Source organism: Sceloporus occidentalis, unplaced genomic scaffold (assembly GCF_023333645.1).
Source record: "Sceloporus occidentalis isolate IW3139 unplaced genomic scaffold, rSceOcc1.0.p SCAF_9, whole genome shotgun sequence".
NCBI lineage: Eukaryota > Metazoa > Chordata > Lepidosauria > Squamata > Phrynosomatidae > Sceloporus > Sceloporus occidentalis.
The window spans coordinates 8395448-8683182 of NW_028316989.1; the positions used below are offsets into that span (position 1 = coordinate 8395448).

A 287735-nucleotide genomic window follows, 5' to 3' on the forward strand; every position below is an offset into this window, starting at 1 on the left:
CCCTTTGGCTACTTGGTCAATCATCCCCTTGTCTGACCTTTTTTATAATCCAAGAAGGGCAAGGATCTAGTAAAAACATGGAATCCCTCAGCTCTCCAAGGATCCTGTCCACATCCTCTGACTGTATAAAGTGAACAGTATTCATGATCACTGGGCAAGCAAAGGCCAACATCCACTGGATCTGCATCAAATATAGTACCCAAGTCAACATGGACCCAAGCAATTTTATCACAAGGTGCTGTGCAAATTTTTCACTACTTGGGCTGCTGCTCCATTCTCTTCTTGGGGCCAGAGTATAATAGGTCCTTGGTTACTGGGATCAGTTATTTTTAATTTTAGCACTATTATGGAACAGGACTACAAAAAGACCCCAGCTCATTTTCTATCAGACTTTTTCCAAGTTTTCTGCCAACATCACTCTCGTTTTGCTCTCACTTGCATTTCACCGTCATTCCTTCCAGCTCCCTACAAAACTGGATGGCTGAAATGGGGCACTGTGGAGTGATTGTGTCCGCTGCCCTGGCAATTTACCTTAACCCAGAAATCAAGTAGATTTTCAACAGAATTACCTACCCAAGGGACAGAAAAGTCCACAACAGTCATCAAGAAACCATCTGGATCAATCAGCATGCTGGTGTGTACCAGAAGCTATGGGTCCAAGTGGGTCTAAATCCCACCAGCTACTGCTTTTTGCATAAGAGACAGCATTTGCTGCACAGAAAATAATACTTCTGCACAAAGAATACTCTTGTGCCAAAAACAGTGTTTTCTCCACAATATGTGGTACATATGCATTTTGTACAAAATAGGTCCTGCTCAGTAAGGTCATTTGAAGACTGTCTTGAAGCAGGAAGAAATTGCTCCAATTATTTGTTGCTTCCTTCCAGAATAAAATTAGCAAAGAATATCTCTAGTTTTAAAAAGGGTTCCAGTTGATATACTTCAGAGCAGACACCAAGGGGCAGCAGAGTCTCAAGAAATAATCCCACAACTGGGACAGACAACTGCACTTGAGTTTCATCTTCCTTCTCACAGATGGGGTGGGTAATTGTGCTCCACTAGATGTCATTGGACTTTCCTGTAACTACCAGCTCTCCTTATCCTGGGGGAATCTGACTAGGGCTACAAGGAATTGCAGTCAAAAATACCAGGATTGCCAGTTTCATATCACTACCATAGATAATAGACAGAGGTTTAGCTGTCAGACTAGAGCAAGGGTAAGCAATCCATGGCCCAAGAACCATGGGCAGTGGTTTTTTTTACCCCAGGGTAAAAATAATGTTCCAAAAATGCCCTCAAATTATCCCCAGAGGACAAAAATGTTCCAAGATGCTCCCTAGGGTGTAGAGGACATTTCCACCACATTTGGAGTCCTTCTAGAGGTTACAGAAACCTGCATTTACCTTACAATATTTAAGACATTGAACTTCTACAGTGCAAACAAATGTTATTTATTGGCAACATGCAAAAAATTGCAAAAAGGTTGACCTCGCAAAAAGTCCTAGGTGATGTGGGCAGCATTTGCTCCATATTTTGGAGGCTGCCTGGGCCACTTTCAGGACAGGATAGGCCTTTAAAAAGTTTTTACTTGCATTTGTTTCTAGTCACATGTGACTGAGCAACATCAGAGTATGGTCAAGATGGCAAAAGTTATCCATGAGAACAAAACAATGACTGTTGACTCTGGAGGCCAGAGTTCAAATCCCCACTCAGCCATGGAAACCCACTGAGTGTCCTTGGGCCTTAGAGGAAGGCAAAGGCAAACCCTCTGAGCAAATATTGCCAAGAAAACAACCCATGATAGGTTTGCCTTAGGGCTGTTGTAATCGGAAATGACATGAAGACACACAACAACAAGACTCAGTCGAGAAAGCCATGGCCTGAGTTTGCAAGACCTGATCAGGGCTATTGTTGACAAGGTTACCAGGAGGTCTCTCATTCATTGGGTTGCCATAATAAGCCAAAGTCAGCTTGATCGCCATGATCAACAATAACAAAACTGCCCTGAAACAAAATCCAGCAAGGAAAGCTATCTAAAGATTTTGCATATATAAATACGTGATTTCTTAGTGGCGCTCTAATCAGAGACTAAACCAAGCTGCTTGAGGCCTCCATATGGTTCTTATTATGTGCCATAAAGCGCATGCCACTCCCCTCAGCCACACAGAGAGGCTTCAGGAAACTTAAGTAGCTGTTTCCTTGAAAGGCTGGGCAGCTGTCTGTCTGGCCCTCACCAGTATGCAAACAATAGAGGATCATCTGACTCTTGTGAAGGGTACTGTGTTCAGGCTGCATGGTGGGGTAAAATGCTTGCAAGCACCTGCCTTGTGTCTGGGACTGGTTTTTCATCTTAGACAAACTCTGTGGTTGGCATGGTGCCTTCCAGGCCACTGGGGAGCACTTCTAAGAAGCATGCCAGTTCCTTTGTCACGAAAAAAGATCTCTTATCATCTCCCCCAACTTTTCTTTTCTTTTCTTTCATTCTTTTTCCTTTTCTTTGTTATTTTGTTTTTGGTAAGTGTGAAACAAGACCAAAGGTGACACGTATGTATTAAAATACCTGACCAATCCAAAGTATAAGTGCCCCCTACAATTCCCAGGTTAAGGAGGCGGTAGAACCTGGGAGACAGATAGATAGATGATAGATAGATAGATAGATAGATAGATAGATAGATAGATAGATAGATAGACAGACAGACAGACAGAGATAGAGATACACACACACACACACACACACACACATCTCTTGTCGTTTTGTGTTTTCAAGTCATTTCTAACTTATGGTGACCCAAAGGCAAACCTATCACAGGATTTCCTTGGCAGAATTTGTTCAAACGGGGTTTGCCATTGCCTTCCTCTGAGAGTGTAACTTGACCAAAGTCATCCAGTGTGTTTCCATATCTGATCAGGGATTCGAACTCTCGAACCCAGTATTCTAGTCCAACATTCAGGCCACTACACCAACTGGCTTCTCAAATCTCCCATCAGGATGATCATTAGAGAATTCTGCGGATGTAGTGCAAACACAAAGGGGAGGGGGAGAATTCTTTCATAGACTTACATAACTGTACATTACTCCTACTCATGTCTGAAATAAATTATAGGGACATATGCCTGCTGTGGACACACAGGTGGAGCCTGTGGGTGGGAGAGGAAAAGCCCTTACTCCAGGGCTGAGATTCAGGCAGCCCTTATTGAGCTACACATCCTAGCAGCCCGATTGTACTTCTAATGGTTGCACAAAAGAGGAAACGTCTGTAGATGTTACTTGTTTCAGTCTATGTGACTAACAACACTGGCTGAACTTCCCTCTTCTACATAACCATTGAAAAGGTACAGCAGCTCTCTCCAATTTTTACTGGAGCATTCCTAGTGGAGTGGGTTTGGTTGGCTTCTCTGAGGCTCCTGCAGACAGGCACTACTATGTGAACTGGAAAAAAAGATGTAGAAAATACAGCACAAATAGTGCCATCTCCCAGCACATTTGTCCTGTCCGGATAAGCCTGCATTACCTGTAATGGCACCTGATTTTTCAAAGGCAACTAAATGAGAAGTCTCATGCCTCATCAGTGTTTAAGCTGGCATTTCAGTTTTTACAACCATTTCAACAGCTGACTGGGGAAATGGGTAGATCAGATCCAATTTACCAGTTCCCTATTATTCCTTTCCACACTTTCTTTGCCTCTGTAAAATGAAAATTGTTTTCAAGACAGAGTATCTGTTTGTGTGTGTGTGTGTGTGTGTGTTGCCATAAAAAGGGGAGGGATGACAATATTGCCACAAGGGAAAACCAAAGTGCACATTTTTCCAGTATTTGTGATGATAACAATACTCATACACAGAAGGAGAGATAAGAAAGGCCTCCCACACAAGTGTCTGGAAAGAAGAGGGGTGTGTGTGTATATATATATATAAACATAGTGTGTGTTCCTCGGATGTTACAGCATAATCACTTATACATTTTTAGAGAGGTATGGAAAAGTTGGTTGATACTGAAAGCCAGGGTGATAAAGTAGCTAGATGGTTGGATACAGAGTCAGATCCACACTGAGGCACAAACTCAGTGGTGACCTTAAGCCAGGCATCATCATCATCATCATCATCATCATCATCATGGTTCTTTGTAACACTCTTTCCATCAAAGGGCGGAACATCAAACAATATACAATCAAAGCTGGTAAAACACAAGACTATAAAATGCTAAAATAGTATACTAATATACTAAAACTACTCTTCTCAGTAACCTTAGGCACACTCAGCAACTCAGCATTCCAGAGAATTGAAAAGGAAGGTCTTCAGTCCATTTCAAAAGCAGGTAAGATGCTCCTCCAGCCAGAAGTGCAAAGGAAGACTGTTCCACAAATGCAGATCCAGATCATGAAAGGTTTGCAGCCTTGATAGAGTTGTACACATTAGTGGAACTGCCAATAATAATCTCTTAACATAGTTTATTTCACAGATTTGATTGTGAGAGTAACCATATACTTTGCCCAGAATTTCTTTTCTAGGTGCTCTGGTTGGGAATTGTAAATACATCTCCCTAAATAGCAAATCCTATGATTCTATAGGAAAGTAGCCATGAAAGCTAAACTAGAATCATAGTATTTAGAGAGATCCTGTAGTATTTTTGAGACTGACTGAAAGAAAGAAGTTGGCAGCAGGAGCTTTTGCAGACAAAAGTCTACTTCCTCAGATACAAAAGCTCATGTTGCCAACTTCTTTCTTTCAGTTTGTCTCAAAGGTGCTGCAAGATCTCTCTACATACCGATTCTACAGACTAACTTTGAATAGAATCATAGTAGTATAGAAAGGGCCTGGGTTTTAGGATGAATAAATATGCAACCTCAGTTTGTAAAGCAATGTGAGTTGAGTTTGTGGATTGCAGAGAGAGAGAGAGTTCAATAAACTTTGCAAGATCTTCAGATTTGCATCATTTTTCTGTTTCTTAGTATTCTTCCATTCACAGGCTGATACTAACAGCATAATAAATGCTCTGTCCACCTATTTTGTGCCTGGAGGTGCAATTCAGATCAGAAAGACAGAAATGAAATTTAACAACAACAAAAGAATTTTCCAGAGTGGATACACAACTCAAATTAAGTAGTTTTCAAAGAAGTAGCCATGTTAGTCTCTTGCCAGCAATGGCCCTCTATACTCTACTTCGGACAAACAGGATGGTCCCTATACAAGAGGATAAATGAACACAAATCTGACATTAGAAATGGTAATACCCCAAAACTGTTGTAGAACATTTCAACCTTCCTGGGCCTACAATAAATGATTTACAGGTTGCAATCCTTGAACAAGGATATTGCAATGGAAGACTAGAAAGAGAAAGGAGATGGATTGGATTATATTAGCAAATTCTAATCCATTAACAGAGGTATGCACAAAAGTATGCCTTCGTGGTGCACTACATACAAGAGTCCTCACTACTCCACATAGAACAAAAACAATCTTCTCTGAGAGAGTTTTGAACCCAGGGAAACTGACTTTCTGTAAACAGATGTATTGCTTTCACATTATCAGTACTGACTCTTGTAAATATCTGAAAGTCCTGTATCATCTCTTTGAAAATTTGGAGCAAGGGAGACGATTTCGATCCTTCTGGATCCTATTACATTCTATCCTATTCCCTCATTTGTATAAATTTATATCCATGAAAGCTCATGCTAACATGGAAACCAGTTTGTCTTATAGATGCAACCAATAACTGGCACTCAGTGTGGGCAAAAATGTGTGCCGGAGCATGGTATTGAAGTCAGGGGAGGCCTGGTCATAACAGAGAAGGATGGATGGAGCTGATGTTATCTGATATGTGCCCTGTCTTGGGCCGCTCCCTTTGTGTACTGTGCGCCTGATCAGATAAGACGCCATTGTTTGCTAAAGCTGGGATCCAAAAGGTGTGGAGCACAAGGCTAGATTTGTTTGTGTGGATTACTAGGTAGACGAAAGTGCAAGGCCAAAGCAGCAATGTTCCCTGTGGGGGGTTTCAGGTCCAGAAAAGGGACCTGGCACCAAACATTGCTGCATGGAATGCTCCTGTGCAATGTTTCAGCCAGTAAGACATGCCCTTTTCTTTGATACTCCATTCCTTTTTTTAACGCTGTCACGAAGGCCCGGGTGAAGCTATTGCAACAAGGGAGCTTTGTATGTGTCCTTGGTCAGTGTTCTGGCCACAGCATTCTGGACTTGCGGACATGTCCAGTTTCCAAAGGTGTCCAAATGGGATGTACTGTATATACTCATGTGTGAGTCTAAAAGTTTAGGTTAAAAAGTTGACCCAAAAAACTTGAGTCAACTTATCCATGGGTCAATGTAAGTACTGTATTTTAATTCATATATATCCACGGGTCATATCAAAATCCATAATTATGGCCCCAAAACCTGCCCTCAACTTATATAGGAGGTGGACTTATAGTCGAGTATATACAGTAATCAAAGTATGTGTCACTGTAGCCAGATCTGACTTCTCAAGAAACGGGCGCAGCTGGCGCATGAGTTTTAGCCGTGCAAATGCACTCCTGGCCACTTCTAAAATGTGGTTGTCTAGCCTTAGAGAGGAATCCATGGAAATTCCCAAGCTGCGATCCTGGGATTTGTAGTCTGTGGTGGCACCAGAGAGAGAAAGCAAAACCAAAGGCTCCGGTGCCACCATAAACTACAAATCCCAGGATAGAGCCATGGCAGTTAAAGTGGTGTCAAACCAGATTATTCCTGCAGCGTGGATGTCATAAATGTCATAAAGTTATCTATTTACCTTCCTTCCTTATCTGTCCTCTTTCCTTATCTATCTGTCGGTCTATCTATCTATCTTCCTTATCTATCTGTCCTAGATAGATAGATAGATAGATAGATAAGGAAGACAGATGGATAGATAAATAGAGAAGATAGATAAATAATCTATCCATCTGTCTTCCTTATCTATCTATCTATCTATCTATCTATCTATCTATCTATCTACCTATTGTTCTTTATTATCTATCTGTCTGTCTTCCCTATCTATCTTTCTTTTATTATCTATCCATCTATCTATCTATCTACCTTATCTATCTGTCTTCCTTATCTATCAGTCTGTCTATCTTCCTTATCTATCTATCATTCATTATCTATCTTCTTTATCTGGCTTGCTTATCTATCTTTTCTATCCTATCTATCTATCTATCTATCATCTATCTATCATCATCTTCCCTATCTATCTGTCGTTCTTCCCTATCTATCTTCTCTATCTATCTATCAGTTTAACTTCCTTCTCTATCTTCTCTATCTTCCTTGTCTATCTTCCCTCTCTATCTATCTGTCTGTCTGTCTGTCTGTCTATCTATCTTCTCTATCTTCCTTATCTGTCTGCCTATCTATCTATCTATCTATCTACCATATTTCCTTTTCTTTCTTTCTTTCTTTCTTTCTTTCTTTCCTTTTCTTTTCTTTTCTTTTCTTTTCTTTCCTTCTCTTTCCCGTTGGTCCGAACAGTCACAGATTGCAACCAAAAGTTCCAAAGCCAGCCTATCCCAGGGCGGCTCTTATTGATCCCGCCCCCTATGCAAATAAGCCCGATTCGCTGGGGGCGACGATTGGCTGGGGGATGCGGAGGGGGCGGAGCCGGGGTGCCCAGGCTGAGTTGTTCCCGAAGCCTAGTAGAACGTCGAGAGGAGAGACTGAGACTCGCGTCTGAGAGGCGGCCGCTGATTGGCGAAGACACTCGCCTCTGATCTCCAAGAAAGACGCGTGACTGCTGCACGTCGGAATCCGCCTCCTTGGTCCCTGCACGCTTGTTTCGGGCTGGCCTTGGCTCGAGTTGCTCCTCCTGATCCATGGAGGGAATGTTTTGCAAGTTGCTCTAACCTCCTCCCCTCCCATCAAGGGCTTGGGGTGGAAAGTTTGCGTTTTGTTTGGCATTTGGGCATTGTTGGCTCTGTTTTTTCGATCTGGTTTCGGAAGCGACTGCGCTGGGGACTCTGATGCACCCGTTCCAGTGGTGTAACGGTAAGCTTTGCCTTCCTCCCCATCTAGGGCTGAGGATGATGGAGAAAGGGGGTCCCAAACTCCTTTCCAACAACAACAACCACGATCATCCTTATAGTAAGGGATCGGGGCTGCCAGGTTTTGCACGATCTTGGGGCGGAGCTGAAAGGCCAGCCCTCTTTCTTTCCATCTTCCTTTCTTGCAAAACAGAGGAGCCTCTTGGTTGTTTCAAAGCAGATCTTTGCAGCACTTCACTGAAAAAAAAAGTTGGCAGCAGGAGCTTTCCTAGGCTTGAGCCTTCTTCCTCAAATGTATTGGTTTCTTTTCAAGCAATGGAATGAAACACTAAAGGGTTTGGAAGGAGCATCCGAGCCAAGAAGGCTTCCTCGATCCCTTCTTCTTTAGTTTCTTTGTTTCCACTTTTGGGGGAAACAGCACCTCCTGGAGGCCCCCGATTCAAATCCTCAGCATCGCCCACCTCTTTGGCCCCAGAGTGGTTTTAGAGGCAAGCTGGCAAGCTGGCATTTTGCAGAGAGAGAGAGAGCTTCTAACTCCACTGCTCTGAGTCTGCATCCGCGCTGTAGAATTAACCCGGTTTGGTACCGCTTTAACTGCCCTGGATCAAGGCGGTGGGATTCTGGGAGTTGGAGCTTGTTGTGGGTGGCCCCAGAGCAGAGCATCTACATCTATGCAGCTTGACACCACTTTCACTGCCGTGGCTCACAGTGCTATGCAATCCTGGGATCTGTAGTTTGTTGTGGCACCAAAACTCTCCAACAGAGAAGGCTAAGCAGCTCACCAAACTCACCAAACTGCAGCCCCCAGAATTCCATAGCACTGAGCCATGGCAGTGAAAGTGGTATCAGACTGCTTTAATTCTACTGTGTAGATGCAGCATTGATGGCTGCTCCTTGTTACAGAGACTTTTGAAGACTAAACGTGTTGGTTTCCGACTTATAGGGTTCAAAGATATGGCCATGTTAGTCTCTAGAATCAGGCTGCAGAGAGATCTCGGAGCGCCTTTGAAAGAAAGAAGTTGGCAGCAGGAGCTTTCGTAGACTCCAGTCTATTTCCTCAGATGCTTTCTCATTCAGAAGGGATTTGCCCTTGCTTTCCTCTGAGGCTGAGAGAGTGTGACTTGGTCCCCTAGTGGGGTTTCATGGCTGAGCCAGGATTCGAACCCTGGTCTCCAGAGTCATAGTCCAACACTCCAACCATTGCCACACACTGGCTCTCACAAGTTTTTAAACATGGGTTAAAGATGGCATTAGTAATGTGGATTTGCTTTTCACCAAGTTGGGTCTTTGCTGGTGTGTATATTCTGTATAGTGTCAAAATGTGTTTTAAAGCTAGCGCTTTGAGCCATCACTTGCAGTCCTGTCATCGCTTCCCTTCCAGTGAATTCCCAATGCATTCCCCTTCTCCCTCCATATTTTTATTCCCAGATCCTCTTGACTTTGCTGGGGCTAAAGGCTGCATCCTATTTCCTCACCCAGAAGCAAAAGTTACACGAGTTTGCCGACGAAGGGAAATACAAAGTGATAAAAACAGACCACAATGCAAAACTGGAAATTGCAACGATATAACAAAGAGGAAGGGGTGTTGTTAAACGAAAGATGTATCTGAAAATGTCAAGTCCATGGCTAAAAGTTGGCTTGAGTTGCTGAGCGGATCCCATTTCAGTTGGGCCTTTAGACTGAAATGGCAGAAGTTTGGGTTTTAACACAGACTGAAAGTTTCCTACTGCAGAAATTGGCACTGCTTTAGCTGCCATGGCTCAGTGCTATGGAATTCTGGGATCTGTTGTTGATGACGCCAGAGCTCTCTGACAGAGAAGGCTAAATATCTCACCAAACTACAAATCCCAACGTTCTATTGCATTGCGCCATGGCAGTTAAGGTGGTGTCAAACTGCATTAATTCTGCCATGGAGATGCCGCCTCGATGACTGCTCCTTGTTACATAGATTTTGAAAAACTAAAAAGCATTGGTTCTGGTGCCATAATAAATGACGGTTCCCAGAATTTCATAGCATTGAGCCAGGGCAGTGAAAGCTGTGTCAAACCGGATTATTCCTGCAGTGTAGATGTAGCCTGACCTAACCATCCTGGATTTAGTTCTGCTGTAACTATGGAAAACAACAACAACATTGTGTTTCTTTTGGAATTCCCCCTCACATATATAATGGAGAGAAGGAAAAATGTGAAATTCCCCATCTGGAGGCAAGGAAGGAAATTGGCATCTTTGCCCAGTTTTTTTCTGGAGTAGCTTCGCTTCTTCAAATCCAGTTTCTCTGTTCAGTTTTGGGAAGAAAGGAAGGGGGGGGGGGGTGTTTGGTTGAGAAGGCCTAGCAGATGGTGGCTGCTTTTGTAAATGGCTAATGGTTAATTAAAAAGAGCAGAGCCCTGCTTGGGATGAGCCTGGATTAATTATTTCAGGCAGCTTTTTGTTCTCTGGCTTTCTTCATCCTTCTCTCTCTCTCCGCCCCTCCCTTTCCAAATTTCCCTCTGTAGTTTTCATGAAATTTAACTAACCCCAGGCCCCTCTGGGCCATGTGCTTCAAAGACAATGGCAGGGAAGAGGAGGAAGAGACAGCGAAAGGGGGGTTGATGGTTTATTTTGAGTACACACAGACACTGAAGAATCAGAGTCACTGACTCCATTGACCTCCTTGGCTTCAACTCTCTTGCTAGCCATTCCCCTCTGCTGCATATCTGTGTGGAATGGGAACAAACACAGAAAAACAGGAAAAATATTTTTAAAGTCCCTTCTCTCCATCCTTGAGGCCCACAATCATGAAGAGCATGAGAACTCCCTTCTCTTCATCCTTGAAGCCCACTATCATAGAGATGAAAAGTTCCTTCTTTACATCCTTGAGGCCTACTATCATGAAGAGTGTGAGAAGTCGCTTCTCTCCATCGTTGACGTCCACTATCATGAAGATCATGAGTTCATTCTCTACATCCTTGAGAGCCACTATCATGAAGATCATGAGAAGTCCCTTCTCTCCATTTTGGAGGCCCACTATCATGATGAGCATGATAGTGGGCCTCCATCTTTCTCTCCATCTTTCAGGACCACTGTCATAAAGATGTGAAGTCCCTTCTCGCAGTCCTTGAAGCCCACTATCATGAAGAGTGTGATAAGTCCCTTTTCTCTATCCTTGAGGTCCACTATCATGAAGATCATGAGAAGTCCCTTCTCTCTATCCTTGTAGAGAAGTATCCTGGCCTACTACCAAGAAGATGCAATCAAGTGGAGATCCATTTAATCCTTTCCCCATTGAGTTTGGAGATGCACAGTCTAAGGGCCAGAAATGAGTACATTGATCTGGAAAAGGTTTTGTTTTGTTTTTGAAGGATGGCTTCCAGAATCTCCCAACTCATATGGTCACTGGGATTTAGGGAGTTGCAGACCAAAACATTTTGTACACCAAAAATAGAGAGGCAGTATAGTGTAGTGGTATGAGCATTGGACTACGACTCTGGAGACCAGGGTTCAATTCCTGCTTGGCCATGAAACTCACTGCTGACCTTGGACAAGTTACATGCTCTCAGCCTCTTCAGGGGAAGGCAATGGCAAACCTCCTCTGAACAATTATTTATAAGAAAACCCCATAATTCGGCATAAATCAGAAATAATTTGAAGGCACACATCACACAGAGAGAAAAACAATAACTTTTTCAAGCGCTGCTAATTCTTCTTTTTTAAAAGTTGTAGAAGAGTCACAGCTTTGAAAGATGACTGCACCACATCAAGACCTTTTTTCACAATTGCACAGGGCATCTGTCACCTGTGTTTCAAAGTTATTACATCAGTTTCCTTTTATCCATCCATCAAGCAACATCTGTAACCTGTATCACAGTAAAAAAACAACAGAGACTTTAAAGACCAACCAATTTATTATAGCATGTGCTTTTGTGAGCCCACTTCATTTGATGTGTGACACATTATCCAAAACCGCATGCATCTCAAGTAGTGAAAGTTTATGCCAAATAAAACTTGTCAGTCTCCATTGTTTTTGCTGCAGCAAATTAATACAACTCACTTTTTGGAAATGATATCAGCATGATCACTCTAACTGTGTTCATCCAGTGATCATGAATGTACTGAAAACCTATGGGCAGCTTATGGACTGAGTGAGGAGGTGACCCCAGCCCCTGCTCCATCCATGAACAACAGCTGTGAAAGTCTCTGTGATTTCTCTGTTCTTTAACATTGGCACAGTGCTTTCAAATGTTCTAAGGGCTGCATGTGCTTAATGTAGTTGTAAGCTTTCCAACAACCCTGCAAAGAGAGGCAATATTTCTATCCCCTATATTGCAGATGAGGAGACTGAGTGTGTGTGTGTATTTGGCCTAGGGCCAGTTTGTGAGTTTACAGCAGACATAGTGTTTCCATATTTTCAAAATCACAATAAACAACAGTCAAAATCCATGACACGCAGGGTTGGCAGATAGAAAGTCACTTTTAACAAGTTTGTGTGCTACCTAAATACCAAATTCAAGTATTGATTTCAGTTATACTTAGTCATGAGAAATTAACGTAATGTCCACATTCATGCACACATTTCTGTCTTTCTCAAGGGCCCATGCTCCCAGGATTTTGTAGCCTCTCATTCAGTCCATATATAAAGAGAAGCTTTCCAAATTTCAGATAAGGGGCATCCCTTATAATAATCCAGGACTTCTTGATTGATAACCACCACAGAAGGCCAATTCAAATATTAGATGAAGTGAAGAACTGCCTCAGATGGCAGATAATAAGGGACAGTATTAACAGCCCTCCAGCTGCTCCTTCTTTGCCTGGCTATTTTCCTTTCTTGGATGGTAAGAGCTGTGTGTGATGAACAGCTTGTTGTGGATCTTCTAAGAGAGTTGCGGCCTTCAAGTGTGGCAACCTTGTCCCACTCACAATATCAAAGTGGGATTCAGCTGCCAGCCTGGTTGGCTTCTCTGTCTGGAATGGAAGCTAGTGCCATCTTGTCCTTTACATTGGGCAGAAGAATGTCTTGGGGTGGCCCTTCCACCATGACTATGTAGCCTTCTATCCTGTATCCTTACTGTGTTGAAAATGCATGTTCTTTCTTTGTTCTATTGCTCTGATTAGCATGACAGCCAGAACATTTAATGTGATCCCATTCATCCTTGTAACAACCATCAGATATATGCTCATTTTAGGGTAGTGGGTGCTGGAGGTCAGACATTAGCTTTCTTCAGAAGCCTGGAATTAAAGACAAACTCATTATCCTCTATCTTTCACTTCATCTTTGCAGCCTTCCATGTGGTGGCAGTTGAAAGATGATAGATTGCACCTTAGGGTCACCATTAGTCAGAAATGACTTGAAGGCACACAACAACAATAGTGTGGTGCGGTATTGTTCTAAGACTCCCAGAATCCCCAGCCACTTTATCCACTGGTCTGGTAGCTGGAGAACTGTGGGAGCTATGTCAGAAAAAAATATTTCTTTTTGCATGCTTTGCCATGGAGAAGGAGACAGGATCAGATTATGTACAATGAAACGGAGACAAAGGAGTTTATCGCATTGCTTTAAAAAGTGAGTTACCACTGCTGAGTTCAATTCTAATTCAGTTTTGGAAAGAGGCTGGCTGAACTCGGATTATAGCCAGAAGTTAACCGGGCTACATTTGGCCAGGGGCATCAGCAGCAAAATGCATGCGATAACATCCGGATATATCCTGAATTAGAATTGAATCCGGCAGCAGTAAGTCACTTTTTTAAGCAATGCGATAAACTCCCCAGTCTTGTTATGTTTGGGGAGGGGGGCATACCATTCCTTCCTCCATGGCAAAAACAAAAGATGAAATCTTATCCTTATAACACTAAATTTTGGAAACTCATAAAACACAAAGGCTCAGTGCAGTATACAAGATTGCTCCTGTGATTCTGAACTCAGCCTGGCATCACAAAGAGGCTTCATGCTTCTCCAGGCACAGGAGAAAGACAGAGGTGCTCCTTTGTCCTGGGTTCTTACCATGGCAAAACATATATTCACCAGTGGCAAGCTGGGGAGAGCATTTATGAATCCTTGTCTAGGTACCTGAGCAGAAATGTCAAACACAGACAAGCATGCATTATGCATTGAGTGTCTACTGCAGGTGGACTGATGGATGTATGAGTCACCAATGACCTTGTCTTCCAACAGCCATTGCTAATTTAATTTACATCTCAGCCCTGAAACTGTGGAGTTATACAAAGGGATCTTGTAGCACCTTTGTGACTAACTGAAAGAAAGAAATCGGTAGCATGAGCTATCGTAGACTTCAACCTACTTCCTGAGATGCATGTGGAGTAATAGTGAGTCCTGTGCATGTGTACCATCATCTCACTGCCTAGTAAACAAAAGCAGATACATGACATCAGCAGCTTCCCATTGTCTACTAAACTAGTGAACTGATCGGGAAAAAAGGGTATAAGATTGGTTTGGTATGCTTTATTCTTGACAAACCCAGGCTGGCTCCTATGATCGCTGCACTGTCATCACAATATTTGCACAAACCCCTGTTTAATCGGTTCTAACATTTTTTCTGATTTTGAGGTCAGGCTGACTGATCTGCAGTCATTCCTTGTAAATCTTGATTTCCAGACCTTTAATCATCTTGATCATCCATTTCTTGACACACTATAACTTGTCCATAATCTTCTTGAACTGTGGTGCTCAGAACTGGACACAGTATTCTAGGTCAAGTCTGACCAAAGCAGAATAGAGTAGCACTAATACATACCCTGATCTGCATACTATAGTCCTGTTGATTCAGTGCAGAATTGCATACTGGTGACTCATGTTTAGCTTGTTGTCTGCTAAGACTCCTAGATCCTTCTTCTAAGGATTTCACACCATCATGCATGGTTTCTCCACACCTACCATTTTATCATCTCAACAGTCCTGTGAGGTAGCTAAAGTTGGGGGAATGTGATTGGTATAACATTCTTCAATGTGTTTGGCAGCTGGATAGGGATTTCAATTCAGATCTCTCAGTCCTAATACAGAGTTCTAACTACTTCTTCATATTGCCCTTCTCAAAGATCAACATTGTACTTATTGAGGTGAAAAAAAGAAGCTCCAGTTTAAGTCAGAGTAGAAAGGCACGGGAAAGAAATGTTTAATTCCCCCCTCTTGATGCCATTTTCCAGATCTAAACCCCTTTGGTCTGACCATAATCAAAGCTCGCTGTGGCTCCTTTAAAGTTAAAAAGAAAAAATGTGAAGGGATTCCATTATAGATCACTGCTATCACATCAGATTTAGCCATTAGAACTCGAGCCTTGGATGAAGCACTCAAAGCATAGAAGTGGCTATTAATAATTAAGAGCTTGAGTCTGGAGTCTGTAAATCCTAAAGCTCTGGCAAACAGAGAGGATTTTATGGGATAAGTTGTAGCCCAGTAGCAAAGCACAAGTATTTGGTGGAGAAGATACCCAGGGTCTGTCCCCGACATCTCTGTTTAAGAAAGATCACTTGAGAGGATGAGTGGGAAGATCTTTTTCTGCTTGAAACCCTGGAGAGTTACCGCCAAACGAACTTGGTAATATTAGCCACCTCTGGTACATTTGGCTCTCCTCATTTATGGCTTTGACTTTTGCAGATTTGATTATTTGCAGATTTGATTAATAGGTTATGGTATGACCAACGAGGTTTAGATCAGCAAAATGGTATCAAGAGGTGGGAATCAGGAATCTGTAGGTCCTCCAGCACGACTCGGATGGACATTGACCATAGGGACACACTGGCAGACCTAGAGATTTCTAGAGAAAACACTTCAAATAATAAAACTTATTATTATTATTATTATTATTACTCTTTGCCAAGTTCCCTCAGTTTCTGAGGGAGACTGTACAAAATGTGTGCAGTCAATCAGTATCTCATTTCCCCACCTCTTGACTCAATCCATGTTTTGAAAATTCTCCAAGATACAAATGAGCTGCAATATTCCCACTTCAGAGAACATTTTCCCAATCCAAAGAGGAGGCTAGAGACTCGGTGATGCACGAAGGATCATGTGCACCACCCCTAAGCAGAACTGTCTAACCCCTGTAGACAATTCTGCTTAGGGCTGGTGAACATGATCATTCACACCACAGCCCTCCTGCTAGCCTTGACCTGTAGTGCCAGAGCTCATAGCTGGCTGTAGCATCAAATGTTCAGGCTTTATCCATTTGTGCTGAATAAGCTAACTGTGGCTTGGAACTGCAAATGGGAGAGTCAGGGGAAGGTTAAATTCAGTGTACTGGGATGCCCAGATGCCATTCACATTGCAAGAGAAACGTGGGAAACAGCCTGACCCCTCTGTCTGCCTTTTGCGGCAACATAATCTGCAGAAGTGAGCAAGTTTCATTGGCGCATGTCTGTAAATCAAGCCTCTCTAAAAATGCTTAAATATGGCAACCTTAAAGCTCCCTCCAGCATTTCACATACAAAATGACATGTGCGGCCAGGTAATATAGTGGACCCTTTGTATCTACTGGGGTTTGGTTCCAGGACCCCACCTTGGATACCAAAATCGGTGGACGCTTAAGTGCCATTAAATACAGTGGAATAATAAAATGGCATTCCTTCCATAAAATGGCAAAATTGAGGTTTGCTCAATTTTTATACTTTAAAAAAAATATTTTCGGTCCTTGGATGCTTAAATCTGTGGGTATAGAGGGCTAACTGTATCACAATGTGTTCAAAATGGCATTAGGTTATTAATGAGGAAGAACACACAAGCCAAGAAAGGCTACAGCAGTTTGCTTTTGCCTGACCCTACAGGGAAGGGCAAGATTAACCTTCTCCTACCTGCTGAATCATTTGAATGCAAACTATTTTTGCCCTTTGGGCTGAGTTTGCAGCAGTTGAAGCAAGATGTCGACAAAGGATTAAAGGAGGATGAGATGGAGACTGGGACATTTTAAAAGCAGCTGAAAAAGTGGGAGAACAGAGGATTAACTAGGACTCTCCCTGCCTAAATGGGACAATGGAAGGGCATGTGATATGCCTTCTTTTGTGTGGATAGCATCATCTTGGTGATACAGAAGCCAGCTACAGCTGAGATCTGTTTTCGTATATGTGCCTTATCTTGCAAACACAGCAAGCACAAAATCCTCCGTTGTCCCTCTCAACATGGTGCCAGGGTATTGGGGGATATTCCTGGTGCCTTTTGAGAGAGGATGCAGTCCGCAGAGGAAAATAGAGATATTTGGAGGCAGTTCATGGTGCTGGGATGTATGTGAGAGTGGAGTGAGGAGAGTATTTCTCCATGTTTGCTTGTCATTCAGAAGCTTTCTGCATGACCTTGGGGCAAAACCTGCTCTTCTTTAAAAATAAAAATATGTGGGATTGGGGCTTTGAGGGGACAAGGACTTTCAGGGGCTGCAAAAGTGAGGTCCAAGGACCACATGTGGCCTCACTATGTCCACCCCTGTTTTAAGTGCTGAGCATTGTTGCATTTCCAACAGAACCCATGTCAGAGAGGCTGTGCCTTCTTTTAAAGAAAATGAACCTATTTAGTACCTTCCAGGAGTGGCAATTTTTTTAAGGTCAGAAAAACAAACAAATATGGAGCATCTATTCTAGGGGATCAAGAAAGATTGTTCTGAACATTACATTGGGGAAGGCTGTCATACTTTGTTAGAGATTAGTGTTATTCGCCTCCTGTTTTCTGCTTTATGTCCTTTGGGTGACTCTGGTTTCTTCTACCTTATTCCCAGGATGCTTCTGTGGTTTAGGGCTGATTTACACCAACAAATCGTGCACGATGCCTCCCATCACTTTCCAAGACTTACCCCTGAACATCTACATGGTGATTTTTGGCACTGGTATCTTCATCTTTGTGCTGAGCCTCATCTTCTGCTGCTACTTCATGAGGTGAGTCATGGTCCCAAGGGGACCCTGAATGCAGATGGCAAAGGAACAAGGAAACTTAGGAGGTGCATCTGGGGCTCTGGCTACCGTTGTTTCTCCTTAGCTGTTTTCAAGGTAATCTAGGGACATGGAGAAGAAGGGCAAGTGGCACTTGGAATAATTTTAAGATAAACATATTTATCTTTTGATCAGAACAGAACATTTTCAAGCCACCTCCTATGGTCTCCATATGTGTTTTTTTTAATATATATATATTTAAATGTGATTGTTGAGCGAGATGAAATTTGATTTTATTGTTATTGGCTTTTTTAATTAAAAAATGAAATCATTAGGGTTTTTAAAAAGAAATGCTGAGATTTACAGAGAAATCATGGGATTTACAGAGATTCATCACTGTTGCCCCCTAGTGGTCCATTTTGTTATTGGCGCCTTCAAAAAATGCTACTTTTGTAGTTTCCTTCAACAGAGGATGAGATTAGAAATACAATGCATCTGGAAACTGCCAGCTGGTGGAAAGCTATCCAAAATCATGGATTCTAGCAACTTATTGAGTCAAAAATCAATGCTAGAGCACATGGCTTGCATGCAGGGGCCATTTCAGTCCCTGCCATTTCCAGTTTCTAACAACCCCAGTGCTCTCTAAACATCCTCCTCCTCTTTAGATCTCCTTCTCCCTTGCAGTGAACAACAAGGTAAAAAAATTTATATGTTGCACCACATTATTCTTCTTTGACTGGCAATGGCAGTCTAAGGTTCCAGGGGGAGATTGGTCATTTCCTGCTAGATCTTTTTTAAATGAAGGTGCCAGTAAATGAACATGGAATTCTTTCTTTCTTTCTTTCTTTCTTTCTTTGCTTAATGTTCATATTCTGGCTTTCCTCCAGTGAGCACACATCCGAACACTTGGTTCATCTTTTCTGCCCATTATCCTAACAAGAACACTGTGCGATAGGTCAATGTTAGAGAGAACAACTGAATAAGAACTTGAACCTGGATCTTCCCCATCTCAATCCAGTATCAGTTTATCCACTACAACCCAGTGCTGAAAGGACTAAACCTGGGAACATCTGCCTCCCTCTGGTGTTCAAATAAGAGAACCATGGAGGAACGTGACACAAAGGCTGACTCCACACTGCAGAAACAATCCATTTTGACACTACTTCAACTTCCATGGCTCCATGCTGTGGAATTCTTTGAACTGTAGTTTGTGGTGGCACCAGAGCTCACTGACAGAGAAACTAAATGTCTCACAAAACTGCAGTTCCCAGAATTCCAAAGCATTGAGCCATGGCAGTTAAAATGGTGTCAAAGTAGATTTTTTTCTGCAGTGTGGATGCAACCAAAGTAAACCCTGTCCTGGTCTGAACAAATGTGTAGATATTGGTCAGAATTCACTAAGGCGGTTATGAATACGTAACCTAAGAGTTTTGCTTTGGTGACAGGTTTGTATCCATGATCCCTACATATTCCCTAATTTAGAGGGTAAGCAGAAACTGTGAAAGTCCCCAAATCCCCATTTACCAGGGAGCAGCCACTACAATTGATGGAGTTCTCTTCCCCTGTCAATTGAAGAGCAGCTGATGTTCCCTCCAATGCAAGTGATTGCCAGTGCAAAGGGAATTGCAACAAGGACCAAGCCAGAGAAGGCTCAGGGGAGGCTTCCCAATTGACAGTGGAACAGACAGACCCCCATCAATTGTAGTGACTACTGCCAAGGATGTGGGGATGTGGGGTTAGGCCAGGAGACACTTCAGAGCTACAGAGCTACGGTGGTTACATATTCATAATTGCTTTATGATTTCTGGCCATTGCTCTAAATTTGGCCCATTTTCCAAGTTGGTGTTGACATTGTTGCTACTATGCCCGTCACGAATGTGTAATGACTGGTGGGCGTAAGAATGCAATGTGGGTGCAACCTTCATTGGAGGAGACTTTGCCCCATGCCGGGTGTGCTAATGGATTAGAGAAAGAATGAATGTCACTCTGTCCTGTAAAACCCCTGAGCCCATGGCTTCAGCTTTATAGACAATGAAGCTTTTACCTAGTCCCCCAAACAAATTTGGAATTTTGAGTATGATTTGGACCATGGCCATATTAAGCAAAGCCTGGGTCATAACCTCCATGGGCAGTTCAGTCCAAAGGCTGACATGTCATTTCTGTGCAAACAAAGGATGCTGCTCCCATTTCTTAGAATCATAGAGTTGGAAGGGACCACAAGGGCCATCCAATCCAACCCCTGCCATGCAGGAATTCTCAGTCAAAGCATCCACATTGACAGATGGCCATCCAGCCTCTGTTTAAAGGCCTCCAAGGAGGGAGATTACACCACTCTCTTAGAGAGTGTGTTCCACTGTCGAACAGCCCTTACTCTCAGGATGTTCCTCCTAATGTTGAGGTGGAATCTCTTTTCCTGTAGCTTGCATCCATTGCTCCAGGCCCTAGTCTCTGGAGCAGCAGAAAACAAGCTTGTTCCCTCCTCAATATGACATCCCTTCAAATATTTAAACAGGGCTATCATATCACCTCTTAACCTTCTCTTCTCCAGACTAAACATCCCCAGCTCCATAAGCCATAGATCCATTGCTCAGAGACCCAGACTGGTATTAAGTTTCAATGCCCACTACGGGGGATAACGGATACAACAGCTGTGGACTTGGTATTTAAACTCAAATATTTTTGAAACTGCAGATGGGGCAAGGATCCTAAGGTGTCTGGAGAAAATACAGCTTCTTTCAGACCATTAGCCCAGTGTCCAGATCAGATCTGTAACTTTCTAGATGACAGTTCCCAGAAACCTCCAGGAAGTACAACCATGGCCATGCCTAAGAATCTTAGGAAGAATCTTAGGCATGGGATGCAAATGTAATAGCTCACACCCTCCAACTATCCCTGGAGGGATAGCCTGACTATTTGTCAGGAAACACCCTGATTAATCTTTAGTTGTCCAATTTTTTCCAGCCACTTTTTAAATGTCCCATATTCTTTTTCTTCTTTTCACTTTCCTCCTTTGTCTTCATTTTACTTCAGCTGCTGCAAACTGAGGTCCAACTGCAAACATAGGTTGCACTATGTTTGCACTCAGGAGTGGGAAAGCAAAGGAGTGGATAGAATCTTGCTCTTCCACTTTCCTCTATCATGAAGAATAACATAAATATCTATTATGCCTCACAATCTTTGTTATGATCATAACTAGCTCCCACCCCCACTTCAGTCAAACAAATCAAAATATTTTTATCTTTCCCCATAAATGTATGATTTCCTTGCAGATCATCTTTCCAGGACTGTAGATGTTCATGCTTTAAAGCTTTCTGAGTGTATACCTGATCTTGGAAGCTAAGGAAGGTCTCCGAGGCAAGATGTGGGAGGGAAGGGCTCTTGAGTGCAAGCACCAAGGAGCCAATGTTATCAAGCAACCAATCTAGCACTTGGAGGGGATGCTCCTCTAACTTGCTAAGGAAGGTCAGCTCTGGCTAGTACTTGGGTGGGAGACTGCCTATGAATATGCTGTGAATCAGATGCTGTAGGCTATATTTCACAGGAGGAAATGGCAAAACCATCTCGGAGTATTCCTTACCTGAGAAAACCCTGCGAAATTCATGGGGTTGCCATACGTCAACAGGCAACTTGAAGGCACATACACATTTACATGTATGTACTTGTGTTCCAATGTAATGTTGTGCTTTGAGCATTATACTAGGACTCTGGAGACCAGGGTTCGAATCCCCATTGGGCCATGGAAACCCACTGGGTGACCTTAGGTAAGTTGCGCTCTCTCAGCCTCAGAGGATGGCAATGGCAAACTCCCTATGAAGAAACTTGCCAAGAAAACCCTATGACAGGTTTGCCTTAGGGTCACCATAAGTCAAAAACAACTTGGTGGCACACAACAATAACAATAACAACAACAACAAATTTTTGTTCCAGTCCCATGAAAAACAAACAGCCAGTGAGGTGCTGCCTAGCTAAGTGGGTCATGTCTTGCTCATATGCAACAGGAAATAGTAGGAAGCTGGAAGGGAAGGTCTTATTCAGGTGGCCAGAGCAGATCCATTGTTTCTCAGGGGAAGAAGAGTGATGTCCTGGTTTTATTGTCTATTTATGGAAAACCTATTTTTAAACTTTGCAATAATCTGCAGCCAGGATGTCTAGAACGAACCAAGCGGACGACACAGAGGAGCTGCCTGCCAGTTCATTTTGAAGCTCTAATACCATCAAAGCACTGCAAGAAAGACCTGGTGAACTTAGGCTTTTCCAGGCTGGCCAATGTGTACCCACTTCTAGAGGGAGTTTTAAGGGTGGTCTCCAACTCTCTTTGTTACGAAATTTGAACAGTGGGTGAGCTTTTAAAAGTTAACTCTTTCCATATTAAGTTCCCAGAATTCTCAAGTCATCGTGCTCACTTGCCATATTGGCTAATGGATTCTGGTGCTGTAGTCAAAAAAAAGTAACTTTTCCAAGCTCTGGGTACTTTCACTGTAGTTTTCTCAGTGATGATTACTTTAAGCTTTTCAAGAGCTGAGTTTGCTCAATCAAGACCCATAGCAATCTGAAACGTTTGCAAGTCCTCGACTTTGCATTGCTAAACCTGAGTTATTAGACAGCTCAGGTCTAAGACCTTGCAAGCAGAACAGCCTGCACAATGCACACCAGAAGCTGCTACAAGCAAAATATCTAGTATAGTCATCCAATATAAGTTATGTTTCAGCATTCTTACATCCATGTACAGATCTTTTGTGATTCCTATTCCAGAGCCTGCATAGTTCATATTGCTAGTTCTCCATGTTGAAGAGGAGTGCTTGGAAGTAACTCATTAGAAACCAAATGTTACAGCAAGGTCACACAGTGGGTTTACATGGCCGTGCTGGGATTCAAACCCTGTTCTCCAAAGACATAGTCTAACACTCAAACCACTATGCCATGCTGTCTTATCTGGAATATCAGTATACACAGGGATCTTGTCGTATCTTCGAGACAACCTCTTTCACCAAGATAATCTCAAAGGTGCTATGAGATCATTAGTTTAACACAACAATTGAAGGACTTTAGTGGGGGAAATGTCTACTTCTGTATAGTCCAGCACAACATTGGTTTGATGCAGGCGGGAGGACTTGAAGGCGGTAGACTTGAGGGGACTTGTGGAAGTGGATTGAAAGTAGGAGGACTTGAAAGGATAAACTTGAGGGAGGCTGAATGTTCTCAGTCATCAAAATAGAAAGAGGTAATGCATATTTGTTCTTAGTTTGGAACAACACTGATGTAAGGATTAGGGTGACAAACAACTACGGGGCAGCAGAAGTAGTGGTGGATGATGCTGGTGGAGGGTATTTCAGAGACAGCAGCAGTGAGACAACACCTAACACAAGTTAGTACTGCGAGTGAACCCACATGCGAGAACCTCTCATTGGGAAAACCATATGATGAAATGAAGCGTTGTACTCAATATTTATTTATAATTGGGCCACAGGCATTTATTATATTAATGAATAAAATATGCCCAGTCCAACATCATAAAATCAATTTTTACATCCAATGTATAAAACATTGTGCGTTTGCATATTTCTGTTTCATAAAGCATCCAGAATGTTTGCATATTTTTATTGCTGTGATACATTCGGTGATTCTAAATATTTTATGTGGCCGTGGCATTGATTTTGTCAACAAATTGTATATATTTTGACGTTGTGATGTTGGGTCAGGCATATTACATTTGTTAATATAATAGACGCCTGTGGCCATGCTATGAATAAAGATGGTATACATTTTTCATACAACAGTTTGTGCATCTAGCATTTATATTTATATACGTATTACAACAGGATACATCTGCGTAGGGTTTGCAGGTGAACAATTGCAGTTGTTTCCTTAGCTTCTGTGGGACCACAAAGGGAGCGCCTGCACAAAAGCATAGGACTCTTCTCTTCTCAAGGACAGCACTACAACATTTAGCATTGCTGATGTTATCATACCCTCCAACATTTCACAGATGAAAACTGGGACATATTAATTGGGACTGTTCCTACCAAGTCAGGACTGTTGGAAGATCATATGCCATAGGCCCTCAAGTCAACTCATACTCAGGGTGACCTTCTGACAAGGAATACTCAGAGAGAATTTGCCATTGCCTTTCTCAAAAATATAGCCTATGGTGGTGGTTCCCAAACTTTGGTCCTCCAGATATTTTAGACTTTATCTCACAGAAGCCTCAACCAGCTTGGTCATCTGTCAGGAATTCTGGGAGCTGAAGTCCAAAACATCTGGAGGACTAAAGCTTCTGAGATCAGACAAGCTATCAGGGCTTTTAGGAATTTCAAGATACAATAATAAAAATGGAGCAAAATGGGGAGAATCTCCACATCACTTGTTCTCATGCTCCCTAGTTCAACTGGAACAAACAAGCACAGTTGCCACATCCTCTGCTTCTGCTTCTGTCTCCAAGGACTGAGTTCCCTGCCCGCAAAACACATCAGGAGGTGGGAAGTTTGCTATTTCTGTAGTCAAGGGTGGCACCTCCCTCTTGTTCCTGCAGCTGTGTTGTTTAGAATCTGCCCAGTTGTGGGCTGTGTACACAAACAGCAGAGGTCCTGCACTTAATCTGGACCTCTATTACCATTTCATCCATGAAATCAGGACAGACTTTGAACACCCCTCTTCTCCTACCAGGCCTTTCTGTCTGACCCCCCTCCCTGCCAGTTTGCTAAAGGTTTTTGCTCCATCTGTTGTGTTCTTCCATAGTCGTATGTTCTTCAGCTGTTTTGAAAGCCAAGATAGCATTCTTTTGTCCATAGATACACTAGAGAAAAACACTAAAACCATACAGTCTCTGTCAGTAGGGATGGATGGATGGATGGATGAGTCTATTTCTGATCCACACCAGTTTTTTTGTGTATCAGTTCATAACAGTGTACCTATTTCTGTATTAATGTGTGATTTTTAAAAATCTGCACAAAATGTCATGCATGAATACATGCTTAAATTAATATTTCTGAACTTATTTGCTGAACCAAATACCCATGTTCTAAATGTGGGTTATCTATGTGCATGTTGAGAACTTGACTTAATTGATTGTTCAGTTAGCTGAATTAGATTTATTGACAAAAAAGTTCCCATATTAACACAGCACTGAATTTATACAATCTGTTAATACACTCAAGTGCTTACAGTACAACTGCTTATAAAAGTTGCAGGTGGTAAGTCTGATGCATATTAGGAAGGCCTCCGCTCCTAACATGACATACAGAGGCATCCTTGAGATTTCACATTTTGCTCTCCTGTGATGTACATGACCATAACCTCTAAGATTTCACAGGAGAAAACCAGGAGAAATATGGCCAAGCAACATCCGAGTGTGCTCAAGATGAAAAAGATTATTAATAAGGAAGAATAGACAATTTAGGAGAAGTTGCAGCACTTTGCTTTTGCTTGAGCCTACAGGGAAGGATACGATTCTCCCTCTCCACTCCTCTGCCCCTCCTGCTAATGTGAATGCTTTTTGTACTTTAAACTCAGTTTGTACCAAATGAAATAGGCAGAGAACAACGGAGAAATGTGGGAGGATGAGAGAAAAATTGAGACATTTTTAAAGCAGCTGAAAAAGTGGGATGGCAGGGTATTGGCAGGACTGTCCCTGCTAAATCAGAATAATTGGAGGGTATGACAACATGGCGAAGTGGTTCGAGAGCTAGACTATGACTCTGGAGACCACAGTTCAAATCTTCACCCAGTCAGCAAACCCACCAGGTAACCTTGGGCAAGTCACATTCTCTCAGCCTCAGAGAAAAGCATAGGCAAACCCCCTCTGAACAAATCTTGCTAGGAAAAACCTTTAAGTTGGAAATGACCTGTAGGCACACAACAACAACAACAACAACACTTTCTAGTTAGACTACTGAAAAGTGGCATAACAGAGGATTAATTGGGACTGTCCCTAGCAAACCAGGACAGTATGCATAAGTCAACTCTTGCTTGGTCTGGTTGGTTAGTTGAGCTATAGAAAGATTTGCCTTCTGGGCAGAAGTACTCCTTCCAAAGCAAGCCAGCCAAAGTTAGAACGATTGGACACCCCTATTATTTGGGGGGGCCCAAATTCCTCTGCATTATTTCTTAGTGAAACACAATGTTCCTGGTTAGCAATATGCTCATTGCCTTTCAGAGCAGTCATGTCAGTCGATATAGTGGCTGCCTCTTCTCCGGCCTCTGGCCCAGCCCTTCTTGCTACTTGGGCACAAAGGAATCTGTGTCAGTGCAAAACAGAACTATTATTCACAGTCAATTTTCTGCCTCCCACAACTCAAGCCAGCTGGTTTGTCTTGCACAGTACTGAAGGGGCATTTGTCCCCTCTGGCTTTGAATAACTCAGCTTTGACCAAAAGGTCTGAGCTCCAGAATGGGAACAAGGTCCACCAGTAACATCCTTGGAGATTATATCTTCATGTCCAGTAGCAGCTGGTGCTCATATGCCACTGAAATCTGAATTTTACAGCTGAACAGAAATTTTATTTTTGTCTCTGCCTCATTTTTGCAGTGGTACAAAAAAGTTCTGAAGGGAAAAATGCTTAATGGACCAGTTCCCATTGACTTTAAAAGCAGCCAAATGATGTCTCTGTGACCAATCTGTGCTTTTTAGTTTTTTTGTTTTGTACTAAATGGGTGTCCATGGACCATCACTCAAAAGTTTACCCAGTATAGACATTATTTAGGCATTTTTTTGTTTCTTGCTGGTTAATTAAACATAAATCAAATACAAAGAAAAAATAATTAACAAAAAGATTGCTTTGTTTAATAACAGCAAAGTAGGCATGTGTAGTGGTTTGAATGCTGGCCTAGGAGTCCAGAAGACCAAGGTTTCAGTTCCTCTCAGTCAAAGAAATCAACTGGATGAGCAAGTTACACTCTCTCAAGTCTTAGAGGAAGGCAAGGGCAAACCACCACTGAATAAATATTGCTGAGAAAAACCTGTGAGAGGATCGCCAAACTTTGGACTCAACCTGAAGGCATATAACAACACCATGTGTATAAGTGCTGTTGTCTAACAAACCATTTAATTTGCCCCAGTACTTGCCTTGTATTCAGTTTTCAAAAATGTGAAAGCCTTCTCATAGGACAAAGAACTCAGCACATTTCTGTTAGCAATAGTAAGACTAGAGAACCAGCCAACACATCTGCATGGGGCAAAGTTGGAGGAGCGTGGTGTATGATAATGTTGATGTTAATACTTCTTTTACTGACTTTGTTTTTTTCTTCTGCTTCTTCCCTTTGTAGCAAACTTCGACATCAGGCACAAAGCGAAAGATTTGGTTACAAAGAGGTAAAAGTGCAAAGGTTTTTTTCTTCTTCCCCCAAATATAATGAAGGGGGTGGTTTCGTTCATAAAAGGGTGGGAAAGATGTTTGTCTCTGTATCACGGTTGTGGCTGTATTGGCAGGTTGTGATAAAGCATAGTTTACTTTTGCATAGCCTCCAAAATTTCACAGATGAAAACCAGGACACATGTGGCCAAGCAAAATCACAGTGTGGTTAAGATGGCAAAAGTTAATGAGCTGTTTGGGAAGGTTGGAAGAAAACAAGATTTTCATTTATTTGTTTAACTTAATGGGTCTGAGGTCTACAGCCCATCTGCAGTCGTCCATCCCTAGTGTAGTTCGTAATTCCTTGCAAAGACCTCTGCTGATTGGCAGGTACTCAGTGGTCTACTTGAACCACCCAGTAGTCCCTTGATATTCTGCCCATGATCTGCTTTCATGTCCATCATCAATTCATCGCTTACTTACAGAAGTCAGTCTCCAATGTGGCTGGAGCAAAGAACTGCTGAGTTACAGGCAGCTGCTGGAAATGCAGAAATTGGACACAGTGGCAAGCAAACAGTCAATGCTATATGCTACTGGGAAAGGACAGAGAAACTGTAGAAAAGAAAAACTTTGCTAATGGGGAAAATAATCTGAAATGCAAATGGACTGTGCCTGATCTTTCCACTCAGAAACCATGTGTGTGTTATGTAATTTCTGCATAAACCAAAATGTTCCATGTTCAGCAGCTGCCACTATCTGCCTGCACAATGGCCAGCAGGATTAAAATACATGTCCTGGTTATTCAGTACCAATGTCCTGATCCTAATCTGCCTCTTTCGTTCTCCTTTCTTCCCCCAGGTGGTTTTGAAAGGTGACGCCAGAAAGCTAAACTTACATGGGGTGAGTAAATAACTCACTTTGATCAACAGACGTTGCCAGCCTTTCCCCAAAACGTTGAAAGGAGGCTCTCCTTAAGTTTTGTTTCTAGAGGACTGTGAGTGGGGGGAATAGGAAAATCATAACTGGTTTCAACATGTGTGGGTGAATTTATTAAAATATACAGGGATGCAGGAATATCAGCATTACAAAAGCAAACTTTTCAACATCTTTATAAGTGACATGAATGATGGAACAGAGGTCATATTTATCAAATTTGCAGATGATACCAAATTAAGAAGGGTAGCTAATACTCCAGAAGACAGGATCAGATCTCAAAATAACTTCAACAGATTGGAGAGCAAGTCACGAATCAAGATACAAGTCAAGTGAGAGCATCAATTAATGTGGAGTTGAATCCAAGTCGAGTCATTGAATCTGACTTGAGTCTGAGTCAATGACTCAAATCTGCATCACTAAGGGCCTGAACAGACAGGCCAAAATAAAGCTGCTTTGGGTCACATTGGAGGTATGCTGTTTAAATGACACACCCCTCTTAAGAGGTCAGAAGCTGTGCCAAAGCTGCACTCTAGTCCTTAGGACTGGAGCATGGCTTTGGTGTGGCTTCCAGCCTCTTTGCATGCATCATTTAAACAGCATCCCTCCAACGTGACCCAAAGCAGCTTTATTAAGTCTGGAGTAACTTAATCAGACCAGATAAGAAATAGTCTTTGGCTAAGTCATAGACGATGCCAGTGAGATATGTCCTATTCCTCAGTTAGCCTTCAAGATCAGGAAGACCTTCATTCAAGCAAGGATCCCATGGGTATACCTTCCATCCATAGCCATAGAGTCAAATGACAGAAGCCAAACTGGGTCTGCCATCCATTCTAAACATCTTTCTCCAGTCTGTTGACCTGCACAAAAACATGAGCTTCATTTTTGGCCCTGCGATGGGCAAGCATGCTGCTGCTTTTGTAATATATGCCTATTTTCTCTTCCTCCTCCTCCTCCTCTTTCTCCACAGCAGACTTGTGCCGTCTGCCTAGAAGACTTTAAAGTGAAAGATGAGCTGGGAGTGTTACCATGCCAACATGCCTTCCACAGAAAGTGAGTAGCTGCCAAGGACAGCCAAAATAGCTCCTTTGTGCCTCTCGGCTTGGCACACAGCCCAGCGCTCAGTCAATACCCTTCAAGCCGGTGGTTGGGAAGAAGAGATGGGCACCTCTAGAGACAAAAAAACCCAAGCACAACCATGATCTCTTCACCCATGGGAGGGAGCAAGGACATGGGGAAGGAGTCATGCCTAGGCTTGACTCAAACTGGAAGACGAATCAAGGCTTAACTATAGCCTGGATTCTTGCCAAGCAGTCAGATCTATGGAAAGAGGCTAAAGAAAGATGACACACACACCATGAAAAAATTAGGACTGGTCCTGGTTTGTTTGATTGGGGAGCAAGATTGACATGAGAAGGGCATTTGGCTAAACCTACAAAGGAAAGCGGAGAGGGATAAAACAATCAAAGAAGGGAGAAAAATGATTTAGGGTTACAAGACCAGTGTAGAGAGGGGCTTCTTACCTCCCTCTCTTCTTCTTCTCCCTCTCTCTCTCTCTCAAACACACAGACTACTACTACTATCACCATACCATTAGGTTGTTTTGTGACTCCTGAAATGGCCTTAACCTGAAAATGAGGTAGTGAATTGGGGAGTGAAAGATTTTCCTCTCCATAAGCTGAGCTTGGAACTAACTAATGACAAATAACCAGTTCCTTGTAATTAGTTTGTTTCCCCAATAACAAGAGCATCATTGTGTTATATCATAGCTGTAACTTAATAAGGTAACTTGTTACTTTCACCTCTTTTGCAGTAACTGTGGTTTTAGTTCATTTCATAATTATGGAGCTATGGCTTGCCTAAATTGTAGAGGACCATCAAATGGTTCTGGACACGTTGCAACTCTGCCTTATGCTTGGTTATGTCTGTTAAGGGACAACAACATGGATTAGAGGAGAGCGCCTAGCATTCTGATTCTTTAAAAAATCCTATTTTTCATAATTTTGAGAAATGAAAAATAAAGCAGTACTTTGTCAATGTAATGGTTAGAACCTCTAACGACAGCTTTTGTGAGGCTTGGAACTATGACTGCAACTAATTACCTTTAAAAATAGCTTTCCGAGCCCTTGGCATCTGCACACAGAGTCAAGGATTCCCCACGCTGGCCCAAATGGATTATGACTCCATATTACCCAGCTGTGCTCAGAAACCATTTTTCAAAACATTTGTTATTAACCCTTGAGTGAGGTTAATGCAACAGATGCCCATGCTCTGGGAGCTCAGCCAACAGAATCAGTTGCTATGCCTTGGGGCTAAAATGCCAACCTGCCTGAACAAACGCATGTTCCCTGGCATTTCCAGGAGAGAAAATCAGGACACAAAGGGAAAGGATGAGATAAGGAGCAGGTGAGGCAAGTGACTGGGAGAAATCAGCACTTGGATTAATCGGCACCTTCTGTTCCTTGACCTTCTTTTCTCTTCTTTTCCCTGCATGAACCTGGTTAGATGACAGTAGGGCAAGGAGCAACAAGAAAGGCAAGAAAGGGAACTGAACCAGTAACTCCTGGTCCAGAAGAGCTGGAAGCAGTATATATGTACAGTCTGCCCTCCACAGTTAGATTCTTTATCCATGGATTCAAGAATCCACAGTTCAAATATATTCAAATATATATATATAAATTACAAAAGCAAACCTTGATTTTGCCATTTTATATAAGGGACACTGTTTTACTATGCATTCTATTTAATGGGACCTGAACATCCATGGATTTTGGTATCTTTGGGGGGGGGGGGAGTCTGTAACCAAACCCCAATGGATACCAAGGGCCCAGTGTATGCGTTTTCCGACATCATGTATGGAATGAAAGGCCCAAGTCGTATTGATAGTCCTAACTAGTCCCAACTAGAGGAAGACATTAAGGAGATTATTGCATGGGTTTTTATCCCATCGTTTTCCCAACGGGATAAACATGTGTTTAACTTGAAAGACAGGTCTTACCACATTCACCCATCTGAAGCCTGACTGCATCCCAGGCTTATCGCTTAGCTTGAAAAGCCTGGGTTGCAGACAGGCAACACTTTGTTGAGCTTTTCATATTTCATAAGCCTGGGTTGCAGATGGGCTGCAGACAAGTGAATTTGGTAATCCCTGTCTTTGAAGTTAAACACACGTTTATCCCGCTGTGAAAATGATGGGATAAAAACCCATGTGATAATCTCCTAAATCAATAGGATTTACCTTAGTGTCAATTCACCATTCAACAAACGATTCAATGAGTCTACTCTACTCGAGGCTACCAATAGGATTTAGGTCAGGGATAGAGATTATGTGGCCTTCCAAATGTTGTTGGATTACAATTCCCAGCATTCCTCATCATTGGCCATAATGGCTTTTACTGCTGGAAGTTTCAGTCCAAGAAAATGTAGAGGGCCACAAAATCTGTGCCCTGATTTAGTACCCCCCTTCTCTTTCTCTCTCACACACACTCACACACAAGCAACATATTACTGTATTTCTATTGAAATTAATAGTTACTGTTTTTTAAATTTACATCTATGCATATGTTAGCCTAGTCAAATCTGTATCGCACTAAGTTTGCATCTGGTTGCTGTCAGTCAGAGAAATATCTATAAGGGCAGCTTATGGTGTCTGAAAAAAGATTAAGCCAAAACATTAGTTTACAAAAAATAAAAAGAATTAAACAACATTATTCTTTTAAAAAACTGATTTCAAACATTTAAAAACAATTAAAAACACTTAAAATTATATTTAAAACATGTGCTGTAATTGAAACTAACACTAAGATTTAGATCTGGAAGTCTTATATGTGCTTTTCTTTTAATGAAATGGTTAAATAATTTATAAGATGGGGGGATCATACTTTGATTTAATAAAGAAGGGCTGCTTCTTTATTTGCTAGATTTCCCCCCCAAACTGGCGAGGGGGCAATCCAGGGAGGCAAACCAATGGGCAAGAGGGCAGGTGATGCTCAAAGACCTTGTGGTTCCTATTCCTGCTTTGCAGAATGCAACAAAACTGCACCCTGCCCTGAGGAGTTTAACATTCAAGAAATGGAAATTGTGAAAAATGGGAGCAACATGTGACTTATTTGAACGGACACATCTTTAGATCTGGTTACGGGAATAGTCATGGGAATTTGGAAACCAAAGTTGGTTCTGCAAGCCTGAAGCTTGCCTCTTGCTCAGCTACAAGACCTTGCTAGAAAAGTCCTGTTGAGCTTTTCATATTCTGCTCTCCAGTATTTGGCATCAAGTTAGTGACTTACACCAAAGTCTCTTTTTGAATGGGGTATATTTCTCTTGCCATTGAGCTCTGTCCAGAAACCTGACAGGTGCCAAGCACTGAGAGAGTCTGCTGCTGCTGCTTACTGAAAGAAATAGGAAACAGGGATGTGATTCAAACAAGAAAGATCCCACGGCTCTGGGCTCCTGGGGGAAGGAAAGTGTGGCGTATGCCATTTGAGAGTGCACCTTCATTTTGTCTTCCAACCAAGCTAAGACCATCTTCTCTTACTCCACTCCGCATCATCCCCCTGGTTAGCCACAGCAGCAAAGGTTCTTCCTGGGGCTTGGGAGGATGCAGAACTGCACATGCAGAGCAGCATGCCCATGTAGGATCACCACTGGTATTTTCGTCCCACTATCTTCTCACTCCTTCCCACTATCTGCCTTGGATCCCTCCAGCGAGAAATGCAGCATACAAATGAAATTAATAATAATAATAATAATAATAATAATAATAGTAATCTTCTACCACTCACTCTCTTTCTCCTTTTTTTGGCTACCTACAGGTGCCTCGTAAAATGGCTGGAAGTCCGGTGTGTCTGTCCCATGTGCAATAAGCCCATTGCAGGCCCCACAGATCCTCACCAGAGCATCGGGATCCTCCTAGATGAACTGGTGTGATATCAACCCATGCTCAACTGCTTCCCCCCAAAATCAGAGCCTCTGCTGACATGGACTGTTGCCTTGGGGGTTCTGCACTTCAACCTGTCTCCTAGCCAGAGGCACATCTCACCGGTACAGTCTTTGCCTACCTAAACTAGTGGGCTGTTCTCAGTGCCAAGATGGAAGGCAAGCTGGTTTTGCCCTCCAGTCTGGGAGCAATTTTCAGGGGAAGATGGATCGGATCAGCACTGGGACCCACACACTGCAGATCACTGACACGTGAAAGACTTGGGAGTCAGGAAGGTTGAATCTTCCCCGGAAATCCTGTGTTGACAGTGCAAATCTCTAGCACCAGATTTTTGCCACTGGACATCGTAATGCCAACTGTGAGATTAAAGTCTTCCCTTCATCTAGGACCTGCTGGCCAGATGCAACAAAATGGCAAGCATCTCCTATGTCTTATATTATCTACTTTATCCCAATATCTCCTACTTCTGTTTTAGCAGGTCTACTCAACCCTACCCTTTTTGTAGGAAGTCATCCTTTCCCATCTGGACCCTTTTGACCCCTCCTTGTGAGGAGGAGGTCATTTTTACAATAAATAAAGAGCTTTAGCTTGGGAGCTGTCTGAGTTAGACTTATTGCCAGGTTCTGCCTAGATCCTTCTCTACAAAACCTACTGTCATTGTTTACATAAGACTGAAGTGGAAAGCCTTCTGCAAAGTATGGAGCACACTCCCCTGGCTACCAGAGCACCAAAGGGATCAGTGTATCCACACAGCAGCATTTGAACTGTGGTTTGGAGTGGGGAAAAGGGGCCAGACCTTGGTTCTTGACATTCCTTGGGGCTACCAAGGAAAGAGACATGAAAATACGCATGCAATTCATCTTTTTGATTTGGAAGATGGATGGGATGTATTATCTTAAGTGGCCTTTGAATTTTTTTTCTCCTTATTATTCTATCCTTGTACAGAAGAAAAAGTTACTTACTCTGAATCCTGGATGTATTTTATTTACTTTTTATATTTTCCATTTCCTAAATGATAATGTTCTTGTGTGCCTTCCAAGTAATCTCTGGCATATGGGAACCTTAAGGAGAACCTATCATGGGGTTTTCTTATCAAAATGTCTTGAGATGGGGTTTGCCTTTGCCTTCCTCTGAGTCTGAGAGAGTGTGACTTGCCCAAGGTCACCCAGTAGGTTTCCATGACTGAGCAGAGGTTCAAATCCTTGTCTCCAGAGTCATAGTCCAGTGTCCAAGCTGTTATGCCTCACTGCTGTTAAGCAATGCCTCCTACATGCAGCATCAGTTAATGGTAGGTCTGGACAAGAGGATGGCACATAGGATTAAAAATGAAGGAATATTTTCCCAGCCTGCCCTCTTTTTCCTCCATTGTTCTCTCTGTGTGTCTCACATTTGCACAGAGTACATATATCTGCCTCTTTACAGGAATTAGTCTAAGGCTGTTGTTGAGCCCATGGTTTGTATGCAGAAGAGCTCAGATTCAGTCACTGGCATTAAAAGTCAAGGTAGATCAGGTGGAAAGAGACATTCCTTTTAACCAGAGTGACATTTGTCTCACTGCCAAGACAAAACTGAGTTGTCGAGTGGTTGAGACTGGGCTTTCCAGTTAACAGCATTCAAACTGTTAAACTTCTTCCTAAGGGAAGTCAAGCTGTATCTACCCCTGTTGAGCTTCCATTCGGCAGTTATCTGGCTTTTGTTTGGTTTAAAATTGGTTTTTGAACTGGATTTTAATGTTCTTTTAAATCTGTTTTTTTTTAATAAGATTTTTTAATTGCACATTGTTTTGTAGGTACTGGTGGGCAGAAAAGCAGGCTAATAAATACTCTTTAAAAATAAAACTAGGATATCCTAATCACTTGGCAACTATCTGTTTTATTTATATTCAGAATATATGCCGAAAACAGGATTAGACTCAGATAAAGGAGATGTGAATGTTGGAGGAGGAAGCATCAATGATTTAAGATATGCAGGTGATTCCATATCACTAGCAAAAAAACCCCAGCTGAAATGAAATAAAAGGTACTGGAAAAGGTTAAAGAAGAAAATGTAAAATCAGGGTTACAGTTGAATATTTAAAAAGGCAAAAATAATAACCACAGGAGATTGCACAACTTCAAAGCTGATGACAGAAACCAAAGTCATTGAAGATGACTAAGAAGATTAAAACTTGGAAAGGCAGCTGTCAAGTGTGAAAATATCTTCTTGAACGCCAAAATTAGGGTCATCCATACCAAGGCATTTCCCATTTTCTATGGAAGGATGTGAAAGCTGGAATACAAAGGGAAAAAACGAACTCACCTGTAATGTACTTTTGGAGGAGAATTATACAGACTGCCCCAAAAGACATGTACATGAGTCCAAATGAAAGGCCTAAGCTGTCACTAGAAATCCAGATGAATAAACCGAAGCTATCAGTGGATGGCCATCTGTCGGGTGTGCTTTGATTGGGAATTCCTGCATGGCAGGGGGTTGGATTGGATGGCCCTTGTGGTCTCTTCCAACTCTATGATACTGTTGGATATGAGCCTAAATGTTTAAACCTCTAGTATTCCTAGCTGCCATCTACATATGTTTAGCTTTTTAAGCATTGGGGTTATCTACATTATGATGCACCATTTTTTAAATCTTTGATGCATGTTCTCAGTTTAGAAGGGAAGCACCATCTGTACATCTCTTGCTGTTGTACGCCTTCAAGTCATTCCCGACGTACAGTGACCCTAAGGTGAACCGATCATGGGGTTTTCTCGGCAAGGTTTGTTCAGAGGAGGTTTGCCATTGCCTTTCCTTGAGGCTGAGAGAGTGTGTCTTAGTGGCCAAGCAGAGAATTGAACCCTGGTCTCCAGAGTTGCAGTCTTAACACTCAAACCACGCTGGCTCTCAACAACATTCCTAACACCTTACTCCAGTATGTATGTGTATGTGTATACACACACACACACACTCTTGTCCCTCCATATTTGCTAGGTTTAGGGGCACAAGACCCCCGTGGATACGGAAAAACCACAAATAACAACATCACCATGTTTTCCTCTCTAGGAATATCTAGGTCCTCCAGTGCAACTCTGTGGCCAACGTCTGACAGACACTGACCATAGAGTTGCGCCGGAGGAGCCACGAATGCCTTGTATTTTCTGTAGGAATCTCTAGGTCTTTCAGTGAGACTTTTAGTTGTAGTTGACTATAGAGTTGCACTGGAGGACCTAGATATTCCTAGAGAGGACATATCAATCAAATCTATGGGATAACCAAAGCCGCAAATCCAAATATGGAGGGAGGAGTGTATTTATTTTAGCACTTCAGGATAACACAGTGTTGTGGTTTATTGTCTACATCACACATGTTTTGATGTTCAGGCCTTTGACAGGAAAGACATTATAAATAAACATGGCTGGTCAATAGCGCCCTAGAGTTAAGGCTGTTTGGTAATGAAGAGTGAGCTAAGGTTCTGTTCAGAAGGGTACTGTGCCCCGTCGTAACAATTGGGACGGCACATTTCACGCATGCGCGCGTGAACTCCCCATTCATCACGTTACAGAACCTGAAGGATCAGGGAAAACAGCGCCACCCGCCTCAGAAGCCAAGGCTTTCGATGAACTTTTAGGTTAGGGTGAGCTTTTAGATTAGGGTTAGGCTGTGTCAACGGATTCCTCTCATGGCCTAACAACGTCTCTTAAAAAGAATTCACGTCTCTTGCCCTGTAATTGCTTTTATCCCCTCCTTGTTTCCCGATTTTCGCAACCTCATTAGTTATGCAAATTTATTCACCGACGGTCTCTGAGCGCCCGCTTCCGCGTTTTTGCGACACGCCGGAAAGCGCCGCCGGCGTTTTTACGACAGTTTGCGAACCGTTTAATAGGCAATAATAGGATGGTTTGGATACATATGAAAGAGTTGCGGGTTTAAAAAATTATTGAATAAAGAGCGTTTTGAAAGGAGAATAGTGGTGAGCGTGAGGTAAAAAGAAAAGAGGTCGCTGGCCCTTTAAACCCAAGCGGTCCCTTTTAGTATCTCTATGGGCGCTGAGCGAAAAAAGATAGACTTCCGGTTTGGACCGGAAGTGGGGCCGCGGCGCTTTTGAGGGGTCTAAAGGTCATCGTTTCTTCGCCATTTCCGCGAAGCGTCTTCCTCGCGTAGGAGAGAAAGCAGCAGCCGGCCCTTATGTGAAACCCGGCCCCGGAAATATTCCCTTTCGTATCTGTATGGGTCCGAGCGAAAATATAGACTTCCGGTTTGGACCGGAAGTGGAGCCGTGCTTCTCTTTTCCCTTCTGAGGAGGCTTCTAAGGCGAAACTGAAGCCTTGGTTTCGTCGCTTCTCTAGTTGTGGGAAGCCCTGGGAAGCCAATCTAATGAGCCTGGCTCCGTATTAGAGCTCTCTAGGCTCTGGATGGTTGGCTCCTGGAGGCCTTTGGGGGCTCCCCAGAAGAAATGAGAGAGGAATAAGCAGGAAGCTCAGCTGTGGGAGCCCTGTCAGGGGGTCATTTTGAGAGTCCTGCGAGACAGCCATTTGGGGAGCCCTGTGAGGCGGCCATTTTGGGAGTGCCTCCATTGCCAGCCATGGATCCCCATCCCTTGCTGGCCTCCCTGAGACTCCCTCCACTGGAGGACCCACAATGCCTAGAGGGCACCCCAGTAGAGCAGGTCCTCTCCCAGTTCCTCCATCTCTTTGCCACTGGGGCACCTGCCAAGGCCTCCCTGGTCCAGGATCTTGGTGCCATCCTGAAGGCGGCCGACTGCCGGTGGCTGCTAAGAGATGGCCCCGATTACGCCTCCTTCGGCCTCCTGGGCAAAGCACTGTGCCAATATGCAGCACCCTTGCAGCAAGGAGACCCTTCCTGTGGTGACCGAGGAGCAGCTGCCAGCCTGGTCTTCTGCAGCATCCTGAACAAAGCGGACGAGGCAAAAGGCACAGAAGGACTGGGCGTCCCAGTTGCCAACGCAATCCTGCGCCAAATGGCTGGGCCAGTATTCGTATGCGCTGTCACCCACGTTGTGGAGCAGCCCTGGAGCAACCCAAGGACTCGGCCTAAAGCCCAGGAGGTGTTGCAGGGTCTTCTTCGCGTCTCAGGTTGCCAGTCGGTCCCTGAGTTCCTCAGAGGTGCCCATGATGGTCAAGAGGGATGGTTTGTGGAGGTTATGCAGTATCTGAAGCCGGAACTGACCAAGTGAGTGAAAGCCGAGCAATGATGGATACAAGGACTGAAGAGAGAGTCTCCTCCAGTGGTGTTTTTCCAATGATGTGGGTGGTCTTTAGCAAGTCACATTCTCTCAGCCTCAGGGGATACTTCCTCTGAACAAATCTTGCTGAGAAAACCCCATGATATATTAACCTTAAGGTCACCATAAGTCGCAAACAACTTGAAGGCACACAATACTTAACCAGGAAAAAAAATGAAACGCATAGATATAGGATGGTGGACATATGGCTTAAGGAGACTACATGTGAAAAGGTTCTAGGAGTCCAGATAGGCCACAAGTTGAACATGAGTCAACAGTGTGATGCGGCAGCTAAAAAGGCCAATGCAATTTTAGGCTGCATCAATAAAAGTATAGTGTCTAGATCAAGAGAAATAATAGTGCCACTGTATTCTGCTTTGGTCAGGCCCCACCTGGAATATTGTGTTCAGTTCTGGGCACCACAATTTAAATAGGATGTTGAGAAACGAGCCATGTGTCCAAAAGAGGGCAACTAAAATGGTGAAGGGTCTGGAAACAATGAAGCCCTATGAGGAAGGACTTAGGGAGCTGGGAATGTTTAGCCTAGAAAAGAGACAGTTAAGAGGTGATATGATGATAGCCCTGTTTAAATACTTGAAGGGATGTCATATTGAGGAGGGAGCAAGCTTGTTTTCTGCTGCTCCAGAGACTAGGACCCAGAAAAATGGATGCAAGCTCCAGGAAAAGAGATTCCATCCCAACATTAGGAGGAACTTCCTGACAGTAAGGGCTGTTCAGCAGTGGAACAAACTCCTTCCTCAGAGAGTGATGGAGTCTCCTTCCTTGGAAGTCTATAAGCAGAGGCTGGATGACCATCTGTCAATGGGGATGCTTTGACTGAGAGTTCCTGCATGGCAGAGGATTGAACAGGATGGCCCTTGGGGTCTCTTCCAATTCTATGATTCTATGAACAACAACAACAAAATGGGCTGGAGTTCCCATCAGCCTTGGCCATGCTGACTGGAGCATATTGGAGTTGTGGTTGTAGGCACCTAGAAGACATCAGGCTGAAGCATCCTTTGGTGACAATACTATAGGAATTAGAATAATCAGTTGTTGTTTCTAAAGTCAAATGTTAATTTTAAAGCAACCTTTGGTTATCCAGTAATTTTGGACAAGAGCACCCACAATCCCTCATCATTGACCACATTGTTTAAAGCCTAAAACATCTGGAGAGTCATGAGGAGTTACGCTTTTGGCCTATTATGTAGCTATCTGCCCAACCCTCTGGGAGCTTGTATATTGAAATTACTTGCATATGTTTTCTAGGCTTGTTTATATTTCCTGAATACAAACCAATACAGGAATACCCTGAATGGCAACTGAATGGCAACTAGCAGTCAGGTAGCTTCCTATAACATTCTTATAGTTACTTTTATACCAAATTGTTATGACCTTGTTAAGAAATTTACAATGCAACAGTGTAACTATAACCAGTTCTAACATATTGTAACTGGTTATAATTACACTGATGCACTGTATATTTTTAACAAGGTCATGCCAGTTTGCTATAAGAGTAACTTAAAAAGTGTTATAGAAGGCTACCTGATTGTTAATTGCATGCTTATATTTCCTGCCTATCATTACATGGGAAGAGTGTTCCAATATCTGTTGATGGCAGGAACATAGGAAGCTATTTTACACTATTTCCTGCTACCTGATCCTTTTAGCTGGTGATGGCAGGGATTGAACAAGAGACTTTCTGTACTCAAAGGTGCTAAAGTATTCATCGTAATAAGAGATCAAATCATATTGGCTTTCATAATCAACCTTGCTGCAACTGAAGCAAACACAAGTGTGCTTTCTATTGTTGGTTCCCTCTTTCTTGCTATTGCTTGATTCAAACCCACTTTGAATACCTTTAGGGGCATAATTATTCTTTTTCTTCTCCTTCAGAGAAACATGGCAGCGCAACCCAGCAACAAAGTATGTCTTTGCTTCAGTGCTCCAGCAGATCACAAGGCCCTGGCTCAGCCAGCACTTGGAAAACGTTTTGCCCCCTTCATTGCTGCTGTCGGATGACTATCGTGTGGAGAATAAAATCCTGGGAGTACAGTGCCTACACCACATCATTCGGAATGTGGTAAGGAAAACGTAGTTGAAATGCCATGGTGGCATCTCCATATATCCCCCACTTGTGAACACACACACAAATACATGTTACAGGGTCAAAAAAGTGGCATTTCTTAGTCCTCATTTCCAACAGCAACAAATAAAATCAGTGGTTGATATTGGGAGGATGGCTTCTTGACCTCCTGTGACTCCAGAGCAAAGACTTAATGGCATATATGTTTCAGCGAATACCATCCTTAATATAAATTAAGTTGATTTTTCCTGTAGTTCTTATGGGACTGAAATGATCATGAGATTTAACAGGTTTTTAGATTGTTATTGTTGATAGAACCATTGTTTGATCTAAGATAGTTGCTGGGTCAACATCATGTTGAGGTTGCATTACTTTGGGGTTAGTATTAGGACACATGCCATCAGTGAGTGCAGCTGAAGGCAGCAGCTGGTTGAACCAGAGTGAAAAATAAGCAGAAACATCCCTTTGCTTTTTATTCCAAGACCTAATTTTAGTCCCAACTAAAGAAAACCCTATTACAATCAGTGGTACCAATATAAATTGTGGTCTGTCGTTTCATTGCATTTCAGTGATCCACTCTAATAAAGACTAAAGTCAGATTTAACCCTGTCATCTTTTTCCCCATCCAGATGGTTGCTGAACAGATTGATTTTATAGAACTCTGAATTGCTTGCTTCCAGGGGGTTTCTGAAATTGGAGCAAGGGTGACATGAATTAGTTTGAGACTGCCCACTTTTGTTCCAGTGAACTGGAATCTCATTGAAATTATGCTTGCCTAAAATGCTTTATAACTGGCTTGCTGGCTTATGCAAAAGCCCTTATACCCATTGCCTCCAACAGTGGCTACCACAGATGTCTTTAGAAGTTCCTAACCTAAAAGAAAAACTCCACTGGGGTGTAATGAGCATACAGATAGATGATTTGATGATTATTGGGTACATAGGTATATCTCAACTTTATATGTTTGAGAGGTTCTTAAGCAAAACGTGAAGGATTCAATCTAATGCTCTCTAATCAAAATTGTTCTGCTTCTAAATGGCATCCACTGAGTCACTTCATTTGCTAGATCTGGCAGTAAAGGCCCCATCAAAGCTTTTGATTTTTTTTCTTTAGGCATGGATGATGAAAATCTTGATGCCCTTCTGTACCAAGCGGAGGAGTATATCTGTAGCTTTAGCAGGTCAGACTGTCACACTGATTCCCTCTTGTTGCAGCCAGCAGCTGACCTCTGCCAGTTCAACAGGGTACAAGTTGTGAATCATGCCCTCTCCATCCATCTCTACAGCAAGGAAGCTCAAGTCATGCAGGTAATTTGCAGTACAACCCAACTTTTGTCCACTCAGGAGTAAGCTTGACTGACTTTCTTGGAGGGAAGTTGTAGTACTGCAACCTTAAAGGCTGGTGTTTCACAGCTTGTCTTATTTTAATTCTTTGCTGAATAAGGCAAGTTAGCAGAGTAAAGAATAGGCTATGAACCGTCTGGTCTCTACAGCCAGTGATTATCTCCAGGCATCTTAGTATCGATTTTGGAAAACTGTGCAAAGTTATTCCAGACTAACACGGCTATGTTTCTGAATTCTACCCATTTTAGAAAAAAAATTGGTTTTTTAGCTCATCACTGTGCCTTCTGCTTCAAATCTGAATCCCAAGAACTAGCCTGCAGCTGTTCTCGTTGCCTTCCCCAGCCCTAGTGATGAGTGGTTCGTGTTGACATGGGATTTGGCCAAACCATGTTCAGATCTGAAAGAGTCTTGAAAGTCACTGGGTGATCTTTGGTTAATTGCTCAAATAAATACTAATAAATATTCTCATTACTAAAACAGATTGTGCTGCTATGCATTTTGGATTTGCTGCCAATCCTGGAGAAGGCTTCATTGAGACAGTCCAATGATCCTCCACTCGTTACTCCTTCTGATGAGGTGCTTCAGCTTGTACTGACACATATGGAAGCAGAACACCAGCTGTCCTTAAGGAGGGTGTACGCCAGGAACCTACCCACTTTTGTAGAAAGGTAAAAGGGATGTGATTGCCATTCATTTCCTCTTTCTCACTTTTGCACTTGTAAGCAAATAACCTATGCCTCATGCAAAGTTTATAAGCCTTAATCAATTTGTCTTTGGAAGGCTTGGCGTTCAGATTACCCGACATCTGAAAAGGCTACAGCGAGTGATTGTGGAGTATCTGGAGATCTCTGATGGACCTGAGGAAACTGCTAGATTGGCATTATTGGATACTTTAAAATGCACCATACAGCATGCCTGGCCCAGGTACCCACTTACCCAATTACATTGATATCCCACCTTTCTGCCTCGCTTTCTCTTCAAAATGACTTGTGATGCAGGGTCCTACTGACATATCTCCTAGTGAGTTTCATTTCTTACTGGGGAATATAGTCATTATTAGTTCAGTGTGTTTAGAGAAGCAGTATCTGTTGCAGGGAGTGGAAAATGTCCCCCCAGATGATAGCTCTCGCAGTCCCTTGCCATGCTACATGGCGCTGATGAATTGGCCAAACCTTTGACTTTTACTATAACTCAATAGTGGGGTGTCTCTTGATCTTGTTTGTCCAGTGTGATCCCCAACCCTTTTGCTCCAGCAAAAAAGAATAAAAAATGGGTGGGGAAAAATCACCCAAGCCATTTAAAAAACACAACACAGCCACTGGGCTTTATTTGCCCCACGCTGAGGCAGGGAAACACCTGCTGACAGTCACCTAAAATAACAGTAAGACAAAAGTTCTTTCTAATGAGACTAACATTAGTTTACATTGTCCTTCCTGCAGAATGACCTATCATCTCAGTGTGCTCCTCAAGGCTTTGCTGAGAATGATGTGGGATGTGACTACAGACAGGAGTTCAACACCTGAACCAGTAAAAGAAGAGTTGCTCCAGAGAGCCACTGAATGTCTTCTCTTGCTGGATCACTCTACTTCTGGCCAGGTGAAGGTGAGTTAAATTTGAGGGAAGCTTTGGTGACCCTCACCTGAAGTGAGGCTACAGTCCAGGAGAATAAAAGCAGCATAATTTAACCAAAGCAAATGGCTGAACATTTTCTTTCAGCATGACCTGCCTCACAGGTTTCTTGCAAGGCATATACAGTGATTTAAACACACTGGACAAAGTCTTGATATAAATGTAATTAATATATGATTTCTTCCCTCACAACACCAGGTTCTATTGCAAGGAGTCTATCAGCACTGTCAAAATGATCACCTCAAAGAGTACCTCAAGAAAGTACAAGTGGAGCCCGCAGAAATTCTGTCTCCTGGGTAGCTCAGTAAAGATGCTTAGCAAAAACTATTTAAGGTTGGAAGAGCAACTTTCTCATTCTACAAAATTCCAGTCTAATTCCACGTATGAACATCCTGCTGCAATCAGAACTGCTTATGATGGGAAAGAAAGAGTAAATGGGAATGTCAAACTTGTTCAATTATTAATATACCAATTTTATACCAAAAGAAAAGTCTCAAAAGTGATTTAGAAAATAAAGACCATATGTAACAATTTAATACAGACATCTTTAGCTCCTTACTTCTAAACCCAGGTTGGCAAATTGCATCCAGCTTACTGTAGGGAGTACAACATGATCTGACCCCAATGACTATGCTAAGATGTGACATATGGAAGGCTGTGAGTTGCCCTCAGAACCTTTCATGTTTCTCGTTATTCAAAAATATACTTCTAAAATATTCACTGTAGGGCTTTTTAAAATAACCATTTGTCTCTCAGTCCCAAGTGAAGTTTTTCATTCAGCTGAAAGATTCCTAGTCCTGTTTTGCATCATGGCACTTGAAGTAGTCTTTCCTCTGATACATTTCCTGTGACATATTAGCATATTACAGTTCACAAAGGTGGGTAGAGTCACGTTGCTTTTGATTTTGACAGCGGTTCTGTCTCCTGCTCGTACTCTATTTCAACATAAGCTCGTTTCCTTCTCACTGGCCCCTTCAGAGGTGTTTTGCCTTTGGACTTTGGTTGCTGCTCTCTCTCTTCATCCTCACTGGATGTCGCCTCTTCCTCACCTTCATCACTGCTAGTTGCTAGCTTATCCATATCCTTGAAGAGAAAACAAGAGTTACATTACAAAATTGTGACTGCTTTAGCACACTCCTTTACAGCATGCTTAGTCCCTTATGAGGCAACCTGAAGCCTGGTGCTTCAAAGCCTATGCTCCTAGATGTAACTATCCTAATGAATTGGTTATCATATCAATGCTGTCAGGGGTGGTGTATGTTTATCTACCCACACAATCATAGGAGTTGCTTGCGTGTTTGGATTCTCCTTCAAGTGTGATTAAGGAGTAACTGCTCTTCAGAATTTACAACTACACTGTTTAGATAAACCCACCTATGGTCAGGAGTGCTGAGAGCTATAATCCACAACAAAGGCATGGATCTAAAACCCATGCAATTATTCTACTTCATCACAAATATCCCATACTCAACCTCCAAATAGTTGAGAGTTTAGGACATTACACCAGGAACATTTAAGAAAAGTTATGATCCTCAGTTGGAGGGGTATTTACTTACCAGTGAAGACAAATGTATCTGATGGGTCAAAGTTGCCTGAGTATCAGTGCTGGACTTGACCATTCAGATTCCAACATTACTTTCTGCATATAACAACACACCCTGTACCACTATATCTAACTATCAATGCTGTGTACATTGGCAATAGAGCATATAAAAGTGTGTAATCTAACATTTGGAAGAGAAAGAAAAGGGAGGCGAAGTATACAAGCCCTTCAATTACATACACTTTTACTTAGTGTATGTAGAAATCTAAGTCAGATTTTTGTAACCTGGTGCCTTCTAAATGCGTTGGACTAAAATTCCCATTACTTTCATGGGAAAGGCAATTGTAGAGATGGTGGAAGCTGATGTCAAACACACCAAGAGGGGAGCAGGTTGGGGAAAGGCTGTATTAGAGCATGGGGACCTGAGAGCCTCCAACTTTTCATAGATGGCCCACACCTACCTCAAAGTCACTGAGATCACTTTCATCCACTTCTACGAACTCCCTCTCGTTTGACTCCTGCAGTAATACAGCAAAAAATTAACCATCCAGAGAGGAAGAGGGGGAAATCATTTCTTCTCACAAAGCTGTACAATCTATACAATGAGGTTTTGTTTGTATATAACACTGAATAAATCCATATGTGTCATCAAACAAACTTGGTTATCTAATAGGACCAAAATGAAGACTACAAACAGTAGTTTGTTGTCTATTTTGGGTACCTCCTGAATAAACAATGTGTATTTTAATATTTTTGTGTACAGAATTTGTCTAAGCAGGCTATGTAGAGTTCAGTTGATATGCCAAACATTTTCATGCAAATTCAAGACTGATTAGCAAACTTCATTTTGCTTCATTCAAGTAATAACCAAAATCAACTAGACAACAGTAGCTATTCTTCATCCTCTCATCTTAATTCAGTCTTCAGTCCACCAGTTCCCAGCCACTGATCAACATAATCAGAGGTGTTTAGAAATCTTGCAAGTTAAGATATGCAGAAATTGGAGTACTTACTTTGGCACAGCTAAGTGAGAATCTATTATTTCTTTTGGAACAACCAGTCTACTGCTCAGCTTCTTAGCAAGCAAGAAGTCACTGTCTATAACAATAATGTTCCTTATGTGGCTAAAACTTCTCAGGGCTAATGTCTTAATGAACATTTAACATGCAGTAGACATAGTATTGGCCACCTGTAGGCTTCTCATATTACTTGCAGTAGGAAGAAATGAAAGGAAGGGAGAAAACTCCCACCACAGATCTCTAGTACATTTTAAAAAAATTTCATAGCAGGAACACAACATATAAGAGTATCTTGAAAACAAAAGTCCCTCAATATAAAGATGAAAAGGGATCAAGGACTTGCAGGGATTCCCCCAACTCCCACCCAAAGACAGAATATTACCTTCTCCTCTTCCTCCTCTTCCTTCTCCACATCTGAGTCACTTTCACTCTCTGCCTGATGTTGTTCTAGAGCTTTGTCGAAGGCATGGATAGGGAAGTTATAGATATCACCATACTAGAGGAAGCAGGCCAAGAATAAGCAAAACATAATCATATGATAACCAACCCACAGAAAGAAACATCCCTCAAAGTCAGAGCTCTCAAAGCAGACAACAGTTCATCATGCTTAGATTCCATAACCTGGCCAAACAACCATAACCAAATACGCTCTGCTCTTAATTAGCATTAAGAGCATCTCCTTGGTTGATCTGAAGCAAGGGTGAGACTCATTTCACAAGAGATGTTTCTGAAAAGGAAACTCAGTATTGACCATTTTCCAGTTACACTTAGTCTGGGTATTCAATACAGTGTTCCAAAGCAAATGATATAAGCACTACAAATGTGGGTCTCACGGTGCTCAATGAAAAATGAACAGCAGCACAGAGGTGTAACATTTCAGTTCTTTACCCTCACCTATTTTTCTGTCCAGATCATTCACCTATACTCTAATTCCTCCACCACTGGTTTACTGTGAAGTGGAACTAATCTGAGACTCTCATGGTGTATACCAGCAGAATACAAACTCTGGCAGGTCCTATTAAGCTGACAATGCTTTGACTAAAGCCCCAGCAAACTGTCTCTTATACCAGAGGCACTACACCGTCGTCATGATCAGCACCCACTGATGGTCCCGGCAGATGTGAATCCACCTAGTCCCCCTTTAAAGCTGTCCTGGTTGACAACTACGTGGAATGGACTCTGCAATTTGAGTCTTTCCTGCTCTCCCACCATTCAGCTTATTAGAAAGAGAAAAAAACTACTCCCCCAGACATTTCCTTTGCATTATGCATATTTACACATTTTTGTCATGCCTCCCAAGTATGAAGCTCATCCACGGCTTTAGGATATCATACCGTGTCCTGCTTGAGTCTTTCTAACAGTTCTTTTTCAATTGCATTGTCCAGCTGAGCTGCAATCAGGGCTTTTTCCTGGGGGGATGGAGAGACGAGGAGGAGGAGTTAATGCAAAGACAGAAAGATCTCACCAAGCAATGGGTTCATTCCTTCCCATCCCTCCTGGGAGGTACTCTCCAGAGGCTTTTTCCCAAAATAAAGTCAAGGAAACAAAAAGGCGGAAGGAGGAAAATGAAGTGATTTCTAAACCAATGAAACTGCTACCAGCTCCAGGCTTGAAGGGGTCCCAAACCAAAGGCACCACTGAAGTAGGCACTCCAAGCTAGGGAGACTTACTAGAGGTGGCAGGCAGCAGGAGCCATCCATTCAGCTTAGGCCTCCTAGCCAAGTGAACTCAGAAGGTTGCTTTTAATTTTCCTAAGGCAAGCAGAGGCATTCTGGGACATTAAAATGAAGGTGAGCCCTGAGCAGGCATCAGGAGTGCGCCCTATTATGATCTCAGTTGTTGCTTCAGGCAACCATGTATTTACACTGGGCCTGGGTTTAACAGAAATGGTTGAACCGTATTAACAAACAAGGATGTACCTCTCTCCTCTTCTCGCGCCTTTCAATCTTTTTGCTTAATGGAACAAGCTTCCTCCTGCAAAGGAGAAGGTGTGGTTAGTGAAGGGAAAATGTCTTTGGTTCTGTTCTAGGGAAAAGGCAGAATATAAAATAAAAAATAAAGTAGTTTTGCAAATGAAGCACTTTTATACAATTCTGAGGAAGCTTCCAGATCTTGTTGAACTACCACTTCCATCATCTCTCACCCCTGGTTTGGGTAACAGGGAATAGTCCAACACATTTGTAGGGCTTCAAGGTGAACAAACAATCAGAGTCTACTGAGCTCTCCTTTTGCTCTGTTACACATGTAGCAAACACAGGCCTATGTCAAGAGTATACAATAGCATCGTCAGAATAGAAGATACACTGGTGTAAATCTGGAGAGAATCACAAGCCTCATTAAAAGGCTGAAGTGCTTTGACTCATGTGCTGCAACAGGAAACAACTAGAGTATGCCCAAAGACTAAATTCCTACCCATAGTACTCTTAGGGTTACCCAAACCAAAAAGGTAAGAGAAAATAAAACCAACTACAAGTGGCTGGAAGTCTCCTTCTAGTTTTGAAGAATGGACTTTATGGATGTTAAAAAGTGAGCTGTCAGTCTGAAGGCTGCCAGAAGAGGGAGATCACCCTTCATTTGCCAGAAAAAAGCAAATAAGGAGAATCCAAGAGCTGCACTTTGTCTAGTCGTGACTTACTGTCTCTTAAGTGTCAGCTTGCGGATCCGGATCAGATACTGTGTGATCTTTGTGAAGCGCTGCTTGCATTTGTGTCGGATGAAGCGGGGCCAATAGATCAGGTTCTCATCGATCTCCTCCAGTGCTTTTTCATAGTTCCTGCTCAATCGGACCTGTCAGAAATGAGAAGGCGAGAAATTAATGGCCAGTTCTGAGAAAGTATGGTCCATCGTGGCCAAGGCAGATAAAAGTGGAGTGGGAAACATGCAAGACAAATGTGTGTTCCCCCAAGGACTAGAACAGTAGCTTTCAATTCTTCATCCTGGTAAAGAGAACTAGGTATAAGAGAAAGGGATATAATCACCCAGTCTGCATCTCTATCTTGGGACTCAGTCTAGATTTACTGTAATGGCCACAATGCCTGGCTTTGTTTCTGAATTTCTGAAAGTTGCACATCTTGAACTTATGATTCCCACCCCAGCCGCTAACCTATCCAGCCCGAGGCAAAGTTCTGGAAAACTTGAAAACTTGCATATTTTTGTAACATGTATGTTGGTTCTAAGGAATTTGTGACCCAATTTAAGGACTACTTGTTTTTATTCAGTGCCAGCACAACTTGTCTTTTTACCTGTATCTCTTTTCATCTCGGAAGCTGCCTTGAGTCCCAGCTTCAGAAAAAAAGGTGGAGTACAACTACAGTATAATACACTCTTGTTTGCAATAAAAAAAATTATTGATCAGAGCAGCACTCTTTATAGGCTGGTTCCTATTGTGAATTACAAGCAAGGACTTTGAACAGTAGTAGTTATTGGGCATGGGAAAAGGAAAACAGCTCAGTTAGCACCCTAGTTTAAAAATCTACAGTCTCCTAGAATTAACATCCAACTGCAATTGAATTAGATTATGACCTTTTAAAACAGCAAAAATAGAGAACATCTGCCAGGAATAGCTTTTCTTACAATTTCACCATTTTTACTACCTTTCTAAAAAACAAAATGCAGTCAACAGTGTGTGGCTCTCCAGATGTTGCTGAACTGCAATTCCCATTAGATTTATCCAGTATAGACAATGCTGAGAACTGATGGAAATTGTAGTCCAACAACATCTGGAGGATGATAGATTATCTGTCTCTGGTTTGGTCTCTTATTCAACTTTGGCATCATCAGTATAACTTCCAGGTTGAAATCCAAAAGACCCCAAAATCTAAAACTGTCCACATAGATGGCTGAGATAGTGACCCTTTTGCTTTCTGACGATTCACTGTAAACAGACTTGCTTTCAGGCTATGTGTATAAGAAGTCTATGAAACATAAGTGAATTTCATATTTAGACTTGAGTTCCATCTTCAAGGTATCTCATTATGTATATGCAAAATCTAGGGGGGGAAACAGAAATTTGAAACACTTCAGTCTCCCTTGGATAAGGAGACTCAATCTATAGTAAATATCAACCACACAGAGCCATGGCTATTTTGGAGGATGGCTTACCCGTTCCCACAGACGATTAGGGAAAGCAGCCCGTTCAATGGTTTTCATGTACAGATAACACTGTCCTAGGAAGGAAGGGTAGAAACCTCTATTAAGTCACTGCCTAGGCTGCCATACCCTGCTAGTTACCAGAACTGGGAGGCAGCAGGCTGCTCCAAAGGGATGGTATGATTAGCCTCAGATTCATTACACCAGAGGAAGCCCAAGACGTCAACATCATGTTGGGTAACCCCACCAAAGATCCTCACCTTTCTCCTCCTTAATGGTTGCATACTGGCTGTTTGCCAAGGGGCAGGAGGAGCGGTTGCACAGGCCTGTTATATTAAATTCATTCCGGCAAAAGCTCTGGGTTTTTGTCCTGCAAAGAGGAGAATAGAAAGCAAACATTTTTCATGTAAAAAAAAAAAATCAGGGGCAAAAAATATAACTATACGACAGATTCTCAAATGTAAGTCATCCTCAAGTCAAGGGCAGGTTTTGGGACCAAAATTATGGACTTTGATATGACCTGTGGAAAAGTTAAGGGTAAAAGCTAGGGGCATGTAATAAAGGATGCAAAGTATGAAGCAAAGGAAAACAAGGAAATTACAAAATCCCAGCAGGTATAACTGTTTGTGCTCATATTAAAGGCTGAATGGATGAGGAAAGGACTATGGTAAATAGTGGCTGTGAGGTAGGTATATGAGGGGAGTGACCAGCTGTAGGTGGGGCTATGAAAATACGGATGTCAAAAAGGATGAAGAAGCAAAGCAAAAGGCAACTACGTTAGCCATGATTATAGCCTTTAGCTTCAATGTGACAACTTCTCCTGATTTTAACCCATAAAAGTTGTCACATTCATATCTTCTCAGATATTCAAAAAGGTCAGAATGGCTCAGCAGCGGAAAAATAGAGGAGGACCGTGCTTTTTTAAAGGTGATCCTGATACAGATCAAGCTCTTGCCTTTCACCACTTTACTCAGAAAAGGGGATGATTCCTTTTTGGAAAAGCGTTGAAGGGCAGCACTTACAACTGTTTGACTAAAATTTGTAGACTGATACATGAGTATCTTGGAGTATATTCTAAGCATGATAAATGTCTCAAGCACAAGTGATTTCTAAATAACATATAAGACTCTTCTTGTTCAGACAGATGTGTTTTACTGAGTTATAACCAACCGGTTGGTATTCTTGCCTGTCCAGCAAATGGATAAATAAAGAAGGGAGTTGGGAAACTGATTTAAATCATTTCAATCAGTCCTTCCTCCTAAAAGTCAGACTGTTTCCCCCCCTGAATCCAAACTGGACAGTAATAGCAGAGTCAGTGCCTTCTATAGCCCTCGAACTCAACACTGATCGAAGGAAGCAGAGCAGGAATACTCACTTGATCTTAAAGGAGCAGAACTGCCTGTTGCCAAGAGTGTCCCAGACAATCTGAGGAGAGACAAGGCTTATTAATTTGCAAGGAATAACAACTGTTTAAATGGTTTTAAAGCAATTTAGCCAAATATACCAAGCACACTGTGAATGATCCAAGAGAAACAATAGATATCAAGCCAAGCCTGGTCTCTCTCTAGGAGCCAAAACAGCCAGACTGAGGCCATTGTGCTGGGAGCCCTGAGCCGTGGCAGTTCAAGTGGTGCCAATGCAGCCCATGGCTTACTACAGTCACAAAGGAGCCTTTGCACTCTGCACATGCTCAGGGGAAACCTTGACTGGAAGAAGGGGCAACCTGTCAAGGCTGAGCTCTAAGGAGAAGTTTCAGAGGTTCACCAATGAACCCCACCGACGGGAGCAAAGCCCTCGGACCCCGAACCCTCTCCTCCCTGGCCTTCCCTGCCCCGACTCACGTCGTCTGAATGCATCTCTTCCCCACGAGGAAGGTTCCCATCTGAACAGTAGCACAGGCAAGGGGAAGATCTCGCGAGATTTACGGTCGCCCTGACTGAACGCTGCGGGGGATCTCGCGAGACCTACCGACGCAGCTGATTGGCCACGCAAAGCGCGTCGAAGGATCTCGCGAGACCTACCGACGCAAAAGAGAGAGAGAACCGAGGAATATCTCGCGAGACCTACCGACGCAACTGAACAGCCAAGGAGAGAGCCGAGGAATATCTCGCGAGACTTCCAGCCGCAGCTGAACGGCCTGGCTGGGCGTCGCGGAATGTCTCACCACCAGTCACCACACAGCAAGAGGCAGCGGTCGCACTGCGCATGCTCCACCACAATAGACTTTTTGTATAGAGGAACGCGCGGGGAAAGGGCTTCCGGGTTCAGTAGCGGTCTTCCTCTCAGAAAGTAGACATTTTGTTGTTTGTTGTGCGCTTTTTCAAGTCGTTTCTAAGGCGAGCCTTGACGAGTTTCTCCAGAGGAGTCTTGCCTTGGCCGCCCTCTGAGGCTGAGAGAGTGTGACTTGCTGCCCAACTTGCCCAAGGCCACTCAGTGGGATCTTTTCTCATTGTGACACTTGAGAGGTTTATTTTCCCCTGTGTGCATCTGGATGCAATGATTATTTACTCAACAAGGTTGTCCAATCTCATATATATATATATATATATATATGGCCATTTAAACCCACTGGGTGACCTTGGGCAAGAAGTCACACTCTCTCAGCCTCAGGGAAAGGCAATGGCAAACAATGAACAGACTATGACAGCTTCACCTTTGGTTCGCCATAAGTCGGAAACGGCTTGAAGGCACACAATACACACAAACCATAATTACCCACAAAATTCTTATATAACTGCGATCTTGCATTAATACCTTCCTCCATGGGAGGGCAATCAGGATAACAGTAACAGCTGAGACATTGAACATACTGCTATGCTCCATTCATTAGGACTCGAGCATGGATTTGATGCGGCTTCCGGCCTCTTAAGACGCATGCATCATTCAAACAGCATCCCTCCAAAGTGACCCAAAGCAGCTTCCTTTTGCCCTGTCTGTTCCGGCCCATTTAAAGGCACCTTGAGCATGTTTCCTTTTTAATTCTCTGCAAGAGCCTTCCTATTAAACCTATCTGTTCATTGATGAGGAAGCGAGCGGTTGTTGATTCATGGGCCATCTGGGTTTGTGTCTTCTCTCGGGTCGTTCATTTCTGCCTCCCTTTGGAAAGCTGGCAGTGTGAGTCAGGATCTCCTGATGACCTCCCTTCCCAGTCTCACATGTTGACTGTGACAAATGGAAACGGCAGCCATTTCAGTGCCAGAGACAAAGGAGGGCACTCAGTCACTGACATGCGCTGATGGGTTTTCATGCCTGGGGATCCTAGGAGATATAGGGCCTGAACAGACAGGGCAAAATAAAGCTGCTTTGAGTCACTTTGGAGGTATGCTATTTAAATGATGCATGCATCCTAAGAGACCAGAAGCCGCACCAAAGCTATGCTCCAGTCCTAAGGATTTGAGTGCAGCTTTGGCACAGTTTCTGGCTTCTTGAGATGCATGCTGCGTCATTTAAACACCTCCAAAGTGACCCAAAGCAGCTTTATTTTGCCCTGTCTGTTCAGGCCCTATAGCTCCCAGGATCCCCAGGCAGCACAGCTCTTGGGAAGTTGGAATTGAAAGCAAATATTCCAAGGTCTCAAAAAGAGATGCAAGGTTTCCATATAAGCCTTTCTGGATCTGACCAAAGGCTCCTCTAGTCTTAATATCACTAACGGGTAATTCTCCTAAATGTTCATCTTTACCCAAGAATAAAAAAAGGAGACGCTCTAGTTCGAATACTTTAATCACAACACCGGTTAAACAGTCTGATGGAGATCCAATTAACCAAATTGGAGAGATAAGAAATATAGTAACTGAAAGGTCAGGTGACATGGAATTTCAAGCTAATGCTTCTCGGGGATTGTCCACATTAATACTACCATCGACTCTAAATGAGTGACAGCTAATGGACCCTACCTCTCTGACCCTCATTTCCTGGAACATTGCTGGATGGAATTGCAGAAGCAGAGATCCTTCCTTTAAGTCCTTGATCACCAGACATGACATCGTCTTTCTCCAAGAAACTTGGCTAGCTGAGGAATTGTATGTAGGAGGTTATAAATCAATAGTATTAGATGCGGTACCAGGTAAAGGCCATGGGAGGTTATGTGGGGGAGTGGGTGTGTTAATATCTACTTCATTACAGGTGCAGATCTCTAAGCTATCTACATTGCATCAATATGCCTTGGCAATACTATTGCAATTTAAAAAGAGTCCACTATATTTGATCAATGTGTATATCCCGCCTTTGCAAGGCCATTCCAAGATAAAATGTGTTTGGGACAAATTGAACAGCTATATTAAGAACTTAATGGCTACAGCTCCAGCAGCACACTTTATACTAGTCTGACATCTGGGACTTGTTCACTCTATACAATTATAGCAATTTGATACCACTTTAATTGCCATGGCTCCATCCTGTGGAATATTTAGAATATCTTGCCAGAGATCTCTTGCATTAATCTACAAATCCCCGCATTCCACAGGGTGTAACTATGGCAGTTAAAAGTGGCATCAAAGTGCTTGCGTAGTGTGAAGAAGACAGCCTATGAGTCTACTTTATTTCCCATCGCTACATCCTATGGAATATCAGGGTTTATAGTTATGTGAGTGGTTTGAATGTTGGATTATGACTCTGAAGACCAGGGTTTGAATCCTCACTGACCCATGAAACTCGCTGGATAACATTGGGCAAGTCACACTCTCTCATCCTCAGAGGATGGAAATGGCATAGTTTCTACTATGAAGAAACTTGCCTAGAAAACCTCTTAGGGCCACCAAAATGGAGGTTACTGGCACCCTCTCAGGAGAAAGCTTGAGGTTTCTCTGCACAAGGAATCTTTAGCAAGAAAGCATAGTGCAGCATTTTGTTTCAAGTCCCACTTTGTTGCAAATACAGAGAGACCCTCCTGTTCATGTTTCCAGCAACTTGTACTGAGATAAATAAAACACACAATAAATCACACATAACAATGGAAGATGTACTGGCCAAAGGTCTGGTCCAGGGAGATGGCACTCTTGCCACCTGGGACCAGGCCACAGATTGTTCAGTATCTTTAATAGGAGGAAAGGTAGTGATCTGATTCCATGAAATTACAGTGAAAAATGCCATGACGGGAAAGCTTCCTAGGAATACTCAAACTAATGACTTTCAGTCCTGGATTGTAAGTATTTTGCCTATGCCACAGTGTACAAATATGTACTGTAATACTGGCTTAACTTTAAGAGACATAAGAACAGATGACATGTTGGAAGGAAAGTGATTTCCAACACATCCAGTGTTACAGAGTTCGGATGTGGATAAAACAGCAGAAGAAACAGATTAACTAAAGCTAGACGTGAGACAACAGAGACATCAGTACAATAACACAGAGGCTTCAGCTACCTGCAAGGAAGGAAAACATTTGGTCTGAAGGTGGCTGTAATACAGCCCTTGAGGGTTCAAGGGATGCCCCATTCACTGGATGCTGGGAGCTGAAGTCCAAAACACTTGGGACCCCAATTTTTCCCCAGCCCTGTTTTGATGCTTCCCAAAGGAACCCCCTTAGGAACTCTCAGAGTTCTACGGCATTCAAAATTCATCTTTTGATAGCATATCCTTCTGTTGGCCACTCTGCAACTTCCATTCATTGGTCTCAGTTTCTTCATCACTGCTGTCTGTGAGTGGAAACTCCTGGATTGCTTTCTGAGTGATATACCTTTTGGTCTGCATTGGGCAATCCTGGCTTAGAATTGCCTGGGAAGAGCAGGATGGGGTTGGGGGCAGGAGAAAGAATGGGAGAAAGAAAAAGAAAAAGCATGAGTATCATCCTCATCACCATGACCGTGCGCAGCAAGAACAACTCAAAATCCATTTTCAAAAGACCTGCTTTGAGGCGTAAAGTCATATCAAGAGAACTAGTGGGCAAGAGAACTAGATGTCTCTCATGTCCAGCTGGGGTGGAACAACCAAGGCTTACTTCACTGGTGCCATAGTGGCACTGAAGAGCCCAATCTTGTGGGTACCTTAGTAACTTGAAGGGCTAATCAGAAGTTGGCAGCATGGCTAATATAAAAGGCTGATGCAGACCCTCCAACATTGATGAAAATCAAGAACTGTGTGGCTCGCAATACTGATGTATCGCTATAACATCATGGTGTAGCATCCACAAGGATAAACTTACAATCTTCTCTTCTTTGGCTGGGGGACTCCGTAGACACCAACAGAGAGGGGCATATGCCAAGTTGATCCCCCCAATGATGACCATCAACCAGGGAAAGCCGACGGCTCGCACAAGCGCACCCCCCGTAGAAGGACCTACCAGCAAAGAATGATGTCAACATATACCCTAAATAATTGAAACATCCTACATTTAATTCAATTAGGTAGTGTATCACAACTATACAGTTAATTATGTTGCCTATATACTCAATGGTCCTTGAAAAGCTCAGCAGTATTCATCTTTGAGGGGGGGCAGAGGGGTTCATATCAGTCACACATCAGAAGAGCTGCAGTTGCCAACTGCTGAGCCAGAGAAATGTATAGACAAACATATCTATAGCATACTCTCCAACGTTTCATAAATGAAAAGTGAAATGTGTGTGGCCAAGGAACATCAGAGTGGGGTCAAGATGGCAAAAGTCATTAAGGATGAACACACAAGCTAGGCCAGGCTGCAGCAGTTTGTTATTGCCTGAATACTGAGAAGGGCAAAATTCATGCTCTCCTCTCTTCCCACCACTGAGTTAGTTAAGGCAAATACTTTTGCACTTTGAACTCAGCTTGGAGCAAGTGAAGGAAGCTGAGGACAAAGGGGGAAAGTGAAGGGAGAGAAAATCTGAGGCATTTTAAAAGCATATGAAAAAGTGGGCAGACCATTGACGTGTATGTATTTGGGGTATATATGGGATAGATGTTTTAATCTAGATACTACCATACTGAGAGGAAACCCACTGAAATCAATGACTAATTTGTATGTTGTTTTCAGTGTATCTGCTCTAAGCAGTCTGGATCCAATTCATGTGTTTTAGTATTTCACACATTGCATTTTGTTTTTAAAGAAAGATTTTTAAAATTGGGAGGCAATAGCATGCAGACACAACAATAAGCAAAGCAACCTTGCACTGAGTGTCAAACCATACCAATAGCAAAGCCCATGCAGAAGGCTACATCAGCAATGGCATAGACACTGCCGTAGACAGAGGTATGGCGAAGATCCACCAAGTATCCCATGATAGGCATCATAGAGGAATCCACCATACCTGTCCCCAGAATAAAACCAAGAAATATTATAAGAAAGAGAATTTCATTGTCCTTTCCCAAATTTCAAACAAACACACAGAGAGAGAGAGTGGCCCTTGGTATCTGCTGGGGTTTGGTTCCAGGACCCGGATCCTATACCAAACTTCATTGTATATTCAAGTCCCATTATATACAATGGCATAGTAAAATGTGTCCCTTATATAAAATGGTTAAATCAAGGTTTGCATTTTGGAATTTTGAGAGGGATATTTTCAAGCTGTGAATAATTGAATCCATGGATGCTGAATCCGTGGATACAGAGTGGATACACTTGTAAGTGTACCCAGAATTAGAAAATCACATGGATAGCTGACACCTTTGCTTCTAATGGCTCAGTGTACACAGACCTGTACAATTTCTATTGTATACATACCTGCGAACATTACACAAATGAAAACCAAGACATGTATGGCTGAGCAACCTCAGAATGTTGTCAGAAGGGTTTGGCCAGTCAGCAAGAGGGGAAAAGTTATTAAAGAAGAAGAAAACTAATATCATAGGCACTGAATTTAGGAAAGCCTGGGAAAATAAATACCAAATGAATCTATTGAGAAGAGCAGGCCTCTGCCTCTTCCACTCCACTCCTTCTTGCTGAGTTAATTGAACACAAACTACTCTAGCACTTTGAGTTCAGTTTGCAGCAACTGAAGTAAACTATGGAGAAAGGAGAAAAGTGGGAGAAGGAGGAAAAACCAGGACATTTTAAAAGGAGCTGAGAAAGTGGGATGGCTGAGGATTAACTGCCAAACTGGAAGGTATATAAACATCTTCATTACTAATGCATGGTCAAAGGGTTTTTTCTTGGCTGGTGTCAACCTGCTTGAGGACATAATATGTGCTGTGTATATGTTTTTCTTTGAACAATTTAGTGCACAACCCAGAGTCTTTCCAAACCTTACCAAGGGCAAAACCAACTCCACTGTTGGGCACAATGAGTCCATAGATATTCTGAGCCAGGGGAATCTATGAGGCAAAAGAAGGGAGATGGGGTTTAGAATCTGTTGGAGACAAATAGAAACCAAAGCAGTAGATCTGATTAGCCCTTTAAATTAAATACTATTGATAGGCTACTATAAAGTTTGTTGGAGCAGGTAAATTATATTATGCTAGGACCAAGCCTGTGTCTTACTACTATAAAGATGGAATTTTCTTGGTGAGTTAATCTGTTTTTATGCCATAGTGAAGAAAGCACTGACCTATGCTGCAGCTATCAAATTCTCTTTCAGGATTCCTTGTCTTCTTTCTATCATAGCTATCTAGAGTTAGCTGGCAATGGGCTTCTTTGCACTGTCTCCGAACCACAACTGATAACCCTAGATATGTGTTAGAAAAGGCAGAACTGCCATTGTACTCACACAAAGGAGGCTGATTCCTACAACCACCATCCCGATCAATGAACAGAGCCACCTGTAAACAAAGGCATTGAGAAGCCGTAAAGGATCCCAGGACAGAGTATGAAAGTATGTGAAAAGACACATTTTTTGGAAAGTTACTGATATGGCATAACACTGTTATACAAAGTTAGAATGCAAGTATATCTTATGCAGGTGTGTTACCACATCTCAAAAAGGATACTGTTGGGGGAAAGGTAGTCAAATTGTTCCAAGGGATGGAGCAACTCCCCTAAAGCTACAACACTTGTTGTCTTTTCATCCACAAAACAGGTGAGAAAGGGGTCACGTGATAGTGAAGTATAGAAATAAGCTTGATATCAAGAAAGTATATAGAAACATGCTTTCTCTCCCTAACAGCAGAACCTAAATTATCAGATGCAACTGAATTATAGGAGAATTAGGAAGACAAAAGGAATTACTCTTTTATACAGCCCATAGTTAAACTATAGAATTATGACCATCAACCTAGATGGTTTTAAAAGGAGGATTAAATAAATTCATGGGCGGTGGAGCTATTAAGAGCTACTAGACGTCATAGCTATATGCTCTCTTCAGAACCAAAGAACCAGCATACTTCTGAATATAGGGACTACGAGTCTTACCTCCTGCTTCCCAAAGACATCTATTTGGCCACTGTGGGAAACAGGATGCTCAGCTAGATAGACCTTTTATGTGATCCAATAGGACTCTTCTTAAACTCAGGTCTTGGTTTGATCCTCATTTGGAGAATCATATAAACTTAGCTAGTGATCCATTCCCCTTTTTGCCTCAGGTCTTTATCGTAAAGCGGGCATTCTCCAAATCACTCCTCTCCCCGAAACATGCTATCAGCAGCCTTAATAGTGATGCAAGAACCAAAGGTCTTTGGGCTTCTTCACTTACCGCCCCATTTTGTTGGCTAGCATCCCAAATAGGCTGGTGCCAATAAGGTAGGACACACTGGCAGGAAGAAAAGCTACCCCTGCAAAAAAAAGGGGGGAAGCATTACCCTTAAATGAAGACATACGGCATTTTCTAGAAATGATGAGGATCCTATCTTGAATTATAGGACTGTTATTGTCTCAAAGTCCTGATGGTTATCTCATTCACAAGCATGGGGAGGCTGAATTCCTGTTGGGTAATCCCAACTTAAATAAACCCATTGATTGAATTGTTGAATTGTGAGTTAACACATAGGTAAGTCCAACTGATTTCATGGCTCTACTGTAATTGGAACTAACAATAGGATGTAGGCCAGAGTTTCCCAACTACTAGTAGACTTCCAAACTAATCATCTTTATGTCTTGTTTTGTGAACTTCCAAGAAAATCTGGTTTTCCATGGTCAGAAAATAGATGCTGGATCAGATGATCTATTAATGTGATCTAATAGGTGCATTCCTGGCTTCTTAAAAGGGGGAAGAGAGATGTATATGAAATATATTGGGTCCCATATTGCTGGTAGGTGGGTACCAGATCAATAGATGGTAGATTGTTGTCCTAATCCAGGGGGTGGGACATCTGGGGGCCTTCCAGAACCTGGAAATGTTGCTTGTACGACAATAACTCCCAAGTCCTTCCCCCAGCATGGCCTTCCTGAAAATTGTACTATAATAAACAAAACATTTTTTTCCTAAGCCCTGTGATAAATTTATACTTCCATCATCATTTGCCAAGCTGGCAGGGTCTGATGAGAACTGGAGTCCAACCACATCTGGATGGTCACAATTCCCCAGTCCTACCAGTGTCTCAGGGCTATGCGTGTATGAGAGAATTAACCTTAGCCTAAACTTCCAGACACACTTTCAGTGCTTCATATACTCCATAGGAGAATGGCATTCAGAACAGGCTCTAAGGCTGGGTCCCTTCATGTCCTAAACCCTTCCCTTCTGCTTTCACTCCAGCGTCACACTCTGATTATTTGTTCTACAGTTATAATTGAACCAAAAATCAAATATTTGACTTGAGTTGGTCTGCAGTTGCTGATCATTAATTTACTCTCCTTCAGACTATAGCTGTATCACAGGTCTCTCTGTTTGCCTGAAGATAACACAGCATGCTTATTGAAATTCAATTGTTTGTGTTTAATTTCCTCCCTCTGTGCCCCTTTCATTTATCTTGCAGGCTTTCTGGGAAAGTCTGCGCTCGTCTAGTTTTGCTAAGAAACACCAGATTAGACAAACAGAAGCAGTAATCAAAAATGATCTCTGCCAGGAGTTCAAAAATCCTCAGAAATTAATGATGTCAATCTCTAGCCTTATCCCTTATCTGTATTCCATACCATATCTTCCAGATGTACTGGTTCACTAAGGTACCTTGCTGAAGATCTTTACTGTCCAACAGTGGTTCTTTTCACACTGGGGGCAGCAAGAGGTTCAATGTTTACATTGCTGATTATAATCTTAAAGTTGGCCCCTGTTCTAGTATGTGTTCATTGAGTAGTGTATATTATGGTTAGAATCCTGTTGGGAACTTACACCTTTGCAAGTAGTTTCAAGTCTACAGGAATTTGGCAGTTTTGTAACATCTTTATCCAGTAAAGAGCTGCTGTTATGTTGGTACATAAAAGAGCCAGCAAAGTGACCAATGCACATTGCGACTCATGCACAATGAAACCAATGTGCATCAGTCCCATTGTGAATCTGTCCCACTGTGCACCCAGACACCAGCTAGGGAGTGCTGGTGTGTCTTGGTAAAGCTTAATGCTCATGAAACATTCTTGCCAGTGTCTTGTTAATGCATCTTTGCAATTCACTAACAGGTCTTCTTAGTGCTTCTGCTACATAGCTAAGTATATATAAGGCCATATAATGCAAACCAAGATCTTTATTCTTAGATTGGATCCAGCCTTAGTCTTCCTTACAGTCTAATTTAAGTTGGATTTATGTCAGCTCCACACCTTACTAGAGGAAGCTGCCAACTTGAAGTTATCCAAGATCTTGCAGTGCCTTCCTAACCTCACCATTAAGTAAACTATCCATAGGTGCCCTACTGTAATGGAGCCTTGATTATGGGCAGGTTAGTCATCCTGTGATCTTTGGCTCACAACTGAGGTTGCCTCCAGTCTAAGCCCTTAACTACATGGATGATTTAATCAAGTTCCATCCGGGTTCGCTGTGTCCTGTTTACATGACTCAGGGCCAAACCCTGATACTTAATGTCTGTACTGTTTTAATGTCTTAATAAATGTTACATGCATAGTGTTTAAAACCAAATTTGGTGTCTCAATGTCTGTCTCAGCTCTGCTTGGGTAAGTTCACAGAGGAAGAGATTTCCACCATACGCTCTCAGCTTAAACAGGTTGCCCTTACAAACTTGGGCATAACACAGTTCACCCTGCTTTGCTCTCTCCACTGCTCATTCCAGGTAACCTAAAGCTTGCCCCCCCCCCCCCTAAAAAAAAAGACTGACAAATGGCTCTCACAGACCCATATCTGGTGGAAGGTTCCTCCTGGCTGACTGGTTGTTAACTTGATTAGTAGTTCTCTGTAACTCTGCTGAACCTAGGTAGCAATTTGATTTGAGCAGAAAGTGTAGCTGAGAGCATCCCCAAAGGTCATTCCTCCATAAATTAGATTTCCAATGTTGTTTTTTGCAACAAAGATTGGCAATTTGGTCTCATTATCTAGTCTCCAAGGCAGCACATAATTGCCATGTACTGAGTCATCCTCCCTGTGCCTCTGAAGCTGCCTTTTGGTTTAATCAGGAGGTGCCTCTTCAAAAGCCTTGCACAACCACATCTATTGGACCTTTGAATATAACCACTTTGGGAGATGGAGAGAAATGCCACCCGCTCAACAGGGCTGTTCCCTGCAGTTCTGGGAGAAAGGGAGGTTAGACAGCTATAGTTTCCAGAGTTAGCCAGCTCGTCCCTGCTCCATGTATACATGCTCACCTGATGACGTCCAAAATTAATGTCATGTCTGCTTTTGACTGCAATTATGTGGATCAGCAAGACTAAAGAAAGTACACATTTTTTCTAGCTACTATGGATGTCTCTTCCTCATTAAATTCCAAGGCTATTACAAACAAACAGCATTCAGAAAGTTGGAGAAAGAAAGGAAAAATGCTTTCCTTGTGGCAGGTACACAGGGGGATGAAAAAGTGACCATTAGTGTCAGATGGTGTCATGCTCCTGCCCTTGAGAATTTGGCTTTACAAGACAAAACAGATCTACTGCAGCTGTGCCCTCCTTTAGGACAGCCACCTGAGTTCTCCAGAGGAGGAGAAGGTGAGAAAGATAGCTCTAAATCCTTGGGACAGGTGAAGTATTCAGTGCTTGGCATAAACCCAGTTCTTCTCCCACAGGTGAAGTGAGGGGCTACACACACAGACTGAGAAACACCCTCTTGGGGAAAATAGTCAAGATACTTTCCCATTTGATTTGCTGGAAACAAATTTGGTTCCTCTCTCAGCCTGTGTCTACTATGAGATAGGATCCTGTGATTTATGATTCTGGACTGTTTCTTGACTCCGATATCTTGCTGTTCCTTTCTGGACTCTGCTTTGATTTATGGCTTTGATTTATCAGACACAGCTTGGTCCTTTGGCTACCGCACTTTTGGCATTCTGCATTCTGTTGCAGCATGAAAGCAGGATAGATGATCTACTTCAGAGGCAGTAGCCAACTTCTTTGGACAGAGGTTAGGCATCAGTTAGACCCACTGCTTGCCAATAACCAGATTTGCTTCCAAACAGAGGGTTCCAAGAACTATCACCCAAAGATCACTGTGTAACTATTCCATTTCCCATCCCTCAGTAGATTTTGTGTGGAAGGCAAACACAGAAGAAGAGGTAGTAAAATGCAGGAGATTTATATATGGAACACAATGTCCTCTGGATCCTGCTAAAATTCATTGAATGTTGGGGGACAACTGTATGATAAAAGCTATAATCTAGAAGTACACTGGAGAGGGTGGGAGAAGAAACGTACCCAGTTGCCATTCTGGAGAGCACATGGTTTGCATCATCCAAATGGGCAATGTGGCTTCTAGAATGGCCACTCCCATATTAGCAAAACAGATTGAACCTGGAGAGAGAAAGAAGATACACTGACTGCATCATTTGCATTGTTGTTATTCATGGAACAGAAGACAAGACTTTGCCTAATGAGCTTAAAGTCTATGGCCTGTTACAGACTGCCAAAATAAAGCTGCTTCGGGTCTCTTTGGAGGTATGCTATTTAAATGATGCATGCATCCTAAGAATCCGGAAGCTGCACCAAAGCTGCACTCCAGTGCTTAGGAATGGAGTGTGGCTTTGGCACGACCTCCGGACTCGTAGGACCCATGCATCATTTAAATAGCATACCTCCAAAGAGACCCAAAGCAGCTTTATTTTGATCAGTCTGTAACAGGCCAGAATTTAGACAAGAGGACAGAAGATGCAAAGACTCAAATATTTTAAAGGTTTTAAAATCTGTTGTTTTTTAAATGATGAATGTGGTCTTTTGGTCTTGAGAGATCTTGGAAATTTTTGTTCTTAGTGCCACAGAAGCTACATTCTGCTAGAAGATATCCAGAACTTCAAAACAATATGCCATGGTGAAGGCATGATGACTTACCTGCTGCAATCAAAATATAGGGGTCCCATAACAAGGTCAACAGGGGGGTCCCTTTGGTACTCTGGAAAAAAGAGGAAAGTGAGAAGTGCTGCAGAAAAAAGTTGAGATGCAAGCAATGGCCTTGGCCTCCAGAATCTTATGCAGAGATCTTGCTTGTTTGTTTGCCTGAGATTGCTTGTTACTGAGAAACAGGATTTGATGCAAAGTAGAGTCATTCTCACTATAGGGTGTTCCAGACAAAAGGCTTTTGGAGTGGTTTGTCAGCTTCCACTTATGGAATGGAGAGAAGCACTATCTTGTCTTTTGGGTTAGGAAGCAAAGTGGCTTTGGCTTGCCCCGTGTGTGTGTGTGTGTGTGTGTGTGTGTGTGTGTGTGTTGTGTGCCTTCCAGTCGTTTCTGATTTATGGCAACCCTCAGGCAAACATATCATAGGGTTTTCTTTGTTCAGGGGAGATTTTCCAGTGTCTTCTCCTGAGAACATATAACTTGCACAAGGTCATCCAGTGGGCTTCATGGCTGAGCCAGGAATCGAATCCTCGTCTCCAGAGTCATAGTCCAATACTCAAACTCCAACGCCATGCTGGCTCCTAAACTAGATGCATACTATAAAGATTGTCATCTACTATACCATCCTTTCAAGAGAATATGGGCTGCTGGTAGATTTCATATTTCATACATAAATCAATCTATACTGCAAAGCAGATGTGTGGAGACCTTGGCCAAACAGCTGTTTTTGGAGTTCAAATGCCAGAATCTCCAAGCAACATGGCCCATTGTAAGACAATGGGATTTATATTCACAAACATCTGGGTAACCTAATGTCCCCCAACCGTGCCTTAAGATCTTCCCTAGAATTCTTATGTTGGTCATTCCATTATCAAATGGTATGACATATGATAAATGGTGAACAAGAGCAATGGATTTTTAAGAGTGGTACCAAGGCTGCGAAACATCCTTCCAGAGGAGGGTTGCTTTGGCCTCCCCCAATCCTAGTCTTTAGAAGATTGCTTATGATGGCCATCCTACACAGAACTGTTGAGACTCCTTCTCTTTTCCCCCCTAATCTTGCAGGAATTTCTGTTCACTTGATATTTTATTTTGATGCTATGCTGTGTGTGTGTGTGTGTGTGTGTGTGTGTGTGTGTGTGTGTGTGTGTTTCAAAGAACACCCTTGATTTATAGAGTCATTGAACTGGGAGGCAGCATTAAAACACATAATAAATAATGAAAAGCAAAGTTATTGTTGTACCTACCTCTGGTGAAATCTTTGATGGATGCAAGATGCAAAGCTGTAAAGCTGAGTTAGAAATATTATTACTGGAAAATTATAATATGCCATTTCAACTTAGCTAAGAATAATGATCTCTCTCTCCCTCTCTCTTTTTCTCTCTCTCACACACACTTTCTATTCATTGCTTCACTGATTCAGCTCTCACCTAACAGCCAGATCACAGCCATGCTTTTACTAAGAAATAATTCCAATGTGTTCAGTGACATTTACTTCAAAGCCTGAGCCTCCATGTTCAACCCATAGCTATGGTCGTGTCCTGCCCTTGGTACTTGCTGAATACTCACCTCCATCCAGCAGAGCTAGAAATGCCAAGATCAAGAAGGGAGAGGACTTCCCAACAAATTCATACATCACACTTCCAAAAGGGGCACCCACTGCAAGAGAAAACAATTACTTATCCTGTTGCATTAAAAAACACAAAAAATAATACTGTGTATACTTGTGTTTAAGTCTAGAAATTTTTGTCACAAAATGAACCCAAAAAACCTGGGTTAGTTTATCCACAAGTCAATGAAAGTGTCATATCTTAACTCTTATTAAAAAAGGAACCATCACCTTCTTTGAGTAGTGGCAAAAGATGAAAGCCTAGTCCTTCCCAGGAGAACCAAAAACAAGCACTTACTCTCCCTCTACTCTTTCCACTTCATCATCGAGTCTGGCCTTTTTGAATGCCTGGGTGGGAAAATAATAACAGTGGCTCTTTGGCACTTTGCCTCAAGGAGAGTCAAGGGGAGGTTTGTACTTCTTTTAGTTTTTCCTGGGATGGACTAAGCTCTTACCTTTTGCCACTCTACTCAAACCAGAGAGACCCGAGCCCTCACTGAACTACAAAAACCCAGAATTCCACAGCCCTAGCAGTTGTTATAATAGTGGAATAATAGCACTATAACAGTGTAGTGTGATAGATTCTGAAAAGGCATCTTAAATAAACGGAAGGGGGAGGCATATTACTAAGCTAATAAAGCAGCTTTGGAGTGTGTTGGGCTTAGAGAGTGGAGATTTCTAGGGCTAGTTCTTAAAGTTTAAAATGGACAATGTAAGAGAAGGGGAACTTAAGAAAAAAGATGGGATCAGGAGAGGAAAGAGCCACAGGGACAAGGAATACTTACCAAGTACCCCCAAAGCTAGCCCCCCTAAGGCTATTCCCATTGCATTTCCCCTTTCACAGTCATCTGTGTACACGCTCGCCAACATCCCCAGACCTGCAAGCAGAAAAAGCAAAGGCACCCTGGCTTTGAGCATCATTCTGGTGGCCCCATCCAGGATCATAAGAAGATGGTTTATTATACTGTGTCAGACCACTCACATGCAGGGTGACTGGAAGTCCTAACCACAAAGGAGGACAGGGGACAGCAAAATATAGCACATTCAAGGAATGACAGAGGATTAATTGGGACTGTTCTTGCCAAATCAGGACAGTTGGATGGTAAGGAGAGTGCTTTTCCATCCATCCAAGATCTCTCCGTAATGCCCATTAACATGTTTACCTGCAACAGAGGAACAGGCGGACCCAATGCCTTGCATTGCTCGAGCAATGAACAGCAAGGTGTAGGTAGTTGAGAGAGCAAACACTGCCAAAGAGGTAAAAATACACAAAATTATTATATTGGTAAATTCAGAATTTCTGTGTCTGTGAAGCACTTTATACGCTCTACAGTATTGCTGATGCAATGACTGATTGTATCTTTTCTGTAAACCTTTCCATGTTAACCTACCATGGAGTCCAAAATCAAAAGGTGGAATTCTACCACTTCCACAAATAAGTGGAGATTAGGTATGGGTGGCTTTCCAGATATTGTTGAGTTTCACGTTCCATCATCCCTAGCTTGCATTGCCAATAGTAAGAGATGAGAGTTGCAATCCTACATCACATTCCCAAACTCTGGCTTAAATGAATGAGAAACTTGAAGGCCAGTTGTGAGGGACACAATACTTACAGAGTGTGGAGAGAAACATGATGACAAACCCAAGAAACATGGGAATATGGTATCCTATCCTACAGAGAGAGAAGAAGTATATAGCTGCACATTCACAGTCAGATACAGGCTTATTTAATTAACATTTTGTGATGGGTGCATGGAGAGAAGGGCTGGCATCAATGTCCAGCTTTCTTGAGCAGATGCTTGGGCTGGGTGTCCTGGCAGGACATACTTGTGCTGAACTCACTTCCCTAGACATCAGGCAGCTAGAAATTCCCTCTTTACATATCTCATCATATCACTGAATGAACAACATAGCTGCCATTTTAATTCTCCATAATACTACATCAAGTTATTTGGGAAACTACAGGACAAGTAAAGTGTCTTTCACAATTACCTAGCACAGGGCCAAACATTTGGAGATGGCTTATGGTGGCAGAGAGAGAGAGCCAGCCTACCTGTTGGTTAAGGGTCCCACAAAGGGGTTGGCTATGAGTTGCATCAAAGCTTTTGAGGCAAAGAGCAGTCCGACCCAGATGTTCTCCTTCGTAAGAAATTCTGCCCCATCCATACAACTGTTGTTCAAGGATGAAGTGGCCAAAGGGAAATGAGGCAGGACACTTCTGTTGTGGACATCAGTCATATTTGCAGTGATACTGTCGGCAGTGTAGTCTGAAATGGTCACCACCCTCTGTGGTGGCAATGTGGTTTTGCTGTAGTAGGAGAAGATGGAGGAGTAAGGACTAGCTGATGAGAGCATTTGAACTGTTGGAACTGTAGTCTGAAGAGCAGAATGGCTAGCATTTTTGTAGGTGGCAAATAAGAAGGAAGGAATGATCGGCACTGAAAGGAAATTAGGGAAGGAGTTAGTTTATACTGTACTCCTAATCCTCATGACAGATTCAGGAAAATTAGACTGTATTTTAATCTTCTGTTTATCTGTCCCAAGCAAGTCATAACACTTCAAATAAACATGCAATAAATGTAACAAAGAACAATACTATAGGAAGAGTCACAAATGATGGTAATAATACCATCTAGACATAGCAAAAACACCAGTCTATACAACCTTGAATGCTGCAAATAAACTGATCTAATGCAACAGTGTAGAATGAAATAAATGGGTGAATATAACCTAAAACAAACATTACAGTACACCACTTGCAACTCCAAGTAGGTGTGTGCCTTCTTATGGTGGCCATATGGAGAATCTTTCATGGGCTTTTATTGATGGCAAGATTTGTTTAAAGGATGGGTGGGTTGCATTGCCTTCTTGTAAGGATGGGTGAGAGTGATGTGCCCAAGCTCACCCAGTGGGTTTCCATGGCCAAGCTGGGATTTAAACTCTGGTCTGCCACTAAATGCTGGCCTATCATAGCAAGTTTCCAGTTGTAGATGGAGAAGGGATAAAGCCACCAGAGTCCTAATACAACAGTCAAACCACTACACCACTTCATTCCGTACAGTTAATATGGGGTTCAGAACTTGCAATGTTACTTTTAATAAAATGAATGGCGTAACATGCTGAAACCACACCTAGAATACCATCTACTACTACTCAATCATGGATGACTTCAGCATGTCATTATATCTATTCTTCTTAAAAGTAACTTTCTAGCTCTGCCATTAGCATGCACAATATAACTAGAAGCTGCATCTCTCACTCATAACACAAACTGCCCTAAAATGGAAGTCTCTCAACTCCTGTGTAACACCTTGAGCATAAGGCTGAAAACAGACAGACAGACCAACATACTAGTACATACCCACAACTGTCAGCAACATATTGTCTACAAGCAAGGCAACAAAGACGACTAGTAGCACCAACTTTCGTGATTCCCTTCCCTCTTTTAACCAGATCCAAGGCACACAGTCCATTGTCATCCTTGGAAATCTTGTCACCTTCTTGGTTGCCTTTGCCTGCTTCTTAGCACTCTGCGTTCCCTGTCACCTGTAAGAGAAAGAACTCCACACAATTTCTGCCCAAACGTTCCAGCTTTCCAATGTTCAAAAGCATCCTTTGTGAAAAATTGTAACTGTTGGCTTCCATTTGATCTGAAGGGATGTCATGTTTTCTGCTGCTCCAGAAACTAGACACAGAGCAATGGATTCAAACTACAGGAGAAGAGATTCCACCTAAACATAAGGAAGAACCTCCTGATGGTAAGAGGTGTTCGACAGAGGAATATGCTGCCTTAGAGAGTGGTGGAGTCTCCTTTTTTGGAGGTTTTTAAGCAGAGGCTGGATGGCCATCTGTCGGGGATGCTTTGGTTGTGTGTTCCTGCATGGCAGAAGGTTGGACTGGATGGTCTCTTTCAGCTCCAGGGTTCTATGAACTGAGTAGTGTGAAAAGACCCTTTGAATCAGTCATTGTCTCAACATAACTGTCAGGATCAGGGTCCAGACACGATTGTGTCATGCTTAATTGCTGTATTTGAACATATGTGCGTAAATTGCAGGTTAATGGGTTGTTAGCGAGGCTGGAAAAAGTAAAGATTATGTATCATTCACAGCCTGGGATAATGAACAGATGTATGGGAGGAAGTATGAGTTGCCAATTGCCAGGTGGTTCTTGTGGGAATCTGTAGCTTGGTACAGTGGGGAAAGAAGGAGGAGGCAGACCTGTTTTGAACTGCTAACAATGGGGTGAATGCTTTTGAATCAGGTGAATTGGTTGAATTCTAAGTATACTGATATAACTGGGGGAAATTCCTCAGTCTTGACAACTATGGATAAAGCTTTTCTGAATCTACTGAAGGCTTGTGTCCCTGGAGTGGAGTTGTCCTGTACATTAAAATAACCTACTTCACAACTTCTGAGTTCAGAGTGTGTTTATTGGTAAAAGCTATTAGCCATCACAATTCAATATGATTAAGGTAAACTACAAACAAATAAACTACAGTAACAGTAATACATTTAAAAGAATACAGGTAACAAGCAAGTGATAGAAAAATATACAAATCCAAAAATATAAAATCATCACTAATATAGATTAAATTAAAAGCCCCCTGGGTCAGATATGATGTATCTTCATCATCTCCATGTAATTCTTATAAATGATTTCAATGCCTAGATTGTAACTTACTTATGGCCAAGGCAAATTCTGCAACCATAGTGGTAATATATGAATTGTTGCCTGGCAATAAGATACAAATCTGCTCAAGGGGAGGTGGATTGGAAAGAGAGTGGGGAATATGACTAAGAAACCTTTGTCTAAGGGCCATATAGAGAGGGCATTGCAAAAGATAGTGGTGATTGTCCTCTACTTCCCCTGACTCACAAATGCAAAATCTTTGGTGCATGGGAGTATTATTATATCTTCCCTTCAAGTAGGCAGATGGCATACACTGAACGCGTAGGGCTGTAAATGCTTTTCCAAATGCGGACAGGGTCAAGTTTAAAAAATATTGTTCCATCCCAAAAGATGTTTTATATAGTGGGTATCATAAAGAATATGTTGTTTGGGAAAGCATTGTTTGTTTCTGTTGATAGAATAATTTGGAAGGGCTTCTGCATTAATCTCATAATGATGGAGAATCATCCTGACTGAATCTGTCCAAGCGTTTTGGGAGTGAGGTTGTAATTGCTCTAGAAAGCATTTTTAGGAAGCCAGGTGCCACTCATGCTAGCCAGCTTCCTCCAATATGAGGCTAGAGCTGTTTGCATTCTGGATTTAAGAGATATTAGCCCTACCTCACAAGGTTGTAGTGAGGATGAAGTAAAAGTTAGGGTGAACTGTGCATGACACCCTGACTTCAATGAAAGGAGGGGAAGTTATACATGCAATAAACAAATTCAATTTGTAGATACAGGATGCACTTTGTCTTGCTGCTTCAATAAAGTTGTTTTACAATTGTCAGAGCATCGTGGTTGCTTCAGCAACATGGATGTCCTTTCCTTGTCTGTGCCAGTTTAAAGTGTGAAAAGTCACACTTCTATTTTCTATAAGCTTTTTATTCCTTCTCTAAACTAGCAGAATTTATTTTGGCTTCCTCCCTGCTTTCCCCCTTCCCCAATGTTCATTCTTCTTCTTGCCTTTGTCAATAAATATAGCAGAACCTCAATTATTGTGACATCAACTGTGATTTCTTTTTCAATCCTTTATTCAAAATCCCTGGGAGACAACTGGCCATGTATTACTCCAAAGTGACTGCAATCTTATGAAAAGAGCAAAGGAGACCAAACCAATCTATGGCTTGGATGCTGCTATCTAACACATGTTACAGAAAGAGAGAATTTTTAATGCACCAAGCAGCATTTCAGACCCAGTTTATTCCAAATCCTAGGAGGATATAGTTAAGCACTGAAAACATGTATGGTACCAGCTAACATTAGAGAAACATTAAAGCAAAACATTTCACTTTCTGCCTTCTTCACTGGCTCTCATGTATATTATTATTCCTTTTTCTGCTCTATTGTTTAATACATATCAGAGAGACTCATCTCATTAAGTCTTTGCAATTCTTCCAGGATCATACCTGAAGACAATTACAAATGGTATAGTTTTTTTTGTGGGTTTTTTTGGGCTATGTGGCCATGTTCTAGAAGAATTTATTCCTGATGTTACTCCAGCATCTGTGGCTGGCATCTTCTCTGTTTCTCTGAAGATGCCAGCCACAGATGCTGGCAAAACATCAGGAATAAACTCTTCTAGAACATGGTCACATACCCCCAAAAACCCACAAAAAACTATGGATGCCGGCCATGAAAGCCTTTGACTTCACATTACAAATGCTATGTTTTGGAGCTCTTTAAAAGAATTCTGATGAAGTCCTGGAGAATTTCTAGGGAAGACAGAAGTAATTGTAGCCAATGTGCACAAATATGGTAATGGTCCTTGGCACACTAGAGGGAAAAACGCACATCCCTCACATCAAATAACTTGAGAAGTACCATTCTAAGCAATTACTTAATAGTTTGCATCTTTCTGATTATTTGGAGGCACAGAGAGAATAAACCTGCATCACGATCTCACTGAAATCAATGGAGTTTCCAGTGAAAAAAACCAAGCTTCAGATTGTAACCCCACACATTCCTTTCTATTTCTTGTCTTTTCTATTTCCATCTCTCACTCACTCCTTGGCTATAAAAACAAAGACCTCAAACTCAAGTTGTTGCTGCACCAGTTTTCAACTTGTTGCCCAACGCTAAAAAATATTGAGCCTACTTACCATTGCTGAACGCATTTCAGCCTACTTGTTTCCCTGGCACTGTGTTTGCAAAGAGTCCTTCCTGGCACATTTATTATAGCCCTTTTATCTGGAGAGGATATGAGGATCCCTTCCCCAGAAAGATGTAATTGAAAGCTCAAATATGCTCCATTCAGCCCTGCAGCTCTGTTTGCGTCAAAGGGAGGGAAATGGGGTGTGGACAAGGAAGGGATGCAGAGGTTATTTGCAGCTCTGAGGCACCTGAGAGCTACCATAATCTTTTTTAAAAACCAGGATTTAATGTATCTTTCAGGCACTTGGACTGTAGTTCTCAAAATGGCCCAATAGAAGCTGCGAGGTTCACTGGATGACTTTGATGCAGTCCTTATTTCTCAGTCTAACCTACCTTACAGGGATTTTGTGAAATTAAAGTGGGAAAAGTCATATATATGCAAGGCCTGACATTGAAATACAGTGACCCTGTTCACGAAGCCAAAGTCTTCACAACTCCAACAAAAGCCTGGCTGAAGACTGATGGTGTTGTCTGTGGAGCACCCAAACTGAAGAGGCATCTCTCCACATCATGAGAAGTCTTCTCCTCCAAAGGCCTCAGATTCCCCTGAGTAGTGGTGACCTGTGGTGCCAATGACAGTGTAGTAGGGAATCCACTTGGCTTTTACACCAGACTATAAAGAAGCACCATCCAAATAGATGAGTTCACTCTGGTTTCAGAACCTTGGATAGTTACTCTAAACTGAGGTTTGGTGCTAATACCTGGAATGAGTTTGCCACCTTCATTGACATAGAAGCTGTCAGCCATCACTGCTCATGATCTATGATCTATGATCTATGATCTATCTAGCTATGATAGCCTTTAGAGCTGAAGGGCAGGGTATAAATACCATAAATCATCATAATCATCTAAAGGATCCATGGCATGGACTGCTCCCCAAGTGACATTTGCCTTTGGGAACTCCAGGCCCTTCTCCAATGAAAATTCCTCCAGCTGCGACATGATAGAGTCACTCGCATCTGAGGCTACATAGAGATTTGTCCTATTGTTTGGAAAGTAAAAAGGTTAGATCGCACCACATGAGAAACCACTCCAGCGCATGCGTTCAATATGAAAAATAACTGACATCATTCAGCCATGGAAAGCCTCTAGATGGTCTTGGGCAAGTCACACTCTCTCAATGCTTTAGAAGAAAGCAATAGCAAACCTCTTGCTAAGAAAAGCCTGGAATAGATTAACCATAAGAGTTAGTCTGAAGGCACACAGCAACAAGTTTGCTGTTGTTGTTTTAAAAATAGGCTTTGGTAAGAATGTTATCATAACTGGATTTCACATACTGATTTTGTGTATATTCACTGTATTGTTTTTAAGTTGTTGTTCGCCACCTTGAGTCCCTATATTGGGAGAAAGGCTGAATATAAGAAAATAATAATAATAATAATAATAATAATCTATATTATTATTATTATATTCTTTTTAACGCACCTCTTTTCTATGTTTTTAATTGTGGTTTTTTTTAAATATTGTGAAGCCACTCTGAATACCAGTTCTGGGAAAATAATAATAATAATAATAATAATAATATAGATTCATTATTATATTTATTTGTATCCCACTCTTTTCCCATAATAATTAATGTATATTATTATTATTATTATTATTATAGATTTATTATTATTCCCAGAACTGGGAACCCAGAGTTGCTTCACAATATTTAAATAAAACAATTTTAAAAAATCAAATTATTACCATGTCAAAACAGATAGCTATAAAAAAAAAAAGGGGGGGGGAATCAATTTTAAAAAAGATAAAACATGTTTAAAACACTTTAAGCCCCCTTATAATGGGGGGGGGGGGGTGTTTCTTGGCAAGTCTGTTCAGAGGAGGGTTTTCTAGGGCCATCCTGTGAGGCTGAGAGAGAGTGATTTGCCATAGGGTCACCCAATGGCTTCCCATGGGTCCATTTTATTATATTGTATTGTATTTGATGTACAGCGCTGTGTAAAACCTACAGTCCTTTATAAATAAAGTAATAATAATAAATCTATATTATTATTATTGTTATAATTATATTTGTATCCTGATCTTTTCCCAGAACTGGAACTCAGAGTGGCTTCATAGTATTAAAAAAATACCATTAAAAACATAGAAAAGAGGTGCATTAAATAATAATAATAAATCTATATTTAAAAAATAATATTAAAAAAAATACCACAAAAAACATAGAAAAGAGGTGCATATAACAACAACAATAATAATAAATCTATATTATTATAGATTTATTATAATATTATTATACAATTATTATACTATTCTTATTATTATTATTTGTATCCCACTCTTTCCTCAGAACTGGCTCTCAGAGTGGCTTCACAGTAAAAAAATACATTAAATAATAATAATAATAATAATAATAATAACTACAACGCTTGTTTATAATAATAAACATCCTGCTGTCCCTCTCCTCCCCCCCGCGTTTGCTCTTGGTCTCGCCCATCAGCACTCTGGCCAGCTCCTTCTTCCTTGGCCCCTTTTGGCACTTCCGGGTCCGTCCATTTCGCGTAATGGGGGGGAGCAGAGAGAAAGAGCCAGAGTGAGAGAGAAGGCTAGAGAGAAGGGGCGTGGCCACGGCGGCTTATATGTGCGCCTGCGCAGTAGCTCCGGAGCCCAGACGGTGACAAGATGGCGGCGCTGCGGGCCATTCGAGGGATGGTGAACGGGGCTGTGACCGAGCTGAGCGGCGGAGGAGGCGGCGGAGGGGCGCCCAGGGAGCAGGCGGCCGCCGTCACCCGGGACTATCTCTCCCAGCCTCGCCTCAGTGAGTATCCAGGGCTGGGGGCCAGCTCTGGGTGGGTGCCATAAAAATAGGGTAATGTGGATAGTTCTGCTGTTTTGCTTTGGCTGCCTCCTGGGGCATTCTGGGATTTGTAGTTTAATGCAAAAGCCATTGAGAATACGCAGCCAGAGAGAGCACTTAGGCCCTTCACTGAACTACAAGCCTCAGAATGCGATGGGAGGCAGCCAGGGCAGTCAAGGTGGAATTACTACACTCTTATAGTGCTGCTATTGCACTTTGGCTGCCCTGGCTGCCTCCTATTGCATTCTGGGATTTGTAGTTTCAGTGAGGTTCTCTGGCTGAGCATTCTCAGTCTCCCTCCCTGAACTGCAAATCCCAGAATGCCACAGGAGGCAGCCAGGGCAATCAAAGTGGAATAATAGCAGCATTAATCCACATTACCCTACTACACTCTTATAATAGTGCTGCTATATTCCACTTTGGTTGCCCTGCCTGCCTCCTATTGCATTCTGGGGTTTGTAGTTTCAGTGAGGGGCCTAAGAGCTCTCTCTGGCTGAGGATCCTCAATGCTCCTCTTTAAAGTGCAAATCCCAGAATGCCACAGGAGGCAGACAGGGCAGTCAAAGTGGAATAGCAGCACTTTTATAAGAGGGCAGTGCAGTGATCTAATTGGAGGCACACAGGTTTCTTCGGAGGGGTTTTGCCATTGCCATCCTCTGAGGCTGAGAGAGTGTGACTTACCCAGGGTCACCCAGTGGGTTTTTAGAGTGGCATTGTGGTTTTGAGTGTCAGACTATGACTCTGGAGACCAGGGTTCAATTCCCGCTCAGCCATGTAAACCCATTGGGTGACGTTGGGCAAGTCGCACTCTCTCAGCCTCAGGGCAAAAAAAAAACCCATGATAGAGTTGCCAAGAGATGGAATTGATTTGAAGGGGTACTTCAGAGTAAACATGTGTTGTATTGACCTGTCATGAATAGGGCAGACTGTACTGTCTGCTGCATTTGCTCTGCTTTGGGGCACAGTAGAGCAAGGGTTCCATTAGTTGAAAGGTTGGAGGGTGGCTTAGAATGAGAAGGATTGCATTGAAGTACCACCATCTGCAGTTAGTTCTAGGTATGTTTTGAGGTGACTATGAAGGGAGATGGCTGTCGATGGGCTTGTAATGATTCAGTAAACTTCACTGTGTGATCCTAATACGTTCATGTTTAGGTAGGCCTGGTGAACTAAGTGGCACCTGTGCCACGAGTGTCTTTAAATGCAGGCTGGATGACCATACCGTCATCAATGCACCAGATCTCATTTGATGTTAGGAACTACAGTACTTGGTTTGAGAGACCATTCGGGAATACCAGGGATCTCCAGGCAGGGCTAGGAAAGAATCCTGTTTGAAACCTTGGTTAAAATTGATAATATTGGACCAAATGGCCCAGTGGTCTGACTCTGTTTAAAGCAACTTTCTATGTGCTTATCTGACAAAATGAGCTGTAGCCCACAAAATCTTATGCCACCATAAATGTAAAAGATAGTACCTTGTTCTTGCTGCAGCAGACTAACGTGGTTACAGTACATCTTTGGAGCCTGGATTTGGTCATTCTCATTTTAAAGAGATTAGGTCCCTTCCCTTCCTACTGCTTCCAGTTACTATTAGACCTTGTTTTTAAGGGACAGGATGAAATGTCACAGTGCTGGCTCTTTTGCTTAGCCAGCTTTTTTGACGGTGGTAATCGGTGCCATTGGTGCATGAGAGAGACCACTGGCAATCTTTCATTTCCATCCTGCCAAGAGACAGATGGTGGATGCTGCTCTTATATTCTTTCTCTGTGGTCTAAAAATAATAGGAGCGCTTCTTATTTTTTTTAGAGGCTCGAACAATGCCGATGGAGGCTGTCTATAAAAAGGAAAATGAGAGCACTTGGTTTTGAAACACTCCGTGGATTGACTAATCTGCTTGAGCTAAATCTCAAGGTCATGTGGTGCACTGCAGAGCAATGTGTAGAAGGAGATGGAAGCAAGATGGCTCTTGTGTTTTGTCATGTGAAGTTCCAGCACCCATGTGTGAAATTCTTTTGGGACGGGTGATGTTAAATTTTGACATGCGAGAATAGCTGCTGGGTCTCATTCCAGTTCTTTTGGTTGGTAGCTTAATCTGCTGCTACAAAAAATGTGGAGATTTTAATAATGTCACTTTAAACTTGTTTTCTAGGTGGCATAAGACCATTCTTATTGGTGTATGGTAATGAATGTTGTCCCCAGTATCTCTATGTGTTAATGAAAAATGAAAGAAGTGTCAAGCAAAGGCTTGAAGATGTAAATTATCTCCAGAGAGGGAGCAGAGAGCACACACATCGCAATAGGTGGTTTTTGTTTAAATTCAGTAGGTCAGATTTGTTTAAAATCAGTAGATCATAACTGATCAAAATGCTATTATGCTAGATTACACCGCATGACTCTTGAAAATCCCAGACAATTTGAACCACTAAACCTGGAGTTTAGTGTCTTGGTAGTAAGCTCCATTGGTTTCAGTGGAACATTCTTCCAAGCTAATATACATAAAATTGGGCTCTATTTTATAGTTATAGTTAATTTTGATGTAGGCTGTTAAATACAGTTATCTTAGAAAGCATGAGATTGGCAATAGCAAACTAGATTTTAAAATAAATACAACCAATTTCTGCAAATGTCTTGAGCTCATCGTCATGGAAATGATATAACCTCAACTATTTTAATGTTACAATCTCCCCTTCCCTCTCTTTCTACTTCCCTTTCTTTCTTCCATGGTAAAAGCTTGGGTGTTTAGAACTGGGGGCATTTTCATCTGTGTTCATGCTGTTTTGCTGTTAATGTTATTATAGGATATATATTCAGTGACAGTGGCCCAAGAGAGATTGAGACTAAGTGGTACTGAATGTGGGCCCCGTTTTGGATAAATGCTGCCATCAAATGGGGGTTTAATTTTGGATTACCACAGCCTTGATTTTAGATGTAGCAAATAATTTTCAGATCCCTTTCTCGCCTCAACTATGGAGCTTCCTTAGAGATGTTTAGTATGCTGATCCTGTTACTGTAAATTAAGTGGAAGAAGGGTGTGACAGCATGGTAACACATTAGACTTCTACTGTTGTGAAATTCTCAAAGAGGGGAAACCCTGTCTTGCAGTGATAAAGATTGGTTGTATGGGCCCAGCAGTCATGCAGACCTGTGCTAGTGATACATGAGGTCAAGCAGTAACGCTCATAGCTAAGATCTTACATGTTTGAACAACTTTTACTGGAATGATTTCCCTCCATGAAGACATATTCATATTCAAGTATGAGGGTAAAAGCTGATTAGGTTCAAGCACTTCAGTCCTTTAGATCTAGTTCTTAGGTAGTCTCATTTCCTCGTATCTTGCCCACTTAACTCTTTTCTTTTTTTGGATGTCTGCCCCTTTCCTTCTCTTGAAAAGAATGTTGTTATTTAGTGCAAGAAATGCAGTAGCCACAGTGTCTAGGAAGTCAGTCAAGTGAAGCCTGCTGGATGTCCAGATCACTCTGAGTTCTGCTTCTTTATGGATGCTTCAGGAGCCATACTGCTTATATTAGGCACTGTGTTGGGTGCTGTGCAAGGAGAAGGGTGGGGTATAAATTAAATAAATAAATTTAAATAAATAAACAGATCTTCTCAGCAGTTGCATGACTCACGCCGATATTTGCACATATTTGAGCCAGAATTTATGCTAGTGCCACCTACATCAATGCATTAGCATCCAGCTGCTACCCAGGAAAGGTTTTCTCTCCATAGTGGAGGAGAGGTAGATGAGCAGGGAATAGCCCCTCTGGAGGAGGATTTGGACAGGACAATGGATGGGAGACAGCCAGGGGGACATTCTGCCTCCATCAGAACTGAGGTTCGACCTGAGCATTAGGAAGAAAGTCCTGGTGGTGAGAGCTGTTCGAGAGTGGAATATGCTGCCTTGGAGTTTGGTAGAGTCTCATCCTTAGGAGGTTTTTTAATGGAAGCTGGATGGCCATCTGCTGAGAGTGCTTTGATTGTATGTTCCTAACTTCTGTATAGCAGGGGGTTGGATTGGATGACCCTTGTGGTCTCTTCCAACTTTGTGATTCTGTCCCAGTTGATAGGCCTAGAAAAGTTGGGAGAGCCACAACAAGTAGCCTGGCATAGGGTAGTGGAGGCTCTCTGCCCAAGCTGATGGGCCACAGAGCATATATCCCTCCAAGTGTTGGACTGCTGCTTCTATCAGCCTGATTTTGCATTGCCTATGGTGAGAAAGTATTGACATTATGTAGGTGTTGTATACAAGTTATATAGGAAGCCCTATAGATGTTGTTGGACTGCATGTTCCCCATCCCTGTTCTAACCTCCAGCAGCATTCTACCAGAATATACAATGGGTCCTTGGTATCTGTTGGGGTTTGGTTCCAGGACCATCTGCAGTCCAACACCTGGAGGATACCAAAACCCACACATGCTTAAGTATTTTTAAATACAGTGCCATAGTAAAATGGTGTTCCTTACATAAAATGGCAAAATCAAGTTTTGCTTTTGGAATTGATTGATTATTTTCAAGCCATGGATGGTTGAATCTTTGGATCAGAAATCCTTGGATATGGGAGGCCGACTGTATGTGGTTTTGGGAGGAGAATGAGGAGGAATGGGAGAGACACTTGAATATCTATCTCCTATAAGTCATGTGAGTCTGGGCCCTCTGAGTCCACCTCCTTTTTGTCTTTCACTAGCAGGAAGTCCTAGTTAAATAGTATTTGAGGCAGGCATGGAGCCAGCTGACTGTTCGTGAGATAGCTAGCTTGCTGATAATATTGAAACAAGGGAATTGGATTGTCTGGAGAACAACAGGAAGCAGCCCTTTTGCCTGAGGAACTGGGGGATGCTGACAAAACTGTCACGAGTTAAGAGTTTCACACACTCATGCCTATGGATTTAACCAGACTGAGAAAAAAAAAAGCACTAGCCGTACAATATTTTAATCCAAGTTGGAGGTTTTAACTTCATGTACTGAATAGAGTGTGCTTGGAGGCAGGGCAGAGAACTCACAGCTGTAACTCTTGGTTTAATTTTGCTTTTCTACAGGTAGATTGTGAGGACAGTGGTTTTGTAAATCACCGTCTTTTAAGATAACATTATTTATATCACAACCTATTTGAACTTAAATTTGTTGTTAACTTTAAAAAAACATGCAAATCAGGTAAATTAAAACGAGGCAGATTTCCCCAAATTGGCCTTGAGACATTTTACAACAAGGCTGTGTTGGACTTTGGTAAGAGTCCAGCAGGAACGTTTTGCAATTGTGTACTTTTGCTAGCAGGAGGATGCCTTGACATACCATCCTCTGAACAAAGCAAGGAGATCCAATTTTGTGGTTGATTATTTTGTTTGATCTTCAGCTGTGAAAAACTGGATCTCAATTAATTTATACATATAAAATGCTATAATGAAGATATGTGTGTCTGTCTGACAATACTGGAGGCCCATGGCACTGAAACCTACACACCTGAAACTTGGTGTGCATACCAGAGGGAACTAGGGTTTTTTATGTGGGTTTTCAGATGCATTGATTAGGTTTTGTTTTTAATATGCTGGGGTATTTGAAGGCTGCAGTCGTGTCTTGAGTTGTAACTTGCCTAATCAATGCATAGCTTTGCAGCTGATAACAGCTTGAAGTTGTCTGAGAGGCAGATTTGTAAGAATGCCCCTCTCTCCTGCTATGAATCAACCACTTAACCCATAGGCAACATGGGCAAGGCATACCTTTCTCTCAAGAAGCTCTAGGAGTACATCACGAAAGCAGGCATACTAGAGCTTTCTGTGCCATTGGTTTCACTCAGGTGGTGCAGGTACAATGTTTCTGTATCCAACAGTTGTGTAAGTTAGCTTGAGGATATGCTACTCAGAGCTGTTAAAACCTGTTCAAATTTATGGGTTTTTTAGTTAGCGTTACATAAAACAGTAAAAATGATTGAAAACTAACATACAGTTAAAAACAGATCTAAGAGGTCTGTATTGGCAAAATAGTCTTTCTGTTTACCTGCAGGAAAGCTTGAATTATGCAGCAACAAACTTGGTTACTACATATTTATAGTGTAAATATCTAAGTCTTGCCGGTAACACAGATATCATGTACTTAAGCACAGATATCATATACTTACTCACTTGGGGTAAAGAAAAGGTGGCTATTTTTACACACACACGCCCCAAGCTGAAGACTGTAGTTTGTGTTGCACAAGCACAGTGTTTAAAACTTTATAAAGTATTCATTTTAGTCCATGTATTAAAAGTGTGTTGAGGGAGAGGGAATATGAATTTTGGTTTGGATTCCACATCACTTACGAGAGCTAAGCAAAAAAAGAAAAAAGAAAGCTAGCCTAGGTTGTGTGAGGCAGTATTTTATTATTTATTAATTTATTTGGAGTATTTTATTTAACAACTCGCCAATCACACCAGGTTACCAGGGATCACACAAGCAGGCAAGTGGATATGCTGGCTTCCTCTGTAGGATACTGCAGATATCAGGCCAAATGGGAAAGTCATGTTGTTCTGCTTCTCATCTTTTAGGTGTTAAAACTTGTCAAAGGCTAGTAATTTCCATTTCTACCAACCTCTTAGCAGGCTGGTCAGTAAACCTGCAGACTCGCCACTTAGGGTTCATGTGCAAAGGATAACATTGCATGCATTCTGTGGAAATGGCTTGTTGTTTAGAAAGGTCCATGTCACAGGAAATCACACATTTTAAGGGACCAAGAAGAATCTTCTAAATGTTTGCTGTAGTATACTGGTACCCTAACATAGCAGTGTTTTTAGATGCTAAAAAATTAACTGTCAGGCAGATTGAGAGTCTGTCAGTTGCATATTTAGTTGGAAGTAAGTCTCATCAGGTGTGTCAATCACTTTACAATGTAATTTTGGGCATATTCACTTGGATGTAACTCGCATTGAGTTTAATGGCACTTACCCTTGGGCAAGTGCGTGCAGAAGATTGCAGTCCTAGTGTTACTAGTCAGTTATCCTATTCTTGGAGTAATCTGGTCTGCTCATCCTTTCCCTGTGTTCCAGGGACAGCTGATTAATGATTACTGCACTGCCTTGTGAGCCTGAGAAAGCCGTCTGGTTCACGAAAGTGCTTCTCTTTTCACAGGCCATGTGAGTTTGAATTGAAACATTTGACACTCTTGGAGCATTCAATATTTCCTTTTGGTGGAGGACAATGATAAAATGACACTTACCGCTTGCTGCTGCATCCTTGTTCCACCCCACATCTTGCTTGTTACACTACAATTGAAAAAGACTAAAAGCAGCCGTTGAAATCTGATTCAAAGATCAACACCTTTTAAAAATAAGATAAGTTGCCTCCAGAATAGTGAGCAGCAAAGAGGTCCCTTGAATTTCCTCAGGCAAGGTGTTGAGATGCCAAGACTCAGAAGGAAAAATGAAGCTGCGTTCATTTAAAAAAACACAGACTTTTTAAAAAAGCAATTTCAATTTCTAATTTTCTAAAGAAAAGGGGTTTAAATATATTAAACATGACAAGTCAAGTTATATATAATACATTTTATGTTCTTAAGGTAACAAACTGACATTCACTCTCTCTCTCTTTATGTATGTATGTACCTTCAACATATGGCAACCCCATGAATTTAATAGGGGTTTCTTAGGCCAAAAATGTAAAACAACAGGGATAAGAAAGGCCCCCATGAGCAAGTTGGGGATAAATCATACTAGCTCATACATTCAAATGGTCTAATCTGACAGCTCCATATACACACACACATATACACATACTGGATGATCTGGGTTTCTCAACCCCTCTACTACCAAGGGTTTGTGAGAAACAAAGAAGAGAGCTAGCATTCATCTGTTGAGTATAAGCAACAGTAGCAGTGGATGGGAAGCACACTTTGCCAGGATCACAGAGCCAGGCAAAGAATGGTGAGTTTGCTCAGTAGCCTTCTCAGTAGTCTTTTATCTCTTTCAAGCAAGAACCTAATTAACGTTTGGTTTATTTAGACATGCAGATTATTGCCACTGGGCAAATTAGAATGCCAACACTTCTCCCAAATGTGTACTGTGTGTTTGATACAGCAATTAACCCAGTAGTCTTGCACAGTTCTATTCATGTTTTTGTTAACTGCATAGAAGCACCAACCATGTTGGTCACTTTCCAGCCTCCAGGCACTTGAGATGGTGCAGATAACTTGAGCCAGTGTAGTCAGGATTGTATTTCCTGGTTATTAGTGAAGGAAATTCAAGCCTGCACAGTTAAATGAGTCATTGCACTCCTTTGGGGTGACTGGCAGTTGCAATCTTGAGTTCTTTGTGCCACAGTTTGTGACCCATAGCTGTCAAGTCAGTGTGATTTCTTCTGCCTTCACAAAAATGTGTAATATCAACAAGCCTGCTGTAAGTTTCCCTTCTGGGGCTTCATTGTTCATTGGGAGGATTTTCTGAAATGAAGTAAAAAATCAGTATGGTGACATATCATCCATTGCCTTGTACATTAAATTGTCAAGATGCCCACTTATTCAGTATTTTGTGGATTGTAGCCCACTTCATCAGATGTGAACCCTTATTATTACTGTAACTAGATAAATTTTGTGATGTAACTCAGGGATTAATGAATCTGCTTTCTCCCCCCTCTAGTCTTTTTTCAAACTGTTATTGAAAGTATAATGTAACTTTACAAAATTCAAAAGAAGAAAATATATTTTGCAACCTGACAGCAATCCTTAGCAAAACATGTAATGCACACATACAGTGGGTCTGCTGTATAGGTGGGCTAGCCATCCATGGATTCGAGCATCTGGGGATCACTCGGCCCTATTGTCATCAATGGCAATGCTTGCATGTGGCTGCACTAATGTGGCAATTCACGTCATTGTCCATTGACTACAGTGGATCCTGAGTATGGATGTTTCTTCTCAACTGCAAGGGGGCCTCTAGAAGCAAATCCCTGTGGATGGGAAGGGCACACTGTATATATAAACACAGTTGTTTTTCCAGCCTTTTTCTCCAGACTTGACAGTAACTGTCATCAACTTGTACAGCAGTTTGATAGGAAATGATTTGCACTATATTGGTGCAATTGTGAAATGAGGAAACTCTCTAGATTCCTTTAGCTGTGTTGCAACTGTTGGCATTGCTAGACAAGTGGCATTCCTTTTACAGAACACATATTCCAACTTGCATCTTTCCCTCAAAGCTTCACCCTCAAGCATAGCATGATAGATCTCACTGGGGAGCGTACTGAAGAGACTTTGATTTGGCTGCACATACAGAGTTTCAAAACCATGTCTGATCACTTCTTTCAGTATGTATGTTGAGTCAAAAATGTACTGAGTTGTCTAAATATATCCTTTTGTTGTTTTTTTTCAGCATATAAAACGGTATCTGGAGTCAATGGTCCACTAGTAATCTTGGATCAAGTGAAGGTAAATCTAAACCTTAATGAATCTTTGAACAGAACCTTGTATCTTGTTTTATCACTCTGCATCTGACAGATGTGGACTTATTTACATCCATTGACATAGAAGTGTACCTTCCTTTATAATGTCTGCATAAAGTTATGGATGGCATCTTTTTAAACACTAGCTTCATATTTATTTAACCTATCCTTGTCTTTTATCCTTAGTTTCCTAGGTATGCAGAGATTGTGCATTTGACGCTACCAGATGGAACAAAGAGAAGCGGGCAGGTGCTAGAAGTTAGTGGATCCAAAGCTGTAGTTCAGGTAAATGGTGATGCATTGTGTTTGAGATGCAGGCATTTCCTGTGAGTTTTAGTTCCATAAAAGCAGAAATTGGTATTAGAAGTTTTTCCCTGAGTTTCCTGAATTATACAGAGCTACCACCATATTTTGGCAGCATTTGCAGCAGCATTGGGAAACATGGCTATGACTCCTGGATTTTGGTGGTAATAGCACCAATGTGGACTTGGAGGAAGTGAAAGTGGTAGTCAAATGCATATGAGAAGTTGTATAACCCTGCTTTATTGTTTTGTTTTACCTCATTATTGGTATTTTCCTTGACAGTTTCTGACTTGTTTGGTTTTTGCATTCAAATCTGGTTAAACTCAGAATTTTCTTAAATCCCAGAAGTAATCTCTTTAGACTGCTCATACATACTTTAGCATGCAGGTGTTCTGTGTTAAACTTTCTTTGGTTTATTTTTCTGTCCATGACCTAATCAACCTGTATAGCTGTTACATTAAAAATAATAATCAGACACTAGATTGAATAAAAGTTTGAACTATTAAAATATGTACTTTTCTTTTTATTTGAGGTTTTTGAGGGAACTTCAGGAATAGATGCTAAGAGAACGTCTTGTGAATTTACTGGGGATATCCTCCGAACCCCAGTATCTGAAGATATGCTTGGTGGGTATAAGACTTTGAGGGTTTGTATGGAAAAATAATTTTTGCATAAAAGTTGCCAGTTTCTCACACACAACAATAATTGCTGCTTTGTTGACTTAGCTTCTCTCTTTTGCCTGCAGGGCGTGTGTTTAATGGATCAGGAAAACCTATCGACAGAGGCCCTATGGTCTTGGCTGAAGACTACCTTGATATCATGGGTATGTGTACAACCTTGTTAATAAAGGATTTGCATGTTAGTGTTCAAAAGATGAGCTCTGTAGTTCATTGTGTGAAAGCTACTGGTCATCATAATAAAATGGAAGTCCAGTGAATATATACTGTACAGATAGATGTAGAGGTTAACTAAGTGGTTGCTTTTACAATCTCCTTTTAGAAACTGAGGAAATAGGGTGATCATGAAAATACCTTCCTTATCCCAAAAAACTGTGACCGCGATATTTTCTGCTGACCAGTCTTGAATTTCTTTGGCTGTGGAGAATTATAAACCCAATTCATTTTCAGGGTATCTCTGGTTACTAGTCTAGTATCTCAGCGATTGCTTTAGCTGAGATTTGCCAATCTGTCAAAATCAGGTCATCAAAACTCTCAACAGTTTCAGGAGCTGACACTGTTGAAGACCTCCCAGACCTTGCTACATCTTTAGTCTCAAAATCTCAACACTTAAAGTTGGCACACCACTTCTCCACAGTTGAGACCTAGTGCTGTCTGAAGACTGATTTTTTTCCAAAGCATATCCATCTTAATTTGACAGTAGGTTGTCTTTTACCCCAAAGATTATGTCAGATAAAAATGGACATCAAAACTGTTAAGTTTGTTTAGTATTGGGAGAATTTGCTACTTGCATGTAAAGTGTCTGAATTTCAGAATAAATCACTAAAATGATGGGTTTAAGATTATTTACTGAAAAACTAATCCAGTTTCTAAAAAACAGTGCAGATTAAAAATGATGGATTTCTCCCCCCCCCCCCTTTTAAAATTAAATAGGTCAACCAATCAATCCCCAGTGTCGAATCTACCCAGAAGAGATGATCCAAACTGGCATTTCTGCTATAGATGGTATGAACAGTATTGCCAGAGGACAGAAAATTCCTATTTTCTCTGCTGCCGGGTTGCCCCATAATGAGGTAGGTGCTTTAAACACATTTCATGCTAAAAGCACTGGGTAAGCAAACACTGGTGGATTAGTTTTTGCCAGGTGTACTGAAAACAGTGTTCGGTGTAGTCATGTTGGCCACATGACCACCAGAACATCCTTGGACAATGCTGGCTCTTCAGCTTAGTAACAAGAGAGGAGCACTGCCCCCTACAGTCGGTTACAACTAGACTTCCATGTCAAGGGACTACCTTTACCTTTACCTTTTTACTTAAAACCTGCAGAGTGCATGCATAGAGTTCTCATAACTTGTAGAAAATTTCATTGAGTCTCTGGGCCAGTCTTTTGCCCCTTAGATCCTGTGGGCGGCCTCAGATGTCCAAAATCAAGAAAAAGTGGCCAGAAAAATAGGATTTTTTTTGGGGGGGTGGAGGAAGGGGATTGTCCAGGAAAGCTATAAAGTAGCATTCTGGGTGTACATGTTAGAATCATAGCATATGATTCTATGCTATGCTATGGGGCAAAAAAAAAAATGATGTTGAGGGGAACAAGAGCATTGAGGGGTAACCCCCTCCTCAAGATGTTATGGGGGTCAAGGCAGCCTCCTAGCCTTCCACAATTGTCATCCCTACTTTAAAAGGAAATTACACCTTCCAGTGCCTTTTGTGGATACACTCAAGTACTGTGCCACAACATTGTTCCTTCTAACATGTTTTCATGCTCCTGCAGAACATCTAGAGGATCAAAGTTTGGAAACTACTGATTTAGAGACTGACTATAGCTGTTTGAGTGGCTTAAAGAACAAAGATTAGATGAAATTTGTAAGAATATAATAAAAATGCTAAATAGTTTAATAAAATACAGTATTAAAACAATTGGGGGAAAATGAGAGTAAATGTCATGTACAGGATTACTTTAGTTCAGGAATTCAAGCTTCTGTAGTGAACCAGAAAACTTTATCCAGAAGTCAAAGATGCTTCCAGCAGACATATGTTGTCAGAACTGAGAAACCAACATTAACAAGTATAATTAAATCATACAGTAATTCAAATTTTGAATGGGCCTATTCATCCATAAAATCAAACATTTCCCATTCAGTAAGTGTGTAATTGACCTGCCTGCATTTCAGTTTAAACTCCCCACCCCATCTATATCAGTAGATCATAACCAAAGCAAAAGTACCATTTATCTTTAAACTCATATGAAAGAAAACAAATCTCTGAAATCATCTCTTTCCTCCCTTATTCCTAAAAAGTATTGTACACTGAATATTTTTCAACATTTTTTTCTTTCAGATAGCAGCTCAGATTTGTCGCCAGGCAGGATTGGTGAAGAAATCTAAAGATGTGATGGACTACAGTGAAGAGAACTTTGCTATTGTGTTTGCTGCTATGGGGGTAAGTAGTTAAGTGCGTATAAAATGGTTATGCCAGGTCATTGTGTATAACAATATGTACTAGACAAATGATAGGTGCATTTACAACACGGATGGGCAACTTTGTGGGAACCAGGAGCACATTTTCTCCAAATCATCCCCCTTGGGCTTCAATCTGTCCAGCAAGCCCAAATACCTGTGTTTTCCCCTGCATACCTTCTTAAAACAATGAGAGGAAGTGATGTGTCTCTTGTCATTTTGAGAGTGACTACAGAAGAAAATATGAGTTGCTTGTGGGGAAAGTGTAGGGATATTTTGGCATGTTTTTGTTCATTTTGATGGCTTTCTGAGAGATATGAAGGCAAAAATTGCCTTTGTATCACAATGTTTTTCTAATGAAGGGTGGGGGGTTTTGGTCAGCTGGTGGGGACTTCGGTCTGAGTTATACAGATAGTTTTGTATTCAGCAGAACAGCTGAAAACAGGGTACATGGTGTGTTTGTCCCTCTAGTGTTCCTCCCTAGATTAAGACAGGCTTAATTAGACTTGCTCAACTGTGTGTAAGAGATTGACTAATATACACTTTAAAACCTGGCACAAAAACTCCATAATAGGTAGAGTTTAGCAGCAGACAAAATTGATGGTGCCTTGTGGTTTTTACATTGGCTGCTTCTTTAGAAATAATTTTCTGCTTCTTGGGGCTGAAATAATTAGTGACTTCGTAGTTGACTTCATCTCTGCAATGCTGTAGGTGAACATGGAAACAGCTCGGTTCTTCAAATCCGACTTTGAGGAAAATGGGTCCATGGACAATGTATGTCTGTTCCTGAATTTGGCCAATGATCCAACGTAAGTACATAATATCTGGTATTCTTCACAGCTGGAAAAAATGTAGGGAAGTGAGAAGCTTTACTCTGCTTCTTCCAACAGTTGTTGGTGTTACTTCTTGAGGAAAGAAGAAATAGGAAGTATCTATCTGGTGATTTCTTGCTTTAAAAAAAAACTTGCTGTGTCAGAGATGTCTGAGTCATTTAAAGAGACAAAATGGAAGGAGGCTGTCACTTAAGCTGAGGCCCAAAACACATGAGTTATAGACTTTTGCCATGCAAAATAATGCTTGGAAAGAAAATCTGTAGAAAAAAGGAGTCTGCCTATTAGCATACAGACAGTGCTATTCCTCATTGGACAGGTTGCGTGCCTCTTCATCAGCAGTTAATAGATAGAAATATGAATGGCTAAGGAAGTTATTTTCACGTCTTAGCAATACTCATCCCTGCTTTACACTTTTGAGAGCCTCTATTAATTTAGCTGTAGTTCAAAATTGCTTGTGCTGCTGAATTATACATGTTTTAGCTTTCTAATTGATGATAACCTCAGAGGACCTCACTTGGGATGGACCAAACTGTACGTTATCTGATCATTCTCCTCCGAGTGGTGGGGAGCCAAAGAGTTTCTTCCATCCCTCTACACATGGCAGCATTTTCCTACTTCCAGCATCAACATAACATTGAATTTGAGTTTATGCATTAAAATCCAACACGTGTAAGCCAAGATTGCATTGGTTTGTTCCTAGTGTTTTTTGACCATGCTATCCAGAAGCATACATGTTTTGACACATTGAATGCATTTCTTAGTTGCCTTTCAAGTCTTCTCAAACAGTCCTTTTTTGTGTGTGTTCAGTGTTGATCTCTGTTTTGTGACATTAATTGGACCACATTGTTCTTTTTCAGCATTGAGCGCATAATCACACCTCGTCTTGCTCTGACCACAGCAGAATTCTTGGCTTATCAATGTGAGAAGCACGTATTGGTCATTTTGACAGATATGAGCTCCTATGCAGAAGCTCTGAGAGAGGTATTGTTCAACAGATCAGTTTCTGCCTTGCATGCAAATAGATTACAAAATCATGGAGAACTGAGAATTTTGAAAGAGTGATCTAAACTTGGATGATTCAGTGCCATACCCCTCTATAAACTAATTCAAATAAACTAAATTAAATCTGGTTATAAAAGATACTGAGTTATTAGATATCTGAAGGAAGATTTGGGAATAATCTCTGCCTTGAATGAACTCATCCTTCAGGGCTAAGACAAATTGTAGGTTGCATGCATATACTGCCCCCTCTACCAGGGTAAAATGTTTATGCAAATATGGATGCTAATGACATTGTAATTTTATTACTACTTGTGCAATACATGTTCATAACTATGAAAGGTGTACACTTCTCATCTGTGGTAAATTATAGCAGAAGAGAATGTTCCGGGATCTTTCTGACAAAGAGGCAGTTTCTTGTCAATGTGATTCTCACTTCTAGAGTGTTGGTTCTGTATAATATACAATATTTTAAAGATTCAGATGCTGTTTTGCTTGTACAGTCATATTCTGGTTTATGGATTTCGTGCTTTACAGTGATCTGAAAAATAGTCATAGAAGAACTGAAATAAAATGAAACTGGTATCCTGAATTCTTGCAAGATGTTTGCTTAGATAACTGTAGGAATCTGCTGCTTATGTTTCTTAGGGACTAACACTTAGTTCAGAATGTTCCAACATATGCATTACATTGTCTCCTTTTATTGCTGTTTTAAGACATTCATACACATATCCTCTTTCACCTTGACATACATATTACCAATGCAAACTGAGCAGGAGATTGCACTGGTCATACAGGCTGCAGACCTGGATTTCTGAATTTAAGATGGGAGAAATGGTTCCTCTTTCAAGGTCTTTTCCTCCTCCTCCCTGTTTTCCATACTTCTAGTTACGTGCAGCATGTTCAGGAAGGTTTTGTCTACACATCCTTACACTCAGCATTACAAATTTTGCTTGTTCAACTACAGCTATGTTGTAAACTACTATAGTACCAGCAACATACATTGTGCTTTCATTACATAAACAAAACATTGGTACCTGCCCCTAGAAGCTAACAATATCAGTCTTGATCAACTTGTGCAAGACATATTTATAACTATGAAAGTTGCACACTTCATATCTGTAGTAAATTAGAGAGAATAGGGTTAACATTTTGCAGGTCTTTGCTCAGCAGAAACCTGCTTCAAAAAGGGTGTCCTGTGTTACAGAGAACTTAAGGAATGAATATTCATGCTACCTGTGGGGTAATCCCAACATTTGCTAAGATCTTTCTTTGTCTTAATTCCCCAAAGGTCTCTGCAGCTAGGGAAGAAGTGCCGGGCCGACGTGGCTTTCCTGGTTACATGTACACAGATTTGGCCACTATCTATGAACGTGCTGGGCGAGTAGAAGGTCGAAATGGGTCCATTACCCAGATTCCTATTCTTACTATGCCCAATGATGGTAAGGCCTCTGTAACATAGTTTACATCTAAGCACATTTCCAGATTCAGAATTTCTCCCATTATTTGTATGTGGCTGACATGTCCATCACTGGCAGGCTGCACATAGTTCTGTTATGTCTGTCAGTAGACCAGTTTCCAGTTAAGAATTGTCTGTGTATCATATTTCCCATCACTATGTATGAGTGAGAGATGAGCGATAAAGAAAGCTGACGCATTTGAAGAGTACTGTGCTTACTGTGGACAGATAAAAAGACACAGAGATGGGTCCTAGAACAAATAAAGCCTAAATTGCTCTAGAAGCCAAGATAAGTGAAGCTGCCGTGCTTTGGTCACATCTTGAGAAGACATGACTCAGTAGAAACAGTGATAATACTTGGAAGGTGGGAGGAAGTAGGAAAACAGGAAGATTGCATACCCATGGACAAACTTAATCAAGGAGTCTGAGTGCTTGATGTGTGTCAGATATGTCTCATTCACAGGGTTGCCATGAGTCAAAATTGACTTGAAGGCAGTTAACAACAATAAACCTGGATTATATGGATGAAGGTAGCCTTCAAAAGGAGTCATCCTAAACTGTTTAGAGATTTACGGGTTAGAACAGCATTTTTAATTGGACTCAGAAAACAAGTAGGCAGTGGCTCCCCCGCTAGCATCCAGGTGACCTTATTTTACATTAGATGGCATTTCAGATGCCTTGCACATGCAGCAAGCCAGGATAGGAAAATCTCCACCATCTTAAGGTTGCTTCTCCTCTCATGTTTCTCTTCCCACAAGAGAGAACCTTCCAAATATGTCTCCTTCGTCTCCACTGTCTGTGCTTTTGTAGTCAGAATTTACCTATACACAATTCTCCAGAGCAGCCGCAAGGATTCCTGCTTTCAAAGATACCCACCTCCAGTTTCCTACAAGTACAGTGGCTATTCTCTGTGCTGCCTTGATAAAAGCCCTTTCCCCTTTTCTTTCCCTCCAGTTTTTTCAGACTCTCTGTCCCTCACAATAGAATGAGTCATTACCTTGTGTAGTAATCTGAAAGCATCAATATAATTTCTTTTTGCAGACATTACTCACCCTATCCCTGACTTGACGGGGTACATTACTGAAGGCCAGATCTATGTAGACAGACAGCTGCACAATAGGCAGGTAAGTATGCTAGATTCTGATCAGATTCTTTGGAGATTTGGGAGTGAAACAGACAGTCAAAAAGAGCTGGCTTCCCAGCAGACTGAGGGCATGAAATTCAGACAGGAAGCTGTGCAGCCGATCTCATGTGCAGTAGATCCACAGCGTTTCCGTGGTGCAGCATTTATACATGTTGCACCAAAGAAATGCCGATAAAACATAGGGCACCCTTTCCCTGGTGCAAAAAGGAGCGACTTTCTGCCACTCCTTTTTGCACCAGAAAAGCCAAGGTTGAGTGTGTGTCATGCGGTTGCCACGGCCCCAACCCGGCAAGCAAAAGGACAGTGATAAGCCGCTCCTTACCTACCGTTTATTTCACCCCCAAATTTCCTTTTCTTACAATCATGCTTTGCAGGAATTATGGGCATATGCTGTACTTTACAGGAAGACTTGACTGTTCTACTAGAGATTGTGCAGATGTCAAGTAATGCTGGATATCTCAGCTATTAAGGGTGGTTCGCAGAACTTGATCACAAGGCACAGAATGGTTAAGATGTGTCTAAGATGAATGCGTGTACATTGCACATGGTTAGGAATTGTGTGAGTTGTAGCGCAACAACATTGCAAGACTACATTCCCCAGCTGTGTCATAAATTGTTTTAGTTTGCTCGGCATGGGATAATTGCTTTCTTAACACTATCAGAAAAATCTATGGAGGTGCAACACTGGGGAAAGACTTATGGTGCTACCAGTAAACATTCAAAGGACAAATTTGTTTAGAAGGAAATAATTAACTTCAGAGTTGTAGTACTTCAAGAAGAATGAGAATATTACTGTAATAACCAGGAAAGCACAAGGGAGAAATCAATCAAACAAATGCCCTGGGACAGTGGCTTGGCTACAGATATATAATGCTTAGACCTGCAGAAATCAGTGAGATTTAAGTGATTTGTGACTAAATTGCCATTTTGATTTCAATTGATCTATTCAAAACCTACTTTAGTCCAGATGCAGCTTTCTGTTGCTTTCATCTTGTTTCTTAAATGCCGGTTCAATTGGATTGCAAGTTCACTGCTTGTAACAGCAAACTATTTCACTTCCAGCTCTTGATTTTCAAGGGTGTCATTGTGAAAACATGTTTCTTCTTCCAGATTTACCCGCCTATCAATGTCCTTCCCTCTTTGTCTCGATTGATGAAATCTGCTATTGGAGAGGGGATGACAAGAAAGGATCATGCTGAGGTTTCAAACCAGCTGGTAGGTGTGGTTAGCTTTCATATGCGTATCTCATGTTAAAGAATGAGAGGAGAAAATTAGGGAGAATATTATGGGCAACGTACAGTGAAATACCAATTGGTTTGCCTTAGGAGTCCTAATTTTAAATCAGGTCTTAGCCTGTATGGCTTGAACCATTTTATCTTGGCTTCATGTCCCAAGTTCCAGACTGTGAAACTTTATGTCATAATACATTTGCTCATTTTTCAGGTTCCATAAGGCCGTTTATTGCTTTTAATTTTTTTCTAGTATGCCTGCTATGCCATTGGGAAGGATGTTCAAGCTATGAAAGCTGTTGTAGGAGAGGAGGCACTTACTTCAGATGATCTTCTCTATCTTGAATTCCTGCAGAAGTTTGAAAGGAACTTTATTGCTCAGGGTAGGTGTTTGATATTTCTGATGTCTGGAGAAAGTCATGGTTAAAGAAAGAAGAAATTATTATTGTTATTATGATTATTATTAAGAATAAGAATAATTATATATTAACAGTTAAAACATAGTTAAACATATGCAAGGGGATCCTGTAGCACCTTTGAAGGTGCTACAGTATCTTCATGCATACTGGTATTCCATGTCTCTGAATAGTTAAAATAGTTAAAATTCACAGACTACAAAAGTTAAAGAGCAATTGAACCGCCATAAAATTAAAATTAATTAACAACATCATTAAAAAAAATACAACAAATACAACTCCAGCACATGATACATGGTCTGTTTTGCCGTGACAAATCAATTCTCAAAGGCCTGCCAGAATGGGGGGAAATGCTTTTACTTGCTTGTGGAAAGATATTAAGGAGGCTGCCAGTATTGACTTTCAGAGAAAGAGAGTTCCAGAGGTTGGGAGCAGCCACTGAGAAGGCCCTCTGCCATCTTCCCACCAAATGTATCTGTGCTTGCCTCCCTAGAAGATCTGAGGTTTGGATAGGAGAATATAGTCTTTCAAATAACCTGGATCTGAACAATTAAAAGTGTCATTCTTACCCAAGCATTTGGTCTGTATTTATATGTGACTATGCCACTGGTTCTTCTTTTCAGGGCCCTATGAAAACCGCACTGTTTACGAGACCTTGGACATTGGCTGGCAGCTGCTGCGTATCTTCCCCAAGGAGATGCTGAAGAGAATCCCTCAGAGCACGCTGGCAGAGTTCTACCCTCGAGACTCCACTGCAAAGCACTAGTCGCACCTTGAGCTCCACAAAATGCTGGGTTTTCTTCCCTTGTGTTGGTGTTTACTTGTCATCCCTGTAATTAAACCAAGAATAAGTGACATATTTGTGCCAGTGTTCCTGATGTTTTAAGCTGATAACAGAGTTTAAAATATGCTCTTTCTCAAACACCTGGATCTTGAGTGGTTTACAGTTTTATACATGGGGGACATGGTCTGTCTTCACAATCCTAAATTTGATTACTGGATAAAATAATTCTTTAATTAGTCTGGGAAGAAGAAAATACTTGAGACTGCATTTGTCTGTTCATTGGTCTATGAAACAAATAATAACCACAGGAGGGGTGATGTGAAGGAAGACCTCTGTTTATCTTGACCATCCTAGTCCATTCAAATTTGTCACTCCTGAGCTGTTGCTTAGGACAGAATATATTTAATGCAGGCTTGTTGACAGAAGTATGCACAGCAGAGCAGAATAATTGTAGTGGCAGGTCAGACTGCCAGATCCCCCACTCCCCCAGCTTCAATAATGGCTGAGAAATTTTACAACAAAGACCTTGCAATGTTTGCACACCTTGGTGCTTGCTGAATGACAGGTACATGATTCCTACCTCTTTTGTGAATTTGGTCTGAGGGCCACTGCTGACTGGCTGGTCTAACTGGCCAATTTCACACTCGGCATCCACACACCAGTGCAGGTGTGGACATAAATGTGAAACAGTAGCAGAATAGGGACCTCACTCCCACCGTTTCCACTTTGGAAAGCAGAATCGTTGGGACTGAAAAACTATGTTGGTAGGAGGGCAGTGCTGGTAGCTACTGAATTATTTGAACAGTGTTAGTCTGCATAATAACCAGTCTGAGGGCAGACCAATGCTGAATGGGTCAATGTTTGAACAAAGTTGGGTAGCACCTAATTGTAATATAATCTGTTTCCTTAAGAGCTACACTAGTGGGGCCCTGCAATTTGTTCATCTTGGTGGGCTTGGACTGAATGAGACAGGAAAAAAAAAGTGAAGGCAAACTGAATATGTGAAGGGATATTTTAAATTCTGTTATTAAGCAGCCCTTTGGGTAACACTGGGTTTTGAACCACGTCTGTTCTTGGGTTTGTTTTCAAACAACCTTCCAAATGAGAAGTTGGCTAGCCATATTAAACTGGATGAGAAGAGGGGGGAAAATAGTGTGGTATTTTGACGTGTGTCATTGGCAGCCGAATGCTTATATGGAATGAACTTCAGTGGAATTCAAAGCCCAGGGGCCAACAGGATCTGTGTGTCTTTGCCTTGATTTTGCTTTCCAGGCTATTCCTTGGGGTCAATCCCAGCATTCCAGCTTCAGCGACCCAGCTTGCAAACTGTTGGCAGCATCCAGAATCACAACTGGGAGCTGCTCAGAGAAGTTTTTGAGGACTCAGGCTGCATTGGTTCCAGCACCTCCCCTCTCGTAGCCCTCCAACGCTCTCTCCTATGCAGATCTTCTTTGTATTGTTTTGCTCGATGTGCTCTGTATCTTGGGTTCAGTAGCCTTTTGTTTACTCTAGCGCATTCCATCAAAGTTGTGTCAATTCTATATTTTTCTCTGGACAGAGGAGGGGGGAATCATGGGGATGGGGAGATAGCATGAAAATATTTTAATGTAGGAAACTGTGATACCTGAATTAAGTTAAACATGACAAATAAATGTTAAACAAAGCGGGACTCTGCTCTTTTCTGGGAATTGGTTGTTTCTTTTCTCTGGGGATTCCACCACAAAGTGTGTGCTGCTAGACTCTTGTGTGCTGCTTCTGCAGAGGACCTTTGTTGCTCTTGTTCAGCAGATATATCCTGTTCACCAAATCAGTTATAAAAAGGGTATGGGTAAATTTATGTCCTCCTTTCCATCTGAGCCTATTTGGATCAGCTGATGTTTTGGATAATAAGGATGATTCTGCTTCCATGTTGCGACAAAAATGTGGTTGGTGGGGCAGAGGATGTCTTGATGCTAAGTCTGCTTTGAGGGATCAAACAAGCAGATAAGCTGAGGCTTGGATTTAAGGTGTACTCTTGTCTACAGATTTCTTATCTTCAAACCCTTGAAACTGTAGTCAGTGATAATAAGGGAGTTGGCCTTGTTTGATTGCATGTGTTTCAGTGAAATTTTAACACTTCTTAATGTAATTTGCTGGGAAGATGCATGCGTTTTTGCTTTGGTTGGGAGGGGTATGAATTTTTGCTTTTGTTCTCTAGCTTGAGCCCTAGGGTAAGTTGAGTTATTAAACTAGAACACTGGGTGGGGGACATTTAGCCCTGCAGATGTTTTAGGTTGCATCACTCTTGATTGCTTGCCACAAATCATGATGGCTGGGGCTTCTGGGATTTAAAGTCAAAAACATTTGGACTGTCAAAGATTCCCCACCCTTTGTTGGAAGTGACACCAAGCACCCCAGCTTGTTCTGCAGATACATGTGTTTGCATGGGAAGGAGTATAGATACATATAGACTGGAGGAGTCTAGATTATCCTTTTTCTGCTTAGTGTACATTGACCTTCCTTGTTAGACTGGTACTCTTACATTGCTAGTGTCATTTTTCTTTTCTGTCTTTCACCATCCTCTTCATAAGAGCAGAAGGCATCTTGTTTTTGTTCCATGAGCAGGAAATATGTCTTCCTAGCTTGCTAGACCTAGGATTTCTCTTATCTTTTCTCCTTAAACTGCTGTTGTGTGCCTTCAACTTGATTCCAACTTATGGAGATCCTAAGGTGAACCTATCACAGGGTTTTCTCAACATGATATGTTTGTTGCCTTCCTCTGAGGATGAGGATCCTCAGGATTTCCATTGCTTTCTTTCAGGGTGAGAGAATGTAACTTGTCCAAAGGCAACCAGTGAGTTTCCATGGCTGAGCAAGGATTCAAACCCTGGTCTCCCAGAGTCCTAGTCCTACACTCAAACCACTATACCACACTGCCTTTCACTTAATAAACAATAGTTTAACAAAGACAAAATAGGTTTGATGTTATTCTATTTTAGCGGGGGGGGGGGGAAGACCCACAACCAATTTGATACTCAAGTAGGTTGCATTGACAATACGTTGATGCAGAAAAGCCATCTTTGCTAACAGTTATGACAGCTGGCCATTTTAATCAGATGAATGTCTGGTTCATAATCTAGGATTCTCAACTGGTGTTTCTCCTGTGGGAAATCATGGTCTCTTAATAGCTGGGAATCTGTCCGAATAAGATATCTTTTAACGGATGAAAAAATGCACTCCATCATGCAGCACTTAGACCTCAAATTGCCAACTTTTAGACCTTGCAATCAACAGAAATTGGCATTTTAGCCACCACATCACCTTTCATTTACAGTACATGCATGCAAAATGAACACTGGACATTGGATATAAATTTGAATTATCAAACTAACTAGTTGCTACACCAGCACAGTGGAGGGGAGATGTCCATGCATAGATGCTGCACATTATAAGGGAGTATCCCTCCAAACTGAGGATTAGGTGACAGACATGCGATTTTCTCTGTTGGTTTTAGAAGAATTGTCTACATTTTAAGACTAGGCAATGTGGAAACATTTGCCATTGATGCTGCCTTGATCCTTGACTTGCTTAGCTAATTAATATAAGTATACTATGTGCCTAAATATCCTGAAGGCAACAGATTCTGTCTGATCTTGGAAACTAAGGAGAGTCAGCTTTAGTTACTACTTGGATAGGAGAACACTAATGTGTTATATTTCAGAGCAAGGAACAGGCAAAACTAGCTCTGATGGGTCTTCCTTGCCTAAGGAAATCCTATGAAATTCATGGGGTCACCATAAGTCAACAGGTGACTTCAAGGCACATATATACACATAATGGGACATTTTAAAATAAATGAATCAATGATGCATGGCGACTTTTGTGGGTCTTTAGAACTACCTCAAGTCATAAATACAGTTGGTCAGTCAATCTTTATTGTGCAGCCACAGACCATTAAAACACAGAAAATCCATCATACAAAACATGATAAAAAGCTAGGTGGTGTAGAACTGACAGGGGTAATGTCATATAAATACAAGGGTAGGTATTTCAATCATAACCCAAATTCCAAAATCTATATTGTAGGAATACCTCTATTACTTACTGTTCTGTATCTTTAAATCAATTGTGACTTATGGTGATGCTATCCTATGGTTTTCTTGCCAAGGCTTATTCAAGGGAGGGTTACCACTGTTGTCCCCTAAAGATGAAAGAATGTAATTTGCTCAGTATGACCAAGGTCTAATCCACTCTGCAGAAATAATGCAGTTTGACACCATTAACTGCCATGGCTCAATGCTACAATTCTAGGATTTGTAGTTTGTTGTGGCACCCAAGCTCTCTGAAGGAGAAGGCTACACAAAACTACAAATCCCAGAATTCCATAGCATTGAGGCATGGCAGTTAAAGTGGTGTCAAAGTGCATTATTTTTGCACTACAGATTAGACCCTAGTGGTTTTTCCATCGCTGAATGATGATTGCAATCCCTGTCTCCTGAATTACTAGTCCACCACTCAAACCAATACTCCATACCATCTCACTAAGTCTTTGAAGGGGTGTCGCACTGGGGATGGAGAAAGCTTGTTTTCTGCTGCTCCAGAGGCCTAGAACACAGAACAATGGATGCAAACTCCAGGAAAAGAGACTCCACCTCAACATTAGGAGGAACTTCTTGACAGAGGAACACACTTCTTCCTCAGAGAGGCCCTCCATGTGTTTCAGACTTGAATTCCCAAATGCCTCAACCAATATGGTCAACAGTAAGGGGTTACCGCAGTTGTCCATACCACTGGGAATGTGCAATGCTCTCCAAAATCAACAACTTAATCTGGATCTGCTAATTACTGCTAATCAGACTTGCTAAAGGCACAGCTACAGGGGCCAGTTGAAACACTGACTACCTAAAGCTAAAATAGGTGCACATCTGAAATCCCAGCTTAATTAGTGAGCAGCATGTGTTCCCTGATTGCTGTGCCAGATAAGATATAAAGGAGATGCAGTAGACTCTAAGGAAGGAAGGTGTTCCATAGTTTTGTCATGGCTGGTCAGAAAGCTGGGTGTCCTGGTATATGGAAAGTGTTTTGTTGCTTGGCTCCTAAAGGTGGGTGCTCTAGGACTTTGTTTAGGATGGATATATATTTGCAGTTATTGCAATTCATTGTGAAGAATGTAAACAAGAATGACCTATTGGTGGTTGAACTCTGTTTCAGGGAGGGAAAGTAAAAGGACACAACCACTACAAGAGAAGGTTATGTCAGTACTTAGCACCATCCAGTTATTCTTCTAATGTCTCTCAGTTAATTGTCATGGTTATCTTCAGTGCTATGTAACCAACACTGGTCCATCAAATACAAAGCTGTGTTGGTCTGGAAAATAAGTATGCAAAGGGTTCTTGTAGCACCTTTGAGCTGACTGAAAAAGCATTTGTGCTTCCTAAGTAGGCTCAAGTCTACGAAAGCTCATGCTGCCAACATCTCTCTTTCAGTTAGTCTCAAAGGTGCTCCAAAATCCCTTTGCATACAGGGTGCGCAGTGAGAATCTCACAGGCTACTTGAACTCTGAAGATGGTTTGCCTGACATACGCACACCCCAGATCTTGGGAAAGGGTTGTAAAGGTTGCTTCGAATGACAACTCTGGGAATTATCGTTGAACGAAATTAGTATTGGAAGCTCTCTCCAAACTGGAAACTGGCACTGAATTCCCTAATGTCCCTTGACAATCCTCAAGCTTACTGCTTCTTAAGAATTAAAATGCTTTTCAAAAATTTTAATTTCCAGCTTTTGCTGTATCAAGTCTATGCTTTGAGCAACCAGTAGAGGAAGGTCTCTTTCTTGCTGTCACTTCTACTATGCAGTTTCTGCTTCCTCCATGTTCTCCAGATATGACTATAGCTGTGCTCTTTTCCTCAGTGTAGATCCCACACAGCAGCAGCCGCAGCAACAATCTGGTGACATCTCTGACAGCCACATCAACCCAGAAAATGAGAGTGTCCAGGAAAATGTGAGTACAGGGATGGAGCCACCAGTTCCCATGATGGGTGCGGGAGGATTCTCATAGTCCAAAAACTAAGTTTCCCAGGCCTTGTTCAGGATGATCTCTATGTGGAATGCAGTAGAACAATACCAAACAAAGTTCAGTTGTCCCCGTCCCTGTTATCTTTCCACCATCAAGCAGAGAGTTTCTTGCCCCAACACACTGAATGCAACTACTTTTGCACTTTCAATCCAGTTTACAGCAATGAAAGCAAGCCCGGGGCAAAGGGGGAAAGTGGAAGGAGGAGAGAGACACTGGGACATTTTAAAAGCAGCTGAAAAAGTGGAATGGCAGAAGATATTGTCCCTGCCAAACCAGGAAAGTTGGAGGGTCTGTACTAGCAGTAGGAAGTCTTATCACAAAGTATTATTTCCTTCTAGCAGGCTCAAGCCTCTCTCCCTCAAGAGATGCATCAAACCATAGACACACCAAGTCATGATATTGAAGAAACGTACCTGAGGCGCATCTATGGTAAAACATCTTATTTGAAGGGTGTTCTTCAAAAAATATTTTTAAATTTAAATGAAGATAAATATTTTAAATGAGGATACATATAAAAAGATCCAACTTTGGATCAAACATGAACGCTGCAGCTTTGTTAACTACATGCAACATGCCTTTTGCACCATAGCTACAGCATTCAATGGCACCTAGAAGATATAACCTTGTGCCATGTAAACCCACTGGATGTCCTTAAGCAAGTCACACTCTCTCAGCTTCAGAGGAAAGAAAGGGCAAACACCCCCTGAACAAATCTTGCCAAGAAAACCTCATAATAAGTTCACCTTAGGGTTGCCATAAGTCAGAAACAACTTGAAGGTACACAACAAAAACAACAAGAGGGAGGGGGAAGCTTAAACTAAAACCTGGAAGTATCTGACATTATGGTGTTTTTTCATGCAGACCTTGAACAAGAGCTGCATACTACGATGGAGAACAACAAGCAATTGTCCCGCCAGCTAAATGAAATGGGCCGTCTTGTGTTTCCAGAGGTAGAACTGGTCATTTGGGTGGTGGAAGGCTTTATATACTTGATTATATTGCTTGATCTAAACACTCTGAAGGAAGCAGATCCCATTTGATCTTGGAAACTAAGCAAGGTCAGCTTAATACTTGCAACAGAGCCTGGCAGGGAGTACCAGATTCAGTAGATACATATTTCGGAGGAAAGGAATAGCAAACCACCTTTAAGATATTTCTTGCCTGACAAATTCCTAAAAAAATTCACAGGGTTCTTCATAAATTGACAGGCAACTTGAAGGTACACATATGCACACTCACACAAACACTGGCATCCTGTTAATGGCATTTGCAAGCATAGGTCATCCTTATGCTGGTGTATGTCCCTTTTTGATTCATGTGGATGTTAATATTCTCTTCCTCCCTCTGCACTGATCCATGGATCTACCCTTGAGTTGCTGCAATTCTACCTGATGGAGAGCTGGGGAAGGGAGTATCTGGCTATGTTACCATAACCATGCATAAAATGATGATGTAATTGAGAATTTGGGGACCCCATGGACCACATTTCACATTTGGCTCTAGTGACACAACCAGATGCTTCTCTGATCCATCACAGCTACCAGCAGGCTTGGAATGGATATGTGGGATGTGTATGCTGCAACAAACCCACAACAGGTTCCCAGAGTCAGTGAATGCCCAGCTGTAGAACTATTAGCCCCATTGGACCATACAGGATTGTAGCCAAGGTGTGGCTAAGAATAGAGGGACCTGCTTGCTTCCTCCAAATTCTTTTGCAAGTTCTTTCCATCACAATTAAATATCCAAAAGCAAATATGTATACATTCTTCCCTACTCCAAACCATCATTTGGGCCAGACCGTTTGTACTGATGGACTAACTTTGGTTCAAGATGATGTCTGTATGTGTAGCAAAGCCTGAGTTTGACATGTGATGGTATTTTCTCTTATTCCTATACATGGAGCTGGCTGACTGTACACAGTTCAGTCTCATAGAGAGGCTGAAGATCTACCTGGAGTGCCAGCTGATGGAGAAGCAAGATCTAGAGCGGAGAGTAATTGAAGCAGAGGCAGCTATGTTGGAAATGGAGAATGCAGGTAGGAGAAATCAAATTCAGTGGGTAATCTCTTTCTAGATCCATCTTCCCTAGAAAATAAGGGTATATGTAGTTATAATGTAAGTATATAGCCTTCAGAATCAGGGAGACACATGTTTTGGTGGTGAACAGCTGGGGAATGCTAGTTTCCATGGACCCTGGATGTTGGTTTCTCGTCTGCTTGGCCACTATTGGAAACAGAATGCTGGGCTAAACAGATCTTTGGTTTGATCCAGGAGGTCTCTTATGTACTTGATTTAGTCATGTGCGTTGATATTCGCATACATCAGTAATTTTCATGGGCCCTAAAGGGCATAAGAGATGTTCCTCTATGTTGTTGGAAACCTTTTCTTTCATAAAGCCTTAAGCTAATTGACCTGGATGTGCCAGCTCTATGGGACTAAGAAAGCATCTCAATAGTTAGTGCCAGCCCTGCAATGAGGTAGAGTCGGGTTGTTGCTTCCGGCAGTTATTGATAAGAAGCAGAGAGTGCATAGAGCTGCCGTATGACAGCTCTGTGTTTGCCTGAGCTATTTTGCTGCTATGAGTTGCAACAGAAGATGCTGTCCTGTCACCAGTGTTGGAATAAAAAATGTGGCTGGCAGTCTGGTCAGCTTGTGTATATCATGGAACTAAGGTGGTGTCATCTTTTCCCTGCGGCAACAAAATGTTTTGAGTGAGCCCTGTCAACAGTGTCTATTTTTCATCAAAGTCTCTAACTTTTGCCCACAGTTCAAAATCCAGTTCGTGTAAAACCAACTGAACAATACAAATTAACATTATATCCGACATTCCTCTATGATGTTCTCATTCAAAATGCCTTGAACGGATGATTCTGAAGTGTTTGTGGCTACATCCTTTGAGAGAACTTTCTGTGGAACAAACACACTAGGTAAATTAACCTGATAAACCAATCTTGACTGGTTTTTCCTCCCTGCAGTGGCTGTTCTGCAGAGGAGATTGCAGAATGCAGACTATTCCTCCACAAAGCAGATGGATGCTCCAGAAAATGATGTACTCGGGCTCTCAAGTTCTACTCTCTTACCCATGGAAGCTCCTAGCAAGTAAGCTGCCACAGCATCACACTTCTTTGTCAAGCAGTAGGTTTTCACACTCGGGCCTTGCCCCTAGAACTCCAATATAAAGCCACAACTGCAGAATTCTGTCCTAGATAAGGATGGATCATCCTTTTCCTGGATGCTTTAGACTGCAGCTCCCAGAAGCCAGCATGGTCAGTGGTAAGGGACTGTGGGAGTTGTACTCCAAAATATTTAGAGGGCCAAAGGTTCCCCAGTATAAGATAGCTTTCTATTATTGATTTGGAGTTTATCACATGCAATTTTAATGCTGACCTGGGCACGCAATGGGATCAGACTGGAACAAGTCAAAACAAATTTTACAGCAGACAAAATTGCTGCTGCACTGCTGTCCAACCATCACCTGTCCTCCAGCCGTGCTCTGGAGGCTGATTTTGGTACTATGAAAAACTTAAACTCCCTAGTTTGCAGGGGTGAGCAAAGGGTTACCGATGGAGTCTTCAGCCTCCACCACCAAAAGAATAATCTCTCTCCTTATCCTTCTCTCTCTCTCTCTATCCTCTCTGTGTGTCCATCAGGGTACAAGATTTTGACAGTGTGAGTACAACCAGTACTCTTCCAGTGACCACCCCACTGAGCAAAGCAAGTGATGACCATTATGAAACACTCTATCATTCTTCAGACAATCCAGATGTTTGTTCCAGGAGTTCAACCCTAGAAGAATCGGTAGTGGAGGATCTCAGTGTATTATTGCATGTTCATGCTTTACCAACTGGAGAAGAAAGACATGAAACACAAGAGGGAATGATGGTAAGAGGCCAGGAGAATGAAAACAGTGCTTTAGATATTGCCACTAAGAAACCAATGGACTGGGCTGATCCTATTACTTTTAAGAGCCAAGCAGGCCTCCTAGATTCTGGTCCTTGTGAAGCCAAGCCTATGGCAAAGGGGAAAGTACAAGTGACTCACCCAGCTGGGAAGGATGCTTCTGATGATGACTTGCTGGATGGTGGCAAAAGTCTGACCATCTGTTTTGACCATGCAAGTGAAACAAAGATGGGGGATCTGACACCAGAAATCAGTCAAGCCATGTCTATACCAAAAAACCCAGAAGAGACTTTGGCTCTGATCAATAGCCCCATGTCACCAAGTCTTATCTAAAGAGAGGTGAAGGCTCTAAGTGAAAAGGAAGCATTCATTCATCTATTTCTATCAAATCACTGGAAACAACAAAGACAATTATTATGGGGAAAATGGGTTTGAAAGGCTCTCCCAGAGCAGCTGAAGCAAAAAAATGAATTATGCATTTCCTCAAATTACAACATGGCTGTAGCTGATACTTGGGGTGTAGGAACTGGAGTTATGTGTCCATCACCATCTTGTCCTGCTACATCAAAAAAGTAGTTATGTGGAATCTCACTAGCCAACATTTCTCGCTATGACAAACCCTGAAGGCTTAATGGAGAAAGCTGATCTTGACTGAAGACACTTTTGTGAAATTAGGACACCCAAGTTGCAGCATGTAGATGGTGAATGGCTTCTAAGTTTGTCATAAACTGATCTGGAGGCAACATCTCCCAATGACTGTGTGCTCAGATGTTGAAAAGCAGATAAAAGTGTGTGCCTTTGGATGGAGGGTGTATGTAATAGAAAAGCATGAGAGGGAGAAGGAAAGTAGTTGCATACCTGTAATAAGAGATGGCAGTAAATGCTGTTGAGGAGCTTAGTTTGGAATTTGGACACTTTGCAGTATCAAAGAAACAGCGCTGCAGTTGTGGTCTGAATATTGTTCTGGATTAAGTTCCTTTTTTGAATGGCTAAGAGGAATAAAGGCAAATGACTACTCCTATTTTAAACCAAAACACAAGCAGAAGTCTCCACTCTCAGGTGTTGCTTAGATTATCTCTCACTAAAGCACATCCACCTAGCTAGGAGAATAAAGATTTGTTTTAACTATATACCTTAAATGGAGTTCTGTTAAGGTGCTATTTCATAATTGACCACAGTATGGTGCTCTTAGATCTTAATATGTGATCTATCTTTATCTTGGTTGTGGAACACTCTTTGGATTCTGGGTGGGAGTTTTGGAGACTCAAAGTGCAAAGCTATTTTGGTGGTTGAAAGGAACACTGCAAAAATATATTTATGGATCTTCTTTATGCACATATGGAATTGTACACGCACAGATTATGAGTAGCAATACCTGCCTTGCTTTCTTACAGAAGGTGTTCTTGATTGTCAGTGTTAAGGTGGTGTGGCTATGCTGGCTAAAGATAGAATATAAAATTAGGTAATAATACTACTGACAGCTTTTTGTGTTGTTGTTAGCTGCCCTCAAGTCAACTCCAACTCATGGCAACCCTATGGATGAGACATCTCCAAAACCTCCTGTCCATCACTGCTTTGCTCATGTCCTGCAAATCCGTGCCCATGACCTGCCTGAGTCTATCCATCTAGTTCCGGCCTTCCTCTTTCTTCTAACCTTTACCTTTCCTATCGTTATTGCCCTTTCTAATGAATCATGCCTTCTCATGATGTGGCCAAAGTATGACAGCTTCACTTTGGTCATCTTGGCTTCCAGGGAGAGTTCAGGCTTGATCTGTTCAAGGACCCATTTGTTTGTCTTTTGAGCTCTCCACGGTATCTACATCTCAAATGCATTGATTTTCTTCTTATTGTTGATAGCATAGTATATCACAATAGATGCAATGTGCAAACTGGCCATCTGTAAGCCATGTGGCGTGTTGGTATTCACTTATGTACACCTAGATTAGATATTGTTCAGATTTACAACTTCTATCAGCCCAAGCAAACATACCTAATGATAAGAAATGCTGGGTATTGCATGCCAATATCGCCTCTGTGAAGGTGTTGTTGTTGTTGGGTTTTTGGCCTGTAACAGATTTAGATGCATCTATACATAAGAGCCATCTACATTCCTTGTAGTCAAATAGGATGCAAGAAAATGAAGTGTCCACACTAACAATTCCAATATGTTATTTCCCCAAAGGCAAAAATACCATGTGCTCTGAGCTGGATGGATCTTGGCAGTGATCCAAAGCTGCCAACTGTCTTTCCCAGTTATTACATGGATAATGTTTTTCCTTTACCTCCCATAGTTTTCTCATGCTTTGCATACTAGCATTCATTAATGGCCTCCTGTCCACCTATCAACCCAGAGCTGACCTGTCACTTGCATATTAACAAGAGAGGGGCTATTGAGGTTCTTTTATCTTTATTTGTTTCTGCATCTCTTCTCAAAATCCCTCCCATCCAGCTGTACAAGGATCCAATTACAGTTTGGCATTTACGAACAGACTGCAGTTTTGTTGCATACGTGTGTAGTTCTCATCTCAAAGATGATGCCTGTGAAGGTTTGCAAAACATCAAGCTGCCCATATGGGGAATTTGATGGAGATGCAATTTTTATATATCCATGATCCATTGGGTTGTGCATATAGTCCAGAAATTAATTTTAGAATGTGATGAATTGTGTGGAGCAAATTATTCACATGAGCTGAAAATCTGTCTGGTGAGCTAACAGAGCAATATGTGGTTTGCCATCTGGCCTGTTTCAAGACCAGCCCTTGGATAAATTTGGGCCAGCTATACATTTAGGAGGGTGTAATGTTTTCCCTTGAGTTTTGCCTTTTACTTCCTCTAGTGGGAAAACTCTCAATACCTATTCTTAACCTTTTTTGCTCACCGATGATCTTCCCATTTTTATGGATTCCCTAGTGTGGTTTGTTTTCCTGATCTAAACAGCAGCATGTTGTTTCTCTTTATTGATAATAATAATAATAATAATAATAAGTTTTATTTATAGACCGCTATTCCGCAATGATCATAGCGGTGTACAGTAAAAATTGCAATACAATACAAAAAATTGCAAGGCCTCTCTCCCCCTCAAGATGGTGGTCGGGAGGAGGGCTCTTAGTCTTTCCAGGCCAGGCCTCGTCTCTCCCCCTCAAGATGGTGGTCGGGGGGAGATGAAACGAAACAGAAAAATTATTTCCATGGCAGCTTGGAAAATTAAAAAGAGATACACGTTAAAGTTACCCATAGAACATCTCCTTTGTACACAAAAAAGTACCAAAAGCTATCCCTGGCACGGCCTGTTAACAAATAGCAAATGATGTACATATGCCTGCTGTCTTACTACAGGCAGTCAGAATACATAATACCGTGCTTGATACAGTGATGGCAGGAAGGTTCTGGCAAGAACACAAGAATATAAATTAATTTTGGACTTATCCAAGAATGCTTACAACAGATAATATGTGGTTTGGGGAACCAAAATGAAAAATACTGACCAAATAAAATATGTGTCCACCTGGGATTGTTAATGATCAATGACTGGAGCTAGGCACATAATTGAGGGGGGTACTTTTGGACTATAGCTCCCAAAATCATGGCCCTTGATTACTTGAGCACCCTAAGATGATGAAGGCACTGTGCCCCTTCTAAAATGATCTAGCAAAACTTTAATAAAAAGCCATGTTTTAACTAGGCACTGAAATGAAACCAACATGGGTGCCAACTGGCCCTCTAAAGAGAGAGAATTGCATAAGTGGAATGCCACTGGTGAGACACAAAGGAGGGCCAGCAAACATCAGGGTCTTGGAGAGGACTATTGAGAGAGATGCATTCCCTTCGGGTATCGAAGTCCCAAAGGTAAAGGTGAAGATTTTCCCTTGACAAGATTGTCTAGTTGTGACTGACTGTATGGGGCAATGCTCATTACTAAGCCGAAGAGCCAGCATTGTCAAAGACAAATCTGATCATGTAGCCAGCATAACTACACAGAACACTGTTACCTTCCCACCAATGCCAATTTCTGGATTAAAGAACCATTAAAGAACCATCAATCAGAAGAAAAAAACTTCTTTATTGGGATTCAGCTTCAGTTTACTGGCCGTCATCCAGCCCATTACAGCATCTAGGCACTGGCCCAGCACCTGCATAGCCTTACCAACCTTGGCAACAAGAAGCAGAGCTGAGTATCATCAGCATACTAATGGCATCTCACTTCCTAATGTCTAATGACCTCAACCAGTGACTTCATATAGATATTGAATAGTTCGCTCATTTGCAGTTGGAATCACTCTGTGACCTCTTTTTGTACTTCTGCAAACTTTGGAACTTCCCTCAAGCTTAATGTCACTTCCGTTTTGTGTGCAGATGGTGCTGTTCTAGCTGCATAAGGGTTAGACACTCATCCTTGTCCTTTGAAAATGAGAGGATGCTATTGATGGCATCACTGTTCAGGCCCAGCTCTAACATTAGGCAGAGTTAAGTATCTCCTTCAAGCAGGAGGTTTTGGGTGCCATGAAATGGCAGTACATGGTGGTTGTTATGATGCCTTCTCAATCTGGGGACTCAAGGTGGGTTACAAAAGTTAACATAGACACAGCTAGAAGTTCTTGTACAAAACTTAAAATATATCTAAACTATCAATACAATGAAAAGCAAAGAAAAACAACACAATGCAGCACATTATTAAAGGCCTTTTCCTCATGACCTCAAAGACCTGTCAGAAAAACAAATCTTCATCAGTTTATCTGGAAGGGAAGCAAGGAGGGCACCGTCTAACCTCTCTAGGAAATAAGTCCTGGGGGCAGCCATTGCCAATGTTTATATAAAGTTGGCTCTATGAGTCTTTCTATTTCAAAATGAACAGTACAGCTAAAAGCATACAAGTGAACATTAAAATGGAAGTCAGCTAAGGGCCACTAAGAAGGCTCTCTTCCACGTTCCCACCAGAAATATTGGTGAGGCTGGTGGGATGGAAAGAAGAGCCTTTCCTAAAGATCTCATAACGTAGGCAGGCTCATACAGGAAAATATAACCCGGGCCTGAGATATATAGCATACGTTACCTCTTTAATTTGATATTACTAGATTTTGTGCATTTTGTGATGTGGAATGCCAGAGTTAGGAGGGGAAGGTAGTGAGATCTTCTGCCTCGTGTACTTAAACTATTTGGCTGGCTAAGCCCCTTGAGTTGGTGACAGGCCATGGCTCTGCCTGGCTCTGCCAGTGTGAGCAGATGAAGAAATGCCTTTGGACCAGGCATGGGACCAGAAGGGCAGTCAGTCACAAGAAAGCTGAACACTGTTGCTTTTCCTTCCAATTCCTCCTCTAAAGAAAGCACTGGTGGTGGGATTTTTTCCTCAGATGACCCACAAAACAACCATCCTGAACAGGAGCTGGCAGCAGCCCCGCTCTAACTGCGATTAAACTGTCTCTCATTCCCCAAAGATGAATTATTTAGACAAGTGGTGTGGCAACTGGGTTGAATTATTCAGAGGGACTCAGGGCTGCTGGCCAATGAAGCAGAAGCGTGTGGCGCTGCTGAGCAGCATCTTGAATAATCCCAAGAGGAGGGCAGCCCATGGTCGGCAATGGGAAAGCAAAGGGATACAATATTCATAACAAGAGGGAGACAAGGCTCCTTCCTGAGCGGAGCTGTGCTTTACCGCACAAGTCATTTGCGTGGGTGTGCTTTTGAGAGCATATGCGGCATCAAAGGCCAGAAGCATTGCAAGAAAGAGAGAGAGAAAGAATACAAAATTTAAAGGAAGGATGAAAAAGCTCAGCTGTTATAAAAGGAAATATCTGACCAGAATGTGACCTTGCCACTTCGTGACTGTATGTCTGAGGTGGTCCAGGATGTTTTACTATCTGAACCAAAGGACATGTGTGTTCTGTCATTCTCCATTCCATGTATGGAGGATGATGGGGTTGGCAGCCAAATCTTACTTTGCATTGGCAATATGAGATATCATTTGTTCTGCCATACACGAGGACAGAAAGAGTTTGAGGGCTGCAGGACAGACAATATGTAATACATAGCTCTGTCCTCCAAAAGAAGGGAGTGGAAGGGGGAGACCTCAGGACAAATGTTTGAGAGGCTGCCTTCACTGCATCCCAGCATCTGCCACCTGATGCTTAACTACCTCATGGTAGTGACCGGCATGCCAGGGATGGGAGAGAGCTACTTGTGTGATTTTGCTGCCTTTGTTGCCAAAATAACTTGGGTTACTTTCACTTACATAAAAATATGGGTAATCCCACCCTGCCTAGCTTCTGAAACCAGACAAGTATGAGTGGCAGAGTAGTACATAACCAACTTAAGTGTTTGGAAGAGGCCAGTTTGCTCCATAAGCTACCATTTTGTCCTCAGGTGCAGTTAGGGTTGCACTTCTGTACCTTCAATTGTTGTGTAGAAGAGAACTATTTTCACTCAACTAGGTGCTGAAATTCCCTCTTCTACACAACGAAGATACAGGAACCATTCCCAGTTTGACTCTGGCAACTCTAGGTGAAACAGGGAATGTTGTTTCCCTTGGGCAGCAACAATGGTTTGGTCTAATGCCTTCTTTTTCTTGCCAGTTTGAACCTCACTTTTATATGTATGCTTTTAACAGAATGGTTTGTTTGCTACATGTTTCATTTCCTGAGAACTCTTAAGTGGTCTAAAGGGGCATACATATCCACTTGGGCCATGGGTGTCATGACCTGAACTTGAGAGCCTCGCTTAGAGGAGCCATGCAAAGGCTGGAGTTGGGCTGACAACCTGACAAGAGCCAGCTTCCCTATTTAGCTGCCTCTTGCAGGCGCACTGTGCTGTGTGTGGGCGACAGCAATTAGGAACTCTGATGAGCTCTTTGAATGGAGACAAAATAATCTCTGGGTTTTGCAGAAATGGAATGACAACTTTTCTCCTCGGGAGGTGTAGCTGCTAGCTGCTAGCTAGCCACCTGTTTGAGCGGAAGTTGAAGGAGGGAGGCAGTTACTGAGGTTCAGTTTGAGAACCACGGACTAACTATCACTGCAAGCAGTCTTCAGCATCGTCAGAGTGGATTGCTGTGGGAGAAATAAAATAGTATCTCCAAAGCTATATGGTACTCATTTCGGCATTGTCGCTGCACATCCTCCAATTGTCTCAGTTTGGCAGGGCATTCCTGATTAATCGTCTCTCTTCCCACTTTTTTCAGCTGCTTTTAAAATGTCCCAATTTCTCTCTCCTCCTCCCACTTTCCCCGCTTTTGTCCTCAGGTTCCTTCAATTGCTGCAAACTGAGCTCCAAGTGCAACAGTTGTTTGCCCTCAGTTGCCGCAGCCTCTCTTAGCTTGTGTGTTTTCCCTTCATTAATAACATTTTGACAACTTGACCAGGCTCTGATGTTCCTCAGCCACACATTTCCCAGCTTTCATCTGTGGTGTGATCCACACTATGAAATAACCCAGGTTATTTTGTTGGTGTTCATATTGGCCCCGACTGCACATGGCACAGTTTGCAGGAGGGGGACACAAAAATACCCATTTAACCCGGTGCATTCGGCACCAGGTCCCTTACTGCTTCCTTCCTTTCTTTTTTTCTTTCTTTCTTTTTTTGTCCTGCAGTGATCCGGATCTTGAGAATTATAATCCAAAAGACTTGGGTGGCACTACGTTGCCTACTGCCTTCTTGACAATCTCAGGGGCAGTTGTGGAATACACTATATATATTAACACTGTTTTGTATACATTATATGTAATTCTTAATTTGAAAATATTCTAATCTATCTATTGTTTATCTGGTTTGTAGACTGTAAAAAAACAGTTACTTGACTTGTAGCCTGTTCCACAGAGTGGGACTTGTTCTCTGGCCACAAATCTATCATGATGCTGACCCTGGACATTGATGGCTTGGGTGATTCTGAGGAAGAAGCCAACTCAATAGATTCCTCATGCATTTTTTGTCAGGACATCTTTGTGTTGTCACTCCCTTCCCCCCAAAAATCTTCCCAGTGATTTTTAGCACTCAGTGATATTCAAAAGAGTCAGGCTGGCGGAAGAGGCGAGAATCAAAGCAAGTTCTAACTTGTGCTTCACTGATTTGGAGAAAGGAATTTCTTTCAAGGAGAAAGAATTTACTTCAAGGAAAATAGGAGGCAAAGGCCGAGATGGAGAAACAGCAAATATTAATCTGGCTGTTTGTCGTGGAAAGATATCAAAAGCAAAGGACACAAAAAGTAACACATTGTTTGTCCACAAAAAATAACACATAAGCACACAAACAAGATCAGTGCAAAAGTAATATGAAAGAGCCACCCATAGGATTCACTCAGTTTAAGATAAGAGGAGAAACAGTAAGGATTCTATGCAAGGCGAAGCCATCTCTCAGCAACATAACCATAAAAGAAGGAAAAGCCATCAAGGACCTCAATTCGGGCGAAGAAATCATCATACTCCCAGCAGAGAAAGGCAATGCAACAGTAATCATGGAAACAGAACAATACAAATCAAGGAACTCCTGGATCCTGCAGTATACAGAAAACTGAAACAAGACCCAACCAACAAAATCACCAGGAAAACAAACACCTAAGCAATGCAAACAAAATCCATCAGTGATACCTTTATTGGCCAACTGAAGTGCACAATATACTTGTTGCAAACTTTTAAAGCTCCATGGGCTTCTTCATCAGGCAAGATGTTCAAAACCAAATGGGAGGGAGGAAAAACAATTGGAGATATTAGATGCCTGTTGTATGTTGTTTCAGTCCTTAGTAAAGATGTTATGCTGGGGAGGATATATTTTGTGCAAGCAGGCTCCTCCTCTTCCTGGCCATGGCAATAGGGAGATTTTCAAAGTTCGGGAAATTTAAAGTCCATTTGCCTCTCAACAGAGACCTCTGTTTTGCAGTCCAGTATTGTCTCCATTTCGGCGAGGTCATAATTCATCTCCCCTAGCAGCAGATCTTTTGTAAAGTTAATGACTCCTAATTTCCTATATAAGATCAAGCCATTACAGTAAGTATAGTTCTCAATAATATAATGTCAGTGAGAAAATTCCTTGCCCAATGATGCTACACTTGGTGGACCACTAGGATTGCCAGGTTAAATCAGGGACAGGGCTTTAATAGTTGTGTAGCAGAAGAGGGAATGTCAGCAAGTGTTGTTTTTCATTTAAGCAGCACTACTGAAATCCCCTCTTCTACACAACAGTTAAAATTCCCTGTCATTTATTTCACTGAGCACTCCTAAAGGCTTGCCCTTCCAGCATTTGGCATATCTAACATCTTGGGATGATTTCTGGGATTCCCATGGTAAAGTCTGCATACAGACTCTCCCTTTCTTTGGCAACACATCTTGTATTTCTCGCATTTCCAAGCCTACCTGTTGTGTTGCAACACACACCAGTTTTTCCCATGCTATGGCACATCAAGATACTTACAGTATGTGGACTAGAAGACAAAAGTGCATCTCCTTGTATTTCTGAGCAAACCCTCAAGGTTTGCAGCCTGTCATGGGGCTTTGAACCTAACACATAACACTTTGCTCACTTCTCCCTTTGGCCTTTTAAGGAGGTGAAAGCATCACTATAAGACACTTTTTAAAAAGAAAAATCAAAAGCAAACATAGACATCTGAGACTATTTTTAAAAAAATAGCCCCTAGGGCTGTGTTTGGGCTTGTTCTCCAGTGACAGATGGATTGCTCCAGGTGAAAAAAAGACATTACAAACTACACACCTGGACACAAGGCGTACAACATGACACCAAAGACCATAGAATATCGCAAGCCCCTCCAGTCTGCACATTCTAAAGAAGTTGATTCAATAATATTCATTGAAATAGACTTCTTTTGATGGGGAGGGAAAGTGAAGAATGTTGCAAAATCAGCAGAGAAGCCTTTTTGCAAGCATGCTATGGATAAAGTAGCAATCACTGAAAGCACTCCTTTTTAAAAACACAATTTTACACCTTCCTGCAGAGTACAGAGTATAACAGGATTCTGTATCAGTGGCAGCTGAGACATTGCCTCAAATATTTGTGTGCGCCAGGTCTGCTTGCAAGATACTGAATTGTCAGATTTCCAGTGGTTACTTCAGGTTGCACCAGTTGGATCAGCTTTGACGTTTGCTTCGCCTTGGGAAGCTTGTGCAGACAACTCCTGGGATTAGCAATGCAACGCTGTCTAGTGGAGAGCATTGTTTTGGTTGCGCTTCATGTTTTGTAGCTGGTAGGGGGTGTGACTGTAGGAGTGTGTGAGACTGACTGAGCCCTCAAGCAGAAAGCATCCAATTTTCAATGTGGAAGGTGGGATGAAATTAGTGAAGTTCTATTTCGAGTGTGCCTTGGGCTAAAAGCAAACCAACATGGCAGTGCATGTTGGGAATACTTGGATATTTTCCAGAATGGATGGATAAGATAGCCTGTGATTCTAGCATGCCAAAGCTAAGGAAGAAATACACCACTTGATCCTCCGTGCATTTGTTCAGTGTAACTCTGAATCATTGAATCACAGAGTTGGAAGGGTCATCTAGTTCAACCTCTTGCATTTCAGGTGTCCCCTGAAGACCTTAGTGTTCTGGCAGATTCATATGGGGAAATACAGTTCTTCAAATAATCTGGACCTAAGCCGTATATGGCTTTATAGATCATAACCAGACTTTGTATTGGTGCCTGGAAACAAACCAGTAGCCAGTGAAGCTGTTTCAACAAGAGAGTGTTATATGCTCCTTATGGCTGGCCCCATTCAGCATTCAAGCCACAGCATTCTGTATCCACTGAAGCTTCCTAACAGTTTCCAAAGGCAGCCCCATGTAGAGTGTGTTACAGTAGTCCAAAAGGGATGTAATCACGGCATGCATCACTGTAGCCAGATCTGACGCCTCAAGAAACAGGCGCAGCTGGCACACTACTTTTAGCTATGTAAATGCACTCTTGGCCACTGCTGAAACCTTGGAATCCAGGTTCAATGTTCAGTCCAGGAGCAAACCTAAACTGCAAGCCTGAGATTTCAGGGGGAGTGTGACCCCATCCAGCACAAGCAAAGTCCCTATTCCCTGATCTGCCTTAGGACTGACCTGAGCACCTCTGTCTTGTCTGCATATAAGTTTCCCATTGCTTTGAGCCACTGTCGTTGAAAGCAGCACAGATGGAGCCTAAGGTCCAAAACACACTGCAGAATGAATGCAGTTTGAAGCTGCTTTCACTGCCCTGGCTCAGTACTGCTAGGGAATCCTGGGACTGTAGTTCTGAGAGCCATTTCGCCTTCTCTGTCAGAGAGAGCTCTGGTGCCCCAGTGCACTACAATTCCCAGGATTCCCTAGCACTGAACCAGAAAGCAGCTTCAAACTGCATTATGTCTGCAGGGTGTTTTGGCTTTAAGTCAGGCTCCAAATGGAGGGCAGTTTGGGATTCCTCCTGGAGAGGAGGCTGAGATGGAGGGCATGTCCTGGAAAAGGAGGACACCCGGTTGCCCTGTGCATCTTGTCACTGATGATGAGGATACATCTCCCAAAGAAATGCCTCTTTTCCAGTCTTTCCTCTCTGGTTGGTAACAGCTGCCTCCCGGCTTTTGCTTGCGATTTTGGGAGACCTGGCAACAACCAGCCTCCATCGGAACCAACCAGAACCTCCCAAAAGCTCTTTAGCTACACCAATCGACACCTTCCCTCCTTCCTTTCATTCTTTCTCTTTTTACCCAGTAACAGCGATCGACAAATGTGGAAGAAAAAGAGAGGAGAGGAGGAGAGGGAAAGCAGAGGGGAGGAAGAGTTTTGCAATGGATGAGCAAAAGGCAGGGAAGAGATGGCGAGGCCCAAGGGACTCTGGGGATGGATCTGCATTGCAGGATTAACCTGGTTTGACCCCGCTTTAACGCGATGCACACAATATTTGCCCATAGAGAATAACAGGAAAATAGTTGACCGTAAAGAATAATAGAATACTTCCCCATAGGGAATCATTGGAGAATACTTGCCCATAGAGAATATAGAAGCTGGGTTTCTAAAACATTCAACACCAAATAAAGGAACCCATAAATGATTCTCTATGGGCAAGTAGGGTTTCCCTTTGGGCAAGGACTGTCATTTGTTTTAGTAGGTCCCCGCTTTTCACTGTCCTGGCTCCATGCTCTGGAATTCTGGGAATTCCCAGAATTCCAGAGCATGGAGCCAAGGCAGTGAAAAGTGGGTTCTTCCTGCAGTTGGGATGCAGCCCTGGTCTTTCTGCCCGGGCGGTTGTGTTCTTCTCCGCCGCGTGCCCCGACTCTGCGACGCCACCAATCAGCGCCTGGTATGCAAATCTTGGCTCCGCCCCTTCTGCCGCGTTCGGGCTCCCCCTCCCTCCCTTTCCCCCAATTCCATGCGAGAAGCAGCAAAGGCTGGAGCCAAAGAGAAAGAGGAGGAGGAGGGCGGCTGGTGGCTCGGTGCGCTTCGGAGGAGGAGGAGGAGGAAGGCGGCTGCAGGTAAAGAGAAGGAGGAGGAAGGAGAAGAAGGGAAGAAAGAGAGAAGAGAGGAGGAGGAGAGAAGGGGAAGAAGGGAAGAGAGGAGGAAGGAAAGAGGAGGAGGAGGAGAAGGGGAAAAGAGGAAGAAGAAGGGAGAGGGAGAGTGAAAAGAGGAGAGGAGGAAGAGAGGTGGAAGGAGAGGAGAAGGAAGAAAAGGAAAGGAGGAGGAAGAGAGAAAGGGAAGAAAGAAGAGGAGGAGAAAAGAGAGGAAGAGGAGGGAGGAGAGGAGGGAAGAGGAAACGAGGAGAAGAAGGGAAGAAAGAGAGAAGAGAGGAAGAGGAGGAAAGGAAAGGAGGAGGAAGAGAGAAGGGGAAGAAGGCAAGAGAGGAGGAAGAAAAGAAGAGGAGGAAAGAAGAGAGGAAGAGGAGGAGAGGAGAGGAGAGGGGGGAAAGAGAGGAAGAAGAGGGGAGAGGGAGAGTGAAAAGAGGAGAGGAGGAAAAGAAGGGGGCAGAGGAGCGGCAGAGCCAGCTGTCTGCGGAGCAGTGGGAAGGGGGCAGCCCCAGGTGAGGAAGAGGAGGAGGAAGAGGAAGAGGGGGGTTGCCAGGGGGCCAGGGTCGGGGGGGGGAGTCCGATGGGCGCGTGCCAGGGAGCCAGCCCCGACCAGCCAAAGGAGGGCAGCCCTGGCCCAGAGCTCTCGGGCACATCGCCTGGAAGCCTCTCCGCAGAGAGCCCGAAGGGAGCCCGGGGCAGGGAGGCTCTTGTCCGGAGGAAGGTCTGAGAGGAGGCAGGAAAGAGCCCAGGGCCAGGGCCCAGGCAGCGAGTGGCAGGAAGCTCAGGGCTAGCAGATGAGGGGATGGATGGCATTCATGGGGGCAAGGAAGGGGAAAGCAGTCTGGCTGGGTCCCCTGGGGAGCAGGTGGCACAGGAGGAGAACAACAACCACAACCACAACCACCTTTATTTAGAATACCCTTTCCACCAAATATATAGAGATAGATGTGCATCTATATGCACACATACATATATACACACACATTCCTCCACATTTGCAGCTTTGATTCTTCACAGATGTTATTCATATGTTCTCTCTAGGAATATCTAGGTCCCCCAGCGCAGCTCTATGGTCAGCTTGGACCAAAAGTCACATAATTCTCTATGGTCAATGTCTGGCAGATGTGGACCACAGAGTTGCCCTGGAGGACCTAGAGATTCCTGGAGAGGTGTCCTCTCAGGGGAAAACGTAGTGCTTTTGTTATTGGTGGTTTTCCCACATTCATGGGGGTCCTGTGCCCCTAACCCTAGCGAATATGGAGGGACAAGTGTGTATGTGTGTGGGGGGGTGGGGGTGTATATATACACAGACACACACAGTCACCCCTCCATACCCATATATTCCTTATCCATGGATTCAACCATCCATGGCTTGAAAATATTAAACAATATATATAGGTTCCAAAAAGCGCACCTTGATTGTTGCATTTTATATATCAGGATGCCATTTTACAACACCAGCGTATTCAATGGTACTGGAGCATCCACAGATTTTGACATCCATTGCAGTAGGATTCTGGAACCAAACCCCGAGGGCCCATTGTATTGGAACCTGGATGATAAAACACAACACTATAAAGCACTGCAATAATGTGCTGATAGACTAAAAGCAAACTCCTTATCAGTCACTACACACCTGGGCCACCTTAGGCACCCTCAGCCTAAATTGCACATCTTAGATGTTGGGCATCTCAGCCTCAAAGGCACAAAAAGCTGACCTGGGATAAGGCAGTTTCTTCTCTTCTGCAAGAAGGGGACTTGGGGGTATTTTAAAGACATTACCCCTTCTCTCATTTGCTTTGTTGTTGTTGTGTGCCTTCAAGGCATTTCTGACTTGTGGCAAACCTATCAAAGGTATTATGGGGGGGACTGAGAGGGTGTGATTCACCCATTGGGTTTCTATGGCTGAGTGGGGAATCGGACTCTGTCTCCAGTGTCCTAGTCCTGCATTCAAACCACTGCACCCCACTGGCTCTCCATGTCTTTCATATGTACCAACAAACCATGCTTCCGCAGGTTCAGCCACAGAGCAGCGCTGGCTGCATGACAAGCTTAAGCCACAATCAAGGTGTTAGGAGCAAAAACACAAGCTAACACAACTCCCACGCTAGAATGTGTCACCAGCATTCAAACCATTGACAGGGAAGGAAGAATGAACTGGTGCATGGTGGGAATGCAATTGCAAACATGGTTTTCCTATTATCATTGCACTGTCCCAGTACCCCTTTGTTTTCCTGCACTTGCAGATATATATATAGATATGGAAAGTATTTTTGGCAGCATGCATTAAGGGGTAGAACAGGAATTTGTGGTTCCTATGTGTTATTCTCTGGCATGGTCATCGCCATGTATACATCCCACACATACAGTATCTGTGGGGTGTGGAATAACATGGCTGACAGGTATTCACTTTGAAGGGGTCAGTGAAGGCTTTCATGTCCAGCATCTATAGTTTTTTGTGGGTTTTCCAGGCTATATGTGTCCATGTTCTAGAAGAGCTTATTCCGGACATGTCGACAGTGTCTAAAATGCTGCAACATGTAATGTGCATTAAATGGTGCTCATTATTCGTATAAGTTTACTGTGGCATTTGGAATGAACAGATGTGGATTGTTCTGAAGTTCCATTTTATAGCAGCAACCATTTTCCTGTAGCAAAACCAGTTCCCCCTTGCAGTCCCTGTCTCTTATGTTTGGGCCACCACAGTATTCTCTTATGCGTCTTACACCCTTATTAAAGATGGGATACAAGGAGTAGTAGTGGTTAGTTTCATTCACATCTTGTTGCTGAGCTTCCCATAGATAGCTAGTTGGCAACTGTGAACAGAATGTTAAACTTGATAGGTCTAATCCATCATGGCAGCTCTGGGTTTTGTATATCTCTCTGAAATTGTATGCCATGTCTTCTAGACGGTGGAGTCTTGGAGACAGTCTAGACGCCATGGCATGCAACCATTTTTAAAGTCATAGTCTTGAACAATTTATTAAAATTAGGTTTCTGGGAAGTGGGACACTGTGCCACTGGGTCTTCCAAAGAAAAATAAGGAGCTCTGCTGGTTTAAAGTCTTGATTTTCACATCTCCTGTGACCTAGTTCAATGTGCAGTTCCCCGACTGCAAAACTGCAGACCTTCTGTGGAAGAAACATATTCCCCATATATTGTTGTTGCTGCTGTCGCACAGTATTGTCAGTGCCTCTGCTGCTTTTCCGAGGAGCAGCAATAAGACCCTAAATACCTTGCAATGTTTGTAGAACTAGAGCACCAATCCAAGAATGGGATCTGGAGCAGGGAGCAGTACCTTGATAGATTTGGCTCTCTAGTTGTGACAATTGCTGTAGCGTGATCAATACCAGAATCTCTTAATATATGACCTGGTACCCTATGCCTCACTACCTAGAGTCCAAACTGTGGCACAGTGAGTACCCTTTACATATTTACCTTCCAAACCAGAATCTGTCTATTCTAGATTAGTTTGGTCTGTGACCTATATAACCCCAGTTAGTCAGAGGAAACTGCCATTTACTAGGTCAGGCTATTTATTTGTTTGACCCAGTATTGTCTGGCTATGACTTTCCCATATCTCTGGCAGAGGTCTTCCACATCGCCTGCTGACTGACAATTTAACTGCAGATGCAAAAGGTCAAAATGGAGACCTCATGAACTCAAAGCATGGATTTTGCCACTGAACCGTGGGATCTGCCTGCAAATGCTTGTCAGTCCTGAAAATCCCATGTGATGTAGCGATTAGCGCCGCTTTTCTCAACCATTTTTACCTAGAGGAACACTTGAAATAATTTTCAGAACTCAAGGAACCCCTGCATTTAAAAATATCTACAGGTCAAAATTTATTTTTTCCAAACACAAGCTCCTGTGGACCCACTAGCAACCTCTCATCAAACCCTGGGGTTCCATAGAAGCCTGGAAACCCTGCACTAGAATGTTGCATTCAGACATGAGAGATTCAAGTTCAAGTCTCCGCTGTGCCAAGAAACTCACCATGGACTAGTTATGGCCAGTTTCATAAGATTATTAATGTAGGGAAGAGAAGACCTACGTTCCCATGAGCTCATTGGAGGAAAGGCAGAATAAATAAGTGAAAATATTATTATTTATAATAAATCACTGGTGTATCTTGATCAGCAGTATTTTTTCCAATTTGTTTTTTTGTTTTGTTTTGGGGAGGCGGAACAGGATATCAGAGCCAGAAAAATGGAAGGCACTAAAATCTGAACTTGCAAAAAGGCTTTATGCTCTAAGGTTTCTCTGGAGGGGGAAGGGTTCAGATTAGAGCCCAGGTGAGGATGTAATTCTCCATCTGATCTTCCGTCTTGTTCCAGTGTAAGTGTGATAGGTAGGAGTGAGAGCAGCTGTGGTTTCTGAGGAGTGCACCACCTGGAGCAAAGCCCTAATGAGGCAGTGCTATCTAGAATTCCTGACAGAGTGGTGCCAGACGCCGGCTGGGTACCTCACTTCAAAATGATTGCTGTAGTGCAGTTTGCCAAGTTCAGTGAGAGCATGCTAATTCAGCTGGCCTAGCATTGCTTGCACACAGTTTTCATAGTCGGTCATCACTGGTGTGTAGTTGATGTGATGCACCCTGAGACTGCAAATTACATTTTCAGCACAGTGAAAATGTGAAACTCTGAGGACATGGTATTACTGTGTTTGAAACTTCAACAGTTTGAAAGATGGCTTTTTCCTCTCTCTTGCTGTTTCTTCCTGTTTAGCAAAGCCCATTCCACAAATGGTCTGATATAGTGCTTAGAGTATTCGACAAGGAAGGCAGAGACCCACATTCAGATTCCTGCTCAGTCTCAGCCAGAAGCTTCTGGGGAAAATGGTATAAAAATCAAACAAATACAATGAATGCATCCATAAATAGTTACTTTACTACACCAAGACAAACTGCTGATCCATTGCATGGCCAGAGCTACCATTAGGCGTGGTGAAATTCCTGCCTCAGGCAGAAGATAGTCTCATAAAACCTTAAAAGTTGGAAGGGGCTGCAAGGTCCATCTAGTAGTCCAACATCCTGCCATGCAGGAATACACAACTGCAAAATTCCTGAAAGATACCCATCCAGTCTCTGTTTAAAAGACCTCAAAAGAAAGAGTCACCTGTGGAAACATTAAATGCAGCATGCTTCTTTGAATGGGATTCTTGGTGAAATTACTGGCCGGTGCAGCATCAGAGGTGTGATGAATTGCCGTCCTGGAGGAGAGTGATAGAATGGCAGTTTAAACTGTGAGACTGCCATTTCCAACATCCCCCACCACTGGCTAGGGTTGTGGAGGGCTCACATTCCCCATCCAGTCTCAAATGATGCTGTAAAATAACTAGCACAATGTGTTGAACATCCAGTACGACTGATAGCTGTTTAATATGCCAAATAGCAAATTTTTAAAATGTCATTATGTACTGTACTATATGCTCACATGCATAGTACGTGTGTGTGTAGCCAGAATGGCACATGCTTGGACTCTCTGTCCCCCATAGTCTTGCACATCCTAGCAGTACTGTACTGTACTCTTTATCCTAGCAACTCATTAGCTGTTGAAACCACCCAGTTCTCTGTTTGAGGGAGCCCAATTCCTGACAATGCAGCCTCCATTTGGCACCACAAGCTACTAAATTGGGCTTTTAACTTGCTGCACTTCCACCCACCACCTTAGTCACTCCATTCTGGCAGGCAGGGCTGAAACCTGGTGGGAGGCTGATGAATGCTAGTGTTCTGCTTGAAAACTGGCAGTTTAAAAGCTGCCAATTGGAGAAATGGGGGGGGGGGGGGGCAGAGTGGAAGGAAGTGAACACCGCAGGATGAATTTGGGCTCAGTGCAGAGTGGAGCAAAGATTGTGTTCTTTCCACCAGTACCATGTTGTTGTGACCTAACCATGGGTTATTCCCACCCTAGCCATGTTCACTGCAGCTGTCATCCTTTATCCGTGGATTACACAAGGCTTGTACCTTCTAGATGTGTTGAGCTGTTGTTCCTACCCTCTCCAGCCAGTGTGCCCAGCATTAGGTAGGCATCAAATTGAGGAAAGCAGTTTTATTCATTTTACTTTAAGTAAGCATCAAGATTACTTTTGCATTCTATTCCTTTTGTGGTCTTCTGGGGTTTGATAGGAGCCCCAATGGTGCAGTGATTAAATGATTGTACTGCAGCTATTCACTCACAAACCATAAGGTTGTGAGTTCAGTACCAGCCAGGGGCTCAAACTCAACTCAGACTTGCATCCTTCCAGATTGTTGGGAGCAATTAGCTTACAATTACCTTACACTTTGTAAACTGCTTAAGTGTACTGATAAGCGGTATAGAAATGTACTTGCCATTTTTCTTTGTATATTTTTGCAGTAGAAAATTGTTTTCCAAATGGAGGAAATGGGCAAGTCATCCATAGTACTAGAATCCAGAATCCTCCATTGACGGTAAGAGAGATCAACCAAATAAATTTAAGTGTGATTAAACATTAGGAAGAATGTTCTGATAGTTAGAGTTATATCTGATCCATTAGGGCTCTTCCTATGTTCTTATTAAAGCACAGTTGCAGCCTCAGTTGTATGTGGACTGGCAGAGCACCTTGCCCTGTAACCCATTGGCAGCAGAGGTTCATTTGACTGGGATATAGGACAAGGTGTTTTCAGTTATGACACTGTAACAGTAGAACTCCATCACTTTGCAGGCTGGGTTGGCACTCTTCATTGGCAATTCAATGTTCTGTTTTGTTTCACTGTGTCTCATGTTTGTGTCTCTTCTTCCCCTCCTTTTCTTCTTTTAGACTGTAATTTTAACATCTGCTCTGCCTTTCAGTTTTGGTTTGCATTTGCCTGACTGGAACACTAGAATTACAAACTAATTAAATATTAGTTGCAAAGTCCTCTTTCTCAGCATCCAATGAGAGTTGTAGTTTCAGAGTTGTCTTTAAAGTCAGCCCCCAATAGAGTACATTACAGTTGTCAATTCTAAACAAATGTAAGCATAATAATAGCAAAAAGTAGCTTCTAAACTTGGCATAGAAGCATTAAAGTTGGCATATTATTTAATCGTTCTTCATGATGATGATTTTGCAAGGCTGTCTAGCTATTTTCTGTTTCTCAGTTATCCTATGCAGCCACTGTTCCATTCCATAGCAACATGTTTCAGGGATAATTTGTGTGCTGGGTGAATTTTTCCTCCTCCATTAGTTTATTTTTGGGGGAGAAATGTTTCAGAAGGAACAGTCTAGGATGTGGATTGAATGGTTCATTTAGAGATGAAGATACAGTCTCTGTGACAAAGAACATGCTGTGTCCTGGAACAAAGATAGCTGTCTTTTGTGAGCATCTCCTGAGGCAGTGGGACAGCAGAGAAAGAGAGGGAGGTTAAGGATACAAAAAGAGCCATGCTGAGCCTTTAGAGAGGTCCATCTACTCCAAAGTCCTGCCCTCCACCATGGTTTTTCACCTGTGCAGGAAATTGGAAGTGGGCAGGTTTTGATTTGGCTGTGTGTGCATGGAGCCCATCACAGGATGGACTGGGCCTACAGAATGTTCCTACCTCTGTTTAATTTTTCTATCATACTGATAGACACATCTGTGAAGAATGGTTCCAGAACCCTTTGAAGCTGTTGGAACTCTCTTTAAATGCCTGAAGAGCAATGATTTAGAAGAGAGCAAAACTTGTTCTCTGCTGCAGTAGTGTCACAGGGGATGTGGACCACACCGGGTGACACCCCAGAAATGGGGTGACACCTGGCCGGTCTCCCACCCCCTGCAGGGCTCCCTCCAGCTGCATGGGGCTTCTGTAGCCCTCCCCAGGGCTGCTCCCCAGCCTTTCCCTGAGGCGTGAGGGATTTCTCCGGCTGCGCACTTGAGCTTTCTCCGGCTGCGCACTTGAACTTTCTCTGGCTGCGCACTTGAGCTTTCATGTGCACTGGAAGTCCTACCTTCATAAGTCTACACACACACCAGTGAGTGACCGCACCAAGTGACACCAACCCTAAGGATGCCACTGCTCTGCTGACCTGGTAAGCAGGGGTAGGCCTAATGACTTTGAGTTGCAATAACATAGCTAGGGTTGAACTTTTTGTCAATATGAGCATTTGGCTGTGAAACCAATGACTCTTTAGTATGCCTGGCCCTCTCTCACTGAAAATGTTGAAGTAGATCTGCCAGCTGTTGTGGCCACCTTTGTCTGAAATTACAATTTTATCATTCAATATGAATTAGCATTACATTGCCAGGAGATTGATATACCAAAAGTTGAATAGCAGAATAGGGGGGAAATGAAAAATTGAAAAGGGAATCACTTCTTATTAAGGAATATAGCTTGATGTGAGGTATCTTGTAAAAACATTTCCAGCATTGGACTCATTAGAGGCTGCAAAGAATGAAAATATGTGTGCTCCTGGTACTGTGTTGGGAATATATAGGAAAAAAAGCAAAGAAATGCTCAAAAAGTCAGTGTGCCAATTGCAAGTGGCACAGGAAAATTGTTTAAAATGAATTGTGAATTGTGTTCAAAACAAAAGCTCATGAGACAATAAACAGATAATCAACAGGATCTGGGAGAATGACAGTGATAAACATCCCTGGCTGGTAATACTGAAGACATAAAATTATAAAAAAAATTCAAATTCTGGTTCACCTTGGCACATAATATATTCAGTTATTATATTTGTCAGACTATTTTATCACAGTCCTGCCCATCTCCATCTTTGATCACTCTTGCTGCCAAGAGCTAAGTATGCTTCATGCGTGTTGAGTATCCCAAAGCTAAATTACCAGCCTTTAATGCTGCTGCTTCTAAAATACAACATAGGGATCTTGTTTATTACAGAGAAATGTTAGAGGGTATCAATGTCGCAGAACTGAAAAATCTGGAAAAATCTTTGATGTGTATTTGGTATTCAGCTTTGTAAGCAAATAGAAGAGAACAAATTTATTAGCTATAGAACTGTAGAGATCCAGCATGGCATGCTTGGTCATGAAACCCATTGGGTGACTGTGGGCAAGTCACATGCTCTCAGCCTCAGGGGAAGGCAATGGCAAACCTCTGAACAAATCTTGCCAAGGAAACCCCATGATAGGGTTGCCTTAAGGTCACCATAAGTCAGAGGCAACCTGAAGGTACACAACAACAACAAAGAACTGAGAACTCCAGCCTGCTTCTGCGAACTAGGGTGCCTCTGCCATCCCTTCTTGTGCTGCCTGCCTCAGCACCCCATTTGAAAGGCATTGATTTTATACCTCTCAGGTTTCTCCACTATCCAGCTTTCACACCCATACATAGAACTTGGGAATACTGCAGCAGGAATGATTCTGATGTTGGTCTCTATGATATCTTAGAATGTTCTTGAAAAAAGCAAACACAAAACACAAAAATGAAACCAGGTAAATCCTGTAACCATGAAGTCTGCTGATCCCTGTTTCAAATTACAGACCTGTGAACAGGTACTATCTTGTTTTATTGTCTTTATAGGAGGAAGTCTGGGGAGGCTTTCTGATTGAAAAGCAGGGTCAAAAATGCTTCAAATGTGCAAACAATGGCCTGTTACAGACAGCCAAAATAAAGCTGCTTCGAGTCACTTTGGAGGTATGGTATTTCAATGATGCATGAGTCCTAAGAGTCTGGAAGCTTCACCAAAGCTGCACTCCAGTCCTTAGGACTGGAGCGTGGCTTTGGTGCAGCTTTTGGACGCTTAGGACACATATATCATTGAAATACCATACCTCCAAAGTGACTCGAAGCAGCTTTATTTTGGCTGTCTGTAACAGGCCTAAATGTTACAAGTATAGATCCCCTCCCTTTTCTAGTGAGTAAAAGAAATGACCCTTCCAACTCTATTTGAAAATTATCTACAAAGAATAAGAAAATGGGGTGGGGGGATTCTCTCAAAATGTCAGTTAAACCCAGACATGCTTTCTGGCCCTCAAATGAATTCCTTATGATAAAGGGTCACCTGGCAATGCTAATGCAGATTCAAGATCTACAGGATCTGTGAATTCCAAGGCAGAATGGTGACTGAAGAGGAAGGGTGGTGGCGGAAATTATAGAGGCATGGGGCAGGCCGGTATTGCAGAGATCTGGAGGGGGTTACATGGAGAAGAGACAGTTATGAAGTGATAGAGAGCCCTGTTTAAGTATTAAGGGGTATCACATTGAGGATGGAGCAAGTTTGTTTTCTGCTGCTCCCGAGAACAGGACACAGAACAATGGATGCAAGCTGCAGGAAAAGAGATTCCACCTCAACATTAGGAAGAATTTCCTGATAGTAAGAGCTGTTTGACTGTGGAACACACTTCCTCAGATAGTGGTGGAGTCTTCTTTGGAGGTCTTTAAACAGAGGCTGAATGCCCATCTGTCGGGAGTGTTTTGATGTGTGTATTCCTGCATGGCAGGTGGTTGGACTGGATGGCCCTTGGGGTCTCTTCTAGTTGTCAGATTGCTTTCATAATCTCATAAGTATGGGATAGCAACCCAGGGTGCTTCCAGACAAGTGATACTAATAAGAAGGGGAAAATTGTAAGAAAGGACAGAAGAACACCAGAGGTTAACAATGGAAGACAATTACGATTTATGGACAATATTGTACAGTCTGCATTATTAAGCAAGCCAATCTCATTGATGTTTTCGGGACTAATATGTGTACTGGAACAGCTATCTTGCAAGGCTGGAGACTTCCCAAACATTCATGGTTGGGGGGGTTGGGGCTGAAATAAATAGATTCATAGAAGTTGAAAGCATTCATGGAAGTTGAAAGCAGCTATGGACATGGGAGGGAACGTGTATAAAATGCTCCTGTTAGGAGAAATTTTAATGAAAATAAATGTGAGTCTGTATGCGGATTTACTTTGTTTGCAGAGTGATACCTTATGTTATGATACGGTCATATTGGTAAGACCTGTTTGACAGTGGAACATGTTCCCTCGGAGTATGGTGGATTCTCCATCTTTGGAGGTTTTTAAAGAGAAGTTGAGTGGCCATCCGTCAGGATTGCTTTGATTATATATTTCTGCATGAAATATAATGGTCTGAATGGCCCTTGTGGTCTCTTCCAACTCTATGATTCTTCTATGATTCACTGAGCCATAGTAATTAAGGCAGTGTCAAACTGCATTATATCTGCAGTGCAGATGCAGCCTGGTTTCCATCAGAAAGCAGTGTTGGCTGGCATCTTTTCCTCTCCTAGTTGGAGGAGATGTGGTGAGATCCAAGTGTAGACAATTTTCATTGTTAGACAACATTTCCCTCCAGGTAACATGGCCAGTGGTCATGGTGGCTGAAGGATTCTGGAATTTGTAATCCAACCAAGCAACTTCCAAGCTGCGCAAGATTTTGAGCTGCATAACTTCTGAACAGACTTCAAGTGAAGAGTGGGAAGATTCTCAAGTGTTTGTTAAATTGTTGGAGTGTCATTTAGAGCCCAAGTTCTGTTTCCCCACAGTAGAAAGGTTTGCTATCTCATTACTTAGAGGTGGAACGGAAGAGATTGCAAATAGGACCTAGTTTCCATGGCAACTCCCAGAAGCTCAACTACTAACTTCTCAAATCTGAAATTAAAAAAGCTCGCTCCCCACGCACCCCTTTCATAATTTGGTGGATACGTTGCAGCAGTGACAGCCAGAGGTGGGATCAGTCAACTCCCTGAGAAAGGGTGCCCAGCCAGATTGGTGGACCTCAGTGGGCACCACTTGCCAAGAAGAGTCTGTTTTCAAATGGTATTAGTGATTCCATGAAAGAATCTCAAATTTAGGCAGGATTTCTTTTGGATGAGGTGGAACTAGGGACTTTTCTGTCTTCGTCATATTTCGTTGTATTTACTGTCCTACATGGCAAACCCTCTCTGAAGAAATTTGCCAAGAAAACCCTGCAATAGGATCATCTTAGTGTCAGCTTAGGTCAGAAACGACTTGAAGGCACACAGCAACAGAAAGACAATTCATGCCCTCAAACATTTCGCATATGAAAAACAGGACATATGTAGTCAAGCAACATCAACGTGCAGTCAAGATGATAAAAGTTATTAATGAAGAAGAATATACAAGCTGGGAATGACTACAGCTGTGTGCTTTTGCATGAGCCTACTGGAAAGGGGAAGACTTTGACCCTCCTCTCCTCCCTTTTTCTGAGTTGAGTGCAAAGTACTTTTGCACTCAGAACACAGTTTGAAGCAAATGAGATAAATTGAGGACAAATGGAGAAAGTAGGATGAAACTGGAACATCTTAAAAGCAGCTGAAAAAGTGGGATGGTGGAGGATTAATCAAGACTGCCCCTAGCAAATCCGGATAGTTAGAGGGTATGGCATACTGATGGTAAATAAAGGCAAACAGCAAGCATCCTTCCAAGACAGAATATTTCCCTAGGGAGCAATGTAGGTAGCTGGCTAATTGCATCCAAAAACTTCCCTTCCTCTTCTCCATTCTGTTTAGGGAAAAACTGCTTTCTCCTCCTTCTCCTTCTCCTTCGGATGCATGTTTTCCCTAGAGAGAGAAGAGTTAGTGAAATACAGTTACACTAAAAAAAACTAGAACTCCTGTCAGTTGTATTTATGTTGAAAAGAGAATCTTTGCTTTTGCTATGTTGATTCTAACTTGTTTGAATTTATATTAGATTATTATTGCACTAAAAATCTTACCGAAACAAAGATGAGAAATCCTATCCATGATTTCACTCTCCTCATCCCATTTTGAGTTTGGGAGAGACTGGAATAGCTGTATGAATATTTTAATGAATCCCATTTCTCACTCACCAAAGAGGAATGAGGTACGTTAGAAAGGAATGCTCATAGACATGCAGGAAGAATAGAGGAATCACTAAACTGTAAGCCAGAGCAGAAATATCCGTACCACTTGTCAACTATACTCCACAACAATTCTCAGAATTTTATTTTTAATGAAACAGAGAGAAATCTATGGTTTGATTGGAAGGAAAGCTGCTGGACATTGTAACTCAAATCCTGCTCTTCCCGCCCCAAATGTAATATAGTGGAATTCATACTAACAAATAGGTTTCTGTCTCTAGTCTGTCTTTTGAACTGGCTGACTGCTTTGATTTATCTGGAGTAATCTGCTCTGGAACACAAGAAGCTCCTTTATATCTCTTAGCTTCTGTGTCTGTCTAGTCCAGTTTTGTCTACTCTGAATCAAAACAATTCTTCAGGTTCTCAGGCAGAGGATCTTTCCTATCACTTATTATCTGATCTGTTCAGCTGTAGCTGCTGGGCTTGGTACCGTCTTGGGTTTGCTCTTTTTGCTTGTGGCATATGGTGATCAGGATTAGGTGTTGGGTGAACTGATGTGTGGAGGATCTTGCCTTAAAAGAAGCTTAACAGACACGATGTTTTGGTGCCTTATGCCCCAGTATTCTATGAAATGTCTCAGAACTGGTGATCATATGGGGAGATGTTTGCTTGATAAATATTTCCCAGCAAAAGAATGTAATAGCTTTACATTAAACAGTGGGCATGGGAATTCAGAGGAATCTTCTCATTTGCTTGTCTCTGAGGACCACTGATGCTTAGCATGTTTGCATACAACACTACACAACATGGCAGTCCTATGAGTTCTGCTTGGTTCAGGAGATCCAAGGAAATGAATCTTGAATTGCTGCAGCTCTGGCGTCTATGAGAGACCAAAACCTCTGAAGGGTAACATTAATGCAGATCCCAAATCTCCGGGGATTCATCAAGTCCCTTAGAGGAAAAGCAGAGGCATAATTAGTGCCAGTTCAATTGTGGCATTAGTTGCACATCAGTTGGAAGAGTGAGATGCTCTGTATAATTAAATACTCAGAAAACATATCCTTCCCCTGAAATATTTAACTTGGGTTTATGGGTATGCTTCTTCTTCTTCAACAACGGAATGGCTGCACCTGTTTTGAGTGGGCATGATGTTCAAAGATGATTCATTGATGAACTTTGGATCTAGTGGGCTATGAACTTTGTAACCTTCTGGATTGTAATAAAAGGTGTGGGCGGGTGTGAAGAACTAATGGGGAAAAATGTTTCCCTTGGTGGTTCTTTTCTGCTTTCTGACAAACAGTGGTTGTTTGAACAAACGGAAGTCTGTTGTTTTTGAGAGTATGGGATCTACTTCTGCCTGATTACTGGACCCATTCCCGATTTTGGTTATGTAGCAGCTATCCAATGGCTGTGGATTCCTCCAAGTGCTCTCCATTGAGCTAACATGAAGCACGATGAACTCCCAGTTCTTGCACATATAAGCAACTATAAGATGTAATTCACTCTGAAGTGTTCTCCCTAATTACTGATAGGTCACAGTGATGTGTGCATGTGTTGTGTTGTGCATGTCTGAGCTTTGTGAATTCCCACCAATGCTCTTGTTGCTTGCTATCAAAATAATCCCAGAGAATGTTAGCAGAATGAATGGGGCTGATGAATGAGAGTAAATGAGTGTCTTGTAATGGGGCTCTTCATCCACTCAAAGGAAAGGCAATTAAGCACCCACTCATTAAGTAGGTGTCTGGTTTAAATCCATCCCATGAATGTTAATGAGGGAGGGGCTGTCATAGATTCCGCTGAGATGGGGTCATCGTACTTAGGCTCAGATTTTTCAACATCTGGACTGAGACTGCTGAAGCTATCTTCCCCAACCTAACAGATGAGTTGGACTACAGTTATCGTCATTTCTCACTTGCATTTGGGAGGCCATCAGGTTGGTGAAGTCTGGTTTGGACCATTGCCCTGCTAGTGATAAACAAATGTTGCAATGCCCCAGCATCCGTCTTGGAGATTGATTTCCAGTCACATTCAGATTGATTTCCAGTCACATTGACTGGAATTGTCAGTCATCATTTCAGAGCAAGTTGGTAGGGTTTGGAGGCTGATTTGGTCTCACATTGAATGTAATGAGTGAGACAAGATTTTAAACTGGTTCTCCCCAATCCTAGACTGATACTCTAACCCAAGGGTGGAATCACAGCCCTCTAAATGGTGTTGAACTGCAGCCGCTAGCATTCCTCATATGCTGGCTAGAGTTGCTGGGAGTTTTGGTAGAGTAGCATCTAGAATTACATGATTCCTACCCCTGCCCTAATTGTTTGGTCACACTGGATCTAGGTGGCTTTTCAACAAGTCTAGTAAATGTCAGCACCTGGTCCCTACTTCCCCTCCAACAGTGAGATATTCTAGCTTTGTGAATAGAATAGTTGTGTATCACAGTTCCAATGTCCTTCATCACAGGCTATGTGGCTTATGACAGCCCTAAGGTGAACCTATCAAGAGGTTTTCTTGGCAGGCTTCTTCAGATGGAGTTTGCCATTGCCATCCTCTAAGGCTGAGAGAATGTGACTTGTGGTTTGTCCAAGGCCACCCCAGTGGGTTTTCATGGCCAAGCCAGAATTTTAACCCTGGTCTGCAGAGTCACAGTCCAGTGCTCAAACCAATACAGCACAATGGCTCACATTTTAGCAATATGCTTCTTAAATTCTGTTGCCAGAAGTTGTACACTATGTTGCATTGCCCACCAAATACAAATGTACATGCAGCCCAATTTTTTCAGGAGTCTGTGACATGTGCAGTATGTGTGTTTTATGTCAGACATTTTATATAAATTGGAAGGAATAGGCTTCATATCAGACTGACAGCTGGCATGCATGCTGCCTTAGACAACCACCATCCATGGAGTATTTTGAATGTTAATAGGTGGGCTGGAGAGTTCTTGGCAGAAGCAGCTTAGGAATGGGGTATATTTTGGGGTATAGATAACACTGAAGTCTCTGGAATGAGAAAACAGGCACATTGTCCTACTTCATTTTAATTCATTTATCCATAAAATAATACATCTAACATGAAAGTACCAGAAGAAAATGGATAGATTTCCTGATCACAGAACATGTCAGAAACTTCAGTCCAGTAGGTCTTTAATGTTTTGAGAGGCTGGTGTCAGAGTTTGGCTTCAGTGGACACCTGCTGGGGCCTCACACTCCAGCCAGGACCCATTGCGCTGTGCTGACCTTCAGAGCTGTCTGGCGCTCCCCATCTTTGATGTTGTTGCTGTTCACTTCCTTTCTCAAAATGTGCCAGCAGCAACAAAAATAAGAGCAAAGAGCATTAGTACTGGCAGGGATGGAAGCCCAGAGAAAAAGGATACAGGCAGTGGATATGTGAAAGGGAGGGAGCTCCAGTGAAGTCATCTTGTTCTTCGGCCCCAAAATTGCGAGCCAACGGCATGCTATCCAGTACCTGCAAAGCGCCATCATAGCATGTTTTGCCCTAATGCCCCCTTCCCCCCGTTCATATCTCCATAGCACCTAAAACAGTCAGAAAGTGATACAAAGAACGCAGCATTCCTGTATTTGTACAGAAATGAGCAGTGTGCCTTTCCGCAACCTTCTAACAAGCTCCCCATATGTCCCATTATCTTCCCCCTCTCCCGACCTGCATTGATTAATTTGGCTAACAGGCTCTTGAATATCTTGTTAAGGGTCATCCAGCTGGAGGCGAGTGAGGCTTCCCCCTCTAAACAGGGGGAATAAGACCCAGGCAAGGGCAGCTCACTGTTGGCTTCCCAATGTATGGAGTTGCAAAGCCAGGTGCTTCCCTAGTAAGGGAGTCTGCATCCTCAATCGCAGATTGCTTACACTAGCTCCCTCCCTGTATTCCCTAGGCAGGAAAGATATAATCTCTGTGGTTTACAAATCTCGGCATTGTCTGTAACCCTTTTGCATATTCCCTTGCCCCCCTCTTCCCATTTGCATCACAGTGGCTCATCTATTGCACTCCCCTTTGTTGTACCATAATGGAGACGGTGGCACTACACGGGACAGTCAGTGGTTGGGCGATTTACTCTTGTGGCCACTAAGGCACAGGCTTGTGTCATTCCCCATTTGAAGGGTGGGGGATAAAGGAGAAAGACAAGTTGGATCCCATTTTTAACTAATTGTATTTAATTTGCCCCCTGCCCCAAATAAACAGTGGCTACACAGTGGAATTACATGATTTCTCAACCAAAGGAAAAGGCTGGAAGGGAGGTTGAAGTGATTTCCATCCTGGACTGGGGAGACAAACTGGCATCTGCAGTTGGCACTGGCTCCCCTATGGACCTTGATGCCTGCTGAAAGGGCAAAAAAGCTGGTGCAGGTTGGGATGGATGAGTAACATGGGAACTTGTCAATATAGGAAAGGTGCATGGTTTGCAGCCATCAGCAGGTTAAAGCTCATGCGTGTGCAATGCAATTGTACCATGCTATATTTGGGATAGACTATTCAGCAGGGTTTAGTAATGAGTTTGCTTGTTTAATGTGATGCAAAATTTGTGATTCTTGTAGCGAGTCATGCTCTTATGCTTTCCATTTAGTACTTACTTAAATGACTTACACAGAAGCAAATATCACAAATCAATTTTTTTAAAAAAAAAAATCCCCTCTTCTTCCCATTAAAGGAAGTGTTCAAGGCACAGGTTAAAAATAAAAAGGCAACAAATGATTCAGCTATAAAAGAAGGAAGAAGCATATCTTAATGTTATATCTCCCCAGTTTCCCTAGCAATATGTGAAATTGCAAGATGTGAAGAGACAGCTCTGCTTGGTCTTGATTTTGTTCACTACAGTATATTTATTATGAATATACATACTGCAGTATATAGAGCCTCTGGATATGTTAGACTACAACTTCCATCATCCACTACCAACTAAAAGGCAACAGACTGGGCAAGACAACTTGATAGGTTGAAGCTATTTTATGATCAAAATAGAGAAAACAGAATTCATGCCATTTGCAGTTGTACAATTTTTCTTAAATGAATAGCTAGGATTGGGATCATTGGAGCAAGTGTGGCCTTTAACTGCTTAGCCGTCACTGTGATCCCAATCTGGGTTTAGAGGACCCCACAATTATAAGGAAACCTCATAGCAGTGCCCTTTACAAATAGGAGGTCAAGATCAGAATCAGGCCCACTTAAAGGAAGAGCATTACAGTCCTTGTCTCTTACCTAACCCCCAAACATCCAGCAGAATCCTCCCCTGTATTCTCTACCTCTGCAGATACACCATGCCTGCTTTGTACCTTTAGGAACCATTCATGCAATTGCTAATGGTATGAATGGTGTCACATCCACTTTGACTCTAAGATAATAAGAGCGTGGGAGACAGATAGTATCTTTTCAGTATTTGCTTATTTATAAATGTACAAGCAGTTCAGAAGAAGAAGAAGCAAAGATGATTTTTTGCTGGGCAGCAGATTTTCTGTTGCAAACATACTACCTCTTAATTTAATAGCATCTTAATCTTTTTATTATGTTTCGGCTGTTGTGAAAAAAGGGTTAACACCATGTCACGTCATTTATGTGGTTTCCTATGGTTTTCTCATATTATGTATGTATGTATGTATGTTGTGTGCCTTCAAGTTACTTATGATGACCCTAAGGCAACCTATCATTTCGTTTTCTTGGCAAGATTTATTCAGAGGAAGTTTGCCATTGCCTTCCTCTGAAGCTGAGAGTATGCAAAAGCCACCCAGTGGGTTTCATGACCGAATGGGAACTGAACCCTAATCTCCAGAGTTGTAGTCCTACACAAAACCCACTACACCATTCATACACACACACACACACACACACACACACACACACACACACACCATAAAGAGAACACAATTTTGATATATCAGAACAACCAATAGTATGTGTGCATTGGTTGTTCTGATATATCAAAATTGTGTTCTCTTTATGGCTTCTAGACTTAAACCCCTTTTTGCAACTTTTTGATATGTGTTCCACCATTTCCTCTTCATGACAAAGTTTCTGCCGTCAGTCAGAGCCACCCTTTCCCCACATTTCCCTGGAATTGTTGTTCTCTCCCACACAGATTTTTACAGCTGCTTGGTTAGAAACCATTGCTTTTGAAGCCAGGAAGGGAGAGGAGGACATTTCATATACATATATACACACACACACCTGTGTGTTGTCTCCATCACAACTTGGAAGAAGCTGTAGAAAGAGTTGGGCTTGTTCTCTGCCAAGGAGTCTTAACACCCACAGCGTGGTGAATGGAAAAGCTTTTAGAAAGCAGTGGGGAGCAGAGCAGCTTCCACTCCATTGCCTTGTTACAGTGAATCAGGCTCTGAAGTCTTTCTTGCCCCTTTTCTATCATCCCCACCCACTCCGGTGCCCAGATGGGGTTTATTTTGATGATATGTTTATTTTAATGCCCACCTGCATCCACTCTACCCATCCTGGTCCTTTAAATATGCACCATCGTTGTCCTCTTTTTACTGCCAATATCTGAGAGAGAGATAGAGAGACATTGAGATTGTAATAAGGATCATTTTCTTGCTTTTTTAAAAAGCCAGAGGAAAAGGAAAAACCAGCTCTCTGCACACCCCTGAACTATAATGATGGTAATAACACACTGTGTTATTATCCAATACCGCTTGCCTTCCAGAACGCTACACAAGATGTTAGCAGTAATTAAGGACTGCAGTAGCATCCATGTTAAGCCCAGGCAGAGCGTGTGGAAAATTACAGGGCACACAAAGCGAAGGGGGTTTCTTTGGGAATAAAGATAAAAAGAACTTGGCTGAGTCTGACAGCAGAGGCCTGCAGAGAACCACCAAGGTGGGACCAGGGAGACAAGGGAGGGAGGAATGTAATGGCACTTTGAAGACTAAGTGGTTTACTTTAGTACAGTTGGAATTCCATATCCATGGATTCCACCACCCACGGTTTGAAAGTACTTAAAACATATATATAAATATCAAAAGCAAATCTTGATTTTGCCATTTTATATAAGAGAAACCAATTTATTATGTCATTGTACTTAATGAGACTTGAGCATCCATGGATTTTGGTGTCCACAGGGGCTGCTGGAACCAAACCCCAGCAGATGCCAAAGGACCACTGTGAGCTTTCATGGATTTCAGTAGGGGCAGGCTGGCACAGATAACAATGCCTCTTCTTGTTAGTATGGGCCTCTTCTTAACCCTGTTGGTTTATGAACAGAGAAACCATATTTTACCATTGTTTATGATAATAAAGTCATTGTTATTCCCATTTTACAACCAAGGTGCTAAAAATGAGAGATTATGATTTATCCAGCATAATGCAGTGTGTCAATGTGGAGATTAAATTCAAGTCTTCCTCATATTGATTATATGCAGATTTCCCAAGCTGCCTGTGCTGTTCTCTCCAGTTTTCATGTCCTTCTCTCTTTTCAGGTTTATTGATCCTTGGCACAGTGAAATTTCTGCTATGATCACAGCACCAGCTTTCTCTTCCATCTGTCAAGACATCCCCCTTGAAAACAGAACCAGGGCATTATCTCTTCAGTGTATGTCCTCCATCCAGGAGCCACAACAGTATCACCACCATAATGGGAAGTGTCAGTAGCCTTATTTCTGGGCATAGCTTCCATAGCAAACACTGTAGGGCATCACAGTACAAGCTGCGCAAATCGTCCCACTTGAAGAAGCTGAACAGATACTCGGATGGGCTGCTGAAATTTGGCTTCTCTCAGGAAACTGGGCATAATAAGGCCAGCTCAAAGGGCAACAAGAATGAAGATTTCTTTTACATCAAGGTCAACCAGAAAGCTAACCGGGCAGACTACACACCACTCTCTGGTGGGGAGCTAGGGAGCCAGGCTGGGAGGAGCAGCGTGGACTATGGCACTGCAACACCCCCTAAACTCAAGCCACTCTCCAACCAGCTGGACCTAGTGAGTTGTTTGAAACTTGTTCAGAGTATAAGAAAGATCCAATCTGTGTTAACACAAGAATAGCTCTGCTGGAATCCAACTTCCCATTGTCCAACCAGTTGGATGTAGGAACTCCACAAGCAAGGCACAAGGGCCATAACACTCTCATAACACTTCTGCTATCTCCAGTGTTTAGTGGAGTCAGTGCTTACATGGTTTAAGCCCCAAGACGTTTTGTTTAGCAGGAAATATTACTTCATCTGCCCTACTCCTTTTTGGTTTCCCTGTAACCTTAAAAATTAGCTGTAATCCCTACAGTAGCTGAAAGGGAAATGGATTTTCCTAACATAATGTATTGTTATGGGCGATCTTTATTCTAATCCAGAGTATTTGGGGGTGGTTTGATTGGACAAGATCCATTAACTTTATAAAAAGATCTTTTCCTACTTGAGAGGAAAACAGGTAGAAGTCGTAGTGCTAGTTGCTGTTGTTGTGTGCCTTCATGTCTGACTTATGGAGACCCTAAGACAAACCTATCCCAGAGTTTTCTTAGCACGATTTGTTTGCCCTGTCAATCTGCCCCCCCCCCCAAAAAAAAAATTAGTTTAGAATATGGATCACTCATAATAATACAGGGCAGATTAAGAAATAGTTCCTGCTAATCAGAAAGTCTTGGTGCTTAAACTGTGTAAGCAATGACTCCATCACAACACTGGAGAGAGCAAAGACATACTCCTTGAGTATGTTGCCATATGCACTGTCACAATAAAGGTCTACACTTCAGAATTTACCACCATAGCACTGTCCCATATGGGTGACTGGGTCAATCAACCTCACCACCACTCCAGATTTTACTACAACTCTTTCTACAGCTTCTCCAGGTGGAATGGGAGTTCTGCCAGTATCACATCCAGTTCTGGCAAAGTTTCCACTAAACATGGAGAAGTTACAAGAGGCATGGATTTGCTGCCTCCCAAGAGGTTAGATCCACTGGCAGTCTCTGCCATCAGCTAATAATTTGGAGATGTCAAGACTCAGAATCTAAAGCAGCTGTGGGTCTCCAGCAATATGCCAAAAAATTAAGAAGTGTATCTATAAACATGATTGTGTTGCACCTGGAAAAGTTGAAAGTTTACAGTATTAAACTTCTGCTCTTCTTTTTTAAGTAACCCAACACTTACTACCTGGACTAATATTTACATCAGAACACAATTAATCTTTGGGCTGTGCACATCTCCAAATTTTTCAATGCAGGTTTTGGCTCCAAAATAGCATAGAAATATTTGTGTATTAGAGAACATTGTGTACAAAATGGACTGCATTACAGAAAGGTGTGTGCATACGTGCATATTACAGAAAGACCTGATGGAAGTAAATGCAAATTTTGTGTGCTTTCAAAAATTTATACTGATGCAAAAATAGATGGGATGAGTTGAAGATTAAACAGACATGTAACTAACAGAAACTAGAAATATTTTTTCTACTCCTACCTAGATAATTTCTTTACTGTACAGTTTGCAGAATCCACATTGCAGGAAGCAGGTAGTCTGCTTTAATCATTCTATTATTTGTAGTGTGTTCTCTTATTTTCAACACAGTGAAAATCTTCAAAAATTCACCTTTAAAACAACATGTTTGCAAGAAGTGCACCTTCTTTTTAATTGTATTGCTGAATGGAATGTCAGATTCAGTTTAAAAAGAAAGTGTCTTAGGTATGCGAGGTGCTGGTGCCCTGCAGTGCTCCAACTTTAGGAACAGAATATCTTAAGTGAGATCATTCTCTGCTTAGCTGCATTGAGACTTAGGTGGGATGTAAATTGAATAGCTAACACTAATTTAGGGCACCAGAAATTTTAAAAATCCACATCACTGTTTTTGCATGTATGTGTCTGTGAACAGATGAGAAAGTAACAGAGGAGTGTCCAGCTGTTGGCCTTTTCTACCTATTAGTGGAGAAGAGGCATAGGATGTGAGTGTGTGTCACTTTCTACACTAACTGGCTGGTTGTTCTTTCTTCCCAGGGCACAGAGAAGAACGTTGCCAGGCCCACTGCCTTCAAACCTGTGCTCCCTCGTTCAAACACAGTCCTCCACTCTACTCCAGAGCATGGCACCCATGCCTCTCAGCCACTCCAATCCCAGGACAAAGCTAAAGATGGGGACCTTAAACCTGCTTTGTGCTCTGGGGGATTGTCAGACTCAGGGAGGAACTCCATGTCAAGCCTTCCGACTCACAGTACGGCCAGCAGCTACCAATTGGACCCTCTTGTTGCTCCAGTAGGCCCTATTAGTCGATTTGGGGGCTCTGCCCACAACATCACTCAGTGTGCCATCCTGCAGGACAGTAACATGATGAGCCTAAAGGCCTTGTCATTCTCTGACGGGGGCACCAAAATCCTCAATCTGGGCAAAGCTCCTTCTGCCCACCCCAATCCTGCTGAGAAGAATTCCTGCATCCGCTCACCAATCTCCACAGAGGAGTCGGCCATTCAGGAGTTGGAGCAGAAGCTCTTGGAGAGGGAAGGTGAGTTGCAGGAGCTCCAGTGCAGTTTTGAGGAGAAGGAAATCATCTCTTGCCAAAACTACGAGGAAAAACAGAGACGCTGCAGGGATGAAATGGAACTGCTGAAGCAGAAATGCAACAACAAGCTCAAGCATACCTCACAGAAAAGCCAGAGGGCACAGCAGCTTCTGCAGCTCCAGATCTTCCAGCTGCAGCAGGAGAAGAAGCAACTCCGGGAGGAGCTGGCAAATCTGATGAAGGAGCAGGACCTTCTGGAGACCAAGCTAAGGTCCTATGAGAAAGAGAAGACCAACTTTGCTCCAGCACTGGAGGAAACCCAATGGGAGGTGAGATTCTACTCTGCCTTCATAGGAGATAGTTGGTCTCAGTCTTTTATAGAAATTGCTGTTCAATCTTTGTGCAGAGGCTGTGTTTGCATGTAGACAGGGAGAAATGGTGTGTTGTGTCCAAAGGTCAAATAACTGAACATGCAGAAACCATGTTGCTTAAATTTCATCTTCCAGACTGACACAGGATATTGAAGAACATATCGTATGTGGTATCTGTGGTATGTACTTCTTGTGATGGGGGTGACTTCAGAACTGGACAGATTTGATGATCTACAGCTCATTATAATTTAGGCTCAGCTCCTGATGGGATTTTCCCATAGCTCCAGCCAGGATTCTTTGCCATTTATCCCTTTTCATGCAAACTTGCCTTTTTTTTGAAATAGGAATTGATGTGGCCACCTCACTGATGGCCTTGTAGATATCTCCTTCACTAGACGAGATGTACCTCAGCAATGCAAAGTCTCATGATCCTGCAGGAGCTTCTCTAAGTTCATGCAGTCATGTTCACATGTCATATGACCGTATGGCATTTTTCTTGCTATTAGACTATATTATGCCCTTATTCCAACATCCTGTTAGTGTAGTGTAAATAGTGCATGCTGACCTCTGCCACCCTGAACCATATATTCTTCTGTATCTTCTCTAATAAGTGCCTGATGCTGCTCCACACAGCCATTCCATGCTTTGCAACAAGCAAGCAGGCTTGGAGAAGCATCTGGCTACGTCTCCCATAGCTAGACACAACATGATTTAACAGCAGCACTAGAGGGCCCCAGTGGATATCAATGCTGATATCATACTTTCATGTCTGGCTGTGTTTTTGAGCCTGTCTGCTTGCCCAGAAACAAAGAATGACTATGCAGGCAGCACAAGGTTCTTATCAAGTAGGTTGCTGGGGTGCTTTGGATTCTGCCAGGGAATATGAGTGCTGTGCAGGGAATACAAACTCCCACAGTGCCCCAAAAAAGACATCCACCTACAAAAAGGAAACCTAAGTATGAGGAGGATCCTACTAGAATTCCAGCCAATTTGTCCAATTTGAACATTTTTGTACTTTTCAGTCTTATGTGCTATCTGTAGCAGGGCAGCAGTTGACAAGTTATTCTGTGGTACCTTTTATGCCCGTACAATGTAACTAAATGCATAGCAGGATTCAGATTCTCTTTGCCTTAACATCATTCTCCCTTGGTAACCCCTTTGTTCGTATAGTTTTAACTTGTGGCTAAAGTATGGGTTGCTACCAGCTCAGGCATTTTGTATAGCCATTCAAGCTACTTGTCAAGTAAGTCACTCGCCTATCTCCCTAAATGGGATTCAGTTAATAACTGATAATGTGCTACTCTCCATGATACCCCAAAACTGCCACCTGTTGTTGCTTCCCTGTGAGTAATGGTAGACCCTGGCCATTTTCATTCCAGTACTCCCTCAGATAGACATTTAAGACATGCAGAACACCCTCCTGAAATGAATGGGCAAGCATGGCCCTTGCACCCCTCAACCTAATTTTAAAGCACTCTGGAAGTGATTTACTGAAACATTTAGTACAAGTGAACAATCCTTTCAGCAGCAACCTGAAGATGAGAGGCAAGAAGAGGGAAGGAAGAGGAGCAGAAAGAGAGATGCAGAAAAGGATATGGCAGCAAGAGTGAGATAATAAGGTTTCTCTGTCTACTTTAAACTCTCGCCTTGCCTACCTAGAATTCCAAAAGATCACCTTTTGGACTACACCTCCCAGAATCCCTCACTACCATGGTCAATGGTTATGGGTACTGTAGTTCAAAAGTAACTTTTCCATACTCTAGTGTTGGCTTTGTGCATCTTTTGGTATATATCATCGACATGTGGCTCTGACAAATTATTCCTGAAAGGATGCAGACCCCATCTCAGGTTACTCACCATTTAATCTGTGTTTATAAACATCACATCAGTGCAAGCTGAATTGCACTGTAGTTTGGGCAGTCCAGAAAGCCAGTGTCTAGATGACATCCTGACACTTGTTGTCTTATGTCCCTACAGGTTTGTCAGAAATCTGGTGAAATCTCTCTCCTGAAACAACAACTGAAGGAATCCCAGACAGAACTCAATAGCAAGACTAATGAGGTCCTCAACCTGAAAGCTCAACTGAAGGATGTCCGGGCAAAAATGGAACTACTGGAGATGAAAATCCAGGACTTGGAAGAATCTCTGCATGCCAAGGCTCTGGAGCTGGAGGTGTGTGAAAATGAGCTCCAACGCAAGAAGAATGAGTCAGAGCTTCTGAGGGAGAAGGTGAACCTGTTAGAACAGGAAATTGCGGAACTCAGAACAGAATTGACCATCCTCAGAGAAGAGATGAAGTGTGGGGTGGCCTCTGTAGGCATGGAGGGTAACATGACGGAGGATGCCCAGGTCCTATGGAGTGAAGTGGAGAAGCTGAAGGCAAAGTTACAGGAGGAGCGGGACAACAATGAGCAGATGACAGCTGGATTCCAGCAGGAACGGCAGGTTTGGAAAGAGGAAAAGGAGAAAGTGATCCACTACCAGAAGCAGCTGCAGCAGAGTTACCTGCATATGTACAAACGGAACCAGAATTTGGAGAAGATGGTCCAGCAGTTGGCTGCAGGAGAGGATGGCAAAGAGCCCTTAGACCTTGACCTCCAGGGTACTGATGTTCCTTATGAGGACATCATTGCCACTGAAATCTGAATGGTGCTCTTGTCTCATTGTCCACTCTGGAGGTGATGGGTCTCTTTCAACTAGAGGTTGTGTACAGCCTGAGAACCACTTGTAAGTTGGTTGAAGTCCTTACCTGGTCAAAATGGATCACCAGCTGTTGTCATGCCACATGTGCTTATGTGGTGAGGCATTGTTCCCAACCATCAAGCCCAATGCATTTCACTAGGAGTCAGGTCACTTCTGATTCAAAAGGAGAAGGGTGTGCTTTTCCTGTTGACCATACTATCAGGGCAGAACCAACACAGTAGCTGCTCTGGTCAAAAATATGCAAGTATTTCAATGCCAGATAGAACAGGTGCCTCCATCTTACCCACAATGCAGGAACATATTACTAAGGGATGCTGGAGAAGTAAAATATAGCTCCATGTGCTACCCCCTGCAGCCATATGAATTCCCTTATGATTCTAATTTAGGCTTTGGGAAAAGTGAAGCCTTTTGATCATTCATTTCTTTGGTTAAAAAAAGAGTAGCCCATGTACACACATACACACAAAGAATGTGCCATCATGAGTCCTCAAGGATACCCTATTAGTTTTCATTGTTTGAAGATATGTATTATACTCTCCTGCTGTGAAGAGGCTGGAGTTTTGGCAAGGCTATGGTCCCTCGAATGTTGTGAGACTGTGATATCCCTCGTCCCTAGCAAGCACAGCCAAGGGATGATCGGTTTGTAGTCTAATAATGTCTAGAGGGGCACCAGCTTCCCACCTCTGCCTTGGAGAGTATAAGACATTTTCTTAGTTTTTCTAAGGGAAAAAATGGTCTGCTTCCATGTTTACTTAGGGAGAGGTATTTTTCTCCGGAATATTTAAGAAGCATGTTCTAGGCTCCTAAAAGCCATAGTCTGGCAATCAGCCAGTGGATTGACTTTGCCCATGGCTCATCACTTAGTATTACCTCTTGCAGGCTAGCATTGATAGAGGTATATTTTTATGTTTCTGTTGGGGCTGGGGAACTGATGTGTCCTTGTGTTTTTTGAATGGGAATGTTTATAATTGTTCATCTAAAAATGTGAATATTTTTATGGATCTTTTTGGTTTAGAAAGTGTATAGTGTTTACTTTTCCACATCCACCTTCTCCTGTTTTGCCACTGAGAAAGGTTTTGAACCCCACAAAACTCCCCGTTTATTTTATCAAGACATCCCAGGAGCTGTGAAACATACATTTAATAGAACAGGTGTGTGTGTGTGCATGAGAGTGTGTCTGTGCTTAGTATGGAAGAATGTGTGCATGTGTGTGTGCATGTTGTGGTGTGTATGGGAGGATGAGGTCCCAAGCCACCATCCAGACCCTATGGAGCCTAAAGGTTACAAAGAAAAGACAGAGGAAGAACTAAACTACATAGATACCCAAAAGTAGAGAGCATGGCCTAGAAGTTCCATTAAGACAAGCAGATGGATCAAAAGAGTGAAACTGACTCTCTTCTTGAAAGAAGGAGCACAGCATTTAAAATCAAAATGTCCACTTGTTCCACTCTGCATCCTCTTTTTGGGAGGATGGGGGTCTTGAACCTAAGAGAAGGCCCCAGATGCTCTAATACAAATTTGGCACAAATCAGATAACAGCAGACAGGCTTATGGGAGTCTGCTTCAGCGCCACTGACAGTGAAAGAGCCAGTGGTTGGCCAGGCAGCACAGCTCAGCTGAACATGTCACACCACAAAAGGAGCTGTAGTATCATTGCTGAGGTGGTACTAAAGCTGAGCAGCAGAAGATGGAACGTCTTTGAGAGTTCCCCAGAGAAAAGGAACATGAGTTATTTGCACTAGCTTATTTAAAGTTACCAGTTCATAGGCTAGGAAGCAACAGCCTACAGCTCTAGGCCAGACCATAGAAAGGAAAGGAAGAATGTAACATTCCCCTGTTGGGCTCTTGATATGGGTTGGGAATAGCCTAAGGGGGCCTATTTGGTTCTATGGGAGAAGAGTGGTGTTGATGAAGCCACTCATCTCCCACTCCAACCCTGCCACCAAGTGCCATAGGAAACCATCATTCTCTCTTCCCTCCTCCATACATTGCATTGGAGGCTTCAGCAGGAGAGCAAGGCTCATGATAGCCATAAACAAGATCCCAAGGCAATGCAAAGGGTGCAGTCATGATAACAGTGGGTATGTCTCTTCTCTCAAAAGCCCTTCATGTGCTCTTTGAATATTTACCCTCATTCTCTCCCCCTCCCTCATCCCCACATAGTAAAATATACTATTTATTATTTATGTTAAATGTCTGTATCCTACCTTTAAAAAAAACATTCTATGAGTTTTAACAACAAAAATAAAACCACAGTTCAATTTTAATTCAGTTCAAAATTTAAAAACCAGCTCTGAATGTATTTAGGCAGTCAGCCAGCAGGGATGCTGTTGTTTTTAGAAAGCAACAATGTGCCAACAAAAGCAGTAATTTTTTGTACAAAACTGAGACAGTTAAAGCACTCGTCAATGAACCAAAAAACCTTCCTTAAATGGGAAGATTTCAGCTCCCAACCCTTCAGAAAGGGTATTAAAGGAGGCAATGATGTCTGTCCCTTAGGAAGTGAGATCTTGTTCTTTAAATGGCTTTTCCTTGTCACCAGTAAGGAGGATGCCATGACAACCTCTGTGAGCAGAACATTGCACAGTTTAGTCCTCTTGTCTGAGAAAAGCACTAAAATCCAAAGCCTCAGGGCACATTCCAGGTGCATGAAGACTGTACTTCAATGGTATAACCCTTGATTTGTATGCATGCAAAATGCTCAAAGTGCACTCTCCAGGTAGGGCCAGAATATACGAAGAAGTGACATTTCTGTATATGTGCACCTTTCACACTACAAAGTTTAGTACTTGGATCATCATTTGTCACAGCTGCATCCTGTGGAATTTTAGGATCTGTAGTTTGAGGGCTCTGGTAGAGAATTCAAAATACCTCACAAAATTACAAGTTCTGGGATTCTGTAGGATGGAGCCATGGCAGCTAAGGTGGTATCAAAATATTGTAATAGTGTAGTGTGAAAGGGGCCATGAGCATTTCTGATTCTGATGCTGGAGAACTTTTTCCATCCCAAACAACAGGAGTCCCCCCCACACACAGTGTATTTCTCTCAGAATATGTTCACTTCCATGTGGAACACACCATGCTGTTCTCAGAGCTCTGTTCAGCATTTGTGCAACATTTGTTCATGTGTTGAATTAAAATTGTATTCAGTGCACAAGGCTGGCTTGTGCAACATAATGCAAATGTGTGTCTTAAATTCCTGTCTTCAACATCAGTTCATGATCCCCTAAAATGTTACACACTAGAACAGGGATGGGAATCATGTGGCTCTCCAGATGTTGTTGGACTGTAGTTTCCACCAGCTCTAGCAAATAGTGAGGAACCTAGGAGTTCCAGTCCAGAAAGTTGCACAGTTCTTGTTATGGCGGTGATGAGAAAGTTCACTTATGCATAGTAAGACTTGTGTAGGGAGAGAGCAATTCACACAGTGAATGAAATTGTATACTTAGATCAACCTCACGTTTGAAAATGGTGAAGTAGCCGTTGGGTTGATTCAACACATTGACCACACACTCACTGCCACACCAGAGAACATGTTATTAGCAACTCACAGTGATGTGATGAACATGGATCTATGTTGTAAGCTAAGTGCTTGATATGACCACTATCACCATATGTTAAACTGAATCCTGATTTTCTGCACTTAAGTCTAAACATGTCAAAAAAATATTCAGAGTTTTGTTTTCTTTATAATCTCATCAAGCCAACTGTGTTACTCAGTTTTTTAATCTATTATATTTTTATCTCCATACTTCTTCCCAAGTAATGCAGAAAACCATCCAGTCTTACATCTCACCATAACCTTGCAGGGTTGCCCAAATGCCAGGTCAACCTGCCATGCTCTGTTGCTGAATAGAAATGTGAATGTAGAATTTCCCAGCACTAATAATGGATACAACCTCAGTCATGCTGAAATCAAATTTAGTCATGACTCACTGGGTCATCTATCAAAAGGGGGGGAAATGCGTTAGTTTTCCTTTACATTTTCCTGGTCCATAGTAGTGGCCCCATCAGTGCCATACCTACTTGAAATAAACCAGACTCAAGTTGTATTGACTACCACACATTTCCTGTGCCCAAATTCAAATTGATATAAAGGGGATGCACTTTTTTCTTTCTTTCCAGCATGCCAAAACCTATCAACCAATAGACTTATTATTTGCCTGCCATTCTTGCCAGTTTGCATTCTAACTATTTGCTCACATGGTTGGGCTCCCCAACCCTTGCAAATACAGAGGGATGACTGCATGTAAAAAAGGGTTATAAAATAATAGATAGACTTCCATTTCAGAAACTCTGTTAGACCTCTGTTACTTTGTTGTTGTTGTGTGCCTTCGAGTTGTTTTTCACTTATGACGACCCTAAGGTGAACCATTGATGGGGTTTTCTTGGCAAGTTTCTTCAGAAGGGGGTTAACATTGCCATCCTCTGAGGCCGAGAGAGTGTAACTTGCCGAAGGTCACCCAGTGGGTTTCATGGCTGTGCTGGGATTTGAACCCTGGTCTCCAGAGTTATAGTCCAACTCTCAAGTCAAAAATAAATAAATGGTGACATAGACTAAATTTGCCAGATGAGTTCTGTCCTCCTATTAACCTACCCAGCCTGATTCCACTCCAGACCTGACACACATGTTTAAAAAACCTATTTTCCCCTAAGAATGATGAGCAAAAAGAGTATTTAAACATTCAATTAATGCCTAAAAAGCAATTTCACTGTCAAACAGGGTGTATGTCATGTTCCTACAGAACTAGAAAGAGTACAATTTTTTTCCACCTGTGTAAACCACCCCTAAATTGACCACCAATTTCAGCATGAATATGTCTGGATCCAACCTCAGAGATGTGCATCAGAGTTTATGAGACTAAATGTTTAGCAGCTGAGTATCAGAAGCCATACTAAGCTTTTGTGATTCAAAACACCCCCCAATATCTTGTTCTACAACCACTGAGAATTATTGTCCAGCACCTTTGGAGGGCACCAGCTAAGGAAGGTTAATCTGTACCAGAAGTGCAAATCCCACATTTACTTTGAACGTTAGGAGCTTTCCAAAGATTATTTAAAGTTCTTCAGGGTTGCATACTGTCCAGGAAAACCAGACAGCCCAGCCTGCTTTTGTTGCTGTAATAGAGATTTAGAGGTTTGTTATGTAGAAGTCAGCATGTGAAACCTGTTGTGACCTGGAGATAAGCATAATCCCCTTCTTTTGCTGCTGATCAGAGGGCTGTCACTTAAAAGAATTACAAGAGCTGGTTTAAAATGGATAGGCAATTTGTGATTTTCCAGATGTGGTTGGATTTCAGCTCCCATTGCCATTGACTGTTCTGCCCAAAGCAGATGGTCATTGCAGTCTAACAACATCTGAAAATGAGAAGTTGCCCATTTTTATTCAAATTTTGGACACTCTGAAGGGTGCCTGGTGCAGCTTCCAGATCTGCACCTTTAATAGATATGTCTAGAACAGGGAATTTTAGTCATATGTCTCTTATTCTGAAAAGACTGGATGAAATTTCCTCATCTAAATACAACTACAAAAGGAGGATGTTCTTTCTTTTGCATCTGGGCAGCCTAGGCCCTCTATCCAATACATTCCTCGTTGAGACTCTTTCTCGAAGTTAGTGTGTGTATGTATATGCCGTCAAGCTGGCTGTCAACTTACGATGATCCCATGAATTTAATAGGATTTTCTTAGGCAAGTAGTACTCAGGGGATGTTTTTGCCAGTTCCTTCCTCTGAAAGATAACCTACGGCAACAGGGATTCCTTGGTGGTCTCCTACCCAAGGATCAACCCTGCTAAGTTTATAAGATCGGATAGAATTTGGTGCTTTCAGGGTATTTGGGGAGAGGCTGGTTTTCTCTAAGCAGACAGAAATAACATTTGAAGTTTAGATATATATAAAGTAACAACGTCTTAGAAAAATAACTGTTTGGATGACAGATCCCAGAATCCCCCGGGGGATCTTAGTAGCTGTTGCCCCAAAACCTAACTTCCCCAACTGCTGCAAATGATTGAGAACTCCCCGCAGTTCTCAATCATTCTTGGGCTTGCGGAACATGAAAGCCAAATGGTGTTCTTCCCTTTCCTCTGCCAGCTAGTCTCTTAATTGTGTTTATGCACATATGTTTCTGATTAGCAAAATTTGCATTGTTAGTGGCAATCTTGGGGGAGAAAAACCCAACAGCCTGTGCTCCCTGTAAAACCCCTGGCAGCCCCGGGGGGTTAATTACCTCGGATGGTAAGGGCCTGCCTGCTCTCTGCTTGCTGAGCTGGTGAAGGTCTCTTGGGGCTTCTTGCTTTCCTTTCTCCCTTCTCTCTGCTCACCTCACCAAGGGGGCAGGGGACCAGCTGTTGGCAGGCATCATTAATGGGAGAGGAGTTTATTATATTTGCATATTTCAGCCTCCTCCTTTTCAATGAGGGCACAATGCGTCTCGTACAAAGGTACATCCCTGCTTATGGCTGACCTTACAGCAAGGCAGAGAGAGTGATGCGGCAGCCACAGTTGCTGTGTGCCTTCAAGTCCATTCTGACTCAGATGCTTCAGTGAACCTATTAAGGTTAAGAGGTGATACGAAAGTCCTGTTTCAATATTTGAGAATTAAGTATTTAAATATTTGAATATTAAATATTTAAATATTTGAAGGGGTGTCATATTGAGGATGGAGAAAGCTTGTTTTCTGCTGCTCTAGAGACTCTGGAGCAATGGATTGCAACTACAGGAAAAGAGATTCCACTTCGACATTAGGAGGAACATCTTGACATTTAGAGCTGTTCGACAGTGGAACACACTCCCTCAGAAAGTGGTGGAATCTCCTTTGGAGGATTTTAAACAGAGGCTGGATGGCTGTCTATTGGGAGTGCATTGATTCTGTGTCCCTGCATAGCAAAGGGTTGGATGGCCTTTAGGGTCTCTTCAAACTCTATGGTTCTATGATTATGGGAGTTGCTTGGCAAGATTTCTTCATAGTGGGGTTCCCATTGCCTTCTGAGGCTGAGAGAATGTGACTTGCCCAAAATCACCCAGTGGGTCTTCATGAGTGAGAACGTGCGGGGAAAGGTCAATTAAAATAGACCCATTGAATGAAATGGATTTTCATATGTATTAGATTTAGCTTCCAGGTATGCAAACCTACTGTTTAAACAGGCACAGGAGCAGACTGGGTTATAACAAAAAGGCTGGCAACCATTGCTGTTCAGTCAGTGCTCGGTTTTTGTGCCACAACTGCAGCAGCCAAAGTCAGTTGTGAGCCAGCTAAAACAATGACTACAACAGCTTTAGAACAGCTATATTCAGAGGCAGTTTACCACTGAATACCGGTGCCTCTGCATTGGTGGAGAAAAGTATTATCAACCATCATTACCAGGCATCAATGTCTTCAGTCTGCAAGCGAGAAGATAAATGCAGAAGATGGTGGATGTGTACATAAGCTTGTGCCTAGGACAGCATTATTCAACCCTCTATCAAGCAGGGGTTCAAAAGGGTGCAGACAAGTTTTAAAATATTACTTACCATTTTAAAAAAAGCATAGTATCCTTCAATTTCATCTCCTCCCCTCTGCTGATTCAATGTGCTTGGATATTATAAAATATTTTGAAATCTTTTTGGAGAAGAACACTCATCCTCACAGTATTATTTTATCTGTTGGCAGTGTCTGGGACAAATGTTGATGGTTCCCAACATTTCAAATCTGGTCTGTGGTTTCTGATTTAATATTGAAAACATCAGCAACAGTAACTGTTGCTTCTGCTTCGGTGCCGCCACCACCACCAAAATATACTTGCAAACAGTATTATAACTGTAGCTAACACAGGCTTCATATTGGAACAAATTGATTATAACATAGTGAAATTTGCTTTTCTGTGTTTAGTGTGGCCTGCGTCCCTATTCTTGGCCTTCTGGGATTTTTATTAATTGACCTTGGTCCCATTCATCCTACAGAATTATAGCACTGTGTTTATACTGTAACTGCCATGGTTCTGGCTTGGGAATTGCGGTTTTAAGGTGGCACATCTCAAATTGTCAGCCAGAGTAATTCAGTGCCTCACCAAACTACAAACCCCAGAATTTCATAAGATGCAACAATGGGAAAGTGGAATAACAGTGCTGTAACTATAGTGGAAATAAGCCCTTTGTGTCCTACCATATCTTTTACACAGAGTGCCAGAAATAAAAGCCAGATTGTCCTATCATACAAAAGCTCAGTGAAGTCAGATATGGATATAATTTGGTGTGTTATGTGTTAATGTGCTGGTTAGAACAATGACAATTATTGTGGCATTGTTGGTATGATATAGTGGCTAAATTGTTATACTAGCATGGATTGAAATCCCTATTCAACCATGAAACTCACTGGGTGACACGGAGCCAGTCACTTTCAGTAACCTCCTCTTTGGGATTGTTGTGAGGATTACAGAGGCCATGAACAACTTTCTGCACTCCTTGGAGGAAGTGTGGGATTGCAAGTGGGGATAGAGATAGTTTTGATACTGAAATACGAATACTGGAGATCCTGAAATCTCATGAGTTATACTGCTCCTTTAAAAGAAATAACTGTTTCAGAAGAGTATCACTTAAGGTGCCAAGATTTTCTTGGAATTCACAGAAGGTCCACATAACGTCATTTTCATCTTGTAACTAGGGACGCATGAGCAGCTCATATGGCTCTTTTATATATAGAGAGAAGTGCTTTCAAAACATCACAGATTTCTCTATAAATTCAACAAAGGGAACTTGAGATTTTAAAAATGGAATATGAGATAAAGGGAAACTCACATATTTGATAGGTCATGCAAAAGGCTTTTGGGGTGCTTAGCTCTTAAAACTAGTCTTGAATCCTTATCTGTTCAATCGTGTTTCAATCACTTGGAACCTTTCCATGGTTTCTCATTGCTGCTGCCATTTCCTCCCTGTTTTTGCAAAACACTGGGAAAGGAAGAAATGCTAGAATAGCTGCACAATTTCTTCTGTTGGTAGTGCTAAGAGCCCTGTGTCTGGAAACACCCTTCATCTTCCCCACACTTCTTGCTTCTCCTATCATGCATGTATTTGGAATTATGCAAATGAAAATGCTGCCAAGATGGAGCAGTTTACAGCAAAGGAGTAGCACAAAGGGCTAATCGCTCATTCCCTGCACTGCTCCTTCATTCTAAGGCTGCAATCCTATACATATACAGGCTTACCTGGGCATTGCTGTTGTTATTTGCCATCAAGTTGACTTTGACTTACAGTGACCCTATGAATGAGAGACCTCCAGGATTCCTGACCACCAAATGCCCTGTTCAAGTCAAATACAGGCCCATGGTTTCCTTGATTGAATCAGTCCATTGTAGTGTAGTTTGCTTCTTTTCGTACTCCCTATCACTTTCATTCTTTTTAGTTTTTTCATGGCTGGGAGCCGGGATGCAGCCGAGATGCAGTCGCCTGGCGGCATTTTTAATATGATAATTCCTGACTGCATCCCATAAGCTCTTGTATCCTGGCAGGGGTAAGTTGCTTTTTTGTTTGCCATGCAATAATCTCCTAGAGTGTTTCTCAAGCTCAGTGCAACTCGCAAAAGTCAAGTCCAACTGTCAGTTTATCTGTGCTCCTTTTCCTGATTCTGTCAGAGTGCTTCCTCTTCATAGATGATCCTTGGGACCAGGTAGATCACCTTGCCTATAATGGCATATTTAATGTTTCATGTTTGCTGTACCTCTGGAGGAGCAAGGGGATAGCCAAAGACTTTAGAAGGCAAGGGAAGTATTTGTTTCCTGATGTATGCACAAGGTGAACAGATAATACTCTTTCTTCCCCTTCCTCTTGGTGCCTATTCATATGGAGAAGGGGTTAACAGTCAGCAACTGGAATTGCTGTGCAGGGTCAGGAAGCCCCAAGGATTAGAAACCAGTCTCTGGATCGAATGTGCCCCTAAGCCAATGCCCAACAATGCCAACCCAAACCCTGAATTCTGGTGATAGATTCTAATTGCCCTGTGCATGACTATATTAAGATGGTTAAAACTATTAAGCCCATATAAACTAATTGTTATGAGATTCCAAGACTTTGCTCCAATCATGCAGGAAAACATTTATGGACACCACAAGAAATCTTGTCTCACCAGCCATATACTACCTTGCCCCTCTAATGTGACAATGGCAGTTGCCTTTGCACTAATACTGCATTTAATTCTGACAGTACACATTGCCAGCGTGTCATTTGCCCCCAGTCTGCCAGAATACAGGCTATATTTATTATTATTATTATTATTATTATTATTACCACCACCACCATTATCATCTTCTTCCTTTTCGCTCATGATTTTTTTTTTAATGTTTGGCTCTGGTGAACAGTGTAAATTCTATGCTTTTATGTATAAATAAATTTGTAAAAACCACAGACTTTTGAGTTTTCCTTTCCTATATTTCCTTAACTGGGAGCTCCATGTAGGTTTATTTATTCTGTTATATTTTATGTCCCACCTTTCTTCCAATGAACTCAAGGAAATATCCATGTCTCCCTTCCCAGTATCTTCACAACAACCTGGTGAAGTAGGTCAAACAGAGAGGAAGGGAGTAAACCCAGGTCACAGTGAGTTTCATGGCTGAGTTGAGGACATAAGCCTGGACTTCCCATCTCCTAGGTCAACACTGTATTTATGTGCCACTTAGTCTCAGGTACGGGTTAAGTCTCCCTTACCTTTCTGAAATCCCAAATATTCCAAACACCAAAACCTTTTTTCATAGCTGGCTGAGATGGTTCAGTGTACCCAACCTTTGTTTCATGAACAAAATCTAAAATATAGACTTACCATCAGCCTATGTGTCTAAGATGTATACAAAGCACAAATAAATTTTATGTTTAGACTTGGGTCCATCTTCAAGATAGCTCATTGTGTACATATAGGCAAATACAGGCATTCCAAAACAACAACAACAACAAAGCACTTCCAGTCCTCAGCATTTCAGGTAAGGGGGACTCCCCCTGAATCCCACATCTGTATGTTTGTTGTTATACTTTTTACAAGCATGAACTGGCATGAAAGTCATGCTCCTTCCCTTTCACTTCCTGCCACAACCTCCGTTCTGTGCTGATATCCTACAGCACTTACTTAATAACAAATGTGTAACTTTAACATCTCCCATCCCAAATTCTCAAGCCTACCTTAACAGCCATCAACTACACTGAGTGATGGTCTGTTCAGCTGGTGACGGGTGCAGGAGAATGACACTTCCAAGACTTTTGTGACAACAAGTGAGACTATGACAATCAGAAGTAAGACCACATTGTAATTCTCCACTGAAGCCTTGATCACTATCAGGAGAGGTCTGGAAATGTCATCCTGACATACTACAATCATTAACGGAAGTGGAGGGGAATCCACTATGCCTTGGGTAGAAAAATCTCTTGAGTCCAACATAGAAGAATGGCCAGGGAACTAACAGGGAAGCTGTCAGAAAGAGGCAGCATTTGGAAAAATAACTTTTTGGATGACTGTTCTCATAATCAGGGAGCCCTAATTCCAAGAAGTAACTTTTCCCAAGCTATGGCTACATGGAACTAATAAACCAGCACAGTCTTCCACAGGGATAGACAACATATGAAATGAGTCTGGCCTTAGCACGGGAAATGACAAGGCTGAGATTGCAGCTTCTAATGAGGCTGAAAGTGACAAGCCCAAGGGAGCATTAGAAGTATTGATTCTTCACCTCTTCTCCCCACCATCGCCCCCATTTCAGGCTTCTGGCTGTGACAAGCAGATTGGAATATTTGCTAATGGCAGATGCTGCCCGTCATATGCATTCATGCATATGCAACCCCTTGCTCAAATTCTTTCTGCCATGCAGAAGCCACCAGTGAGCATGAGCCGTGACTTCATTATCAGAGAGGCCCATCTGCTACCTGTTGGTTTTTTTTTAAAGCTTTCCTGGATAAGCAAGAAAGGGCTGCATTTTGATCACCTCATAAAATCACTTACACAAAGGATAATATGATGTTAACACTGTGTTGCTGCAAAGTTCCTGCATGGCAAGGGGCTGGTCTCTTCCAACTCTATGATTAGCAAGAGCAAGTAGATTTCTATACTGCTTATCACTCCCTAAGCAGTTTACAAAATGTAAGCTAATTGCCCCCAACAATCTGGATACTCATTTTAGTAACCTTGGAAGGATGCAAGCCTGAGTCGAGCCTGAACTCTTGGTTGGTATTGAACTCGCAACCTTATGGTTTATGAGGCTGCGGTACAGGCATTTAACCCCACCAGTGCTCCTTCTATGATTCTGTGATTCTATCTGCTTGTTAACCAAAGGAATGCAAGCCATAGCCTTAGCAATGAACTTATGACTACATGTTCCATCATCCAATGTTAGTGCAATATAACATGCTGCAATCAACTGGCTTAATGATTAAGACACCAATTCTGATGGTTGGAAGGTTGTCGGTTCGAGGCCCAAGTGATGCATGACAGAGTGAGCTCCCATCACTAGTCCCAGCTTCTGCCAACTCAGCAGTTCAAAAGCATGTAAAGGCGCAAGTACATAAATAGGTGCCACTTCAGTTGAAAGCTTTCCATGCAGTCATGCTAGCCACATGACCACTGGAGTCATCTTTGAAAATGCTGGCTCCTTCGGCTTAGTAACGGAGATGAGCACTAACCCCTACAGTCGGTCACGACTAGACATGCATGTCAAGGGGAAACCTTTTCCTTTACCTTTAAGTAAGCAAAACTATTGTCTATTGTCTAAAGCAAAGCAGGCACAGGTTTACCATATACTAAAGGAAAACAGGCCTCTATTAACTATGGCAGGAAAGCTGAAAGACTCAGTTTCTAGCCATCATACAAACAAAGAATAAGCAACACCTGCTGAAATTCCCTCTTCTACACAGTCATTTTCCACTTTTCACTTTGACAATGCTAATGAAAGGAAAAGGAGCCCTGTTGCTTATTTCTCTTTAGTGTTATTTGACATTGCACATGCATGGGGGAGCATGGATTAGCAAAATGCATGCTATAACACAGAAGCACATGCTCCCCCATTTCCTTGCCACATGCTTTCACATGCTGCATGGCACAATTCCCCAGCTTGCTCTCCTTTCTAGCCTTAATTATGGGCAATCAAGCTTTTTATCAGCCTTCATATTAGTGACAAGTGAAGCAAATTATGCCAATGGCACCCAATTATACCAATGGCCAATTTTCCTGCCAACAACAGTCTCCTCTAAACTGTACCGGGCTTAGAATAATGGCCCCTGGACCATGTCCCATGAATAGCAGGAGGAGGTGTGGAAAAAGAAAAGACTGGAGGAATATGGGAGCAGGGGAGACATGGATTGCCCAGCCACGACAGCTCATAATCTTTTCCTCATTTTAGAGGGGAATAATAACAGTCCTGGTTCTTCTAAATCAGTTCATTTCATCTTTGCACCAACGCCATTTTGCATTAAATTTTTGATCGCTGGCTTTAAAAAAAAATGCTGTGTGGGGTTGTTGGGTCCTTTTGCATACCACTCCATATTGTTTAGCTAGGAGTTAAATAATAAAAGAGTAGTGTTACATATGTCAGCAAAGCTTGATTTCACAAGTCTGATCTTGCCTTTAACGGATTAAGCAGCTACCTTCTTTAATGGGTATGGCAGTCTGCCTTCATTATCACCATTATCATTATGCAGTTCCTTACAGTTAGCTCATTGGTTACAGCTGGTTATCTTGCAGCACCAGGAGCCAAGGTCTCTCCTTTGCTTCAAGCGCGACCCCAATTTGGCTGTTAACAACACTGTCAGAAGCTGCACAAAACCTTCTACCAGCATCTTTTAGACTTTAGGTCTTTGGCTTGGTCATTTGCCCATATGTGGTTATCCCAGGCCAAAGGATAGAAAAAACATCCCTTTTATTCTTGTTTTTGCTGCATAACATATTTCAAATATGTGTGGCATGTCTTGTTTTAGCCCCTACACTTGGGTTGGTGGGTGGACCATTATACTCTGTCCATGGTCCCACTCCTAGGAGATGAACATCGTTACCTATATAATGGCAAACATAGCTACAAAGTTAGCTCTGTTGTTTTTGCCTGTTTATCATACACTTCCTCAAAATGTTCTTATCTAAATAGCTATTTACTTACTTCTTCACCAGCCTTGTAAATACATTTCATCTTCTTTAAGCTTGTTTTCAGGTTTTGCTAAAGTAGCAGATCCAGTCTTGGGTTCTGGGTCACACATCCAATGCCCCCGATATCTGGAGTTTGGGTCCAGGATCCCACCATGAATACCAAAATCCACAGATGCTCAAGTCCCATTAAATACAATGGCATAGTAAAATGGTGTCCCTTATATAAAATGGCAACATCAAGGTTTGCTTTGGGGCATTTATATTCTTTTAAAAAAAATATTTTCAAGCAGTGGATGGATGAATTCATGGATAAACACGGATATAGAAGGCTGATTGTACTACTGTAAGGGACAAGGATCTCATTTCAATGAGTGACGTTTTGTCCTGGAAACATAGAGGCCAAGATTTCACACCACACACATGGAGTATATAGCTTTACACCTTTTCTCTAGCAACTGCCAAGGCCCATGGGAGATACAACCTCCAAAAAGGTAAAATTTTCTGAAACAGAGTGCTGGACTGTGAGAGCTGTAGTACAATAAAACTAACATTTCGAGGTTCTGGATCAGAATGTCACACTGCTCCAGCAGGATTCTTCTTACTTTCAAATTCCACGAACCTGCAAAGGTTTGCACGAACCTGCAAAGGGGGCTTTGAGAAACACAAAGAATGAATTCAAGGCACTTCAGTTGCCAGTACAGAGAAGCAGACTTGGATGTTACAGCCCTTTTTTGATATGCAAATAAACTGCGACTTATTTCCTCAGCCCTGCAGTGGCAGTGGTCCTTCCTTCGGCAGCCCTTCCTGCCTTACATCTGCCTGCTGAGCATCATCATCCCCCTTGGGGGAAAGTATGGGGCAGGCTTAATGTTTGTTCTCCTCTGTCCCATTAATGAAGGGCCAGCTGCTCTTTGCCTCTCCAAGGGGCTGAAATCAGATGGCAGTGGGGCAGACCCTGTGGGCAGTCTTCATTAATTGGTACTTGGGCAAAAATAAAGATTTAAAGCAGGTAAGTGCACTAGGGCAGCAGCTGGGGTGTATTGTAGTGGTGGTGTTGGGGAAATCAACATCTCTCATCTTGTGTGCTATTTCCCTGCTTGCCTGCTGTGAAATATCTGGCTATTGTGTGAGCATCCAGTTAAGGACCCTGTGTGTAATGCTCACGGTCAATAAGGCAATCAAAACATCACAGAATGGATTTGGACTTGTCTGCTGAATTTCACACAATGGAGGAGAAAAAAAGGCTTCCATTTGCACAAGGGCCTGGTATGTCCTTCCGACATGCTTTGGCTTAACAAACGGATAAATAATGGATGAAAAAAACCCTATCCTGCACCTTGTCAGGATGCTAAATTAGTTACCTGGATAAAGAGCTTAAGTTTGGAGAGTGCATCTGTGGCACCTGGCTATTGATCTGCCACCTTGGAGTCAGGCATTAAATGGATCTCACACCCCAATGAAGTTCCTTGGAAAAATCCATCAGTTGTCTCTCATGGGATTTCACAAGTCCCACCTGTTTTGCTCTACTTCAAGGACATTTCCCATTGTAATCGATGTTCAGGGACAGTGGGAGCTGATATCCAAAATATCTGCACAACCCAGTGTGGTGTAGTGGCTTGAGTGTGGGATTAAGACTCTGGTAAACCAAAGTTTGAATCCCTGCTTGGCCATGGAAACCCAGTAGCTGGCCTTGGGGAAATCACACTCTCTCAGCCTCAGAGGGTGGCAGTGGCAAATACCTTCTGAGTAAATCTTGGCAAAAAAAACTCATGATAGATTTCCCTTAGTTATGCCATAAGTTGGAAATGACATACAGATGCATAACAACAAGATGAAACACCTTATATCACATTTGGCAAGTTGCTTAGCTCCACTGCATGTTGCTTGGCTCTGCCACATCAGTGTGGAACATGCAGCCCTGCACAAGTTATTGAACACTAGATAGATAAATATTTATTATTGTCACAGACCAGCATAAGAACAACAAAATACAGCACACAAAATACTATATAGAATAACAAAAGTTGTTGAAGAAGGAAAAATATAAATAAATATTCTTTAAAAATGCAGATACTGATAAACATCTGTCAGAAGACAGAACCCAACTAATCTTGGACATAACCCAACTAGAAGTTCAGTTACTAGTGCAAGTCATCACCCGTTGGATTTTAATTTCTGCTGCATAAAAATTTAGCTACTTTCTATGTTATAGTAGATTTAGTGTCTGAAAGCAACAAGCAAACAAACAATATGGAACATTATTGGACACCAGTTCCCATCAGCCTCGGCCTATGTGGCAAACTATTATTATTATTATGCTTTATTTATATAGCACTGTAGATTTGCAAATGGTGATAGGAGCTGCATTCTAGCAATATCTCACCGGTCACAAGTCCCTCACCTCTGCCATAGTGGGATACCTAGACCAGAAGTACCTGTGAACCCACTCTGATATCCCATGCTACCATCTTGGTCCCAATCTATTATTGAATTGGGTCTTGTAGTCACACCTCTCCAAATATTCTGTGTCAGCTATCCAAATATTCTGCATCTGGAAAGGAGAAGGTATGCACAGAGACCTGTTCCCATAGTAACCAAGCATCTTGCATTTGCCGAACAAATGCTTTCTAGTCGCTCCATTAGAAATTGGCAGGGGGTGGACGAAGTTGGAAATAAAAGGCAAAGGGGGCATGCAAGGTCAGGATCATTCTCCGTTACCCCACACCACCACCATCATAGCATTTTCCTTCCCTGGCTGTCCTTTCATAAATCAAGAAACCAAACAACCTTTCCATTTTGAGCTGCATCGGGATGGCATGAAAACTTGACAATTGGTTATCAGTTCTTGTGGACAGCTTCCAGAGTGTTGGGTTTGGGATATACAGAGACCCATATTTCAATCTTGATATAAGAGGACGCCAGTCTGCTGCATCCTGATCAACAGCCCTTTGTCTCTTGCAGCAAATCTGCTTGAAATGCCCAGACTGGGAGACTTTTATTATGCTTATGTATTACCTACCATGGAGATTTTCTTCTTATCTTCTTTCTTTACTGTCCTTTACTGTTTATTATCCTTATGTATTACCTATAGATAGAGATTGTGAATACAAATCAGTTATGAATGCATAACTCTAGGTTATGGTTTCGTAACTGTGATCATGAATTCCAGCCATGGTTAGTCTGCCAGAACTCCTGTTCAAGGTTTGCCATGGTTTGTCCCCCTGACAGCGCCACTTGCACTATTACTGATTGGGTTAACATCAAGAAATGCAGTTATCCCTCACCCATATACCACATTTATGTGCAGTTAGAAAGCTTCTCGTCTTGAAAACGTGTCTGTTGTTGGACAAAGGCGCGGCATAAATCCTTGAAATAAATATAAAATAAATAATTTGTGAAACACAAAACAGGCAAGAAGGAAAATATAAGTGATAACCCTGTCTTGTTTTCTATACTCTTTGTCTGAAACCCTCCAATTGCTTTAGATTGCAACTCCCATCAGGGCCAACCACCATTACCAAGGGGCAGCAATCATGGGAGTTGTCATCTAAACTATTTTCAGGGCACCAGTCCAGGGAAGGCTGGTCCTCAATCTATGGAGGCCGATGTGATAGTGGCCAGTGCTGGTTTTTCAGCTGTTCATGGCATCCTCAGCACTTTTCTCCAGCACTATGTATCAAATGGACTTTCTTAACTGTCCAGCTCTCAAATCTGTACATGGGGATGAAGAATACAATGACTTTTACAATGCTAACTCTAGTGCACAGTTGTATATCTTTTACTCTTTAGGATCTTTTCTATTTCGTTCATAGCTGGCCTTCCCTCCTTCTTATTTCTTGACTGCAGTCTCTTTCCTGGTTGATGTTTGATCCAAGATATGGGAATTCTTTTACTATTTCAATTTCCTCATTGCCTAGGTTGAATGTATGTAGATTCTCCACGGTCATTATTTTTGTTTCTTTATGTTTAGCATTCAAATATTTATATCCTGCCCTTTATCTCAAGATCTCAGTTCAGTTTGCAACAAAATGAATTTAAAACAATAATTGCAAACATTTTAAAAGATTAAAACTATATTAAATAGTTCCTCAATTGAAAACCGATGATTTAAAAATGATGAAAACTACCTCGAATAACACAAGCATAAAACATGCGCAGCCTCAATTTGGCCCAAAGGCTTTAATAAAAACCCAAGTGGCGCCAAAATGATTCCAACCTCGGTGTCAATCACCATCAGTCACTATAAAAGAGGTTTCTGTGGTTAAAAAAACTGGTTTTCATAAGTAATGACAAAGATAATTCTCAGATAATGTATTTTAATTAGAAAGCATGTTGTGAAGCTTCCAGAAGAGCACCTCAGTTTAAAATACAATATTTTCCAGATGTGAAATATTTGTGGGAACTTAATAGCAGTGATGAGGAATTAAATGCATTTTGTGGAAGTCAGTCTACTATAAAGATCTGAACTGTTAATAAAGTATAATGCACCATGATTTCTCTGCAGACTTGTAAAGAAACTCTCCATTTGAAATGCCTTCAAATATATTACTTTCCAAAAGTCAAGATTACTGAATTTGCTTTGATGTGATGTTGCTGACTTTTTGGTCAGTTTTTAACTTGTATGTTTGTTTGTGTATTTTTTGTTTTGTGCCTTTTTAAATACTGTATTGGATTTAATACTTTTTTAAGGAGGGGAGGGTATTAGAGATTTTATATGTTCTGTATTTTTAACTTTCTTAGCCGCCCCGATTGTTCTCAGAGGGGCAGGATACAATTTATTATTATTATTATTATTATTATTATTATTATTATTAAGCACTGAATGCCTGTGTGGTGTCAGCACAGATAGCAAAGTTGAGAATGAATGTTCAGATACAGTTGTAAATGTACTAAAGATACATGGAAAGAGTACATGCATGGAAAGTCTTCCTTGTGTAATGATACCATGTTGTTGTTGTTCACAATATTCACTATTAAGAGGGCAGCCTACTGGGAGAATTAATTCCCCCTGCCAACAAGAATTTGGAAAACATTTAAAAACATTTTAAAGTTTTTTTGTACACGTACTCGCTTAGTAAATTCATGAAGTGTTGGTACTGGTGCTTTCCAGGACTCAATGGTATCCTTTTATTTGGACACTTTTTTGTTGGCCAGCCCTGATATTTGTAAAATTGAATCCTTTCCTTTCACTGTCACCAGCATATCTTGTTTCATGGGGTTTGGACATAGGATTGTGTGTGTGTCAAGTCACCTGTCAACGTATAGAGACCCCATGCATTTCATAATGTTTTCAGGGGCCTGTTACAGACTACCAAAATAAAGCTGCTTCGGGTCTCTTTGAAGGTATGCTATTTAAATGATGCATGCGTCCCAAGAATCCGGAAGCTGCACCAAAAGCTGCACTCCAGTGCTAGGAATGGAGTGTGGCTTTGGCGCGACCTCCAGACTCTTAGGACCCATGCATCATTTAAATAGTATACCTCCAAAGAGACCCGAAGCAGCTTTATTTTGGCAGTCTGTAACAGGCCATAGGAATTCTCAACATATGACTATAAGGGGGACTAAAATAACTCAAATACTATAAGGACTATAAGGGGGACTAAAATACTCAACATGTGGCTATAAGGGAGACTAAAATAAGAGAGGTGTGTATGGCTGATGGAAAGATATTCCACTGTGATGCACAAAATTAATTTGGCTGCATCTACAATGGAGAATTAATGAAGTTTGACATCACTTTAAATGCCTTGGCTCAATGCTATGGAATTTAGGAATTATAGTTTTGTGAGATATTTGGCCTTCTTTCTCAGAGAGCTCTGGTGCCTCAACAAACTACAGATTCCAGGATTGCATAGGATGGAGCCATGATAGTTAAAGTGGTGTCAAACTGTATTAGTTCTGGAGTGGGACAACAGCCTGAGTCTCTTTCAGCAGTGCTTTAGACTCCTAAACAGAATATGGAGCAATATCACCACTTGGTGGAATACAGGTGGAATGGCACCTTTATAATTAAAGCTGTACTCCTCTTTGTATCATGAGCTTTGTGTCATGTATTACAGGTGCCATTAAGCACATAGTTAAACATTGCATATATCTTTTTAAACCACAGATAACTACCAATGGACAATGGGAGTGAGGTGGCGGTGGGTGAGTGGAGGGGTGGGGGAGAGACCAGGAATAGGATCCAATGGTCAGAGAGGGAGAAATAGCCCCCATACAGACAGGCCAAAATAAAGCTGCATCGGGTCACTTTGGAGGTATGCTGTTTAAATGATGCATGCGTCCTAAGAGGCCGGAAGCCACACCAAAGCCATGATCCAGTCCTAAGTCTAGAGTCCTAAGGGTTGATATAATAATCAGTGAAAATCTACCTGGCTGGTGTCCTCCTTGCTTGAAGTATTTACAAATACGGAGTTACCTAATAAATGGAAGAATTGTTGACAGAACTGCAAGCAATAATTACCAAAGGATGATTTGTCAATATTTTGAACTTGCTATCCAGGGTTTGAATCCTTGCCCAGCCTTGGAAACTCAATGGATGACCTTGGCCAAATCTCAGCCTCAGAGGAAGGCCATGGCATTGTCTCAACATCACCCTAAATCAGAAATTACTTGAAGGCACACATCAACAAAACAATTTAAAGGACTACAAAAAAGTGATCTTGAGATAAAGATATATATTACAGAAGGGAAAACATATTTAATTTATGTAGATACATTAAGTGTACATCTGTAAGCCTCTAAAACCAAAGAATCAGTGCTGAAATACGTAAATGTCAGTGAGGTTGACAAATTAATGGAGGAAAGAAGGTGATTAACAAGCAAGCGCTGCAAAAGATAAATGAATAAATGCATTTTGGGACCATAAGGACTATTTCTATTTACGCTTTTGCATATTTTTGTATACCACTTGGAGATATTGTTTTAGATATAGTGGCATACAGTATATATTTTGACCGACAACCATTTTACTACCATCTCACATCCATGTAATGTCTTACATTTGATTTTTAAAAGGAGCAAATACAACATAGGACTTCATTGATTCATATGAGACTGTGATCCCCTTCTTGCTGGATTTAGTTCCACTACAGTTCTGTGTCTTCAACTTTTTTTAAAGTAAAAAATGGTGATCGCCGCACCTCCTTCACGTTCCAGACTAATAGGCTTGTTTGCCTCAGAAGATGTGCTTATGAACCAACCTGGGAAAGCTGCAGATTCAAAAGAACAAGTTTCTTGGTTGCTGCCTCCAGTGTGATTGAGGAAGGTGAATGTTTTGAGTGGCTGGTTTTTTTGGTACAAATTCATGATGTCTTCATCCTAAAATGCACACACGATTTGTCAGCTAATATATTTAGGTTGTTTTACCAAGGGATTTCTTAGGAGAGGCTCATTCACTTAAACACATACAATTAGAAAAAGTTCCAGGTTTTCATTTCCCTTTCCCCATGTTCTCATTAATTACTGAGACTCTGTAACCTGCTAAGAAAGCGAACTTTAATTCCCGGTTCCCTTTCTTTTTTTGTTTCTGTTGTAAATTATTCTGTATCACAGTATATAGAATATATACTGTGGGGGTATTGCCGTTCCATAACTGTGAGAAACAAAGTCTGACCACCTAGCAAGCAATTCATAACTAATCCACCATTTTCACTTAACAGGAAACAAGGAACTTCTAGACAAATTCATATTGTAATATTTTCTTCACTAGGAGGCAAGATGTCCAGCCAACAAGGAACTGAAGCATATCTGCAACTGTCCTCCTTTGGCAGGGACAGTCCAGATTAAGCCTCTCTCATCCCACTTTTTCCGCTGCTTTTAAAATGTCCAAATTTCTTTGCCCTCTACTTACTTCAATTGTTGCAAATTGAAATCAAAGGGCAAAGTAATTTGAACTCATTTAACTCAAGGAGTAGGGTATAGAGGAGGGGACCAAATCTTGCCCTTCCCAGTAGGCTCAGGCAAAAGCAAACGGCTGCAACCTCTTCTAGTTTGTGTGTTCTTCTGCATTAATAACCACACTCTGATGTTGCTTGGCCACATATATCTCAGTTTTCATCTGCAATGTTGGACAGAATGCAGATGTGCTGCTGGACTGGGAAATAAGAAAATGCTTGGAGAATGATTCCTAAAACTAATTATTTGCAACTGTTATTGCAAGACCCTAAGAGGTTATTCGCCAGTCAGTGCTTTAAAATTAACTTTCCTGTTTCTGAGAAATAACTACCCAGTTCCTTTTGGTTGCTTTTTAAAAACCATATGAATGCTACAAACTGTGACCTATGATACGAAAGACTCCCTCTTCCTTGCTGCTTGATCATCCTCTCCACATCCACAATAAAGAATGAGGCAAAGCATTCTACCACTTTGTGGAACCACACCCCTGAAACTATAACTGCATTTTGCAGTTACTTCATGCTTTTAGAGAGCATGACAGACAAAGCAATTGGGGGGGGGGGGGAGATCTCCACAAGAAATGGCTTCTTAATCTGTTGAGGAAGGGAAGAATCAGTGGGAAGTAGTGGCGGCTTGAGAGAATGGAACACTGCCAGTATTTTTTATTCTGCACAACAGCCCTGCAAGGTGGCAGACTTGACATCAGAATGGTTGACTCCTTGCCAGCTCAACAAACAGTTAAAGCAGTGGCAGAGCTTGTCAGGATGATGTTGTAGTTATTAGAAGGGAATTAACTAATCTGGTTCATAACAGTGGCTTTGAGCCATGTCCACCAAGAAGAGGTGATGGGTTGCAATTTGCAAACCATCATCTCCTCCTGCGACCATGATAGTGAGGAGGAACCCTGAGATTTGGCTCTGAGTAGAGGAGGGATTCCATTTAGTTAGACACATTAGAGTTTATGTTTATTTTCAGTAGATTAGTTGGGCTAATGTGGTATAGTGGTTTGACCATTGGACTCTGAAGAACAGAGTCCAAATCCCTGCTCAACCACAGAAATTATCCCTTTTGTCATCTTTCAGTTGTAATGGAAGGCAATTACACCTTCATTACTGGGGAAAGAGATTAACTGAGATTTAACTGGTTATTAATAACACTTGAGATTGACATGTGGGTAAGACAATACTCGACTGTGAGAAGGAGTGGCATCACTAGGGTTGGCATCGGCTAGTGAGGTATTTTGTGGTGTCACCATCCCATTGACCTCCTCCCATACCAGACCATGCAGAATCCTAAGCCATGTTTTTTGTCCTAATGTTACTCATAAATTGTAATTCCTGTATATCGCTGAATGGAATGGTGATAGTTGTGACATGAGCAACAAGCAAAATTAAAATTATACCTTTAACTTACAACATCATGCACAGAGCCTAAACCTGTTGACATGTACATAGCTCCATGTGGTTATAGTGAAAATTTGGTATATGATGTTTTTAAAGAAAAACTGTAAAATAATTTTAATTTTAAAAAAATTAAAAATTAAAAATGTAATTAAAAAAACAACTGGGAGGGCCTCTCCTTTCTCTTCAGCTTCAGTGTTTTAAAGGGAAGCAGAAGAACGCTACACCCCATTTCTACCAAATGGCAGGTGTTTATGGAGCATTGGTGTCACATATACCCCTTAGGTTGCCACCCCTCACACTCCCTAGTGATGCCCCGTGGTAAAGGGTAGGTGGGTACACTAAGAGAAAAACTCTATCAGAGTAGATGACTGGGTGACAATAGTCCTGCTAAGATGCAATCTCAGCTTGACCAGGACAGTTAACATTAAAGGGATTTCTACTTGGAGGGCTCCTAGCATAACTACTCAAAAGGCATTGCACAGCTGCCTTTCTCCCCCAAGTACTCTCAAGTGAAAGACAGATGAGGCTGCAGGAAAAGATGGAGTGATTATAAACAGAAGCCTGTTGTTTGGATATATACAGGATGCTTGCACAATTGCTTAACTGTGAAAAGGACCTGAGTCCCATTGGTATCGATAGCTGGGCATATTTAACCTAGACTACAAATAAGCATAATCCATAGTGGATGAAAGACAAACAATCAGATAATTTCTTAGGCATTTTTTGAAAAAGACTTTGACCCACAAATGTAACTCACCGCTATCTGTAGCTGAGGTCGACCACCAGATTCAGCACAAGACAGGACATGTTTCCCATCTTGGAGACCCATAAAAATGGGGAATATATTTTTATCTGCTTGCGGCGTACCTGTGTTGGGGACCACAGTCAGTAATTCCTCTGGAATAAAGAAAGGTAAGAAACCAAGTCATATCCTCCAGGTGTTCCAGTTTGCCAGGAACAGTCATGTCATCACACTTTTTCAGATGCTTTTAAAGTGTCCCAGTTTCTCTCCTCTCCTCCCACCTCCTCCTGTATTCTCAGCTTACTCCAACATTACAAATTGAGTACAAAGTGCAAAAGGAATTTCACTCAATATTTCCACAGGGAAGAGGGAAAGGAGGAGGAATCTTGCCTTTCCCAGTAAGCTCAATGCACAAGCAAAATGCTATAGCCCAGTGCCGGTGAACCTATGGCACTTAGAGCCCTCTTTGTGGGCACACATGCTGTCACCCTAGCATAGAGTTTTCCAGAGTTTCTTATTAGAAAGCCAGAGGGATGTGGCACTTTGCAATAAATAAGTGGGGTCTGGGTTGCAGTTTGGGCACTCAGTGTGTAAAAGGTTCACCATCACTGCTATAGCCTCTCCTAGTTTGTATGTTTTTTCTTGTTAAAAACATTTGCCATCTTGACCACATCTTGCTTGGCTACAAGTGTCTGAGTTTTCATCTGTAAAATTCTGGAAGGTATATAAAGTCAGTGAGAAGACAGGGGAGATAATAATTATTGCTTTGTACCTAAAAGGATAGATAACTGATAGATTGATCGAAAACGTCTGAAATGCCCCATCAGGGAAATATATGTTTACATCTGGGAATTCACTCACTGCATTAAGTGTGTTCCATTTTCATTACACAAAACACAGGCCTTTCTATTTGTTGTTGTTGATGTTATTGTTGTTACCTGCCTTTGAGTTAATCTCAACTCATAGTAGCCCTGTGAATGAGACATCTCCAAAACTCCCTATCTTCCACTGCTCTGCTTAGGTCCTACAAAATCATACCCATAACCTCCTTAATAGAGTCCATCCATCTAGTAAGCAGTCTTCCTCTGTTGCTACATCCCTCCACCTTTCCTAGCATTATTGTCTTTTCCAATGAGTTGTACCTTCTCATGATGTATCCTAAGTTTGACAGCCTCTTTATCATCTTGGCTTCCAGGGAAACTGTAGTCCCCATTCAGATCAATGTCTGGTTCAAGATATGGAAACTCTGAACTGTCCCGAAAACTTGTCAGTAGAAAACTTATACTTCTTGTGTCTAGAAATCCAGTCCATAAACTTGGTAACAGAAGCCCCTAAAGCTAGTTTCCTTGTGTGCAACTTTGTTGTGGTGGGTATTATGCCCCTTTGTAGCTGACAGAAAAACAAAGCTGGGCGTGATCTCAGTAAAGGGAAGAAAGAATTCAGACTTAATCATAGCTACCTCCCGGTATGTTCCCACTGTAATTTAGCTCTTCGACTCCATCACCACTCCCCTCACACAAAGAGTAACTGCTTGAAAAGAGAAGCTTCTATTATCTGCATTTCTCCTCCAAGTAGTGGGCCACACACACACTTACAGACAAAGCAATCAGGGTTCCTAACTGTGTGGAGAGGCTGCACATGTCTCTCTTCACTCACAGAAAGTAACAACAGAGCAGGTGGATCTAACCTGTTCACATCCCATGTCCTGATTTTAGTCTTTTCATGAATGCTAGAGTAAGGCTCTACTTACCCAGTTCCAGAGTGTATGTATGTTAGATACCAAGGGTGTAGGAGCTGATTTGCAATGTGAGCATAGGAGGTGTTACCTGATGAGTTGGAACCTTTAGGGACTGCTACCAGGGTCTTGTTCGTTAGGACAAAGCTCTTTTGGTCAAGATCCCAAATTTTGAAAAACCAAGGTTCCTTTAATGCTGCAGCTGCTGATGTAAGTATGGAAGATGGTTAGCATGGAAATATAATACAGACATGTAACAGAGCAACAGCAATGGACCATGTTTGATCGTATGATACCTCCCAATTGTGGCTATAACTCATTTTGCTTGAGATAGTGGCTGCCCTAATTGGCACAACACATTTTCTGATGTGAATCTTGAGTGCTCTCCATTCTTGAGGCATACATTATCAGGAAAATGGGCTTCCACTTTTACCTTATTTCTCCACTGCTAAAACAGCAGATCATATATTTTCTCCATTGTCAAAGGGCGAAACTGAATGTTAAAGCCTGAAATCCATTTAACATGAATTAAATAAGCTATTTAATTCATGATAGCTCTTTAAGGCACTCCCCATAAACAACCCGGTGCTGGTATGAGAGACTACCTCACTGGCTAAGAGACAGTTCGCTTTCCACTTCTGTGGCTTTGACTTCTGTGGAGATGATTATTCACATAGTTGATTAATATGTTTTAAGCCGCTCTGATAGCCTTTAGGGCTGACGGGTGGGGTATAAATACTATAAATAATAATAATAATAATAATAATAATAATAATAATAATAGAAATCAATAGGTCCTCCAGCACTAGTCTGCCAGAAATTGATCTGAAAGTTACACAAGAGGACCTAGAGATTCCTAAAGAGAACACTTCTTTAGACAGTTGTAGTTTCTCTGGGGCAATTGTATGGCCAACATATGCTGGATATTGGCCATAGAGTTGTACTGGAGGACCTAGAGGTTCCTAGAGAAGTGTTCTCCCAGGTTTAAAAGGTAGTTTTTTTTTTATTTGTGTGGGTTTTTTCCCCACTTTCATGGTGGTTCTGCACCTCCAATGATTGTTTCTATTTTGGAGAGGGAGGGGAGAAAAATATGGGATCCAATAATGATATTTTGTCAATTTTTATTATATATGTTGTACTATGGACCATAACACTTATAAATAAAACACATACAATTAGCTTTAAGTTAGCTTTAGGCTAAATTTTACTTAACTCCAAGTCACTTTAGTCTTTAAAAACTAAAACCAACACATTGACTTGATGCATTTGTTGTATGTAAGTACAAATGCTATACTAGAATCCTGAGGCATAAGGATTTTCTTATTGAAAATTTCCTAGCTTCCTCGCTTTTATGTAAGAAATCACCACGATTTGTAAAATTGTCTTAGACAACAAGTAGAAAACGATTTACCTGCTTCTTTCTCCTTTGAAAATGCTTTGAATAGATCCTCCATTTCCTGGGTCACGCTCTTCATGAGCTCCAGTTTTACACCTTCGTCCATACTTTCTCAAAGACAGGTTTTTACAGAGAAGTTACTCCTACTGCAGTCAAAGCTGTTGAGAGAGAAAGAGGTTGATTTTTTTCTAACAAAATCTTCACTGAAGCTAATGGATTTTCTATCATTATCATAAGATCATCTGCATAGGCCCTCAGCTTGTACTGTTCCTTTTACACCTTCACTCCACATATTCTCTTGTCTTGGTCTGATACCTCTCAGAAGCGTCTCCAATGCCTAAATAAAAATACAAGGACGAAAGTGGGCATCCCTGTCTAGTCCTCTATCATATCTCAGTCAGTGCTGTTGTATTGCCATTTACTGATATCTGAGTTTTTTGAAGTGAATGGCTTGGGTTTATGACAACGCATGAACGAGACATCTTCAAGAAACCCTTGTACTAACAGCCCTGCTCAGGTCTTGAAACTGTGGCTTCCTTCATGGAGTCTATCCACTTTTAATGTGGTTTTCCTCTTTTCCTATTACCATCTACCTTACCAAACATTATTGACTTCTCTAAGGAGTTGTGCTCTCTTCTGCTAAGGGGCATAAGAAGGTGCAGACATACTATTTGTAAGAGTAGGTAGGGAAAGGAAGTAGATTGAAGAAGTAAGCAGTAGGGGTTATGAAATGAAGGATGAATTGGGAAGGTTAAGAAACGAAAGTACATTTGGAGAGAGCTAGATTAGATTGTCAAATTATTACTCTCGATGCCTTACAGCTTGTTAACATATCTAAATATATAAAAGGTATAAAGATAAGATTAGAGGATATATGTATGTTATGGATAAACAGATGATGTATGTGTTTGTATGTGTGCATTGTTATTATTTTGTTTTTTGTTTCTTGTATTGTATATTTTAATAATAAAAACATATATATATATATACACACACTTAAGATTTCTTTCCCTAAGAAAATCAAAAAATACATAATATTTTACATACCTAAGCAAATAAGACTTACCACAATTTGATTTCCTTTTCCATTCTGAAGCAATCGCTGCATGAGCAGCTTTTAAATTTTCTTTCATCGCTATTCATTAATGTTTTTATTGCTGTTCAAGCCCACTTCTCTTAAATTAAGAGTGAAACCATGTTTTGCTTAACTGTATCTCTATCCCTGTTATACTTTTCTGTTCCTTAACCTCTACCCAAAACTCTTGAATAAATGGGCTTTCCCACCACATATGCATATAAATCTCTTTTGCTCCATATCCATTCTAACATTTTGATTAGAATTGATCATTTATAAATGTTAATTGATATGGTGTCCTATGCTATCTTCCAGACTTCCTGTTCATCCCAAGAGACCCTGTGAGCTATTGCTGTTCACTAACATCTCAGGAAAATATTATTGTCTCAGAAAGGCCAGAGAGGTTAAATTAGGGGACAGTACCTGTCGTGATAATAGAGAAGTCCAGTGCCTTGGGCTGAAGATCCCGTCTCCGTCTGGAAATGCCTCTCTGGAAGTTTCACAATGTTTTCTAGGTCTTAAATGACATTCGTAGGTGTGGTCTGCACGCCTGCTGAGAAATCTGATGCAAACATCTGTTGAAGCCTTGTGTCAATAGGCGGCAGTTCTTTGATGCCATGAATCCTGTTTCCCTTAATAGCAGTCTTGCCCAGCCTTGTGTCTTCCAGCAGTTTTGGAGCATACCTCTCATCAACACCTGGCTGAAGCTCCTGGAGGCTGTAAACCAAAACATGTGAAAGACATCAGCTTGGAGAAATTTCAGCACAAGGCAGGAAAGAATTATACATGTTATGGATCTAGACTAGTATACATTTTCTAGGTGAGAGTCATCTATCCTATGAGTTTCAAAAGCCTACTGAAGGATGACCATTTGAGGTTTTTATAATTGTTTTCCCAGTATACACTTCCCTCAAATCCCTCAAAAAACCCTTGCAAATCCCAGATTTCTGTTAAAGTGATAACAAAATGATCTGGGATTTGCAAGGGTTTTTTAAGGGATTTTGAATTCTCTGGGAGAGAACTCTAATATCTCTTGTTGTTGTTGTTGTTGTTGTTGTTGTGTGCCTTCAAGTCATTTCCAACTTGTGGTGACTATATGGGTTTGCCATTGCCATTTTCTGAGACTGAGAGTGTGTGACTTGCCCAAGGTCACCCAGTTTACATGGCAGAGTCGAGGTTTGAACCCTGCTCTCCAGAGTCCTCATCCAGTGCTCAAACCACTGTGCAACATGAGCGCCAAACTACAAAACCCAACTAAGGAGTTTATCACACAGGAGGAATTTCTCTTAATTTCGAATGAAAAGAAAATGGGGGCAGAATGCATTCATGTGCATTTGCTAGTTCAGCGAATTTACGTGAATTCGAATTGCGTTCGAACTGACTTCCCATTGCCCTAAAATAGCTTGCCATTGCCTGAAATTGCATGTGATCACCTCTCACGCAATAACGTGAAACCCCATGATTGCGTTCGGACTGACTTCCCATTGCCTGAAATTGCATGTGGTAGTCTATCACGCAATAACGTTAAACCCCATGATTGCGTTCAGATTGCCGTTGGATTATACTTCCAATTTCCCTTGTCTGATAATGTCCTTTGTGCCAAAGTGCTAAGATAGGCTAGTGTGAAAGGGACCTCTTTTTTCATAATCAAGATGTATTCATAGGTACAAAAAAAAGTGGGAAAATATCTCTTGGAGAATGAGGAAGTATGAATTCACACAATAATGTCTTTTTGAGAAGGCCTTATTAAATCTTTGGTTGGTGAAGGGATAGAGATTCTTGTCATGTCAATTGCAGCTTGGTGAGTAGGCATACAAGATGTGCAAGATGATGTTTCTAGAAATGGTGAGGCTTGTTCTCCACATTTCTGCTGCCGTTGGGGGAACCCTGCCATGAAGCATAGTGAGGCAGTCACCTCCGGGAGTTGGATGATGCGGAAGGAAGTGGTAACTGCAACCCCTTGTTCTTGTGGTTGGTTGTTCTTGTCTTTTGAAAGATAAAACAACGTGGTTGAGTCAACTTGTCCTGCATATCAAGTTGGAAGAAGCTGTCTCATCACCATTATTGACATAAGCACAGAACTTGGAGATGTTATTTTTTGACTGCAACTCCCAGAATCCCCACACCAGTGACTATTCTTGTTTTGTTCCCCAAAGTCTGAGTAGGACTCCATACTTTCCAACTGCCCCAGTTTGGGACATGTTCATCCCAATTAATCCCAATTAATCCTCTAATATCCACCTGCCTTTAAAATTTCCTCATTTCTCCCTTGTCATTCCACTTTTCCCCTTGGTCCTGTCCTGCTGGTTGCTCCAAGAGTTCTTCCTGGAAATATTAACATGTGTCCTATTTAGAATACAAAGAATGAGTGATGGTTAATGCATCAAGCCATAGTAAGGCTCCTCCTTAATCCCATTAGTCACATTACAGCTCGACCTTTAATTATATCATCATACCTGTATCTTCTTAGCACTTGAATAATACTTCCTCATTGCCTGAACACTTGGTGATGTACCAGTGATCACTGATGAAACTGACCACTGATGTAACATGTAGTTGAAACAGCATCTTAACCAAATTTTAAGGAAAATCAGCATATATGAACTCTGTTGAGCTTCACATTGTTTTTCTTTTTAATCTCTTTGATAAAAGCAGAGTTGTACAGAAAACTCCCCCTTACCTTGAAGGTGGCTTCAGAGGAGATACAATGGTACCCATGTGCAAAACATAAGTACCTCAGATGTACTGACTGCACCTGTGTAATTTCTATTTGTAAAATCATCCTCATGATAAAATGGCTGATTATGGATTTTCTTTTCATTCCATTCAAGTAAAACATACTTCAAAACAGAAAACACATTTCTATCCATGAATTTCAAAGATCAGAATTAATTATTGTTGTCGTTATTGTTGTTGTTGTTGTTATCATATTGTCAAGCAACTAATGTGAAATCAAAGGCTTTCATGGCCAGCATCCATATCTTTTTATGGGGTTTTCAGGCAATGTGGCCATGTTCTAGAAGAGCTTATTCCTGACATTTCACCAGCATCTGTGGCTGGCATCTTCAAAGAAGAGTAGGATATATAAAATGCTATTTGAAAACACTGAAATTCTGGACCATGCCAACAACTATCAGGTCAGAATGCACAGGAAAGCCACTGAAATCCACAAACCCCTGGACAACTTGAATAGGAAAGAAGAAACCCTTAAAGTAAACCAAGTTTGCCTACCAGTCCTGAAAAACAGCAAAATCAAGAGTCAGCAAATGCAAATGAAAAACCACCCAGGATCAGGGGTTTTCCCAGCAATGATCACTAATTAAACAGACATTAATCCTCTTTGCACATCCTCCCACTCTGAGGCCTTGCCATTCAACAACAGAATAATACACATGGAAATACTCTTCCCTACCCAAGGTCACACAGTATATATATACCTTACTCTTTTCCATGCCAGGATTCTCTGAAGATGCCAGCCACAGATGCTGGTGAAATGTCAGGAATAAACTCTTCTAGAACATGGCCACATAGCCCCCAAAACCCACAAAAATTATATCAAGCAACTAGTTTCTGCACCAACTTTATTCCAGATTGCAACAAAGGGACAAGTTTCACAGGTTGCTGGATGCATCATTAAGAAGCCTGTCAGAGGTTCTTAGTGTAACCCCTGTGAATTATTGGTTTGACTCAATGGCTGGGAAACCCTAAAAGAAGGGCTGTTCTTAGTAAGGAGAGCTGGACAGAAGAAGTGCTGTACTTGCCATGCATGAGGCCCTTTTCACTTTGAACAAGGTAATATGATTTTCATTTGTATTTAGAGGTGGACAAAAGGGTGAATTTTTAATAGCAGAATTTCTATTATATATTTGTACCTATTTTATACCTTTTATTTGGGGAACTCAGATTTGCTTCCAAGGTTGCTTGTTACACTGCTGCACACACAGAACATTCATACCATCAAGTAGTGCATAGGTACCTCATTTGGTGTATGAAGCCTTGGGACACTGGACATGTCTTCCATTTGATATATAATTTGTTGTAGTGTTGAGAGAGAATATCTATCTATCTATCTATCTATCTATCTATCTATCTATCTATCAGCAAAAAACAATAATTAGCAACATACGGAGGAGATTTCCATTGGCAAAACTGTCTTCTATGCACAGATTTTTTATAGTCAGTAGGCAAAGATTTCCCATGCAGGAGAAACAAAGAAGATGATAACCAATACTCCCATAATATCTCCATCTCAGCTGGCTCTCTGATTTCCTCTAGATTTCTCTAGAATTTGTTGAGTTTTTTAATGCCTCCTCTGAGATTGCAGCTACAATCTTGGGAGGAGCTCTTTAAAGGGAGTGTCATCAAAAGGTACAATTCCTGGCAAGCAAAAAAACAAACAAAACAAAACACCCATAAAATTCTAAACTAAGATGGTTATGGAGAAAGTGCATTTATTGTACTCTGCACTTCCACACAGGTGCAGAATGCTGAATTCATCTTTGGAATGGACAAGACGAATGAACAAGAACTGGTGGATGCCAGCATAGGCATCTTGTGAGGCTGGACATTTAAAACCAAGAGCTCATGCAGACTTGAGTTAAGATAAGGATGCAAGTAATGTTGGGGGGAAACAAACATGTATTGCACACAACAGAAATGGGGGCATCTCCTGTACACCAGAGACTGTAAATTCACCTCCGCTCTGTGATCCAGATGGAAGATCATTAGGAGAATTATAAAATGCATAATTTTTCCAGGTACACTCACCTATAATGGTGAATTATTGTGCAAATTTTTGTCTGTAGTGTTACCCAAAAAGGTGGGGGACCCACTAATGGTGATAGTGTATTTGGGGGAATTTATTAGCCTGTGAGGCTGGGTAACCTGGAGGATTGTTTTTACCTGTGTATACCAGTACTAACTGCGGGAGGACTCCACGTTTAATGAATAAAGTAGGTTTTCGTTTTAGAAACTGGCAAGGGAACACAAAAACACACAATAATAATTACATCTAAAACGCCATACAAGATTAAGTAAAATAGAAGTATGGAAATTAGATAGTGGAGGCTTACAAGAATCCACAGAATCAGTCCTGTACAAGAATCCATAGAAAGTAGACTGTGCTCAGACAGCATCTGAACATGAGACAGAGAGGGAAGGAGATCTGTGCATAATGAGACGAGACCTGGGGTTGATATTTGTATCTGATTTCTTAGCCTCAGGGGGTACTTGGTTCTATCTTGCAGTGTAATAAAGACCTGATGGGAGAGCATGGCCCATGGGAGGTCAGCATTGCCTGGCAATGCAAAGCTTCCAAGCCAGTGGTCTCTCTTGGTCAGTTGTACATGTGGTTCCTTAGGTGAGCCATGAAGTCTTGAGCCACTCCTGACAGGGCAGTCTCAATGTGAATGTTGGTCTCTCTGCACTTCTAGCCACAAGGACTCCAACACCAACCTTGAGATTACCCCAGGTAGTTTAGGAAACATTGAGTAGTACAACAACAGGAGTGGAGTGTTGAAGAGTAGGATGGGTGGTACAACAGAATATTTGTTCTTTGCTGGCTACCCACGTTTAAGTGGCCGACCAAGTAGCTTAATCTGGCCCACTTCCCAATTCAAATAATAAATTCATCTTTATGTCCCAGTTTATCAGAGGCAGCCTTTTAGCATATTAGGCTGAGAAAAACAATGGCTTCAGGCATCAGATTTTTGCATGTCACAAAAGGGCATCAAATTGTAATTATTTTATGTTTTGCTGCCATGGACAGGACAGGGATTTCATGGGATTTTGTATGTTATGAGCCAAAATAATTCAGTTAGCTTTCGGTACTATGTACCTTGAATGGAGAGGAATATGATTATTTATTTATTTTGCTCTTCAGTACCAATAAAATAATTTCTGTGGTCCCTGCAATCATTTAACCCCACACCTCAAACATACAGATTACACCTCCTTCTTCTCTGACCTTCCATTAAAACAACAGCAACAAAGAGTCTACTGTAACATCATAGTGTTTGAGTGCCTCTGGAAATAAAACAGTGTGTTCTCAGCACCTCCTTGGCGACTCAGCCCTACAGGTTTGTTCGGTTCTGGAGAAGTACTCATGAACCAACCCGGAAACTCTGCAGATTCAAAAGAGCAAGTCTCTGGGCTCCCATCAGTCTTGCTGTAGAAAGTGAAATTCAAGGAATCCTGATTCTGGTTGTAAAGCTTCTTGATGTCAATTTCCTAAGAAAACAGAAATGCTCTTTTAGACAAAAATAGTATATTATATTAGAGATACAAAATGGTTGCTGGGTGAGCTTACGAATGAGTATAGTGTAAGATACAGTGCAACAAGGAGTTGGAGTGTCTCTAGTCTGCTGGTTTATTTTGATACTAGTGTTCCAGATAAATATAGGGCAGAAATAATAGAGAAGTGGATTACTGTCAATTTTGCTTGATATTATGCTTTACAATTTAATAACTAAAATATTTTAAAAGAATTATGCACACTTGTGGTGGGGAAAAGAAGGACACAACAGAACGTTTCTTAGTGAATTGGAAAAGATTTTGCACACAAACAAAACTCACTTCTAGCTGTAGCTGAGGTTCATCCCCATCATCCTTCACACAGGACAGACTGTATTTTCTGCCGTTGGGGCCCATAAAAATGGGCTGCATTTTTGGATCAAGGGCAGTGTTGGGGAACACTTCCATAAACACCTCTGGAGGAAAAACAGCATCAACAAGATAATAAGAATAAAAAGCGTATCGCATTGGCTAACATGAGTTTTGCATAAGAAGTGACTAATGGAAAGTTAACAGTCAATAAAAAACGTGCATGGGAAAATACATCTCAGTCTTCACATATGAACCAACCACATGATACCACTAAGTTCTTGCACCTCCATTACCCAACCCATGAATTTGCCAATGTATATCACCAGGAATTTTTTGCAAGGGCATGGCAAGTTCTGATGCCTTTTTTCACTAATTAGCACTGTATGTTTTGCCTTCGTGTTGCCTGTTGGTTTCCAGTGACTCCATAAATTCCACAGGGTTTTCTGAGGCAAGGAAAATTCATAGGTGGTTCTGCCAGTTCCTTCCTCTGAAATATAGCCTACAGCACCCAGTATTCCTTACCAGTCTCCTATTCCTGTCCTAACCAGGTTGACTCTGCTTAGCTTCCAAGATCAAACTGGATCCGGCACTCTTAGGGTAGCACTACCCAAGGATTTTAGAAATCAGTGCCAGGAACCCAGCAGAAGACACCATGTATGTTGAAATGTTACTTTGAGGGTTCTAATGAGTTTGTTTCTTTAGAGTAAAAGTGGTCCTGATGCCCCCAGTATTCCTTGGTTTGGGGTGCAAACAACATTCCTCATTGGGCCCCCAGGGCTCCAAAACAATAAGATTTTCAAAAATGTTTTGATTCAAAATACCTTTTAGGGTCTCAGGCAAATTTGTGCCTAGAAGATGCCTTTTTTGAAACAGAAGAAAGGGATCTGCTGGGCATAAATTTGTTTGAGACAAGGCAAATTTGATGGAAATTTTGACAACTGCTCAATCTTGTTTAAAAGGGCCTGCGTGCACAGCTCCAAAACATGGGAGAAATGTCCCCATACACCCTAGAAGTCATCTGAAGGCTTTTTCTGGGAGTAGTTGTGGTAAAGGGCTACAGCCCTCCAGGATCTTCTTAATGCAACCTCCTAACGTTCCACAGTTGTCCATGTCTGCTTTAGTTTGGTTTTCTCAGTGATTACTACTTTGGGAAAGGTCCCTGTTAGTTGGCAGATGGAAATTATTCCATATACACAACAAAGAGGGAAGATCAAATCCATCTAATTATTGCCATATGGTTTTATTGCCTATCACCAAAAAACATGTATCTATCATACCTGTGCTTTAGATTTAAACACTGTGTTTAAGAATCCAGTGTGAATGGGTACAAACCAACTGTTTTCAAAGCAGCATGTTCAGCTGTGATCATTCTTTTGTCCTTGGCGGAAATACACTGGACAGCTATATGTATATTCTGCCTCTTTGCAAACAGTATTTCAGTCTTTTATCACACCCAAAATTATGGGAGATACTAACAGCTTTACAAAGGGAAAGGCATGTTTTGTAGTAAAAAAAACCCCTCTACCAATGTGTATGCTGCATATTGTCTACGGACTAAAAAAACTCAATATAGTAAGGTAAAGTAGTATAGAAATATAGTAAGGTATTTATAGTAATACAGCAAGGATAGCTAAAAAGTGGAAAGAGAACTAAAGAGCTGCAAGGATTACCTGGTGCATTTGAATTTCCAGCATTTGCAACTATAATGTTGTTCACCAGGAAAAGGAACTTCTGGCTAACATCCCAGATTCTGTACAGGCGAGGTTCCTTTTCTTTCAGAGGCCTATAAATTGTTTTCCCTGAATTAAGCACTAGAAAGGAAAACATGCAGACATAAATATCTATTATGTACAACCAGACACACATAATAGAAAAGATTTGTTGATGCAACTTGCAAAGACTTTCCAGGAGCTATAATCAGAGATGGACCTAGTGTGATAAAGTCCATAGAGTAATTTCAATCAGGATTTGTCAAGTGTTATACTATTCTCTTAACATGAGTATTTTTAAGTAATAGAAATTAACTAAACTAAACTATAATGAGCAGCGAAACAAATTATGTTTTAAACTTTGTAACAATCTAACAACATACGGACAATGTAATAGTGTTTTTAAAACACTGTAGGAAATAGCATGAATTCCTTTTCTAATTCCGTGGTATCCATTGGGGATTGGTTCAAGGACCTCTGTAGATACCCAAATCCAAGGATGCTCAAATCCCATTATATACGATGGTGTAGTAAAATGATATCCCTTATATAAAATGGCAAAATCAAAGTTTGCTTTTTGGATTTTTTTTTTAAAAATGTCAAGCCATGGATGGTGAAATCCATGGATTCAGATTCTGTCGACACAAGGATACCTTAATAAGTATTGGGGATGGATGGTTTTTTAAAACTAACTTTCCAGGTTCAGCGCTGAGATATACGGTTGTTCTCTTTATTCCAATGTGTTTGACCTGGTAAAAATCCAAATACTCTTGTTTAACTGGCTTGGGTAACAGGTTTTCCCTGCAATTTCTGCAGAAAATTAGAACCCTCCATCTACTGATTTCGAGAAGTGGCTTCAGGCAAAATGATAAAGAAAGAATGAAAATCACACCAGCCAAGAAACTGTAATTCACCAACATTTTTTCATACCCAATAATGTTAGCTATTAATATCAAACAGTGTATTGAATGTTACACTTCTCTGTAAGGGTGCATGCACAAGATTTGGCTTCAGTTCTAGCATGGGACTGGTTTCGCAAAGACTTGACATTCGAACTTCCCTTTGTGTTGGTGAAGTTGCTGGAAGTTGCCGATGAAGCCATGACCTCCCTTGGCTGGTATAGCTTTCTTTGTGTAAGATCATGAAAACAAAGCCCATTTTAATGAGGTTCAAATCAGGGCTGGGAAAATAAAATGAGACAGAGGAGCTAAATCCATAGAGGAGATCAGAAGCTCAAGCCACAGCCCCGATATCAGTGCGGCAGGTAGAGCCCTCTCATCCTTAAGTCCTAAGATGGTGTGCTGGTTTTCACTTTTCTTCTTTTCCCATAGCTGCTGGAAGCAGAAGCTGAGACAACCAGACTCACTCTGCCCCTTGCTCTCAACGACAAAAAGGAAGAATAGACAAAGTGACTCCAATTTCCAGAAGACAGATAGGTCCTAACAGGACTCAGTTCTATTTGGGAATAACTAAGCAAAGGAAAGACAACCCCTACTGTTTGTGAGCCACAACCTGTGCTCTCCAAGTGCCCAAAGTTTGAGAGTAGGCCTGTGAAACAAAGGTTTCTAGGGTTGTCAGAGTGAAAACTGGACACGGCTCAGTTTTAATCACTTTTGTTTGTTATAAATTGTCATCAAGTTGACTTTGAGTTATGGCAACCTTATGAATGAGAGCTCTCCAAGTCACTCAGGTCTTGCAAGCTCAGGGCTGTGGCTTCCTATATTGAATCAACCCATCTGGAATGCAGTCTCTTTTCCTACTGCTTTCTATTTTATCAAGCTCTATTGTCTTTTCTGCTGAGTAGTGACTTCTCATGGCTTTTCCAGTTGTCAGCTTGGCTTCTAGGGAGATTTCATGCATTATTTGTTTGAATACCTATTTATTTGTCTTTTTAGCAGTCCATAACATCCGTGGTAGTTGCATAGAAGTAGAAATCTGAGCAGGTGTTCCATGTCACACAACCAAGTAACAAGCAATACCTGCTGAAATTCCCTCTTCTACACAACAATTAAAGATGCAAGAGCCCATGCCAGTTTTCATTCTGGCAACCCTAAGTTCCCCACTTTCCATTGTAAACATTGAGAGATATATCTGCACCCCCCAAAAAAGGGAGAAGGAAGCATTGGATTGTTTTTCACCTGGCTTTGGCATCTCTGAAATGAATAAATCGGCCATTTCCTCATTCCAGGTCTTCTTGTGGAGCTTGTTGTCCTTCTCCAGTTTCTCCTGCTTGGGCTTGCACCGCTCAGTTTTCAGCTTGAGATGCTTATTTTTATGGGAATCCATCTCTGCTGCCTCTCCCTCACTTTCACCAGATTTCCGTACGACTTGCTGAGTTTTCTCCTCTGATGTCCAAGCTACAAACATGGGATGGGCCATATAAACAGAATGTCATGTAAAAACTGCAGTTTTCTGACAAACTGAACACTGAAAGCACCCACACCATTCTAAATAAAGATAGTTATGGAGTTGGAAAAAATTTGTTCCATACGGTCTCAGCTAACACTAAGCCTTGGTGCTTAGGAAATGGTTTCTTCACCATTTTGGCACCGATCTACTGTATGAAATGAGCCAGAGCTACTGGGACCTCAAACCCATGTATATAGATAGATAGATGAATGATACAACCCTGGCTAAAGATCAGAGATGGTGAATCTATGGTCCTCCAGATGCTGTTGGACTGCAATTCCCATCATCCTTGATCTTTAGCCAGGGCTGTATCATCCATCTATTTTCTTTCATAATACTGAGCTCCCATGGTGTGGGAGGATATATTCCAGTACAAAAACAGATAAGGTAACTTTAAAATAATTCAAAACCAACACAAAACAAAACTATTGCCAGAATAAATAAAACTGCAGTGCAGATTTTTTTTAAAAAAATGATAGCCATTAAATGCACACAAGATATATTTGCTTCTTTAAATATCTGAGGGAGAAAAGTTCTCCAAGAATCATAATGAACAATGGGGAAATTAATCAGAAGAAAAATTAAACCTGGATTTCCAGTCTTACAGGAGATACAGCCCTGAAAGCCAACCAAGAAGGAAAGAAAGTCCATAGGATCAACTTGCAAGAGAAGAGAAAGTACCTGTGGGGAAGTAACTGCAGTGCCTTGGACTGAAGGTCCCCTCTCTCTGCTTGCCTCTGGAATTTCCAGTGTTTTATAGTTACTCAGTGATGCTGGGGGGTGTGAGTTGCGTGCTCAGAGGTAATTTTACATCACAACCTGGCCAAGCGTTGGGTCAGACTGTTGTTCCTTGGAGCTGTGGATCCTGTTTGTTTTCATAGTCATCTTCCCCAGATCTCATCAGGACAGTTACTGCCTTGCTGGACTTGCTTTCCTTGTCCAAGATCTTCTGTTAGGCTGGATATCCCCCCCCCCCAAAAACTGAGAGAACTGTATAACTGAACTTTACCTTTGGACTGGTGCAAGAGCTAACTAGGAAGACTCAACAAGTAAGCATTCTCTTTGGTTGGTCTTTGCCTATAACTGTGTCTCATGCCTTCTCTTGTTTATATCTCACCATTTCTTCAACTCCAGAAAACATATCCAGGGGTAGCCATACAGCAAGATACAATAACATCCAAAATCCACAAAACAGCAATACCTTTATTGAACCAACCAAAATGCACAAAATACATGCTGCAAGCTTTCAGAGCTCCACTGGCTTCTTCATCAGGCAAAAGTATTAAAACTGGATATCAAAAGAAATATCTTTGTGTTGCTAATAGAGTTTTAATTTTATTTCCTGGAATTTATGATTCTTGGTCCCCCCAGAACCCACAGGGCCATAAGAAGAATTGGCTTCCCTACAAAAATATCCCTCCATACCATCTTAACTGTAAACAACATCTTGACAGAATGTAAGCCTATGATGCTAACATCATCACATGTTTTTATTTCTCCTGTATCATTTTAAACACATTTGCCTAACAGCGTTGGTGCAGTCATGTTGGCCACAAGACCACAAGAGGAGTCCTCAGACAATGCTGGCTCCTTGTCTTAGAAATGGAGATGAGCACCACCACCCCACAGTTGGTTATGACTAGACATTCATGTCAAGGGACTACTTTCACCTTTAACTTTCTTCATCTTTACCATCACTGTGCTATCATTATTTCAAATCTACTGTTTAAATGCTTCTGCTATTATTATTATTATTATTATTATTATTATTATTATTATTGATCATTAGCCTGATTGTGCTATGCAACTCTTGTCCTGAATGGCAATGCAGTACACCTGAACGTGCAACCAAATGCACAAGCAAAAGTGCATCTCATGTGCATTTCATCCACATGTGACTTTCTCATGTACATCATAATAATATGCATATCCTAGTGCATAATTCTGCCTGCACAGCTCTGAATTCTGCAGATGTTCCGCACGAGCTAAAAATATCTGGTCACGTTCATCGGGGAACACAAGTATTCATAAGACACCAATGTTTTATGACACTGAGACAAGTGAGATTCTACCCTAAGTTTTCACATATGAGATAAGATCAGGGAGGTGACAGTGAGTAGAAAGTGGTTGAAGGAATACAGTGTTCAGCAGATCTCTTTTTCAGCCAAGAAGCAGGAGTGTGGCAACAAGAGAAACAGTCACCATGCCCTACTATGCAATAACAAATCTTGTTACCCAGCCCAAGAATTAATGAATGCATTCCAGCTCCTGACAAGTGGAGGACTGAGATGAACAAACAGAACCAAAGGGATGGAGTGGTTACCTGGTGCACTGGAATTTCGAGGGTTCGCAACGAGCTTGTTTTCCACCAAGAACTTCTGGCTAACATCCCAAATTCTGTACAACCAAGGTTTCTTTATAGTGGCATCCTTAGTGGGAGTAATCACTGGGGAAGAAATATGTGTACATACATTTCATACACACAAATACATATGTACCGGCAAAGAAAAACATTCTGAGGGAGTATCAAAAACCCCTAAATCTAACCCTGGAGGGCAGCAACTTTGAAAAAGCTTTAACTCTCTGAGGAATTGGGGCTTGTATCTATTTTTAAGGCAGAGATAGGAGAGCTCTAGTCCCATAGGTCCTCTCCATTTGACTTGTGTCCTCATATCTACCCTCTCACAGAGCAAGTAAAACATTCCAAATAGTTGGCATGGGTAGAAAACTTTTTAAAATATCTATTTTTCCTTTGGGTAGGCAAATTTGCATGGGGCAAGAATTGGTGAGACAGGTCATCTTTCACTTCATTTAGATGCCCCCTTTCAATTCACCAGTCAGCAATTCAGCTTGTGAAATCTTTTCTTAGTGTTAATAAGAACTTTTTACAAAATCCCTAAGTGATTCTCTAGAAAGCATACCCTCCAACATTTCATAGATGAAAACAGGTATACAAGCAAGATCAGAATGAGGTTGAGATGGCAAAGTTGTTAATGAGTAAAAGCCCACAAACTAGGAGAGGCTACTGCAGTGTGAAGTCGAAGGCTTTCATGGCCAGCATCCATAGTTTTTTGTGGGGTTTTTTGGGGGGCTATGTGGCCATGTTCTAGAAGAGTTTATTCCTGACGTTTCGCCAGCATCTGTGGTTAGCATCTTCAGAGAATCTGGTTGAAAAAGTGGGACGCCAGAGGATTAATTGGGACTGGCTCTGCCAAATTACAAGAGTTGGAAAGTATGAGAAAGGTAAGGGAGCAATGAAGGGACAGATAGGGGGAAAGAAATGAGGTAGGGGAGGAGAGAGGACTGAATAGTGGTGAATGCTGTCTAGGTGAGGCTATAAGGCTCCAGTTTAGGGTGACTGTGCGTCAAGCAATAGAACTGTGGGCAAATCTCCAACGTAAAGCCTGATTTGTTAATGTACCTTGCAAAGATTCTGCTGGAGATTTATTCACCCTCCTCTTTCCCTCCCAATTTTTATGGTGCCAGGGCTCACCCTCTGCTCTGCTCTTCATCCACCTTTGGGCTAGAAGCAACCCTAGTTGTATCATTCCTCTTCTGTTTCCCTGCCATTATGTTCATAGCAGCTTTGTCAAAGTAGGAAAGGGATTTATTGCATTTATTATCATGTATTAGATGCATTTTTAATTGCTTTTCTGCCCAGAAGGGCTCCCAAAGTGACATGGAGTACAATGCATTTTAAAATAATTTAAAATCCTGTTGTCTCCATACAGAAAGATACAAAGTGACTCATAATCAATTAATTAAAAACAAAGAAACAATCATAAAACAAAACCAGAAGGGAGGGGGAAAAAACTGCAGGGCAAAACCTTTTAAAGGGGAAATCAAAGTATGACACATGAGTTCCTCTTCTTTATTAAAATACCAGGAAAACTAGGAGCGGATTGATAAATACTAAATATGGCCAGAAGATTAACATAGATATCCTGTTTCACAGGCAGTTTCACTCTGAAAGCAGAAAATCTAGCACAATGAAAAAGCCCACAAAGATAAATATGATTACCGTACCTGTAGCAATGTGCCTTGGACTGTAGATTCTTGTTGTCTTATCTGTTCTAGAATTTGCACAATGTTTTATAGCTACTCGCCACATGTAGGCATGACTTGCATCCCAAATGTAAATCTTGTTTCCAATGCATGGATATGCCTTATGATAGGCCACTGTTCCTTGTTCAAATGTAATTTGGAGATTAAATACATAGATTTGCCGTGCTATAGGCATCTTTTTCTAGAAGCTATTTCTAGAAGTTATTTTATGTATCTAAGTTTATGTGTTGTATAAAAATAAATAAAAATAAATAAATAAACCAAGACCCAGTCTTCACAAATTCATTTTTTATAAATCAACTCTCCATCCAAATTTTTCGACATTGAGGCCAAAATCATATATCACCATCTATGCTGTGTACCTTTATCTATGTTGCATCGGTGCTAAGAAACCCTGTTAATGAATTGCAAAGATGCATATTGTACATTGGTCCAGATGCATGTTGGTCCTTGATGCATTTTGGTCCGGTTGTGCATCAGTCCCATTACACAATGGTCAGTTGGCCAGTTCTGCTACATGGTAATGTAATAGCAGCCCTCTACTGGAAACAAACATTGCAAAACTATCCAGTTCTAATATGAAGTCGAAGGCTTTCATGGCCAGCATCCATAGTTTTTTGGTGTGTTTTTCGGGCTATGTGGCCATGTTCTAAAAGACTTTATTCCTGACGTTTCGCCAGCATCTGTAGCTGGCATCTTCAGAAGATGCCAGCCACAGATGCTGGGGAAACGTCAGGAATAAACTATTCTAGAACGTGGCCACATAGCCCGAAAAACCCACAAAAAACTATCCAGTTCTAATTCCTTCGTCCGTTTACAAAGTCATAACTTCTGTACAGGCATGCAGCCTAAGCTGCCAAACCTCCATTCTATTCTGCTTCAGATATAGATATAGATATAGATATGAATTCTTTTCATTTCCATTAAAACATGTTCTGCTCTATTCCAAAGGGTCCTTTCTTTCACAATAGAAGTTAATGATCTCAGTTCCTCCTTCACGACTCAAGCCAACAGGCTTGTTTAGCTCCTTCGAAGTGCTCATGAACCAACCAGGGAATGCTGCAGATTCAAAGCAGCAAGTCTGTTGCTGGCTATCAGACCGACTGTAGAAAGTGAAGCTCTTGAATTCTTCATGTTTTGAATAAAGCTCCATAATGTTCCTCTCCTAAGGAAACAGAAAGTTAAAAAGAAAAAAGAGTTAAAAGTAAATTAATTATTGCATTCCGTAACAATAATTATTTTTCTCTTTTATAGTAAACAACCATCCAACATTTCAAAGATGAAAACCAGGACACATGTGGATGAGCAACATCAGAGTGTGGCCAAGATGGCAAAATATTATTCATGAGGGAAAACACACAATCTTGGAGAGGCTGCGGAAATTTGTTATTGTCTAAGCATACTAGGAACGCCAATATTCTGCCGGCTCCTTTCTTCTCCTCCCTACTGAATTGACTGAATGCAGTCTACTTTTGCACTTTGAGTTTGCAAAAACAGAAGTAAGCTGAGGAAACTGGGACATTTAAAAAGCAGCCGGAAAAGTGGAATGAAAGGATTAATTGGGAGATGGATGGAAGATATTTGTGTTGTTTTTTATGAACTGCCCCATTAGAAAAGGAAAGAGCAATAATAGTAATTACTAACCACATCCTTTTTCTTACAAAAAGAATCACCATTCAGGCCTGAAAAACACGAGACGGAGACACAGTTTTTTTCACACTACACAGATTTAGAACTTTGGACCCGAACAGACAGGCAAAAAAAAAGCTGCTTCGGGTCACTTTGGAGGTATGCTGTTTAAATGACACACGCATCTTAAAGAGGCCAGAAGCTGTGCCAAAGCTGTGCTCCAGACCTTAGGACTCATAGAACACATCTAGGACTCTTAGATCAAATGTTTCATTTAGACAGCACACTTCCAAAGTGGTCCGATGCAGGTTTATTTTGGACTGTCTGTTCGGGCTCTTTGATACCATTTTAACCTGCATCCTACAAGACAGTGAGGCGCTAGAGCTCTCTGACCAATATTACCTGACAAAACTACACAACTCAGCATTCCACAGGATGGAATCATGGCTGTTAAAGAGGTATCAGAGGCTATAATTGTACAGAAAACACAAAACTGTCAAGGGGACTACATCATTTGGATTCCCTGTAAAAGACGAGGCAAGCCAAAACTGTTCATTCTCTTGTAAAAGAATCCATAGATCTCGGTATTATACATCTACAGGTGCAGAATGTGAGAAGCATGGCCACAGAAAATATATAGTCCATAGTCCAAAACAGAAAAGTAAATCGACAAGGCCAAAAATAGAGATTAAAAAAAGTGATTTCTTGTCTGTACTGGCCACATGTCTGGAAATAGTCAGGGGTGTTATGCTCCAGAACTAGCCCCGGATTCACCCCAATGGAAACCTCACACACTGGGCTGTACTTGGTGTGATGGCACAACATTTTTTGCAAGGGCCAGTCAGACCAACATTGCATCAATATGGTTTAGAGGGATGGCGCAGTGCCTGCTGTGCAAAAAAGCAGGCTGGCCTGATCCAAGCCTGATTCAACTGTTCACATGCCACAAAACCCTGCACTAATCTCAGGTTTTCAGGGAAACACTGGGGTTTCCCATGACTCTGCCAACTCCACAGCAAGGCTAAGTCAACAGGAAGGACCTGCAGTATTCTACCAGAAGTTGCTGTTCATTCTGCAAACAGGCAGCACTGGCATCAAGGTGAGGACGGCTTTTTTCACTTGTGCAGACAAAGCCCTAGAGAATTAAAATAGATGTTGAAGTAAAAATAAAACTCACCACTAACTTCAGCTGAGGTTCACCTTCATCAGAATCCATGCAGAAGAGAGCGTGCGTTTTATCACTTAGGCCCATAAAGATGGGCTGCGCTTTTGGATCTAGTGAGTTATTAGGGATCACAGCCAAAAATTCTTCTGTGGAACAATAGACATGAAATGGAATCAGTGGTATGAGAATGAAAAACATCCTCCATTAGTCAATGGATTTGGATGAATATCAAGCCAATGACAGAAGATTAATAGTTAAGATTTATTGGAGCTGGAAGGATTCACAGGACTCTCTGTTTGTGTGTGTGTGTGTGTGTGTGTGTGTGTGTGTGTGTGTGTGTGTGTAGGCATTTATTTATCACGTCTCAATCTACCAAGGTGGGATGGGATGTAAGGCAGAAAAATTGTGATGCCGGAAGAAAGAGAGTGATTCCCAAATTTTAGTCCTCCAGGTGTTTCAAATTTCAACTGCCATAAGCCCCAGCCAACTTGGCCAACAGTCAGGAATTCTGGCAGCTGCAGTTCAAAATATCTGGAGGACCAAGGTTTGGGAACCACTGGTTATGGGGATGGGCCCTATAGAGCACACAGCAATGTCCTCTAACAAAGATAAATGGCAATGGGACTCGAATATTCTTTCCAGGATCTGTTATTTGAGGTGGTTGACTCACTCTGCCTAATGATAAGGCTAGCCCTGAAGGTATCTATGAAAATGGAAGATCCAGCAGGTCACAAAAATAAGATGGAAACAAGAGAAGTGCAGTAGCAATGGAGATGGTTGCCAGTCCCACTAAAAAGAAGCAGGTTTTGTCATCCCTGTTACTCAACCCCAGAATGTTTGGATCTGTTTCATCAGTAAAAGGTGTTTGGGACACAGAAGTACCAACAGAACAGAAGAGCTGCACTGCTCACCTGGTAGCCTGGAGTCTTTGGAGGTTGCTACAAGAATATTGTTAATCAGGATCAAGAACTTCTGGCTAATATCCCAAATTCTGAACAACCTGGGTTCTGTTACTCCAGGGGCCCTAATTTTACGTGGAGGAGATACTACAAAGAGAACATATGTACAAGCAAAGAAAATGCTATGAGAAGTACAGACCATTTTATTTGGTTTGTTCTGCAAACCCACCATTTGTCAATTGCATTACAGTTTTAATATGCAAAGGATAAGCTCAAAGTGGGGACTCTAGGATGACCTTTTTCTACATTTATTTGAAATTTATCTAGGATATCCTGGTTTCCTATACTCCTTTGCCTAAAAATCAACCAGTCTTCAAAGAGAAGATAGGATCAAAGGTTGGAAAAGTTACTTTTTTGGATGATAACCCCACGAATCCCCTGGCCAGCATGGCTAGCAAGATACTGAAAGATGATGATGATAATAATAATAATTATACAGAGATAAAATACAAGAAAGCGTAAAAGTATAATAAAACACATATTAACCCCTAACCCTCCCACCACTACAAATAGTAAAATTCAATAACAGTTAAAAATTACAGAAAGCTGATATATTGAACTATGCATCATTTATTGCTCTACAACTAACATATCTGATATTCTAACTTATTTCACAATGTAAAATAAAATTCACTTGGCTGCAATTTTGTAATATTTTGACTTAGGTTTCTTAAAGTCTATGGCTTAAATGCTAGGACTAAATTAGCTTGTCTGCAAAATTTCATCAGAATAGTTTTTGTACTGTCCATATATTGTTTATATTGTCTGTATCATCTATTGTTATATATCTAAGCTTGGAAAAGTTGCTTCAGACTACAATTCCCAGAATCCCCTAGCCAGCACAGTGAGTAGCAATGTTAGCGGAGGGATTCAGTGAGTTGCAGTGCAAAACAATAATTTTTCCAAGGAGCCTCTACATGACAACAAAGAGAAAAATAATGAGTTATTTTTCACCTGGATTTTGCTTATAGTCACAGAATAATTCCACCATTTCCTGATCCCAAGTCTTCTTGTTGGACTTACTCCTCTGAACCTCCATCCATTGATAGTTATACATGTCAGGTAACATCATGCAGGGCTTACAAATCTGACATTCCATCTCTATGGCTTCTCCTCCTTTCTCTGGTCCTTCTCAAGAATTAGTTGAGCTTTAGGGTCTCAAGTGCTTCTCCTCCAACCACAGTTTTGCTCCTAGACTGAGCTACTAAAAGAGATTGATGGTAAATTATAATTCTGATGGGTTGTGAAAGAGGCGCACACGGATTATGCCCAGAGGTCTTCACATAAACAACCAAAAGGTCTCAACTTTTAGAGGAAGAATGACTATGTTAAGTGTGTGTGTTTGTGAATTGCCCTCAAGTTGGGACATCTCCAAGACCCACCTGTCCTCCACTGCTCTGCTTAGGTCCTGTAAATTCATGACCGTAATCTCTCAGATTGAGTCCATCCATCTGGCATGTGGTCTTCCTCTCTTTCTCCTGCCCTCTACCTTTCTTAGCATTATTGTCTTTTCTAGTGAGTCATGCCATCCTACAAAAGGATGGAAGGCTGAATCAACCTGGAGCCCCGCGGGTTTGAATTCACAACGTTGTGGCTACAGTACTGGCATTAAACCACTGTGCCACCAGGGCTCCATGGTCTACAGTGCTAGCCTGCTCCTCTCTGGGTTTGTTGTTGTTGTTCTTCTTAGAGTTGTAATGCTATTGCTGTTGTTGTTGTATGCCTTCAAGTCATTTCTGACTTATGGAAACCCTAAAGCCATCACCAGGTTTTCTGGGGCTGAGAATGCATAATAATAATAATAATAATAATAATAATAATAATAATTATTATTATTATTATTTCCCGTAGGATCGAAGGGGGATTACATCATTTAAAAATACAATACAATACAAATGCAAACTATAAAATATTAACACTGAATTAAACATTCCTATTAATTCCCTAAAATATACAAGCAACTATAATCCTATGAACGTCGTCGAAGGTGGAGCATTAGTTCTGGCTTTATATAGAATCAGGTGGATTTGCCCGCCAGAAGAGATCCATCTTAAGTGCCTTCTTAAAGGCATCTATGGTGGTAATAAGATGGATCTCTTCCGGTAGACTGTTCCATAATGTGGGGGCTGCAGCTGTGAATGCTCTATGGGAAGTCAATGTTAATCTCGTATTGTAATGTCATGCAGTGGGTTTCCATGAACCGAACAGGGAATCAAACCCTGGTTGTAGTCCAGTGCTCAAACCATGCTGTCTATCATGCAAATCTCAATTTCACTGCTTCACTATAAACAAAATTAAAGAGAAAGAAGCAAAGTGTATATTTTTGTTCCAAAATGTATTTGGAACTTAAAAGTAAGCCACTTGAATGTGGGAGTACTGGAAAATGTTGGAGCTGCTGTCTGAAATTCCCAGAAATTAGTCCCAGACAACATAAACATCATTTGAATTTAAAACACCAACACCAACAATAATAATAAATTCAAGGACTACTGCAACAAATACTGCATATTCCTAACACATTTGTCTCTTTTGGAATCTCATGTTTTGTCTCAATCAAGTCTCTATTTTTTTCTTCCATAAATAACAAGATGAGAATGTGGGAATGAATGAATGAATTTCGTTATTACAGTCATAGACCAGCACATGAAATGTGGGATATATTAGATAATGTAGGTTCTACCATTCCGTTATAAGAATGTACAAGGTGGCTTATATTGTGAATTTGTTTAAACAAGAACATCAAGATAAAAACTAGAAGAAGAATGAATGAGATGATTATTCAGATTGTTGGGGGGAAGGAAAAAATCAGCAAATCATAAAAGGACATCTGAGCTGCTATTATTATTAAAAACTCAGGAAAAAATGTCTCTCATAACCTGTCCACAACCCACATCTTAGCTATAATGACAGATATAGAACCCAATCTGGGGGAAAACGTTAACATCTTTTCTGTCCAGAGCCAGTAACTTTTTGTAATACAATCCCCAGAAGACCTCAGCCAGCGTTGCCACAGACTATGACTGGATTATTGGAACTGCAGTCCAGAAAGTTACTATTGCTAGCTTTACCCCTGACAGACAAGCAGTTTGGTCTTGGAAGTAAGTTATCTAACCCAAAGGAAGAAAGTCCAGAAAGGTAACTGAGGACACTTTACCTGTGCTGACATTGGAAAATCCTGTGCCTTGGGCTGGAGGTTCCTTCTCTGTGCACTCGTTGGGTTTTGCACATTATATAGGAGTCAGAGATGCTGGTGGGTGTGATTCCATGCCCAAGGCTAATTTTGGGATCAAACACATAGATAAACCTTATTGGCTACTGTTTCTGGAAGCTTGTGACAATCTGAGGGCTTGCTTTCTGCAGCATAAGCATTGGCAGGCAAGAGTTTGCAAATTGCAACTTCAAAAAAATGATTTTGGGGCTACAACTCCCAAAATCTGCAGCCAGCATCACCAGTGGCTTACTGAACCCTTAGTGGAAAGTAAAGATTTTGGGGAAGGCCTATTCAAGGAGCATTTAGAGTTCTCAGCAAGAGAGCTTTAGTGCCTCAGCCAACTATAATCCCGGGATTCTGCAGGAAGCAGCCATAGCGGTTAAAGTGCTATGAATCTACCTTTAATCCCATTGTGGGATAAAGGTGGGATATACATCCTTGAAATAAATAAACATTGATAAATATTCAGGGTTGGGGATTCTGGGAACTATAGTCCCCAAAACATTTTAAGGTCTCTGTGAAACCAATCATCTACAAACAGTGAAAACCTGGATAACAGATGAAACAGGCACATACCTCACATGTTCACACAATGTTGTGTATTTTCTCTTCTCTATGGTATTGCATTTCTATTCAAATTAGAACAAGTATGTCTAAATTTGCACTTTTCCATAGACTTGAGCATGCACAACATTTCATACAAGCCTCTGTCTTCCTTTGATGACTTTTTGGTGGTGGTGGTGGTCATTGTACAGTTCCTCTCTTTTGGGCAATATGTAAGTTGCCATCCGATTATCTGTCCATTCTGTACGCATCTTAGCCTGTTCTGTCTTATACTGGGCCTCCCAGGACTGAGGCTAAAGTTTTACCTATCACATACTATTTGAGCCTTTTAACTGCAGCTACCAGGGAAGTGCACCAGAGACTTTCCGAATGTGAAGCATGTGTTCTGCCCTGAGCTATGGTCCCTCTCCAATGGTATGTTTTCCTGACGTGCTGAGTTTCATGTGCCTGCTTGCTTGAGAAAGGTCTATGAAGTATGGGTGAGGGAAGTTGTCTTTAGATTTATTTAGCTAGGTATTAGAATTGCCAGGCAATTATTGGTGATACCACAGCATCTGTTTTACATTTTTTACTTGGCATTTTATCCCCAGCCCTCCTTTCAATAAGTAAAGTAAATGAACACACATTTTAATTGCTATAAAGAATCACATGGCATCTTTCAGACTAAAAGAATTATAGAGTTGGTGGAGACCACAAGCGCCATCCAGACCAGTCCAACCTCCTGCCATGCAGGAACACACAATGAAAGCACCCTCAACATATGGCCATCCGGCCTCTGTTTAAAAAACTCTAAAGAAGGAGACTCCATCACACTCTGAGTATGTTCCACTGTCAAACAGCTCTTACTGTCAGCTTAACCTTCTCTTCTCCAGGCTAAACATACCCTGCTCCGTAAGTCGCTTCTCATAAGACATAGTTTCCAGACCTGTCACCATTTTGGTTGCCCTCCTCTGGACACACTGCAGCTTGTCGACGTCATTTTTCAATTGTGGTGCCCAGAACTGGACACAGTATTCCAGGCGGAGTCTCACAAAAGCAGAATAGAGTGGTACTATTACATCCGTCAACCTAGACACAACTATTGATGCAGTCTAGAATAGCATTGGGGGTTTTTTTAGCTGATGCATCACAGTGCTGACTCATGTTCAACTTGTTGTCTACTAGGACTGTTAGAGTCCTTTCACATGTAGTCTTGATAAACCATGTGAAAGGGATCTAGGACTCCTGGTAGATAACAAGTTGAACATGAGTCAGCACTGTGATGCATCAGCTAAAACAGCCAATGCAATTCTATGTTGCATAAGTATGTTGCATAGTGTCTAGCATAAAAGACAACAAATCTGTTAAGTCTTTAAGTGCCAAACAATATTGCTTGCATTTTTAAAAAGATCTTCTCTAAACTTCTTTAAACATCAGTGGGATGGGATGAGGTGGGGAGATAGAAGCCTTAATGTGTTTCAATACATATTTGAAATGAAACCAGTTTAGGGTTCTGGAAAAAGGAAAGAAAGCTGTAGAGCAGGGGTAGGCAACCTGCGGCCCGCGGGCCGGATGCGGCCCGGTGAGGCCTTGGGACCGGCCCCAGCCCAGTCCTGCTGCCGATTGTCGCCAGGGCCTTTGGCATCTCGTGCGAGGGGCACGGTGGGGCAATTGTCTATAGAAGCCTCAGAAACATGCATTTATCTTAACATTTTTTTAAAAATCAGCAAATTTTTTTGCGTGTCCTCCATTTTTTATTTAAAAAGTGCCCTCCATTTGAAAATTTTGTCCTACATTTGTCCCGGTTTATTTATTTATTTAATTTTTAAAAAATTATTTAATTATTTATTTTTGGCTTCGGCCCCCCAGTTGTCTGAGGGACAGCAACCCGGCCCCCAGCTCAAAAGGGTTGCCTACCCCTGCTGTAGAGCAAGAGAACATCTTTGTATCTTGCTGGGAACATGCCTACAGGCCAGACTTTAACAGGCCGGTTGTCACTGCAGAACAAGAAATACCAACTTCTCTGCATTTCCAAGGCATTTTTGCCTCTAGTGCATCAGATGAAAAGTCCCTGGAGAGCAGTCTGCTAATAAATTCATTTTATAACAGGCTTTTCTGTATTACTTGCTGCAATAGACTAAAAAGGCTCTTTCCAAAAATTCTTCCCTCACAGAATCAGTTGTTCAAAGGAAGATAACTTTGCTCTTGCTCTGTGTCTTCATGTTAATCAGCAACAAAATTATATTTGTTAATTGATTAGAATCTTCTCGCACTTCTATATGATAACAATTTCGGGAAACCCTACTTCTCACTGTCAACTATTCCTTCCTGGAAGTTCTTATGCAACTTTGCTAATATCTTATTATGCTGATTATACTTATGAAAGGTATGTGACCTACCCTGCTGTTGTCAGCTAAGCGAACGCGAGGGAATTTTGCCAGCAACATAAAAGCTCCATTTTAGAAGACACCCTCACAACTATATGGTTCACCTCTGTGGATAGTCTGTTTGTCCTTGGTAGTTGTTGCAAAGTTTCTCAAAGGTTTGGATTCACTAAATATTTGTAGATGTCTGAATGAAACGTAGGATGTCCCTAAACAATCAAACAGCTGCCTATGGCCCACATCCCTATATTTCAAAAGGAGGTTTCAGTCAGATGAACTCCTCTCCACATACACACACAATGAAAGAGAAAGCGAAGGGGGCAAAGACTCCATGGGGCTGCACAACCTTTCTGCCTCCCATTCTTGATGTGTGCTACCACTACCATCACAATTTGGAAGTTATTTTTGGGACTAAAACACACAGGCTGCAATTCTGCATAGGTCAGCGTACTGTAGCAGGTCTGCTTACAAATCCATGCTAGGCATATACCACCAATGCCTCTGGACTTACTGTATATCCTCTGAGGTCTCACCTCACATCACCATCTATGGCTATTCTGTGCTCCACAGGGAGCAGGCAGGAGAAGGGTCTGGCTATCGTGTGCCTTCACGTTGTTTCTGGCTTATGGCAATCCTAAGGTGACCCACCCTGGGGCTTTCTTGGCAAGGTTTTTTCCATAGAGGGTTTGCCATTGCCATTCTGAGGCTGAGAGAGTGTGACTTGCAGAAGGACAACCAGTGGGTTTTCATGGCCAAGCTGAGATTCGAACCCCAGTCTCTAGAGTTATAGTCCAATGTTCAAGCCGCTACGCCATGCTGGGTCTCACCCTTTTAGAGCTATTGGAAAAGGGGAATTTGTGAGGGGTGTTTCTACAAATTTTTCTGAACAAAATGGGGGGGGGGCTTTAAAAAAGTTTCCAATTTGTTTCCATTTCCCCCAGTCTATATCTTCCCTTTTAGCCTTTAGTCTTGTCCAACGGGGTCTTTCAGAGGTTTGCAAACCAGCTTTTATTTAAAGCAAACAAGCAAGCATACAAACAAACAAAAACCCTCCTATTTGGAAAGACCAAATTCTGGCAGAGCTATTCTGCGAACTGTAATCCAAAAAGTAATTTTTCAAAATCTGCCATAATCTTACAATTTTACAGAAACTCAGCAATTAGCTACAGCCGGCAGGAGAGGGAGCATAAAGTGTTCAATTATTTTTCTCCTCCCTTAAATATACTGTACTTAGTTTTTGACTAGACTGTTCTCTGACTCCCTCCAGCGGATCAAAGTAAAACTTCTAAAACCTATTTTCAGAAGATCCTGGGTAACTGGATTAGTCGGTACCCACGGATTCCACATCCACCGATTCAATCATCCACAGATTGAAAATATCCCTCTCCCCCCCCAAAAAAGATCCAAAAAGCAAAATTTTACCATTTCTATAAGGGATCTTATATAAGTGCCTTCAAGTTGACTTCACTCATGGTGATCCTGTGAATGAGACACTTCCAAGACACTTTATATTCGACAGTATATATTCCCAAGTCCTGTAGACTCAGGGCTGTGTCCTCCTAGATTTTGTCTTTCCAGCTGGTATGCTGTCTTCTCTGCCTTTATGCAGAGCAGACTTGCATAATGTTGACAGTTACTCAATTTTCATTCCTCAGATTTGTCCCCTGCTAAAACCTGCTGCATCTACATGTACGCATTAGCCATAAAATTTGATCCTTTATCAACAGAGGAATAAACTCATGCTTTTACACTACAAACTTCACTAGGTATTCTCTTTACTCATGGACCTATTTCCCATCTCTAATATCTCCTTTGGGCTGTTTCTTCTGCTCACTTATTCCTTCAGCTCACCACTGCAAACTTCTGTCTCCATCTACAGTGGTTTTATCCTCATCCTTAAAAAGCATCATCTTTTGCTCCCTCTTACTAATCCTTACTAATATGCTTACATCTAGTATATTTCAAAGCAGTGTAATTCCATAAGAAAACAAACAATCTTAGAAAACATATACAAACAATACACCGTATATATTAACATCCACAATCCACACAGCAGCAATACTTTTATTGGACAAAATGTACAAAATATATCATGCAAGCTTTTGGAGCTCCACTGGTTTCTTCGTCAGTCAAAGGTGTTAAAATCATAGAGGAGAAAAAGGAAAAATGACAATGTTAGAGTCACAGGCCTACATTTTGTCAAGATATTGCCTATGTTACTGTCGGTTAAGATGATCGGTAGGGAGAGGCCAAAATGCCAAGAATAAAGTTTAAACTCCATTAGCAACAGAAAAAGTAACTTCTTTTGAGATCCAGGCTGTTTCTGTCATGGGTCAGTTTACCTGCCCCTCTCTTAAGCATTTCTCAAGAAGCTGTTGTACTGCTGCATCTGGAAAAACCTATAGTCACTGCATAGGTAAACGTTTCCAAATGCAGGTAATTTATCCATTTTATGTAAGTTCACCCCAGGAAGCCTTGCAAAAGTTTACCCCAGGAAGCCTTGCAAAAGCATACAGATCTTCTATATGCATCTAAAATACAAATTGTCAATATGTGCATACTATCAACAGTATTCCTCAACAGTATTCCTATCAACAGAATTCCTCAGTTTCAGAAGATTTTTGCTTAGGAAACTGTACACAAGAGAATAGTGTCACTGACATGGAAACAACAGTGCAATACACTGCACTGAACCCTAGAGAACCAGAATCCACCTCTGTTTACTTAAACATATTGCATCCTCTCCTCACCCAGACTTTGCTCCAGACTTTGGTCTAAAGGGAGCAACAACAGTACAAATAGGTCCACTCTGTATCCACAGACCTTGCCCCAGTATACATGACAACAAAGTTGACATTTACCTCATTCCGGTTCAAATGGTGATATGCCAGTGACGGATGTAAGGTTAATTCACCTGAAAGAGCTTTGGACTTTACTCAGCCGGTTGTTGAAGGATAGTCTGTAGCCTAACCGCTGCTTGGGTAGCTAAGAAGGGATTTGAACTTTGGCTACTCATAGCCACATCCAAGAGGTGATTCATTTTGCCACATAGCCTTGAGAGCCACAGATGAAATCCTAATATTGCACGAGACCCTATTTCTCTCACCTTTTTGCTTTTGCTTCTCATCTGTCCTTAAGTGCTTGAAGAGTTTCATCTGTCATCCATTGTGGCTTCTCTTTCTTTTTGGCTACAGGTGATACCTGTTTGCATTCCTCCCTGACAATGTCTCTGGCTTCAGTCCACAGTTCTTCTGGCTCCCAGTCAAATAGCCTTAATAATGTAAATCTAGTTTTACATTATCTTGAAATCCTAAGGGAGGTTCTTTATGTTATATTGTGGCACCCTGATTTCATGTTCTTCTTTACCTTTCCCCAAATGTTTGATATTAGTAGTTCATGGTCTGTGCCACAATCTGCTCCTGGTCTTGTTTTTGCAGAGGATGGAGCTTCTCCATCTTCTGCTTCCAATTATATACCATATATACTCATCTATAAACATTTATGTCCAAAAACTGACCCCAAAATCCCAAGTCAACTTATTTACAGGTCACAACGGAAATGTGATAACAGCTCTTTCAGATTTCCCCAATTCTGTGCGGAGAGGAGTTTAGCAAGAAAGAGTCAAGCAGAAAGAGTCCTAGGTGATAGATTGATATTGCTGTTTATGCGTCTGGCTGAAATGAAAGCTGAAATGATGAAGGCTCAACGAGAGTCTCTCTTGCCATGCGCACACATACACACATGAAGGAGCCTCCAAGTTTTACCCTTGACCTATCCACAGGTCATGGCATAATTTTGGCCCCAAAATGTGACCTCGACTTATACATGAGGTTGACCTATAGTTGGGTATATATGATAGTCTACTGGATTTCTACATTTGCCATCAGGTGATGTCCAGCTATAGAGTCACTTCTTTGGTTGCTTGAAGAATAAAAAGGAAGACCACGTTCCAGATGGATGGTCTGAACTGAGGATGCCACAGCCCTCGGTCTGCAAGTCCTGAGCAGGGCTGTTGATGACAAGGGGACTTGGAGGCCTCTCGTTCATAAGTCAAAAAACAAAAAAACTTGACAACAGTCAACAAAAACAGGATCTGGAAACCATGAAGCCATGAGGAGAGACTTAGGGAGCTGGGGGTGTTTAGCCTGGAGAAGAGAAGGTTAAAAGGTGATATGATAGCCCTGTTTATATACTTGAAGAGATGTCATATTGAGGAGGGAGCAAGCTTGTTTTCTGCTGCTTCAGAGAATAGGACCTGGAACAATGAGGAAAAGAGATTCCAGATCAATATTAGAAGGAACTTCCTGAGAGTAAGGGTTGTTTGACAGTGGAACAAACTCCCTTGGAGTGTAGTGGAGTCTCCTTCTTTGGAGGTCTTTAAACAGAGGCTGGATGGCCATTTGTCAATGGGGATGCTTTGATTGGGAGTTCCTGCATGGCAGATGATTGGACTAAATGGCTCTTGGGGTCCCTCTCAACTCTGAGGGCAGGGAACCATCCCATTAAAAAGATGGTTTGTACAGCACTGTGTAAATGTACAGCGCTTTATAAAGGTTAATAATAATAATAATAATAATAATAATATGATTCTCAACATTAAAAAATCATAGAACCATAGAATCCTAGAGTTGGAAGAGACCGCAAGGGCCCTGATCCAGTCCAACCCCATTCTGCCATGCAGGAACTCTCAATCAAAGCATCCCTGACAGGTGGCCATCCAGCTTCTGTTGTAATAATCCAGTTGTTTAAAAACAACAACAACACAGCTGACAGCCCAAAGGACCAACAAATGGGTCCTAGAGCAGATGAGGCTAGAAATCTCCCTGAAAGATTGTGGTGCTTTGGGCACATCATGAGAAGGAAGGACTCATTGGAAAAGGCCATGATGCTGGGAAAGGAAGGCCACATCCAAAATGGATGCAGGAGGCTTATGGCTTTGATTGCAGGGGTTACTAAGCAGAGCAGTGGAGGAGGGCAAGGTCACGTGACGCAGAGGCCGTGTGCAAAACAAAAGGGCCGCTCCTTAGTGGGAACTCTATGGTCCTCTCTATGGTTGTTGGGCTGGCCAGGAAGCCGGCCGGCGTGCGTGCGTGCGTGCGTGGTGACGTCAGACGTCGAAAAAGAAAGAGGCGTGGCCCAGGGAGGTCGGCGCTGTCAAGCCCAGGTTTGAGGGGAAAGGGGAAGGAAGGACGGCGAGGCGCTGGCGGCAGGTAAGCGGCCTCTTGAGGGGAGGGAGCCGGGGAAGGGAAGGGAAAGGAAGGGAGGCCGAGTCGCAGGCGGCCTCAAGGGCTTCCCCGGGCGGTGCCCTTGGAGGGACGGCGCCAAGAGGGAAGCAAGGAAGGAAGGGCTGCATCCACACTGGAGACATAACCCGGTTTGGCCCCGCTTTTCACTCTCTTTCTGGCTCAAGGCTATGGGATTCTGGGAGTTGGAGTCCACAGCAAACTCAGACTCCCAGAATTCCATAGCCTTGAGCCACAAAAAGAGTTAAAAGCGCTCTTAGAAAGGTAAGTCTCAAAATGGAGGAGGGCCTTTTAGTCTTGAATCCCTCCTGGACCAGAGAGAAGTTGGGGAATGGAGGGCATGGAAAGGGAGAAACACAGGGCATTGCTCGATGAAAGCGAAAAGCACCCCAAGGCCTGTGCTTCTTAGGCTCACGATGGAGGGTCTCTTTCTGGGAGCCCTCCTGGACCAGAGAGGCATTGGCCATAGAGCAAATCCAATAGCATCCCTTGGTTGGCCCCATAAAGGTACCATTGTTTGGATCTTCTTGGACAGAGAAGGTTGGGAATGGAGGATGTGGAAAGGAGGACTGAGTCTGGTCCAGGCTGCAAAGGAGGACAAGGGCACTAAAATGTAGAGCATTGCCTGATAAAAGAGCTAAGGACCATCCTAGAAAGGTAAGTCTTTGTGCTTCTTAGGTCCAAAAACACACTGCAGAAATGATGCAGCGTGAGGCTGCTTTAACTGCCCTGGCTCAGTGCTAGGGAACTCTGGGGACTGTAGTTTTGTGAGACATTGAGAGCCTTCTCTGTCGAGATGCAGCTATAGTTCCCAGGGTTCCCCAGCACAGAGCCAGGGCAGTTGAAGCAGTCTCAAAGTGGATTGTTTCTGCAGTGCGTTTTGGACCTTACTCAGGCTCAAGATGGAGGAGCTTTTGGGTTCCCTCCTGGACAGAGAAGGTGGGAAACGGAGGACATGAAAAAGAGGACCAGGTCACCCTGCTTGTAAGCCCCAAAAGACAAGGAGAGTCCAGGTGTCTGAACCACAGAGGAGGACAAGGCACCGCCAAATGCAGGGCGTTACAACGTAGGCCCTTGTAACCTGACAAAAGCTAAAACTCCAACTCCCAGAATTCCATATCATCTCTGGTGATAGAAAGGTAAGTCTGTGCTTCCCAGCCACAAAGAACAAGCCACTGACTCAGATACACTGGACATGGGGATGTACATGCAGATCTGGAACAAGGCAAGTCAAGGGCTGAGAGAGATTGAGAATGGCAGATGAATTAGTTCTTATCCTCCCCGGATTTGTTATTATCCAAACTGAGCCATTGCTCAGGATCCCAGCTCAGTGGCATCCCATTCGTGGCAAGCAGCCAGAACTCTTAGACTGGGTTACCTCATCCAGTCTGCCTGATCCAAGTTCAGGGCTAATGGCCTGTGTGTTGTCTGGACAGAAAAAGGATGTGGAGAATCTGGAGCCATGTATCCAAAGGAGGGCAGCTAAGATGGTGAAGGGCCTGGAAACCATGAAACCCTTTGAGGAACGCCTTATGGAGCTGGGGATGTTCAGCCTGGAGAAGAGAAGGTTAAGAGTTGATATGAGAGCCCTGTTTAAATATTTGAAGGGATATCATATTGAAGAGGGAGCAAGCTTGTTTTCTACTGTTCCAGAGAATAGGACCTGGAACAGTGGATGCAAAATGCAGGAAAAGAAATTCCAGATCAACATTAGGAAGAACTTCCTGAGTCAGTAAGGGCTGTTTGACAGTGGAACACACTCCTTCCTCTGAGATTGTGGTGGAGTCTCCTTCCTTGGAGGTCTTTGAACAGAGGCTGGATGGCCATCTGTTGGGGATGCTTTGATTGAGAGTTGGACTGGATAGCCCTTGCGGTCTCTTCCAACTCTATGATTCTATAACCCATGTGTACAACAGGCCTTGAGATTTCATATCTTGTTATGCATTGCTGTCCTCAGGAACAAGTAAATCTGAAATACCTGCCAGTCCCTCGGTTAGTGATCATAACCATTGATCGAAGGTAGAATTTCTGGTTTACATTTGAAATATGTGTGGAAAGAAAATGGGAATATCAGTGATATCATCCATTCTTATTGGAAGAAGATCATAATGTATAATGTGATCTTGAATTCAAAACCTCTTTAAGATATTGCTGCCTCTGCTGTCCATGAACATTTTGTCAACCATTTTGTCCAGTCAGTATCAAAGTGCAGTTGTCTAGCCATAGATTTTCCTTATGCCTCAGAACCTGAGAGGTCTTTCTCTTGCAAGCCGTATTTTTCACCTTGGATTGAAAAGTAGTTTTACTAGCCCTTTGGCAATCCCTTTCCTGGACTTTATTTGGTAAGAGCACCAAAGCCTGCCATTGACCCATATCTTCTTCCTCTCATTTGAGCAACTGTTGCATTGTAAACAAATGGATCCTTCTCAGGAATGCATCCTGCTTACTTTTTCCAGCACTACAACATAGGAAATGTTGCAAAATTAGGCCACGGCTTGTAGGCAGTTTGCTGGATCTTGTGACTTCCATCTTACACAACTATTAGATTGAACACTGTTCGAACCAGCCTACAATGAATGGCATTAAGATGTGCATCGTGTCTAAGGAGACGTATATGAAACACGAAATGTGTGAGGCATAAGCAAATGTAATTGCTTGCTCTGTAAAGCATGCATTTGGCATGTTAAGTATTATTATATTCCCTTAGATTGCTTGTTGAGATAATTATATGTAATCTCAGCCAGCACAAAGAAGTTTCAAACAGCTTCCTCCTGCCTTGGGCATTCAGTTCAGAACTGAAGAGAAGCTGAATCTTGGCCTTTCCCTTAAAAGTAGCTCCATGGGAGCATGAAATTTGGTCTCAAAGCTTCTCCTTTACCCAGAGTTGTGAAGTTGTGGCTGCTGTCTGTGACCATACCCCTTTATAAGGGGTCCTTGGATAATTTTGTGTGTGTGTGTGTGTTTTAATTTTAGGAAACTTGTAATAACCTTGTTTAATTTTAGGAAAATGTTTGTGACTTAAAATACTTGCATATATAATAATCATCATCATATATAATCAGGGAACTTCAATCTGGGCGAGAGGGTCACATTGACTATGTAAGTTCCTATGTGTTTGCAGTGTGCCCAGAGTTGTTTTTTTTTTTCTGTGTCAAGCTTAGAACTGCACAAACTTCATTTGTTCCCATCTTCTGAATGAATCATAGAAGACAGGACAAAGTCTTTGAAATTGTGCTGTTTATTCTGTGACTGAGCTATGATGACATCAGAATTTTCTTCCTTTTTCCCTTTTGTTATCATTTAGCAGATTACAGATTCTCAGATAGCATCTTCAAAATAAATACGCTGAGGAACTTGCACTATCTGAACTGAATAGCCTAATAGTTATTCTGTGTTAAACTTCATTTAGTGGCTCTAGCAAAATAATTATCAATTAACTGTTAGCTTCCCAGCTAATGTTGTTTTGAATTGTAATATTGTTTTGAAAGATCAGTATGAAAGTTAATCGCATTATAAATAATTGTTTAATCTTAAACACTGCGTTTAGAGTTAGAAATCTAATTATCAACCATTTATACGTAGGTTGGAAACTATGACCTGTTACAGACTGCCAAAATAAAGCTGCTTCGGGTCTCTTTGAAAGTATGCTATTTAAATGATGCATGCGTCCTAAGAATCCGGAAGCTGCACCAAAGCTGCACTCCAGTGCTTAGGAATGGAGTGTGGCTTTGGCGCGACCTCCGGACTCTTAGGACCCAAGCATCATTTAAATAGCATACCTCCAAAGAGACCCAAAGCAGCTTTATTTTGGCAGTCTAACAGGCCTATATTTTGGTTAAACTGACTTAATACTGTATCCATTCCTTAATACTGAGGAAGAAGTGGAGAGTTGCAGGAATGGTTGGTGTCTTTGTTCAGTTTATTAATGCAGGACATGTTGAAGCATGTGCAATATAGAAACAATCTTTTATCAAGTTAGAATTGTCCTCATTTAACTATTAGTTCAAATGTCATAGTTCTGGGAAGTGAATTAAAAGTATAGCAAAAAGGGAATTGGATGAAGCCTACTCTACTAGGCTAAACTAGGCCATAAATATGAATAATCTGAATGAATTACACAAACAGAATTGACTTAAAAGGAGAAGGGAAATGCCGTGCCAATACATCTTGCCAGTGTTTACCAACTAGGAATGGAGGGAATAATGGATAATGTCTGCAGGATATAACCAAAATCATTTTCTTGTAGATTGTTTAGTAATCGAATGCTGTGCAATATTTTGTGTTCACTAGCTTTGTATGAGATTGGTATTGAAATTATGATTTACAGCAGCAGAATCAAACCTGTGGCCTTATAAGAAGTAGGGGCCTTGTTTAGGGTCTTATATATTACTTGGTCATTCTTCCAGCACACTTTTTTGCCCATAACAAACTTGAAGAAACTGAATTCTTTGCAATGTTACACTCATTGCCTTCTTATTCCTGCCACTACTCTGCTGCTACAGCCTACACTGAGGTATAGTGATGTTGGGATTTTACATATCAGTGCGTGGTGGCAAGTATTGACTAGTCCAGCACATCTGAGCCAGTATAAGACGGTTCCTTGTGTTCCAAGAAGCATGTGGCAACACAGTGTTGCAGGCAGAACTAGGTGAATTCTTTGGCTGTATTGCTGTGTTTTCAGAACAGCAGTAGGTCGAAGTGTAATTTCACTTCACTTTCTATTAGGGTTTATTTCATAAGTAGAAATTAGAAGTGAGCTGTCTTAATTGTCATTCACCATAGTAACTATTAACTCTGATGGTCTCTCTCAGATAGCCAGTCATCAGTCATTTAAGTCTGGCTAAAATATTCCAGCACAGTCTGTCAAAGACTCAAGTTCATTAAAATTATAGCACTTCAGTTTGCTTTTAATGTGCGTTATTTTATGTAAATAGATATCACCATTAAGCAAAGCTTTCTGGGCAACCAACAAAAACTGTTATCTGTAATACAAAATATATTACTACAAAACCAATGCTACCAATGCTTGTTACCTTTCTTTTTATCAAGCAACAGTTTTTGGACTACTTTATTTTGTTACTGGTATATTAAGTGGATATTGAACAAGTAACATTTTGTATAGAACTGTATGGGAACTGAGAACAGATGCACCTGGTTATTTTTTAAATCTCTGCATTTTGATGTAATAGCTAAACCATTTTTATTCCTCTCCCAACAGGAACCTGTCTGTTGCTGCAGAAATGTTTCACTTAAGGACTTGTGTTATTAAATTGAGGCCACTAACAGCCTCACAGACTGTTAAGACAATTTCTCAAAACAAGCCAGCAGCACCCAGGACGTTTCAAGAAATCAGGTGTTATAGTGCACCTGTTGCTGCTGAGCCATTTTTGAGTGGGACTAGTTCAAACTATGTGGAGGAAATGTACTATGCTTGGTTGGAAAATCCCAAAAGTGTACATAAGGTAAGGAGCAGACTCCCTACAATAAGCCTTGTCTTCAACATGTCACTGCTCATATCTTAATGCTGTGAATCATGAGGTAAGTGCAATTTGACAGAGCAGAGACTCCAGCTTAAAGACCCTAGAATCTTTCAATTGTGCAGAAACAAAAAGCACTTGACTAGCCAAGGATAACATCAGTGAAAGAGTCAACGCTGGAATGAATTTGACAGGTTTATGGCCACCTCCTCCTGAGGAATTGTCTTCTTGGCTCCAGCATGGATACAAATAAGGATGAGCTGCTTTCCTTCAGTGTTCGCTGAGAAATAGCTGAGCTGCTGTTGGCTATCTTATCTACAGTAACAGAGATCTCCTGGATAGAAGAAAGGCATTAAGATGGGTTCTATTTATACTGTTGTGTAAATACACACCACATCCAAGGATCAATGCAAGACACAGTGATGAGGCAATTTACTAGTCTTCTATTTATGGTAACCTCATTTCTCTACCCTGGAACACATCAAACGGACTCAACTACAAGTCTAAAGTTTATAATTGATATCATTTTTCATGTGTTTTGATTGCAAACATTATAAACCATATCTCAACTAGCTTCTTCCTTATTTGTGGGATAAAATACTATATCTTAGATTTCTGCAACCCCTTCTGTTTTCTGATATAGGACATGGTATACTAGGTGCAGTCAGATTGTATTGGTAACTGGTGTGTCCTGAACTTTGCGCAGCTGTGAACAGCACTGGGTGGTTGGAGCACGTCATACGACATGTACATTTTTCTCAGGGAAAGTAGTTCCTATCTGTCAAGATAAGACAGAACAAAAGCCAGGTGACTTGTTTGAAGGTCAACGAATGCTGGCATGCAAACCAGATCTGCTGGCTTATTGTAGAACTAGCTAGGGCAGGATAGGACAGGACTGCCAAGGCAACAACACAGCATTATCTGACAGAATGAGGGTTTGGCTCAAGGCCATGTTTGAGGTAGTTCAAGGACAAGTAATGTAGTAACCTAAACGGTATCTGGGATTGAAGGAGTCAAGTGGTGCAGAGGAATTAAAATTAGCTAAGAACAAGGAAAGATACAGTTGCGGGCAGAGTCTCCCTTATCGGAAATGCTTGTTACTAAAACTGTTTTGGATTTCAGATTTTGGATTATTTGTGTATACATGAGATACCTTGGAGATGGGATCCAAGTCGAAACATGAAATTCATTTATGTTTCATATATATCTTATACACATAGTCTGAAGGCAATTTTATATATAACATCTTTAATAATTTTGTACATGAAACAAAGTTTGTGTGCACTCAACCATCAGAAAGCACAGGTGCCACCCATGAAAATAAATTTGGATTTTTGGGTATTTTTGGAATTCTGGATAAGGGAGACTCAATCTGTAAAATCTACATGGTCAAACAACTCCAGCTGCTCACCTGAATTCATAATTTTTGAACAAAGAGATTCCTAAATGCTAAGTGTTCAAGTGTTGAAAAGATTGAAGAATAGGAGGTGAATGTTTTATCTTTCCAGTGCTGCAGTATAAGTCTTGTAGCCATCCAAAGGGAATGAATGCTTCTCAGACCAATCCGTACTGCTCAATATTCATTAGCACTGGACTTGTAGAACCCAAAGATATGTATAAGGCTGTGCTACACATTAATATTGCTGAATGAAACTTAGTATTATACCAGTGCATAAACAAAGTGTGGAAGTGATATATGTATGTACGTTGGTCTTAATTGCAAAGATGTGTCTGGTGAATATAGTGCAGGAATTCATGCCAGCAGTGCATGTGTGTTAATTTCATATACTGTTTAAATTTTGGTAAAGAAATGCACATAGGCCTGTTACAGACTGCCAAAATAAAGCTGCTTCGGGTCTCTTTGGAGGATGCTATTTAAATTATGCATGCATCCTAAGAATCCGGAAGCTGCACCAAAGCTGCACTCCAGTGCTTAGGAATGGAGTGTGGCTTTGGCCGCGACCTCTGGACTCTTAGGACCCATGCATCATTTAAATAGCATACCTCCAAAGAGACCCGAAGCAGCTTTATTTTGGCAGTCTGTAACAGGCCTTAGTTTTCAAAAGCTGCTTCTGAATTGTATGCTTGATAGTACAAATCTTTCTAATAATGAAAAAATTAGTGATCTCCAGGAAAGACTACTGAAGAGTCCTACCTGAAAACCTGAATAACTGCTTCCAGACTGAGTTGATGGTACTTAGCTAAATGGAACAGAGTCTGATTTAATAAAAACCAGCTTCTTCTGTACCTAGAGATAAACATTTAAGAACATGCTTGAAATGTCAAAGCAATTGATTTGATGAAAAAGGAAATCTAATGCTGTTTTATTCCACAAGGACTTGAATAGTGAGTGAATGTTCATTCGTAAGCATGGCCATTGTCCAGTTGGCACCAAACAGAACTGCATGGAGAACAAACAAGGACAGCATGTCCTTCCATCTCTTAGAAAATCTAGCCTTTCTTCCTACTCTGTATTGCAGAGTTTAAGGTGCAGCTACTAGGAAAATATTCTAATATAACTCTCCCTACCTTTGAGTGTAGACAGAAAAACTGAAGTTTGAGGAGCAATATTAAGAGATGAAGAAATATTCCTAAACAGATTTTCATTTTTGTGGTTAAAAACACATTTCTGTCAAGTGATAATTGAAATTATCACTTATTTATCCATTTATCTTGACTTAGACCTAACATTGTGAAAATCAAGAATAAATGGTGCCAAAATGAATTACGAAGAAACAAAAAAAATAGAGTGGTACTTCTTTATTGACTGCAATATAAATAGATTCTACTTACTTTGAAATGTAAGTTAGCTACACTTGATGTTTCTAACATGTATCAAATCAATCCAGCTGTCCATTTTTGGATGGGACATCTGTGGATTCAAGGTATAAAAAAGGTCCCAACTAAATGTTGTTAACTGCCATGACGACCCTCTGAATGAGACATCTCCAAGACCCCTGCCTGTCATACTCCACCCCACTGTTTAGGTCCAGCAAATTCAGGCCTGTGATCTCTTTGATTGTGTCTATTTGTCTGGCATGAGGTCTGCCTTCTACTTTTCTTAGCATTTTTGTCTTTTCTAATGAGCCATGCCTTCTCATGATATGGCCAAAGTATGACAGCCTCAACATGATAATCTTGGTCTTCAGGAAGAGATCAGGCCTGATCTGTTCAAGGACCCATTTGTTGTCTTATCTGCTTTCTTCACTGACCAACTCTTACATCCATACATGGTGATGGGGAATACAATGGCTTGGATAATTCTAACTTGAGTGCTCAATTGTATATCTTTGCACTTTAGGATCTTATCCTGTTCTTTCATAGCTACCCTTCCTGTTCCTAGTCTTCTTCTGATTTATTGGCTGCAGTCTCTGTTCTGATAGTTCTAATCTAAACATTAGGAAGAACTTATTTATTGCAAGAAGTGTTTGATAGTGGAATAGACTATGGCGTGAGTAGAGGAATTGACTTTCCTTTGTAGGTCTTTTTCCTTTGGATGATCATCTTCCAGGAGTCATGTAGCTGTATATTCCTGCATGGCAGGGAGCTGGACTATATAGACTTTGAGGCCCCTTCCGATTCTAAGATTCTGTGTTTCTAGGATTTTTTCCTTTCTTCAGTCTTTCTTTCTTTACAGCCATTGATATGCTCAATATTATATAAACTATTAATTCTTTGAAGCAATCCAGCAAAGCAACCATACATCTTACATATACAGTACCGTAACTTTAAATGTTCAAAATACTTAACTCATATTCCCTTATCTTTACAACAGCCCTGTTATACTGCTGAGGCTGAAGCTAAGAGATAATGGTTAAGGCCACCCAATGAGTTCATGTCAGAAGTGAGATTCAAGTGAAAGACTGATTTGTAGCTAAGTTCTTCAACCACTAAGCTGTATGGTATAACCTGTCTAATTCTGTAATGTTCACCTATGCTTGCAGTTTTTGCTGTAGGTTTTAAATGTGTTGAAACATATTGGCAGTGCTCACATTTTTTAGAGGTTTTATTATACTTCCCACTAATAGATAGACAGCAAGAACAAAAGAGATTACTCTCTATAGAGATCTCTTCAATAATATATGTCCCTGGAGCATCCTTTTATTTAGTGTTAGAAACAGTGTTGACCACAGTAGAAGATGCCAGACTTGGTCAGGTCAGATGCTTTCTGTGAGGTATGGTGCAAGAAATGCATAGTGGGAAACTGTAACCCTATAGCTCCCATCAACCAAGGATTGATTATAGAAACTGAAGTCTAAAAACATCTTAAGGGCAACAGTTGTCCACCCTGTTTTAATTTTTCCCATTGGACTTTCAGTTCAGTTCCGAATTTACTTCTCCATCCACTCTCATGGCCACTTCCTGTTGGTGAGAAGTGGTCATAATAATGGATGAGGAAGGCAGTCCAAAGAATCCAGAAGGAGAAGATAATGAATTGCAGAAAGAGGAATTTCCTGTTGTAAATTCCTACCACCCCTTCCAGTATCTAAATATTGGACAGTTCTGTTCATGTTGAATCTCTTATTGTTTAATTCTGTCATACTGTTTTCTCTTACTTCCTGCTCTTGGCATAGCTCTACTCCAGTGAATTGATAAAGTTTCCCTAGTATCTTGGTGTTAAACTGCTATCCTGTCTGCCTCACCACTCCACATCCTCTAGATCCCCTCTCAGCCTCCATCTTCTTTCCCATCATTCTGTAATTTTGCCTGCTAACAGCTCTTCTTTAAAACTACCTTCCAGTCTCCCTTCTAGTATTTTACTTCCAAATGTCTGTACTTGCACTGTCTTAATTTTTTCATCAACTTACCCCCTTTTACTCTGAATGTAACTTTTTGTCAGAAGTACTCTATTTATAGTGTACTCTACATAAAATGATGGTCTTGTTGCCTGATAAAGAACATACTTACTCCGTTGTTCACTTCTGTTGCAGTTGATCATTCTTGCTTCTCCTTTCCTTTGTGCTCAAATTTTCTTTAACCCTCTTATAGCTTTCAAAAAGTTAAAATAGCTATAAATGAAAACACATATCAATAAAAAAGTACAAAAAGTTAAAATACAGTTAAGTTATCCTTATAGTTAAAAGCATATCCATTAAAAAGCAAAAGAAATATAAACAAATACTCATTTTTAAAAAAAACACCTTTCCTTTCAGTTTACTTCTTCACTAAGTTTTGTGCCTCCAATTTCCATCAAAATTTCTGCTTGGATATCTAATTACATTCAAATTGAACAGTTTGTCTTTCCTCCCAAGTTTTTTCTTCTCAGTATCCAGTTCCATTGAATCCTTTCTACTAAGAAATCTCAGCGCCTTAGCTTTGTCTGGATTCCTCTTCTTTTGATCCTCGTGGTCAGTGTTTTGTTGATTTACAGTGTTTTCTAAAGCTCAGATCACTTATGGACCACATTTGTAACATTTTAGTGATCCTGATATTGATGATACTCCATATAACACGCGATGGAAAAACCATCTCATTCTCTATATACTGTCAGCTAAATCTGGTTTGTGTTGTGTTTATCCTCAGTGCTGACATGTATAACCCTGTTCTTCCTGGCTTTTCTTGTATCAAATATTTATCCTAGAAAGTGCCGTTGACCCATGACAAAAAGCAGTTAGGCCATAGCAGATAGGGGCAGAGTCACCAGCATTGCATAACACTCTCTCCCATTCTCTTCCTCTCTCTCTTTCTCTTTCTGTGCCACTTCATCTCAGATTAGGCTGAGGTCTGCAGATCCTCCATCCCAGCGCTAAACAGTTTACTGCTTACATCATTGAAATGCTTCACGTTGGAGATCTGTCTCTTTGTGCTTAATGAAGCTTTGCAAAGTGTCATGCACACAGACGATGTTGAAACTGTCTCATTCTTTCGGGGGTATATTTAATTGAGTATATGTGCATTTTACTATACTGCAGGGATCGATGATGATAGTAGGCCCTGGACCAATATATTGCCCTTTACCACCCATTGGCTGCTGCTTGAACTTCTAAAAGTCTCTCCAAACCCCAAACTGGAAGTGGCCAGACATTCACGAGGGGTTTTGAAAGGGATGTTTGTTTTTTAAATGTGAAAGAGGATGGGGAAATGCAACTTACTTAGAAGGTGGATTTCCTTTTCTGGAGGTTCCAGGATGGGTAGTTTACCCTTTCTGGTTTGGTTGGAAAATTGATCGTCTGGGGTATCTGGAGAGTTTGAGGGCTGTAAAAACAGCCTGGGAACAACAACCTTTTTCTTCCTTGTACAGTACTGCTGAAACGCTCATTTGGCCGTTGGGTGAGGAAGTTCCTTAGGCTTTTAAAATCACTGAACTGGGAATCAGTGGCCAATGTCTTAATGAACAGATGAACACTGCCCTGTTTCTATGCTACATCTCAGAGCCACTTGTTATTAGTGACCTTTGTTTATTTGTTGAAATACACTCCCAGTATAATAGCTCTTAATTCTGTCAAAAGACCGTGTAGCCTTTTCCATGAACTTAAAACAATTTTGTGGATCAAGATAACATTTTGATTGTGTAAATTGCATTTGAACTTGTCTTCACATTTTTCTTGTCAGGCTCATAGATGAAGAGAATTCTGTAGATGTAGCGTACCTTAATTTCACAAGATCCTCTGTGATCTTCTTGCAAAAAATGCTAGTATAATGTGGGCTAGAGAATGTGATAGTTAGGTGGATTTGTAATTGGTTGACTGATTGAATACAAAGCATTCTTGCCAATGGCTCCTCTTAATCTTGGAGAGAAGTGGCTAGCGGGTTGCCACAGGGTCCTTTCCTGTGCCCAGCACTATTCAACATTTTCATCAATGATTTGGATGATGGAGTAGAGGACATGCTTATCAAATTTGCAGATGATGCCAAATTGGATAGGGAAGCTACTACCCAGAGGACAAGCTCAGAATTCAGAATGATCCAGATTAGAAAACTGGGCCAAAACTAACAAAATGAATTTCAACAGGGAGAAATGTAGGGTACAGTGGGTCCTTGTTAGCCGATAGGGTTTGAATCCAGAATCCCCCATGGATAACAAAATCATGGATACTCAAGTCCCATGAAATACAACGGCATAGCAAAATTATATCAAGTGGCAAAATCAAGGTTTGCTATTTGGAATGTATACTTTTAAAAAAATATATTTTCAAGCCATGGATGCTTGAATCTGTGGATAAAAAATCCATGGATAAGGAGGGCCAACTGTACTACATTTAGGCAGAAAAAAAATGAAATGCACATATATAAGATGGGTGACCCCTGGCTTGACAAAAGTACATGTGAAAGGAATCTAGGAGTCTTAGTAATCACAAGCTGAAAATGAGTCAACAGTGTGATGCAGCAGCCTTAAAAGTCAGTATGATTGTAGACTGCAGCAATAGAAATATAGTGTCTAGATCAAGGGAAGTAATAGAACCACTCTATTCTGCTTTGTTCACTTGCCTAGAATACTGTCCACTTCTAGACACCAGCTTATATTGACAAGTTGGAGTGTGTCTAGAAAAGGGTGACCAAAATGGTGAAATGTCCAGAAACCATGGCCTGTCAAGGATTGGCTTGGGGAGCTGAGCATATTTAGCCTGGGTTAAGAGGTGACGTGATAGCCATGTTTATATATTGGAAGGAATGCCATAATGAGGATGGGACAAACTTGTTTTCTGCTGCTCCAAAAACTAGGACGCAGAGCAATGGATTTTAAAAGAGATTCCGCCTCAACATTAGGAAGAATTTCCTCACGGTAAGAGCTGTTTGAAAGTGGAATTTGCTGCCTTGAAGTATGGTGAAGTCTCCTCCTTTGGAAGTTTTTAAACAAGAGGCTATATGGCCATTTGTCGGGACTGTGAGTGTCTGACTGTCTTTCAACATGGCAGGAGGTTGAACTAGATGGCCCTTGCATTCTCTTCCAACTCTTATGTTTCTATAACTTGCAAGTAGGGTGTAGACTCTGACTATTGGAAATTACATTTTGATTAACTCTAGGAGATACAGTGCATAGCAGTGAGTACTGAGAGAAGAAGATGTTAAACTATATTTGATACAGTTGGAAGGGCTATATTAAGCTAGTTGCAAAAGTGATGGTTAAAATGAAATTTTATTTTTATTTCCTTTAGTCATGGGACATATTCTTTCGCAATGCCAATGCTGGAGCTGCTCCAGGTACTGCTTACCAAAGCCCCCCTCCATTAAGTACCAGCCTATCAGCACTGACACACGCACAGTCTCTGGTTCAAGCACAGCCGAATGTAGATAAACTGGTAGAAGATCATCTTGCAGTCCAATCTCTTATTAGAGCATATCAGGTAAGATTGTTTTCTGCCATTTTTCCTGCAGAGTGTAAACACAAAATTCACTTTTTTCAGCCACAAGACTAGAGAGAGATTCTCACTTTATTTCTTGACTGAAAATAAGCCTGAATCATTAGTTAATGACTAGGTAGGGGAAATCAATTTGAATGCTTATTCTTCTACCATTAAGTGCTTTTTATTTCATGCCTACACATGTATATGTACCATTTTACTCACTAAACTTACCTAGAGGTACAATGAAATCCATTGATAGGCTTCAGTTTGCCAGTAAACAGGCAAATTAAATTCCATAATTTGTTCTTGAACAGTAAAACAGCTCAGGCAAAGTTACAGAATTAACCAGGCTAAAATTAAGCCAAACGTATAACGATCCTGTTGATGATCTCATGGTAAGCTATAGTTGGCCTGTAATTTCAGAAATGGATGGAAACATCCAGTAGACATTTTTGTAATGGCTATTTTCAGGTTTCCATATTTCATTTTCAGAAAGAACAGCACTGCATCCATCAGTTAGTTTTTGTTTACTGCAGCACAAAGGATAACCTGTCCTATTGCGAAAGACAGATTTTAAATCTGAATAATCATGTTGGTATCTTCACACTTAGTATTCAGTAAGTAATTTGGAAATGCTAGGCAAGCATAAAGTGTATTTTCAATCTTTTGATGTTTTAGTTTAGAAGCAGAATAAATCGTAAAGATTTCCCTTCCTCTGCAATATAGTCATGATAATTGTGTCTTACCTTGCAGGGTTGTTGTAAGTTTATATTTAGATAATGCATATAAATATCTTTTAAATTCTGTACAAGTGTTGGAGAGCTATAGAGGTATTGAGTGTTATCCCTATATTAGACTATAGTCAACACTGGTGTCTTACTGCATGATTTGGTGCGTAGTGGATCATCTTATTAAATATATCTGACTTTATGTAAAGTTTATTCCAAGGCCATTTTATAGATTAAGGTCATTGCCATCTTGGTGCTTGGAAATAATAGACCATTCTAATCACTGACTGTAAGTCTTCCTTGCTGTTGTTATCAAAGACAGCCATGTTAGTTTGGAAAACTGGCATACAAATCTTATAGCACCTTTGAGACTATCTGAAAGAAAGGTGTTGGTAGCATGAACTTTTGAAGATTTGAGTCTATTTCCATAGATGTGTCTGAGGTGCTACAAGTTCTCTTTGCTCATTGTTGTTTTGTTATCTAAATTTCAAGCATAGTTTAAGCCACTCTCTGACTGTGTTCCCCAACACAGTCACTCTCTGTGTTCCAAATATGTTGCATCACTACATTAGTAACAGGAAATTCAGGCAAAACCTTAATATATTTAATGTTTATTCAGAACTGAAAGTAGGTCTTGGCTGTGGCCATTCTTTATAATGTGACTGTACTGAGTATACAAGACATGTTAAGTCTCCCTTATCTAGAAATCCAAACCTCTCCAGAATCCAAAATTACCACATGGATGGCTGAAATAGTGACACCGTTGCTTTCTGATGGTTCAGTGTATACAAATTGTTTTCATGCACAAAAATATTAAAACTATTGTGTATAAAATTACCTTCAAACTATGTGTATAATGTACATATGAAGCTTAAATTAATTTCATGTTTAGAGGTGAATCCCATCTCCAAGATATCTCACTATGTATATGCAAATACTCCAAAATCTGAAATCCAAAACATTCTGGTCCCAAGCATTTTGGATAAGGAAGACTCAACCTGTAGCAGGGACTTAGGTACAAATATAGCTTCTGGAACAGTTTTCTTTAAGATAAAGCTTACTTAAATTATTTTAATAACTGGAGAATATAATGCACAAATTCATGATTTGGAAAGAAAGACACTTCTGCTGAACAGCTCCAAAGTATTTTATTGAATTCTTTTCCAGAAAGCTAGTTTAAAGGATGTTATTTTGGAGAATATTTTGTAAAGGTATCTTCATTTGTTATGTGATATCTATAGTATTCAAACCTTGGCAGAACTTCTTTTAACATTTATGAGTACAGACCTCTTATTATGTGATTTTACACATGTATATGATCTTAACTGATTTTCACAGATGTATATGATAGATGAGAACATGCTTATTAAATGATTTGCATACTTACTGGAGTGAAAATAAACATTTTCAGCATGCAGACTGGGCAGCCTTTTCAGAATGCAGTTTTCAGAAGGCTAGACAATACATACATATGCAGAAATCAAGCTTTTAAATAAAGATACCAGCAATTCCCCTCCAAACAAATCTTACCAAGAAATAGGTTCACCTTAAGGTTGCCATAAGTCAGAAATGATTTGAACACACACAACAGCAAATCCATACATAATGTTTAATGAACATAATGAAGATGACGGTAGCACAGCATCATGGGCAGAGCAACCAAATGTTAATGGCAAACTGTTATCCCCAGTCAGCACCTGTCCTGCCCTTCATGGCATCTATTCTAGTCCTGCTACTTGAAGGAGGTTTTCCAACCTCGCCACTAACCTGGATCCAGCACCTTAAGCCACCTCTAGTAGCAATGCCATTTTTACAGTATTAATGTAAAAAGCTGGGAATAATGAAAGATTCACATAAGCCAATGACATTTTTAAAAGAATTTCTGTAAGAATCAAGAATCCAGTTCTTAGACATAGTAGAAAAATATTTTTCTACAGTAGTTTTTAAAGAATAATAGTAAATGTATTGGACATTACAGTGGTTTGTGTCTTTGCTCTAACCTCAAGCCTTCTTTCCCCTAAAATTGTAGTATAAAATATTTTTGCTTTTAATTACTTCAGAGAAAAATTTAACATCTATGGTGCAGAGTGAATTCATGTTCAGAAGTACTGTTGAAATACAGCACCATTGCGCTAAGTGAACTTGCAGTACTTTGCAGAAACACTGTACTGTAAAAAATGCATTTAACCAACTGACTAATTTTGTTGTTGTTTCTAGGTCAGGGGTCACCACATTGCCAAGCTTGATCCTCTCGGCATTAGTTGTGTAAATTTTGATGATTCAGCAGTAACTGATTCTCCAAACGTCGGTGAGAATTACTCTGCAAATTAATTCTAATGTAATTTTTAACTTTTATACCCCTTTCCTTTCTATTCCCCTTTCCCATCCCTCTTTTGGTGTCCACTTTCCTTTTCATTCCTGGCCCATTTCATAGATTCGAGGGCATCATGTAGCACAGCTCGACCCACTGGGCATCTTGGATGCTGATCTGGACTCTTCCGTTCCAGCCGATATTATCACTTCCACAGACAAACTGGGTGAGGGCTCCAAGAGCAGTTAGTGCCGCATTGCTTGAGCTCCTCTGTCACTTTTCACAGCTTCTAAATAGATTGCTTCACTAAGTCTGAAGGGAAAAGTCTTAAGTTTCCTTCATAATGATCACTCTTTAAAAATTAAATTTAATTTAATTAAAAATTATCTCTCTGTTCTCACCTTCCACTGTAGCCGCTAGTTGTTGCCTACACAGGACAGGACAGCTTGCTCTCTCTTCAATTCTTGTTAATTGCAGTTCAGTTATAAATGACTCTGACTAGCCTAGTAGTGCAAATCATATGCCTCTCTGAGGCAGTGAAGAATATTTGGCAGTCATATAAAGCTTGGGCTTTCCTCCTTACCTTACCTTTACTCTTCACCAGCCACCACCCCCAGTTTTCTAAAGATCAGTAGGGCCTCTGCTTGGAGCTGTGGTGACTTGCTTTACCAGCAAAGGTCTCTAAGCAAATTTTGTGGTGACATTTCCTCATTCAGTTTACTTGTCATCATTACAGCGTTAGGGCAAGGTGCACAACTAAGAGAAGCTGAATACATGGTTTCAATTCTAACCAATGGCTCTTTCAGTGATCATGACAAGGAAGCTTTCGAATACATTCCCACATCTAATAAAGAGACTGAAATGATGGAATCCTTGGCTGGAAGGTGCATGTGTGTTATTCAGATGGGGACAAGGTGCACTGAGCAATTTTTGGAATTGGGTTTTCCAGTACAACCCAAATTGCTCTTTAATTTGATCACTAGTGTTTCTCCCCCTTTTACCAAACATAGTACAGGTTATGGTGGCTGAGCTCTATTGATTGCTGGTGCTTTCCACAGGTTAATCAACCTGGCTCTGCAAGCGCTTTTAAGTAGCATGCATCTAACTTAGAATAGAGCAATAATAATGACCACTAACCCCTTTCAAGATGAAAATGTGATTAGAATATTCTTGCAAATGATGTAAACAAATTATCTACTTTTGAGACATCCACTAATGATGTGTACATAATGTGTGTACTGGTAAAATGAAAGATTTTTAAGGGAGTAAGCAAAAATATAATTCATTAATATTCTCTGCATATGCTTTTAGGGTGCTTCTCTGATTATGTGTTAGAAAACATGCACAGTGTATTTGACTTGGTAAAATGGTAATCTTTAACTAGCAGGTGACATTCATAAGCTATTGCTTCCTCTACGTTAGATGTCTAAGAGTGCTTGGGTATCAGCAATGAGACCAGTGGGTTTCATTGTGATTCCCCATAATGATTCCCATTGTGACTCACAGTAGTTGGAAAAATTACTAAGGGTTGTCAAAGAGGAAAGTGCAAAGGCAGGCTTACTGCTGAATATAAAGAAAACAAGAATAATGGTCACTGAGGATATACATGAATTTATCAAAGACAATGAGGTAATCTAAATAGTTAGAGTTCCCATAACTTGGATGAAATGTCATTCAGAACAGATACTGCAGTCAAGAAATCTGAAGAAGACTAGGAATGGAAAGGCCATTATGAAAATACTAGACATGATCCGTAAGTGCAAAGATGTATAACTGAGCACTAAAGTCAGAATCATCCAAGCCATTGTGTTCCCCATCACCAAATACAAATGTGAGAGTCGGACAGTGAAGAAAGCTGTTAAGAAAATCAACTCATTTGAGATGTGGTACTGGAAAAGAAAGTTGATGATACTGTGGACAGCCAAAAAGACAAATACATGGGTCCTTGAACAGATCAAGCTTGAAATCTGGAAGCCAAGATAATCAAATTGAGACTGTCATACTTTGGTCACATTATGAGAAGGCATGACTCACTAGAAAATACAATAATGCTGGGAAAGTTAGAGGGTAATGGAAATAAAGGAAGACCACATTCCAGATGGATAGACTCAATCAGGGAGATCACAGGCCTGAATTTACAGGACCTAAGCAGTGCAGTGGAGGAAAGGGGGTCTTGGAGATGTCTCATTCATAGAATCACTGTGAGTTAGGGCCGACTCGAGAGCAGTTAACAGCAACAAACACACTAGGGTAAATATAAATGTTGTAAAATGAGTAGGTGTTTATTCCTTTACCTTCCCCATATTTGTGACTGGAATTCTGTCCTTTACTACCATTTGTATGTATTTACCTGAAAAAGTTGATTTTGAGATCGATTTAACTGCCCTGGCTCACTGCTAGGGAATCCTGGGAACTGTAGTTCATTGTGGCCTCAGAGCTCTCTGGCAAAGAAGTCTCACAAAACCTCACTCAGGTATTTAGGATAGTACTGTCTAGTTTTGTGTTATATGATAATGAACATCAAATTAAAATACTCACTGAGATGAGATTATGAAGGTATCAGAACTTTGTCTGCTGATCAATAATACTGTAAGAATGTATCATTTCTATTGTCCTTCGTGCTGTGCTAATATTCTTTTAAATGCTCAATTCAGTGCCTATTCTTAAAAGCTGAATAATAGCCATTTGCAGTTAATCGTTAGTAGTAACTACTCTGAAAAGTTTGAATAGGTATTGTATCTTGCAGTGTCACTTCTTCTGATCCTAACAGTGAACTATATGAGGTTGCCACAAATTTCTAAGGTGTTGTTTGCACCATTAATTGCTGACTTTGCACAAAGTTTTTCCTTTGCCTTGTAAAATACAAACCTGTACCAAGTCATTGATCATTTATATATGGAAATACTAATTTGTGAGAATCACAGAGTTGGAAAGAGGTGAAAGTATCAGCTTAAATGTGGGTCACATTTTTCTTGGGGAAGATGTTGGCTATTTTAAGTACTCTTCCCACAAAATTTTAGTTATGACTATTAATACCAGATGATCTTTTGGTGTCTTTTAGTTTTTAGCACTTGAATACAAGTATTTTGTTGCAGCCAAGAAAATGCATGTTCATATCTAATTTAAAATACTTCCTTGCTTTGTTTTGTTTATTATGGTGATGCCATTTTTCTTATTAGTGGGCTAACATAATATGCAGAAACTGAAATTAGAAACACACACCTTGTTTTGTTTAATAATATTTTTATTAATTCATACACATACAGAACACAACGGAGCAAAACAAACAGGAAAAAGCATTAAAAACACAGAACACATACAACTATTTACAATTGACTTCCTTTCCTCATCCTTCTGGTTTTATTCACATCTTAACTTTTCTTTCTTTCATCATTTTATCTTATATTTATATCCTGTGTTTCCTTTCATTAATCCTTTTTATCCAATGATTTGTATTGAAAAAACATACACCTTCTTAAATCACCAGGAATTGCACTGTTACTCTTTTTCCAGATTGTCTTGAGCGATGCTCTGCAAAATGTGTTACGCTCTATCAAGCTAGGAATGGACTGTGTCACTATAATTAATAGGAAACTATCAATAGACACACCACATTACTTTTCACTTCCTCACAGATATCCTATGCCTCATCAGAAAGTGAAAGACTACTCACTTTTTCTCTTTCTACATCTTTCATTCAGTAGGTGTCCAAAACCTATCTACATCACCTCCAAAACACTTAAAGGCTGAACCCTCCACTTCCTAGGAGCTAAATGTTAGGGCTTTGGGTACAGCTGCCTTCTTCCACTGGCATGTTTTCATGATCCCAGCTGTTTCCATCATTGAACCTGGAGTCATAGGTACAGCATATTCATTGGCTAGAGAAAGCCTCAAGAACACTACTATGCTCTGAATCTTTCCAAATATATTCTTCCAAAGGAGCAAGAACTATTGTGTATTTGAAACAGACTCTCATCCCATTGTAGGATTCCCAGACAGACAGGCCCAGAGGAAGAAATAATCAGAAGAAACATTTTGACAAAAGAAAGACACTATACTCCATGATGGCTTGCTTATTGTATAACATATTACATTACATATTACTAATTAGAATAGCCAATAGACCTACAGCCAAATTACACACAATCAGCTACAACATAAAAAGTATTTTTCCTACAACTACAGGAGTTTAGTTCATCTTATAGGCTGACAAAATAGGGGCTGTGCAGACCGGCCATACAATGCACGCCCCAACTCCACCCCCATGGAGGCTTGATGCCGCATGCCGCTCCCCTGACACTGCATTTACACGATGCAGCACCAAAGGAGCGCCGTAAAGCCGCGGTGCCACAGCTATCACACCCTTTCCAGGGCGTAAAAAGGAGCCGCTTTTTGTGGCTCCTTTTTGTGCCCTGGAAAGGCCAGATCAGGGCTGTGGTGTGCAGTTGCTGCGGCCCTGATCCGGCACAGCTGGAGATGGTTGCAGGCCACCCCTTATGGAGGGAGTCTGCACAGCCTCAGAGAATCTGAACAGAAAATTTGCACAGATGAGTACAGAGTTGGCTGCTGGGTGCACTAATGGTTTAAGGCTGGGGTGCGTGCAAATTGTTGTTGACTAGGCACCTTAGGCTAAGGTCTTCAAATTCTGTTTTGAACCTCAAACTCTATTTTAGAGTCCATAAGCAGCAGATCTTAAAGTCTGCTGCTCTGAGTTGATTTCTTCCAATAAGTCCAAAAGCATTCTCTGCACTGTCTGCATTGACAGTGGTCTTTCCCTAGAAGAAACCTCTAGAACCTTTATCTCATGCAGTAAAGTAAGCATTTTTCTAATGACTGGACCTCTATCCCTGAAATTCAGAAATTTGTCACACCACCTGATTTAATGGGTACAGAATGATGACTAGTCAGGAGTTAAATCACTTTTGCGATACACTTTTGCACTATAGGAATGTAGATGTCATTGCTTACAACAATATAGATGTCATATAGATAACATTGTTCACAGTTATATCTGGAAAACCTTTGTACCTCAGAGGGGAGTATGAGGTTAGGAAAGTGCCTACTCACCTTTCTGGGATGAAGAGCGCTGGTGGTCTCCTCACAGGGTTGTGCACAGGGCAGAAAATACTTCTGGACATTGAGTTTATTTAAGAAGGATGAGACTTTACTAGTAGTTGTAGTAATACAAATCTAGTTACCACTTGGCAAATTCTTGCCAGTAAATTACTGCTTTTTTTAAAAAAATGAAAATGTGTTATAATCAAGGAGAGGACTGAGCCAAATCTATTAAAACTGATCCCTGTCCTGGTAAAGTAACCCCAAATAAAAGAACAGAAGAGCCAGAGTAGCCACTGTTGATGCTGACTTGAATACAAGATACACATACTCAGCTGTGTATCTCTCTGGTCTGTCTGTATAATTTACGCTACTGGATGATAAAGTATGTGAATTCTAGTGTACTTTGCCGTGATCTTCTAGTAGGTAGAATAGATAGAAATATAGTGTTTAAAAAGTAGATACAAATTTACTTTTATGTGTAGAGTAGCAAACTACATAGTTTTCTGTATAGGGAGAGTAGGTAGAAATACAGTGTTTAAAAAGTGTAAAGGTTATCTGGTTCATCTAAACCAGTTATTAGATTCTGCAATAAGGCTTTCATTTATGCAGTTGTGAAGTTTGACTGGGAGTCTGCTCTAGAGACTCCTGGTTTGATATTCCTAAGGAAACAGTGAGGAGATCTCAAACCATGTAGCTTAACTGTTAACCTATACTGTCTAACTTGTATGCCTTTTATTATTTGAACAGCCTTTGTGGTTGGCTCTAGAAGATTCATTCAAGGATTTCTTTCCCCAGATGTAGTGCAGTCATCTTTCATTCTAACCCCTTTTCTTCTTTGGTGGTTATGATTGTGTATGTATGGGCACTGTGTAAAAAGCTGACTTTCTCTTTACATGACTATTTTCTCAATCCTTCCGGGTTTTAAAAAAGCTAACTTTGACTGGGTCTCTCTGTCTTCTCCTTTCTGCATCCCACCTCTCCCTTCTTCCCCAGATCTTGCAGTATTCAAGGAGCGGCTGAGAGTGCTAACAGTAGGAGGTATGCAAATAATGAGCGTTTAACCCTTCTGGAGATTAGGACTCTCTGAATAGTTGACTCTGGGCATGTGCAGTTAGGTAAAGTTATGGCTTGTCCCATCTTATAACAGTGTTACTCTTTTCCCCTTCCCCTCATCGTTTTCGGTGTTCAAGGTGAAGCTGGCGTTTGTAATCAAAGTTCTGTGTCTGTCATGCTCTCCTATTGTCTACTCTTTCACTTGGTTCATAGTTGTGGTCATTTTTCATATTGTTTGCTTGCCATTCCTTTGTTTTGCATTGAGTATTTCAGAAAGCGTTGCCATGCTTTAGCATCCTAGAAATGTGTATGTGTTGTTGGATGCTCATTGGCACATATCCAAGAGGGTTTGCTGCTGTGGTGCTTAGGTTAATTTGTTTGAATTAACTTTACTATTGTTCTGCAAAATCTTCCATATAGATGCATAATGTTAGGCAATGACATCCAAGGATCTTTTTTTAGACTTGGTTATCTTTTTGCTGTGGTAAGAGATTGCTATGTCCTTGTTGCCCTACACTGGAAGTTTGCAAAAATGTTGAGCGTGAAGGTGTTCAAATTCTTAATTTACAACTAAGCTCTTAAATCTAATAATTGAAAGGAGCCCCACACAATTTTGGTGATTGGAACTGAACCAACCTATCTGGGCTTCTTCCTGGCAGATTAGTATTTCTGATGCACAATCGTGAAGTTTGAGAAATGAAGATTATTATGGAAATTCCTCTTGTTGCTTGCATGAGAATGAATATTCTTCAACTTTCCTGGTGTCATTTGAACCTATAGTCTTCAAAAGTATATCCAGTTTTGAATTTGGTCTAGATTTGTTTGTATAAGCTGATCAGATTTCAGTCCTGTTAATTGGAATCAAGTGTGTTTAAATGCTAATCTCTAAATGGTGTGAATATAGTAGACTGAAAGGTGCTTTTGATCATAAAGAGCAATCCTGCAGTTGTCTGTGTGGCCACAGCAAAATCCTGAGGTTAACAGCAGCCCTTATAGAGAGGTCAGCTCCTCATTTTGTCTTTTGAGTATGTGTCCATACTGCTTTAAAAATTGAGGATCTTTAGCTTGCTAACTTTTTGGATGTTGCAGATTTCTATTCTTTAACAAGGAGTGATATGGTAAATGTCCCTCAGAAGGACAGGACTCCAAGTCTGTATGCTGTCCTGTGGAATTCTGTCATTGCTTACTACTTGCAGAAAACCACCATCCAGTAAGCATGACTAAACATTACAGGGCAGGGAAATTGTGAGGATTCAGCATCATGAAGCTTATCATTAAGATTCATATAAAGTTTGTTGTGCTGAATTGCTTTCAAGATGTTCTATGTAATGGAGCAAAAATGTTTCATCAAACAAATATTTGGCAATTGTCCTGTCATAGGAACAAGAATGAGAGATGGCCCTTGTACGATCTCCCCCTTCTCACTAAGTTACCAGTAGAAACTCTTTCATGTTTCCTGCCTCAGGAGAGAACATTCAACCTCAAAATAGTCACCTGCGCTCTCATCAGCATTCAGTCAGACTCCCAGTGTGCTTTTGTTGAATTAGAATATTGGCCTTGCCTTTTACTTTTATCTATATGCCATAAAGTATTGTCACATTGTTAAGAAGAATTTCTCTGTCAGAGCTGCCTGATTCTTAGCTGTAATGTTTGTACATAATTATTCCAGGATCTGGTGCTGAATTATTGTGGAAGTATTGTGGAAGCATATGATAGTCCTGGTGACTGAAAGCTAGATGAAACAGGGAAGTAAGAATGAAATGAATTGTTGTAGGGGAAAATTTCAAGACTTCCAGGAACCAAGCCTTTGAGGCATGGTTCTTTTTTTACTTGTGAATAGACCAGTTCACTGTGGAATCTTTTATTTCCCAGGGTGAGCTATTCAGGAGAGTCCTCTGCAGAACTCTATGCACCATACATTATCTCACTGCTTTTCAGCCTTTTGGTTTGGGAAGTTGGTCCTTTCCCTTTTTTTTCTGCTTTACTTTACTTTTAATTCTGGATATGAAAATGTGGTGGCAATCTATGTTCACTGTGCTGTACCTTATTTCCTTTTTTATATTCTAAAATGTACGTATGTGGGTCTGAAATTCTGACTGATTCTTCCTCTGGATTTAATTACCAGTTGTCATGGCAAGTATATAATTTGTGTTTATATTCTGTATGCCTTACAAAACCTTTTTGTTCTTGCTTACTTGTCTATCATTTTTAATTGCTGCTTGTTTTTTATTCGTACAAACCTCCTTCATGCTTATTTTGTGCTGCTTTCTTGTCCCTTCCCTTGACTACCCAAAAACTGGTTCCTGTGCCATGGCTCCCTGCATTGGACACCTTCCCTCGCTCCTTTTTTGCCTTCTTCTACCCATGAAAAACCTGTAGGGTTTTATGGCCTGGATGAGTCGGATCTGGACAAGGTCTTCCACTTACCCACTACCACTTTCATTGGAGGAAATGAGTCTGCTCTCCCACTTCGGGAAATCATTCGCCGTTTAGAGGTAAGAACACTGGAGACCTGACTTCATAGTATTTCTCACTTATTTATCCTCATTTGTGAGGTAGGTTAGGCTGAGAGATAGAGAATGTTTTTTCAGTGAGGTTCAAGGCTGTGATCATTTCAGCTTGAGTCTTAATTCAGCACTCTCAGAACTACACAACATTGGCTAGGAATAAATCTGGCACTGCAAGAGGAACATAGACTTAGGGTTTAATACTGAAGTTTTTACCACGTAAAGCTCATATTTTTATAGGAGCTATCTTTCCAGCTTCATTCCACAGCTGTGCAGAAATAAATTTGGGCACCTTACTTAGCAAGTGCCATAATTTCTGCATTTCTTACATAGGAAATTCTCTGTATGAAGCAGATTTAAAGAACACAAATACTTCCATCCATTGCCCCATTGTTAGTGCCAGTGATAAGGAAGTGCTCTTGAGTGTCAGCTTGTAGGAGAACACACTTCTTAAGCTTAGTTCTCAAAGCATTTTTGTCCAAAAGCCATACCACAGCTATTAGAAATTATCCTTTCATTAGCTGTTATGAGATATTCCTTTTGGTGTAAATTATTGGAGCAAACTGATGCCCTGTTCTTACGCCTGTAGAAGACATTTGCTTTGGACTCTTTGCATGGATTAAAACAACTGATAGTGATGTGTCTGATCACTGGCAATCCTTTTGGAAACCACAAGAGAAAAACATTTTCAATACAGGTTCCTCTTCTGAGAATGAGGGTCGATATACAGAGTCAGCTACTCAGCTGCTAAAAGCCAGCTGTGTTGTTCCTTAATCTGAAGCATAGTATTTTCACAGCATATGTGGATTGTCCTTAGAGAATAGGTCTGTAAGGTGAGTATTTGGACAGATAAATTCCCTCAGGAACTATTTTATGAAAATATACTGAGGGGGAATTAGATCCCTGGTGCACTTGTGGTTTCAGAAAGGTAGTAAAATAAAATCCAAAACATGATTGTCCACATGCAAAAACAAATGTAGAAGTGTGAGAATTTATCCTTGTGGGATTTCATCTCCAAAAACAACTGCATTCTGGCAAGTATCTAGATAGATATACTTAATATTTTAATGGCTATTCCTGATGGAAGTGCATTTATTCCCTAATTTTCTGGCAGCATAAAATTTTCCCTTGGCAGTTTGGGTACTTCTCGCTTAGCACAGCAAAAGAACAGCTGTTACTGACTCTTAAAGAGGGAAGGGAGAGGCAGATGGGAGGAAGAACCTCAAGAGTGGTGACCCTTTTTCTGTCCCTGCTGTAATTCATGCAGGATTACAGTTCATGCAGAAAAGTCAAGCACTCAGGACTCATCAGCAATGACTTCTTTCCAAGCTCTGTTGGTATCTGAAAATATTCCCCCTGGACTCCAAATTTGTGGGTTAGCTTCTCTTCCCCACTTGATGACCAGGTTCTAATAACATATTTCATACGTCAGCACCATTTTCTGGTGAAGGAAATAGAACCTTGTTGTCTGCCTGTTAACTTTCAGTGTCATGACTATGCCTAAAAATAATTTCCAGCAAGGTTGTTTAAAGGCCAGTCTTGTGACCTCCTGCCAGACATTCCTTTCCTTATCTGCCTGAATCTACTGCACTCCCCTTTCTTGTTATTAGAATTTTAAATATAAAAAACATAAAGCAAAGCTTGTAGTGTTACTTCAGACAAATCTTTATGCATTATTTTTCAAACATCTGCCATCAAAAAGTGCTTTATAACTTCAGCTTGTCTGTCATGGAGCCTCTCTTCAAGGGCTCTGAGGCACACTGTAGAGCAGGGGTGGGCAGTTCTTCCCCTCCATATGTTTTTCGACTGCAGCTTGTTAGGACTGCTTGGAGTTGTAGGCCACAAATATCTGGAGGGCCGTGGTTTCCCTTTCCTGCTGTAGGATGTAGGCATTCTGTAAGTACACACAATATATAGAGCACCAGGCCTATATGTAGAGTACATTCCAAAATGTCTTTGATGTCCTTCTGGTAACAGGCCGAAACATTTTATTCAGACAGGTTTTTAGAAGTGCTATATTGTTTTAAATTGTATTGTTTGTTGTTTTTAATATATTTTATAGAGTGTATGTTTTTTAATATTATTCTTAGATTTATTCAATTTTAATGCGGCATTTTGTATGTTTTTATTTGTAATCTTTTTAATGTGCGAGCTGCCTTGAGTCCCAGTATTGGGAAAAGGCAGGATATTGATGGTGGTGGTGGTGATGATGATGGTCAAATCTGCTTCACCTTACATCTTCTCTATCCTTATTGAACAGATGGCCTACTGTCAACATATTGGTGTAGAATTTATGTTTATTAACGATCTGGAGCAGTGCCAATGGATAAGGGAAAAATTTGAAACCCCAGGGATCATGCAGTTCTCTAGTGAAGAAAAGCGCACTCTTCTGGCTAGACTAGTTCGGTCAACCAGGTACTTTAATAATAATAACAACTTTATTACGGCCATTTGGCCAGCACAACCAGGTACTTTAATTTCTTTTGTCTGCTTAAAAGCAACTTTCTGTACTTGAACATGGCAAATCGTTCCAGTTTCATGGAAACGGGCAATGAAATGGCAAAGGTAGGTGCATGGCCCAGGTTAGAAGGAACAAGGAGTGAATCTAAAGTTGGCATTCTTAATAGATTGAGGCATAAAGATACAGCTCTAATCTGTCCATATTTACACCTTGGTTGAGAGCCATGGCTCTGTATACCATTTGTCAAAACATATCTTTCAATGTAAGTGTCTCATTAGGTGTGTCTTGTTGCTTGAACAAATAACTACTGCTGCCTCCTAGGAGTAAAGTATGTATTACGAGGAACCACCCTACCAAGAAGCAAAAATGTTTAACAAATCAAATAGAGAAATATAGGGGGGAGGGGAGGTTGAAAAAGAAAGCTAAAGTCAGAGTTATTAATACTCTCCATACATTACCTCTAATCTCATTACTTATAAAACTTTTTTTTTTGCACGATACACATGGACGTATGTCAACTCAGGATTTTATGCCATTTAAAAATATATTGTCTCTATGATAGCACAATTCTCTTTTTCTCCTCCCTAGCAAGAGCATTCAAACAGAGGAAAACAAGACTGTAGCCAGATAAAATTAAATCATGTTAGATACATTAAAAGCTTGACAGAATAAATCCCTTACAAATATCACACGATGACCATTATAAAATAACTAATTTTATGCCTTCCAGATTTGAAGAGTTCCTGCACAGGAAATGGTCTTCTGAAAAACGCTTTGGTCTGGAAGGTTGTGAGGTTCTGATCCCTGCTTTAAAGACAATAATTGACAAATCAAGTGAAAAAGGAGTGGATTATGTGATCATGGGAATGCCTCATAGGTATTTTTTTTCTTGATATAAACTGGTTATTGCAAAGGACTGATGATTGTGGCATTCTTGAAATATTTTGGCTTGAGTTCAGGAGGTTTCTCGGCTTTGCTGTAGCCTCCACTTTTGTGATTATGAGGCTATTGCTCTCCTTACAGCAGCATAACGCTCTTTTTAAATGAAAAGAGTAGGTTGCTATCACATAGGGTTGCTATGAAGGCGAATGCAAAGATTATAAAACTTTGTCTGAGTTGTAAATGGTAGCACTCAGAAATGGCATAATCCTGCTTACTGCAAGAAGAGATGTAGCAGAATAAGTTAAATGAATATTGTGTCTAGACAAATCCATGAAGGTTTTTTTTTGCTAAATATTGCTTTGGTTTTCTAGAGGGCGTCTGAATGTCCTTGCCAATGTTATCAGGAAGGAGTTGGAGCAGATTTTCTGCCAATTTGATTCCAAGCTGGAAGCTGCAGATGAGGTGTGTTATATTTCCTATAGCAATCCACAACCATAGGGATATTCTTTCATGCCAGTTAATCAAGGCAGAAGACCAAAATTCCAAACCATTTCCTTTCTCCATCCTTTTCAGCTTTTGTTCTTCTGTCTTGCCAACTGGTTGAGAATTTTTCTCTCTCTGTTTCCAGACTAAAATATAATTTGTACTTCATCTACTTAGGTGTAGGTTACAAATAATTAGAGTATGACATTCGAGGGGGAATTTGTTTACAGAAATAAGCCACTAATTCAGATGAAAACAGTGAAGAGCTCTGTGCCTCATCGGAGAAAAAGACAACACATGAAACTACCATTAAAGCCACTCAATTACCTACAAGTGTGTAAGCCACAGAGCAAGAAAATGTAAAACAGATTCTTCCTCGTGGTCTGTGATTCACACAAATGGGCCATCCTGCATAGTTTGGAACCCTCTGGAACCTCAGAGAAGCATTTTGGCAGTAGCCCTGCCAACATCCAACAACCTGATATACGGGTCTTCCCACCACAACTGCCATTCCCTTTTTATCCACCACTTTAGAAACATCAAGAGGAACTACCTTCAGCTACTTTCATTTTTTCATCCCAGCCATTGGCCACTTAATCTCCAGTTTTTGGCGGGCTCTTTGAATTCTCTGGATTTTCTAACGTTTGTTTTCATTGAAGGGATGCTTGTCCTCAGGGCACGTTTCCTCACTGGCATCATTCAAAAAGTGTGTCTCTTGCAACACCAAAATTCCTGCATGTACACTTAGAATCATTGGAAGAGACCACCAGAGCCATCCAATCTAACCTCCTGCCATGCACAAATACAAAATCAGAGCATTCCTGACAGATGGCCACCCAGTTTCTATTTTTTAAAAAAAACCCAAAGTAGGTGACTCCACCACTCTCTGAGACAGCATGTTCCACTGTTGAACAGCTCTTACCATGAGGAAGGTCTTAATGTTTAGGTAGATTCTCTTTTTCTGTATCCTGTATTTCTGTCTGTATAAATACAGGTTGAAGTTCCAGGTTAAGCTGCAGTGCTTTGCTTTTTTCTGTTGTGTTTTGTATACTGTGCTAGCTCTGATTATTCAGTACACCTCAGACTTCCAGTTTATCCCTGTCTGAAGGATACAAACAGTAAATATTTTTCTTTTCTTTTCTTTTTTGGTAAGACATTCACATTATCAAAACCTCAAAGATCTTAAGGTTGATCTTACTGTCTTTTGTCAGGGCTCAGGTGATGTAAAGTATCATTTGGGAATGTATCACCGGAGAATTAATCGAGTCACTGACAGGACCATCACTCTTTCATTGGTTGCAAATCCTTCTCACTTGGAGGCTGCTGATCCAGTTGTTCAGGGCAAGACAAAGGCAGAGCAATTTTATTGTGGAGATACTGAAGGGAAAAAAGTAAGTGATTAACATGTGACTTGTTCAGCTCTTTGTTCTTGATATTTCAGTTGTATGCCCATAAGTGGGCAAAAGGAAGAGTTTTATTTTGTTTTTGCTTTAGTACATCTAACACAAATGGCTTTCTTCCACAGCAATTCATTTCTCCTTCTGTACATTAGCATCAGTTACTGCTTTGGACTACAGTTCCCATATTCCCAATCCAACATAGGTAGAGGCCATGCTGACTGGGGTTTTTACAACCTGTAGTGCAAAAATAAACTTTTCTAAGCTTTAATTCAGTTGTAGATATATAGTGGTGGTGGTGGTGGTGATGATGATGATGATGATGATGATGATGATGATGATGATGATGATGATGCTTTTTCCTCTAAGGTGATGTCCATCCTTTTGCATGGAGATGCTGCTTTTGCTGGGCAAGGTATAGTTTATGAGACTTTCCACTTGAGTGACCTGCCTTCCTATACTACACATGGGACAGTTCATGTGGTGGTGAACAATCAGGTAAATGTTTGGTTGCAGTGTCAGATTTTCTCGCTGCTTTTTCCTATTTAAAACCTGTAAGAATATGATGATCTTTCTACTTAGTAAAAAATTTAATTTAGATGTCATTTTCATTACAAAGTGTTCAGTTACAACTCATTTTTAATGACTTTGACTTTTCCTCCCAGAGTATCTGGATGGAGAAATCTAAAGGACATGTCACATCCACAGAGCGAAACAGTCTGTGCTATAATAGTTGAATTCATAACCAAAGCAAACTATCCTTCCTTAATTTGATTTAATTCATTGAAAGAGTTGTCTACCATTATGCTCCTCAAGTTTCCTGGCTAACAATTTGTTTTCTAATGCGCCAGGAACTGGCACCATTTTGTGTCTGTTGGTCAGAACTGTTTCTTTAGTTTTAGAAACTCATTAAAGATTAGTAGTCAGTGGCTCAGGGTCCAGCACTGGAATAGGGACCGGTAATTTGGAGTAGCACTAGTCTAAACTCTTAATACTTTTACATTTAATGACTCATAGTTCTTTATGTTCTGTAGACTCTTATTTTTGAGCTCTTGCAAGTCTTAAAGTAATGAATTAAGCTTTTCTTACCACTCACAGTATATTTTCTGAGAACAAAAAAGGGCCTTGACATCCTTACTTTCTTTTATATTGTGTCAAATGAACAGCTGAAAATAAATTTCAGAATAATGTCTAGCTTAGCTTTTCTCCCAAGCATCCAGGGCTTTCTTTGTTATCCTCCTACCTGTGTTAAACGAGGTGAATCATTGAATAGCAGAGAGAAAATAAAAATGGTAAGAAGTCTACCAAACAAATCCAATTTTAACTAAACTAGCGAAAGACCATTTTTCTAGTGATTAAACAAGACCATATAACAATCCAGGAAGGGCCATAAATATGGCAAAATTGCCTTCTGAAGCCCCTGCAGGGTGTAGGGAAGTATTTTGAGGCTCCCCTCTCAAGCTTTGACAGCCAGTGTTTTAGGAACTTGAGCAATCAACTATTTTTTTTTCTATTTTGCATAAAGGTGGAAGTCTTCATATATGTCTTATCCAAGTCCTTTGTTACATTTACAGTTATGTTTCTGTTTAAAAGGCTTCTGTTGTCCTTTCCAGATTGGATTCACTACTGACCCCCGTATGGCTCGTTCTTCTCCATACCCAACAGATGTAGCCCGGGTGGTTAATGCACCCATTTTCCATGTCAATGCTGATGACCCAGAGGCTGTGGTTTATGTATGCAATGTGGCAGCTGAATGGCGAAGTACTTTCCATAAAGATGTAGTAGTGGATCTGGTACGTGGTAGTCATGGGGTGGGGGAATCTGTGTGATGAGCCTACATAAGAAAATGTTTAGGACAGCGGTTCTCAATCTGTTGGTCGCAACCCCTTTGGAGGTCAAACTACCCTTTTGCAGGGTTGCCTAAGACCAATGAAAAACACATATTGCCTTAGGAACCAAAACACCACAATTTATGGTTGGGAGTCACCACAACATGAGGAACCACAGCATTAGGAAGGTTGAGACCCGCTGGTTTAGGAGTATTTATATCTTGTACTAAATATGCTGAAAATGCTACTTTCATTGTTTCTTGTACTCTCTCAAGTATTTTAATATCATTTTTAGGGCTATACCCTCTGTATTTTATTTTACCCTTATAGATTTGAACAGAGAAATAAGAGACAGAATCCAGGTGATCACATACAAACAGATGTCCAAACATTTCTTACGCAGCAGTTCTACTGACCCAGTCAGAGGCAAATCTGGAAAGCCTTCCTAAATATCATAGTTCAAACAGCAAGGTTCAATCAAGAATTCTGGAGTGAAGCTTTGTTTCACATTTCTTCATGTCAAGATAATAAATAAATCAGGAGTTTTCAGCATAGTATACAGAGGAAGAAAGTTCCAGAGCTTAGAAGCAGCCACCAAAAAAAACCCCTCTCTTTTGTCCCCATCAGACATCCCTTTGAGGGTTTTTGCACTAAGTCCTCTTCCAAAGATTACAGAGCATGGGTGGGTTTGTAAGGGCAAATGGTTTTTCAGGTATTTTGGACCCAAACCATGTAAAGCTTTATAGGTAATAACTAGGACTTTGTGGCTGGGAATAGACCAGTATCCATTGGAGCTGTTGTAACAAAGGACTCATTAGCTTTTTGTAACTAGGTCCTGACCAATGAATCTTGCTTTTATTTATACCAATCTGAGGTCACAAGTTATTCTTCTGAATTTCTTGAGTTCAGCCACCTTGAGTCTCATGTTTGGGGAGAAAGATGAGGTGTAAATCTAATGCATACATAAATATGCTTCTCATCAAGTATCTCAATTTACCTAATCTTGGAAAGTATTTTTATTTGGGAACATTAAATATAGATATTGACATAATGACATTTGTGATTTTCTTGAAATATACTAGGTTTGCTACAGAAGAAATGGACACAATGAGATGGATGAGCCAATGTTCACCCAGCCATTGATGTACAAACAGATCCGAAAGCAGAAGCCTGTGCTGCAGAAATATGCTGAGACGCTAATTTCACAAGGAGTGGTAAATCAGCCTGAATATGAGGTATTTTTATTTATGGCTTGAGAATCAATTCTAAAGGTAGTCACCCTTCACAACCTCCTAGACATGCTTATAAACTCCTTTTTTCTATCTTTCTCTCTATATATATCTATATCTATACCTATATCTATCTATCTATATATCTATATCTATCTATCTATCTATCTATCTATCTATCTATCTATCTATCTATCTATATATCTTAATGATTAAATGGGCATGGCTGGGGAAGGTTAACTGAGGCCAGAAGTGCAAACTCAAAATTACAAGTGCAACTATGTACTGTAGCTGCTGTCTGACACTAGTATATAGCAAAATCATCTATTCCTGCGTCATCCCCAGCATCTAAGAATGTGGACTAGAAGGAAAGGAATCTTTGTAAATGGAACTAAAGAGCAAGTTGAAGAAGCAGCCTGGTAATCAGGGAAAATGAAGTTGTCAGAATAGCATCTGAAATTTGAATTTAATATGTTGTACCCTGTCTTGATACTTGCAGAGAGGTGGGAAAGAAAGAAAATGTGTTGTTGTTGTTGTTGTTGTTGTTGTTGTTGTTGTTATTGCAGAAGAGAGAACTATCTTGTAGCCAATTAAAACACAGTAAAACAAATTATGATAAGTTGTAATTGTGGCTGTGAAAAAAAATGTGCCTCGTGGTCCCCCTTTAGTTGCAGAGTAAAGCTAAAAACTAGTGACCTTCAAGAACAGGAGGGGAGACGAAAGAGTGAGAATTTGCCAAAGACTCATATAAATTGTCCTGTCTTGCAGCAGTGGGGGATATTGCAGCCCTTGAAGCCCCCCCAAAGGCCCCAGGCCCCACTTTTTTTTTGCCTTGCAGTTTTTCTCTTAAGGTTTGAATCCCCTTTCAGCTATGGAAACGCACTGCATAACCTTAAGCAAATCACATTTTCTTAGCTTCAGAGGAAGGCCAATCCCCTCTGAACAAATTGCCAAGAAAACCTTGCATTGCATTAGGGTCACAATAAGTCTGCAACAATTTGAAGCCACACAACAACAATGTACACTTAATGGTTATGGGGGAGATAAATATGAAATACAAGAACCTTTGTCTGCAGTTAAAAGATGGTCACAACTTTATAACTGCTAGAGCCTTGGCTCAGCATAAGACAGTGAGTCTAGGCATTGGATGACCTACCTGCTTGATGAACCCCTCCCACAGCCCACCTAGTGAGAGAACACACAGGTTGGCTCTAGGATGAAATGGGAAGACTAACTGTACATTTCCACTACCACCTGGCAGTGAGCTTGGGGAATTGGCCCTCAGACTGTGTCTGCACTGGAACCCCCCCCCCCTCACCCCACAAGACTCCTTAGGAATATCTCCAAAACAGAGGAAGTGGACACACAGGCCCTGTCCCCTCTTGACTGAATCCAGTCCAGTGATGAGACCACCAAGTCCCAAGACATAACACAAGATATAAAATCAGAAACCTTCCCATGACTATGCATAATCTCTCTGAAGAATGCTTGTCAGCAGATTGGCTGAGGAGTGTTTACACACTCCCCAGTTGAACTGGAGTAGAATTTTTCCCCAATATTCAGTTCCTGGAAGTTCCACCTCCAGTCAAGCAACTAACCAGATTGCAGCTTAATAATGTTTATTATCCCTTTTAGAAAATTACTTGCACTGGCCTGGAAAATAGTTTCAAGAACAAGGACAGTTAACCCAGCAGACCTCAGTTTAGTACACAGACAAACCTGCATCAGGCCAAAGTGGCAAACTCTGGTAGGCTGCAATGCCTAATATGATGTATATGGAAATGATCCTTGAAATGAAGTAGTGCTAAAAGTTGTACTTAATCTTGCCTCCAACTTTCATTACTTGTACATTTCAGGAGGAAATTGCCAAATATGATAAGATCTGTGAAGAGGCCCATGCCAGGTCCAAGGATGAGAAAATCCTTCACATCAAGCATTGGCTAGATTCTCCATGGCCTGGTAGGTTAATGGCTGCTTCCTGGTGGCTTTTGTTAAGGAGTCATTCTTCTGCCAAAAGGTTACACTTGCATTTTCTGGCATTAAAAGAACATATGCCCAGTATCTCCAGTACTGAAAGTTCAGTAAGAGGACCATATGATATGGGAAGCATTACACACTTGATAAACAAAAGCACTAGCAAGTGAGTAGGACTTGATCAACGAGTTTTGTCCTCCTTGCTGATGCACTGGCAAGAAATAGCCTGTTCACAGTAATTAGCTTGTCATGGTTTCTTTGCCAGCTTTCCTCTTCTCAAAAGGAAGTTGGCAGTATTCCCCTGTTGTTGTTCCAACAGGTAGAATTTGCTCCTCTTGTAAATGTTAGTCTCATCTCTTTTCATGTATTCCTCTTTACTTCTCCAGGTTTCTTCACTCTGGATGGGCAGCCCAGAAGCATGACATGCCCTTCTACTGGTCTGAATGAAGAGGATTTGGCCCATATAGGAAAAGTGGCAAGCTCAGTTCCTGTTGAAAACTTCACAATTCATGGGGGTATGACTTTCTAGATCAGTAGTCTACATGGGGCTCACTTTTAAATGATGGCTTGCACTAAAAAAAAAGGTAACACTAGACTACTCTGAGTAATAATCCTTGAGGTTACCATTGAGTGTACCTGGGATGTCAGATTCTTAGGCTGCAGGATGTCTGTCAGGGACTAGAAAATGGAGAGAACTCTGGAGAAAGAAATCTTGTAATAAAGAATTTGCTGAATACTCCAGTGTGGTAACAGTTTATAATGGGATACATTTCTGTAGTCCAGGAGCAAGATAGAGCAAATACTAGTCATGGTATGATGATAGTCCTCTTGCAGAGCCCATCATGATCTCAGGTCACAAAGGACTAATGTTTGATTTATTCTGTAGTGTGCCCAGACATATGCTTTCAAGTCGCCTGTCAACTTATAGTGACCCCATAAATTTTATAGGTTTTTCTTAGGCAAGAAATACTCAGAGATGGTTGGCCAGTTCCTTCCTCTGAAATATAGTCTATGTTACTGCAGGGATTCATAATCATCCCATGCTTACAATATCCTTGCAGATTTTATTGAAAACCCAAAAGTTCATCTACTGATAGAACATTATGTTCTCTGCTAACTCCTTCACCTTTTCTTTAATCCTTAAGTATTTCCCGTATAATAGGTCCTGCTCCACTTCAGGTTGGCTTAATTTAATTCATTAGCAAATGAAGATGGAAGGAGGTCTTACTTCAGAACAGAACCCTTCAGTACTACTCCTTCTCCACATTTTTCTTTTGCACCTGCTTTCACATTTTTATTGTATTTTCTCTTGAGCAGCAATATTTCATGGCGTCCTGACAACCATGCACTAGAATAATTAACATTGTACCTGAATCTGTAGATTCCAACTGTATAATGGAAGCAGGCAGGCTGGCAACTCTTACTTATTTCTGCAGGTTTAAGCAGGATTCTAAAAACACGTGGAGAGTTGGTTACTAATAGAACTGTAGATTGGGCCTTAGCAGAATACATGGCTTTCGGCTCTCTCCTTAAAGAGGGAATCCACATCCGACTGAGTGGACAAGATGTTGAGAGAGGAACATTCAGGTAAAGTGTTCACTTGGCTATGCTGCCACTTTTTTCATGAGACTGCAATATTTAATGTGGAGTTATAACCCTTTTAGCCATAGAAAATGTCAATTTATGTAGTACTACCAGCAGACCACAGTACTGAGGAGTTTGGTCTGCTTCTTCTACAGCTGCAAGCACAACCTTGACCAGAGAAGTATAAATCTGTTAAGGGCACACTTCTGTCTCATTAAGTGACCAAGTCTGCTGATGTCAGTAGATGCTTAACTGCACCTAACTCTCCATAGAATGAGGTTGCATGTGGGCTTCTTCTAGTTTCTCACCTGCTTATCTATATAATATGCATCTAGGAAGTGAAGTAATTGTAAATTTGAAGACTATTTTTATTCTTTTCTATGCTGGCTTCATGCCATAAATGGCTACACTTGGCCCTCCATTTTTGTGGGGTATCCGTTCTGGATCCCCCTCTGCGAAAACAGAGGCTGGCACTTATTCAAGCCCCATAGGTTTGAATGGAGCGTGCCCCCATGTGCACGGCAAGGGTGTGCACGCCCTTGCAAACAGTGGAGGTCACCCATCCGCATATATTCAAAGGCATGGATCCTAGATCCGCGCATTAGGAGGGGCGACTGTAGTATTTACCTTGCCAGGTTGGTGTAACCAATTAAATTGCATAGCACTTTAGCAACAGTTTCAGCATCTCCTATTCCTCTTCAGCCATCGACACCATGTCTTGCATGATCAGAATGTTGACAAGAGGACCTGTATTCCTATGAACCACCTGTGGCCAAATCAAGCTCCATATACAGTCTGCAATAGTTCACTGTCAGAGTATGGAGTCCTAGGTATGTATACCTTATGTTTCCATTCAGGAACTAAGAGAAGTTACTTAGATTACTGCCTAAGCCTGGCTCCTATTTTTAATTGATAATGTTCTGGAAAAGCATATGTTCTTAATTTCTGTCATTACAGGATTTGAACTAGGCTTTGCCATGGCCAGCCCTAATGCTTTAGTGCTATGGGAAGCTCAGTTTGGTGACTTTCACAATACAGCTCAGTGTATTATTGACCAGTTCATCTGTTCTGGGCAGTCCAAGTGGGTGAGACAAAACGGCATGGTTCTTCTGCTTCCCCATGGCATGGAAGGAATGGTAAGGTTGCATTCTTATCATTAACCGTCTTTATCTGTGTCTTAAGGCAAGCTTTCTTTGTCTTTTTATCTTCCACCCTTAGAAGAAAAGTCTTCACATTAAATTAGGAGAGCTGTGTTCTACCAGGCTTGTACATGACCAGAAAGAAAGAGTAATAAAACCTAGTCTTCTGGGCTTCATGGTATATTTTTAAACTGCAGTACATTTGTAGACAGTGAAGTTAAGACTCCATATTTAGAATTGCTACCATAAAGTTATGGAATAAATGTTCAGTTTCTCCTTAAAATGCTGTCTACTGCCAGTGCCAAGAAAAGTTCTTTCTAAGAGTACTGTTTAGGCAGCAATATTGATCCAGAACCTTGAAAAGTGGCAGGGGAGAGAGAGAAATTAATGTAGTTTTGAAAGCCTTCATCTGTTTGCAGGGCCCTGAGCACTCTTCTGCCAGACCAGAGCGATTCTTGCAAATGTGCAATGATGATCCAGATGTCTTCCCGGTGAGTTTCGACTGTAAGAAAGTATTTTCCATTCCTTTCTGTTATCTTCGCCTATCCAACCACAGACACTCAAGTGCTTGGGATGCTGAGAAGTGGCTTCTGGAAATATTTACAAAATATAAAACAATATATGGAATGGTTGCTCAGTGTGTTTTGGTCATAGGTAATGACCCCAGTGTCCTGAACTTTTAGTGAGAATCTTGGGGCCATCAAACTCTTCCTGTGTGATAAAAATCATACTGAATAATCTGCTAGCCATTAATGATGTCTGTATTTTATTTATTAATTTCATTTATATACCAGTACTGTACTTAAGAAAAGTGATTAATTCTATATTTTACAACTGAGTGTGTTTAGGAGGTTGGCTGCTTTAGCCATGTGCTATGCATGTAGTTCTTTCCGACTTTTGAACCCTCGTTATCATCCTTCTGCAGAAACTAGATGACTTTGATGTGCGTCAGCTGTACGACTGCAATTGGATTGTAGTGAACTGTTCCACGCCAGCAAACTTTTTCCATGTTGTGCGGAGGCAGATACTTCTCCCCTTCCGGAAGCCGGTCAGTATGAAGAATGACTTCCTTGACACGAAAGGGGCATATACTTTCCCCTCCTCCCTCCCATAGTTTTCCAGCTCTAATTAGGGAGTTAAGCCAAGTAGAGCAACACATGATACCAGTGAGATGGTGAAATGACTTTAAACTTGTATGTCGAAGGTTATTTTGCTCCACTCTTTTATCACTGCATCAAGCAAAGATAAATCCCTGTTGTAAGAGAAGTAAAACTGGACCTCTAAAAGCAGGAACCTGAAAGAAATGGAGTGGTTCTTACTAACCAGGCCCCTCCTTGGTAACTTTTGCTTATTTTGCAATTGCTGCTATTTGGGGTTTTTTTACAGTATCTCATTCAATGGCTTTTCTGTTTCTAAATGTAGATGCTTGTGCACTAAAATATTTTGTTTTTTTGCAGACTACATGCATTGGGCATCTGTCTTTCTTAACTTTTAATGAGACCCTTGCACATAAATTTATTGGGGAGCAGCTGTACTTTATTGATATGTTTCACTGAAAAAGCTAGGTTTATATAATTAGATTTTTGTCCCATCTTTCATCAGTGATTAAAAATTAATTTTCAAATTGTAGTAGAAAACACACACACACACACCAGGCCCCTCCCCCTAACCAGCAGCCAGTGACCTCCCCTCCAAAAAAACACACAACTTGAATTCAGATCTTCTGTCTCTGAGGATAGACATTCCACTCAGCCCCTACGGTTGCATCAAAACATTCCCTCCTTGAGTTTCCCATGAATTTCTCTTAACTTTCCCAATCCCACTTTGAAATCATCTTAATTAGTGACCAATGTATGCCCTGTGTCAGTGAATTCCACTTACGCAATTGCGGCATGCATTAGCTGCAGTCAGGATACAACAAGTCAGAGAACTGTATACTTTCAGCTTTTTTTCTGTGGTTGGTTGATCATGTTCTTTGAACATGGGTTCTTAATTATGGCAAATCAATTCTCAATGAATAAGGCATGATTAAAAAGCCTGCACCCTGCTATCTGTACTCTGCATTTCTGCATAAATAATGCTTTCCGAGTAGCCCTGGGTCTGTTTCTGGGTACAATCAGCCCTCGGTGTCCACAGACTTGCCTGTGTTGTCCCCAGTGGCAGCGCGTGCACTCAACTGTGCCACCATTAAGTTCTGCTGTCCCAATGGTGGCGCACCGCCATGGGACAATGGGGAGTGTCCCTAATGGCAGCGCAGCTGCGTACATACCATTGGAGACAACTTGGGTTTCAACATCCGTGGATTTTGGTATCCATGGGGGGGGGGGTGTGTGTCTGGAACAGATCCCTCACAGATGCCAAAGGCCGACTGTACTTAAAAATGCAACTTCTGTGTATAATAGACTTCAGGTTATTAGACTTTTATTTATTAACTGCTGGATGTTAATACAATAAATCAGTGCTTATTGAGAAATTGTTTCAGTGCCAGTGTTGATACTAAATCTGGAATCTTTCGTTTTTCAGCTCATAGTCTTCACTCCAAAGTCATTGTTGCGTCATCCTGAAGCTCGGTCCAGCTTTGATGACATGTTGGCAGGTACAGTAGGCTTGAGAACGAGTTCAGAAAAGTTCAGTGTATTCCCTTGCCAGATGGCAAACACATGATGTGGCAGTCAGGTCAGGAAATGGTTGTCTTGCTTTTGGGCAGAAACTGAGCTAGTCTTCATGTTCCAACAAGACAGCAAATTTGGTGCTGCCTTCTTAAGCCATAGCTGAAGTCTTGTTTCCAGACCTTGCTTCCCCTGTATGCTAGTTACTGAAGAGCAAGCCATATTCCTAAAAAGCTTCCCTTATGAGACCCCTAAAGGGATTTGCTTCCTTTTCTAGCTCTGTATATTGCTATCAGGAAAATATATTTTAGTAATATCAAGAACTTTCTGACAGTAAGAGCTGCTTGACAGTGAAACAGACTACCTCAGAAGGCTGTGAGTTTGCCTTCATTCAATGTTTTAAACATAGGTTAGGTGGTCTGTGAATTTCCTGTGTTGACAGAAGGTTAGACTAGATTACCTTGTGGGTTAACTTTAAGCGCTACAGTTCTACTGTGAAACAGCCCTCACCTTGGTATCTTTTCATCCTTGATTGAATACAGGATACTTTCTCAAATGGCACTTTAAATAAAGAAAGAATTGTAACAGTAATTTATTTGAGCCAATGGGATTTTAAACACCAGTGGTGCTAAAACTCTAGTCAGTCTAGCAATTTGATTACAAAGAGATCATTGGGAGTAGTGGCTCTTCATAACAAGATTAGCAAAATCATAAATGTACCACAGTGCCACATTGTCTGCCTTGAGGGGATTGTGACTTTTGAAGAGGGTGGAGCAGTATTGTAATTGTGGATCTTCTGTGTGGACATAGACAAGGATGTCAACCTGAAGGGGCATCGTGTGCTAGAAACAGTGGTATCTCATTTACTGCAGATTTGGAAGTCTTGGAACCCAGGTCCAAGGGGATCCCTTTGAGACTTTGCTCCTTCTCTGAAAAACAGCATGTTTGAGAAACAATGTCTTACTTCTTACTTGGGGCCCCTTGAAAAGAGATCCATAGACCAGTACCAATGCTCCACAACTACATGTGTCTATCCTTGGACAGCCAGGAACTAGCACTGCCCAAAGTATTCTTGCACAGCTTTCTCTAGTTCTTCAGTAATAATATTGCAGAATCACATTGCGGGGGTTAAATTATTTAGTCTTGCTTTTGCATAAATGTTATAGCATCACCAAATAGACTGACCTGTGTCCATCAAGATCAATTATCTATTGGGGAGAAGTTCATTAGCTTTAACTGTGACATATAAGTAAGCCCAACAGCTTCCCTTGTCCCTACAGCTTTTTCTGGTTTCCCTCTGTTGAATTATAGTTTGTGAGCTCCTGAGGGCAGGACTTCTTCTCATACTCTTTAAAGTGCTATGCACATTAGTGGGGCGATAAAGCTATACAGAATTACAACAACCTGTGCTCCATTGCAGGCACACATTTCCAGCGTATTATTCCAGAAAATGGTGTTGCTGCACAAAATCCAGAGGGTGTGAAGCGAATCCTCTTCTGCACTGGCAAAGTGTATTATGATCTCACTAGAGAGCGGAAGGTCCGGGAGATGGAAGCAGATGTAGCCATTACTCGGGTGGAGCAGGTATGGCATTTGTAGGAAATATATTTCTAAAATGGGCAGTGTGGAGCTGCAATACGGCTTTCTGAAGTCAGAAATTTAATTGTTCCAGGTCTTTGCTTTAAACTCAAAGAAAATTTAGGACCCCAAGTATTCCTATGGAGACAGTAAAATCCCACTATAGGGCAAATTCTAATAATGGTAGCTGAATTGTTCAGGCTAAAGAAATGGAGCAATTTCTCAGTAAGATTTTCTAAAGGTTTATAAAAAAGTAGCTAGCTTTGCGAACAGTCTCTGTTTTAATGGTGTTTTGCAGCAGTCTGCAGAATACTTGAGCATTCAAGGGGGACTGTACAGATGAGAAGAAAAGGGCAACTAGATGCTCTGCTCTCCCGAGCCCTAATTTTGTTCCCAGGCTGCTGCAAAGCAGCGGTCTGTACCGGGCCCAAGTCTGCAATGAGCAAGTGAGCATCTCCAAGTAGTTTATGTAGGTGAAGTGCTGTAGCCTCGCTCCTTACTGCTTAAAACTTGTGAACCAGAGGCAGTCTTTTCTCCATGACAATTTGTGTGTGCTGTTGACTGCTCAAAAGCCATTATGGACCAGATGTCTTTTTTATTTTTATTTTTTTGCATTCCTTATAGTTATCACCATTCCCCTTTGACCTCCTGTTGAAGGAGTTCCATAAATACCCCAATGCAGACCTGGTTTGGTGTCAAGAAGAGCACAAAAACCAAGGATATTATGATTATGTAAAGCCTAGACTTCGCACAACCATCGACCGTGCAAAACCAGTGTGGTAAGCTACCCCTTCTGATTATCCTATGGTCAGGAGATAAGGGCATGTTTTCTGCCTTACTTCTGGAGGGGGTATAGGTCCAAATGATGCATACGTTTGAGTATAAGAGTGAGAAAATGAAAAAACTAGGCTTAATTTTTAATTATTAAGCTCGACTGGGTGTGTGCTGGAATTTCAATGGATCTATTTAATTCCTGGTTGATGGGGAACCCCATGTGCACTGAGGGAAGAGGAATGATGCAGCCTGGGGAAAGAGGGTAAAGGAAGTGTGGCACCAACTCAGCCAAAGCATAGCTGGAATAGCAGCCCAACCATTATTTCCTGGCAGCTGACCCAAGAGGGGAAGACTACAGGGAACCAAAGTGCAAAGCACTATGTTGAATCACACAATGTATGTGGTTGTAGGTAAGCATGTAAATTTTCAGCATCATATTTCTGTTTTCTTCCTTTTCTTGTTCCAGGTATGCTGGACGTGAACCTGCTGCAGCACCAGCCACAGGCAACAAAAAGACTCACCTGACTGAACTGCAGCGCCTCTTGGACACTGCCTTCAACCTCGACTCTTTCAAGGGCTTGTCTTAGATAACACTTGGAAATGGTTCTGCAGCACACTGTGTGTTCTGTCCAGCTATGTTCCCTTTATTTCCATGTCCTTAATTATAAACCTTGTAAACTAACTTAAGGCACCCATTATTAATCTTTCATTTACTGTTGAGGAACTGCCTTTTCAGTGACCCTTGTCTGGAATGCTTGTAATAAGTTTTCTCTTTCAAGTGCTGTTGCTTGCACCTCTGGAACAGTATGGTTTCACTCCAATCCAGTCCTGTGTCCTTCCTGAAAACCCCAGATTAGCCAACTTCCCTAAGTCCTAGAATTAGGACTTTAATGGACTAACCTTTGCTTTCCAAATGGGTCTCTGTGCTGGAAATTGTGATGGCTCCAGGTAATGCAGAAGTCATTATTTCTAACCTCTAGGTGTGGGCAATGCTTTTGAATTCCAGTGCCTACCTGGAGGGACAAGGGCTATGGTGGCCTTCCTAGTCCCTTTGCCTCTCTAGAACCATTTGATCTGGCATAGATCTTCCCTTGTATGATAAAATTCCTTTTCTTTAAGCTGTACAACCCAAGCACTGAAATCCAGGGCAAGCATCCTGAAGAATTGCTCCTCTTTCCTATGTCTTAGTAGTCTAGCATTGAACACCCAGACAGCCAAATTCAAACATTCTTCTTCAGAAGGTTTCTTTCCTTTTTCGAAAAAGATGGAGTAACACAACCAGGCACTGAGCTGCTTCCTTTGTTTTGAAACTTGCAGCCCTTAGTAATCGTATTTCACATCTTAGTTAGGAATCCATGGTGTCCAGTGATTCTGTCATATAACCACCATAGCCTTTTTTGTATATTAAGCTTCAGGTCTGCTTAGCCTTTTGACTCTTTCTCTGCAGCTAGAGCTAGCTATTCTTGGAAATACATAAAGATTAGTTAGGTTCACACAGACTTACGTCTCCGATAGGAAAAGTTGTTATTAATGCTTAAACCTCAGCATTGTGCATCTTTGTTCTTAGTAATGAGAGAGAGAGAAAAGCTGCATTTGAGGCTCAGTTATATCACTGGAGCAAGATGACCGTTTTCCATCACAGAGTAGAGACATGTTGAACTTTTCTTTCATTTCTGGCAAATGGGATCACATTTTACTGTACACTTGTTTCAAACATTTCTTCCATAATGATCACTTCAGTGCTTATTAGTTCAGCAGTGTTTTAAATGTTTCGTTGTGCATATAGATTTAACAGATAAAAGACATTTTAAGTCAATGTAAAACCTGTAAAGACATCTGGATCATGCAAGCCTAGCATTGTCAATCTATATCCTGCAAGAAACATTTAAATCAATGTTTCTGTACACAACTTTCTATCCACAGAATTACTTGTCTAGTAGGCTCAAACGGATAAAAAGTTCTAATGTTTGTTGCTGCTGGGCTTGGCTCATGTTCTTCTAGTTCTGCAAGCCTAGAATAGAAGCAAAGGTTAAAATTACATGCACTTTTGACTGCAGGGGTAGCTTAATACCTGCTTTTCACTGAGAAGCTGTGCAACCCAGGAGCTAACACAGTCCATGGAGGGAAGCCCTCAATGTTGAAACTGGTCAGCTATGTGTTATCTGGAGGTATACCCTCTTTCTATGAGCCTCTCCAGCTCTGTGTCCTCCTGCCAAAGCTTGGGCCCTTTCAGGAGGGTCTTCTCAGTAATCTAATGACAGCCCAAAGCTGATGGATTCCATGTGAACCTGAATGTTTCTATTTCCTCATTAATATGCACAATGGAATGTATTGCCTGCCCTTGGCAGCATTAATTTTCTTCATGTTCTACATGATGATTTTAGGCTTGGAAACAACCAATTCACTGCACACACAAACACTTATGGCCTTTGTGTCAGGATTTGATGGCTTTTATTATCCATTGCTGACAACTGGCAGCTGCTTCTAACCACAGTAATGATGCAGTGTTCTTCTGGTAGTAGAATGTATCTCAGTGCTTTGGCTGTGTACCTTCTTTTTGGCTTCACACGATTGGCACAGTGTCATGTAGTGGCAGTGTCAGCAGTGATTTGATTTGGCAAGGACATTCAAGAGATAAAATCCTGAATCAAATTGCAGCTGCATTGGACAGATCGCACAGCACCCACAGAATCACACATCGTCTTAAGTCTGTGTCTGTTCTGTGTCAGTCTCCTAAGCAAAAGTTCATGAGAGGAGTGGGATCTGAACCTGCTTCCATACTCTATTGGAGCCCCTATTGTGCCCCAAACATTACTTGTCTTTCTGGCTGTCTTCAGTGGGAGATGTCCAGTTCTGCTCCATCTGGTTAACCTAAGCATTATGAAAAGGAGTACAGTTTCTTCTGTCCTCTAGATTTCTTCTGTAAAAACTTTTCTGTAATAGAAATATCTGTGCTGCTTCACTAGTGGGAACAGCACACTCCAAAAATGATGCCCACTGTTGGAGAGGGACAGTGTCAAGATGTGTGTTTTTATGGTTACTCCAAGTGGGACTGCAGCCTTTTATTCCTCTGCTCTGCAGAAGGAAAAGGTTGGTGTTGCCAAAGCAGTGGCTAGTGAGAGAGGAAGGTTGCCTATTCTAGACTAGCACTACCCTGGAGCTCCCCTCACATTCACAGCCTGACTTATTTATTTTGGTTTCAAAAAGAACATCAAACAGATAATGTGTCTGGCTTAAACAATAAAGCCTGGTCTTCTGGCCAAAGTGTATTCAGCTTGCTCAATTGTCTGAGATTCATTCTTTTCACCTAGTACAAGAGACACATCCCCTTTTTGGAGGCAAGTGGAATGGAAATCAAATAATGGTGCATTTGTACTGCAATTTTGCATGCTTACTGCGAAAGTGTTTAATAAAATGGCTTGAACAGTGGCAGGCAAAATCATTACCTATGCTTGTTTGAGTTGTTTGTTCCAGTTGCTTTTTTTGAGTTCATCCTGACCCTGGATTGGAAGCCAACCATCTCTAAACAATCTCACTAAAATTTGAATGTCATTTTGAAGTGTCCCTACCTTCAGAAGGGTTATGTGGCTTTTTACTCAGCATTCTTCAATTCTGTACAATGTGAAGAGAGTCAGTGTTAACTACCCCTTCAAAATGTATGTTTGGTTCTTCATCACCTGGGGGAGGCACATCTTTGTAAGCAGTCCCTCAGCATCCAGAGATTTCGGGGCTGGTGCTATAGGCTTAATCTGTCACCAAATATAAGAAGGTGCTGTGACATTGGACTTAGGAAAATTTGACTAATGTTTAGAAATCCCAGCTGCAGAGTTGTAGATAACTCTGTCTATAAGGTTAGAGGAATACTGTATTAGCAGTAGCAGCCACAACTGAAGGTCAGTAGAGTGGATTTCACTTGACTTGTCCAAGAGAGTTGGGGGCCATATTAAGATGCTTAATAAGTGTTTTTAAAGCTGCTGTCACTGGCTTTTGGATAACAGGAATCAAGGATTACATATCATGTCTTGCTGAAAAATTCTGCAGCCGAATATAGAAAATAGCTTATTTTAAGGGAAAATGGGGGTTTTTTTTCTGATATGATCCCACAGAGACTGGATCTTTAAGTACAATGGCAAAAGAACACAATGGCATCATATATTGGCACTATTAAACTAAGACAGTTTGATTAGCATTAGAACTGCAACTTTTTATTGAGTGATCGGTTTGATTTAAAACCTGGGAATCAAAAGTTGGATCCATTAGTATAAATTTATATTAATACAAATATTGATAAAAGTTGTGAATGGCAGGCACCATTGTAAGACACATTCTTCTCCTTTTCCCTCATACATGAGGGAACAAATATTTTAAAATGATATTTCTTCTGTTATATGTATCATCTATAAACAGTTTGCATCTTTTATATTTGAATAAACACATTTGTCATTTGTTCAGTACATCAGTTAAAACCCAGGTATTGTGAAACACCAGGCTCTTCACAAAAGTGAAAAGCCTCCTATCCAGGCAGCTCAAATTCGAAACAGAAATTGGCAGATATGCCTTGGAAACCAGCCAAGAGGAGCTTCCATTCCAGAGCAAAATAGCTTCAGCAGGTGATTTTTGTCAGCACTGCACAGCATGCAAGGAAGAGGTAAGCTTCTTCATCTGCTGTGGTCCTAATTTTACCTTTGTTGAAGTTGGGGGCACAGCATGCATTTAAAAACCAAAGCACAGACACAAATGTGAAGATCGGTTTAGCCACAGTGTGTGGTCGAGCCTTCAAGATAGATTAGCTGAAGGAAAATTCAGATTTCTTCCCTTTGCTAATGTGGAATGGATTTGCTCATTCTTGGCAGACATCAGGGAGCAATGATACTGTAAGTTACTCATTGATCTTAATTCTTCCTCCACAGTCCCTTTCTTGTATGAGAGATTCCAGGGTCATATCTGTCATAAAGTATTGAGAGAAACCCAATGATTTTTTTTTTTTTGCCTTTAGCTTCCTTTAATCTAAGCCCTACTATTTCCAGTCATTGTTCAGTGTAGTCATTATTAGGAGGCATGATGCAAATGAACTAACTGAAAAGAAATCATATCCTGAAATCCCTTGTTTGCTCTGATTTCCCAAAAACACCCCTAAATACTTGACTGGAGTGGAAATATGAGCTGAGAGATCTGAAGTTCAAATTTTGTCTTTTTTTCTATGTGTGGCTTAACATCACTGTTTTTGCCTCTAACTTTTCCTGCTCTCCCATTTGCAACAGTAGTAGTGCCAGCCTACTCAATGGGGCTGTTAAAACTACAAATGAAAGTATGATTCATGTATTAGCAATTGGCATTATTGTTAAAAACAGCTGAAGTTAAAAAAAAATGTAAATACTTCTGAAGTCAAGCTGTGCTGTATTAGAATGCCCCTTTTTGAAAGCATTTCTGATGCAAAGCAATAAAGGCTAACCTCCCATCTTATTCTTTAGAGTGATGCAAAACAGAGGAGCTCAGCTATTAACTTACAACAGCAGTACCATTGGTGTAGTGCTTGGTTAATTTAAGGTAGGAAAGGACTTGTAAGCCTGAAAAACAACATTTAACACAAGAAGAGCAAATACATATATGTGAATAACTTTCCAACTGGATAGACCAATCTTTTTGTTTGAAGTACCTGAAGTATTCCTCTTGCATCCTCTACAGAAGGACTTAAATTATAGTAGTATTTGTGCTTTTAAATTAGCATGTGCTTCTCTGTCTCGTTCTTTGTCTTCCTGGCAATGGAGTTCGTCTTTTTTTGCAATATATAAACAACCACCCTCTTTTAAAGTTAGTGATAGGAGCCAGAGTTGCACAATGGTTTGAGTGTTGGACTAAGACACTAGGAGACCAGGGTTCAAATCTCCACTCAGCCATGGAAACCCACTGTATTGTCTTGGACAAGGCACACTCTCTCAGCCTTAGAGGAAGGCAAGGGCAAATCCCCTCTGTCAAGCAAACCCTGTGATAGGTTCACCTTAGGGGTCTCCATAAGTCAGAAATGACTGGAAGGCATAGAACAACAACAGAGTAAAGGAATTCTGTAAAATATAAAAACAACTGGCATCTGGACTGAGGACCTGTATTCTGTGCTTCTTGAACTCTATTGGAATATGAATGTAGTTCCCATAGCAACTGGCTGCTACTTTTAGGGAAGGGAAGGTTCCTGGCTAGGTTTATAGCAGCCTCCAAATGTGTGCTTTTTCCAAATGCAATTTCAGAGAGTTGGGTTAAAATAAAAAAAGCAAAACAAATGTGCCACTAAATGTGCACGCAGTTGCATGAGCGCACCCTTTGCAAATGAGCACACTACAGTAGGAGTTGTATGTGTGTAGGTGCCTCGCATTGATCACAAAAAGCGATGGAATGCTCTCAGAGACACTGGAGTGCCAATACGTTAGATACTCCTGATGAGAAATCTGTACTCAAGACAAGAGACCGCTGTTAGAATAGAATATGGAGAAAACAGAATGATCCCCAGTAGGCAAAGGAGTCGGGCAAAACTGCATATTATTACTCTACTTCTTTAACTTGTATGCAGAAAACATCATATGAAGAACTGCATTAGTCCTAGAAGGTGGAGGAAGGAAGGTAGGAGGAACATCAACAATCGAAGATATGCAGATGACACCATGCAACTAGCAGAAAGCATCATAGACCTGGAGCAACTACTAAGGAAGATCAAGGAAGAAAGTGCAGAGCCAGGCCTGCAGCTTGTAAATCCAAAATGTACTTATTATTCAAAGGGGTAATTAATTAGCTCAAACGACAGCTGCGAGAGAGCTTCTGGCAACAAAAGCCTGTGTATAATGGTTCCAAAAAACTGAACTTCCAAAATGGAAGTTCCAAATTTAGTTTTATTTATAACAGCAAAAGGGAAATCAACTTGCACACAAACACACACACTCACACACCCATACAAGAACTAATGATATAAAAGGTGTTAGCAGACACTGATCTTCAGGATTGCAATGGGTGAAACTGTACCAGTTCTAGAAGGAAAGTTTTTGGTTGAGTATTCTGTGAAGTGAAATGGCTCAGCAGCTGCCTGTGGATCCAGCAATGCTGAGGAGTCAAGGGAGATACTGTCAAGGTGTCTGTATGACCTTTATAGGGCAAAATCTATCCCAGGGGCAATTTTGGGACTGGAATGAATTTTCCAGGTGAGAAAATGAGCAAGGAAGTTGAGGATTTCCCGGCCATCCACACAGATGTACCTTATCAAAGGCAAATATCTCCTGAAGGTAGATACTCTTGAATTTCTGTTTGACTTGCAAACACAGATATCACACACACCGTTGTTTCCATTGTTGTACTTCAGCCATATTATGAGATGACTCTTTAGAAAATACAGTGCCTCTTGGTATCCACTGAGGTTTGGTTCCAGGACTTCCCATGGATACCAAAATCTGTGGATACTCAAGTCTCAGTATATAGAGTGGCATAGCAAGATGATGATCCTTATAAAAAATTTTGCTTTTTGGACTTTATATAATATTTTCAAAATATTTTCAAACCCTGGATGGTTCAATCAGTGGGTAAAAAGTCAGTGGATATGGAGGGCCGACTGTACAATAATGTTTGCGAAAGTGGGAAGAGGCAGGAAAAGAGGAATACAGCATGACAGGAAGATAGATTCAATAAAGGAAGCCAAAGCCCTGAGTTTGCAGGACGTAGAACTGATAAAAACAGGATATTCTGGAGCTCTCGCATTCATTCAAGTCAAAATCTACTCCACAGCAGTTAACAACAACATCTGTGAGCACTATTTCTACTCGTAGGGACACTTTTGTTTCATTGCTAACACAGTCCACCCCTGCTTGGACAAGGTGGGAGCCTCATGAGACCCCCCAGCTCTTCCCTTGAGGGTTTGCTTTGTGATGCCACAACAGATGAGATGCAGGCTCCGTTGGCGCTGTGTGCAGATGTTCATGCCTGCAGAGTGCTACTGCCCCTCTGTGGGCGACAGTCCAAAAGGCATCCTTTCTGCTGCAGACTGTGAGCAGACATTACTGTCTAGGACAAGCTCAAAGTGCCTCTTGTGAACTCTAAACAAACTGCAGCCGCCATCAGCTGGCAAGACGGCATCTGTCTTAATTACACCCGAGGAGATTTTTAAGGTAGCACCAAAACTCTTGCTTGTGGTGGATTTCTCCAAATCTATTTGATACCACTTGGATATCTGTGCCAAGCTCTACGCTGCAAAACCATCAGAGCTACTTCCTATGAATCTGTCTAGAACAGTCAAACAAAAACTAACATGCAGAACGATATTGTAAAGCTCAATAGCAATCTAAGCAAGTGAAAACATCAGCTAAAAGCTATGGGAAAATTAGAATGGCAATTAAAAGTTAGCAGTAGCCAAACCGCTCTGACAACAGAAGTCCAAAAACCAAGTTGCCACCACAGGAATGATCATATCTGTGGTCAGTCTCTGTAGATCTTCTGATGGCAAAGAGATCTGAATAGGAAATTTGGGGAGAACAGGGAGTCAGACCTCACAGATAAGCATTTTTTACAAACCCTCCCAACATTTTATACATGAAAAAAAGGACACATGTGGCCAAGCAAGATCCAAGTGTGGTTGTTAGGAAAAGTTATCAATTCTAAAGATGCCAGCCACAGCTACTGGCAAAACGTCAGGAATAAACTCTTCTAGACCATGGCCTCATAGCCCCAAAACCCCACAAAAACATCATATTTTGTTTTGTTTGGGGAATCTGGTACAGCAGGTAAAGAGATTTCAGCAGACAAGGCCGGGGAGATTTGGAGGTCACTTCAAAAAAGTGAAAATGACTACAAAGATTCAGGTTGAGGTTTAAAACTATGCACATCAATTCACTTGTTGTTATTGAACTAGAGCATGAGTCTTGGCAAATGCTGTAATAAATTTACAACAGCGTTGCAAGCATGATTCCAACATATTTATCTAGGTGTAAGAACTAGTACCACACAGTGGTTGGGGTATTGGATTAGGACACTGGTAGGCCAGGGTTTGAATCCATATTCAGCCATGGAAACCCACTGGATCACCTTGGGCAAATCACTTTCTCAGCCTCAGAGGAAAGCAATGGCAAATCTCAATACAGGGTTGCTTTAGGGTTGCCATAAGTGGGAAACAACTTCAAATTTATTGATCTTGAAAGCTAAGCAGAGTCAGCCCTAGTTCACACTTGGATGGGAGACAACCATTGAATGCCAGGTGCTGTAGGCTACATTCCAGAGGAAGGAACTGGGAAAACCACCTGTAAATTTTCCTTGCATAAGAAAACCATATGGGGTGCCTGTCAAATTGACAGACAACTTGAGGGCACACACACAAAAGCAATTCCTACTGTAGTGTGTTCATTTTCAGTACAATAAGAAGCAAGTCACCCCTGAGAGAGGAGTGATGGAGTGTAGGATTGGTCCCCAGCCTCTCCATCCCTACTGCCCCTGATGCAGCTTGGTTATGGGGCACCATCTCATTGTGTCAGCTCTGCCAGGTGCACCTATGAGCTGCCCGGCTCACTGTGACCAGATCTCAGACCCCCTTAAGGCTGCTTTGTAAATGAGCATGGCAAGACCTAGGACAAGGAAAGGCAGTTCGTGAGACAGGCTGTCACTATAGCAACCACACTCCTTCCAGCCTGCAGGATGCAAAGCATGTCCTCACAAGGAGACCATCCGCAGCCACTCCGTTTCTTCCTTCCCTCCCCCTTGGAGAGAGATTGCCTGCTCGCAAAACCTACAAATGCAGCTTTAAAAGAGGAAATCCCAGGACCAATGCTCAGCTGCTATTTGTATTTCCTATCATTCAAGGATAAGCAACCTACTGACCTCCAGGTGTTGTGGGCTGCAACTCCCATAAGCTCCAGTCGGCTCATGGATGATGGGAGCCTTGGTTAGGTTTGCAGAATCTAAGTGCCTGCCTAGGACATTTGGGTTAACAGGAACCATAATATTTCCCCCCATTGCCCCAAGTTCTCTGATTTCTGGAAATATCAGGACAGAAAAAGGGGAGGGGCAGTTTCCCAACAAAAAAATAGTGCTATGGCCTGTCACTGTCATTAGGGCAAAGTGGCTTGGTCCCAAATATGCAGTTAAGGTCCATTAACTTTTCAGAAGACCTACTACTGGCAAAGACAAAAATACTAGTACAGATTCCCAGCCCAGCCATAAAACCCACTAGATGATCTTGGGCGAGTCACATGCTCTCAGCCTCAGAGAAAGGCAACAGCAAACCTCCTCTGAACAAAACTTGCCAAGAAAACCCCAGGATAGGTTTGCTTTACGGTCTCCATAAGTCAGAAATAACTTGAAGGCACACAACATACACACAGATGCTCTTGGTCTCCATTAGAGTTTGGTTCCAGGACCCTCTGTGGATACCAAAATCCATGGATGCTCAAATCCCACTGAATACAATGGCATGGTAAAATGGTGTCCCTTATATAAAATGACAAAATCAAGGTTTGCTTTTAGGAATTTATATCTTTTTAAAATATTTTCGAGCCGTTGACACTTGAATCTGTGGATAAAGAATCTAGATATGGAGGACCGACTGTACTGGTTTATGAACTGTGACATAAACTGTTTCTCCTTATTGCTAGGATAAGGAGGGGTGGGTATTTTTCTATTCTTTGGAGACTTCTGCCCCCCTTTTTCTGTTCTTTCTGTGCATAGCAGCTGTGCGTGCTTCACGCAAATGACAGATGTGGTTGCACCAAAAGGTGCAAAACCAGAAAGTGGAGGCTGCTAGCATTGTTTCCTTAGTGGGTGTTGTTATCCACCTTTGTCAGAGATAGGAGAAGACTGTGATGCGTCATCCCTGGTAGGGTGACTTTTTAAGCCTTTCTGTAACTTCTGATGACTCTGCCTTTAATCCACTGGTAAGACAGGTATTTCATATATTCTCACCAATGGCTGTAGTTAGAAAAGAGGGCTGTGGGCTGATGAGGTTAGGGAAAAGTACTACTAGCTGAAATGAGATAGTAGGTTTCCTCAGATTGGGACATAGTGTGGTGCAACACCGGGTACAGATCTTCAAAAAGTTACTTTTCAGGACTACAGCTCCCAGGATCCTCCAGCCAGCATGGCTTCTGACGTCCATCTATAAAGAAAGGACACTGTGTGGTTTAAGTGTTGGATATGACCCCGAGCAACCAGCATTCGAATCCCTACTGAGTCATGAAACCCACTGGGAGGACCTTTGGCAAGTCACACTTTCTCAGCCTCAGGGGAAGGCAATGACAAACCCCCTCTGATGAATCATTATGTAGAGAGACCTTGTAGCACCTTTGAGACTAAAGAAATAAGCTGGCAGCATGAGTTTTCATAGATTGAAGTCTACTTCCTCAGATGCATTTGATGCATTTGGACCAAGTCAGTCTCAAAGGTGCTACAAGATCTTTCTACATACTGATTCTACAGATTAACACGGCTATATCTTCGAATTCTTCCTCTCTAATGAAACTTGCCAAGAAAACCCCACAATGGGGTTGCCATAAGTCAGAAACGAGTTGAAGGCACATGATGGACGACAACAAACGAGCCAAAACACCAAGAGCAAGTACATGATGTAAGTTACGCATGATTACAATAGACAAGACTACAGAAGAAGTGTGTGGAACTTGCAGCTTTTGAGCCAGGGAGAAGAATTAATCCTCCCCTCTCCTACAAGAGCCACCTGCTTTTTGGGAAAAATCCATCAGTGATATCTTTATTGGCCAACGGAAATGCACAATATACTTGTTACAAGCTTTCGAAGCTCCATGGGCTTCTTCATCAGGCAAGATGTTACAAACCGAACAGGAGAAAAAAGCAACTGGAGATGCTATCACTGCATGGTTTCTGCTTTTGGGGAGTTAAGCTCATGGAAAACCTTGGTACCAAATGGAAGGATTTTTCTAAGCTCCCTTGCCATGCCAAGTATGGGATTTCCAAGGGCATTGCAGCTGGGAAGGGAAGGGTTACATTAAGCACTGTGAAACCTACACACACCTAGCAATTAAGGTTGGGGGGACTTCCTTTGGTAGCAGAAGAGGCCCTTTTTGTACTTAACTGTACTTGGATGGAATCAGTTATACTGCCATAGAGAAAGAGAGAAAAAGAAAACTAGAGGGGGGAGAGTTAGGGGAAGGATGGAAAAGAGAAATGTGTGTGGAAGAAAGAGAGGAAAGCATGCTTACTAACCTCCTCAAAGGCAAAACCCAAGAAGCACTTCTCTAGGCAGCCTAAAGCTCAGATATTTGGTGTGTTGTTATTTTTTTCAGACTAAAATTGATATCATTCACAATAGTAAAAAAAAAAAAACATATCCAGGAGTAGGCGTTTTGGCCATGTCGGCAAAGTACAATAACATCCAAAACCCACCCAACAGCGATATCTTTATTTGAGCCGTCAAAATGCATAAAATGCATGTTGCAAGCTTTCAAAGCTTCAGTGGCTTCTTCATCGGGCAAAGATGTAAAACATCATACAAGGGGAAAATAATAAAATTTTATTACAATATCTGTCTGGTTTAAAGGCACAGCAAGAGGAAGGTGGTTTTAAAACCCGAGCATAAAAAGTGGTGCTATTCCAAACCAAGTCATGGATCTATCTAAGGCCCAGTACACTGGCGCTATGCACCAGCCTGGGGCCAATTTTAGGGCTCGGGAGAGCAGCGCGTCCATGTGCTCCCGAACCCTATCATGCGCCGCTGATGTCATCATAGCTCACCCCCCGTCCACAGGGGGGCCCCATGATGATATACACACGGTGCAGCGTCCAAACGGTGCCGTGCTGAGCGTACATCATCTGTGCGTTCAAGGGTGGTAATGGTGCCATGCATGCACCCTAAAAACCCACTGGCAGTGCGTTCTTTTTAGAGCTCCCAGAGGCCGCCCCATTTGGTTGCAGGCAGGATGGTATCTCCTCCTTTGGCCATCTAGTCACTGGGAGATTCTCCAAGTCCAGAAAATTTAATGTCCATTTGCAACTCAAAGATGCTTCCTTTGGAATCTAGTATGTCTCCTTCCTTTGTGAAGCCACAGGCAACTTTGTAGGTAGAGAACACTGAATTTCTCAAGTTTCCTGGACTTGGAGAATGTCCCAGTGACCGCATTGCCAAAGGAGGGGTGCCAGCCTGCAAATAAGCCCTTCTTACCATCTGTACTATAGACTAGAAACAGCAAAATGCAGGCCTATGACCAACATCTTTATTTTTTCTCTCTCTCCTGCATGTTTTAACACCTTGCCTGATGAAGAAGCCAGTGTGCTTACAACATGTAATTGTGCATTTTGATTGCCCCAACAAAGGTAGCATTGTTGGGACATTATTGGATTCCCTTGATCAAGGTACTATACTTCTGTTGACGCAACCTAGAATCGCATTGGCCTTTTTAGCTGCCGCATCACACTGTTGACTCATGTTCAACTTGTGGTCTACTAGGACTCCTAGATCCCTTTCACACGTAGCCAAGTGTCCCCCATCCTATATCTATGCATTTCGGGGTTTTTACCTAAGTGCAGTATCTTACATTTCTCTGTGTTGAAATTCATTTAGTTAGCTTTGGCCCAGCTTTCTAATCTATTAAGGTCATTTTGAATTTTGATCCTCTCCTCTAGGGTATTAGCTACTCCTCCAAATTTGGTGTCACAATATCTCTCCCCCCCTTCTCTGAGTGCATTGGTCCATTCTGTACTCCCCCCTCGAATTACTCCAATGAATCGACCCACCTCTTCTTTGTCCCCAGGCAGTGCCTCTGGGGTGCCCCTCCTTTCCCTGTCAATTGGGGGGGGGGGGACAGAATTAAGGTGGCACCAGAGAGCTCTTAAGGTGGACTGGACTTAATTGTCAAGCATTGCATCAATGAGGCAAAGAAGCTGTTGACTTGCAGCCAGAAATGCAAAAACACTGGATTTTCAAAATGCATTTCTTAATTTCTATGAAATATTGTATAGTAATGCCATTTTAAAAACAATTTGCATTTAGTCTAAAACTCACCATAACCTGCATGTTGTTGTTGTTATTGTTGTTGTTGTTACACTAAAATGCAGGTTACGGTTGGTTTTAGACTACATGCAAGTTGTGCGTTATTTGTTTTACTACTGCTTTAGTGAAAAACTGAATCATCATCATCATCATCATCATCATGGCAACCCCCATTTGAAGAAAGTTTCCAAGGAAAACCCCACGATGAGGTCGCCATAAATTAGAAATGACTTGAAGGCACACCACAGCAAATTATTATTGTTATTGTTATTTTTGTTGTGTTTATATACACAACAACATGCAGGTTATGGTGGGTTTTAGACTCTGATAGGATATAGGGACTCAAGGCGGCCAAAACTCAAATTCAAAACAATGCAAATTAAAAAGAATACAAAAGGCGTTTAAATGTAGATACGGTGTTTGAAAAACAATGAAACAATTTCCAATTTTCAAAAGGTAAAAACATTATTAAGTGTCACACAATATACTCGCTTCCATGCCAACATTTTCTGAAGATGCCAGCCACAGATGCTGGCAAAATGTCAGGAATAAACTCTTCCACAACACGGCCACACAGCCTGAAAAACCCACACAAAAACTCTTACACATTAAGTATTAAAATATATGAAAAACTCTATACATTTGGCAATTTTGCAATGTTTTAATCCTACTTGATAGGTGGATTTCAAGCTAATGGGAGCCAGTGTGTGATGTAACTGTATGGCACCCCAGATGTTGTTGGACCACAGCTCCCATCATCCCTCACAATTGGGTATGTTGGAATTGCAGCTCAACTTAAGAAGGGTATCATCTCGACAAACATGGCAATTCATATTTGGAGAATACCAAAAAAGTGTGTGCACGAGTGCAGATATGGTAGAATCATAGAATCATAGAGTTGTAAGAGACTCCAAGGGCCATCCATTCTACCTTTCTCGTCCTTTCATTCAAGGACCACTGTTCTGAGTCAGGATATCTGGCCACTTCATCCTAAGGGATCATGGGAGCAGTAGTTCACCACAAGTTCTCCATCCCTGGTCCATAGCATCAGTGCTGGAGACATGTAGTGCAATCAGAAAATGCAGGGCAATAGATTTTAAATGCAGCTCTTTAGCATAAGTCAAAGATCCCCCCCCCCCCAGTTTGCATTGTGGGCTAACATTTAATCTGGCCCCTTAGAGCACTTAATTTCTTGCTCTCTCGAGTGGAACTGGCTAATGTGGAACTGCAGGTGTTGGCAGAATGAAAGTGGTGGTAATTAAGACCCAATGGGCATGTAAAGTATTACCCCTTTTACTGCCAGTTTCACAGGCGCACACAGAAATGCTCCCCCAGTGCCCTATCTCTGATGCACAATCATGTGAACAGGTGGTACATTACCAGCGTCCCAACTACACTGTTCAAACTACAGTGGGAACAGTGGTGTATAAATAGGTGCAAAGTCCCAGACAAGGGCAACTTTGAAGAGCATTGTAAATAGATAATGCTCAGATAGCGTTGGCCAGAGAGCTATCATGTGCCTAGAGCATGACTAAGCCGAGGAGTTGTGTTGGGCAGCTGCAAAACTGGAGGAACTCAGGATTCCTTCTTTATTGCTTACACACCACCAACAACAAATAATTATGTAATGCCTTAAGGACTGGCACGTTTACTGTATATACTCATGTATAAGTCTAGAAATTTGGGTCAAAAAATTGACCCAAAAACTTGAGTCGACTTATGCATGGTCAATGTAAGTAGTATATCTTAACTCTTATTTAAAAGAAAGAACCATCCCCTGGTGAAAAGCAAGAATATAATCACTCCTGGAAGCACTGATTCCCTCTAGTCCCTCATCTATCCAGCCTTGGAAGTAAGCACAAAAAGTTATGTCTGGTGGAAATGTATAAGTTCTTTGACATTGTTTTGCTTTGCTTCATCCTTCAGATCCTTTACTATACGCCCCTAAGTTTTGCCCTTAATGTAGCCATGGGTCATATCAAAATCCATAATTTTGGCCCCAAAACTTCCCCTCGACTTAGATGTGCGGTCGATTTATACTCGAGTATATACAGTAATCTGGCATACAATTTTGGGGACTGGGGCCGACTTTGTCATCCATGGCTCTAGATATTAAATAAAACTTTAAATTTTAACGAAAGAATTAAAAAATTAATTCTTTTACATTTTTCTTTAAAAACATCACATCTTACAAAAATTTTACTTTAACCACATGAAGCTATGTACATGTAAATACATTTAGGTTGTGCATATGAGACTGTAATTTAAGGGTATAATTTTAATTTTGCTTGTTGTTTATATCACAACTATTACCATTACATTCAGTGATATATGAGAATTATGATTTATGAATAACGTTAGTACAAAAAAACATTACTAAGGATTCTGTATGGTATGATATGGGGAAAAATTCAATGTTGGGGGTGACACTGAGTTACACTGGTTCTAACACTTTATGGTCCAGGTTTTTGGAGAATGTTGTTACAACTCCAGGGATCTCTGGTAAATGCCCTCAAAGAAGGCCCTTTCTTGTGCAGCCAAAAAGTGTCAGGCATAAGCAGTTGACCATCCAACAGCACTCCAAGACTGAAAGTTCAAATCACTACCCAACTATAAAAACGTTTTGGGTAATCTTGGGCATCTGAAGATGCCAGCCACAGATGCTGGCGAAACACCAGGAATAAACTCTTCTGGAACATGACCACATAGCCTGAAAAACCCACAAAAAACTATGAATAGCCTTCGATTTCACAGATCTTGGGCAAGTTACACTCTCTCACCCTCAGAGGATGACAAGGGTAAACTTCCCTGAGTAAATCTGGCAAAGAAAACCCATGGCAGGATTGCCTTAGGGTCACCATAGACCAAAAGCTACTTGAAGGCTGCTGCTGGTTTTATGTCTTAAAATCCATCCATTACCTTTTTTTGTACCTCTCTTTCTCCAAACCTTGCTTGGATGCCCCACTTTTGCAAGTCACCTTTCTCCAGATTCTGCAAATGTCCTTTGTCCTCATTTTGCAGTTGGATCATAAACTGGGTAACAGAGATTGAAGATCCCATCACACTTTGAATTATTATACTTTCTTTTTTTCCCTCTTAGATGGGGCATTATTCAAATTTTATTCCAAGAAGTTGCTTTTCTGAACACTAAATAGACCAAGGTTCTCGAGAAACAGATTTATGACACAGACCCAAACCTTGCAATGCCCCTGATAGGCCGCATTGTTTCTAGAAAGCCAAACTAATAGGGGATCCGCAAAGGCCCTTCTTTTGAAGAGTTTAGCCCCACGTAAGCTTCTTGTGGGATCCTGGAAGGCTGTCTTCGTGTCTTTGATTTCTCTCATCCCACCCACATGCATTGCGAGGATGTTCTGACTGTCGAAATCGCGTCAGCCCTGCCAAGCTGCTGAGTAACAATTCTCTGGCGTACATAGTGAAAGGTCATCCAAGGTGAAAGCAGATTGCCTCTGCTTTCATTTCAAATTCCTGAGAAGGCTGGTTTCCTGAGGCAGAACAGAGGTGGAATGGATGAATCCTTGTCTCAGAAAGCCCCCACTTCCTGAAAAAGTCACTCTTTGCCACAGTTAAACACACATGAAATGAAAGGGAGAAACAAAGAAAAAGAAAGATGGAGAGGCCATCAGATTCAATATCTGAGACTGAGCCTTGAAAACTTCCTACTTTGGACTTTGGCTCCAGAGTTCCATACTTTCCATCTGTTTCAATTTCACAGGAGAGTCCTGATTAATCCTCTGTCGTCCGACTTTTCACCTGCTTTTAAAATGTCCCAGTTTCTCCTCCTCCCCCCTTTGTCCTCAGCTAACTTCAATTACTGCAAAGTGAGTTCAAAGTGCAAAATTAGTTTGCAGTCAGTGGAGAAAGATGAGTGGAGGGGCCAGAACCATGCACTTCCCAGTAGGCTCTACTGCTGCTGTTGCGTGCCTTCAAGTCACTTTCAACTTATGACGACCTTAAAGCAAACCTATAATGAGGTTTTCTTGGTGGGTTTATTGAGACGGGATTTGACATGGCCATCCTCTGAGGCTGAGAGTGTGTGACATGCACAAGGTCATCCAGTGGGTTGACATGGCCAAGCCAGGATTTGAACCCAGGTCTCCAGAGTTGTAGTCCAAACCACTACACTATACTGGCTCCCACCAGGTGGGAACAAAATGCTACAGCTTCTCCCAGCTTGTATGTTCTTCCTCATTAATAACATTTGCCATTTTTGACACTGTGCTGATGTTGGTTGGCCACACGTATTCTAGTTTTCATCTGTGAAAGGTTGGAGGGTATGTGGTCCCCCAAGCCACCATGATGGTAGCAAAGGAGCTGTAGTCAGAAAAAACAACATCGCTTAACAAGTGGTAGGACAGGGAACTCTTGCTGCAGATACTGTAACAAAGTGTGGTTCATTTCTCATGATCATCTCACACACACATCTTCCTGGTGCACAATAGGAAGAAAAGCCTTTGTGGGGCTGGCTGAACAGGGAGAAGCAATGCACCAAAAGGAAGCTCAGAGGCAGTTCATCTTTTTTGTATGCAGAAAGGCTCTGGTTCTGTTCCCAAGCATCTCTGTTTTTAAACGGATCAGGTAACAGTTAATGAGCAACATACTGTCCAACTGTCCCAATTTGGCAGGGACAGTCGCAGTTCATTCTCTGTCATCCCACTGTACAGATGTTTTCCAAATGTCTCAAGTTCTTTCTTCTGCTCCCAGTTTCAGCAGGGGGAAAAAACAGAAGCTGGGGAAGAAACAGAAAAGTTTCTTCTGTTGTGACCAGGAGGTCTGTAGCCTATCCAGTCACATGCCCTCCAACATTTCGCAGCTGAAAACCAGGGCATATATGGCTTGATAATATCAGAGTGTGGTCAATGCTGTAACATTTATTCATCAGGAAGAACACACAACCTATAGCAGGCTACAGCAGTTTGCTTTTGCCTGAGCTCACTGAGTTAACAGAGTGAAAACTACTTATGCACTTTGAACTCTGTTTGCTGCAACTGAAATAAGCTGAAGACAAAGGAAGAAAGTAGGAGGAGGAGGGAGAAACTGGGACATTTTAAAAGCGGCTGAAAAGTGGGATGATAGGGGATTAATTAGGATTGTCCCTGCCAAATTGGATAGTTGGGAGGTCAGCAGTCTTCAAAAGAGGATTTAAAGGCTGAATGAATCACTAGTAAGTATAACAGATATTTGATCTCACTTAGCAAAGAAGGAATGGCTGATCTCCACTTTCAAATTGCACTACCTAGCCTCTGGGCACATGCTAAACTTAGCAATACATTGTCAAAACTAGAAGCGCATACTAATCTTTTCAAGCATAATTTTTTCATGCATAAATCTATTCCTGCACTGTTTTGGAGCTGACATGCCTCGCAAAATCTATATGCTGGTTAGTGCTGATGTGAATTACTATCCATCAGCCTCATCAGGGCCTTGGTTGCACACCTTTAATGTTTACACTCTCATAACACTATCCTAAATGACAACTTGTTAGTTGTAGACATTATAATAACACCTTGCTAGCTGGAACTATCCATAAATGTTTATAGACTTGCTTTCATGCTAAATGGAGTCAATCACTTGTTTAAATATGATAGCAATCCCCCCCGCCCAACAACCCCCTTCACAATCCACAATAGTTCTGCAATATTAACATCTGTACATAATTCCAACACTATGATTCCACTTTTAACTGTCCTAGCTGCATCCTACCAAATCCTAGGATTTATAGTTTGGTGAGGCACTAGAGCTCTCTGGCTAAGAAATCTAAATTCCCCTCCTGTGACTACAAATCTCAGGATTTCAGTGGCTGGAACCATGTGCTAGAATCTTAGTGCTAGAATTGTGTTGTGTGAAAAGACCCCAAGAGATTAATTTTCTTCCAGCTGCAACCACTGGAGAGATTCCTGTAATGGACTTCTAGTCATTCTTTAATTTCAAGTTGAGATTAGTGGGCAATGGGCCTTTGTGAGGATTGTTTTAATATGTGCATCTCTTATTTGTCCTTTTAAATTGATGTATGTGTTTAACCAAAATGTTTATAGCTGATGTTGTGTGTTTGTTTATTGTTGTTGTCTCCGCTTTGATCCATGGGGAGAGGCAGGTAAGAAATAAATATAAATAGTAGTAGCAGTAGTAGTAGTAGTGGTGGTGGTGGTGGTAGTTCCTTTGAGCGAATCTCTGCTCATGATGCATGGAAAACTGGTGCACGGGTGTGATTTCCGAATGAAGAATGCACTGGCTGTAGCAAGTGTATTATCTTTTAAGGCTTCGTAAATAGCCAGGGACTTTGCATTTCTCTTGATTGTGGATTCTGTGTATCATTTGGTCAGGTTGTGGTGGAGGGTTGGAAGCAAATAGTTTAAAGGCCATTTCTGCATGGGAGAGTTCCCTTTGCTGCCATAACCAGTTTTTCTGGAACCCAGGGAAAGCCTTGGTCACACACCAGGATGCCAGCGGAGCTTGGAAATCCGGATTGACTGGAGACAGTGCTCAGGGTTTTGTCTTCTCAACAGGTGAGATCAGTTAGGTGGGGTCTTTTCAGGCTCCACAGATGTGAGTGAAATAAATATCACGTGTAGACTCATGACAGCATTTCATCTTTCGTGCTGCCATCTAAGTGACAATGCTCCTTGGGCTGGGTCAGATCATACCATTTTCTCACTATGAGCAGCCCTTCCTGACAGTTCTTGGGCATATGTATTCATCTGGACAAATGCAAAGTTGTGAATGGAGTGATCACAGATGTGGTGACAGCAGCAGTTCCTGCAATCACAGTAGCCAGGAAACTGTTACCAGCCGTATCCATGATTGCCCTGGTTCACACCTTATGTTTCTCTGTGTATGTGGCCAAGGGAAATTAAATATTCTCACATGGAGTAGCAGAAACGATGTCAGCTCAACTGACCATCACAGAAAGGTCAACATGGAGTTTGCTTTAAACTACTCTGTGCAATTGTTTCTCTATGTTTAGCAGTCAGGGAAGCCATGGGCTTGAGCCTGCAAGACCTGAGCAAGGAGGCAGAGGATAGTGGGGCTTAGAGATTACTCCTTCAATTGTTAAGTTAAGGGATTCGAACTCTGATCTGTAGAGTTGTAGTCCAATCCTCAAACCACTACACTATGCTGGCTCTCCTGTTTTGAGTACCAGGACTGAAAGGATTTGACATTCATTGAGCATGACTTGGAGTGTTCAGGGATGATTTCTGTGTTAAGACCACACCTGCCTGTTTTTTAAACAAGTGATGAGATCCCGTATGTTGTTTTTTTAAGACTATTTTGAGCCTGCAATAGGTCTGATTAACCCTGAATTGAACACACAATTCGGCCTGTTACAGACTGCCAAAATAAAGCTGCTTCGGGTCTCTTTGGAGGTATGCTATTTAAATGATGCATGGGTCCTAAGAGTCCGGAGGTCACACCAAAGCCACGCTCTATTCCTAAGCACCGGAGTGCAGCTTTTAGTGCAGCTTCCGGATTCTTAGGACCCATGCATCATTTAAATAGCATACCTCCAAAGAGACCCGAAGCAGCTTTATTTTGGCCGTCTGTAACAGGCCTTCATTTCTGGTTACACTAAGGCCTGTTACAGACTGCCAAAATAAAGCTGCTTCGGGCCTCTTTGGAGGTATGCTATTTAAATGATGCATGGGTCCTAAGAGTCCGGAGGTCGCGCCAAAGCCACACTCCATTCCTAAGCACTGGAGTGCAGCTTTGATGCAGCTTCCGGATTCTTAGGATGCGTGCATCATTTAAACAGCATACCTCCAAAGAGACCCGAAGCAGTTTTATTTTGGCAGTCTGTAACAGGCCCTCGGTTCTTTCATTTCCCTATAATAATGTAGGACAAAGGAGGTGATTGGGGAGTTAACTTGTTGCTGTTGTTGTGTGCCTTCAAGTCATTTCCTATCATGGGATTTTCTTGGCAAAATTTGATCAGAGGAGGTTTGCCATTGCCTTTCCTTACAGCATGGCATAGCTGTTTGAATGTTGGACTACAACACTTTGGAGACCAGGCTTTGATTCCCAGCTCAGCCATGAAATCCATTGGGTGACCTTAGGCAAGTCGCATGCTCTCAGCCTCAGAGGAAGGCAATGGAAAACCGCTTCTGAACAACCCTTGCCAAGAAAACCCTAGGATGGGGTCGCTATAAGTTGGAAACACCTTGAAGGCACACCACAACAAACAAGTTTTTGCTAAACAATTGAGAGTCAGAGATCCTTTCCCGTATTCAAAAGCTATATTAGTTAATGTATGTTCTGCCCAGGTAAAAGTCATCAACTCTTTCCCTGAATGCAAAAGTACACAATACAATACTTGAACCTTGGGCTATTCCTCCTGCACCATTTTGTGAAGCCTTAATTATAAAAGTAACTGTTATTGGGAAAGGAGTCAGTGCACTGTTGCTGCAGAACCAGCTGAATCTTTTTCCAATAACAGAACCAAGGGAGAGTTTTTCCAGTAACAAAGATAAAGGCTAAGATACTGGTTCTTCCTCTGAAATATTGCCTACAGCACCTGGTATTAATTGGCTGTCTCCCATCCAAGTACTAACCAGGGATGACCTTACTTAGCTTCCGAGATCAGGTAGGAACTGGTGCCTTGAGGGCATTTAGGCATTATTTGGGGGTATTTAGGCATGCTGTAGCATGACTTACTCCTGCATTTGTCCCTTCCAGCCAAAGAGTTTTAGGTGTGTGTGTGGTGCGCCTTCAAGTCAACCCTAAGGTGAACCTATCCTGGAGTTTTCTTGGCAAGATTTGTTCAGAGGAGGTTTGCCATTGCCTTCCCCTCAGGCTGAGAGAGTGTCACCTAGTGGGTTTCATGGCCAAGTGGAGAATCGAACCTTGATCTCTAGAGTCCTAGTCCAGCACTCAAAGCTCTATGCATACCTCTGGACTCTTTGTCCTATTCCCTCAGTGTTTTCTCTACTGATGCTCTCCCTACTTGTCCTAAGAGATCATTAAATGCTGGTGTTTTCAGATAAGTATCCATCACCCCATTGTAAGTTTGGCTTCTGTGCCCTGGGGCAAGGGAAAGATGGGGAGGGTTAGTAATGCTAGTTGCACCCTTTGTTTGTGCCCCTTTCTTGGGATGTGCAAGCATCTTTTGGTGTCCATCTCCAAACAAGGACCCATTTAAACAGTCACTTTTGCTCCTTTGCAAAAGTTGCTTTGGTTAAGCGCCTTCCAGGCAGCCAGGTGGAAAAAGAGCCACATGTTGTTTGTTTCCTAGATGGGAAAAGCTGCTCAAAGGCATATAACAAATATACAACATCAGAAGGACTTGGAAAGAATTCATTACAATCAGTTATTTACTCCTAATTTGTTAAAATGTTTAGCAACAGTTTGAAAAGCTACTTTTTATCCTGTTAAGCAGCCATAACATTCAAACACTGGGTCCTGAGTAACATTTCATTTCATTTTAATTTGTTTTGGGGAGGATTTCTTAAGAGGGCGTTTTGCCATTACAAGCCACTATTTGTTAATTTTATTTGATTTTCTGGAGATTTTAAAGCAATATGTTACTAATGGGCTATTAATGATTATTAACCCAACAAATTAATTTATAGTTTCCACTAACATGATTAACTTCAAGAAATTAATTTCTAAAGTAACACTTTAGAAACAGCTTAAACATCAGTAATTCCAAAGGCGGAGGCTGCATCCACATTGCATAAATGATCCAGGTTGACACCACTTTAACTGGCACACCTCAGTGCTATGGAATTCTGGCAATTGTTCTGCTCCGGTGTCACAACAAACTACAACTCCCATAATTCCATAGATTGAGCCATGCCAGTTAAAATGGTGCCAGTTAACGTGATGCCAGTTAAAGTGGAATTGTAATAGGTAGCTCTGCTCTGGTGCCACAACAAACTACAGTTCTCAGAATTCTTTAATGAGAGACTTCTAGGATTCCCAATCATTAATGCACCTGAACAGCAATCTTCCTCTTGTCCTATTGCCTTCCACTTTACTAAACACTGGAGTGTTTTCCAATATTTCATGCCTTGTCATGATACGTCCGAAGTACAATAGCCTCAGTTTAGTCATCTTGGCTCCTAGGGAGAGTTCAGGCCTGATTTACTCTAGGACCCATTCATTTGTCTTTTTAGCCGTCTATGCTATCCATAGAACTCTCTTCCAACTCCACATTTTGAATGAGTTGCTTTTCTTCCTGCCATCTTTCTTTAATGTCCAGCTTTCACAACCATCTGTAGAAACTGGTCACTGGCACTTTAAGGAAAAAATACTTGCCAGCACCACAGATCAAATCACCAGAGAAGCACTGCTTTAGTGAATCCTATGGGCACTGTGAGATTTGTATTTCTGGATTAATTTTTATTAGGAGTCAATGTTGAGTAATGGTTTGGGCGTTGGACTAGGACTCTGAAGACCAGGGTTTGGATCCTGGCTTGGCCAAGTCAACCCATTGGGTGCCCTTGGGCAAGTCACACTCTCTCAGTCTCGGAGGATGGCAATGGCAAACCCACTCTGAAGAAACGTGCCAAGAAAACCCCATGATAGGGTCACCTTAGGCTTGCCATAAGTCGAAAATGACTTGAAGGCGCACAGCAACAACAACAACAACAACAACTAGTTTTGATAATTATTTCATAATAATAATCTTTTATACTTGCCCAGAAAACGCCATGATAGGATGGCCTTAGGGTCGCCATAAGTGGAACACACTCCCTCGGAGTGTAGTGGCGTCTCCTTCCTTGGAGGTCTTCAAGCAGAGGCTGGATGGCCATCTGTCGGGGATGCTTTGATTGTGATTTCCTGAATGGCAGGGGGTTGGACTGGATGGCCCTTGTGGTCTCTTCCAACTCTACGATTCTATGATTCTAAGTCAGAAAGGACTTGAAGGCAAACAGTAATAATCTGATAACCTTTGGGGACTATAAAGAAGAATGTGTATATGTGTTGTGTGCCTTCAAGTCATTTCCAACCTATGGTGACCTATGTTGGGGTTATCTTGGCTAGATTTGTTCAGAGGTTTGCCATTGCCTTCCCCTGAGGCTGAGAGTATGTGACTTGCCCAAGATCACCCAGTGAAAGAAGAATAGAAGTAGTCAAAATAAAGAAACATCCACATGGTAGTTGGGGAAGTACTCTAAGGGTGACAGACTCTTGCTTTGACTTTAACTTTCCCTCCCAGAGATATTGCCACTTTCTTGCCCTCTAGGCCTTTGTCAGGGCATTATTTAATACAGTCGACAGATCTCCAAGCCTTGTAGGTTCAGCTGGATTCTGAATAAAATAGACAACTAGCTGCATGTTTACTTGATTTATTTGCTATTTTGATATGCATCCCAGCAGGCTAGGTAATTCGGAGCTCTGCAGTCGAGGAGGACTTCCCCTTTAGAGGGTGAAATATGAGCAACTTCGCTCGCTTTAAAAAGAACTAAGCCCTGCTGCATTTAGGGCATATAGAGAGGGAAATCTGTCCATCTTGTTCTTGAAGATGTCTCCCCCTGCCATTCTGTTTCATTCTCATGTTTGTAGCAAACCTTTTCCACACATGCATATCCCTGCAATGTTAAAAACATTTAGTTATGTCAGTCAGTGTGGTGTAGTGCTTTGAGTACCGGAGTGGGAGATCAGCGTTCAGATCCCTTTTTGACCCCGAAAACCTACAAGGAGACCTTGGGCACGTCACATTCTCTCAACCTCAGACGAAGGCAATGGAAAACCCCCACCGAACAAATCCTGCGAAATAAAACCCATGGTAGGATTGCCTCCAGGAAAAAACGAATTAAAGGCGCAGAAAAATACAGTAGCGTGTTTAGTTCACCAGGCTTAAAAGGGAGGAGCATTTGGAGTTTCTCCTGGACAGAAGGCTGAAATGTAGGACACATCCTGGAAAAAAGAGGATGTCTGGTCAGCCTGGCTGGATGGCCAAATGTTGGGAGTGCTTTGATGGTGTCCTCCATTGTGGCTGAATGGGGCTGGACTGGATGACCCCTGGGGGCCTCTTCCGACTCTAGAATTCTATGTATTCCTGCATGGCGGAAAGGGGTTGGGCTGGAGAGAAGGCTGAAAAAGAGGGTGTCCGATGGCCATCTTGGGCTTGCTTTGATGATATCCTCCAGCATGGCTGAATGGTATTGGACTAGATGGCCTCTGGAGGTCTCTTCTTACTCTAGGATTTTAGAAATTCCTGCATGGCAGAAATTTATTTCCACTCTCTAGGATTCTGTGCATTCTTGCATGGCTGAATGGGACTGGATTGGACGACTCTTCCAATTCTAGAATTCTGTGCATTCCTGTATGGCAGAAAGAGGTTGAACTGGATGTCCCTTGGGGATTTCTTCCAATTCTAAGATTTGATGTATTTCTGCATGGCCAAATAGGGTGGGGCTAGATTGCCCCTGGAGGTCTCTTCCAAATCTCTAGGATTCAATGCCTTCCTGCATGGCTGAATGGGTTGGACTAGATTGACACTGGAGGTCTCTTCCCACTCTCTAGGATGCTATGCATTCCTGCATGGCAGAAAGGCCTTGGACTGGATGGCCCTTCCAATTCTAGGAGTCTGTGTATCCCTGCGTGGTTGAATGGGGCTGGACTAGATTGCCCCTGGAGGTCTCTTCCAGCTCTCTAGTCTTCAATGCATGGCAGAATGGGGTTCTCTTCCTACTCTGTAATTCTGGCAGAAAGGGGTTGGAGTGGATGGATCTCTCCCATGTCTAGGGTCCTGTGCATTCCTGCATGGCTGAATGGGGTCAGACTGGATGGTCTCCTGGGGTCCCTTCCCTGGGCTTCTCTTAAGAACAAAGGGGGCCTCTCCTCTGGGGCCATCCCTCCTCCTTCCATCTTGGCGGCCACCCAGAGAGCCAAGAAGGAGGCAGGAAGGCAGGGCAGCAGCAGGAGGAGGAGGGCTCTCTGTGTCTCAGTCTCTAGTCTCTGTGTGTCTGGGGCTTGGAGCTTCGTGGCCAGAAGAGGCGGAGTGCTGCTGCTGCTGCTGCTGCTGGGGCTGCAGGGCCTCCTCCTCCTGCTGCTGCTGCTGCTCTTGCTCTTCTATTGTGCAAAGCGGAATGGAGGGGGGCAGCCGAGGCCTGGGGCTGGGGCTCCTGCAGAGGCAGTAAAGGAGAAAGGGAAGAAGGAGGAGGAGAAGAAGGAGAAGAAGAAGGAGGAGGAGAGGAGCCACTGCTGCTGCGTCCCCTTCCTTCTCCTCTTCCTCTTCCTCCTCCTCTTCAGGGGGCTTTGTTAGCTCCTCTTCGCCCTCAGACCCCGACAGCATGACTGCCCTCTGAGGAAGGAAGAAAGAAGGAGAAAGAGAAGGAGAAGGAGGAGAGGGAGGACCACAGAGGAGCCCTTCCAGGAAGGCAGAGGCAGCGCAGGGCCATTTTCACCCGGAGGAGCCTCGCTCTCCATTGCTCCCAGGTATTGGCTGCTCTTGCTTCTCTTCCTTTTCTTTGCCTCTTCTTTTGGGGGTGAAAGGAGGAAGGTGGGGGGCTTTTTTTGGGGGGGGAGGAGAGGGTGGCCAGAGGGGGTCCTCCTTTTCACCTCCAAAATGGAGGACCTCCCGGGAAAAAGAGGAAGACCTGACCCAAGAGGAAAAGCTCAGAGCCCTGCTAGAAAGGAGAGGGGGAGAGATACAGTCATAGATAGATAGATAGATAGATAGATAGATAGATAGATAGATAGAGATAGAAAGGCTAAACCTAGGCAGGCTCCAAATGAAGGAACCAACCCGTTAAAAAAGCTTAAAGCACTGATAGAAGTGATAGGTAGATGATAGATAGATAGATAGATAGATAGGAGATACATAGATAGATAGATAGATAGATAGATAGATAATTATGGTGACAGACCAGCATTAAGATAACAAAATCCAGCACTCATATAAATGTAAAATGCATGCTTCTAAGGCAGGCTCCAAATGGAGGACATTCCAGAAGGAAATGGAGGACTTGGCCCAATAAAAAACCTTAAAACACTGATAGAAATGATAGATAGGTAGATAAGTAGATAGGTCCATAGACAGATAGATAGATAGATAGATAGGTATGGTAGATAGATATTGTGGCTACTCTAGTTACAGAGCAGCATAAAAACATCAAAATACAGCATTCACATAATGTAAAAATCCATGCTTCTGAGGCAGGCTCCAAATGGAGGACATTTCAGAAGGAAATGGAGGACCTGACCCGATTTTTACAAAGCTAAAAACACTCATATGAATTATAGAGATAGATATTTATTTATTATGGGACGACCAAATGCACCATTCATATAAAGGTAAACCCATGCTTCTGTGGCAGGCTCTGAATGGAGGACACTCCAAAGAAATGGAGGGCCTGGCCCAATATTTTTTAAAAAGAGCTAAAAACATTCATATAAATAATAGACAGACAGACAGATATCGCAGTCACAGACCATCATTTGGAGACGAAAACACAAGATTCATATAAAGGCAAAGCCATGCTTCTGAGGCAGGCTCCAAATGGAGGGCATTTGGGAATGGAGAGGAGGTGGAAATGGAGGACATGTCCTGGAAATGGAGGACGCCGGTTCCCCCCCCCCCCGGGCATGGAAAGGCAAGGTGAGGGTATTGTTTCCCCTTCAGCTTGGAAGGAGATTTGGGCAAGGGGGGGTTGGAGGTGTTGTGCCCCCTTGGAATAAGGGCATTTGGGGGAGAGGAGAGAAGTGGGGCGTGGGTGCCCTTGCCCTCATGGCGCCTTTGCCCTCCTGCCGTCTCTGCAGCCCAGGTGGGTTTTGCCCCTTCTGGGCATGATGGTGGACACTGGGGGTGACTGGAGAGAAAGAGAGGGAGGGAAGGAGAAAGAGCCACCCAGTCCTTCAGGGCACCCAACCAAGCCAGGCTGCCATGTTTTATTGTTTGTTCTGTATCTGTCTTGTCTGTCTGTAGTGATGGGCTTGGCAGGGTTGGCTAAGGGATGCCAATCCAGGGGGACAGGGGATTGGGTGATCTCTATGGCAACGAGAAGGGATGCCATGGGGAGAGAGGTGGGCACGGTGTGGTACCTGCCAGGAGAGATGTGGGCACTGTTGGAAGGCAGAGTGAGGTGGCTCTCTCTCAGTCTCTGCAAGGGTGAGCACCTGCTGTGTGTCCAGCTGTTGGCGGATCTGGGCTGGAGAGAGGAGGGGAATCTTGTGCTGGAAAAAAGAGCATCTTCTGGATGTGAGAATGGTGTGACCTGGACCTCGGTTAGTCAATGCTTTGGTTCTTTGATGCAACCTTCTTTCTCAAGTGGCACCTCAGGGTTTTTTCCCAGAGCTGGAGAAACATAAAATGTCAAAAGGTGCCCACTCTTGTAGAAGAGACGCTGCATTATTGTTCAGTTCCCTCCATTGTGGTGCTCTCCAGATGGATTGGGTGACGGATCTCATCAACCCCGTTCATTGGGCATGCTGTTTGGCTCTTGATGGGTCTTGCAGTTAAAAACATCTGGTAGGCACCAGCTTGGGGAATGGCTCCTATAGTGCCACAGCTGGAAATGAATGAGATGAGGAGGTCAGGTCTTACAAAGGAGCTGGAAGGTGCTTCACCAGGAAGGATACTTTTTTTTCCTGGGGAGAAGAGAGCTTCAGTGGAGAGGATTTGGGCAGAATTTCAGTCCTCAGTGTTGGGTGAAAAGCCAAGAAAGGGAGCAAAAGAGTGTGTTCCTACCCTGTGCCTTCTTTCCTTTAAAGATCTTGAGCTATTTGAATGCAGACAGAGCTGGGGATGAGAAGGTGGAGCAAGACAGTGCCCACCATAAATCTAGTTGCTTGTGTTACTCTGATATTTGTGCAGTTCCAGTCTGTTTTTGCTAGCTTCCTAGTACTTTTTTTTACCCAGTGAAAGAAAGAAGGAAACAAAAGAGTGTTCTTGTGGTTGTTGTTTTAACTTTAATTCAACTGTGAAATTGCACCTTTCTCTTGTATTGTGCAGTAATCTACAGCTGATCCAAATTGTCTTCTGCCACTGCTCTTGTTCTCTAGCATTCTAGTAGTAGTAGTAGTAGTAGTAGTATTGGTCTGGATGGTTGAATGCAGAGAAGGGTGGGGAGGGCATCAGTTCTTCCTCTGCCCACTTTGTCCTCTGTATTTCTCTAAACATTGCTAAGTCTGTCTGGCAGAGGGTTTCCCAAGTTTATGTGAAACTGAGAACATGACAAACTCACACCATGTGCCTCATGAGTATCTGAGGATAAGAAGACTCCTTGCTCCTCTTAATTTTAATTAGTAAATGAGTTAATACCCAAATTTTTGGCCTTAGTGAGACCCACCAAAGCAATCAGATTCAAATAAAATCATAGAGGGGGAGATGGAGGGGAAGAGGAGAAAATACTAAAAGCCATAAATGAGGGCAATATGAATGAAACAGGAATAAAATAAAGCACAGCAGTGCCAAAACAGAAAAGCAGACAGAGAGGAGGGCCTAGCACAGTTCATATTCACACAGTTGAAGCACATGTTTAAAAATGGGTATTTTTGAACTAGGAAATTTCCTGATTGCAAATTAGACTTTTTATTATCCATTTAACTCAGCATCCTCTGCACTTCACAGTCTTTGTGGTCTTCCGGATGGGACTTCACCATCCAGCAAGGCCAATGGTCAAGGATTTTAGGATTTTATGTCCAAAATATCTGGAGGACCAAAAGATTTGAAGCATTATTAGTCTGCATCGGGGATAGGTAAGTTTAAGCCCTCCGAATGTTGGACATCAGTTCACTTAAATCTTAGCTAGCATCATTGAGAGAACATGGGAACTGCAGTCCAACAACATTTGGACAGAGACAAGTTGTCCACCCCGGTCTGATAGTTACTGGTTGTGGCTTTGTGTGGTTCAAACATGCATTCTGCATGCTAGGTATGTGCTTTGCCACTGAACCATGTCTATTCTCTGGAGCAGAAGACAAAACAGGTTGAGAATTTCACAAATCTGGGTGCCACAGTCAAGCAGGCTCTGTCCTGTCTACACATCCAGTCTTGCCTCAGACAGCAGTCGGGGATAGGGCTGGTCCTTGTTACCAAGATGTTATGATACATGTCCCTTTCCCTGGTTGTGCAACTTTAGGAAAGCGAGAAAGTTTGTAGTCCCAGTACTCTGCTTGAGTTTGTAAATGCATAAGGTGTCACATTTCATGGAAATCAGAATGAACAGAGACATCACAGAGCAGGGAACACTCAGCAAGAGTTGGGCTGATCCTGCAAAGCTTGTCCTGCCGGCCTCTGGTTCTTTTGCCTTTGGTGTATGGTTTTTTCTTAGCAATTTGCTAATTTGGGGATCCTAGTACAAGATATTAGTCTGTAGAATCAGTATATAGAGAGATCTTGTAGCACCTTTGAGATTAATTGAAAAAAAGGAGTTGGCAGCATGAGCTTTTGTGGCCCAACTATTTAATTGTTTGCATGTGGATGAATCTGTGGAGGTTAGACACTATGATCTTTCTTTCTTTCTCCCTGGGTCACTTTTTCTCTGTGACAGTTTACAGCTCTTGAGAAAAGAGGTTGACATTTCTGTGCAGTCCTTGCATACCCAATCTTAGCTTTGTCTTTGATTTGGACATCTTGTGTGCCAGTGTGCCACCAATAGTTTTTCATTACTGGGTGATGAATGCACCTGGAACTCAAGGCACGGACAATTTGGATTTTAAAGTATTATTTGGGAGATGAGGTGGTGTGAAAGTGCTTCATCTGTGAAGGTTTTTTTTCACCATGCAAGAGATGGACATGCATGAACTATAGGATGCCCTTAGCTTTTTGCACATAATCCATTCTCAGTCTGAGCTAAAACTATTCGTATTCAGGGCCAATTCTTATCCATGGGCATACATTCCCACAAGGAAAGCAGCATACATTACCTCGTGATAAGGGATTAAAGTTTTAGATCTGTTTTTCTTGGATAGAAATTGATGGCTGTAGCATCTCCCTTTTGTGGCTAGAGTGTCAGCAAGGAAATAATTGTTTTGCAAGGATTATTGGCACTTGGTGGCATTAGGGAGAAGAGCAGAGCTAACCTAGAGTTACATTCTTGTTCTACACTGACATTGTAAGGAACTGTGATAGACAGCGCCAAAATGAACTCGTTCATTATAGCAATATTACAGGATTAAATCTGGCATTTGTTAACCCAGTAATGATTTACAAATATAACACTCATTCCTTGGATTCGGATGAATGAAGCACTCGTAGCGACGTCTGTTGGTATGTCCAGCCAAATTCCCATATCCTAGTACAACTGGACAACCAGAGTCGTTGATACATTAACAGTCAGTAAAAGAAATTGCACAAGTAGAAGTTTTCCTTGCCTCCTTGGATGTTTTCAGAAATATAAATCCAGGAAAGCCTTTGAAGTTGGCACAAACAACTGTTAAGTGTACCAATATTATTAATGCACCGGCGGTGATTAATGGAGGCACTGTTCTAAACTTTATAGCCATTTCCCCTTTTATTGAAATTCATGTAGAAAAAGTTTAATGCCAATTTGTTAATTTGTTTGACACTAGCTGTGGGTCAGCCTTTGACACAAAAACTGGTGATTTAGAGCGAACCCCCCAAAATACAAGCAAAAAGTAGCCCTACAAAATAAAAGCAATGCAGCTACGCTAATACAAGGAAACATGTAAAAAGTACACAAAACAGTGATGCTGTGTATTAATTACCAGGCAGGTGCTGGAATAAAATTATTTTCATGTTTGTGAAAGGGAGTATAAGCTTCTTGGAGAAATATTTTCTGCAACCTAGTTGCCACTGTACACAACTTAGTGTATAGGCCTGGATTGTGGTAAAATACATTCAGGACCTCAAGAAGTTTGCAAAAGTGTTTGGGACTGCAGCCTCCAGCCTCAGGATGGTTGCTCACATGCCAAACAGGACTTTGGAACAAAAATAGTAACAGTAGTAACAAATCTGGTGATTTATTTGCAGAGCGCAAGAGGCAGTGCACTTGCTTAAAATTCAGTGGAATTGCCTCTTGGAAGCAATTCAGTGGAGTTGCCTGTTGGTATTCAGCCCTCTGGAACAAAGTGTCATCTCTCAGAACTATGCAGGGCTCAGAGCCAAACTGAGCAATCAGCAGCCTAACCTGACACATTTGTTTGTCAGAGGGTTTCACATCAGACTGCAGTGGGGTGGGGAGTCAAATATTTGAATACACTGTCTTCCCACCCAGAAAAAGACTTACAGTACCTTCTATCTCTTTTGAATGCTACTTTTACACTATAGGAATATGTGGGAGACAATATGGAAACACTTGATCGTTCATCTTAGATCTGGAGCATGGCGTTTAGAACAGGATTCCCAACATCTGTCACCACTGCTTAAGCTAGCTAGTTCCAGGCCTGATGGTAATTACAGTACAAAATCATTTGGCGGTCCATACATTTCTCTCTTTTGCTTGACAGTTGTGGGATAGTCTTCTATCTATAAGGGATTTTAAAAAACAGATTCCTTGACTAAAGTTATCCCAAGAGTGTAGTGGTTTAAGTGGTGGACTACGACTCTAGAGACCAGGGTTCGATTCCAGCTTGGCCATGATACCCACTGTTTCATGGCCAGTTTCAATACCATTTGTGCACGTCCTTGGGCAAGTCACAGGCTCTCAGCCTCAGAAGAAGGCAATGGCAAACCTCCTCTGAACAAATCATGGCAAGAAAACCCCATGATAGATTTGCTTTAGGGTTGCCGTAAGTCGGAAATGACTTGAAGGCACACAACAACAACAACAAAAGTTATTGCACTTCTTTTTAATAGGGAGACAAGCTGTTGAAACTTTCCCTGCTGTGAAACGAAACATCACCCACCTGTAATTGCTGTAATGCAAGAACTGGATGAGAAGTTGGCAATCCTATCTCCAGCAACCCGAAAGAGTTTGCCAACCTTAAATCATGATGGGTGTGTGTGTTAATGATAAATGTTATGGGTATATAAATAAAATGAGAAAAACATAAACTTCATACAAATAACTACCCACCCACCCAAACAAACAGACAGAAAAGGAAACAATTGATGACTCCCCACCCTCTAAATGAAATAATATAACACCAAATGGTATTGAAACTTCTCAATACTACTAAAAAAAAAAATTATAACTTTTGACCAACAACAACAAAAAAGCAAAGAGACTTCAGGCATCTTAAATGATGGTAAAGGATGACTTCCTACTCTCCACTATTAAAATATCTTGTAAAGGTGTGATCTGAACCTAAGCGATGTTAGAGATTGTGAAGGCAGAATTAAGAGCTAGTCATTATTACAGATTAATTAATCTGAAGTGAGGAAAGGGAGTGATCATACAGATACATTTTCAACAGGCTTAAACAGTTGCTTTATTGGCCATGCTCATGGGGATCAATGGGGATTGCAGTGAAACTGACAGAAAGGGCACCATGGTCAGGGAGGTTACATTACTGGCACATTCTGAATGCAGTTTTGTCTATCTTGGGGTTGGCAGCAGTAGCCCTTCCCACATTTTGGACTGCATCTGTGATCGTCACTTGCCATGAGTTTTGTTGGCAAGGTCTGATGGGACTGGAGTTGCAATCCAACAGCATCTGGAGGGTCACACTTTCCCTAGCCCTGAATTTGTTTGGGAGAGTACCACCTGAAGAGCTGAGTGGGATGGAGAAATCTGTGCCAAATTCCCTAGCAAAAAGCTAACAGGTTTATGTACTAGTCCCCAAATAAGTTAAGGATGCAAACCAAGGCCCTCTTATCAAGGACTAAGTTGCACAGATCCTAATAAGACATACATCTGAGTAAATATATACAGGATACCTAGGCTCAAGCATCAATATTGTGGCATCTGTGAGATCTGCATGTAGTACTTTTGCACAACTTAAAAGCCTTTTAGGAAGTATGCTCCCCCTTCCCCCCAGACATCTGCATGGAGCTGATTTTGTTTCCAGTTATTCCTTTTTGACCATAAAGCTAAGAATAAGACTGTTCATTTTCAGTTCCCCCTTATTCCACTTACCGTGATGTTAAGAATATATGCATCTTCCAGATCAAGCACAAAGAGATGTAAAGGGGGGAGAGATCACACTAAAGAACAGTACACTCAATCTCTGTACCCACAAATTCTTTATCCATGGATTCAACCATTCAGTTTGAAAATATTCAAAAATTATATAAATTCCCAAAAGCAAAGCTTCATTTTGCCATTTTATATAAGAGAGATGATTTTATTATGCCATTGTATTTAATGGGATTTGAGCATCCATGGATTTTGGTATCCACAGGAAATCCTGGAACCAAACTTTAGTGAATTCCAAAGACCCTCTGTATTACTGAAACAAGCAAGATTTTACTTCTGTGTCTTGCATTGCCCTTTTCCTGTCAAGTGTTCTGCTGTATGCTATGTGTAACTGTTGAGTATTATTTTTAAAAAACCTGAGAAGGAACTTTTGGTTTCAGTAACTGGAAATGAAATTCTCACTCTGAAACTTGCTGGTTTAACTGCTAGATACAGTCTGACACTGGCTGTATATACAGGGATTCAAACCTAGACTCTGGAGAGTTAAGCAGGCCAAGCGCAGGGCATGGGTGAATGAATATCAGTTTTGGTTTTCTTCCACATTCAGATTAAAAAAACCCAACAATTCCAGTTCTTTCCAACATGAATATGAAGAATTTTGCAAAGGTTTGGTAAATGCTAATCAAAAATGAACTGAAACAAGTTTACCCGTCCTTACTGTACATTCCATACAATGCTGTTGCTTCCCATGCTCTGACTGAGATTGAATTCAAAGATCTAGCCATGTTAGTCTGTGGAATCAGTATGCAGAGAGAGATTATAGCACCTTTGAGATGAACTGAAAGAAAGAAATGGGCAGCTTTCATAGACTTCAGTCTGCTTCTTCAAATGCATTTGATTGAGGTTGTCTTTCATTTTCTGATCCCTTCTTGTGTGGTGCCATTATTGCTCCTACCCTAAGAAGACAGCCTGTTGCTTTAGTCCTGAAATCGGTTCACTAGGTACATAGGTTAAGTACCAAGTCACCTGCCCATTCTTTTATATAATCCTCAATTGTCTTTCCTCCCCTTTTTGGGGTGGGAGCTTCTGGTGAAGGTCAGGTGCTTTGCAGCAGGAGGTGCCCACAATTCATATGTTGAACAGCAGGCATACAGATGCTTTTGAAAAGTGATGGGAGAGGTTACTTTTCAGTGACTGAAATGCAGGTGGGACAAGAAGAAAAAGTTGTCCCCTGCACCAGCATTGTTTTTGGCCCTGCCCAGCATTGTACAACTGGGTGGCGAAACAACATTTGTTCTTGTGTTACCTAGCAAACAAGCTTAGTGTGTTCATTCCAGTCCAGAGCAGGGAACTTGCCTCTCAGATATCTGAAAACAAACAACAGATCATCACAAAGCTATACAGTACTATTCTACACCTTAGCACACAGTAGCAGTTTATACATAGTTTATTCCTACCTTCTTCAGCTTTTACTCCCCAGCAGCTAGGCTCTAATGGAGTTATGGTGTATTGGATCATGATATATAGAAGAAGAATATCCCATGGTTCAAAAGCTGGTTCATGCTAAATCTTGTACTGCCATCTTGGACTTCTGTGATCAAGTTGGGATTTGGACCCTGTTCTCCAGAGTCCTAGTCCAACACTGAGACTGCTATACTTTGCTGACTTTCAGTAATGCCTCAACCCTTGTACATGAATTCTGCATAGTCTGTTGTTGGTATAGAATGTACCATTCAGCCGTTCTTTTTTACAAACTAACTTTTATTTACTTCCAAGAAACATGATAATAACAAGTTGCTGTAGGAAGTGGCAAACTATAAGAGAAACAAACTACTGCTTGGGCCCTTTGCCTAACTGTGCTTTTAAGAAGTAACTTTCCATTCTCTGCAATTAATATAGACATCTTTCATAAATTGATATAGTGGCCATCACCGCATCTGGTGGCAATGACTTCTGCAAATGTATTTTCCTTTGATTACATACTTAGCATAGCTGAGAGTCTTGTGGCACATGGTTGGGGTGCTATGGGAAACTGGTTTGCACTATACTTTACTGACTTTCAGTAACGTCTCAACTTTTGAACATAAATTCTGCATAGCCTGTTCAGTCTTTCCCATATATTCCCCACTGTATAAGGTGCTGCTTCATATATAGCTGGTTGACCAGAAAGAAAAAGTATGTGGATGCTATAGACCAGGGGTGTTGGTCCAGTCCTATATAAAAGGACCAAGTATTCTAGGAAATGGAAAAGAGCAAGATGGGAAGGACTCCACCTCTGAGTCAGTCTCCGGCACATTTAACTGTTGTCAGATATCCTCTTCTGTGCCGCCTACACAGCACTGGAATTGTTACGACTGAACAGAACAGATTTTTAAACATAGTGTAGGGGTTGAAAAGAAATCTGGTATATGAGATGATGAAAATATGGTTTCTATTTGTTAGGTAAAAGCTGCTTAACCTCCAGGGTGAGGATTGAGATGATTGGGCGCTACTTGTTGAACTAGCACACATTTTCCCCTGTTTTCCTTTGCTTATATTGTTAAACACAGTGTGGTGTAATGGAGGATTTTTGATTAGCAAGGACGGTGTTGTTATCTGCTATGCTTTTCAGCCTTCCCTCTCCCCTCTGAGCTTAGCTGCAGCCCTCACAATCCTGGAGGTGTGGGTTATCCCAGGAACCACGTATTGTTGTGAACTCTCTCAGCCTCAGAGGGAGGCAAACGCAAACCCTGAACAAATCTTACTGAGAAAACCCCATGATAAGTTCGCCTTCTAATGCAAAGGATTGTGGGCTGGCTTAGTCTTAATTGTGGTAGTAAGTCCCGTTAAATTTACAAAAGACTTGCTTCTTAGTGGAGGTAAGGATGGTTTATTGATATGGAACAAGAGTTTTTCCTGCACTTTTTGGATTCTCCTTGATGGATTTGCTATGGGTGCATCACTTCTGGATGACAGCCTCAGCCACACTGCCACAGCCACACTTGAGCCATTTCAACTGGATATGGGATGGGAAGGAAAGAGAAAAAGAGGGGAACCTCTTTGTTTCTCGTGCCTAGTCCTTGGCTTTTCACATATCCTTCTGTGGTAGCAGAATTAAGTATTATTATAAAGTTTCTTTGTAGTGCTTCATCTCCCCCCCCCTCCCCTCCGCGCTTTGCAAATGGTAACTAGAGAGTCAATGTGGTGGTAGTAGTTTGAGTGTTGGACCAGAAGTCAAGCAAATCCCATATGAAAAAATCTTGCCAGGAAAATCCCATGTTAGTTTCACCTGAGGGACACCATAAGTCGAAGATGATTTGAAGGCATGTAACAACAACAACAACAACAACAACAACAGTAGATGGTTAATGGAGTAAATGAATAAACTCACCTACCTGTGCTAGTAGCAAAGAATGCCTATATTATCACAGTAAATTCAGACTGGCCAGACTCATGTTTAAAATGGTAACTCTGACAGTGTAAAAGAAGGTATGCTGTGTAGTGATGTTGACATTCCTTTGGTCAAGGGGTAGACAAAATAACCACATTTGTACAAAACACTGGTACTATTTGTTGGAATATGGTTTATTCCAGTGTGCAAACCTGCTTCTGTTAATAAGCAGCTGCTAGTTAACCAGTTACAGATTGTACTCTGAAACCATGATTTCCTGCTGGCTTGTGAACTCTTAGCTTGTTTAAACCATAGCTTGGCATGACATCTCATGCTACAAACCTGGTTTATCCTTGCCTTGCTTTCCCCATCTGCCTTTATGGAACAGAAGATGACAGAGGTGGTAGGTAGGAAAGAAAGAAACCATAAATTCTGACAACAAGCCATTGTTTATTTGGTCGCCTTTCGTCCGATTCATAGCTTCCAATTCATAACCTATGATTATCACAGACTGTGTTCTTTCATGATATGTAAATCCTTTCTGTCTTCAGCTTACAACTGTTGAAAGAAAAGCTGTGAACTTGACAGGCCGACTGCTAACAGACATTCTCTCCTTACTTCCTAAAGTATTAATCAGAGTGGACGATACCCTTCTTCCTCTTTTAAAATGAGTCAGAGATGAGTCTTGGATCCAATTTGTGTAGGTGAAATGGCTTTTGTGTGGTTCAAAAACTACCTGACTCACGATGTCTTGATTTATTCTTGAACTTAAGGTTTATTCTTCCTGCTAAAGTAGTGGTATGATGACAGCTGCTCAGACTAGAGACAGACCAAAAAGAAAAAGATGTGTGTGTGTGTGGCTAATTATAACCCTATTCACATTGTCAAAGTTAGTTTTTAATGTCTTTTCTCCAGGTTGCTTGGCTGGGTTCTCTCCTCTTTTGTCATTTCATCTTCCCAATCCTGGTCCCAAACTCTAAGCATTACACCAAGTCCAGATGCTCTCCAGATATTTTGGCACCATTGCCAGTGGTTAGATTTCTGAGAGTTGTATCCAGAATGTCTGAAGGACTTCAGTTGCTTACCACTTCACTGCATAAACCATACAAATTCTCTAGTTTAGGTTGTGCACATAAATACCCATTCTCAATCTACATGCCTACATATGGTGCTTTGAACATAGCTGTGTACAGGACCTCTGAAAGACCTCTGAAGAGCCAGTGTTCCTCTTCATGCAAACTGTCTTGTCTACACATATATTAAATTTCGGAGAATGGCTACCAGCTGCCTGAGATGACTTGAAAACAATAAAAGTGTTGTGGGGAAAATTTCAGGCTCAAAGGATCTCTTTTCTCTATGTCTTTATCAAAGTCTCAGAATCTACCAAGGTTTCTTGTTTCTCCCTTAATTATTCAGGAGCCCTGACCTAGGTTAGGGCTTGGAAAAGTTATGGGGATTCTGGGAGTTGCAGTTCAAAAATAATTTCCAAACTTTGGCCTAGACCTGCATAAGCCTGGTTTTAAGTTAGTGAGCCCGTGTTCTTAGAACACAGGAAGATCTTTGTACTGGTGGAAAATGTGCATCTGCAGAACGGTTAGGAAGTAAAAGCTACCTTCAGCTGTTCATGCCCCAGTTTTTAGCAGCTGCATATGAAGACATCATAGACATTGAGGGAGCTGCAGAAACCAGTTCCATGCAATAACTTCCTAGGCTTTTCATAGCTTCTTATCTGATCAGTGATTGGAGATAATAAAAGAAGAAGCTTAAAGGGATGGATTGGAGATCCCACAGCAGGCCAGGGGTTCTTCATTCTTACCTTATCAGAGGCAAAGTTTTGTGGTTTTTTTTAATTGAGTTAAAACCATAACCCATTTAGTATATTCTACTCTGGCTTGCATCAGCTTACTGGGGATTCAGGGGCCTTTCTCAGCCCTACCTAGAGCTGTTAATATTGGACCTAGGATTCACTGGAAAGCATGTGCTTTGACTACCTTTCATTGCAAAGAAAAAGAAAGAAATAATAGTTCTACAACATGGTTATTAATAATTTGTGACTACGAGCTACAAAGGGAGATGGCAGACTACAGTTAGTGACGTATAATGTCCGTGAGCCACTGTGGGATGGCTGTAGGGAAGCCACAGTCTCTTAACATTGGTTCACCTGCTTTTAATACCCCCAGATGGCTATAAAACTGGTAAGTAGTATTATCATTATGAGTAATATTGTGGTATTGGGGCGCATATGAGATGTAAGGGAGCACTGCATCAGCAGAATGAACAGCTGTTTGGGAAGCCTGGAGGGAAGCCTGAGAACAGAAGTTGTATATTGACATCTAAACACTTTGACATTATAAGAAAGGAAGGAGAAATCACTAAGAGGTGTAGGGATAGAACACAACTAATACGGTTATTGCAGAACTTGGAAAAGTTATTTTGAACTCAGATTCTAGGTGGCCAAAAGCTCAAAAAGTAACTTCTCAAAGCTATTGATTAATGTTGAACTTTCTAATTGCAGACTACAGTGCTGGCAATTAAGATGCAGGGCAATAACCAATAGGACAGGCTTTTGCCATCCTTGTGCCCTAGATGTGTGTTAGACTTTAATTTCTGTTACTTCAGGGAGCCATGGGAGTTGCAGTTCAGCATGCTTGGAGGGCACTAGATCAAGGAAGGTTAAAATAGTGTGTTGTGCTTGTCTAAACTGCAAGGGAGATTGTGCATGATGAGAAATCAGAGCAGAATGGTAAAATCCATGGTTTTCCTGGCACTATCCATCTATGCCATCCCTAGTTAAAATGATCAGGATGTAGGTAACAGATGGACAGCTTCCTGAGGTCCTAGAGATGCACATGCCTCTCCCCAACCTCCCTGAACCCAAACTGTCTCAACTTTTCACTTAAAACATGCTCCAAGTATATCATAGACTGCAATTTGTCAATCACCATCATATGAAAAACCTCCCTGTCAAAGTTTCTGGAAAGGCAGTCTATCCTTGTGTAAGAGATAGCCACCTTGTTCCACTGAGATCAGGGAAATCAGTGCTTCACAATTTTCTGATATCCCATGTTGAATTCTCCCAATTGGTCTTCCTTCCTTGCTTCTTTTCTCCCACACTTTCTCTGTTCCCATAAGCCCTCTGTAACTAGTCTGTCTCTTGTCAATGTAATGTGGGGGCACATCATTGACAAAGAGAATGGAACCTTAAGGTGTCTTGTGCTTTAATGGAAAAGAACAAGTTTCTGCCCCAGAGAGCTTAAAAACTAAAATTCAGCACAGGGAGAAGAAGAGGAGAGGAAGAGAGGCCGTGGCAAATGGGAAAAGAATTGAGGTGCACTGCTACTTTGTCCAGTGGACTATGCCCAAGATCACTTAATCCCAATGAATTAGTCCCTTTTAAAAAATCCTTGCTTTTATTCCTTTGTCCAGACAGTGAGGCTCATTTTATAACTATTAGTCTGGTGGCATGGTTGCTGCCAAAAAGACAAGGCACATAACATAGCGCTACTCTCTGTGGATAAGTTGCTTCTGTAAAAGCTCACAGCACCATTGCACTGATTTTAACCATACCAGTTAATCTCCTCGAACAAGAAGGGATTAGCTGCCGTGGTTAAAATTGGCTCAACTGTTTCACAACCCTGCATGGCTGTTGCTTTACATAAAAAGGCTAAGAGTGCAAAGCAGCATCCATGTGGTTTTTATGTCAGGTGACCATTGTGTTGCCTGTGACCCCCTCATAAGGACCAATTTAACTCCAGTTAAGGCCGAGTCAGTAGGCTTTCCCATCGATGCCAACTTTGTGGCAGGTTCAGGTGCCAACAACCAAAGATTGAACCTTAATAACATTGGTCTGATATGTTGGTATTTTCTTCCTGAAGTGCTGAAAAAAGTTACTTTCCTAATGGATATTTGTTGCTTCTGAAAAGGGTGTGAGATGTACCTCTCCCATCTGCCTCTTTGGGGATTATATTGCTTTTTATCCAAAGACATAGTTGTGTAAGTCTGGAAACTCAATATGCAAAAGGATCTTATGGCACCTTTGAAACTAACAGCAAGAGAGAAGTTGGTAGCATGAGCTTTTTGTAGACCCAAATGCATCTGAGGAAGTAGGCTCAAGTCTGCAAAACCTCATGCTACCAACTTCTATCTTTCCAGTTAGTTTCAAAAGTGCTGCAAGATCCCTTTGCATGTATT

At 41.5% G+C, this 287735-nt stretch overlaps 11 protein-coding genes and 1 non-coding gene across 19 annotated transcripts in view; 6 read left to right on the top strand and 6 right to left on the bottom strand.

The window, feature by feature from the left end:
- Positions 1-7689: 7689 nt before the first annotated feature.
- RNF122 (ring finger protein 122) lies at positions 7690-34786 on the top strand. 2 transcript variants are annotated; one of them, XM_089537629.1, is made up of 6 exons: positions 7690-7986; positions 17675-17831; positions 27087-27132; positions 27971-28012; positions 29016-29098; positions 32857-34786. In XM_089537629.1, exons 1-6 carry the CDS (start codon positions 7962-7964, stop codon positions 32969-32971), a joined length of 468 nt encoding a protein of 155 aa, XP_089393755.1. In that variant the 5' UTR covers positions 7690-7961; the 3' UTR covers positions 32972-34786. The 2 variants fall into 2 exon arrangements, with proteins under 2 accessions (XP_089393755.1, XP_089393756.1); XM_089537630.1 differs by having other exon boundaries at positions 29019-29098.
- Positions 34787-36428: 1642 nt separating this feature from the next.
- Positions 36429-36528, bottom strand: LOC149306825 (small nucleolar RNA U13). The gene has a single exon (XR_016282427.1). It is a non-coding gene; the product is annotated as a small nucleolar RNA U13 (small nucleolar RNA).
- A 415-nt stretch (positions 36529-36943) lies between these two features.
- Positions 36944-43790, top strand: TTI2 (TELO2 interacting protein 2). The gene is made up of 7 exons (XM_089537520.1): positions 36944-38144; positions 40093-40279; positions 41497-41589; positions 42106-42293; positions 42406-42549; positions 43065-43227; positions 43453-43790. The coding sequence occupies exons 1-7, from the start codon at positions 37537-37539 to the stop codon at positions 43552-43554; spliced, it is 1485 nt and encodes a 494-aa protein (XP_089393646.1). The 5' UTR covers positions 36944-37536; the 3' UTR covers positions 43555-43790.
- MAK16 (MAK16 homolog) lies at positions 43758-51815 on the bottom strand. Its single transcript, XM_089537521.1, has 10 exons — positions 51747-51815; positions 51281-51330; positions 50166-50275; positions 49918-49982; positions 48452-48603; positions 47736-47790; positions 47151-47225; positions 46199-46312; positions 45259-45315; positions 43758-44337 (listed from the first exon to the last, which is right to left on the bottom strand). The coding sequence occupies exons 1-10, from the start codon at positions 51759-51761 to the stop codon at positions 44143-44145; spliced, it is 888 nt and encodes a 295-aa protein (XP_089393647.1). The 5' UTR covers positions 51762-51815; the 3' UTR covers positions 43758-44142.
- Positions 51816-55290: 3475 nt separating this feature from the next.
- On the bottom strand, positions 55291-69184 carry SLC18A1 (solute carrier family 18 member A1). Its single transcript, XM_089537758.1, has 15 exons — positions 69073-69184; positions 67765-68149; positions 67325-67383; positions 66875-66958; positions 66497-66589; positions 65672-65761; positions 65350-65393; positions 64097-64157; positions 63467-63562; positions 59439-59517; positions 58518-58569; positions 58062-58125; positions 57003-57122; positions 56045-56178; positions 55291-55617 (listed from the first exon to the last, which is right to left on the bottom strand). Exons 1-15 carry the CDS (start codon positions 69182-69184, stop codon positions 55453-55455), a joined length of 1638 nt encoding a protein of 545 aa, XP_089393884.1. The 3' UTR covers positions 55291-55452.
- Positions 69185-75117: 5933 nt separating this feature from the next.
- On the top strand, positions 75118-96689 carry LOC149306829 (V-type proton ATPase subunit B, brain isoform). The gene is made up of 14 exons (XM_089537331.1): positions 75118-75287; positions 84653-84708; positions 84909-85007; positions 85558-85651; positions 85771-85848; positions 86636-86775; positions 88040-88141; positions 88870-88967; positions 89849-89972; positions 91282-91432; positions 92491-92573; positions 93704-93808; positions 94076-94205; positions 94862-96689. The coding sequence occupies exons 1-14, from the start codon at positions 75152-75154 to the stop codon at positions 95002-95004; spliced, it is 1539 nt and encodes a 512-aa protein (XP_089393457.1). The 5' UTR covers positions 75118-75151; the 3' UTR covers positions 95005-96689.
- Positions 96690-117359: 20670 nt separating this feature from the next.
- LZTS1 (leucine zipper tumor suppressor 1) lies at positions 117360-153989 on the top strand. 2 transcript variants are annotated; one of them, XM_089537523.1, is made up of 4 exons: positions 117360-117388; positions 137574-138073; positions 140074-140901; positions 142921-153989. In XM_089537523.1, the coding sequence occupies exons 2-4, from the start codon at positions 137729-137731 to the stop codon at positions 143587-143589; spliced, it is 1842 nt and encodes a 613-aa protein (XP_089393649.1). In that variant the 5' UTR covers positions 117360-117388; positions 137574-137728; the 3' UTR covers positions 143590-153989. The 2 variants fall into 2 exon arrangements, with proteins under 2 accessions (XP_089393649.1, XP_089393648.1); XM_089537522.1 differs by lacking the exon at positions 117360-117388 and adding an exon at positions 123770-123848.
- Positions 153990-163296: 9307 nt separating this feature from the next.
- Positions 163297-172729, bottom strand: LOC149306831 (interleukin-36 alpha-like). Of its 2 annotated transcripts, none has more exons than XM_089538681.1 (5): positions 172400-172729; positions 170917-171059; positions 169597-169707; positions 167786-167925; positions 163297-165049 (listed from the first exon to the last, which is right to left on the bottom strand). In XM_089538681.1, the coding sequence occupies exons 2-5, from the start codon at positions 171005-171007 to the stop codon at positions 164834-164836; spliced, it is 558 nt and encodes a 185-aa protein (XP_089394807.1). In that variant the 5' UTR covers positions 171008-171059; positions 172400-172729; the 3' UTR covers positions 163297-164833. The 2 variants fall into 2 exon arrangements, with proteins under 2 accessions (XP_089394807.1, XP_089394806.1); XM_089538680.1 differs by having other exon boundaries at positions 169597-169710.
- Positions 172730-176410: 3681 nt separating this feature from the next.
- On the bottom strand, positions 176411-183579 carry LOC149306832 (interleukin-36 receptor antagonist protein-like). The gene is made up of 5 exons (XM_089537709.1): positions 183379-183579; positions 182427-182645; positions 180250-180390; positions 178550-178683; positions 176411-178204 (listed from the first exon to the last, which is right to left on the bottom strand). Exons 2-5 carry the CDS (start codon positions 182572-182574, stop codon positions 177971-177973), a joined length of 657 nt encoding a protein of 218 aa, XP_089393835.1. The 5' UTR covers positions 182575-182645; positions 183379-183579; the 3' UTR covers positions 176411-177970.
- Positions 183580-187630: 4051 nt separating this feature from the next.
- LOC149306833 (interleukin-36 receptor antagonist protein-like) lies at positions 187631-193925 on the bottom strand. The gene is made up of 5 exons (XM_089538725.1): positions 193670-193925; positions 191470-191719; positions 190468-190602; positions 189569-189702; positions 187631-187927 (listed from the first exon to the last, which is right to left on the bottom strand). Exons 2-5 carry the CDS (start codon positions 191612-191614, stop codon positions 187703-187705), a joined length of 639 nt encoding a protein of 212 aa, XP_089394851.1. The 5' UTR covers positions 191615-191719; positions 193670-193925; the 3' UTR covers positions 187631-187702.
- A 7854-nt stretch (positions 193926-201779) lies between these two features.
- On the top strand, positions 201780-249674 carry OGDH (oxoglutarate dehydrogenase). Of its 5 annotated transcripts, none has more exons than XM_089538252.1 (24): positions 201780-201863; positions 207115-207358; positions 215470-215658; positions 218604-218694; positions 224749-224793; positions 227188-227303; positions 229576-229730; positions 230507-230653; positions 231030-231120; positions 232353-232532; positions 232908-233036; positions 234152-234331; positions 235450-235602; positions 237453-237555; positions 237957-238085; positions 239007-239157; positions 239857-239984; positions 240112-240290; positions 240713-240784; positions 241219-241341; positions 242817-242889; positions 244323-244486; positions 245105-245259; positions 245721-249674. In XM_089538252.1, exons 2-24 carry the CDS (start codon positions 207137-207139, stop codon positions 245839-245841), a joined length of 3096 nt encoding a protein of 1031 aa, XP_089394378.1. In that variant the 5' UTR covers positions 201780-201863; positions 207115-207136; the 3' UTR covers positions 245842-249674. The 5 variants fall into 5 exon arrangements, with proteins under 5 accessions (XP_089394378.1, XP_089394377.1, XP_089394380.1 ...); XM_089538251.1 differs by lacking the exon at positions 218604-218694 and adding an exon at positions 218821-218923; XM_089538254.1 differs by lacking the exon at positions 224749-224793.
- A 22593-nt stretch (positions 249675-272267) lies between these two features.
- ZMIZ2 (zinc finger MIZ-type containing 2) overlaps positions 272268-287735 on the top strand; it is a 106668-nt gene continuing 91200 nt past the window's right edge. The window contains exon 1 of the mRNA XM_089537368.1: positions 272268-272630. The gene's annotated coding sequence lies outside the window, so the exon portion shown is untranslated. The remainder of the gene's footprint in view (positions 272631-287735) is intronic.

What these genes read in the sequence shown, in the direction of transcription:
- LOC149306831 (XM_089538680.1), bottom strand. Translation starts at nt 171,007, where the DNA reads ATGGACGAAGGTGTAAAACTGGAGCTCATGAAGAGCGTGACCCAGGAA. An exon ending in TAAAGGTTCCAACTCATCAG is followed by an intron (nt 167,926 to 169,596) that starts GTAACACCTCCT and finishes TCTTTATTCCAG; the next exon opens with AGGAATTACTGACTGTGGTC. An exon ending in GACCTCAGCTACAGATAGCG is followed by an intron (nt 165,050 to 167,785) that starts GTGAGTTACATT and finishes TGTGCATTTTAG; the next exon opens with GATGAAGACATCATGAATTT.
- MAK16 (XM_089537521.1), bottom strand. An exon ending in AAGCTGACACTTAAGAGACA is followed by an intron (nt 47,791 to 48,451) that starts GTAAGTCACGAC and finishes TCTCCTTTGCAG; the next exon opens with GAGGAAGCTTGTTCCATTAA. An exon ending in GTGATCTCAGTGACTTTGAG is followed by an intron (nt 44,338 to 45,258) that starts GTAGGTGTGGGC and finishes TTTCTCTTCAAG; the next exon opens with GATATGGATAAGCTAGCAAC.
- OGDH (XM_089538251.1), top strand. Translation starts at nt 207,137, where the DNA reads ATGTTTCACTTAAGGACTTGTGTTATTAAATTGAGGCCACTAACAGCC. An exon ending in CTCTTATTAGAGCATATCAG is followed by an intron (nt 215,659 to 218,820) that starts GTAAGATTGTTT and finishes CCCATTTCATAG; the next exon opens with ATTCGAGGGCATCATGTAGC. An exon ending in AGACTAGTTCGGTCAACCAG is followed by an intron (nt 229,731 to 230,506) that starts GTACTTTAATAA and finishes TATGCCTTCCAG; the next exon opens with ATTTGAAGAGTTCCTGCACA.
- LZTS1 (XM_089537523.1), top strand. Translation starts at nt 137,729, where the DNA reads ATGGGAAGTGTCAGTAGCCTTATTTCTGGGCATAGCTTCCATAGCAAA. An exon ending in TCTCCAACCAGCTGGACCTA is followed by an intron (nt 138,074 to 140,073) that starts GTGAGTTGTTTG and finishes CTTTCTTCCCAG; the next exon opens with GGCACAGAGAAGAACGTTGC. An exon ending in TGGAGGAAACCCAATGGGAG is followed by an intron (nt 140,902 to 142,920) that starts GTGAGATTCTAC and finishes ATGTCCCTACAG; the next exon opens with GTTTGTCAGAAATCTGGTGA.
- RNF122 (XM_089537629.1), top strand. Translation starts at nt 7,962, where the DNA reads ATGCACCCGTTCCAGTGGTGTAACG. An exon ending in TTCTGCTGCTACTTCATGAG is followed by an intron (nt 17,832 to 27,086) that starts GTGAGTCATGGT and finishes TTCCCTTTGTAG; the next exon opens with CAAACTTCGACATCAGGCAC. An exon ending in GAAAGCTAAACTTACATGGG is followed by an intron (nt 28,013 to 29,015) that starts GTGAGTAAATAA and finishes CTTTCTCCACAG; the next exon opens with CAGACTTGTGCCGTCTGCCT.
- LOC149306833 (XM_089538725.1), bottom strand. Translation starts at nt 191,614, where the DNA reads ATGGAATGTCAGATTTGTAAGCCCTGCATGATGTTACCTGACATGTAT. An exon ending in TGACTATAAGCAAAATCCAG is followed by an intron (nt 190,603 to 191,469) that starts GTGAAAAATAAC and finishes TTCTCTTTGTAG; the next exon opens with TATCTCCTCCACGTAAAATT. An exon ending in CAAAGACTCCAGGCTACCAG is followed by an intron (nt 189,703 to 190,467) that starts GTGAGCAGTGCA and finishes ATTGTTCCACAG; the next exon opens with AAGAATTTTTGGCTGTGATC.
- LOC149306832 (XM_089537709.1), bottom strand. Translation starts at nt 182,574, where the DNA reads ATGGATTCCCATAAAAATAAGCATCTCAAGCTGAAAACTGAGCGGTGC. An exon ending in TGGAAATTCAAATGCACCAG is followed by an intron (nt 178,684 to 180,249) that starts GTAATCCTTGCA and finishes TTTTTCCTCCAG; the next exon opens with AGGTGTTTATGGAAGTGTTC. An exon ending in AACCTCAGCTACAGCTAGAA is followed by an intron (nt 178,205 to 178,549) that starts GTGAGTTTTGTT and finishes CTGTTTTCTTAG; the next exon opens with GAAATTGACATCAAGAAGCT.
- TTI2 (XM_089537520.1), top strand. Translation starts at nt 37,537, where the DNA reads ATGGATCCCCATCCCTTGCTGGCCTCCCTGAGACTCCCTCCACTGGAG. An exon ending in CTGAAGCCGGAACTGACCAA is followed by an intron (nt 38,145 to 40,092) that starts GTGAGTGAAAGC and finishes CTTCTCCTTCAG; the next exon opens with AGAAACATGGCAGCGCAACC. An exon ending in CTACTTCTGGCCAGGTGAAG is followed by an intron (nt 43,228 to 43,452) that starts GTGAGTTAAATT and finishes TCACAACACCAG; the next exon opens with GTTCTATTGCAAGGAGTCTA.
- LOC149306829 (XM_089537331.1), top strand. Translation starts at nt 75,152, where the DNA reads ATGGCGGCGCTGCGGGCCATTCGAGGGATGGTGAACGGGGCTGTGACC. An exon ending in TTGTGTTTGCTGCTATGGGG is followed by an intron (nt 88,142 to 88,869) that starts GTAAGTAGTTAA and finishes GCAATGCTGTAG; the next exon opens with GTGAACATGGAAACAGCTCG. An exon ending in TCTTACTATGCCCAATGATG is followed by an intron (nt 91,433 to 92,490) that starts GTAAGGCCTCTG and finishes TTCTTTTTGCAG; the next exon opens with ACATTACTCACCCTATCCCT.
- SLC18A1 (XM_089537758.1), bottom strand. Translation starts at nt 69,184, where the DNA reads ATGGACTGTGTGCCTTGGATCTGGTTAAAAGAGGGAAGGGAATCACGA. An exon ending in CGCCTGTTCCTCTGTTGCAG is followed by an intron (nt 66,590 to 66,874) that starts GTAAACATGTTA and finishes TTCTGCTTGCAG; the next exon opens with GTCTGGGGATGTTGGCGAGC. An exon ending in CTATATTTTGATTGCAGCAG is followed by an intron (nt 63,563 to 64,096) that starts GTAAGTCATCAT and finishes TTCTCTCTCCAG; the next exon opens with GTTCAATCTGTTTTGCTAAT.